The sequence below is a fragment of the Melozone crissalis genome, unplaced genomic scaffold (assembly GCF_028551555.1).
Source record: "Melozone crissalis strain CALT ecotype California unplaced genomic scaffold, PUWL_Pcris_2 ptg000027l_1, whole genome shotgun sequence".
Classification (NCBI taxonomy): Eukaryota; Metazoa; Chordata; class Aves; order Passeriformes; family Passerellidae; genus Melozone; species Melozone crissalis.
In genome coordinates this window covers 41484532-41772889 of record NW_026535805.1, presented here as the reverse complement: position 1 = coordinate 41772889, position 288358 = coordinate 41484532, and the positions used below count along the sequence as shown (strand labels likewise).

General features: G+C 39.7%; 4 protein-coding genes across 6 annotated transcripts; 2 read left to right on the top strand and 2 right to left on the bottom strand.

Moving 5' to 3' along the window:
- Positions 1–69037: 69037 nt before the first annotated feature.
- On the bottom strand, positions 69038–105712 carry MED23 (mediator complex subunit 23). Of its 3 annotated transcripts, none has more exons than XM_054279224.1 (30): positions 105588–105712; positions 102858–102889; positions 102666–102753; positions 101743–101867; positions 101491–101602; positions 100616–100714; positions 99967–100068; positions 99167–99236; positions 97452–97564; positions 96188–96283; positions 95635–95652; positions 89018–89218; positions 87485–87628; positions 85984–86129; positions 85165–85410; positions 84843–84985; positions 84138–84312; positions 82263–82426; positions 81050–81174; positions 80358–80563; positions 79247–79427; positions 77594–77764; positions 76124–76340; positions 75058–75308; positions 73815–73966; positions 72756–72828; positions 71418–71632; positions 70771–70891; positions 69975–70106; positions 69038–69289 (listed from the first exon to the last, which is right to left on the bottom strand). In XM_054279224.1, exons 1-30 carry the CDS (start codon positions 105645–105647, stop codon positions 69116–69118), a joined length of 4152 nt encoding a protein of 1383 aa, XP_054135199.1. In that variant the 5' UTR covers positions 105648–105712; the 3' UTR covers positions 69038–69115. The 3 variants fall into 3 exon arrangements, with proteins under 3 accessions (XP_054135199.1, XP_054135198.1, XP_054135200.1); XM_054279223.1 differs by having other exon boundaries at positions 73815–73980; positions 75072–75308; XM_054279225.1 differs by lacking the exon at positions 95635–95652 and having other exon boundaries at positions 73815–73980; positions 75072–75308.
- Positions 105713–113699: 7987 nt separating this feature from the next.
- ENPP3 (ectonucleotide pyrophosphatase/phosphodiesterase 3) lies at positions 113700–148531 on the top strand. The gene is made up of 25 exons (XM_054279036.1): positions 113700–113810; positions 116844–116922; positions 118584–118706; positions 119958–120083; positions 121160–121220; positions 122466–122563; positions 125102–125181; positions 125732–125851; positions 127263–127372; positions 128761–128826; positions 129705–129777; positions 130234–130342; positions 130496–130624; positions 132007–132038; positions 134755–134882; positions 135771–135837; positions 137267–137354; positions 137857–138026; positions 138139–138196; positions 138948–139102; positions 142940–143075; positions 143588–143665; positions 144994–145126; positions 146658–146814; positions 148358–148531. The coding sequence occupies exons 1-25, from the start codon at positions 113709–113711 to the stop codon at positions 148529–148531; spliced, it is 2652 nt and encodes an 883-aa protein (XP_054135011.1). The 5' UTR covers positions 113700–113708.
- Positions 148532–168003: 19472 nt separating this feature from the next.
- On the top strand, positions 168004–220771 carry ENPP1 (ectonucleotide pyrophosphatase/phosphodiesterase 1). Its single transcript, XM_054279464.1, has 25 exons — positions 168004–168189; positions 183668–183740; positions 185231–185347; positions 188198–188323; positions 188492–188552; positions 193508–193605; positions 197131–197210; positions 198519–198638; positions 199784–199893; positions 201031–201096; positions 201403–201475; positions 203140–203248; positions 204384–204515; positions 206147–206178; positions 207422–207549; positions 208316–208385; positions 210351–210438; positions 211279–211454; positions 211946–211997; positions 214380–214534; positions 215854–215989; positions 216793–216873; positions 217374–217506; positions 218135–218291; positions 219120–220771. Exons 1-25 carry the CDS (start codon positions 168004–168006, stop codon positions 219285–219287), a joined length of 2727 nt encoding a protein of 908 aa, XP_054135439.1. The 3' UTR covers positions 219288–220771.
- A 14195-nt stretch (positions 220772–234966) lies between these two features.
- On the bottom strand, positions 234967–238019 carry CCN2 (cellular communication network factor 2). Its single transcript, XM_054279398.1, has 5 exons — positions 237730–238019; positions 237403–237619; positions 237042–237293; positions 236607–236818; positions 234967–236282 (listed from the first exon to the last, which is right to left on the bottom strand). The coding sequence occupies exons 1-5, from the start codon at positions 237787–237789 to the stop codon at positions 235986–235988; spliced, it is 1038 nt and encodes a 345-aa protein (XP_054135373.1). The 5' UTR covers positions 237790–238019; the 3' UTR covers positions 234967–235985.
- Between the last annotated feature and the right edge of the window lie 50339 nt (positions 238020–288358).

Below are 288358 nucleotides of genomic sequence, written 5' to 3'. Positions count from 1 at the left end.
GGAAGAATAGCAGAGGTGGAAAATTCCTGATGTTTAATGCTCTGTTATTTTGACTTTGTGATTGCTGTTTCAATTGTTGAATGAGCTCTTATTGCTGCCAATACCAGGTGAGAGAGGCATTAGTTTGAGCTCTGCCAGGCTGAGATCAATAAACTCCCCCACATCCTTACACTTCTCCCTGATCACAGTTGAACAGCTCATTAGCCTTGCTCCAGCTATTATCCTGGCACAGCCCTTCTTAAGCTGATACGGTCCTTCCTTGTAACAGTAATGATGTGTTTATGTTTGTAAGGCATCAGGCACGATTATAGGTCCTGCCTCAGTCCCGAGCAATAATGAATGTGCCAAAGGTCAGTGTGGCTGCCAGGCTCCGTGTGGCTGTGAGCAGCAAGCTTGGCATGAAAAAGCTATTGCAGTTATCCACAGATAACCTGATCCTCTCAGGTAAGTCCAGTGAGATGCTATCCCAGGGAGAAAATGGAGCAGCCAGTGTGAAGCTGCAATTTATGGGGACTGAACAGCATGTGCCCATCTTAAGCGGCGGCTGCAATTCAAGAAGGGCATTTTCCCTGCGGGTCTTGGCATTACAGGAAATTTTCAGGCACTGAACTGGTTTAATATCTTGAGACAGGCTGTGATCTAATTGTTCTCTGCCTCCATGTAAAAGGTACTTAGTTTCTATGCATAGTCTTTTTCCCAGAGTATAAGATAACTTTGAATTTATGATGTGATCAGGGAAAGCACTCTTAGTGGTAAGCCTGAAGTGTGACAGATCTAATTTTGAATAAATCATTCTTATCAGATGGATCAGCTATTTCCTCTGCCCTGGGCCGACAACCAGGTCCTTTTGCTTTGCAGCCAATGTTTTAAATCTTCTCTAACACCCCAAATGTCTAGATCCTTGCATAAACAAACTCACAAAGCTAGTTTGTGAGCAGTCAAATTCTCCATGGAGGTCTAAACACTCTGCAGCTGAGAGACACATATGAAAGCTGCTTTGGAATAGCTAAACCCATTTAAATCCATTTAAAACCTCACAATTAAATTTGCATGCAGCCAGCTACTGCTCTGTCTCTCCTGAGTCACAGTGGGCTTAGCAGGCTGGAGAAAAGCAGGGCCACTTTTTCACCAGCACAATCCCAGATGGTTTTCTTCCCCACTTTTACCCAGACAAGCTATGGGAAAAAGGCACTGTTGCCAAAGTGCCTTGGTGGGAAGACGATGGGGATAATTCAAAACAAGCAATGTACAAACAGACCCAAAATAAAGGGATGGGAGCTCAGTAACCTGTCCCTGAAAGGATGAACCACTGAGCAAAGGATGTCAAGGGCCAGGTGTGCCTCCCTGATGAGGCACAGGGGTGGATGGGGGCAGCATGCCCATGGAGGGGCTGCAGGATGCCATAGAGCTGCAGGGTGCCTGGCAGCACAGGCAGCACAGTGCTGATGGAGTAAGAGACTTTCTGGGGTAGAGTCAGCACGAACAAATGGAGAAGGCAGCAGGTAGTACCAAAGACCAAAGTGTTGCTGGTGACAAAGCTGCTGGTTTGGGGAGAGAAGAGGCTGTGTGTTAACTGGACTCCCAAACACCTCCAGCAATCACTGCCTCTCATTAAAAAGCTGCTGATGGCAGAGTGTTACTTGGCAGCACTTTGTCTTAGGAGACAGAGAGGAAATATTATCTTTGCCATGCTGATTTAGGGTCCCACCTGTCCTTGGGTGCAAATGGTCCTTATTGAAACAGATGGCTGCTGTGGATTGATAAACTGCCAGGGGCTTGTGTGCCTGTGTTAGAAAAAGAACATCTTCCTGCAGCCACGCAGAAATCCTGGGGTTGGTTAAACAGGCATTTCTGTCTGCTTTCAGATACGGGCCAGCACCATGTGTGACGGCAGCTGTGTGTTCCCAAAACATTTCCGTGCAATTAGGTTGCAAGGAGACAAAAGCAGCCAGCCAGACTGGCTTCTCCCTTGCTCTGCTCCAGCCTCAGGGACCTTTCCTGACACCAGCCTCAGCAGAGATGCTGCCTGTGAGGCTTTCAGTGTTTTCTAACCCAACCTTACTTTATAACTCCTGGAGCAAGGGACACAGCCGTGTCCCTGTATCTCTCACCCTTTTCCTGCCAGCTTCCACAGAAAGTTGATCAGGAGGTCACTGAACATTTTTTCGTGATTTTCTTTCCTAGTTATTATGAACATTCTTAGTAGGTTATTCTGGGTTTCACTCAGAAAGGAGAAAGCAAGACAAGACACTGCTTCAGTCTGAAAAACACAATAAGGAAAGCATGAGTGACAGTTTGCATTCTGAAAACCCTGTGAATTTAAAAAGTTGTTTTTAGAAGATCAAAACATAACAAGGCATCTTTTTGTGAAACAAGACTAACCCCACCTTGACCTATCCTTTATGTGTCAGAAAGTATTTTATGCTTTTATCCAAGGACATCAAAGTGCTCCTGTGCTCTATACAATACTCTGTATTTCCTTCAGTCTCCCAAATGCCCTTTGGCCCCTGCACTGCAAGCCCTGCTGCTCCAAGGAGATGCAGAGGTGGCTGCTGAATACGTGCTTTGCTAGATATGTGCCTGTACTATTATCATATTGAAAGATATGTGCCTATCTGTCAGTAATCTAGATCAATGACTATTAATCCTTCAGCTGTTCAGAAATACTGTCAGAACAAGCAGTTTTAGCAGAAAAGGGCAAAGAAGGAAGGTGTGTGCTTGCATGCGTAGTTGCCATGTTGCTCCTTCAAATTCTCCAGGCATGAAATCATTACATGTCTAATTAAGTGGCAATTACAAAAGCAACACTCTGTATTAGTCCCTTCGGCACAAGGGATCTCTCTAGATGTTTTTGATCTCACCTTTCACAGATTCCACTGAAATCCAGGGTGAATTTCTGTTGGTTTTTTTGCTAAACTTCAAAGGAGTCAGAGTTACCTCTGGTGGCACGATGGCGGGATGAATTCTCCAGGCGGGGATGAATTCTCCAGGCCAGCGCTGGAGAGGCTGAGTGTTTAACTGGCTAGGAGTAGCGGTAGTGACACAGCCACTGTGGATTCAATTTGTGGAATATATTACAATGGCAGTGTGAAAAAATTACTCTTAGGTTTTGCAAATTGATTCACTAGAGCTTTAAACTAGGATAGGGAGGGGCCAATTTACACTTCAAAACCCAAACGGTGCCCTCGGATATATTTGCCAAGCTCCATCAGAAATTAATAAGGACCATGAAATCAAAGAAGATACAATTTAGCTTAACTATTTAGATGGCTAATCCATTTGACTGTGGCTATTTTACATCTTCCACAACCCCGTTTTTCAACTGAGTTTCTGAATGTTCAAGCTGAGGCATCTTAAGTAGACAAGGCTGTTTGAAGGCTTGACCAACAGAAGTCTCCTTAAATAATAGATATCAAAAAATTAAATAAACCTTAAATCTCCAAGCTCTTCAGAGAAGAGGGTCTATGTGTCCAAGACCTCATTTGTTTTCCAGCTAAGTTACTTCATTTGGTAAAAAGGTCAAGTCTGCCTACAAACCTTTTCTTATCAACATGCCTAAGAGTCATATCACTCTTTGAAATGTTCCTGATTGAAAGTCTCCGTGGAGTTTTCTGTGGAGTGAGGTTTTTCCTGTGTTCCTACTTCCTCCTTTTTTACATCAGTATTTTGACTGAAAACAGCAAACTCTTCATTGTTAATAGACTGGCAAGATTTTCTAACATAAATACAATTCTAAAATAAGCTTGATAATTTATCTTCTCATACCACTAAAAAGAGCAGTGGAAAAGGATGAGTGAAGTATTTCTTTCTCATTTAAACCCATTTCATACAAGGAAGTGACTTAGAGCTGGTCTCAGATATTTCAACTCCTGTGTTTTTGTGGCAGGTTGTGCCTAGCTGTGAAACAGACAGATATTAATTTCAGTGAAGGATTTTCTAAAGTGGTATAAAGTGACATAAAATGAGAGTGCAGGAAGGTGTCAGAGCATAAACACAGTGTCACCTTTATCCCACCTTGCTCTAGAAACAGGTATGTGCAACACTGGCACAAGCACCGTGGTGGTTTCTCTAATGCTTGCAGGGCCTAGAGTGAGGTAGAATTAAGAGCAGGATCTCAGTTCCCATTAATTTATTTTTTAATCTGACCAAATAATTTTTAAAGCAAATTTTAAAGCAAATTAAAAAAAACTTTTCTTTTTGCTGTTGTTTTCTTTTAGATATTTTTACTGTGCTGATAATGCACCACTTATTCCTCTCCTTCCCCTCTGCCTTTCTCTGCCTTGGTTTTTGGGAGTTTGAGAAGCTGCTGCTGCCACAGATCTTTCAATGAAAAAGATGCAAAATTAGTCTGAGGGCCTTCCACATGGCATAGGAAAGCAGGAAGAGACAAGCATGGCATTCAAAGCTACAGCTGGAACAGTATGAATAGTTCTATACTATAACTGTAACGCACTTCTACAGTGCTTGAATGCTCGAGCCAGGATGCTTCCTGGCTGCCACAGCTTCCCATCAGTGTTTCTGGAAGCTGAGCTGTCACTGCTGCCTTTTGGCTTCTCATTCCCCTTACATGCAAGGGCCACACTGTCACTGTTCACCTGTGTCCTCTCACACTACAGCCCCCTCTGCTTGGAAGCTCTGTGATGCTGAGGATCAGAGGAAGAATTTTGAGCACAGATCTAACTGATTTTTGTCACAGACATCTTTTGTGAAAAATCCTTTCTTTAGGATTTTTCCCTCTTCTGGGAAACTGAGGCCCCAGAAAGAGAATGTAAACAATGGTTATCTGCTGCTGTGAATGCAACAGGTGCACCTGTGATTGGCCCATGTTCCATGTTTGCAATTAAGGGCCAATCAAAGACAAGCTCTCTCTGGGACAGAATCAGGGAGAGCTCCTTTGTTGATTCATTCCTATTCTATTCTTAGCATAGCAGCTTCTGAACTTTTCTCTCTATTCCTTTTAGCATAGTTATAATGTATTATATATCATAAATTAATAAATCCAGCCTTCTGATCATGGGGTCAAGATTCTCGTCTTTCTCTTCACTCCTGAGGAACCCCTGCAAGCCCGGTAACAGATTTTGCCTTGCATTTTAAAGCCTAAGACAAATGACTCTGATAGCAATTCTGAGGTTAGAATTTTGGAGGGGGGAAAGCATTCTTGCTGCCAGAAGAGAGAAATAAAATAAAACATTTTCAGCTTCTCCACTTCTAAAGAAACTCCAATAATTTGATTTATTCCAGGGCAGGAGAAAAAAAAATCAATAAAGAAAGATATGAGATTTCTGGATATTAAACTTTTTTCAACCTGAATACTTTAATACCACAAACCAAACAGGAGAGGAAGTGTGGGGTTTTTTTGTTGTTTTAAGGCAGGCCAGGCATGACTTTCTCTTGCTGATAAGAGAAATTACCAGAGAGATGCACTATACTGAAGTTGATGTGCATATGTCTTAGGTGGAAAAAATATTTCTCTTATATACAGAGATACTTGATAATTGCTTATCTGAGTTTGTGAAGCAGCAATAGGCCCTGTTCTAGGTCTTTGCTCCCCAGGGTCTGTTCCTACACATCAGTGCCCAAAGTCATTGTGCCCAGCAGTGCAGCTTAGCCCATGACCATGCAATTGACTTGCACTGATTTTCCTCTGTGCTAAGCCAATAAAAAATTTTCAACTCTATAAGGACCCTAAGGCTAAAGGTACATGCATATACTAAAAGAGGAGTAGGAGCAGATGGAAGATTTAAGGTTTATAATACAACCTTTGACACTTAACAACAAAGCACTTCAGGAATCCCCTGGAGCTTGATGCTACTAGATTGTAGCCAAGCTGTCCCTAGCAGCACAGCAGGAAAACATGACTTTTTTTTGTCAAAACAAGCAGAAAAAGTTTAGTCAGTTCACATCGGTTGATTAATTAGACTCAGCAAAGCTTTTGCTTTCTCTCTAAGAAAAGAGTTTTCCAGCAAATTCAAATGCTAGGACCACTCACTTGCTATTGTCTTGCTAAAATACTTATTTACATTTACTTAATATAATGTAATAGTACCCAATACTGGATCTCAGTGAAGAGCCATGAAATATGTACACAGATCAGTGTGAAGAAAAGCTTATTGTCTCAGTCAATGATATTGTATATTGAAGATGTATATGTATGGGATACATCTTATTAAAGTGTATATGTATGGGATACATCTTATTAAAGTGCTGCATTGAGAAGCTGTCATTTTTATGGTGCTGCTAATTGACATCTCCTTTCTGGAAGCAGGAGCACTGTCACCTGTCAGGGTTCACATCAGTATTTATTACCACAGAGACCATAGCAATGTCTCCTTACATATGTTTTGAGTAGTTTTTCCTGCTAGCTACTTATTTTCCTGAGTTATTGGGTTATAAAATAATTTAAGATGGAAGGAGTCCCTGGGGCATCATGACTTAGATCATGTTGTCCAGAGCCTTCTGTAGCCTTTTTGTGAATATCTTCAAGGATGAGGAGTCCACAACGCTTCTCATCAGCAGGTTAATTGATGATTTGAATCTAAAGAGGACTAGGCAAAATTTCGTGCTGTCATTTATCATTTGCCCACAGCTACACCCTGCCTACTTCCATGGCTTTGTCCATGTGCAGCATTAAATTAGTGTGTCTTACCTTTCCCCTGTGGTCCTGTAGTGCAGGGCTTGGACAAGCTGCTGTATGATGCTGACATCCAGAGCACATTCCATGTTCCCTGTCCTCCTCCTCAGCCTGATGGCACCTACACTCCATTGGATGCAGCAGAGCTGAGGCACTGGGCAGTGCCCAGGAGCTGCTGGGCACACAGACCTGTCCCTGTGCCTTTCCTCCTCGTGTCCCTGTGCTGACCCAAGACACTCCAGCAGGCACATTCCACATGAAGGGAGGCCCACAGTGAGATATGATTGGTTTTACCCAGGCCATGAGAAACATGAGTTAGTTTTTAATTTCTTAATGTCATAATCTGCCTCTCAGCCTTGCTGAACTGCAGGCCACAGTTCTGAGATGCCCTTTGCACTCCAGATAGGAGGAATAGATCCTCCTCAGAAACATTAATATGCATTGCTCTCAACATTTGGCAGCTGTAGGAAATAGATCTATTGTTGCTGCAAAATGTTTGCTTCCTGAATAGAGTGGCAATAGATAAGGAACCCCACTGAGCTTTAATAATCCCATGGTTCTGAAAAGCCACCTGGATCTGGCGATTAAAATACTGATGAGCTTGGTGAATTAATGCAGTAATGGTACAGCATTGCCTTGCAACATTTAGCCTGACTGCTGTGTCTGGTGTATTTACAGTGGGCTAATCCCCAGATTTACAAATGAAACTGAATTCCCTGGGGCACTGTATGTGATTTTTTGGTTTTGTAATGGATGTTGATGTGATGACAACAACCAGCTATACCTATAGACTGGGGAGGCCGCAATGCTTTTATTTATTCTCCAGGTGTGACAAGCTTGCAGCCAGCATGGCCAGCAGGGTCCTTGTTAACCAAAATCCCTCAGAGTCTGTTATAAATACAAGAGTGGGAGAAGTTTCATTACATTCAGAATGAGCCCACAACACTCTGAAGCCTGTGTTGGTGTATCTGCTACCACAAAGCTGAGTTCCTGGGGGAGAGCTGGACCTCTTCCAAGAAAGGCTTCAATAACATGGGAAATGGAAGGCAGGATGAGAAATGCAACAACTGAGAGCAGACTGCAGAAGATGGATCATCAGACAGTATAAATTCTGCTGGCACCGTGGATGTTAATGACTCACCAGGCCCTTTTCTTCCTCCAGGCCCAGTTTGAGTGGAATATTGATTGCTTTACAGTAAGTTCTTGTTTACTGCAGCTAGATTCAAACACAAAGCTGCATGATAGTAGAATTGGAAGTTTTCTAGAAAAAAACCCAACATATTTTACTTAGGCTCAAATTCCATACAGTCAGCCCTTAAACTGTTCTGTTTTTAAAGCATAGGCAAGAGCAAAGAAGAGAAAAAAACCCCAAAAGTGATCAGAAAAACCAATGAAATTTTTGGTACTTCTGTCTGCAGGTACTGTCACAAAAATAACCCAAAACCCCGTTACTTTAAAAGCTCCAGGGATAGAGCTGTAACTGGAGGAGCAGGACTGCAGAGCTGGCATTGTGTCACACATGTCAGATGGTTGTAAATGCATCAGGCTGAGTGTCTGGCAGCACGTGGCAGCTGTCAAAACCAGGACAATGTTTGTGTGCCTACAAGCTGTCTTCTCCATTTGCCTTTTTGACTCCTGGAGGGGTGAGCAGAAACTGGAATTCAGAGCAGGAGACTTGAGGCAATGCCTCTGATTCCTCCATTCCCCCGCCTTTATGTGCAGGTAGTGCTGTAAGAGCTGAAGCACGTGAAGTGTTTGTGCATTTCTGGATGTAAAGAGCCATTGAGAACACACCTCTTGACTGTATTCACAGTCAGTGTTCATCCTTTTTTTCTGATGACAGGCCTCTGCATAGTGGAAATAGTCCCAAAATAGAACTGATAGCAAAACAGACTCTACTGTGTACTACCTGCACTGCCTGCTGGTCCAGGCATATTCTGTGAACCTGAGAAATGCTACACCATGAGTTTCTAATTTCTGTTTTCTCCCTCCTGGATTTTCCTGACTCGGGGCAATTCAGGTCATACAAACAGGAAGTTATGCTTTGCATCAGGAATTTCTGAACCTCAACTTCCAACAGAACTCATGGGTAAGCTAATAAAAACATGGAAATAAAAGGCTTTAGAGAGGTCAATAAGCTCCTTTTATGCAGGAAGTAGTAGAATTTTAACCCTAATTATTTTTTCACCTTGAATTATTAACATATGCCATAAAAATGTTATAAACAGAGGACAAACAGGACATTCTGCTAGAATTTCAGAGTTTGACATTTTCACCTAAAACATACCCTCTTTGATGATACAGCCATTGAAACAGGGGTATCCACAACAGCTGTTAAACATAAGGGATGTTACTCTCTCATGGCTACTTTAAAATCCAAAGAGATTGAATCTTGCCTGTTCTTTACATAATAATGACAAAGTTTATAATTTTACCTTTATGACCAAGAAATTAGGCTGACTGCTTAGGAAAGCAGTCAGACAAACTGGAGTGTTACCTGAGTGTCTTCTACTGAAACTACTCTTCTGAGATAATGAATGAATATAGTTCTGCCGAAGACAAACATTTTTCTTTTTACATATTTAACTTCTGTCATAAATACTTCTCAAGAAGAAAAAATGAAACCTTTCCTGGAAAATAATTTCACGGCATATTTTCTGAACCTTAGCATCAACAGCAGCAGTCTTGCTTTGCCTTGTTAATTTCTAATAGGCTGAGCAACACAGCCATTAGCTTTGCCTTGGTACAGAAGTTGCTTTAAAGAGGTCATAGAGAGGACTTAGTTGTTCTGCAATGTTTCCAGGTTTGCCTGACTCCAAGGAAAAACATAAATAACTCCAATGCTAACCTGGAATAAATAAGAAGGGAACTAGTCCTTGCTCCAGCAGACAGAGGATTCTGATTCCCACAATTACAATGACGAATCTTCCCCTGGCCAGCCCCATCCAGGGGCAATCTGCCTTCCCAGGCATACAGGCTTCTGAACTTCCAGTTAGAAGAAATCCTAACCTGGCCTGAGTAACACACTGAGGAAGAGCAAGAAAGGAAAAGAACAAAGCCTAGACTAATGCTTTCAGCTCCTTTCCTTCTCTAGACTGCAATTTATATAAATGCCAACAATGACTTTCATTCCTGAGGCTATTGATTTCCCAGCACCCTGCCCTTAAATCCATCCAGGCAGAGAATTACACATGAGAAAAGAGAGAAAAGATGGGCTGTAATTGAAAGCAGCCACTTTCATAACCTCTCAGCTGCTACAGACCAGAGCAAACAGCCTCTGTTTGTTATTGGATTTTAGAGGATATCAGCAGCTATGAGGATTGCAGGTGTGGATATTTGGTGAGGCCATTAGTCCTCTTTCCCCATGGGGTTCAACCCTAAGTTTTTGATCACCTTGCAGAGCATCCCTGAGGTACATCACAGCACTCAGACTGCAAAAAGGTGAGAAAAGGCTTTTGACACAAGTCATTCAAGCTTTCTTCCTAGCTCAGCCTCCTGCAGAGTGAGGCCTCCAGTGGCGGGTTTGAAAGCTTTGGTTTGCTTGATTTAAAGCCCAGATTAAGCCGTAGCCCTCATCTGAATGACAGTCCACAAGCTCAGCCAAGGTGCAGGCAATAAACCCCCTCAGTTATCACCATTAGCCACAGTCCTGGTGGTGGTCAAACCCTACTAAATGCATGAAAAACTTCTGGGGTTTGTGAGAATTTTTTTATAACCCTCACAGAAACCATAATTCGGCACAAAATCTCCTGAGAAAGAAATTAAAAATCTTTGCTCCTGTGGATAACCAGACACTTCTCACCCACTGTATCCTGAAACTATGGTGAGGGCTGCCTCCTCCAGAGCTGAGTGGGTAAGGGACAGCCCTGGCACAGAGCAGAGCCAAGCACCTTTAGCATTTGCAGAGGGAATACCCATGATTTGATTTTCCATGGAGCCTACACAAAATAATACCCCTAAAGATGAAGAAAAAGGTGAATGATGCTGCAGGTTCTGCCCAGCCTGTCACTGAGGTTCTGTTTGGCCCTAGGGTTAGGGTTGGCAGACAGAAGAACAGCAGAAGGCTGCAAAGTGATGTAAGAAGGAAGCTGGGATTGATGACAGCCAAAGGCTTTGCCCCTTGTGAAGGACAGGACCTGATCCCTGAACTTAGGAAGATGCTCAGACCAATTTCCTCCTAGGCCTTGAGAGGCTGGAGCAGGTGCATGAATGTGTTACCCTGGGCTTTTCTGTTGCTTGGTTTTGTGGAAGGTGTCTGCACATTGTGGTGGAGCTATGGCCAGTGGTGGCTTTAGGCTTAGAGTAGAACTTGAAGATATTTCCAGAAGAGAGGTGGGATCTGGTTCTTCTACAGGATAAAGTGAATGATGGAGAGTCTGGCAAAGTTTTGTGACTGAGCTCTAGTTGTACAAAAATTCAAAAAAGTGTACTTTGATACTTTGCACTGACTCCAGTGTTTTAGAATAATTTGAACAGATGTGTGTATGGAGCAGAAAAAGAACACATCTGTGTGCTGTGCAGGCTGAACATGACATGGATGCAATTACAACTCTGCACCTGCTGCTTAAGTGATTGTATCAGTCTGACATAAGCACCATTAGAGCAGTTAACAGAGCTGCCCAAGGCACAGAATTTCTAAAGGTGATGACAGCTCTGCTCTGAGCCAAGTGGGTGGGGAGGAAAAGGTGGCCAAACACAGGGCAAACACCCATGGGCCCCTGTGGGGAAGGGAAAAACATTGCTTTCCAGGGAGGGTTTTGGGGCACAGTGAGTGTGGGGGCTGCCTAAACTGGTGCTCTCCAAAGCAGGGTGTGCACACATCAAAGCTGCACAATACAAGCCATGAGGGGGCAGAAAAAAAATTGTGCATTAATTAATTTAATTTTTTTAATTACTTTTATCTCATCTTGGTTTTATTTCTATTGTTGTGATATCAGTACAGTCCTACATTTATTTATACATAAATAAATAAATACATACTGGGGAGAGGTGCTCAAAATTCTTTTATTGCCCAAGCAAAATAGTTTTGGCATCCCTGGTCTAATTTCCCATGAACAAATGCTAGGGGAAGGAGGGCCTAAAATTCTGCTTCTCACTTAACTCCAGCCATGCACTAACACCTTACATGATACAAAACCCCATGTTTTTATTTGGGTCCCAACTTGCTGCTCTGGCTACAGAAACCACTCTGCTTTTTGTCAAATGGCCTCTGTTCTACTGCATGTGGAAATTTACAAAAGACTTAAAGAGAGGACATAACTTTCTGTCCCCTTTGGTTTCCCCATGTTGCTTCCCTGCTTTTTGGTGCAGCCACAGGTGGGAGCTACTGGCTGGCTGCTCTGCTCTGTCATATAAACAACCCTGACACCAAGCATAAAATGTGATGGCATGGCCAGCATCTGTTATTTTACAACAAACATTACAGGAATAGGTATGTGATCTGCTGCTGACAAATCCATGATACCCATAACTGGCATTGCACTGGGCCACTGTTTCCATGATTTACACCTTCTGAAAGCTCTGTACTGAGTGCTGCAGAGAGCCAAGGGACTTTCTGCCTTTGTGACAGAAACAAAGGGAAGACAACAACAAAAAACACATGTGATAACTAAAAATGCATTTGAAAAAAATTATAGCTAACACTGGAGATTAAAAATTGACAAGTGTATCCTAGGAGGGAGCAGGGTTTTTTTGTGGTGGATGGATTTACACTGACTGCAGCCACTGGACCTGCAGCAGGAAAAGCCCTGTTGGGACCATGAGCCATGGCCAGAGCCTCTGCAAATGCACAAAGACAGTACAAAACCAACTTGGCTTTATTGTACAGATAACCATGGCCATAGGGCTGCATAATGAAGTGCTTCTTGCAGCATCACAGCATTTTGTCTTGCCAGCCCTTTCACCATTGTTAGCAATTACTACATCTTTTCCCACAGGGATGTTGCAGGGATTAAATCAGCTGTCTGTGGTGTTTCAGTCTGTGTCAGTAATTCCCTGCAATTGAGAAAAACTGTCTACAGTCTTCTCTTTTTTCTTTTCCATGCATGTCAGCCCAATATCTAAGTCTGCAAAATACATCTTACTCTGTTTTTGATGCAAGCTCTTTACTTCTCTGCTCTTCAGCAGGAAGAAAATACAAGCACAATTCCAGAAACTTCAGTGAAAGTAAGCCAGCTATGACTGGTTCATGAGCTAGCTACACATTTTTGTACTCCACGTTGCATTCCTCATCTCAAACTGCTGCTGCCATGCAAGCATCTCATTTATAATTTTGTTATTAGATGAATCTCCACAAGGAATCTTTCTCATTCTTCTTTCCCAGCAGATGAAATGCAGACAAACTACAGTACCTGATTTATAAATTTTATTCTCTCTATGGAGCGAGAAAGCAGTAGTCACACATATGAATCTCAAGATGATTCCTGTCTAGAAAAATTAAATTAAAGCTTTTCAGTTGAAGATGCTTACAGTACAGAAATAGACTGTTTCTAGTCAGCGGGATTAAAGGAAAGAAAAGCTCAGCAAGAATGAAGTTGCATTGCAGAGTTATCTCTATCTAGGCAGCAGACTGTAATTTCCATAAACTAAAGAGAAAATTCTCTTCTCGTCACTGCTTTTCAGGTCAAAGACCCATTTTTAAATTCCCTTATCTTCTCTTTCTTTTCCTTAATTCCCTCCCTGTCTCCTCTTTTGTGCTTTATTTGAGAATCAAAGGACAGTAAAGTGTAGAAATACCAAGTCAATGATTTTATGGTACATTTAGTTGTTTATTGAATAGCATATTTTGGAATTGCAAACTTAACAGAGAGGAGGAAATGCCCTTTAACAATACTACCAATTCTACCAATTGCAAGAATTGCAAGCCATGCTTTGAAGTGTGTTATTTTCTCTTGGTCTCTTAAAATCAGCACATAAGCTGTTTATGACTAAACTGGCTATCCTGTAGACTTCACTGGCTTCTCCTTACTCTCTTTAATTCCTCCCGTGACCCAGCCCTTCCTTTGTGCTGTCAGCAGCTGGAAATTAACCTGTCACTGGCAGTTACAGAAGTCAAGTTCAGCTTTGAGGCAGATAAACTGTGGGATCCTGCTCATTGCACGGCCATGGGAACACTGGGACCAGCTGGAGGGACACCACAACAACCTGGGGCCAGTGGCAGGCTGAAAGGTGACTGAGGAAAGATGGAAACATCTCCTTTGACACCAGCCCACTCTTAAATCAGCTTTCAGGGACAGCAAAGCAAAATCTTGAGTCAAGGAATGGGAGTGCAGTCCTCTGCTCCCCTGTTCAAGCACAGCTTGTCCTGGGTTGTTTTCTACTGCATGCTGTATCAGGTGTCTGAGCTATCACAGGCAGTCAATTGTCCTGAATGTAGCAAGAGAAGAAACCACCATTAATGAAACATTGAAACTGTAAAAAATAAGTGCCATTCTAGTCTCTGATTCAAAGTCTCAAGATGAGGAAAATTAAAAATAGGGAGTAAAATCCTGGATCTCTTACAGCTGAAGGCAGAGTCAGGTTTACACTCTTGAAGTAGTGGTATGAACATGGACAATGGAGGGTATGAAACTCATGGCTTTTCAAAAACCCACTGAGATTAACCAAAAACTGTAGAAGATAATTTTTTTCCCCCTGAAGTCACAGAAGGAAATCCTGGCAAACCAAACTGTCACTGTCTCCCTTCTCTTTGCAGAGCAGCCATATGACAGGGTATGTTGTCCCCTGGCAGTGAAATGCAGCACCCTCCATCACACTGCAGGGGATCCCCAAGACTCCCTGCATTATTTGTTAAAATTGTTATTTTTTCTGGTTTTATCATTATTTTTTACCACTACTAATGCTTTTACTGTGATGATGCTGTATTTTTAACATCTCAGTTCTCAGTAAGTAATTAAATAACATCTTTGCCAATTTCTGAATTTCACTATCACAGTTCAAAACAATAAATACAGGAAATGTCCAGTTTTTATTTTTCCATGATAAAAAACAATCTTAAGAAATTGTATACATACCTTCAAGAACAATACCATTGGTAAGGTTATCCAAGCACAGAAAAATGCAGGCAAATGCCCATGCCTTTCCTGTAGTGAGCATGTGATATAACCATATTTTTGATGGAAAAAGTGCTGCAGAATACCTACAGTACATGCTTACTCAAAAACTATTTGCACTCCTATGTTTTATCCCAAATGTATATGCATGTGAACGAATACCAAAACATGTACAATATTAACTGCAATATATACACATCTCTCTGCAGAAGGAGAAATACACATGCATATTTTATGCATATTTTTATTTTGCGTATTTTCTAAATACTTGCTCAGTAGTAAATATTTATCCACGTGCCTTGATATCCAAAGAATTTATTCAATTAAGATATCATTGGTTTGTCAAGCTGGCACATTTTTGAGCAAAATGAATAGCAGAGTTTTTGGACTCATCCTCATTAAGCTATTTAGGGATGGTACTTTGCACCAAGGAAAAGCAAAAAAGGAGGAAATGATCCAATCAGCCTGCAAGGCTGTGTGCCTTTGGCTACAGCCCAGGGCAACCACCACACAGCCTCCTAACCCAGCTCCAGAGCAGCCAAGCTGGGGGCTGCCTCATTTGGGAAGCTGGCAGAGCAAGTCTTTTTCCTTGCACAGCTTCCATCATATGGATGAAGGCATCCTCTAAGTTAATGCCATCCCACTTTTGTCATGACATGATTTTGCACATCTCTCTTTCCTATGGGAGGCGTCAGGGCAGCCTGGGAGCTGCTGTGGCCCTGGAGGTTGGGGTGAGCAGCACCCACAGGGACAGGGGAGCCCTTGGGACTGTCACTCTCATGTACCCATATGCCAGGCCTCAGGGGCCACACTTATTACAAGCCCTTGGGAAAGCAAGAGAAGACTGGTTTTGCTGACACTGGTGTTCTGTTCAACTAGAAGAAATGAAAATAGAAATGCAAAATATTACTGTAATAGCAAGAGAAAACATAACCATATTTTATACTAATGAATGCTGGCTGGGAAAATCCTTTGCATTTACCAGCAGTTTTTAAACATGTCAGATATTGTATTTCTGTATACTACCTGAACTTCTGCACAATTTCCACACAGTCCTGTAATGAAATTTTGACAAGGTTATCTGGGACTTTCTATGCATAATCAGTGGTGATTGACTCTCAGCTTCTGGGAGTCTAGAAAAAATATATCCATGGCAGGTTTTGTAGCTCTTCACTTTAAACACAGTTACAGACATCTCTGTATGTTTGTATCAGTATGACTGAAAACAAATGCAAAAAAGACTTTATTCTTATGCTAGATCTTGCCACTATAAAGACATCACACTCTTGTTCTGCAATGAAAAGCAGGACTACATGGCATATTTGTAGGTTAAGCTCTGAGCAAAAAGCCTGTTTGATAGAGCTTTGCACATAGCTGTTGTAAATTCTGTTTTATCCTTGCTAATTTTGTCTCTGCTTTTGACTAAATAATAAATCCCCATTGAGTATCTGAATCCTTAAATGCTGGCAGAAATTGTTGAGTGGAATACCTACCAGTGTTGTCCATGCTGCCAAAGTGAAAAGCAACTCCTTTATGCTGTACAGTTCAAATCCAATCAAAGCCTCTTCTCCAAAGCCTTTCTGAGGCCAATTACAGGTATTTGTCAAGCTCAAGCCAATGAAATTTAACAAGGCCACATTGTTAATAAGATGCAAATTTGGGCGAAGGTCAGAGGGGTCTGGTCCTGTCCCACACTAACACACATCTCAGGGCAGAAGGAGATGTGTCCTTTGGGCTGTCCATGGGGAGGCATGATTGCTTTCTAAGCAGGCCTTCCCTTCTCTGCTCTGTGCAATTCACAGAGAGCCTGTAGGGGGATAGAACATAAGTAAATAAAAGTGGTATAGAATATAATCTTACCCCATGTTATGGTTTAGGCCTGGCAAAGCCAAGGCCCCCATAAATATACCTTTTACCTGATATCTGCTGTAAGATGTGGCCAGGAAATAAGCAAAGCAGGCTCCAACTTAAACATAAAGAGAAGTTTATTAACTAAACTACACACACAATTACTAACCTACACACACAATTACTAACCTACACACACACAGGGAAAAAAACAAGGAGAATGAAAACTACACAGAAACACTTCCTTATCCTCCTCCCACCAAATTCCCAAACACATTTACATTTCCCAAAAAATTATCCACACTCGGTCTGGCACCACCCTTTGGAAAAAAAAATCAAGTCTTCAGCTCATAAGGGATAGACGGAGTCCTTCCTTGTGCCACGGACTTCTTGTCACAATCAGCAATCCGCCCGGTATCTTGCTATCTCGTGACATCTCCTTTCCATGCCGAGGTGCTCTCACCACCTGGCATGGGATGGGGCAGGGGCCTGCCTTCAGGGCCTTTTAAGAATGCCTCGTCTCGTTCCAAGCAGAGTACAGTCACAATCCTGGGACCTCTGTCCCCCCCCCATGTCTTCTATACCCCCTGGGGCCGAGGGGTCTCAAAACCAAACTCTCTTGACGCCGAGCCTCCGCTTCCCCCTGCAATACAGCCTCTGCATCACCAGGAAACAGTCCATGGAAATACAACAAAAAAGAGTCCAGCAAAAACTGCCACTCCATCTTCCTCCATTCCTTCAACATCTCTCTTCTCCCTTTGCCAGACCCTCCTTACTGGCCTGATTTTCTTCCTTCATCTTCCACTCCTGTCCCTTTCCCAGGAAAGGCAATGTTCTGCGAAGCCTTCATTCCCCGAAGGGTTAAAAGCTCTCCCAGGCGGCCGGACTGCCCGCTGCCCCCCCCTTTCTCCTCCCAGCCGTGCTGCCTGCCGGCACATGATATCAAGTTTCAAGATATACAGTTCGAGCACGGGCTGCATTCTCTGGGGGGGGGAATAAACTGGTCGCTCAAGGGTCTGCCACCCTTCCTCCGAACCCGGGCCTACCGTAGATCGGCCACGTGGCTTTCCCCTCCCCCAGCCCAGCCAGAAACTGGGCCGGGGGAGAGACTTCTTCACGCCGGAAATCCCAAGAGGACTCCGAAGGCCAAGAGCCCTGCTTTTAACCCCTTGGGTTCGTAGTCTCAAGAGGCGGATCCAAATGTCCCACTGGTCAAACTAAGTGCCCATCTTAAATTCCAATTACCCATTGGTAATCACAGCAAAACAAAATATCCCAGATGTCCCATTTCCGGTCAAACCACGACATCCCCTAAAGAGTTGCAGCTGAGCCAATTATTAAGGCTTGGGAGCCAGCCTGATGTTAACAGGCCGCAGCTGTAGCCAATCAGCAGAGTGTTATAAAAGAGTGGATTGGGGGAAACTGGAGTCAGCTGGCTGCTGTGAGGACAAGGAAGAGGCAGTGCCTGGAGGAGCTGCCTATGAGAAACATCAAGGAGGTACGAAACTCTAGCAACATGGAACCCTTGCAATGTAATGGCAATAGAACTCTTGCACTATAACAGCAATGAGAGCCTGCTGCCAGCCCAGCTGTGAGCAATGGGCAAATCCACGGCCTTTCCTCTTCCACACACGAGTTTTCCTTGGCCAAGGGCCTTGATCAGGGAGCCCTGGAGTGTCAGCCTGGGGTCAGATTTAGTGCCTTTTATACAGCAGAGAAAATCTGTCTTCAGCTACCTCCTCTCCTTCAATTCATCACTGACTTCAAAAGAGCAGCTGGTATTTACTGGTGGAGAATATGTTGGTGTTGGTCAGGGAAGGCAGAACAGGTTCAGGAAGAAAAGAAACACAGGAGGCAGGCAGCATAGATGGAAAAGTAAAGGTTAGGACCATAAGGAGGAAGATATGAAGGAGCTTAGTGTGATGTTTAACTCTGTAACACTATTGATTGACTGTGTTGATTCAGGTAGACATACTGCTATTAAAAGATTTCTAGTGTTTTGAGGTGTCTCCTGCAGAGCTTTTTGCTTTCTTCCCTCAACAAGCATTGTGAACATCCTCTTCCCCATGCACAAACAATTTATCTTATGCTTACTGGGCTGACACAAAGCCTTTGGAGCTGCAGTTTTCTCAGGAAGAGTCAGCAACACCTTCAGTTTTGTGTTTGCAGAGGGGTAGCCTGAGAGAAGAAGCAGCAGCAGGAGAGTTATCCACAGGTTTTCTGTAAGCTATCTGCTGGGCCCCACTTTGTAGGCTGATGAGTTTTTGAAACAAGGCTTGGTTGTACTGTGGCTCTGGGGTGTCACACAAACAACAGAGCGGCGAAGGCTTTGCACCAAGAGGGAGAATTTGGGCTGCACCCTAAGTTCCTCCCAAAGGTCCCAGCAGCCTGCAGATGCCTGTGCTAGTGAGGCTGAGATGGTTGCTCCAAAGACTTGGAGAAACTGTCCTACCCACCAGGGCCCTGTGAACTTGCTGTGTTTCAAGTGCAATAGAAAACTTTTTGCAATGTTCCTAATTCCTATTCATTTGTGTACATTTATAGGAAAAAATATATTCAAGAAAATAGGTCACACAAAACTACCATGCTGCTCTTCAGGGCTCAGCTGGTTTTTGCTCAGGACCTGGCAATAAGAGCTACCTTATCAGCAGGGTGCTGCACTGTACAAAATGAACATTTGATGTCTTAGCCTGAGCCTGAGTTGATACCTTTCTGCACTGGGCTCATCCTGAAGCAGGACTGCATTTCTGGAGCAGTGACTGGGCAGCTAGGGTGTACATGACTTTTCTTCATGGAGCCCTGCAAGACTGGGTTACAAAATGCAGGAGTGTAGGTCTCACCATGAATTCAGAAGCAGCAATACCTGCACTGTCCAGGTTTTTTCCATCATTGTCTATGGCTTCAGATTACAGTTTTGAATTCCCATGAATGGCTCAAGCTGGGAGATCAAGTGGAGCAGGCCCACTCAAAACTACAATTTCCCTATTTCACATATGGAAAATATGTGAGGTAATATCTTGCTCCAAAGCCAGGCTTTTGGATGGCTGTAAACAGCCTGAGCATCCAAGTCACACCTGTGTACTAAAGTAAAGCCAGTCTGTCACTGCACCTACAGCATTCTCAATTCTGTTTACTGAGTGCTTGTCTGAAAAGGAAATGGAATAAATCTGTCAGTGACAGTCTGAAATTACCTCTTACTGTGTTCTGAGTGAGTGCTGATGCTTTTCCTGGTGAAGGAGGCCGTGCAAACTGAAGGAGTCTCTTTGCCTCTCTTGAAGCGGTCTGGCTGTGGAGCACCCAGAGGACCAGCTCCTCACCAGCTCACCCCACAGCCCCAGCACCCAGGGTGCTTCCTTCCTCCTCTGCAGACTGCTTTCCAGGAGAAATATTCAGGATAAATGAAGTGCACTACGGAGAATAGCTTGCTTTCTGTATGAACCTCTGGTAGGACATACCCCTTTGACACTGAAAGGTGTGTCTGCAGGTCCTGTAGTTACACCTTAGTGCTAAATGGGGCAGCTCAAAGACTGGTGTCACTGAAGCACCTGTTCACCTGGGCTCACTGCCTGGGGGCTGAGAATCACATTTGCTTGCAGATTTGGCTGACAGTGCTGCAGCACAAGTGTTTCATGCCTGGCTCAAACCTCCTTTACATCCTGGATTCTCAACACTTTGCTCTTTCCCTTGTATCACCTACTCTCTAGGGCTGACACTGTCTTAGTTTTTTGTGAGTCAAATGGTCAGGGATTCAGAGACAGTGAGGGCAGAAAGGCTACCACAGATATCTACTTTCATCTTCTATAATAGACAGACCACAGGAGTGCTCTGATTCAGTCTTTGCTACACTCAGGCTTTTAGAAAAATCTATTATGAGCCAAATGCATCACAAACTGGCAAGTAGAACAGTGTGTGTGTGAGCACTGACCAGCTGGTGCCTGTGCCAGACACCACGACACACAATCACAGCTGCCCTCCTCTGAGTAAGGACACGACTCAGCACAGCGCTCTGCCCCATTGCTGGGTGTCAGGATGCTTATGGATTTGTCATATCTATGAGATTTCTACTTTCCCACTGCCTCACCCCAGTAACGCTGCTTGTAACTGGACAAACACACTAAAGAAATTTTAAATATGCCTGGATGGAACTGAAAAATGCATAGACTTTGCTATCCCTAGGAAAGCATGTGAAAAATACCCTATATTTGGCCAGCTCAATTTTCCTTCTTTTGTATTTGTTTTTCAGTGTGAAGACTAACTATCATATCTCTCTTCCCCACATTTAAAAAGCAAACAGCTCCCTGGCCAACATACATCTGAGTAAAATAAATAGGTTCAATCCCTTGTTTTCTTTGTTGAGAGACATGTTTTTCAGTCCCTCAGTAATTTCTGTGGTCCTTCCTGAATCTTCTCCGTTTTCATCAACATCTTCCTTGAATTTGTAGGCATCAGATGAGACAAAAATTTCAGCAGCAGCCTGCCTGTGGGTATGACACAAACCTCTCTGTTCCTTCTGCTTTGTACTGCTATAATCAGGATGTAGGAAACATGACAGCAAGTGGCTTTGCCAATCATCATCCTGGAGCTCATATTCAGCAGGTGATGTGCCAGGACCTCCAGCCTCCATGACAGCCCTCTCCAGAGCTCAGCTTGCAGTCTTTGTAGAGACATACTCCCCATATAGGCCACACTCAAATATGTACTGTGTACGTATATCTTATTTACTGACAGGTTCATATTGCTCTGTATCAGAGACCTGTTTTCTTCATAACTGATTTAATATTTACAGATGACTGCATTTCTCCAGGTTGTTACTGAAGAGTTTTAAATGGCATAATGTTAAAAAATTATCTCTGTGGGAAACTCTAGAAATGTAACCATGAAAACAAAAGTCCCCATTACATTTTGAGACCTCCCAGCAAATTTTTAATCCACTCTGCCTTTTAATCAAAATGCCGTGCTGTGGCACATCATACACCCTGCAGAGTCTGTTACAACAACCTCAGTTGGATTTTGCAATCAATCTTGCAGTATTATCAACAGATAACAAGCTACATTTTCATAATTGCACTTTGTTCAGCATTAAATATACTACTTTGAAAAAAATGTATTAGTTGACTCTTGGATCAGTTATAAAGTATTTTAGCTGGATTCATTTCAGGCTATTGAACTTATATTTGATGGACTCTTTTGTTTGTCTGTCCAAGGAAGATTGGCAAGACATAGCCAATATATATATAAAATATAGCTGATTACCTGGGATTTTTTTCCACAAGTGCAACAATACAAGTTTATTGAAGATGTAATGTGACCTTGGCAGGACTGGTATGTGGAGACATCTGGCTGTGGACACACCTCATCTGGGAAGCTGCTGTGTTTGGTCCACTGCACAGATCCTTTGCTTTTCCTGGGCTGAAAACTTTAGAAACCAAACATTTTGATCTCCAAGGTCAGACAAGATTTATCAAGAGGGAAAGGAATGGAGAGAACCTCAGGCCTGATATCAGGAGAGCAGGAGAAGAATGTGCAGGGGGGCTGTGATGCTGCGTAAAGAGTGGCTGGGGGCCCCACACTGGCAGCATCACTTTTGGGGTGCCTGTGCAGGACCCAAATTCCTTCCATCATGCTCCTTCCCTGAGCTCCTGCTCTCTGTGCTGCCAACAGTTTTGTGGGGGTGTAAAAGTCCTGAGTGTATCTCTACACTTTGTTCCTTTTTGTCCCACTTTAGTTCCTCATTAGCCAGTGCTGGAAGGGGTGGAAACTACAGCTTGTTGTCCTTCCATTTCTTACTCTGGTTCTAGAAACAAGACCTTAACTCTACTGAAGAGTTCAAGTTCTGCTTAGATTTCCTGAAAAAACAAACTTTCTCTACCCGAAGGTCATGGAGAGAGGCTGTTGCCTGCCTGAGATTAGTCTGCAAAAACAACAACGTTGCTCTTCTATTTTTACCTGTGGTTTCCTCAAAAGGGATTTGACATACAGCACAATTGCAGAAGGGAGGGGATTCCTAGCTAGAGCCTGAAGCCAAGCACAACAGTTTTGGTGAAGCTGTGAGCCTGTATTTATTTTCATTAACAGAGTGTGGAGTAGAGCTGAAGCTGGTGTGTGTGTCTTCAGTGGACCTGTCCCTGCCAACATCTCTTGTGGCTCTGGTGCTGAAATGAAGGGCATGCTATACAAACAGATAGGGGTGTGATTATTTTTTCTGATGAATCCAAAATAAATGGAGAATGGGGTTGGTCCTTTAAATAGAAAGAATCAAATAAAGTAGCTGAGATAACAAATGTGCCCTTTAGCCCTTCACAGGCATGTAGAAAGTAAACTCAGCTCTTTCATTAAAACGATTTGGCAGTAGAACTGGATTTGTTGGGTCCTTGTAGTCATGCCTAAGACTTGTCCCAGTTTCTTCCTTTCCCCTTCTACCTGCTCCTTTAGTAGCTGCCTGAATAGTTGTACAACAAAGACAGGGCTGAAAATCAAATGCATTTTTTTTCTAAATAAAGCAGCAATTTAAAATCCCCTATGCGAATAAATAATCCATATGTTGCCTGAATCTTTTATGACATGAATTCCAAAAACCAACTTTAAAAGCTTTCTCTGTTGTTTTGGAACTGGGTCAGAAAACTCGCTCAGGGAATTTTTAATGAGCTAGGCAGCCTCCCAGCTCTGGGTTACTGGTTCAAGCATGAATCAGGTTAGTAGGCAGCAGAATTTGTCACTGCCGCTGAAGAAGCCAGACACACTCCTCACCCTAGACACCCACGTTGCCATGGGCAAGAGTGGCACAATGAGCAAAAAAGCACAGGGAAAAATGGGAAAAGGGTCTAAAATATGAGAGCTGCTGAATCTCCTTTCATCCAATACCTGCCCTTTAACCCATGCCTCAGCTTGGATGTTGCCCTCCTATGTCCTTTGTTTCTTCCAGCATTTTCTCCCCTACCTCCAGCTGTAAAGGGACCATTAACCTCAGCTGGCTCACAGATAATGAAATAACTGCTTTTGCCAAGGGAGACCTTAATACACATAAATGGGTATCAGTTAACAAAAGCTGAACATATCATTTTTTTATGGAGCTGAGAGTTTTCACTATTGACAAAATTACCAGGCTTGATGTTGTCTTGACCAGCACACACAGCCTATTTTTGACCCTTTATCATTGCTCTGTAGATCTTCTGTAGACTGTGTCCAAGTTTTTCAGTGTTTTTCTCAGTAATTTTACTATGATTGATTCTTTCATGATTTTTTCTTCCTTTCTTTACCATGCTTACTCTGTCTTTTTAATTTGCCATCTTTTCCTTCCTAATTTTCCTAATTCTCAAAGGAAGTCAGTGCTACTAGGGTCACATTTCTCTCACCAATTCTGACTATAGCAACTCTTGCTTTCATTACAGGCTCTCCCATCAAACTGCTCAAACATTTCTGTTTCCTTCCCAGATTTCAGACATTGGATGGAACCGGCCCCACTGGTTATCATTCCACAATTCACCCCCAACGTTTTTATTGATAAATATCTCAGATATCTCATGTTAATGTTTGCAGGCTGGGTCCCACAGCCTTCATCTCCCACATGGATGCAATCAAGGGACCATGGAAAGGACATGGAGAAATGAGGAGCTACCCAAGGCACAGCTCTTTAGCAGCTTCCTAGCACCCTGGCTTCCCTGGCTGACTTCCCATCTCAATTCCATCCTCCTTTTTTTCTGGAAAGTGGGGTTCTGGCAAAGGCTGCAGTATGCTGGAATCTGATGCAATATGGAGCCTGCGGACTGTTGTGATATGCTTTTTCCTATTTCTCTTATAATCCAGGCATGTACATGTCCTGGTAAAAGCAGAAGAGGAGCTCAAGTACTGCATGGGGCTCTGTCATCAAACACATGGCCTGCGTGGGCTGTGAGTCCTCCTTAAATGTTTCCTCCAGCCCTGGCCTTGCTGTGGCAATTAGGAAAGCAAAGGCTCCGACAGGAACACCTATTTAATCCAGTTACACCTTTTTATTATAAAGGATTGATAAACATGTATCTCTCACAAGTTAGAGGAAAATAATTAAGAATTAAGCTGCAGACACAAAATGGCATTTATTTTGTATGTTCCACAAAATGATAAAAAACTCTGTTGAATCACTGATGCTGCTTCACCAGCGTGACCCACAGAAGAGCCTTAAGGAAAAAAAAAAGAGCAGAGAAGGGAATAGTGGAAATGCATTTGATCAGATCTGTACTTTTTGGTATTTTTAGACATAGCTGCAAATAGGCACAAAGCAGCTTTTAGTGCTGTACCTCATGCTATCTGACCAAGACACTAATTTTACAGAATCCTAAAAAAATCAATAGTTAAACTTTCAGACTGTGCTAGACAGGATGGCTATCTGCCCACAAATCTCATTTTCCAATTGTCCAGCTGCTGGGAATGAGAAGATCACCAAACAAAACAGTTTCTGTCAGGTTTAAATACTTCCCTTAGCTGTATTTGTGGAGCTAAAAGAATGGAACCAGTTAGCATAGTGGGAAAGTGAAGAACTTTTTTCCAGGATGGCAAAAAAGGTAAGGTGTCTTTCAGACACAACAGCCAGAGGAGTTGCTGCCTCTGGGAGCTAAACCCATCATTAGAAATCACACTCTTCATGCACATTTCACTGAAAACTGTGATTATGCCCTACATATCCAAACACAGCATTTTTCCTATGCTGAAAGGAGGCTGTGAATTACACTGAAAAAATTTTAAAAAAGAAAACTACTAATAAGAAATAGAGTAGAAATAAGAACAGACAATAACCAGTAGTTTATTTTACTTCTTTCTTCTGTCACATGGAGAGCAAAAACAAGATTATTTTCTGAACACTGCAAATAATGCCAAAATATGCACTCCTAATGCAGTGATCTGTTTTTATTAAGAAATATGAGTGTTAGCTAGGGTGAAATAGGAAGAGTAAATGTCCTCTCACTCCCAGCTAAATCAGTCAGGCATTTAGGATCTTTTGGTGTACCTGAAAAGAGAAAAGCCAAGGTTAGGGTAGGGTGAATTACTCAGAAATTGCCATTTCTGGAGGAAGGAAGGAAGGAAGGAAGGGAGGAAGCCCTGAGGAGACAAGCCCTAAGGACACTTAAACATAAAGGTGGAGGAAGGCTGTGAAACCTTGACTCCACTTACTTTAGGGAACTTGTTACACTAAATAAGCTATACACCCAGAACAAAATGTTATTTGGACAGGGTCTGGGTATAAACAGATTATTTCTGAATCTCAACAAAGAACACATTTGACTGAACTCTTCTTGTGAGGGCCCTTTGGCACTAAACTCAGTGTCATTAAAACTTAGGGGGAAATAACTTATAATAGCTTATTTAGAGATGCAGAAGATGGTTAGTAACAATCAAAAGGCTGTTTGAAGAGACTTGGAAATAATACAAGACTGAAGGCAAGGTCACTGAACCACAGATCTCAGCAATTGCATCAGGTGATCCTTTTCTTAAGTGCTTTGTTTCAAGCCTGGTTGTGTTCAGGACTAACACAAGTGTTGGTCATTCCCTATCAGGCAATTTAAATAAGGGACAACCATTTACACAGATTACATGTATTTGATTTCTATCTCTGTCACAGTTTGACATGTGTTTGGCATGCATTTTGAAGTATGTGTCATCAACATTATGATGTGTTGATGACACATGCTGAAATGCTGTGAGAGAAAGAAACTTCCTGGGGAGTAACTGCCCACAAATAGTCCTTTGGCAATTTTTCAGGGGTATGAGGTGTAATAGAGGACATTGGACTAATCTTGTATCAATTTTTTAGTTCACATCTGCTTTTCTAACAGAGAGAAATATCATTTTAGGCAGTAAAGATTAGTATATCAGGTAAATATTTAATGATAAGAAAGTTGCTTTCCTCCAGTCCGGATCTCTGGATGTGTCTCACAATAGCTCTGTAATACTTAGTTACACAAATGAGCAACTGATGAAACACCATGACTCAGAGGTGGACATATCCCACTGCATTTTGTGTTGCCTGACTTGCTTTTACTTTTTCTTCAGCTTTCTGCAAACTCTAAATTTCTGTTCCCAGAAAGGACCTTGCAATCTGATAAGTACGAGCGATTTGTTCCAGCACTGATCAGGCTAAATGCATGCATGTTTTGTTGTTTATGTTTCAACAATGGAGGCTTTGTGTTTGGGCATGGCTCCCTGCCACCCAGGAAAGAAAGGACAGAGCGAGCCCAGCACCGGTGCAGCCGTGTGGGTGAATGCTGCGTCCGGCCGCACTTTCTGGGCACTCCCTGTGCCAGGCATCCGTACCTGCTGCACCACTGCATCCATAAATGTCACCTACTGCTGCCCTGCAAGGGCAAGTCCTGGGGTTTTAACGAAATGGGATAGGAGGAAACTGCATTGACTTCCTCATAGCAAAATTTTTGTTTAAGGAATTACAGATGATGTCTGGGAAATTGTCTGACACTGCCATTGTCACCACTGCTTCCAGTTGCTCTGCACTCCTTCAGAGGTGGACAGAAGGCTTCAAAACTGAGGGACTACATTTACAGACAAAGTTGGGAGAGATTAGTCCTGAAGACACTTCTGTGACCATTCTTCACAGATAATTTTTAGCAGGTGTTTGCAAGAGAAAAATACTTTCCTTCTTAGAGGAGAAGAATGGCTTCAGCCATGTAAACTCAGGGGGGTTTCTTTCTTTCTCTCCTTCTTTCTCTCCTTCTTCCTTTCGATTTACTGGGGGGAGACAGAAAAAGATAACTGATCCCAAAGTTCCTTTGTAACATTTTGAGACTGAAACATAAAAATATCAAAAGTCAAGTCTTTTAGACTGAAACCCCAAAAAGCAATTGCACTGAGATACAGCCCATTAAGTCTGTTCTTCACCTCTCTATTTGGTGTCCATTTTCTAACTTGTCTCAACCCTGGCGTACTCTTGCCCTTCTCCAAGGTGCATAATTACACAGGGATCTTCCTGGGCCTTGGGGTGTAGGTCCTGCTGCTACTGTGCAGTGCCCACCTCAAAGTATTCAAGTGCCATCTCAACAGCAATTTGAGTTTTATCCCTCTCTACTATGCTGTACTTCAGAGCAGCACTTCTCAGCTTGGATGCTTAGATGCTTTGACCTAGATTCAAGGTAATGGTTATAGATGGCTGGTTCCTATCTGTATATTCTTGAGACAGCACCATTCTCCAGCTTTAGTAACCCCTTTCATGGCTGTATCATGTCGGTATCTCATGGCCATGAGCAGCAAGTGTACCAAGGTCTTGGTTAATGTAACATGCAGTGAAAATGTATTGTCAGCTTTAAATGTCTGTAGCTGTATAGTAGGAGGGACATTTAGGTACTGAGGAATGACTGTTCTGTCAGTGCTTTGGGGGTGAGATATCTTAAAATAGACACAAGTATCTTAAAATACCATATGGTATCTTACAGTGTTATGCTCTACTGTATTAAGATTCCTCCACCTGAGAATGAGCATTTTTCTCTTCTTTATTTGCATTTCCTCTTCTAATCTGATGAATTCACCATTTCCCTTTCTTTTTTCCCCTTTGTATTTCCTCTATCCTTGTGTACCTGTGCTAGAAGACAATGAGGAGGTGCCCTTCCAAAATCTCCTTACCAGAACCAAGAGCAACAGCAAAGCTAAAGATTAACAAGCAGCAGATGCAGAGAAGAAGGCAGATGGAGAATGAATGTAGCAGGAAGCAAATCCAAAAGATCCCTTCAGAGATTGTTAACATACAGAAGCCTATTAAACTTTCATGGAAAACCCCAAAAAGAAATAACAGCAACCAAAAAAAAAAAAACAAAAAACCAACCACAAAAAACAAAAAAAACCCCAAAAACAAACAAACAAACAAAAAAAAAACCAAAAAAAACCCCAACCAAACCCCAAACATACAAAAAACCCACCACCACCAAAAAAAAAAATCAAAAAAACCCCAAAAAACAAACAAAAACCCAAATACAAATTAAAAAAACCCCAGCAACAACAAAAGAACACACAACATCAAAAAAAACCCAAAATAAAACAAAAACCCCATGAATAAAATGTCTGTGCCAAGGAAATAAGAACTCTGGGTTAGCTATGCAAAAGCTGTGTGGTCCATTCAGGTTTCCAGTATTTCAGTTAAGACATGGAATTAATTAGCAGTTGTACTCATTAGAAAATGCAAGTAGAACTTGTGCCTAAACCCTCATGCTGCTAATCATCAACAATTCACAGTGAACTCCCCTCTTTTCTGATGCAGAATTGTGCACTGAAGATCAAATCAAACACTGGTTGAGAATGTGAAACGTGAGTAACTCCAACATGTACTAAAGAGGCTCTCTTGCCTTGCAACCCATCATCTTTGCTGAGGCAGAAATTCAAAATTGTACCATGACATACATTGCATCATCTGGGAGGTGCCAGGGATGTTGCAATCTAGCACAAATGATGAGCAGGGGACTCCTTTGGCTTTGAAGTCTGTCAGTGGTGTCACGCCTTTACTCCTGCTCCAATCCTTCTGGTTTAGTAATTTGTCATGAGAGATCAGAGTTAAAGACATCTTTGCATGAAAACCTGCATGGATTTCATCTGAGCAAGAAGTGTAAAACTGATTATCACTTCACAGTCTTTGAAGATGGGTGGGCTCTATTGTTTTGCTTTTTTTGTCCCTTTATGACCGTTATGTGTGTGTCACAGATTTGAAAATAGAGTCAGACTGGACCTGACTGAGTAAAAAATCATTTTGACATAAATGGGAATTTTTTTTTCCCCTTGAATCGGTGCCACAGGATTGGCCTGACATCTGGATCTGTGGGATTCCAGATAGCACACTTATCTATCCTGCCTTCTTGACAGCTATTTATACAATTTTCTCTTTCTGAAGGATCAGCAGTTTAACTTAGTAGGGTATGGGGCTGGATTCTGCAAGATGAGCATAAGTCAAAGGATATCAAAAAGAAACCAACCCAAACCCAAACCACAAATGAAAGAACCTGAATTCAAAAGCAGTCTCCATATCATCCAAACCAGTCACAAGTACAAAGCTTCTCTGGGATATTCTGAAACAATGTACCTTTCTGTGGAAAAATTTTATATCCTTCTTGACCAAAGCCTATCACTCCTAGGCTTCAAATTGTAAACTCAGAGAGCTGGAAAGTTTTCTTACTCTGAATTCAAAGGGAATACAACATTACACAGATTTCAGCTTCTGCTCTGACAGTGCCTTAAAAAACATTTTTAGGATTAAATATTACATAAGAAAACAATCCCTGTACCTGTCAGTCTAACACCATCCATGAGTGACATGCTGCTGACTTCTTTCCCAGAGGGAAGCAAATAGCCTATTTATTTAGAGATCTGTTATATGACTCAGTCAATAACTCCTCTGTCTTGTTCCCTTGACTATTCATTAGTTCTAATTAGAAATAAAAGGCTGGAAGATCAAACTGGCTCTGCTCAGTTAGTTTATTGATTACAAAATTTAAGATAATAATCAATAAAGACATAAATTCCTTTCATTTCTAGAGACCTAAGGCACTTCATTGCTCCTAAGGGCCCCTGCTCTTTATAGCTGTTCCATGTTCCAGACTCAGAGAACTCTATTCCAAAATGCTAAATATCCTCCACTTCCTATTAGTGGGAGTAACCAAAGGTTGGAGTAGCCCAAGTGATGGTAAAATCAGTGTGCCACATGTGGCAAGGAGAGCAAAGCAGCACCTGACAGCATCTCCTGACTCACTGTGGTGCAGCAAAGGCTTATCCCAATGAGGGATGGGATCACCTCCTGGTCCCTGCACACAGGCTGGCTGAGGGAGCAGCAGGGTCACATCTGTGTCCTCTCTGGGGCACTGGGATGTTTTGGGCAGCTCACTCCAGGGCTCAGATTTGTCATTGGCTGACATTTGAGTGGTGCTGGCAGAACATTCCCCACTTTTGCCTCCCAGCCAAGCTCCTGGTCTCAGTTCAGTGAAAGTTTGACATAAATAAAAGAAGCAATCTGGGATCCTGACCCACACTGACAGTGTTTAGTCTAAGTGTGAGGGAATGGGTATTCTCCTGTACATATCCAGGGAATTCAGAGAAAGTAGGACTGGATTACTGAAGGCCCCGATAAAGACTATGTGAAAGACAAGTGTGAAAAATACACAGCATGGGTATGTCAATCTCTTAATTCAAACAAAATGTTCAGCCAGATTCATGTAATACTGACAAGTCAGGAATTTAGGTGGGAAGAGGAAGTGCATCTATGAGTATGTCCCTTGTAAATAATTTATCCAGCTAAAAATAACATTAATGATGATGTTGTTTTGTCTTGAAAGCCTGACTATCAGGAGAAGATTTCAATTTTAAGTTGTCTGGAAATAGCATGTTCAGAACCAGGACTGATGGAAGAAGCCCTATGTATTACTGGATTAGAGTTTGCTTAAATCAGAGAAATGAAATTTTATGCATTTTAAGTAAGTTGTCTTAGCTTTTGATGTATCCACTTAAAACATTAGAAAGGACATCAGTCACATGGTCCATGGAGGTGACCATAATCAACAAATATCTATTGTTATTGTAACATCTGCCTTTGCTGGCTGAAAACATATTTTTAAATAGTGTTTTATTAAAAACATGAAGCCCTTCTACTCTCAGTGTAGACACTGCCCTTGACAGGAAATTATACCTTTTCAGACAGCAGGTCTTCTGTGCAAGAAGCACATATATATTCTGGTGAGTAACTATAACAGCAAGTAGGACAAAAAAAAGCCTTAAGCCAGAACACAGAGCAATGCAGATGGACATCCCCATTTTTTTTTACCAGGACCACTTTAGCTGGAATATGGAGTCTAACATGAAGGAGCTGCAAGCTAGAAGATACAAATCATAGATTAACAAAAATGTAGGCCTGAGCTACCAAGCCTTCTTCTTTCATCAGAGATATAAATTCCTCCCTAGTGATAAAATTGTACGAATTTTGACAGAGCAAGCAATATTGAAACAGGGTAGTCTAGTTTGATGCACATTTATTAAAAAGGAAACCCCACAGTGTTTTCCATATTGACTATTCCTTTGTTGTAAGAAACCAGAAAAGAAGGGACTAAACTATGTCTGCTTATATGAGCATGATTTTAATCACCTTATTCATAGATCTATGCAATATCTGAAGTATCTGCAGAAGCTCATATAATTTCAAGCAATCTTGTCCTAAGTTTGTCAGACAGCTTTCAATGATGTCATGAAAGCATGTATGGGAAAACACATTTGCCTGTTTTTATTCTTCTGCAAAATACATTCACTCGCAAGAGCAAGAGGTTTCAGGGGAAAAATATGCTGCTACTTCAGCCCTCTCTCCTCTGGCACAGACATGACTTGGGCTACATACACCTGTACTCCCTGTTTGGCACCTTTGCCAAATGCACTTGCTGACCTACTGTTGTCATTATAAGGCAAGAATTATATTGTCATTACATTGCAAGGGTTCCATATTGCTAGAGTTTTGTACTTCCTTGATGTTTCTTGTAGGCAGCTCCTCCAGGCACTGCCTCTTCCTTGTCCTCACAGCAGCCAGCTGACTCCAGTTCCCACCAATCCACTCTTTTATAACATTCTGCTGATTGGCTACAGGTGTGACCTGTTAACATCAGGCCTGCTCCTAATCCTTAATAATTGTCTCAGGTTCAACTCTTTAGGGGGTAAGATTACATTCTATACCACCTTTATTTACTTATGTTCTATCCCCTACAACCTACTGCTGCAAGACCACCTGGGTAGCATGAGGGAAATGGTGGCCTCAGCCCTCCCTGCTTTTTATTCAAACTGCCATAACACAGAGCATTGAGATAGCCACTGTGTATGGGACCTGGCAAAGAGGGAACATGAAATGAAGTGTCCTTTAAAAAGCCACCAAGCAGACCTGCTCTTTTCCTTCATCTCTGAAAGAGGAACCAGTACTCTTCACCTGCCCAAATGTTTTCTGGTGGTGGTAGGAGCTTGGCTGGTTGATCTTCTCTACATGGAGAGAGGAAGGATTCCTATGTATGTGCTGCCCAGGGTGGGTCTGTGGAGGCACTGGTAGCAGATCAGAACTAAGGGAGAGCACTCCCAGATGTCCCAGAACCTTCCTGTTGCCAAGGCCTTGAGGTCATCAATCCCTTCAGTGTGCACAGGACACGTGCACACCTGTCACCCTGGTGATGGGACAGCTTGCTAGCCACCCTCACATCCCTCAGCTACATCAGCCCTCCCTGTCTGGGGCAGGGAGGGAAAGAGGAGATGAAAGCCAGAGACCTGTGGGTGAATGACCTTCAGGGACCATGTAGGTGGTCCTGCAGCCCTCAGCAAAGGCTCTGCCTGAGGGGGCACCCAGCTGGCAGAACATACACATTGAGAAAATTGTTGTTTCAAATGACCGGTTTTCTGAGACGGCTTATGGTGTCTGATTTTTGAACATTTACATGAAAAGACAAGGGAAGGGAAGAAAAACAAGGAAAAACATTTCAATGTCAAGGCTTTTTGATTACACAGATGACACAAGGCCTTGCTGAGCGTTAAGCTCAGGATCAAGAAAATTATTGGTTGCTTGAGTTTTCCTGCTAGAAGGACCAGAACCTTGCTGTGCACAGGGAGCCCTCCCCCACCTGCTGGCTTGCCAGGAGAGGGAACAACAACACAGCAGCATACATGCACTTCTCAAAAGGCTCTTAATTTAAAAAAAAATTAAATAAAAGGGATTGTATATTTCATCCACATGACACCAACACATTCATATGTGTCATATTACATGACACTTACTTGGAATATTTACATGACTGATGAGCATAATTATAAACCAGGCTTTGACAGGAAAATATATTTCAAGGGTTAGATTTTTTTGACATGGAGTTCTTCTCTGCTAGAGATAATTAGTGCTGCCTGCTTTCCCCTTGTTCACAGTAGAATTTTTCCCCATATACAGAGATTAGTCAGAGCTTATAAAAATCCTGTTCAGTTAAATCTAACTAGTAAAGAATGGTAGACCACATGTCAAATAGGAGGCGAAGAGAAAATCAAAATAAAAGCTGATTATTTTAAATAATCACTTGAAAATCAAGTCTGCATTTTGTACTCAGTATGAAATAGTACATAATGAATATTGATTTTGATGACTACTTTTACTATTTTTGCTGGACTAGCAACTGTATTAAATATTTACCTCTGAATAGGGATGAGCAAACCAGCTTGGTAAAAAATGTGTTTGCTGCTCCGAGCATTCTCTGAATCCCTTCTCATTTAGAGGATGAACCCTGACTGCATCCAGCCCTAGAGTCTGAACTACAGCATCCATGGGATCTTCTGGTTTAGTCCTCAGTTAAACTTAGATCCATACCTCTTCTTGCATGGTGGCCTTTCCACTAGGAGTGTGCTATGCTACAAGAAAGCTACACCCACTGTCTGTCATCTTAAGGGAGTGATAAGTGTGTAAATATGTTTTTAGAGATTGAGATGGGATAGTTCCAGCTTCAGCTGCAGTGGTGATGGAGGCATCCCTCCTTCAGCATTATTTTTCTCTATTGCAGTGTTGTGCAGTGCCTCAAAGACAGAAGAGTTCAAATATCTCATCCCATCATTACTTTTTCAATCGCTCCCAAATTATTGCAGTAGATTTTCTGGCTTGTTTCCTTCTGTGCAGAATGGAGGGGCCTGCTTTGGGTTGTTCTGCAAACCCCAAAGAAACTGTGACAGAAGACAGGTGTGTGTCAGGAACATTTCTGCCAGTCCAGCTGGGAGTAGTTGCTGCTAGCAGAAACTGTGGCAGAAATCAGCAGCAAGATGGGAAATCCAGTGGGAAGGAAAAAAAATGTTCTTTCTTAGTGATTTTAAATAAAGTTGACTTTATGTGTATTTAACTTTTATGAGTATGAGCACCAGTTTAATTTGCCTGCAACATCATTAAAACACGTAGTTAATACTTATTAAACCATCCGTCTTGCTTTATGGTGGTACATCATCATGTGTCATGGAGCAGTACCCTTTACTCTGCCAAAACAGTTTATATTAATCTATATTATACTCACAGAAAGATATTTGGGAATATATTTGGGGTTTTTAAAATCAGACTTGATTCTTCATACTTTACAAACTTTACTTGTAATTTGAACATGAGGAATGCCTTCCTTATAACATGGTGAGGCCATTTTTATTTTTTTTTAATGAACAGCCAGCAGTATTTTCTCACAGCTGAAGTGTCTCATTAGCATTTTATATATTTACAGCTATTTTCAATTTCTATGACAGGATCTTCTTCCAGCTACATGCTATGCAATGTCTCCTCAAGGGAAAAAACAAGGTCTACTACTGAAGCTGGCATCGGCCCAGACTGATCTTTCTCCTTTCCCTGATGCATAACAGTTCCAACTTCATGAAATTCACTGGTGGATCTCATTATATCTATGAGTGGGACAACCAAGTAAATGAAGCCAGGCCCAACCTGCAAACGAGCAAAGTAATTCAGGTTCACTCTTCTCCATGTAGGGCTCATCCCCAGCCCAAATGCAAGTCCCCAAGCTCTTCCTACTCCAGAGTGGAGCAAATGAACACATCACCATGTGCACATTTCTCTGAGCATCTCCTGACTCTTCAAAGCAAACTGAAATAAAATCCTGTCTTAGTTCAATAATAACCACAGTAATTTTTAATCTTTCAGGATTGCTTCTGCTTTTAAAGCAAACTGTAATGTAACAGGGAATTGTGCTATCACAGGACTATTGGGCTGGAAGGGGCCACAGGAGGTCTTTGGCCCATGCTCTGAGAAACCTGCCCCCCTGCGTGACTGTCCTCATGGTGAAAGCTGTTTCCAACATATCTCCATTTTCTCTCAAGCTTCTTAAACCTCATCACTCAAGTTATCTCCAGCTTAAGCAGAAGATTCATGCTCCTGTATGCCTTCAGCATTTCTACAAAATCCAAATCTAGGACATGGCAGGAACATCTATTGTTATTTTTTCTTCTGATATGCACCAAGGTGCAGCACAGCAGGCGGAGGCTGAATCATGCCCAGTTCTTTCTCCAGCACAGGTAAGGAATCAGGTTGATGAGGTTGGGTGCCTCAGTACATTGGCACTCACCCTTTGGACTCTTTGGAGTCCACCAGTGTAGATGTAGGTCCTGAAAAGCCAGAGAGCTGAGAAAAATCTGTGTTGGTGCCTGAGTGGGGGAGATATTTCAGAACAATGCTGCATCCAAATGGAAAGCCCGTAGGTCCACTTCTGGAGAGATACCAAGTCCATTCACCAGGCACATATTGTTTCTTTCCTGGGGACTGACAGTAAAATGTTGGTAGACACAAGCCTCACATATTGTCAACTTGTCCTTGTCAGGTGAGAAAATAAATTAAGTAACAGAATAAATCTAACATGGCCCAGGCACAGGGCTTAACAGTCTTGGCAAACATACAGCAAGCAGTGGTGGCATAAAGGATAGAAGAACTGTAGACCTAAATCACTTCTGAAGTGAGACGCCTAATTCATCAGCAATGTGAGCCATAACTCCAGGAGAAGGGAAGAGCACCATCTGCTGAATGACAAAGGCAGTTATTGCTTTTCCAACTCCTTCATGGGATCATTGGAAAAGACTGCTGAGACCACTGAGATCCACCACTAACCCAGCACTGCCAAGCCCACCACTAAACCATGTCCCCAAATGCCACATCCATTCTTCTTTTAAATACCACCGGGAATGGTGACTCAACCTTCCTGGACAGCCTTTTCAAATGCCTGACAACACTTTCAAGACATCTTTCCTTATATCCGATCAAAACCTCCCCCGATGCAATTTGACACCATTTCCTCTTGTCCTGTCACTTGTCACCTGGGAGAGGAGATTGACCCACACCACATTACACCCTTATTTCAGGCAGTTGTAGAGAATGATAGGATCTCCCCTGAGGTTCCTTTTCTCCAAGCTAAACAACCCCAGCTCCCTCAGTGACTCCTCATCAGACTTGTCCTCCAGAATTTTTACCAGCCCCACTGTCCTTCTCTGGACTTGCTCCAGCACCTGTCTTATATGGAGGGGCACAAAACTGGACACTTTCAGTAGAGGTTGCTCATTCCCAGACAAACCAGGCACTGGAGACTGTATGGGGAAGTTACTTAATCTGTAATAACAATTGGCTGGATTACATTAGGGAGAAGAAAGGATTACATCCCTCTCAAATCTTTAAGACATTCCTAGAACTCTGACACTCTCAGTAGCCATAATGTCTGAATCCCGTCTTCCCTCTGCTGTCTTTTACCAAAATCACAAACTATTCTGTGTTGGAAGTGACCCAGAAGGATTATCAAGTCCAACTCTTTAGTGAATGGCCCATACAGAGGTCCAACCTGGTGTTATTAGCATCATGCTCTAACCAACTGGGCTAATCTCTAGCTAAGCTAACTCATTAAACTTTTAAAATATTTTAAAATAAGAAAAGGCCAAAAGGGGATTTAGTTAAAGATTAATCACTAATACTATTAATGTAATGGATTGAGTCAGCCAAGAAATCACTCATCTGGGTTGACCTTTCCTACTATTGTAGTAGTGTGCTCTTCCACCTATCATCAGTCCTTTGCTCTCCACTCAAAAATGCTCTTAGAATAAAATAAGCCTCAGATTTATATTTCTAGACTTTTTTTGATCATGAGTTTAAGTTATTTCATAGTTTGGCTTTTTAAAGCACTTGCTAAATTTGCTTGTAATATGAAGCTACAGTAATCCACCATCCTCCCACACTGCAGTCTGTTCTAGCCTACACCACATAAAGGCTCCTTTGCTGTCACGGGGTGGGAACTGTGCACTGAAGCACCTAAAATAGATCAAGAGGAAAAGAAGAGCTACACAGAAAAATGGGAAGACACTCTGAGTGTTCTGTTCTGTACACAGCACAAACTGCATGTTCACATCACCATGTCTTTTGAAAAAATCGTCTTTTTTCAAGGAAATTCAGGATAATCTCACCATTTTGATTCAATTTTTGAAAGACATAACCTTTTTAAAGATTTCTAAACTCACGTCAGCTCAACAAGCATGGTATTACCAGCTCTGGAAAGAGGAATAACAGGTGTCGAACCAGAGATGCAGCCATTACATTTTAAAAAATTCTGGCCTGCATGTGTTAATTGCACAGTGGAAAGGATCTCCACAACACAACCATTGCTAAAAGCAGCATAATCACATTAAAAGCCCCACCTGCATGCTTCCTTAGCTTCTGGTACCTCACTAAACATTTTAGCAAAATTATATTGTGACATCTGATTCACTCACACCATGATCCAAATGGAATCAGTAGATGACACGGTAACATCATTTTTCTTCTTTTACTTGGGAGCAATTTTTAAACTACACAAATGACTTGCCAAAGAGATGGTTTTCTTAGACTTGCAAATATAAGACACACCAGGAATGAGCAGTAGAATTGTATCAGTGTTCTGCCTTTCAGAAATATAATTCATGCAATTTTGTAAGAAGTACAGAAGCTCTCAGTTTAAGCTTTATAGGCAAATCAGGAACAAAGCCTCATCAGCTGGTCAGTTCAATGATGTATTGTCAATTAATTTCCCATTTCAAAAAGACTGACACACAAAAAGATCATTATTAAAAAAGTCATTATAAAAATAATTAATTAAAAAACCCATAAGGTTATCAGTGATTATGGTTTGTTTTCAACAAAGTATTCCAATTTTAATTTGTCTAACAAGTACACAATATTTTTAAAATTATACCAAACCCTCATTTTGAAAGGGGGAAAAATTTGGAGAATCATTTCTGTTCTTTCAGTTGAAATCCATGCAGTGCAAGATTCTTCCAAGAAATGATTGACTTCTTATAGAGGAGAAACCTTCTTCAGAGGCATCTGACTGCTATTGCCTCTGATCTCCCTGCTCATGTCCTGCTGGCTAAGATGTGTTTCTCACACACAGCAATTCTACTGTCAATGCACTGAGTGCTAGGGACAGTCTTTGTGTGGACTCAATGCATTGATACACAAAATCCTTACCTGCAAACTGCTGCCAATGGCTCTGGTGTCACATTTTTCTCTATATTGGACTGACACAATCTCTGCAGCTTGGCACTTTGTCTGCAGGATCTCTGGACACAGCAAACCCCTGCAGCTGTAGCTGCCTCTGAGCACTTGTGCCATCTGGTGTAGCTGGCTCCCAGCTTAGCACACACCATTTTATTTTTGATAGTCTGAAGTATCAAGTCAGGCTTCTGAATTCCTTGACAGGAAATTGAGTGATTCTTATGGACTATGATCTGCAGAAGCCATGATGCAGATGTAGACGCCTATTCTGACACCTTCTGTAAAACTGATGAACTGCATTAGACCATCAGTTCTCCAAGTATCTAATGTGGCAGTTTGGTGTTTTTCAGTAATAACATGTGGAGGCAGAAGAATGCCTCCAAGTCACTTTGCATTTAACCATTTCCTTAACCACACTGAACTCTTGCTGGTGTTACTGGTGATATTTGTGGCTAGAAATGACACCCAGCTCACAATGTGGGACTTGACAAGTAGCTCAGTTCCATCTCAGAGAAGGTAATGGCCCATGGCCTCGATGGTTTCACTCAGAGGACAGGGACAAATGCTTGCAGTATTTTGGTTTCCCCAGCATGGATGGGAAAGGATGGTGATAAACTTTGTCCTGTTGAAGCCCACCTTTCTGTGTAGGTATCTGCACCATTTTTCTTCACTTGTGAGAGCTAAGCAGACCTCTTCCCAGAAAACTCAGCTGCATGTGTATCTTCCAGATACCTGCAAGGTGCTCACGTCTTCTCCATCCTCACAGGAAACTTGAGGTGAGTAGAAATTCTGACTCTGTGGTTCGACAGAGGTAGTAACCCCAGCACAGGGAGAACTGAAACACCCTGGTCTACAAAGGGAGAATAGAAAAGAACTCTACAAATTTAAGATAATTTCTAGAAGAACAGAGCAAAGGGCAATTTAATAAGTGAAAAATTGTACATGAGAAAGCAATTGCCCAAGTACAGAGTAGGGGACAATAGTTAGCAGCTGCCCTGCAGAAAACACTTAATCACAGTGTGAGAGCAAGTTAAAAAATAAACATCATCCTTAGGAAAAAAAAGAAATCTCATCCCAGAATGTAAAAAAGGGAGTATCTGTTACCTATAGTAATACATAATTCCTCTGCTTTCCTCAGTACTGGTGAGACCTGACTGTAGAACCAACCCCAATTTTGTTACTTAGGGGAAGCAACTGATCAGTGAAAGAAAGTCAGCCAAAAAGCAGCATTCAGGAATTACCAACAGTCTAGAAAGCACAAGCTACAAAGAAAGTTGAAAGCCATGCAAATTGTTTGTCCTAGATAGTAAAAGAAGCAGAAATGATCTGACACAAGTCATGCTAAGAGAAACGCAGTAATTTGCTCACAACACACACTACAGAGAAGGCAAGTAGCAAACTGTCTCAAGGAGACAAAAGATCAACATCAAAACATCAAAGGAGAATGGTGAAGCTCTGAAATTTATATGTTAATATTTCTCACTCATATCTATGCTGTGTGCCCTTATTTACAGGCACAGAAGGTCTCTGTTGAAATTTCTTCTGCAAGATTACTTCCCATCCATTCCACTGGCAGGTGCACTGAAAGATTGATCATGAAGCTAAAGCAAATGGTCATCTATTTCTGAGGAGTTAGTGCTGCCCTTCACTATGTTACAGAGTGAAGCTTCATCACAGCAAAAAAAACCTTACAGGAAGATGTTTTTCTTACTGTGCACTGCCAGTGCAGATTTTGTTAAATGTGCATCCAAAGACCAAGCAGACACAGACACATATGGCACCTAACTGCTAATGTTGCCACTCTTCTTAAAGGCGATTGCCAAAAATAAGTCAGTGAAGTGAATAAATTGGTTACTGAGTAAAGAAAATTAACACCTTTGGAGCCAAAGTCTGGAAAATGAGGGAATGCCTTCACTATTATACCTCTGTAGAAGAGACAGAAATTAATCCATGTGGGCAGAAGTGTATACTAGGTGAGAAAAGGCATACTAAGAGCATCTATTACCCTCCATTACCACTAAGAGGGTGGTAATTGATAGGTACAACAGATACTTTGCTTTAGCATCCTCCCCTTGTGACATGGCCAGTTTAAAATTAAAAAAAATACAGAAATATGCATTTCAAAATGAGATTGTGTACAACTGAAGTTGGTAGTTCAGTTACCCAGGAACTTGACATTAATCTGTTTCTAGTGCAGTATTGAGATCTATCTTTTATTGTTCATTAAACAATTCATTATGGGTGAGCTGGATGCTAGCATTCAGTGTAGAAAGTATTCAGTGTAGAATACCTGCTCTAAAGTACTGATTTCTTCTTCTTGTGTTCCATCAAGTGTAAAATTCAAGCTGTTTTTTTAGAACAAAAGTCTTAAATTAACTAAATTGAAGGATTTGCTCCTTTAAATATCCATTGACATGAGTGAGTCTTTTGCACCTTCCATAGTATGGCCCTCAGCAGGTCTTTGCTTTCCTTTCTGCCAATCCCTCTAACGAAGGTGCTGAATGCTAAAATATGGATCCAAAAATCTATTGTAGAACAGGTTTTGAACAGCAGCTCTTTCACACAAACCATTAACAGACAGGGGTGCTTGAATGGCAATCTTCACCCAGCAGCAGGAGCATCAAAGCTGCAACAGAACTTGTGACCTCTGAACAAGTCATCGCCGAATGATTTAACAAACATTTCCCCTCTCCTTCTATATTGGGAGCATTACCTCCTGATGGAATAATGATCCTAATTGTGATAGCAGCTGTGACAGTTACAGAAAATGGAGGTCACAATGCATCATTGCTAATTCTGCTGCAGTGTCTGTACTCTCAGTTGGAGGTTTCCCTTCATTTCAGAAGCTGAGCATCACCCAATGAATAATTACAGCTTTACTACTATTCCCTACACAGTGAAATGATTTAAACTGAAATCCCTGTGATCATTGTTTCATTTCAGGCTTCTGAACAAATGGCATCTGAAAGGGCTAGGCAAAAATCCTGGTTACCAAAGGTAACATTTGAATGAAGCAAAATGTCATTGCATATACAGAGGAGTTCATTCAGATTGTCAGCTAACTACATTTTAAATAATGTCCTCAGAGCACTTAGAGTCAAGCTGCTTTTTGAAAACTCCCTTTGCTATTCTATCAAATGAATTTTTCATCTTGGAAATGAGTCAGATTTCTACTTATCTGGAAATAATGTGGCAGAGGTCAACATACTTGAATTAATGTATAAGATTTCCACTTATTGCCTCTGACCTCTGAAGTCCTTTTCAGTTCCTTTTGGTGCACCTGCCCAATCAGATTATTTTCAGTCACTGAGTTTTTGTCCAAGTATCAGCCTGGCTGGATCTGGGCTGTCCCTGCAGGTGTCTCTATGGGCTTCTGGGAAGGGTCAGGCTACTTGTTTTTTTCACAGATGCACAGACTAGTGCAGAACATGTTCCTTTGGCTCATGCAGTCTAGTGTAAGTGATTTTCGACCCCACTCTTCACTGCCAAGATTTCTGCTGAGAAATGCATGCTTCCTCTCTTCCATTCTCTGTGAGCATCACTATTTTTGGAAACACAGCTCTGGAGAAGAAGCTCAGATCTCCATGCTGTGTGCTGCAGCCCACATAAAATAGTGTCGCTGTTGGGGGAAGGAAATGTCTGCCTCCAGAGCACATCATTTTGAACTGTCATCTAACTGGATGCATTCTCAGCCAAAGAGCACTGGGCCTGAAAACTCTGGGAAATCTTGAAGACTGTAGGATGATAAAATTAATTAGACACTTAGACATTAATGTGTACTTCAGCTAAATCTCTCTGTTCTTGACTCCTCTCTCTATTGCTGCTACACTTGTTTGGTTGTCCATTAATACATAAGATCTGATTATGGGATCGTTGTTCACACAACCAGCAACACAGATTTACTTGTGTCACATATGGGGACTTTTCTCTTAAGCAGGACAAAAAATGCCCCAATAAACCCTCAGTAGACTGGAGCTCAAAAGTGCAGCTCAGGCTAATGTGACTCCACACGTCCCTCTCCTTGCCTGCAAGATGCCTGTCAGTGGCATCCTTACTACACTGAGCATAGCCCAAAATCCTAACTGTACTTGAAGCAGATGATGCCAGAAAATTTTTTGTACCTAGAAAATTACAATCCAAGAGTCAGAAAAGGTTCTGTAGAATGTGAGAAGGCTCATGGTGGCTGCAGTTAGAAACAGGGAGAGGAGATATTTCAGCTGGTGCCAAGGGATGAAAACATGGTTTGTTTCGGCAGGGAATATTGGCTGCAGAGTGGGGAAGACAGGCACCCTTGCTTGAAGAATCATCACAGCTGTGTGCCACGTAGATAGATATATCTGCTGCTGTTCTTGGATCTGCCTCTAGGTTTTGGCCTTTTGGCAAGATGGATCCCATTAGGAAAAGAAAGCAACCAACAGCAGAGGAGAAGGGAAAGGGAGATGGGAATGAGGAGTGTTTTTTTAAGATTTCCCCACTGCTGGTTTTGAGCTGTGCAAATGAATTTATCATTAAGCTAGTGGTCCCCCACAGAAGTCTCTGGCCTTATCTATAGCAGAAATGTCTGTGCCACAGATTTCAGGGGTCTCTGGCTGAGCAATGACTGTTTCACAGACATAAAGAGGAGAACAGGCTGAAATACCTAAAGCTAAATGAAGTGACATTTCTGTGAAGTGTGGTCTTGGAGTTATTGGCCAGTCAACATTAAAAGGCTTTAAAATGTCACTAAATCCATGCAGAAAAGCAAAACAGGATGTGTGTTGGGCATTTGCATTGCATAGAAGAAGCCTGGATTCTCTTATCACAAGACTGGTTGTATCTCTAATTTAAATCAGAAAAACACTGAATCAAAAAATAACTTAATTTGGAAGTAATTTGTTCCTAATTTCCACTCGGAGAAAGGCTATCTTTAAAGCTAGAGTAGATATCTCAGGGCTGCATCCATCTGAGTTTCAGTACCTCTGAGGATGCACAGCCCCACTGGCATCTGTCCCAGGGACTGACCAAACTTGCTATGAAACTTGTTTCTTCCTATGTTCAATCATAATTTTTCTTGTTGCAGCTTGTGTTGGTTGTCTCCTGTCTTTCCAGTGTGCACCTCTAAGAGGAGTATGGCTGTGGGGCTCCTAACACTACCCATAAGGTGGCTGGTTGAAGGGCACAGCTCCCTCAAAGCCATCTCTTCTCCTGGCTGAACAAGCCCGTCTCTCTCAGCCTCTCCTCCTATGTCTCATGCTAGTGTATTCCTGACCCGAACCAAAACCATATATTCCTGTTCCAAACCAAGGACATGTGCCAAGCTCATGTGTGAGAGCATCTCTCTGTGGTGTGAGCAGTATCAAGAAGGTACTAAACATATGAACAAAGGCAGAACAGAAAGAGAAGAATGGCTTTAGTGTATTCATCCTTGTTAAGGACCCTGATCACTGCCACTACTCCCCTGCAGCAATAGAGAACCCTTCAGTAGGGTCAAGCCTGATTTTTAAATTGCTACTCACCTTATTTTATGCTATATGTTGGCAATTCATATGTGAACTTATACTTTTCCTCCACATTTTAGTTAAGTAAATTATAATTTTAATCCTAATTCAATTCTGAAATACCTTTAGAAGCTTTACCAAGAGTAACACTCCATTTACCAAATAACAAACACAACCATCTAAAAATAGTCCTTATTAAATGTACAGGTACTTCAAGCAGCTGCAGGACCTCAGTCTGTAGGACAGTTTTGTCTCTGTGCAAAAAGGAAACTAATGGATTTGTTTCACATCAATACCTTACTAATGGCCATATCCACAGTCTACTGAAACCGAAAGCCTGAGGGTGTGGCGGTCTCTGTGGTGGATTGGGCCTCCAGCTGCTGAAGTCTGAGTAATCTGTTGGAAGAGAGAACATCTGAGCCCTCTGAAAGCTGCTTTGATCAAGTCTTTTAATAATCAAACCATCAATACCATCACTTTCTACTTTCTACTTGACATCTGCACTTCTCATCACCATGACAACATACCAATGTGACCTATCGAGGACCCTGCTAAAAATTTAGAGCAAAGTATTTTACCAGCTTGCTAGTGCTGATCTAAACCTTTCTAAACAAAGGGAACAGCAAGGCTTCTGTTTGCTAAACTAAAGTGCAAACACACAGGGTTTCCAGGGATCCTGGTAACCAGAAGTCTGCAACACTTTCAGAAAAAAATATTAATCAATATGAACTGTTCTCCTGTTCAGTGTAGAACATCAGAGAAGTGATGATGTTTCTTTTTCTTTCACTCTTTAAAATCACTGCTTTTAGTATTTGAGATTGAGGAGTTTGGTATAAAAAATATTATGAAACTACTGCATTTTGGAAAATATCCATAATTTTAAAAGACAAGCTTGAAGTGAAATTATTAATGGATTTTAAATATGATTTAAGTAAAATTATGCAATATATAAAGAATGTTAAGTAGATTCTTTTCTTCCCTGAATCCCTGTGTGCTATGTAGTATAATTTAAGAAAAATATTCTGTTTATTTATCTATTTATTTATAAATAAACAGGATCAATTCCAAACAAGGAGACTGATTTCATGGATGTATTAACTGCCTGCTGAAATGTATATGACCTTCAAAACTTTGATCACTGCAACCTTCCAAGCATCAGCCATTCCTGGGTTTTGACACTCCCTCTAATAATCTCCTTGGATTCCTGCCTGGGGAATCAAAGCCCCACAAAACGCCCTTCCCTCCTTGCTCCTGCTGTGGCCCCTGCTGGGGTTTTTATAATCACTCTGTCACATCTGGTGAGCAAGAGAAATTGCACAGCTGGGATCCTGTCCTATTTTTTGCCTTAATCACTTATTAGAATTCTCACCTGAGACGGGAAGAACAAGATTATTCTCTTTGTTGTTTACATCATGTTAGAGCCACATCTTCTATGTAGCTGTGCATAACAGTCATAAGATACTCTGCCGTTTACCAGAGAGCTCCTCAAGCCTTCTGGCTTGAACTGCACCATTTTGCATGGAGAGAGGAGTTGCAAATATCACTCATTAGCTATTTTACATCTCCCTTTCTGTATTATATTGAACTAGATCTTAGATATTCAATCACGCCAGTGAATTCAATCAGGACTTTAATGGCCTAGAGAGAGACATGACTAAAAATTAGATATTGCAATGTCCTGTTGTCCAAGAATATTGTAGGTGCCAGCTTCCACCTGAGTTCTTATATAGAGCTGCCCTTAAAAGCATGGTATTGCTGCTTTCCTAAAGGCCCCGTGAGGGCCATGTGAACCTGAATGTTGGATCAGACATGAAAGCCTCAAAAACTTCAGGGAAGGTTAGACCTAAAACATTCTTTCAACATCCTTGAATCATCAGCCTTTGCAATACCAAGTTATTGAAAACCTCAGAAGGATGGGAAAAGTCTTAACATTCAATCTGGCACTTCACAGAATCCCAGTAAAATTTAGGGTGGAGGTCACCTAGTCCAACCTCCTACACTAAATTTATCTAGTTGTCATGCAACTGCAACACGTGCACTGAGAACAAGATCCTAAGGCAAACTTATCCTACACAGTGAAGCCTGGAGGTTTCCCAGCGGCTTCCATACTCACATGGACCAGACATCCAGTTCAGCTGTGTGGGCCCAGAGCTGAAGCATCAAACAAGTGCTTGGATGGTCTGTCATCCTAGCATCAGCAATGCTGCTCAAAGACCCACCTGGGGAGTCTGCATGAATCCTATTTGCCATGTTACTCTACTGCCTTTGAAAACCAAGCCTACACAGGCCCTAAAAAGACCTCTTCCTGGACTCACTTGCAAATCTCCTTGAAATCAGTCTTAAAGTACTAAACTTAGGTCAAAGGTCGGACTTGATGATCTTGCAGGTCTTTTCCAACCTTAGATTCTATGGTTCTATAATAGTGAGTAAAAAAATGTATTTCTATTGAAGATAAATGGGGAAATAGTTGGGCCATTCAACCTTTTATTTTCAGCTGCTGTTTAGTAATGAAACGCAAAATAAAGAAGTTGCAAGTGTTCGTCTACACTTTGTTGTTGTTGTTCCTATTTTTCTCTCATTTTTATTTTGTATTTTATCCTCAAATAATATTGTAATATCTCAGTGCTGAGATTTCAGCATGTCTGGATTCACATAGCATAGTAGTCAATATACAGAGATTTTTGGCTTCTTAAATCTGGACCTAGTGCTGGGCTCAAATCCCACTTCTGTTCAGATGGGCCTTTCTGCAGGTGTTAACCCTGTGTGCACAGGAGTGGAACACCTTCTCACAGGTGGATGCAGGGTGAGAATGGCAGGCACAGCTTTTCCATGCCTGTCTCAGTGGCTGCCATGCTTTCCTGTGGCTAGAGCAAGGTATGCCAGCAACTAGATTTAAAGCCATGATTCCCTTAAAATGGCATTTTTGAGAGAGACAGGGTACGTGGTACAAACAGAGGAGAAAAGTGGGTAGAAATTAGTAATGTCACAGTCTGGCTGCCCACAGCAAGGAACTCTGCCTGATATTAGGAAGCAGCGCAGTTCTGTAGGAGTCAAGTGCACTGTACTTCTTTAAGAGCCTGTGAGGAAGAGAATGCTCAAGGGAGGTACTCTGGCTGTCTGCCACTGTATGGTCTGAGAAGACAGAAGACATGAGAAATTCCTGCTAGATATCAGTAAAACATTTTTTGGCATGAGGGTGGTCCAATACTAGAACAGGGCCCAGGGACATTGGAGAACCTCCATCCTTGGATGACCTGACTGGACACAACCCTTGGAAAAGGTAATCTGACTAGACAAGTGGATGATCTAGACAAGGTCATGCTTTATTTTCTTTGAATATGTTCAGTGGAATAAATTAGAAAAATTTTAATTTCTGAACTTCTATGCAGTACTCCTGCAGATAATAGTGGAATGTTGATCCAAACTTTTTGAAGGTTGAGACAATTAAATTAGATTCCAATCTGGATTTCCAAGATGAGATTTCGAGCCTGATAGAGATCTCAATAATTCCAAAATATGAGTTTATTGTAGTTTTCAATGGCTTTTTGACTGAGGAATTTGTGGAGGTAATTTCCACACAGATATGCTAAATTTGTTGTTGGAACATTAGTATATTATGGATGAACTCCTGGTTATATTCCAATGCCCATTGCCATTTACATGCAGAGGTGTAGGATTTTGCCTCTTTTGCATGCCACTTTTAAGTTCTTATTGAAAGCCTACAGAAAATAAACTATACTGAACATGACTAAACAGTCACACTTTTGAAGTCTGCCCATTGTTCATATGGGCATGATGCAAAAATCTGATACAGAAGTAGACATCAGTTCAGAGGAGGCTGATATTAATTTCTCCCACAGCCTGTACCACGAAGGAACCTTTGCCCCTGAAAGCTTGTGGTTCCTGGTGGTCTCTCTTCAAGCTTATGAGCTGTGCCTGAGCTGATGCAGACACACAAAGCTTTATGTTCTCATCTGTTCCCATTCTAAATTAATGAAGCCTTAATTATACCAGCAGAGGAACAGAAACTATTTTTGAACAAATTAAAATACTCCATCATGTGCTTTGTGCTTTTCTCTAGGCAATTGGGGTTTTTTCCCTCCTCATTAATGCTTTTCACTGACGATGCTAATGACTCACTCAGCAACAATGCCATTGCTTTTAGTTAATCAGTGAGTTAGCAGCCACTGCCGGTGTCAAAAGGAAACCAACCTCCCCGTCTCCCATTGAGAACAATTCACACTGTGAATGTTAAGCAGTGGAAACATCCACAAAAAAAGTGTGTTGTAAGGTAGCTTTTGCCAGATACTTTTCTGTTGCAACCATCAAGCCAAACTCATCCCCAACTATTAATATTTGTTCTCAGTAAGAATAAATTCTTCTGCATTTTCTTTTCATCTGTGGAGGGAAATATTTACATAAATAGAAAGGAATCAACCCCTCTTTAAAATGGAAATAAAATGTTTTCAGTTGAATGATTTCTCTAAAAATTATTTAACACATGCAAGGAAGCAGGCAACAGTATAAACTTTTGAAGAATTATTGATATTGTCAAACTTTGACAGCTGGAACTAGGGATAGAAAACTTCATAGAATCACAGAATCAAAGAATTACTATGTTGGAGGAGACCTTTAAGATCAAGTCCAACCCAACCAAATAACCATGATACCAAGTGCCACATCCAACCTTTTTTAGACACATCCAGGGATAGTGACTCCATCACCTCTCCAGGCAGAACATTATCACTCTTTCCATAAAAAACTTTTTCCTAATATCCAACCTATGTTTCCCTTGACACAGTTTAAGACTGTGTCCTCTCATTCTGTCAGTTGTTTCCTGGTGAAAGAGACCAACTCCCACCTGACCACAGCCACCTTTCAGGGAGTTGTAGAGAGGGATAAGGTCACCTCTGAGTCTCCTTTTCTCCAGGCTAAACCCCCCCAGCTCCCTCAGTCGTTCCTCACAGGGTTTGTGTTCCAAGCCCCTCTCCAGCTTCGTTGCCTCCTCTGGACAGGCTCAAGCATCTCAAGGTCCTTCCCAAACTGAGGGACCAGAACTGGACACAGCACTCAAAGGGTGGCCTCACCAGTGCCGAGTACAGGGAAGGGTGACCTCACTGCTCCTGCTGGGCACACTGTTCCTGACACAGGCCAGGAGCCATTGGCCATCTTGGCCACCAGGGCACACTGCTGGCTCATGTTCAGCTGCTGTCACCAGCACCCCCAGGTCCCTTTCTGCCTGGGCCCTGTCCAACCACTGCCCAGCCTATAACAGTGCAGGGGGTTATTGTGGCCAAAATGCAGGACTCAGCACTTGGATTTATTAAACTTCATCTTATTGGACTCTGCCCATCCATCCAGCCATTCCAGGTCTCTCTGCACAGTCCTCCTACCTTCCAACAGATCAACACACACTCCCAGCTTAGTGTCATCTGCAAATTTATTGATGAAAGACCCAGTCCCCTCATCAATGTCGTCAATAAAAATATTGAACAGAGCTGGCCCCAGCACAGACCCTGAGGACACCACTGCTGACTGGCCCCAGCTGGATGCAGCCCCATTCACCATCATCCTCTGGGCCCGGCCATGCAGCGAGTTCCTAACCCAGCACAGAGTGCTCCTGTCCAAGCCATGGGCTGCCAGCTTTTCCAGCAGTGTGCTGGGGGAGACAGGGCCGAAGGCCTTGCTGAAGTCCAGGTACACAACATCCACAGCCTTTCCCACATCCACCATGCGGGTCACCTGGTCATAAAAGGATACCTGGTTGATCAAACACAGCCTGCCCCTCCTAAACCCACGCTGGCTGGGTCTGATACCCTGGCCATCCTGTGAGTGCTGTGTGACGACACTCAATATAAACTGCTCCATAACCTTACCAGGTACTGAGGTCAGGCTAACTAGCCTGTAATTATCAGGATCCTCCTTCCCACCCTTTTTGTGAATGGGTGTCACACTGGCCATCTTCCAGCCATCTGGAACCTCACCAGTGAGCCAGGACTGCTGGTAAATGATGGAGAGCGGCTTTACCAGCTCATCTGCCAGCTCCCTCATCACCCTGGGGTGGATCCCATCTGGTGCCATAAATTTTTGAACATCCAAGAAGCTCAGCAGCTCTGACTGCCTCCTTCTGGATAACAGGGCAACCATTCTGCTCCCTGGCACAGTTTACTTGATACTCTCAGGTTTTTATTATGGTTTTGGTACCATTTGTACAATAATTTATTGTTAGATAAGATGAGAAGAATACTGATCTCAGATTACAAAAGTCATGTGTAACACTGGCAGAATATGGTGAGAACAATTGGCAGTACTGACTCCTTTTCTCACTATCAAGGCAGACAGAAAATATGAAGAAAAACCATGAATCATTGAGTGGACTGAATTTTACCATTTCGTTCTTCTGTTATTGCTTCTACAGGTAGATTGGCAAGAAATCATTGATAACAGGACTCCCATTCAATGATGAAAGTGCAGAGACACCCTGCGTCAGGGAGAAAACAAAATTAAGTGCTAGCCATAATGCTGCCCTTGTGTTCCCCGAGATGTGTGCTGTGCCCTTCAAGGGAAAGGATTAGATGGAGGGGAAGGAAGAGGGATGTTTGGGATGTTCAGGGCAGGAATCATGATCTTTGCAACCCCAGACCTCAGAGGTGCCTCAGAGGGAGGACTCCAAGTTGCTGTTCCTCTGGAAGGAGGGCATAAACACAGTCTGTGAAATGTGCCCATATGTAGTTACACTCACAATACAAAAAAAGAGCTTTTGCTCTTCTAAGAAAGACATGGACAAGAATTTCAGACAAGTGTGTTTCCAGTGTGCTCACAAATCTCACCAGGTATAAATGCTGACTGGTGGTGTTTTCCTTTTCTTGTGTTTTCTGAGTCATTTAAAACTGAACCCTAGAATTAGAAAAGTGTTTATAGCTTGAAAAGTCAACCTTGCATCTTATACCAGGTTGGATTAATTTCAGTCTCTTCTACTTTGCCCCTGTGAATTTGCCATTCTGAGTATTGAGTACTACGCATTAGTGGTTGCGTATTTCAGATTTTATTTTAGATTTTACCCTATATTGCTGTAATTTGGACTCTTTGTGCTGGACTACTCACATGTGTCTTCTTCCATTAAAATCCCCTTCTCTGACCCCAGGCTGAGGCAGCCAGACAAATTGCCCATGAGTAAGGACTATACTGGAGGGTACAGAAACTTTTGAGGATGTTTTTAATTCCAATCATTGTCTCCTACCAGAGCCAGTGGAAAGACTCCCATGAACCAGAGATAACAGACAACTGAAGTTCACCAGTAAAGAAGGCAATTTGCAACTGATCTCAAGGGTACTGAGTAAACAAACATATTTGCAGTTATTGTTTGTAAGACAACCCTTTTTATTATTCAGTTCTGTCTGAACTTCCACATAAAATCTTTTTCACAGCTAACCTTTGTTCATATTGAAACTTGCAAAACAAAAAAATAAAGCAACCAAGTGGATTGCTGACAGAGCATTCACTTGAACAAGCAGAGCCTTTTGACTGGTCTTTAAAAATACATATATGCTCCTTGGGACAAAGAAAGTCTTATACGTTATTGGGTACCTTTAGAATAGTCAAAAGTATCTATTTAGAAAGAAGAGCTATTACTAGGATTGTGTGGGACACATCTATCATCAATTCCTTTTTCTTTATTGAGATGCAGTATCTATGGGAGCATTTGGGCCAGAAAGCTTTATCTCCCTAACCTGTATCATGTTTCCACACTCACGCTTTCAAAACTGCTTGCCTTTGCTGGACCTTATAAACAAGTAGGGGGAATTCTGCCCCTCCATAGCTTTGCATGAAATGATTGCATGCTCCAGCTCAAACAGGAACTACACCATCAGAGCATTTGTCATCATCTCCCAAGCAGCCATAAAAGCCTTATAGCTTTCCTCCACCATCAGACTGTGGTGCAGTTGGTCAATCAGGCAACCTCTCCCTCTTTCTCACTCAAGGCACAAGCTGTGAGTATTAGAACAAGAACATAAAAGGTTTCTTCCTGACTTTGGCTTCTGGAGATATGACTGCTGATGAATACGAACTAGAAAATTCACTGCTAATTAACTCATTAGGTAGCTGCTTGTTACATAACTTGCTCTATTTGTGATCAAAATTATTTAAGGATAAAAATAAGGCTGTTCTTTTTTATAATTTTTTTAAAGCTGGATTGGCAGCAGTGCTGCTGTTGTTCTACTTCCCCATGTCAAAAGCCAAACAAAGGGCCCCACTGAAAAAATGTTTAATCACAGAGCACATTGTTTGGTGAAATGATCTCACCAGGCAGGTTTAGGAGGGGCTGATCTTGATGACAGGAATCTACTACTACTAAAGAATGAGTCCTGTGCAAACAAATGTGTTCAAATAAACTCTTCAATGTGCTCTCAAGCTCTCAATCTAGTAACCATTGATTAGTCCCAGGACACTTGATGTGTTTTTAATGGTCCATTAGTTAAGGGCTGGTGAGAGGAAGGGCTCATGGGGAAGCATGGCAAAGAGCAGGGAGGTATTGAGATGCAGAGGGCCAGGAGACCCAAACCAGGCTCTTTTGGAATTCTTCAGGAAGGACAAGGAATGAGGGTGGGTCAGGTGTATAAATGCAAGGGTTTAGGTCCACATGTGAACTGCAGAGAGTACTGTCCCTCTCCACTCTTTGTAACAAACATCTTTAATTACACCAAAACAAATATTTCCCTCTCAGATGAAAACAACCTAAACAAGTTGACAATTCATTCAAATAAAACAAAATATGTTGTGCACAATTAAACTCCTTTCAAGTTTGTTTTTAATTTTGCTTCCTTTCTATATCAAAAACTGTTGCTTTGAATGAAACAACAAACCACTGTAGTCCAACAACATTAACAATAAACACTTTGACATTTTCATACCCATATTTTGTTTTTGTTTTCATGTGCCCCTTTTTTACGTTGAGGGATTTTACATGTCTATGTTGTGAGTAGAGCAAGTACAAGCAGAACTGACCTATACACATATATATATATAAATATATACATTAATTTTCTGAGGTACTAGTGTGCTATAGCACTGTGGACCATATAAAATTGTATATGTGTGATGTACAAATAGGTTTAGAGGAATCAGACAAAAATTCATTAATCATTACTGCACAGGACCCTATATACACCACTTTCAGTAGCAAATTTTAAATTGCAGATTATGTGTTTATAGATTTATTATTACATGCATTGAGGTATTAAATAGTGCATATTAAATATACAATTAATGAATTTTTAAAATTCAAACATAAAATGATTTAACAGGATTTCAGTTCTATTAAGTTCATTATTTTTTTCCCCAGTCTGACGGAAGCCTACATTAAAAACCCTGACTTTGGCCCATCTGTTGGTAGAGGATAAAAAAGCCCATCCAGAAATGTCCAGAAATTTCTCTTGCCCTCCAATAGCTTTTCCATAATCTGCCTTCCACAGCTTTTCTATTGACAAGGGAAGTGTTTACAGAAATGGGAAATGTGCAGTGGCAGTGTAGAAGAAAAGACTCCAGGTAAAGCCACATGGCATTTGTCAGAGCAAAAGGCGAATGTTCCCTGTTTGTAGGAGGGAGATGTAAGGTGTGCTGGGCAATGTGCCTGTGGTCTCTGACCAGCCTGAAGTGTGGCAGCTCACAGGGATGTGGCTAGACATGCCCACAATATTTGCTGAATTGCAGGTTTGTCCCTCCCTGCTCTGCCACTTGTGACACCATGCTCAGGCTGCAAGGAACAGCAGTGTGGGCCACCAGCAACTGGTCTTGGCTCTTCTTTGGCCTCTCATCCCAGTTCTCCTGGAGCCATCTCACCACTCTTGTCTTACCTGGGGAGACAGGTGGGCACTGCCTGTCCCTCCCTGCCTGTGCCACTCAGAGACAAGGTCCTGCCCACTAACAGCCCATTCAGCCCGAGAAACCCTTCAGGCAGACCAGCCAGTGCTCAGGTGACAACAGACTATCCCAGAGAATCTCTCTGTTGGGTTTGCTCTACTCACCTTGCTCTCCTGACCCCCAGCCACCACAGGAAAAGTCTCTGTTGAGCAAGAAAACACAGCGGTACATCTCATCTTCCTTTCTGTTTTGTTTTAAACCACATTGACAAAGAACTACCTTCTGCTTTCCTTTTCATTTCCTTGCAATTCTAAGTCCTAATCAAAGCACTCATGAATCCCCCACTGTGCTATCACAGTGTTTATGAGTTGGAAAAATTGTAATAGTCTTTCCCTAGCTAAGAAGTAATGAAGGAACATCTCTGATCTTTATTGCTAAAATAAACCCAAGAAAAGAAACTGATGAGTATAAAATCTTGCATGTCATATACTTCCTTACCTTAATGTGGGATTTGCTTTTGTGTCACAATTTGACTGCTGTTCAACACATGTGTCTGACTTTTCTCCTTTCTGGAGGAAAGTGCTGTGTGAACTGTGCTGTTTGAATAAACTCCAGGTTTTCATTTGCAACTTTTGTGAGGTTTTAAAAAAATTTACTGTAATCCACAAATTTACGATTCTGCGTGTTACTGAATACTTGCAACATTTCTACTTTGCTAAAACCAATTTCACATGGTTTTGAAGCAGTATGACATCAAGATTCTTTTATGTCCCTAGCACTACTGGATATAAAGGCCAACACCCAAGACTGGATGAGTGATCTTTGGAATGTATAAAATGAAAACATGACTAAATTGACATCTATTATTTGCTGGGGGTTTATAGGACAAGGATATAACACCTTGAAAGAGCATGCTTTCTGAAATGGAGCATGTACCAAATTTCATTCTTCAAAAATATTCTTAGTGAGGCAAAATCCATTTCCCCTGAAAATCAGGCTTTTTATTGAAGTGCCAGCATTATCATTATGATGAAGGTTTCTATGCCAGCATAAATACCTGGATTTAGTTCCCCCTCTTCTGGAAGCTATAAAAGATCATTCTAAATTTCAATTTATTGACTTGGTTTCAAGACTCCTAGCTAAAAGCGTGAAGAGCAGATGACTATTTCATAGCATTCTCAGTAAGACAAGCAAAACTTTTGCGAGGTGCTGTGCAGGCATCTCAAGGAAAGGGAAATGTCAGAATCTGCATATTTCTACATCTTTGAAGGTCTTGGGTTTTCAAGCACTTAATGCTACAGTATAGCTATGCCTAAAAGCCCTGCTGAGGGGAATTAAAGCTCTGCTTTACAAGTTACTGAGAGCAGATGCAATAAGAAAGAGAATTTCTGTCCCAGGGAGCAATAGACGTCATACATGATGAGACACAATGGACAAACACACTAAATATGAAGGGAATTTGGCCAATGTAAAATGATCATTTAGTATGAGCATGAGTTGCAGTTGAAAGATAGTTTAATATCTCACTTGCAAACTGAGGGGAATACTAAAGCTGAGCATTATATTTCCATGTGACTACTGGGACTTCTAAAGCATCAGTCTGTTATCTGTCTTCCTTCACACACTCCTGAACCTTCACAAAATATTTGTATGACACCACTCAAAACTTTTTCCCCTCCACTACCTGCTGATATGAGCAGCTGCCATTTTGGAATTGCAACTTTGGCAAGGCTCTACAGTACTCTGCAAATGAACCCTTCCTCTGAATGTTCAGAAAAGTAATGGAAATGTCTTTGTTATGAAAGGGAGAGGAGGAAAGGGGGAGGAGGAAAGCTGGTAGATTAGAAAGTTTCTCTGCACTAGAGTTTTTGACAACAAATTAATTTTATAAACAAATGGTAACAGTGAGATGACAGAGTCTGGGGAAATCAAGTCTCAGCTCTTCATGTGATCAGAAGCAATGCTCTTCAAGTCACTGTAGTCTTGCATATCTGCATGTGGGAAAACATGAGCTGTACCTGTGAAAGGGGTAGGAGGAAGAAAAAGGGGAAAAAGAAGGGAAAAGGGGAAGTGTCTTAATCCCACCTTTCACTTGAAAGGGTATTACAGCGACCTGAGGTGGTCGCTGGGGTGAGAGAATGACGAGAATCTTGTTTCTTGATCAGAAGGCTGGATTTATTGATATATGATATATAATACATTATAACTATACTAATAGAAATAAGAGAGAAGTTGCAGATGCTTGCTAAGCTAAAAATAGAAAGAAAGAATCTAAAAACAAGAGAATTCTCTGTCCCTGTGTTCCAGAGAGCTTGCCCTGTGATTGGCTCTAATATTGTACACATGGGAACATGAACCAATCACAGGTGCATCCTATTGCATTTCACAGCAGCTGATAACAATTGTTTACATTCTCTTTCTGGGGCCCTTGCTTCCCAGAAAACGAACAAGTCCCAAAGAAAGATTTCTATGAAAAAATGTCTGTGACCAAAGGGTAATTAAGTGTTAGGCTTTTTTTTCCCCAGGGCTCAGCTAGGAAATACTTGCCCAGAAAAAATGCTGGTTTGAGAAACAGGGACAGTGCAACCTAAGGCATGATCCCTGCTACCTCTTAAGCTCAGGTGGAGAAATCCTCCCCTGAATTGCTTCTTCACCATGAGGAAACAAGAAAGACTACTATTATCCATGAAAAAAATCCATGTTATTGTGTTGACAGAATAGTAGATATCTATGTTGTCCAGTCACGACTTGCTTGGCAGCAGCCAGAGCCATCACACTGTCCCCTCAGCCTGACACCAGGCAGGGACTACAGAGGGATGCCAGTCACAGTCTGCTCATGCTCCCAGTTCATATCTGCCTGCTTGTTCATCCTGCTTACTGGACTCCTAGTAGTAACACAGAAGTGCTGTTCACAGGAAAAGCAGCTCAATACAGAGCCGAGAAAATTATGAGTGTTCAATTTTTTCCTCATTTGTAGCTGTGCTGCTGCTTTACCAGTTTGTAAACAATGAGGTTAAAGAAGCTTAAAAGCACCTTGGCACAGCACGTGGAAGGACAAGGACAGTGGAAGGACAAGGACAACAACCTTGCTGCAAGGTGGAAGAGCCTAACAAGGGGCATTATATATCATCCACTACATGAGCTATGGAGTTGCACCACTCTAACACACTGGCCTGTCTGAGCAAAACAAGCTCTGCTATAAACAAGCTCTCACTCGTGTTCTGGACAAAATCTTTCTGGAGGAGCTTGACTAAGTTAATGCAGGGATAAATTTAATTGTTTGGTTGTAGAGAGGTTGTCAACAGTCTTCCCATTAAATACTGACATTAATTTTTTTGTCTTCTCTCTGTCACCTGGCTGCAGGATGAAAAGCTCAAGAATGAGGAAGCCATCATGCATCTCCTCTGGCTGAGTGGGGTTTCTTGTCATGGCCCAAGGCTGGAGAGGGTGGTACATGTCCTGGAGGTGATAAATAGGATTGTGGACAGTGATTTCACACAGAAATGTCACTCACTTTGATGAACAAGGGGTGTGTGAAAAATACATAAAGAAATATGATCCTGTCCTTTGAACGCTTGGGTCTCTATCTGAAACTTTTTCTACTCTTCTTCCTCAGAGGAAAACAAAACCCACCTCCATCTTAATGGTCATTTTAGATTTTGACCTACCTGAATTGTGGTAGATTCGGTGTGGGCACTGTTGGAATTTTGATGCCTAATATTCCAACAGGGCACTTAAGCATGATTTCAGAAACCACAGACAACTGAAAATTTTCTCCAACAGGCAGAACCAGGGTGGCAGCTGACAGTGGCAGGGGTAACAGCACAGGAGCACAAGTTTGAGAGCCTCTGCAGAAACTAAAGAGGACAGTATCAGGCTCAAGGGGAAGGATGCACTCAGCAGTAACTTCATGATTTTTCCTGTTATTTCCGTATGGCCATCTCATGGCCTGAATTACTGCTATGTACATGAATATCTTACAGCCTCCATGGCCCAACCAGGACATAGGGAAGCATAATTTGCCAAGTTTTAATAGTGAATTCCAAAGCTTTATTTATTTGGGAATAATTGGGAAGACTGTGTCAGAGAAGGAGAACAAACATGCAGCTCCTTCCCATACCTCAGCCAAGAGCCTTGGTTGTCAGCATTTTATACTTTATTTTCTCAGATACTACCTCTCTGTAGTGTTTCATCCTAATGCTTTTTTAATGCTGTCCTACTTTTCTGTCTTTTAGTTTGTCTAATTTCAGGGAAAAATATAGACAGCTGATGCCAAGGAAAACTATAAATCACTTTATATAATTCGTAACACTGCTGAAAAATCTGTTTGAGATTTGTCACTGTGAATGAAATGTGCCATTTGCAAAGTGCCTTTTATAATTTATTAAGCATGCTGAAATGTTTGCTAAAACAAGCTTTGTTAGCGTGTCATCTACTAGAGTAGAAGAAATATTTTGCTGACAGATCATAGAAATTGGATTTTTATTGTCCCCTATCGACTTCAAAGGGTTTTCTTTTCTCTGACAAGGTTGACACAGGATGCTACTTCAGAAGCATTGCATATGCTCTAGGGGACCATCTCTGTTTTTTATTCATACAACAACCCATCCTGCATTTTCCTTGAGTTAGGTGAATACTGTATGTTCCAACACCTTAATCTAGAAAAAATAGGTTTATATAGAAACACAGGTTAAATGTTTAAGGCTGATGTAATGCACACTTGTAAAACTTTCAATCAATCATTTCTGCCACATAACCTGCTTTGGACCCTCACTCAGTTGCAGGCAGCTGCTGAGCAACCCCAGCAGGCAAACCTGGTGACTGGGCTGTATGTGCCAGTCTGAGAAGGGCAAATCCCAGATCCAGATCCCAGTGAAGAGATGATAGGATTTCCCTGGGCTTCACTGAAGTTTGACAGAGGACCCAAAGGAACAGACGTCTGATCAGTCTCTTCACTTCAAGGCTTTCTTCCATGAGCCCAAACGTTGGGGAGGTGCCTGGAGCAAGGACTGTCCTAGGAGCTGTACTGGTATTTTGGGATACAACATTAGAAAAGCCTCCTGTGCAGGACAGCTTGGACACCCTGCATACAGTTTCCAATGTAAGGCCCAGACCAGGAATGCTCATAAATAAATGTGTTTCACAGCTTGCAATGCTGCAGCTTCTGCTTGCACACTGGCTGGAAATGTGCTCAAGCCAACATCTTCTCCAGTGTTAATTCCACACACTGAGAGGAAAAGAGTGTAATTACAGCACTCTGTTATTTTCATTTTGGTGAAGAGTGCTCATTTTCAAAAGAAGAAAGAAGTGGCCCAAACTGCTTCTGAGAGAGGTGGGAGCACCATCAATGTGCTCAATAAAAGTCTTTGCAGGCTGGAGGTTGGACTGCTGTCACAGCTCATGTGATGGCACATCTCTCAGAAAACGATGGAAAATAAGATTAAATAGTGACATTCCTTTCCAGGTGGCTAATATCCTGTTCGTAGCTACTCACATATTATAGTGACTGAGAGAGGGAAAAAACCAAAGAAATAAATAATTTCTATTGAAGTTCCATGGCAAATATGGTTCATTGCATTTTTCCAGAATTCTCAAGGGATTTTTATATTTTTTCTGAAAATAATGAAGAGAAATTATAGCTAATGAATCTATTATTTTCTTGATTGTTATAATTTCTCTTGTCCTTTCCTAAAGACAGAAAGTGCCAAGTCTTCACCAAAGGGTTACTACTATTTGCAATATGTGTACTCAGCTCTTGGCTGATTCCCATCCTCACAGGGGTGAGCAGCTTAGAGCTGGGGGAGGTTGAATCCTGGGGAAGTTGTGGTTTCTGGCCACTGAGGTTCTGCAGAGGAAATCTGTGATGACAGCAATGAGAGTGGGAGCCTGGAAAAGTGAAAGAAATGGGATAATTCCAGCATGGAGGCTGCAGAAAACCACGAGACTGCATTGCAGTGGCTCATGCCTGATAGGGCCACCCTCCATGGGCTGCTCTGGAATCTCTCCAGCTGCTCACTGGGTGAGAGAGGAGAAAGCTCAGGGGTGCAGGATCCGAATGCAGGGCAGCCTGGGGGACAGGCATGGAAAGGTGTCCTGTGTCCCTGCTCTGCAGAGCCCTCCCCAGACGGGCTTGCCCAGATGTGCCCCACATCTGGGTCAGAGCTTCTAGCAAACACTGGAGCACAGGAATTCTTCTCTGATATGCAGCAATGCTGTAGGGAATCACGGAAGTCCTCTGGCCTTGATTTTGTGAATATTTTCCTACAGAAAGCGCCAAGTGAAAAAATAAAGATAGGAAAATCCCCAAGGAAATCTCAAAGGGAATCTGAAAGAGTTGCTAGAGTGCAGGGGTGACAGACTTGTTATCTGTCAAGGGTTATCATCTTATTAAAGCAAACGCCTAAATCCACTTTAAAATGGAGCTGTTGAGGGGGAAAAAGAATAAAGGAAGCGAGGGGAAAAAAAACTTGACCTAAATTATAAATAGCAACATGAATCACAATCCGTGAATGCATTTTTCCTTCAAAGATACTCAAGAGGTGCTGCCCAGCATTGTATGTCATGGAAACACATATTTCTTAAAATCTGCTAAAGTGGCATCTCAGTCATATGACAGACTGCAAAAAGACAATCTAAGAAAAGAGTAGAACAATTGCTACCCAGCAAAAAAACTCAAGGACAAGAAAGCAGTAACAGCTGCTGCTGGGTTGGTGATTTTGTTTTTCCTGTGGATAAGAAAAAAACCCACATTCCTTCTTAGAGCAACTTCACCTCTGTTGCAGGTGTCAAAATGAGTGTTAAGTTGAAGCAGTGAGCTGGAGTAATTGGAGCTCCTCTTTCCAAGGGACAGGCAAACAGCATCTCTGGCTTCTGTCAGACCAACATAGAAACACTTTTGCTCAGAGTGTGTCAGGCTGCAAATGATTGAATTGCTGCTGGCTGTGACCTTTCTTCAAGGCTGTTCATTCCTTTTGCACAAAAACCCCCAGAGCTTCATGGAAAATACGGAAAACTCTCAGCCACATTTTTTATAGTGGGAGGAGAAGGAGTTTTTGTAAATATTTCTTTCAGGATTGACATTTGTTGAACTTTCACAATTGTCTTTGCTTTGAACTTTGAACTTAACACAAGGGTTGGTTGGGGAAATGGGGGAAGGACAGGAAATGGGGTAAATGAGAAGCTAATTTTGCCCAGTGTTCAGGACAATTGGGCCCCTCCACAGTATCTCGTCTCACTCCTCTCTTTCGGCTTGTTTCTCCAAACCTCAAACCTCAAAGAGGTCAAAAGCAACTATTAAAATATATAAAGCTGACTCTAAATCTTAGAGAATGCATTTTTATTAAGAAAAAAGGGGAAGTTAAAATGAAATTACTATGGTGCCTGCTCTCTCCCATCTGTAGTGTGGGAATTTTACTTACCCTAGTGAAAAGAGAGTTTAACCTTCTCCACTTGAAGAATGGAGATAGACAGCTGTGTGCCATAACATAATAAAATAATTTTATTTGAGGCTGCTTCTTCAGCTAGGTACAGCACATACAGTGCTTCTGACATATTAAATTTGAGGCCCACAGGACTCCAGACAGCATCTGGGTGCTGTTCAGGCTTCCCTCAGTTGCTCCTTTAATTCTAGATGTGGAAGGCTCAGAAAGGCTTTGTAGTGCACTGTCAAAATTCAGCTTGACCTGCAACATGTGAGCCCCCGGCACCCTCTTCCCTACACCTACAGACAGGTTCCTCTTTGGGACAAGCAGGGCATGGGCCAACAGCCAGGAGGTAGCAGGAGAAGTGAAATCCATCCTGTCCTGTACTTGGGAAGGCTGTGATACTTCCAAGGCATCACAAGTTTCAATCTGAGATCATAGGTAGGAAAGAGACAATGAAGACTCTGTTTACAGCTTCTCCTAGAATTTCTCTGGAAAAATCTGATTCACCAGGCAAGCTCTCATAAGGAAAACAGGCACAAAGCCATCAAAGAAGAGGAGGTGACATGGCTGATGTGTGACCTGCACTTCCAAAGCGTGGGTGCATGCAGGCTGAGGGACCCATTACCAGCGTGGGCTTGGTCCTCTGCAGTTCCACCAGCAGCAGTCTGTGCTGTGGCTTGGTTAGATCAGCAATGCACCCACACTTCCTTTCCAGCCTCACAGGGCTTCCCCACACTGTCCCTGCAAAAGCTGCTGAGTAGCCCAAGCATTCCTGGTCCCCTCCTACTCAGGGTGTGGCTCTCCAGCAGCACCTCCATCAGATGTTGCATCTCCTGCAGCATGGAGGCTGGGACATGCTCATGAAGCTGGGACATGCTCATGATGCTGTTCTTCCTCCAGGCCCTGGTGCTCATCCAGCCTCTCCCACGCCGAATCCCAGACAGGATTCACTCCCAAAAGAGAAGAGCAATTTAAATTTTTACAGGGTAGTTCTGCAATTAGGGAGGAGAGGAGTCACTGGGGGCACAAATGAATAGAATAGGTGGGAAGGGAGAAGCAGAAGATAGCGCTGCTGCTGAACTCTTTTTATCATGTAATTTAACATGGTTTCACCCACAGAACAATGCAGCGGTAGAGAGGATACATTCTCTGACTTTGCTCTTTCTATCTGTAGTCAGAGCACTGCTGCTGCTCAGTGCCTGCTGAAGGCAGATGAGAATCTGCTCTCCTATCATGCATGGAGTCAATCTACACTCTAATCATTTTATCTAACCTTTTAAAGAAAGACAGCAAAAAAAGAGAGGAGTTACTCCTCTCAGGGCCCTTAAAGGCTGGTTCAGCTGGGGCTTGAAAATATGAGCACACAGCAGAAAAATATACTAATTGTGATGAGCTCCAGCTTTTCTTCTAAATTACGTCTTAGCAGAAACAGAATCAAGGAAGGAAAGAACCTGTGAGGATTTTTCTTAGAGAATTTAACCTCACAACTCTTCAGAGAACATTAAGAGTTTTCCATTCCCATGGTTATGTCATTCTCACCTTTTAAGGCCTTTCATCATTCACCAAACACCTCCATAAATTCATTCAAAAGTATCACACGTAGATACTGCTTTTGCAGCACTCACAGGAAAATTTATATTCTAATAGGGAAAACCCAACAAAGTTTTTCTTCCTCAAGTATATTATTTTTCTCTTTTTGCACACTGTCATTTATAGGTTGAAAGTTCCCCAGGACAGGGACTGGCTCGTTCAGGACCTTGTTTTGCGCTCTTGACTTTGACATATTTACTAAATAATTGCATGCCTTGGGTTATAGCTGCAGTGGGAATTGCCACTGAATTTTCAGCTCCTCACAGATCATACAGATAATGCTATGCTGTCATTTCACATAGAACATGCTAATTTTATTTTATGTGACTTTCAGTAGAACTTTACTAATTTTAAATATACCTGCTGTTGATGTCATGACAGATACAGCCTTCAAATCAGCATGGAACAGGACACCTCAGTACAAATGTTATGCAGCTTTCTGTCTGCTCATTTTTCACTGTTGGTAGCCACCTGTCATCTGTTTATAATGATGTGAGACATAACTCATTGACACTTGCATGTCCTCTCCTTGCTTTTTTTGAAGTATTTAACATGCCCTAGAGCTCACTAGATATTATGTCCCATCAGCAGGACCATAAAAATATTAGTATATGAAAGTTGTTTTGTACATGTGAGGAAGGAATTGCACCTGAGAGACAGCAACTGTGATAATGGCTCTTCTGGATGTGCAGGCTGATTTCGCTGTAGGCCGAGCTGAGCTAAATCAGTAATTAAATCCTATCTTAAATCTGGGACATCAAAGTTTCAATTTCTTTTTAGAACAACAATATGGTCAGAGCCTCACACAACATGTAAATTCTATACCTAGGAACTATTTAATAATAGTTCAATAATGGAGTTTTTTCCTTTGCCTGCATGGCCCCCCTCTGTCTCTCCTCCTTCATGCAGTATTTTGAAGCCTTTTGATTCAAAGGTACCTGGGTTGCTTAAGAACTTCCCATGTAGCACTGATGTGGGGGCAATTAGATAGAGGGACTTTTCAGCTTTTTAATTAAAAATTAAACTGTGAAGCAGCCTGGGCCTGCTCAAGGCTGAGGCAGGGTTGGGACAGAACTATAGATCCTCTGCCTTTGATGGCTGAGAGCAACCAACTGCATTCCTCTCACCAGGACACAGGATTCTCTCATATTTCAGGAGAAAAATATTGGAAGGTGCCTGCTTACCTTTGAAACAACTCACTCCTATTGAATCTGACATCAGATGCACACACCAAGTCATAGAGCAGTCTCTGTGTGAAACACTAACAAGGTGAAGGACCAGAGCTGAACACAGCTCACGAGAGCTTATACAGAACAGATATATGGGGGAGGGAAAGGAAAAAAAAAGTAAGATAAACCAAGAAAAAAAAGATCAATTGCACCTCTTCTGACAAAGACCTTTCTTTAAATTGAAATGATTAGAAGAACGATTACATTATAAGAATAATTATATCAATATAAGAAATTCTTCATTTCAGGAAAGGGAATGAAATCTTGAAATCAGAGGACAGAGTTGAAAAAACACTCCAGAAAGGAGACATGGTCCATCAAAAATGAAATTGAAAAATCCTGAAAATTTGAAATGGAGTGACTGCTACCAATTGTACTGAGATGAAATGTGTTGCAGGGAAAAGGACCCGAACTTGCCCAAGTTATTCTCTTTGAAATTCCTAAAATAAGGAAAGAAAGGGAAACAAAGAGACAGAAGAGAAACAGAAGAACTGAAATTTCAGAAGGAAAAATAAACCCAAACCTACTACGAGGTGAAAACAAGAAAAGCCAATGGGATGACCTGAAGTGCAGGAATACGGCCCAAGGTTTGCCCAATTGATCCTCATTGAGATCCCAAGATCTCATTCCTTTTCCTGAAAGGAAATTCTTCCTTGTTTTGTATTTCAAATTGCAGGTAGCCAGTATGGAAGAGACATAACACTGACAGAGTATTGATTAAGTAGGACTTGAAAGTATCAAAAATGTGACTGGCTGAAAAAAAAATTTGGTCAGGAAAAAATAGGTCAGGAAAAATTTGAATTCCCTTTTTAGCCACCAGAGGGAGATTTCTCCAAAATATATAATCTGGTCTTCAACTGTTTCTGTGTACAGTACCATATTCTGAACACTCAGATCTTCCTTGGGTCCACCAACATTTTTATCTAAGATGTGAACATATAGGCCATATTACACTGCTGTCCTTGATGTTTGAAATATGTTTTATTTATATTCTTCAAAAGCTTGCTGGAGGACCCCAGAGAGTGATAGGATTTGTAAAAATCTTCCAAAAAAATTCAAAGATTTTTAGACTTTCAGAATTGTCTCAGATTTTTTTTCATAAAAGCCAATCACTTGATTCATTCAACAGCTACCAGATTTCGTAACCAAAAATAAAAAAAAAGGAGCAGATAAGAACCATGTATTTGAGTTTGATTTTTAGCATGAAGGCTTTTTAGGAAATAAATGGATATCTATGGCTTGGCAGGCTGTACCTGAAATCATGCAGCCTTTTCTGAAGCTGAACCAAACAGGGGCAATGTATCTGCAGTTCTAAAAGGTGGTGAATATTTTTGGCTTTCCCTGTGCCTTTGTTCCTTCAGCAAATACAAGCACAGCAGGGATTCTTTCTCTGGCTCAGGATCCAGAAAGCCAACATGGAGAGGTTCCCATCCAACCCTACTAATTATTCACTTGTGCACCTGCTGTTAGCCATAATCAGAGAGATACCACTGTGCTTCTCCATCCATTCTTAAAATCACTGTAAAATTTATCATTATAATCATAGTATCATTCTTAATCACGATTTCTTTATTAATTATAAAAGTCAAACCCCAAACCTCAGACTTGCGTTACTCCTTACTACTCTCAACCACTTTGAGTTCAGCAGACTGACAAATTTTACCTTACATAGTTTGAATTTTAAAATTCAGCCATATGACAGCCATAATCAATAACAAACATATGTCTGAAACTACACTAGAATTTTGTCTTGCTGTACTAGCACTTTAGAAATGGGTTACCTGGACTTTAAAGGGCAAGATGTTTAACTCAAATAGCAAGCGTCAATAAGAATTGATTTTTAGACCAGTACTGCTGCTGAAAATGCAAATGTAGATTATTGAAGAAGAGATACCTTATTCCAACTAGTGAGGGTTAACCCCTTCAGAAACTTGGTGAGTTTTGCAGAGAGAAAGTGTGCATGCTGGGGAGAACAGATGGTCTTCCTTTGCATTTTGCAACATATAGAACATATAAATCCCTAATCCCACTAGGTAAGCAAGGGTCCCAGTTCACAGCACTGTTAGTAGGATGCACAGCCTTTAAACTCTGGGACAAAAGTTAAAATCTAGTCCAGTACTGATGAAACCAGGTTTTTCATTGATTTGCCAGTGCCAGTCCAGTTGAGGCAAATCCCACACCCATAGTGCCAGACCAGTGCTCCAAAGTCAGCTTAACATAACTGCACATGTGGCAAAGACAAATAGCACAATGAGGGAGATTTAAAGAGTTCCAACAGCTTTCAGGATTTGCTGCTGATGAGTTATCCAACTTCCTCAGTACACTCTCTGAAATCCCTGTGACTGAAAACAGGTGCTAGTTTAAACATTAACAGGGATACTCAGGGTGCCACATAAAGCACAAAAACTATTTCAATATGAAATAGGACAATTCAGGAAGATGCTCAGAAGAACAGTTAGAACACAGAATAGCAACATAACACTCTTTCTACAGGCTTTTTGATTCACGTGCTTACAGAAGAGAAGTCTCACTGCCAACAAAAGTCTGCAAACCCAGAACCAAAATGTTGCTTCTTGAGTCTGTCCAGAAAGCCTTTGGGAAGCCTGCACAGAACAGTTCACTGGATTTTTGGAGACCAACTATTTGAACAATTTGTTTGTCTTGTTGTCAAAATGGAGCCCAATGGCATTAGAGTGACTTGAATCTGGAATGGAATATAAGATGAATCATAGAATACAACACTGAATCATAGAATTATTAAGGGTAAAAAAGGCCTTTAAGATTTTCAAGTCCAACCTTTGACCAAGCATCTCTGTGGTCACCACTAAACCACATCCCCAAGTGCCATATCCATGAGCTTATTAAAACACTTCCAGTGATGGTGATCCCACTTCAGTGGTGTATTTCAGTGCATGAACAACCCTCCAGTGAAGGAATTTTTCCTAATATCAAATTTGAAACTTCAAACCTCTCCTGGCACAACTTGGGACCATTTCCTCTTGTCTTGTCGCTTGTTACTTGGGAGAAGAGACGACCCCCACCACACTACAGCCTCCTTTCCAGCAGCTGTAGAGAGCCATGAGGTCTCCCCTGAGCCTCCCCTTGTCCAAGTTAACAACCCCAGCTCCCTCAGCTGCTCTTTGCCAGACTCCAGACACTTCACCACCTCCACTGCCCTTCTCTGGAAACACTCCAGCACCTCAATGTCTGTGTGGCAGTGAGGGGCCCAGAATCAAACACAAGATCTGAGCTGTGGCCTCCCCAGTGCCGAGTACTGCTGATACTGTAGTATCCCCCAGGCCCCTGCTGAGTCCTGGGCAGGATACACTACTCCTGATCCAGGCCCCGATGCCATTGGCCTCCTTGGCCACTTGAGCACAGCAGGCTCACGCTCAGCTGCTGTCACCAGCACCCCCAGGTCCTTTTCTTCAGAGCAGCTTTCCAGCCACTCTGCTCCAGCCTGTAGCAGCCAGTGTTGTGACCCAAGTGCAGGATGTGGCACTGAACCCCATACAGTTGGCTTCAGACCATGGATCCAGCCTGTCCAGACCCCCCTGCAGAGCCATCCTGCCCTCCAGGTCAACATTCCTCCCTAACTTGGTGTCACCTGTGACCTGACTCAGGGTGGCCTCGATCTCTTTGTCCTGATTACTGATACAGACACCAAGCAGGACTGGCCCCAACAATGAGCCCTGGAGAACATCACTTGTGACTGGCAAGGATCAGCATAAATGTGGTTTTCTGTCAGACTGCAAGTTCATTAAAGAGCACTCACAGTTCTGTCACTCAAATTACACTTTGCAGAATTTAGGATCCAAATACAAGAACAGCAAAAAAGCAGACTAAAGAACTTCCACCCACCAAGTCACCAACTTGTTTCCATAACTGGTAAATTTTTAGAGAGATATAAATCAGGTCAGACCTGTGTTTATTAATCTGGACTCTATTTGTAACATGTTAAAACTGTCATTAACACAAAGCTGATAGAGAACCTGGGACATGGAATTATCCTTGCTATGGTCAATTCTTATTTTTAAGGTAATGAGTATAGAAAAGAAATAAATTTAACAATACTAATATGGATTTTTAAACTCTGGTGTTTTTTTAATTACAAATTTGTCCAAAAAGATGAGTATTTACATAACATTGAGCCTTTCAATTCTGTTATCAAAACCTGCTGAGCCCAGTACAGATAAACCCTAAAGCAGAGTATTATACAAATCCAAAATACAGTAAATCAGTAAAACTTATGTGATTGATTTAATAAAAACTACACCATTTCCCAAACAGGAAAGATCAAATATGAACCAGCACAGCTTGAAGTGAATATGCAGACTTCCAACAGATTCATTGGAGACAGCCTTCAGGATGTAATCCAACAGTCTACTAACTGACACTACATCAAACCCACTGAGGTGTGTTTAATGAAATCTGTACATACAAAATTTACAAATATTTTAAAAGGTTCAGTCTTAGTCTTTGGAAAGATGTCATCATTAACTCAAGAAAATTGATGCAATCTCTCTGTCTAGGAGTGTTTCCATAAAAGGGCTTAAACAGTCCTCCCAAAAGACAAAAAGGATTTAAATTCTTCTGTTGGATGAAAAAATATAAATTTTTAATAAGGCAGAACTCAAATTTTAGAAGGCTGTTTTACACACAATGAGCATCTTTTCATATGACACGCAGAAAAAAGGAAAAATCCAGATGACTCAACCCAGGATAGGGAGCAGAATATGGTAAACTCTTCATAAATCCATGTATTTGCTTGCAGAGTATCTTTACTCAGTGCTTTCAGAGAAAGGCAACATATCTCTTATCTAGTGTCTAGCATAAATAGCTAAGAAGACTGGCATGCACAGAGCTAGGCAGCTTCACGATGCAAAAAAATCAAAGCAGAAGTCTGTGTGTGGTTCTCAGTCCCAGATTTCAGATGAGATGCTGCTTCCCTTCAGTCAGTAAGAGCAGGGAGCCCTCACACCGAGGTCGGCCCAGCAGTTCATCTCACTGGGTCACTGGCAAGGCCACGTTGACGGGCACTTGGCTGGGCTGCTGTGCTGGGGACCCATTGCTGAGAGGCTGCTGGGAAACAGCTGCCTGCTCCATTTTGCTGATGTGTGTTATGAAGCGCAGCCGAAGTTTCAGAGCTGGTCTTAAGTTACAAATTATCTTCTCAACCTGTTTTAAAAAAAGAAAAAAATGCATTCACTAAAAAACAGGTGCATTTTTACATGCCACTACTGTAGACAAACATCACACTAGCACAACGAAAATGGGAAAGGTTACAGTAAATAGAGGTATTTACATAAATATTTAATTAAAAAAGCTAACTTTTGGACCTCTTTTGATAACCAATATTAAAAAAACCCTTCCTGCTGTAAGACTTGTGCACCAAAGCTTTGTAAAACAACACTTTTAAAAGTGCATACTGTTATAAGTTAGAGATAAATTGAGGGAATGATTTTTCACTGAACATGAATAAATGAAGTCTTCCTTTTGTCACATGTCAAGTTACGCTACTGAATGAGAAATTAAGTAAAACTTTAAAGAAACAGATTTAAATGAATAAAAGTTAAGAAATATCCAATAGCTTTATTTCTAGCAATAGCTCTAATAATAGTATTTCAAGCACCCTGAAGCTGTATTTTAAATTTCAGACTGTATAAATTAATCTTGCAATCTCAGATATCTAATCCACTCCATCTGAAGCTCTTCCCGCACCAACTTCCTACTTTGTATATAGAGACTAACCAACTGTTAGTAATTTGTTGTACTGCTACCTGTACTGCTACTGCTACAAAAAGATTAAATTATTATATGGGAAGAAAGGTAACTAAAGTATCAATATCTACTGTTTACTTACTTGGTCTTTCACACTGTCACCTGTAAACATGTATTTCATATGATACAAGAAATCACAAATGGGATCCATGTAGTTCAGGTGGGAGCTGTACCGATCTGCATTCAGGAGCATTTCATAAAATGCCACTCCAATCTGATTACACAGACACAAAGAGCAAGGCAAATAAAAATGGGTTCTATAACGCTTTATATTAACAATATAAGAAATATGTGCTGCTTTTTAAGTAGCTATGATTCCTAACAATTTACTTTCTTACATGGAAGAATGGACAGGTCTAAGTCATCCCATTATGCTTCACCAAATGATTCTGAAGTTAAGCTCTTCTTTCTAGGGGGGGGTCTCTGATATCTGACATTTTTCAGCTAATCTGCCTATGGGTGAGCTCCATCTCTTTTTTCCTCCCTTAACCTTATCCACACTGAAATGAATGTAAGAAACAGTTCATGTTCCTCCATTATCATAATTCACCTCTTACATACTCCCAGGAAGTAAGCCTGAAGTATATTTTGCAAGTAGTTTGAGAGCCAAAGAAAGCATCTATTGCTTGATATTTCTGGAGATTTGTTTCTTTTTTGCTTAAAAAGAAATGTACTAGGTGTTTTATCCAACAGGATTTCAGTTAACAGGGTAAGGTGAATACCAACTCAGCAACTCAAATCCTTGCAATTACTGTTTAATCTGTATAGAACTTAATTCTGAGTATCTACTATGGATTTCTGTCCATTCTGATTCACGAGTTAATTGCAAAAGTAAAAGAATCCACACAGTATAAAGCAAACCATGAGCCAGACTTTACCTCTATCATGCACCGTGTCCTCTCCTGCTGGAACCGCTGCAGGAAAGGGCCAACGAGGTGGTACACATAGAGCAACTGGAACTCTGTTTTCACAATGGGTATCAAAGCTTCTGTGAGGAACCTGCAGTATGTCAAGACATGTACTACATCAGCTGTTTGGTTATTTGGGCTTCTTTATTTCTTTCACCTGTACCAAATTGTAGCCAAAACATCACAGTCTCTCTCACAGATTTAGACCTTTATTTCAGGAACAAAACCAGTGTGCCTCTGGAAATATGAGCTATTCAAAATAGGGCAGCTCTAGAATTAGGAGTAGTATTTACTGTTACAGTTGCAGATGCTTTAGGAACATTCTACAGTCCATGCTTTAAGAAAAAATTTAATTAACAAAAGCATGAAAGCTAATCTAGATTTAAAAAGGCTTATTAAAGGCAGTCACATTACATGACAGCCCTAAGGCCTACAGACAACCAGTTATGTCAATGGAAGAGGGAGCTGGAAAAAACCTTATGATCCATCTGGCAAGTCCTAGAGCTCCCCTGTACATATTTATTCACTGGTATAACTGCTATAGGTAGACCTTTGTTATCCACATTATGTGTGGAATTTGAAAGACAAATTGCATTATCAAATATCATTGCACCTACTTAGGAATGAGAGAAAGCTGTCCAATGCTGGAATGATGCCAGACTGCATGTGCCAAAGCCAAAGTGTAGCTACAACTCATCTCAGAGTAAGACTGGTGACACGCTGTGAAGTCAAACAGCTGGAATGGGTAACCAACCCACTCTGTCTCTGATGTCAAGCTGGGACTGTTGATGACATTCACAATGCAATCATGGAGAACAATCCAGTATGGTTCCTGGGAGAAAAAACAAAAACAACAGAACAAACCCAAAAATTCAGAATTGTTTATAAAAAGAACATCACCTAAGACACTGCTTACTTAGCTTTTTCTGCTATTATGGCATTTCTAAAATGTGTATATATAGATACAGAAGCATATGTATATAGGCATATATAGGAAACTATTATAAATGTCACATGGTACTGAAATGGTAGTTGATAACCATGAAGATGAAAATTTAAGATGCATGGTACAGAAAGCATCTATGTTAGTGGGTATGGCCACACTCAAGGGTGTGGCATAAAAAGATATATGTCACATATTTAATTATTTAATTGCCTGATATAAAAGAAGCAAAGACAAGGCAAAAAGCCTTAGTGAAAGAGGTCTGAGAATTATCTAGTTTTCTGAGTGAAAGGACAAACAGACAAAAAAATCGAGATGGAAACAGGAAATAAAAAAGGTACAAAAGACAAAGAATATAGATGAAGAAACAAGGAGATGAAACAGGAAGAATAAGTAGCATTATAAAAATAATTAGGATTAAATTCATGTTGGCTTCCCTCCAAGAAGAGGAACTATTTTTTGGGGAAGAGAGGTCACAAGCTGTGACACATATAAGCAACACATATGGCTCAGGCAGTCTTTGTGAAGTACCAAGAGCCATGATATTCAGAAGATCAAAGTTTCTACTGATACACAAACTGCAGTACTGCAGACATTTCCTTTTGCAATCTCAGCCACATCTCATTTACATGGTTAAGAACTACAGGATGTGAAAGGCAAGCAATAATTGAAAAATAACTTTGCATTAGAACCTTTATAAATCTTCCTATTACATAGCTCCAATTTTCAATACCACACATAAGGCATTTAACTAAATAGTTAAGCAAGAGGGATTTAATTCTTTTCATCCCAGCCTCAAAATATGATAGAAAAACAAAACACCTGATCAATTTTTCTATGCTAGAGGAGTAGATTTTTCTCAAACATGCATGCAGCCTTGTGAATAGCTTGCTGTTGGCAAGATGTTGGTACAGATGTTGGCTGTAGGTTTTTACAATGAATTCTAGAGAGATGATAAATGTTTCATGGAAGAGTAATTTTTTTTATTTAAAAGTACAACATATTGACTCACTGGTAAGGCTGTGATAATCAGTCCAATTGCATTCATCCAAGCCGTGATGTTCTCTCTTGGCACCAGGGGCTGACTAGAGACAAAGAAAAAGAAAACTAAAGCTCCAAAGTACTCAACTGCAATTTGTGCTGCTCATGCATCTACAGACCAGGTATACTTACACCAAGAATGTTTGTCAATTTGAGAGAACTACAAGACACACATAGGCATTTACAGAGCCAAAAGATGGTATAAATGCTATTGGGATGTTGTGTGCAAAAATTTATGCAGGTGTGTTTTGCACAGCAGGTTTTGCACACATTAGCAGCAGGTTTCCTTCAAAGGCTTCAAACTTCCTTCCTTAAGCTTTAGTGCCTAAGGGTTTTTTGTCCCTTTATTGACTCCTTACCTTCATATGCCCCAAACAGAGCTAACAATAATATATTACTAAGCCAAATAAGGGTTTACCCAAGCAATTCCAGCTTGTCATTGCTCAGTGACATCAACTGAATGGCTACAAGAATATCAGGTCCTGTCTCTGACCACAGTTTTTTCAGTGGTTGCTCAAGAAGCAGCCACAGGTCAAATTCAACACATCATGACAAAAGGTCAGCCTTGGCACATCACTCTTTCAAAGTACTTCTGACCTAAATCAGCATCAGGAAGGTTCAGAGTCCTGCCAATGATTCCTGTCCCTTTCTTTGCACTCAAAGATGCTGTAGCATCAACTGTACTCCTCTCAGCACAGCTCAAAGAATAACAGACTTTGTCCAGGCCTTCCTGCTGAGCCCAATGGATAAGACCTTTGCCTGCATGATGTCTTCCCTCTAACTTTTATGTGCACTGTGCCATGTCAACTGTTCCTGAAGCACACAATCCACTACAACACAGGAATCTAACACATGATTTTTGTGCTTGATCCCTGTCACCTTGTTTGTCATCCAAAAATACTTTATATATAAAATGTTACCTATATACACTTTTTTTTTTTTAATAAGAAATTTAGTATCAGAGACTACCTTAGCAATCTCTAATTATGCATGATATATTGCAGAAAACCATTTCAGAAAGCCAACATACCTCTTCAGCACAACATTCAGCAGAGCATTGCCCACCTCCTTCCCTGGAACAGCCAGAGCCATGAGCTCAACACAGGTAACGTGCAGAGCATGGGCAGCTGGGTTAGGAAATTCATTGAATCTCCAGTCACAATTTGGAAATGGACCAGGGGACTTGCCTGCCATAGGTGGCAATGGTTAAGGAAAAAAAAGCTGCCCCCACACAGACAAGCACAAGCAGCATAGTCATTAAAAAGATGCATATACCACATACTAAACTGAACTGAAAATTATTGAAAACAAGTTGAACAATCACATTTCATTAAAAAGACAGACATACAGAAATATGTATACAAGATGCTGATAGTCATTGGAGGACTGCATGAATACCCAGCTATAAATATATTACACACACAAAGCCATGCAAAGGATAAACTTTCCTGGTTAAGAGGTGGAAAAAACACCAACCATCTCATTCACTGTATGCTTCCAAGAGGAGAAAATATAAATAATAGCAATTTTCTATGCTCATAATCAGAAACCAATAATTTGCCTCTCTGCAAGATCTTCTAGCAGACTTCTAGGGGGACAGTTTATGCAAAAGGAGCATCAGCTTAGCCTCTGAAAATATTCCACTTTCCCAAACAAGACTGATTTATCTGAAATATATACAGAAAAGTTCTCCAGAGTTAACACTTGCATAAAAGCAGGGGTTTATATAATTTTAGCTTTCTTGGGAGACACCAAATAGACTTCTTTCAAGTTACACAATTAAGAAAGGGAAGTTCAGGAGAAGGAATGAAAGAATTTGTAACACCCTGAAGATTGGTCAATTCTTGTAAAGCTGCTCCAGAAAGAAGCCAAAGTCCATGAAGATTCCTATTCTCTAATTTGCCAGCTATTTCCACACCTTAAATATGGCATGGTTCTCAATATTTTATTCTCGGTAATAGTAATAAATGTCACTAGAAAACAGTAATAGCAATCTCATTTTTGAAAAATTCTTTAAAACTCATACTTTGCAAAAAGCTTATTTTTTTTACAATCAAAATTCAATTCAGAAAGCATAAACATCAGTAATTGCATTTCTAAGTGATGCCTAAACAGTGAAATATTTATACAGCTGTACAGTACTTCACTTTCACCATATCTTTTTAAGATGCCTACTAGGGCAGCACACCCCGTCTGGAATAATAAAGAAATGGAAATTCTTACTTTGATGAAATGAAGCTGTAAGACATTGTCACAGCTTACTTAAAGTAAACTTTTAGAAGGATATTGTCCACTAGTCTTCCAATAAGCTTGCAGTAGTAAGCATCATCAGGAACCCATGGGTTCTCTTCTCGGGGATTCATGGCACATTTGAGGTAAGTATCACTCAAACACCAGCCTGGTGGACGATTATCTTTGAGAGAGCCAATTATGGCATGAACAAGTTTTCTCTTGAGGTTTGTGCGCTCTCTCAAATGCCCCTCATAATAGTGAAGAGTGTTGTACAGGTAGGTCACTGGTCGGTCTGCCAAGGAGAAAGGGAAAACAATAAAAGCCACAAATAACTTCCAGCATCACTATCTGTGGCAAGCAAAACTAAAATCAAGAGCTCTGCAAGACTAAGTTGCATTTATTTAAAAACAGCACATATGGAATTGATTCGCATTCTTTATTACAACATACTCTGCAAAACTAATTTTCTTTTGTCTTGTACATACTTTAGTGTTTGTGCACAGCAAAATAAGTTGAACCAAGAGGGTCAGTATTACTAACAGTTCACAACTTAATGGTAATATTAATATAATTGTAAGTAAACTGATTAAATAATCTCTTCATATACAAGGTATTAGATAAGAAGAATCCAGGTATAAAGTCACAGTAAAAAAAGACAATTGTAAATTGTCTGAGCATAACATAGCAATGACACCTATAAAAGATATTAAAGTGCATTTCTAAAAGTATTCAAGTATCAGGTCAAGTTATTTGAATTTTAAGTAAGGATAGAGAGAGGAACTGCTTTTCAATTGTTTCAGTCTTGATAAGAGAAAGTTTGTTAGGACACAGGTCTAAGTATTTACTACTAGAAGGGAATGGAAGGGAAAGGTGTGAAGGAAGCATGAATTAGCAAGAGATATCTGAATAAAAACAAGTTCACTGTTAGAAAGCTGAAATTCACTAAATAGGAAATGCACTTCTCTGTGTAAATGCACACAGGGCTTAGAGAACAGGAAAGGAATAAGACACTGCTGTGCTAATACACAAACATTATGAATGAAAGAGGTGAAGAGGACATAACGATCACAACAGGAATCTATCCGACTGTGCTCATGGATAACTTACCATGGAATTTGTATAAACCTCCCAGATGATCCAATAAAGTTTCTAGTGATTTGGACACTGGAAGCAATTCCAGAAATCGATGAATTACAATGTCAAACACTGGCAGAAAGCGTAGGCATACATTTCCAAAATAAATTGGCAAGTACTGGGGCTGGATCTGAACAGGGGGATTCACCTGCTCTGCCAAACCTTCAAAATACAGCTTTTCAGGGTATTTCTGGAAGAAAAGAAACCCAACAAAATCAAAATCTCCTTCTTCATAAGTAATGGATTAAACATTCAGCATTTACATTGCTTTAAAAAGACACTTCAGAACCCTCTTTATCACATTTGAATTCAGTGAAGCTTACTTTAAACTTACTGAAGAAAACTGAACTCTGACTTAAATGGATTATTAAAACATCTTCAAAAAAAAAAAAAAAATCCAGAACAAAGGGTCACCACCACTCAAAATGGGTATAAGAGAATATTAAGAATCCCAAAGCAAAGCTGAAAGCAGCCAGTGCTGAAGTGTCCTTTGTCATGAATTTGAAGAGAAAACCTAGGGGAAATAAGCACTACTGGAACTTTCTGCATCATATGCTGAATTAGAAGACTAGAAATAGGATGAATGTAATAATTCCCTTGGAAAGAACTGTAGTGTACTCAAATAATAGATGGGCACTGCTGAAGGCTGAACTCATGTTTTACCAGTGACTGAAATTTCTGTATGCCAGGTTCGGTGTAGTGACTGTGCAGCCATGTCAGAGCACTTCCCTGCTACCCTTACACTTTTAGTTAGGCACTGTCAAAACATTGTACAGCCAAGTCAGAGGGCTAATACAGACCAAACGGCTCCTGGATCAAACTAGATGGCATGTATTGAGCTACATGACAGCTTGTTTTATCTGTTCTATCTCACTGTTTATTTTTTGACAGAACAGCTCATTGGCACATCCTTTTCTAGTCAGCAGGAACCAGTATGTTTAGAGGAGCATTAAAATCTCAGCAAGTCTCTTCCCTAACACATCAGGCTATCATGTTCTAGTCACAAAGAAGACGGAAGAAGTTTTAATAATTAGAAGAAAATGTAGGTTTAACATTTGGTTACAGTAATAAAACATCAGAAAACAATATACTGTAATTTTATGACTGTAATATTGGTATAGTCATAAAACATCAGAAAAAAACTTCTCCCTGTGCACAAAAACTGTTTTAAGTGAATTTCAGTATAAGCAAGATTATAAAATTGCTTGATTTAGATGAACAAGAATGAACATCCACCCAATTCTTAAGCTACTCCTATTTTTTAATATTACTGCATTATATTTTCAAAATCATTACATACGTGATTTATTATTTTTATACTGGCCCAAACGAATTACAGCTTATTAGGCAAGTCCAAAAATTGATAACGCTGCCCTGTAGATCATGGCTGATATCAATTCCACAGAAATTATTACAATAAAAGAATATTATTAGTTCTGATACCTTGTGGTAACTCATATGCTTTGTATGCCAGTCATTCTGCAGCCAGTGTTCCGGAGAATTCTCCTTCACAAAATCACTCACTCTGTTTCTGAAATCATTAGGCTTCAGTAAGAGTAACTGGATTATGAAATAACAAACTTGAGCTTCATTTCCTTCATGACTACGCATAGCCTTAAGTGAAACAGATTAGACAACATGAAATTACAGTTGACACTGAGGTCTGCTCTACAGCCCCAAAACATGGCAGCCAAATTTGCTACATCTGCACACAAATTCACACTGCATACATAGTCTTTTTTCAAGTGAAGCCATAAAAGAGAGGCAGGTTCAATCCCTATCTCATTTTCTGTTCCATGGGCAGAAGGTCTTAAACTTCCCAGCACTTTCTGAAGGAATTCTAGCTTACTCTTACCTGTCAGTTGTCTTACTGAAAATAACTAATTAAGTGACAATGAAGTTAAGATTGCTTTTAACCTCTGGCCACTCTGACATGAATTGACTTCAGTCTGAAAAACAAACTACAATTCAAACAACCAGCTTTACATTAAGATGAGATTTAAAATTAAATATAGAGGACAATCACTTAATGCAAATGTAGTTCTCTCTAGGTGAGTACTGCTTTATTTTATAGGAGAACATGAAAAGCAAGAGAATGCCATTTCTGTCTTACTATGATGAAAGAAAGCACACTCAAATGGGTACAAGATTTTCCATATGCTTGTGAATGAATTAATAGCATGTCATATCCCATCTACCTTTTAAGGCTGCAGGAATCACACATCCATAGAATCATTTAGGGTAGGAAAGACCTTTAAGATCATTTAGTCCTACCATTAATTCAGCAGTGCCACTAAATCATATCCTAAAGTGCTGCACCTACACATCTTTTAAATATCTCCAAGGATGGTGACTCAACCACATCCCTGGGCAGCCTGTCCCAACACTTTACAACTCTTTCAGTGGAGGTATTTTTCTTAATATCCAATCCAGAATAACTTGATACTGTTTCCTCTCGTCCCATTGCCTGTCACTTCTTGTAGGAGAAGAGGCAGACACCCACCTGGCTACACTCTCCTTTCAGACAGCTGTATGAGCAATAAGGTCACCTCTGAGCCTCCTTTTCTCCAAGTTAAACACCCCCAGCTCCCTCAGCAGCTCCTCACAGGACTGGTGCCCCAGACCCTCCACCAGCTCTGCTGCCCTTCTCTGGACATGCTCAATGTCTGCCTTGTGGTGAGAGGCCCAGAACTGCCCAGCCTGTAGCACTGCACGGGCTGTGACTCAAGTGCAGGACCCAGCACCTGGCCTTGCTGAACTTCAGATGACTGGCCTCAGCCATTGATGCAGCCTGCCCACATTCCTCTGCAGAGCCCAAATAACTGCATGGCTCTGAGGTCAGAGACTCAAACCACCAATCACAACATTTAATAATATCAGTTCAATGGTTGCCATTGAATAACCAAGAAATGCTTCTCTGAAGACTCAGAGAACTGTAAGAGTGTTGCTTAAAGAAGTAATCTACTATTTTCTTGATTATTAATTTTGCAAATAGTCACTATTTAAGACTAATCCATTTTTAAAAGATTGCTCCTAAAAATGAGTCATAAAGCAGACTGCATGAGCGGTCATCTTATCTTCTGAAGTGATACTTACCAAACAGAGTATCAACCTATCCAGTGTTACAATATTGTATTTCCACACCATGTCATTGAGAATCTCAATACATTTATTGAGCTGCTGTCCTCCTGCAGATGTAGAGAATTCATACACCAAAAAATCTGCAAATGTCCTGACATGTGCCACCAGTGCTCTGGCCCCAATTCTTTCTAACACTCTAGTAGGGAAGAAAAAAAAAGGCAACGAGAAATTGTTACAGTTCCTTACACATTCCTAACTGGTCTATTCATAGCTCTTATATGAATAAGCAGTTTTTAACACAATTGTCTTAAACAAAAAAAGAAACAAAATTCCCTCCCTTTTATTAAATTACTGAAGTAAATGCCAAAGCAAAGAAAAAAACACTGAGAACTCCTAAGTCAAAATACTATTTAGGAGAAATGCTTCAAGCTCACCAATTTACTCTGTGGTATTCTGCTCAGAACCCGTGCTTTATTTATATAATTGTACTTATACACCTCTGAGGACAACCTTCTGCAACTCAACTTTATTTTCCTATGCTATGCACTTTAATATAGCCATAGCATTATAAACTATTTCCTCACTGCACGCTAGAGTAACAGATGCTATCAGAAATACTGTTTCAGCAAACCTAGGAAGGACTGAAAAGAAATAAATCTCTTTTTCACAGTTAAAACTGATGCTATTTCTATCAGGAACAAAGTTAAAAAATCAGATGATTACCACTTCTGTAATGAATTTTCATCTTAATCCAACATTTGTTTTCTAAAGAAATATTTGTCCTTTATTAATCTATAAATGTTAAGTAAATTAATGCTTTTTATTTTATATTTACTCTTTCAGATTGCTTGAAATACTGCTATTACAAGTAAATTGCTTAATTCAAACACCTCACATCCTTGTTTCTCACCAGGGAAAACATGCACTGCAGACCACTGCATGGTGGAAACAATCCTGACTCTGCACAATTATTATGGCACACTGGCTACTACCTAGCTCCACTCTCTTTTACCATGCTATGCATGCTACAAATTAATTAAAAGAACAAGCTGTTAATTATTAATTATGTCCTCAGAACTGAGGATGCTACTGTAGTAACTTTGAAATAGCATGTTTTTAAGCTCACCTGTAACCAATTTGATTAATGTGATCAGTGTCTAACAACATCTTCCACAGGAGACAAAGGAAAAGCGGGGATGAACCTTGAGCAGAGAAGTGTGTGATTATTTCATTCTCACTGGTCATTGACTTCCACTTCCGGTATTCTTCTTCCACATTCTTCTTCAGGTTAAAACGGCTTTCCTGAGGCACGTTGTTCTGCTTGAAGAACACCTGAAAAAAGTAGGCTTTGCTGTGACTGAGAGCCTACAGTAAAACATTTGAACAGGAAAATTTTGCCTGATCTAGCACGGTATGGGTTCCTACGTGCCTGTACCATACAGACTACTCGGGAGGGTTGTTATTTCACTGTGATACCTCAGTGACTGTTTAGTCATTAACAAAGCTACATGACAAACTGCCACAAGAAAAAATGGCTTTTCCAACTTCTTATTCAATTTTTTAGTTTTTAAACCATCTGATCTACCTTGCATCAGAAGTTTGATCAGTATTCCCCTTAGAATACTCTAGGGAAATGTAGCTAACACGTTTCTAAAGAAATAGCAACGTTATAATCATGCTGTATTCTTTAGGGACTTGAGATTAATGCAGTCTAGAGAGGGGCAGACTCTCACCAACCCACAAAAGGCAAAGGATCGTGTGAAGAAAATAAATGCACAGTTATTTACAATTGTAAAGTCTTCAGGTTTAAACTATTACCTGCAGAGGAGCCGGAAAACAGCTTAGTGTATGTGATGCCCAGTTATGTGGCGTGAAACTCATGATAGTTTGTAGTATGTCCTTGCACCAAGTTCCCTGAATTGAATCAGAGCCTGTGAAAAAGTCTGGAAAATGGATTGATGGTATTAGAATTGCTCCTTTTGCCATCATATGCATAAAGGCTTTTCTAGTCCAACAGTTTCCTTTTTTTGTCCAACTTCTCCCAGCCCCTTTCTTTAACTTTATTTGGCTACAGAGGACATTGGATATTACCTTTCTTATGCTATTAACAATAAGAAAATTATTTACAAGATTTGAGCTAGAAATAAAGCAATCATGATTTTAACATTTTGTATTTAATTTCCTGTAATGTCACTAAAACAAGCTTCTGCTGATTAACTGATTAGACTTTTAGAAAAAAATTCTGAGGAAGATAATGATAGTGAAATTGCCAGACGCCATTTTATACTGCTTCAAAAAGGCTGCTCAGAAGTACCTGCCCCAATTAAGCTGTAGAAATGAAAGCCTCATTCCCTCAAACCTTGGGCTGATTTCATCAAAGGTTGAGAAATGGTTAAAAAAATTAAAAAGAAATCAACACATAGAAGTTCTTTCCCTTTCAAATCACCTCCACCTCCAGTCTTTGTGAATCAGTTGCTCTAACTCTCCAGTGTGTCTGCAGACTAGAACCATAAAAAAGGAGAGAAAACATCTCCTTCAAATCTAACAAAAACCTGATCCATGTCACTGCACACTGTTAAAACTTCAAAAGACACAATGAAAGCTTCCTTTTTTCTCTTCCCCGAAAAAGCAACTCAACATTCAGACTACTTTTTCTTAAATGCAAGCTATAGAGGGGGTGGCTCCTGCATGATCAGCACAGTTGCTGTATTTCATGCTATTTAAATAGCATGTATCATTCTGAGCATTTAGATTTAAAATAATGAAATGCAAAATAAGACACAAAAAAACCTCTAGACCCTAGTGTCACAGTGTACTTCTGAATAAACTTGTTAAGAATATCTCATTGTCTCTTCAGTAATAGCTTTTTGCCTAAGAACAAGTAGTTAGAAATTAAAATTACACTTTTTTTTCAAAACCAGAAGTGCATGGGATATCTTTTATGACTAGGTCCATTACCATGACACTCTTTTGAACAGTACTTTAGAGAAACGGTTTGACTACAGCTTTTACTGGGATGTACTGCTATTACCTGTCACATGTGTTGCCCTTGCCAGAGTTAAGATCAAAGCCCTGTTGAGTTCTTCTGATTCTGCTGAAAGAACTGTTTTGGGATCATTGAGGAAGCGTGTGAACTGCGGTTGGACTTCCGAGCTGCCCAACGCTGTGATTAGCCTTAGAGCAGTACTCTCAACACTGAAAGAAGGAAACAGTCCAGTTAGCATGTAATACTTATGCTGATGCTTCCAGGATTCCAAAAATAGCTACTTTTTTCCTCCATTTACTACTTCAAATGATACAGAAACATTTTGTTTTAGAAATTATGTTCTTAACCTTTTGAAAAAGTTCACTTTTTCTACTGTTTAATACATTTGTCAAAAATTTCAGCATCTTATTTTCAAATAAAGCACTCAAAAGTAGATTTAGCAAAAATTCCAAATGTAGAGACCCTGATAAAGAGCCTCAAGTATCTCCAATTTAGTGCCCCCTTATTATTTTTTGCACATCTTCATCTAAGGAAGATAATATAAATAAATATATGCAAAACCAAAATAAAACAGCATGAATAATACATAGGAAGCTTCAAAGCTAACTACCATCTTCAAGTATACAGCACTAAATTGTCCTTATTAAAGAAATTAGGAAGCTGAGGAAGTAAAACTTTTGATTAAAAGCACTTTAATTTCCAGTGCTTTAGCTGGAAGCACTTTTCACACCAGGTAGTTTGAAGTCATTGGAAGAATTTTTATAACATTGTCTTTGAAATGCCAAAGCCATAGTTTAGTTTATTCTAGTTGCAATGCAGTGCTCATTACAATTGACAACTGTATTTTACAGATGAAGTAACAGAACAAGATTGAGGTCAATAAAGACATCAAGGCCTTGAATTTAAGGAGAAACTTGTGTTAATGGTTTCTTTATGCTTGGTAAAGGATAAGCAATTAGGCAATTTCAATTAAGACTATGAAACTGAGAAGCCTGATCCGGTGGAAGGTGTCCCTGCCCACAACAGAAGAGTTGGAACTAGATCAACTTTAAGGTCCCTTCCAACCCAAACCATTCTGTGAATCTATGAATTTACTGTATAATTAATTTTGTCTATATGAACTGGTAACAATGAAGTTACTCTGTCTCACATACTCCCACAAGATTTATTGTACTCTAAGTCAATGCACACTATTTCCCCCAACTTTTTGACAACAAGCCCCAGATTCTACATAGAAACTGAATCTCATGCTCTTCAACTTTGTTAAAAGTAAGGTAAACTCAAAGCTTTTGCCTAGAATTACCTGCATAACCTCTCTAGACCTTCTCTAACCAGCTTTGTCACCTTTCTTGTATTCAAATTAGCCACTGTTTTAGGCTACACACACCATAGGAGGGACTCCACTCAGGTCCATGTACAGTCACCATTGCTTTGCAGAAACTCTTTCAGATGCAGAGTGAACCAGATTAATCCTCTGACCTGACTGAAAATCCAACTTACATAAAAATTAAGTGAAACCAACTTAACTCTTGTAATGGAATTAATCTTCCTCAACAGAAGGAAGTAAACACAGTCTCACTGGCAGACAAGCCAAGCACTGATTACAAGTAGCAGGCATTGCCCTTTATCTACCATGCAAGAAGCACTTCTTGGATATGACAGTTCTGTCCAAGAACTGTCCTGTGTGTTAACCCATGACACTGCTGCCACGTGTGTGCAAGACACTATCTCTTGCATCTCTGCAGAGCACTACTACTAACATTCAACTGTACTGCTGAAACACACCCTGCGGAGCCCCCCCTAAACAAGTCAGTCACAGAAGTAAGACTGGGAAGTGCCATTTAAACAGCTCTCATGAAGCTTTCTACAAGACGAAGAAGGAATCTGAGTTTACGGACAAATATGGCAAACGTCACTCACCAGAGATGGAGCTGGTTCTGATTAGTTTGTGGCACAGCAGCCAAGGAATGAAGATGGCTAAGGAGCTGGACTCTGTAATGAGGCTGGATGTGATGCATCCGATAGCTAAACATTTCCAGCAGAGTATGCAAAATTCCCCACGCGTGAGATTTGAACACTGTTGGCAGGAGCTGACCTTATGGAAAAAAAGTTTGAAAGGTAAGTTTTACAACTGACCACATCTTGAAATATAACTACAGAGTACACTGGTTTTATTAGGCTATAAGTCACAGACATTTGTTTTCAAAACTGTATAACCTCCAAAGAGCATACATGCAAGTGCTGTCTGAAGATGCTGTAAATGTATGCAGCTTAATAATCTTTGAATATACACATACAGCAGACATGCAAATTATTTTGACAAGAGCAATTATGCATCCTCTGTGTCTCAAAGTAACTTTGCTTGTGCTTTACCATTAAGCATTTTTTTACACAACACAGCACAACTGGAAAGGTCCCAAGCAATACACGTAACGGCATAAAGGGACAGCAGCACAAGAAGTCTGGAATTTACTGCAGCACTAGGACAACTTTCAGTTTCTTTTATATTAAACTAATTTATACATGCTGCATCATTATATTTTCAGTTTTACTACAGCCTCCAGTTTCCATTAAACAAATACTACTTAACAGAAAGAAAGGGGGGAAAAAGTTTTTCTTTCTTACTGATAAAGCCTTTGATGCCCAAGGATTCTATTTCCATATAGACCAACAGGCGACTGTAGGTTTCCACAAGAGCAGGAGCCAAGGCCACACTAGATTTTGCATGAGCCAACTTAATTACCCTTGTAGCTATGCTGTGAATCAGACTGAGGAAAGAGAGAAAGTGTTTCTGAATCAAAAACAGGGATTTGAAATTTAACACATTTTTAAAGTAAATTAATAGATCTATATATGACATGTCCAGCCACAGGAAGCCTTTCTGATTATAATTAGCTACATACAGATTTATGAGTTAAAAAGGAAAAGCTAGCTGCATATACTGTACCTCATTTTGGCATGAACTGTGAGTGAGTCCAAGAGGTTCATTGGCAATGGGGTGATAGACCCTGATGCCATGCAATTAGTCCCTGGAAGAGGTGTCCTCATGTTGCCATTTCCATAAATAGTCTCTACTAGCACACCCATTGGCAAAGTGAAACACTCTGAATTGGTCGAGTAAGCATTGCACAACAAGGCAATTTTGTAGTCATTCATCTGTAAGCTTTTATTCCTTAAGCTCTGTTGCAAAAACCTGTGTGTCATAAAGATTAAACATTAAGCAGAAAGAGGAATACACATGCATTCCAGGAATACAACTACAACAATCTCAGTCATAAAACCCATTATAAAATAGTAGAAAAAAATCAAAATAGTTATTAATTGCACTACATCAAAACAACTGCTTCTTATGCCTCAGTTTCACTGTGTTACAATTTTACTACATTGGAGAAACAACTCAGGAAAAAATACAGCTAAAAATCACCTTTCCAGACATAAACTTAACCCAATGTACTGCTTATCCACATTTTCCAAACCACAGTGTAACAAAACAAAATTGCCCATTTACTTTCAGATTCTCTATCAGTAATAAAGACTGATTATTCTGAGATAAAATATATAATTTCTGCTAGCTGGATAACAACATTTCACTTTTTATGAAATATTTTGAGTTTGAGCCCTGTCTTTTTGAATGACTTTGAAGTCACTCTACTGATAATCTTTATACAGCATCCCATCACACAATACATTCTGAATACGGACTTGAAACTGCCAATTTCATTATGCCTAAATATAAATCAAAACATAACAAAACCCCCACACTCACTCATGATGAAGCTTAAGAGAATGAGGAATGGGAATCTGCAACTTGGAGTTGTCACTATGGGCCTTCCGGTTCAGATGAATCCAAATGCAGGTCATTGCAAAAGCGTGAGTTGACTGGGGTTTGTTAATGTCAGGTACAGGAATATACTAAAGAAAGAACACATCAGTGTGACATACCACATGGATTAATGTGCAGAAAACCAACTTAGATAGCCAGTATTCACAGGATCAGATTTTCAGTCATTTTAAGAAATTGTCTAAGACCTTGGCAAAAGGAAATTCATGCTCAAGAGTATACAGTTTCCAGATATACATAGTTACAAGGCATATGCTTTTCCTCTCAGCCTCACACTTACACATTATCCAGAAACCAGTTATTGTATCTGCTTCCATAGTAAGTATTCAGTGGTTCAACAGTATTTCCTGAAAAATCCGAATTGTTCAGCATCACAACTAAACCTTAAACATTAATACACTTCTCATGAAAGGGTACAGATACAACCCAAAATTAAAAAGTTTTGGATCCAGACTTAGCTACAGTACTGCCACTGGAAAAGGAACTCTGGCTCTCACCTTTTGCCAACATCCACATTTCTTTCTTTTTGATACAGTTACTGCTGCACAAGGACCAGTGACAGTGCAAGTGAGACAGCACCAATACATCAACAGGATAGCAAGGCAGATTCTTTTAAGAGCAGAGATAACATTTAAAGTGCTCGTGAAACTGAATCTTAAAAAATGCTTCCTAGGATTCAGTTTCAGAAGCATTTAAAAAGCACTAGTCAAACAAAGACTTTGAACAAGTGTAACTTAGAGCCATCACTACAGCTGAAGTAAGCAGTCCTATTCCTCTTCCCATATCTGATGGTGACAAAAGCAATTGAAATCTTCTGACACAAATTGTATTGAAGAATTTCTGTGGGTCAAAACTAATGTACCAGGGGGAAAAATTGTTACATATGAGTTTGATACACCACACACCTGTAGTTTTCTATCCATTCACCCAAAGTAAAAAGCACTGCGATTAGAGTAAGCAATCAGGACTTCACACTGACAATGCTGCCAGAATTAAAGTTTAAGAACTTTGTCTTAAAGTTTAAGAACTAAGTGCCCCTTCCTCAGGAACTTTAATTCTAGAGGAATGTACAAAGCATGGATATGATTCGATTTGCTCCTGCAAAATGAATTTAAAGTACTATTCTGTTTCAGCCCAGATACAACAATAGAATTACATATTATTCCTTTACAGTCTCCTCAGTGCTTTAATAAACTCCTCAAAACCTTAGTCAAACCAAAGCCAAGGAAGAGAGGAGTTAACACAAGTCCTTCTTGCCCCTAAAAACAAATGTGGTTACATGGATCCTCCAAAAAGCATATGAAACATCTCCTCCCAGCTATGTGGCACGCTGTTCTAACAGTGACTCAAGAAGGATACTAGTTTTGACATATGAAGGCCCCAAGTTGAATTAAAAAAAAACCAACTTTTAATATCCGAGACTTACTTCTTTCTCAGGATACAGGAGGTCAAACAGCTTCATAACTGGGAGGAAGTCAGCCAGTGCATTCTTCTGGATGCTGCCAGAGATGAATTGGAGTAGCACCCACATGAGGTGGTCTCTCCCCTTAATGAGACCACGGCCTGCCAACTGTCAAGAACACTCAGTAACAGACAAATACTGCATGCAAAAGAAAAATCACTGCAAAGATTCTCATGAAACTGGAAGTGCAGACTAAAGCAGAGAATTTTATAGCCAAACTTAGGCAGAAACATACATCATTTTCAGAAAGAAGAGAAATAGGTACATTAGTTGTAACACATGAACGGACTCTGTGAGGACCACAACAATTAATGGTAAGAGTTAAAATGCATTTAACTCCTGAGGATCACTGCTTTGAAAAACTAGCAACATTTAAATATTGGTCTTAAACTGTCACCTTGTAGCCCTGTAGTAAAGTACAGTACTGCCATTGCTAGCATCAGGCCACAGGTATTATAAACTCCTACAAATGAAGTCCTTGAGCCAGAACAACTTTGGTTTGCTTCATCTGGACTCACCTGGTTTTTGTTTTTGTTAATTAACTTCTTTATCTGTAACAGAAACTCTCTAATAACTAATATGCTACCCTTATCTTGCTTGCTGTAGTTTTATATAGATTTGTACAATTGTGTCGTATAATGCCTATTGTTTCAATGTTTTATTAACAGTAACTACAGGAATACAGCCCTGGTAAAACTAATTTAAGGGAAAACAAAGACAGCAGAGAACTACAATCCATCAGAAGTGGAAGGCAACATGCATAGTAAATTTTTACATAACACGGAACTGTAGACAAATGAAGACGGAGCAACGTGTTGTGCATGTTGGAAACTGCATCTAAATAGCCACAAGCTGATCCTACAACAAGGAGAAAACATCCCCACCCTACCATCAACAGCATACAGCTCTCTCAGCAAAGAGCTCTGGAGTCTGGAGGACTGGCATCACCACCGTTAGAAACATAACCTTGAGCACCAGAGAAAAGGGCAAATACTAGTATCAGTTCAAATAGAATTATTACTAGGAAGTAATAATAACTTGGGACTGTGATTGCCAGTATCACCATAATTGGACTAATTACCTTTGATTGCTTGAGTAGATTGATTAGACAAACAGCAAGTTCCTACACAGTATGTTTTTTAGTCCACCAACAGAACAGGGCATTCACTTTGTTCAAAACTTGTTTGTAAACTGGATGCATGCAACAGCACAGTACTTAAATCTTCTAAATTATGCCAGTTTATCTCTTTATTCTCGTTATTAGCACACTTTGAATCTGAATAAAATGCAACACCCTGTAACTGAATACACTAAAAACACACCTAGCTCACAGCACCATAACTTGAGAATTTGACTTCTAGAGAGAATAGTGACTAAAAACTTAATTAATTCTTACACATAAGGTACTTCTTGCAGGGATGAGTGACACTTCTAAAAAAAATACTGGTTTTGCTTTTTAATCCCTCTTACCATGTGGGAGCGATACAAACAATTTACCTTTTGATGGAGTGACAGGACCATATGAGGAAAACTTGCAAACTGAAAGAGCACAAAGAAAATGAGCTGGCTGGAGAGATGCTGCCACAGAAGCTGACTGGTTCCACCATCATCAAACTTCTCTTCAGTTTCAGACCGTTCCATGGCATACACCACAAGATCCACCAGCTGGTCCTCCAGCACAGGGCAACGTTGCTTGTGCTGTAAGGCAGAGATCAGATACAGTATTCCAAAAGCCTTGCCATTAACTCTAGAACTTGCACAGTTGCAGTTACAGTACAGTACTTTGACAGAAGGCTGGGAAGCATGAGATGAAGTCTGAACTTAAGTTAAGGATAAGCCAGTATATTAAAGCTGCACTATGTTACAGGTCACAATGATTTTTTACATTTTATCATAAATTCCACAATTTCCCTACTGAGTTCCAAAACACAGCTCATTAATACACAGATAACATCTGGGTTTTTTTGCTGTTTCATAGAATATTCAGGCCAAATTATTTCTCTGATCGCACACTCACAGAAAACAAAGTCCATTCTTTAAACACACATGTGGGGGTTCTTTTATTTGGTTTGGGGTTTTTTGCTGTTTTTTTTTTTTTTTTTTCATTCCTTATTTTCTCCATTAAGTCCATTTCAAAAGTAGGGATCACCATAAAGAAAATGTATCAATTATACCATAAAATTCAGAGAAAGCATCCCAATACATGATGAAGGTATTTGATTACTATTCTCTTTTTCACTCTCATACTGGGTTCACCTACTGCCTGCAACTAGCAGCAGAATTAACATCTGGTTAATACCCCTATAACTAGATGCTGTCCTATTGACATAGCACCACAGGTTACACATCAAAAAAGCTTGAGAATTAATCACTTCTGTATTCTACATACTGTAAATAGAACAGAAATACACATCAGAGGGAGGAACCCGTTGGATGTTAGAATGCCACAGTTTTCACACTGAGCTATGCAAACCCAGAAATAATTTTAAATACACACCATCTCTGGTGATTTTTAGTAATGATCAAATAAGGAATGCATTATATATTCAGATATATACTGTTAGTACAGATGTATATAAAGTAGGTCCACTAGCAGCAATTTGGAACTCCAATTATAAATCTGCAGTTCAACACTACCAAGTATAATGTCACATGTTACAAGATCTTCAGTGCAACAACTATTTGTATTGTTACACTCATTTAACATACTATAACTGAGGAAAAAATGCCAGGGAGAATTTAACTTATCTCAGAAAGTGTTAGCACCTTGGAAATGATCTAACCTGTTTGTTTCAATGCAATCTGTACTCAGGAATGGTCACATTTATTAATTTTTTTAATTTGGCCTGATGCCTGTAACATAATGCAGCCTTAAAGAAAAAATCATTACTTTATGATACAAAACAAAAGGAACTGAGCTGCTCAAACACTAATCATGAAAATGCATCATCCCTTTCTAGAGGCAAAAAGGTGTATGTAAAAAAGTTTAAAAGATCACCCCAATACTCATAAAACATTTCAGGGATGCCTTCAACAAATTCTTAGACTTACTAGCCAGGCAGCCTAACAGAAGGCTAATATAAAGATATAATAAAAGTAAAGAGAGATGCTGAAAGGAGATGCTTGTTCTACCTTCATTGATGGTACTCTTTAGCTATGAAAAAAAAGAGATTCTTTTCAATTAAAAATAGAATGCAAGAATTGGAAAAGTTGACAAAATACAGTGAACAGCATCCCCTGTTGCATGCTCTTTGCCAGCTCAAAACTGCAGAAAGCTACAATTCCAGCTGTGCTTTCTTGAAGCATGCTTAACACAAACCTCTAGCTAAGACAGAAAGCACCGATGATACCTTGTCTCCCAGTCCGCAATGTCATTATCACAGACCAACCGCGTACAGAGGTTACAGAGAGCAGTACTGGCACCATCCCTTCAGAACACCTTGGGGCTTTTGGGGCTCCTTTTTCTCCCCCTCCCAAAGCAACTAATTATGAAGCAGAGCAGGGTGCAACAGACAACACTACAGACTAGTTTATAATCCAGCATGCAAAACTACTATGTACAGGGCTTGAAATTTAATAGTTTGCTAAGCACTGGGTAATGTCCAAAAACCTAACCATGTTAGGCTATATTAATTTGGAATAAAGTTATTCAAAGAATACAACAGGAAAAATATTACTGTTAAAGAGAGCCAGAATTTCCAGTAGGAATTTTTGCTATTCCAAATAATTCTAAGACTGGGAAGTTTAAGAGCCAGGAAATTAAAAAAATGAATTCAAGCTTTAATTCTGAAAACCACACTTTCATTGTGTTAAAAACAATTTTCCATCAGAAAAATAGCAATACATCATATTCTATCCTCATTAATTTAATTTTCTGGCAATTTCTCTTTTCTGTATTTTCAGTGAATATACATTTCTGCGAAGGTTTTATATCTGTAGTTTCAGAACTCTTGAAAATAAAATACTGCGCTGCACAGGAATTTGCAGAATTGGGCCCTTGTTTTATTAATTGCTCATAAGTGAAAGAAAAGCTCAGTATAAACTGAGATGAATAAAATTATAGGTGAGAGTTGATTATCCTCATAAATAAGTAGGAATTAATGTTTTGGCACAGTTTAAGTAAAACAAAAACAAACAACAATAAACCTCCAAATGCTGTTCTGGATTACGTATGAAGAAATGTATCATTCAAGATCACTGACTTTTTCTCCTAAAGTAAATATGACTCTAATTTTCACAACTTGGTTGTACAAACACATTCTCCATTTTGTTATGAGAATAACATTTAAAGACCTGAAAAAACATAATTTTATTGAAAACATTATTAAACCATGAAGAAATAGAAGGGAGAAAATGTGCTTCCATGACAACTTGACACTACAACTTCTCGAGGCCAGCCCTCTTATGGACTGGTGGTATTTCTTTAAGTGGATCAGAGCTTCAGTTGGATGGTGGCTTGTTGTTCTAATTTGAGTTTGAATTTTTAATTCCTTCTTGTTTTGGGATGTCGAGACAAGGTGGGTATCAAAGGGTGGGGCAGGGGCATGGCTAGCATTAAAAGTATTTCCATAAAGACAAATATTTTAGAAAGTTAATAAGGCTGGCTGATGGCTATGATAGCTTTTCAGTATTTTAAACAAACAACATTTAGTAGATATCTACACTTAAGAAAAGACTCAGAAGACCAAATCACAGAGGCCAAGATCCCTACAAAAGTAAATAGTGTCTCCAAAAGTCCAATTCAAAATGCCTAAAGTAGTTAAAACATGACAGAACTACTTCCACACTTCCATTTTCAAAAACTGTGCGCTATGAGGACACAAAATCTTAAAGCCTATTGTTTATATTATACCTGATTCTATCATCTCTCCCAAGTTTGGCAGCCATTCTCAAGTTTCCCTCATTAAAAAAAGGAGTTTTATACTTATACAAGGAACTTGAGTGTTCTCAACGCACACCCTTACAATCAGAAACCTATAGAAAATAATCACACCCCTTAAACTAAATACTTTGCCACATTATCACCAGTTTAATCAGACAGTAAGATCCCAGCATCAACCAGAATTTTAAAAATAAAAGTGAAAGTCAATTTTAAATATTGCATTATGTCATTCCTTTCACTTAACAGCTCTGCTTACAACAGCTTCCCCATGCTAATTATCCTGGTTTGCAGCTAGCAGAGAACACAACTACAAATTCACCTGCACAGAGTAAGGCATAGATAAGCTGCAGATCACCACTGCTGGTTTAAAAGGTGACCAGCCAAATACACTATTTAAAGAGCATATCATTAATTCAATAGCTGCTAATTAAACATTTTTACATTACAGAAACAAGACATCCAAAAATTACCTCCTCTCTCAAATATTCCCCAAAATAACAGTTTTTGATTGATTAGAGGACTGCAACAAGACCCTACATTCTTCACACAAGTCTGTACATACAGAGAAGGTAAAGATATAAATCAAAACCTCCAAAGAGAGTTCATGTCCTTAAGACATTACTTTAGTTCTGTTTTAAGAAACAACCATAAGATTCCTAAACCAAATCTTAATGTGGTATCAGCACACTACGACACTCTGAACTGTTAATCATTTTCCAAAAAACCAAACTGTTATATGGTTCAAAAAAATACTTAAAAAATAACTAAGAATTGAAATTGACACCTCAGCTAGCAGGAGAATATGAATTGACATAGAATTGTTGAGTCATTTAGGTTGCAAAAAGACCCTTAAGATAAGATTTCAACTGCTAACCATGATAATAATATACAGGATAAAATACAATTTAAATCTCTACTTCCTATAGACCAATTCAAACAGATAGACAAGAGTATGTACTGTCCCACACAGAAGTACACAGTAGCAAAAGCTCAGAGTCCCCAGACGCCAACAAAAGAAACATTTTGAAGTCTATATTATTATATTTGGACTTAAAACCATATACTTGATGAGGTTATTGGAAAACCTCATCCCACAAGAAAATTTAGAATCCTGAAAGGAACACATGAATCTTTAAACATACAATATTTTACCTTCATTTTTCTCCCTGCAAGGTTAACAGGAGAGCTGGATTTGTGTATTTTTTACACAACTCAGAGATGGCTTGAGTGAATGGTTTTCTAACACAGATCTGCTTAGTTAAGACTGAACCACAAAATTTCGTTGTTCATCTTCAAGAACTAGAACAAATCTGGCTGAACCATACCTAGATTGTGATGCCAAAAGATTCAAATGAAGGCTCCAATCCTGCAACTGGATCTGTGTAAATAGTTGACAGGGCATACAAGCAACTCCACATAAATAATTAATGATCATAAATAAATAATGATCATTGCGTTGAGGTGTTTCTGTACTTAATCTGAAACAAACTTGGCACTATTTGCATTTCTAAGTGTCTTCTATTATAGTGACAGTTCAATTTCTGCAAGTAATTTCTTTAATAATAAAATACAACATTATCAGTCATTTTACTGAAAGCATTTGATATACTTACATAATTTCTGAAAAGCATGCTACTATTTTTGTCAGGTTACTATATTAACAAATTGAAATGTAACACAAAGGTAATTTGTACCTAAAACAGGTAAAATTTCAATGTTTTCCACAGTTTTATGCAAAGTATAGTAACATTTAAATGGAACATATTTCCTGTTCTATACCACTGTACCACCCACCTCTATATCTGTATTTTCAACTCACATATTTTCAACTCACAAATTTTCAACATCTTTATGCTGGTGTAACTGTAGTAGCACAGCTATAGTTCATGTTCTGTCAGCATTTCCTTTATAAGCTACATTCTTCACGTTTGTTGCTTGGCCATAAAAGTTCATGCCAGGATGAAACTTTGTGTAGGAATTCCTATACTAGCAAACAAATTTTAAAAGTATAATTTAATACATTTTATTTCTTCAATTACTTTTAGAGGACGGTGAAGTAGGAGCTAAAACCCAGCATTTTTAACATAAATGATATTTTTTACATGAAAGGACAGACCATCCATAGTTAGGAGAATAAAATGGGTTCAACATAATTTTTGTCTGTATCTTGTATTATTTACCAGCTACAAGATGGATAGAAGAATAATTTTATCAACTCAATGCAGACACAGAAAGACAAACAAATACTACTCATTTAAAAAGTAAACCTAGCAGCTCAATTCCAGGTTGAGGATTTAACATTTCAGCTGCTTTAAGTCTCAGGTACAAAAGATTGTTATATACAACACAGAGTACTGTTAGCTAAGATGTAAGAATCTGTGCATTCAAAAACATTGTCCCAGTTCAGAAAATGCACTGGTGTATTCCATTACATTGGGAAATGTACACAAGGTTTCAGGATCATGTAAATTTTATAGTCAAGTTACAAACCTGAAAAAAGTTTCTTAAATGGAAACACTGACACAACCTTCACTATAGTATTGCAAACAGCAACGCTATTTTATAAATCTGAAAACGCTGCTTTTTTTAAAGTAGGTGTGGCAATTATTAGTGTAATGAGGGATAAACTATAACACCCATAATTTAAAATTTCAAGCAGAAGTCCATTTGGTTGACTTGCTCAGGTGTTTATTCATTTAAACAAGTAGTCAAAATTTTAAGGAACTACTTTTTGTGCAGCATTCTGCACTACTCTTCTTTCACCTAGATTGGAGAATATTATAATTGCCTGTTGGGAAGTTCTTTACAGAAGCTTCCTAATGATAAAAAAATTCCACTAGTAAACCTTTCTTTTTTTAAATTATGTATTTACAGCCTTATATTTTTACAATTAAGTCCAGTGGATGTTTTTTCTCCATCGGATTAAGGAAAGAAATTTTGAACTAAAAATCTCTCCTCATCTGAAAATTCCAGCAAAGTTGAAGTTATGACTGGTAAGGGAAATGGTAGCAGTCCATTCCAAGAAAAAATGTTAGTATCAAAGGACCACTGACTGTCAGCTTTATGCTATATCCCTTGTATCTCTAGAGAATTGCAGTGAAAATTTGCCCTTGACTAATGGTCCTGCCAATTTCAAGCCCTGACTGTACATGTATTCTCTACCTGGAATCAGTGGCTACAAAGCGGCCAGCGTATCGTTAGTCACAATACAACAGTAAGGTTGTGAACATACCTGAGCAATGTTCAAGGTCTAGAGCATTGGAGGATGGGCAGGACAAGACAGGACAGAACAAAAATAAAGGAAGAAAAAAAGAAAAGACAAAACAGTGACTATGAGGCCAGCCTCAAGGATCCCCAAGTCAGACTAAGCCCCCCATTCTAAAGTTTCAAAAAAAAAAAAGTAACAAAACAAACCCCAGCTTCCAACTATTCTAGTACTATAACATTCCAATACAAGAGAGTACAACAATGCTTTAAAAACTAATGAACAACAACCAGTCTCCTACTGTCTGTCAAAGGTGTACTTGAGGCTGGCCTTATAGGAAAAAAAAGCAATGCAAAAAAAAATCATATTTTAAATCTCTACTTTTCAATTTAACATTCGTAAAGCAATATACAAATGATAGGAATAACAGTGTCCAATTAACCTAATATGATCTCATAAAAAAATAATCACTCTTTGTACCTAAACTGTTTTGCTTAGTTAGCTATAGCAAAGAAAAGAGAAAAAGAATAGTGCAGATTCTATGCAGAATTAAATCACGTGTTACAGCACAGTACAGTACCTGCTTATTCAGACCTAGCATATTGCAGACCATATCCCTTGAATACGGTTGCTCCAGCACGTATCTCAACAAAGCAGTCTGTGGCTCAAACAGATCCTTGAAAAAGAAACAAGGAATCACATACAAACATATATTGCCTCAAGATTATGTTTAATACTGAGCTTACATTTAACTGAATAAACAATGTAAGAATGAATATTTAATTTATGCAGGTATGTATTATCTGGGAAATTGTCTTCCTCTCTGGTAACCAAAAGAAATGAGGAGATAATCGTAGTTCTTAAGAAGTGGCAGATTTTATGAAGTCCAAGTAGAAGAACATTCTTCATCCAAGAGAAGGATAGTTCACTTCTTGGAACAGCTTTGAACTCAAAGGAAACAAGGTAAGACAACTGAGGAAATGCACTAAAATGCATAAAAATCAGGACTGGTATGAAGAAATCAGATATGAAACAAATGCTCATTGCATCTTCCCACAGCCTGAATCACTTTAAATAAAAATGTTATTTGGAGTTGGGTTCAAAACAAACAGAAGGAGCTGATTCCTCATGCAACATGAAGCTGAAATGTGACACCAGTTGTCAAAGGAATGTTGAGGATACTAAAAGCTTACAGGGGCTCAAGAAGAGCATGTGAACAAGTATTTGGGAGATGAAGGTTTACTAAACACAGAGAAACCACATCTGTGTTAGGAAACACACAAAATTATAATGGCTGTAGATCGCGGGCACTATAGATGGCACTAGACATACTGGATTTCCTTTCTTAGACATCTAGGGTACAGGGAATGGGACACAGGACAACATGGATTTTTGTCCTGATCCTTTAAATTCTTTCAATACACCACTACTTCACATTCAGAGTTTAAAGTTTAAATATGCAAACTTTCAGTTTGAGTTGTAAATTATCGTTCGTGTGGAATAATGAAGAGCACAGAAAAGAAGAAATTACTTTCCCATTCTCTTCCATCTAGCCAATTTTCCAACCAATTCTCTGCTCTCATTTGCTCTCTCACATGCACACACCCACAAAGAACATTAAATTATGTCTCATGTTCTTCAACAACCTGGACAGCAGTTATACCAAACACTACTTTCCAAGTCCTCTGTATATAGCTTGGAATCACTGAAATATTCAACATCTACACCTTCAAAGTTAGCCTAATTGGAACAGATATTCACAGTTGAAATTTTTCCCCACTTCAATGACATAGAAATTTTGTTTTACTGAATATAACAGGTTTAAGAAGTTTAATAAGGCGTACCTTATCATATGGTAAGAGACCTTTCAAAGGAAAACGGAGGGTTGTAGGATCCAGCTTCCATGAGTTACACATGGCACCAGAGTTATTTACCACAGGAAGGAGACTGCAGCGACCTATATGCAATGAAACAAATTCTCAGCTGGAGAATTTAGTGAAACTGGCCCACTGCCTAATCATTTTGATGCAAAAACTGGCCTTGGCCACTTTTATGCTCTCCTTAAGTTTCCACTGTTTAAAGGTTTTACCACAAGGATTTCTTCAAATTGATTTTATTTTTCTAACCAACTTTCAGCTAATAAAATATCTATGCAGTAAAGTCCCCATTTATTCACATTGGGTACCTCCAAAATAAAAGTTTTTGCAAACATCAATCTCTAAGTATAAGTAATATCTAATATCTTAGATATTACCAGAATATTGCTCCCCTGCCATTGCTTGACCTAGGGATTTGATTTTGACAGACTGACCCTTTACACAAAGAAAACAGCCTTATAAACCTAAGCACAATCTAGTCTTTCAATTTCCCTTCATTGACCCTGTGGGCAAGATTGCATTTAGTAAAGCAGACAAACACAAGTGTGTGTATTCCAATTAAAGTCAATGAAGATCCAGTCAATTCAGTCAGCATAGCCCAGTGAGACCAGAACACATGAAGTGCGTTTGGTATGCTAAATTTACACTTGCTAGTTAGTGTAGATTAGACAACTAGCCTTTACTTTAGTTGCCTAAACATAAGCCTCTGAACTGAGCCCCAGGCAAACCTGTATGTCAGCATCTAAATTTAGGTGCGTCAATTTTGACCTCCCTCCAGCTGAAATTCCATGACTTCTACTATCCAAACTGGCCATATTTTTATCAGATAAAACAAGAAGTAAATAAATATTTATTTCTTCCCTTCAACATTGTCTATACAGGTAATTTACACATACAACACTTAGAAAAATAAAATGTGATCCCTGTCAGCCATATAAATAACAGCTATGCCACACTTTCAATACTTCTGATGCTTCTGAAACAAAATGCTTTGGGAGCATTACAGATGAATTTACATTTTTAATCTCTGCACTAAAGAAGCTCCATCACAATAAACCTTGCTCAGAACTAATGCAGCTCTTATTAAACTACTCAAAGCAAACAGAAGACATTTTTATCTTTTGAAGAAAAATGTAGCAGGAATCATATTAAAACAAAGCCAAATTTTGATGACCAGATTTCTAACAATAATTGAAGATGAGCAATTCTTTCACAGAAAAGTAGAATGAGTACCCATCTGAACTAGGAAACGTTCACCCAGAAGCCAGCAACAACAGAGAAGAGGCTGAGCAGCTACAAAAGCTCCAATGGAAACTGAAGTCAAAACATTTCAGACTAACATCCCAGTGGATATGCATTAACTTGGGCACAGAAAACCTACAATTTCCTTTCTCTACTAGTGACCCATAGTTACAAACCATATGACCATGTAACAACTAGCACACTTCCACTACCAGCAGGTAGAAAGAATTATTTTGATCTCATTAGTGAATTCTCCCCATCAAAGCAAAAACTGAAAGGAACCAAGTCTGAGAAGAAACTAACAAGGGCAGAGGTACTAGATGAAACACAAGATCTGAATTATTTTGCTTAGCTGATATAGGTCCCAAGAGGTTCTAAGCAAAAAACAGTTCAAAATAAATTAATTCATTTTAAAGTCATTCATTAAGTCATTGTCTTACCACAAATAGAATTTATTCTTGCTGTAGGTCTGAAGGTATCCACAAAATCTGATACTAAATTACCTAGTAACTGGGTGAGAACAGGAGAAAAAAATTTGGGTTTAAGTTCCAGACATTAGTAAGGAATATTTAAGACTTAAAAATATATACATGTATGGATTTTAATAAAATATGCAGAAATTGACTAAAATAACTAGCTTCCTATTTCAAACAGTTGGAAAAATCATCTGGAACATAAAACTACAAAATGAAAACTGTGGCATTAGAAAGGAGGTGTAGGAAGTACTCTACCCTGTTTGCACTCAAGCAGGAGTTTATATAAGAAGTCTCTCCTATGCAAACTACGTTATTTGAATGCATAACACTTAGAAACAGATTATTTAAAATAAACTATAATTTCTGTTCATAACAAATCTCTGCTGCTGAATAACAATTCCACACAGAAAAACGACCCAAATTAGTACAATCTACTTTAAATCTTCTCTCAAAAGACAGTAACAATTTTCCCAGTAATACAGGGGAGTTGGAATTTTTTCCAAACATATTCAACAACACCAACTCAGTGCTTCAAAAGTTTTGAACATCAGACCATAGTTGAAAATTATGTCATAAGTTTCATGCAAGAACACAGGGAGCTGCTGCTGCAATCACATCAAGCTGGTATCTTCATTTATGTGACTAAACAAAAAGCTTTTGAAGAAAATCTGCAGATTTTAAATTTCCACACGAACTTTGTTTTAAAATATAGGTGCTGTGTGCAACAAAATTCCAGGGTACATTATTGTACATCATATCATTACCCAGTGGGGAAGTTTTCCTTCAGGATATAGTTTTCTGATTTCTGTGACTGCAAAGTAGGCAGGCAGCAAACAAGCATTTCTTTCCAAGATGTAGGCTACCACCTATAAATAAAAAAACACATCAGTGTAAAAGACCCTGGATAGGGTAAATGAATGTGTAATCTGCCTAATAGTCTGAGACAGCCCACTAAAAGAGATACAAGAATTAAATACTTTTTCTTAAGTTGTAGTCTGATACCAATACTTCAATAATTCTCAAACCTGTTTTTAATTGTACAAGCATAAGTTAGACTGTTTGAGTCTTAAGACCACACCTCCACGTCTGCCCATAAAGTACAAAAAAAAATCACTATTTTTATTCACTAAGGAAAAACTATTAATTGTTATTATATCCTATACATCTTACCTTAGACAAGTCAAATATTGGACCTGACTCTCTTATTAGGGATTTTATCACTTACAATATCCCACAAAAGCACTTTGTTTACTGCATAAACTGCAACTGCAGTAAAGAATTTGAACACAAAGAGTAAGACTTTCCTGTTCAACTATACCAACAACCAGAGCTATCCCAACCATCAGAAACTCACTAGTCTCAAGAGAATGAGGCCTCTCTTCCTCTACAGCAGTATAAAATCCATATAGTTACCTCTCTTGCTGCTAAAAGTTGCTGTACAACAGCTGAGCTCACAGTATTTGGAATTGTTAGGATTTTCTCTAGGATGACTTTCAGCAGATCACGCACACCCTGAAAGAAAGCACATGAAATTAATGTTCCCAGACATTCTTTATTTCTGGGAGAAAGATTACACAATCAATATGCTCAGACAATATTTTGACAGAAAAATTAGTTCTTGCTGCTAAGTGTCAGAAGACAAACTGCTACTGAGACTATTAATACTGAATACATTAAAATTTAACACTAAATTACATTAAATTCCTTATGGAATGTCTCAGTCTTAGGATGCTCCAGAAGAGAAAGTAACTGTTGGTATTTTGATGTGCATCCAGAGACATCCAACCTACAAAGCCTTCTGCAGCCTGACCAGAGCACAATGTTGTATTTTCTGCTCTAACATCATCAACAATGCAGTGAGGTGATTCTCTGCAAGACATGCATGGTCTCCTACTCCTTCTGTTGGAGCTATACCATGCCAAGGACTCAGCTTTCAGGAGCTTTACTGCTGTGTAGCAACAGAAGTAAAGCAGATGACAGAATTCTAGCCTTAATGCTTGGTACTTTGTATTTTCCAGTGTTTGTCACCTGCAACTGCATTAGTGTTTTTTAGCTTGCAACTGAAAATGGAGGAAAGGGATTGTAACAGAAAAGTGTCTGAAGAGTTACACTGTAAACACAAAATTCTCTCTTAGGGTAAAGTTCAAAAAGCATTAAAAGTGCTCACTGAATTTTCTTTTGTAAGAAAAGCAGACTTCAAAAAATTGGATGTCTCTTAGCTAAAATCATAAAAATAAAGGTAGCAAATAACATATCTTTGCAAAGAGAAAGGAATGAGCGGAAGATACCTTGTAGTCTACACCTCCAATAATCTTCCGAACCAACTTGAATGTTAATGCCCACAGCTGAGTCCTTTCCCACTCCAGTGTATCAGAGTTTATCAGAGATTCACACACCATCCTAGCAGAAGAAGACAATGCAGGAATGAAGGGCAGATACTAAGAGCATGTTTTCCAGCAGTAACAGTACAATGACATTGCAAAAATACTTCCAACATAACATCTTCCATGTGGCTAATAAATTATTGCAACATGGCTCACCTGGGAGGCAAAAGTCCAGTTTCTACTGCCATTGCTAGGCAGTCATAAAGAAAAGAAATTCTTTTAGGACTATGTTGGCTATGTATGAATCTTACAATCCACTGGACACACTGTTCATGGGACTCCTGAAAAAACAACAGAGGGGAGAAAGAATGTATTTACTGGTAGTGAAACAAACTACAAAATTCATACAGTATCCTCCCATGAAAAAATGAAACTAACACAAGAACAGGACTATAAATCAGTAGAAGTGATCCAGTTGCCCAACCTATAGTTTTTCCTACAAGTCTTTCAATCTTATTTTGATGAAGCTCACTTGTCCAGCAGAAGTTGAGGTCAGTTGTCCAGTAGAGGAAACATTTCCTAGCTTAACCACTGATTTCTACAGTCAACTTTTGTTTTCACAAGTTAGCACAGACTAAAGTAAAATAGAACTGCTCTACATTATTTTTCCCTTTCACAGTTATAACCAAATTCAGTGAAAATAAAGATTAATAGGCCTCCAATTATGGAGCAATGTCTGAAGGTATCTAGCTTTTGAAAGGTGATTCTTTTAACTTCTTAACCATCTTACTCTTTTTTTTTTCCTCTTTTACCTACTTATTCACTTCTATCAAAAATTCTGTAACAAACTACCTTTTATTCTTTATTTCTTTACTGTTACACTTCTGTTTGCTTATTTTTATTTGCACTGCACACCAACCTCTGCTGAACAACTATTTAACCTTACAAATCTCAAAATTACCTTTTTTTTTTTTCTTGCAAAGTCTTCCTATATTCTTTACTATGCCATGTCTGAAACCATATTCTGAATGACTGGACACAGACCTTACAGCTTAAGTGTTTGTCTACTAGAAAAGGTATCTTTATATTAAAAAAAGTATATTGAGTACAAAGACATAAGAAACAAATCAAATGTTAACCTGGGAAAGGCTGCTCCAGAACTGTCTAAAAGCTCCCAGGCAGCTGATCAGTTTGGTTCTCTCATCTTCAGGAGTGTCCATAAACATCCTAATGCAAACACGAACATTAGTTATTAGCAGTACCCAGTGAAACAAGTAGAAAAATACATTTACACGTAAAACCTTCCACAAATAAAGCAGTATTACACTTACCCAGGAAAAGCTTCTTCAATTACTTCTGTTTTCTGTAAGAGAAAAACTCCAAGTTAGAAGCTACTGTTAGAAGGTTTTCTATGACTATCATGGCCCCAGGAAAAAGCACAAAAGACAAAGTCACATTGTTATAGGACTGTACCAGAGAATGATAGGTGTCTTCTGCTAAATCACACTACTCCAAAATGAGATTGCTTTGTTTTCACACAGACATATAAAGTTGTGGATCCAGATTAAGGCTTTGTTTCTTTGTTATGGGGTTTTTTTTGTTTGTTTGTTTTGTCTTCTAAACACCTAGAGATTAATTCAATTCTCACGTGTTCGATTGTATTATTACAGCTCTCTTCTCATCATTTGAAAAATTAGTATTTTTGAATTCCATTAAGTTTTTGCCCCTCTTATGTTCCGTGACACTCAGTTACACAAATCAACTAAATACAATTACTTTCTCATCCAAATTTAGATCTATTGCTTTTTAAATTTTATTGAATAATGTAATGGTCTTGTACTAGGTAAAAATACTAAACATGAATATCCAATTTATCTCCTGTAAGACCTTGCTTTATCCCCTCCCCCCCACCTTTTTCAACTTCATTTTGCTCAAAGGCTTCTACATCATTATTCTAAAACTTCAGCAAACAGGTTCTGGAAAATATTATCCTAGAGCCTTTCCTACCTTTTGTAAGAATTTAATATTATACTCAGGTGTGATCTATCACTGACCATTATGTATTTTCATTGTCACATGACCAACATAAAAGCATGTAACAAAATCAGCTTGTTGGCATTCCTTTTCCATCATTTGGCTCAGAATTGTCTGTCACTGCTACTCAAGAAGCAAAGCAGAAGCTGACACTCATCTGATCTGCACAGAAAGCAAGGTCCACCTTTGCTTTGCTGCTGTCCACCAAGTCCAGACCAGCAGCAGGGAAAGCAGTAAGTTGCTATTTTATCAGTTATGGCTCCAAAAATACAGAGAAATTTTCTCAGGAACAATTTTGTTGATGTTCTTTATGAATTTTAGGCAAATAACAGTGCATAAAAACAGGTAGTGTGACAACACAGGCAAATGACAATGTTAAAAATGCAAAAACAATCTGAATGGCAATGCCAAAATGAGAAATCAGTCACGTGTAGACAATTAATATGCTACAAGCAACTGAACACCACACAAAGAAAAGTACATCATGCATTTTATAATGCTAACTTAAAACAGAAAGGTTGAAACTCATCACATGGAAATAATTTTCAATTGCTCTGAGACCTACAGATTCTTTCCACTTCAGACATTTCAATCAGCTTATTTTGTCTGTCAGGCTCCCATTCAGGATCAGCTCCTGTCAACCCAGTGTTTCCAACGGTGAATGTCTCATATCTACCAAGAAGCTCATTCATTTGTATGAGCTTTAATTTAACTTAATTAACACTTGTTAATAATTTAACAACTGTGATTAATAACCCACTGACTTGGCTTCACAAAGGGAAAGTCCTGCTTAAGTAAATTAATATCTTTCTATCATAAGGTCACCCACCTAGAGAGGACAAAGAGAAGGCAGTGGAAGTACTTCTTCTAGACAATGCTTTTAATACTACCCCTCACAGCATCCTTCTGGACAAGCTGTTGAACTGTGGGATAAGCAGGTTCACAGTGTGCTGGGTGAAGAAGTGGCTGGAGGGCAGAGCTCAAATGGGTGCAGTCATTGGGGCTGCATCTGGCTGGTGACGGGTCACCAGTGGTGTTCCTCTGGGCTCAGTTCTAGAGTTCAATGTATTTATATAATGGTGCAAGAGATAAATGCACCATTAGCAAACCTCCTGATGTTACTAAACTGACAGGTGCTGTTGACTCTCTTGATGGATGAGAGGCCTTGCAACAGGATGTGGATAGACTGGAGCATTGAGCAGTCAGTGGCAGGAAATTTAGCAAATGCCAGATTCTGTACCTGGGACAGAGTAATGCTGGGCACAGGTACAACTGGGAGAGGAGGGGCTGCAGACCAGCCCTGCAAAGATGGATCTGGGAGTGCTGGTCAGCAGCAGCTCAGTGTGAGTCAGCAGGGAGAGCCCGGGCAGCCAGGAGGGCAAATCCCATCCTGGGATGCATCAAACCCTGTGTTCAACCATCCAGACAAAAGAGGAGATTATCCTGCTGCACTCAGCTTTGTACAGCTACACCTTGAGTACGGTAAAGAGTTCTGGGGTCTTGAATGCATCCATGGATGGGCAGCAAATCTGGGTAAAGTGCTGGAAGGAATGTCGTAGGGAAAATGGAGGAGGCCTTTGGGCTAACTGTGCTTCGTTTTGCAGGCAGCATCGGGCGTGCGTATTCCCACAACCTGATCATGCCATTATGCTGGCTCGCCTGCTCGGGACATCCATCTTCTCCTAGCCTCCTTCAAAACTCCTTAAACTGCTTATTTCACAGCAAACTCAGCGCTCTGTAATTCGGTACTGGCCAAGCAAACTGTTCCACGCCCAGTCCTGCTCAGTCCCAGCTTTCCTATGAAGCCCAGCGAGGACAGACGGCAGCCCTGAAGGGCCCTTCCCTCCCGGCTCCCCTGCCTACGGGAACAGCGCCAAGCACGGCCGGGAACGGCGGCGGGGCTCCATCGCCATGAAAACCAAAAGCCCCTCTCCCCCCTGCTTCTCATCTCCGTCAGGAAGGCCCCACCCCCGAGCGAGCACTGCGGGCCGCAGGCACCCGGACGCGGCCTCCGCGGACGGACTCACCACCACCTCCTCGAAGATGCTCTGCAGCTGCGTCTCCATGGGCACCATGGGGATCGCCATGGGGCCGGCCGGGCCCCGCCGGGCCCTTTGTCAGGCGCAGGCGGCGGCGCCCGCGCCTCCCTCGGCCGCCCCGCCGGAAGCTCCGCGCCGAATCCCGCTCCCCGGGAAGCGCCTGCTCGGCCCGGCCGTTCCGGCGCAAGAGCGTCTTAAAACTTGAGGTTTTTTCCACTTAGTTTTGTTTTTCTCTTCACAAAAACATTCGCCTAGGCTTCTTTGGGTTTTGGATAATCTTTTCTTTGAATATTTTGGCGAAATGCTGGTTCTGGTTCTTCCGGAAAGACCCCTTAGGTTATGACGAGATCCCTCTCTGCAGGGCTGATCTCCAGCCACCGCTCTCCTTATTTCTAGTTGTTGTCCCCAGTTTGGTGTAATTACCGTGGAGTTATTAATTCCTGTAATAAGTCACAGAACAATCTGAAAATGCGTTTGTCTAAAGACATCCAGGAATACAGAATCACAGAACTGCACAATGGGTCGGGTTGGAAGGAATCGCAGTGGATTGTGAAAAATGCATATTTTATGATTGGCTTTTCGCAAGTATTAAAATGAATATTATATGTGTTGTGTTAGAAAATAATGCTGTATTAATTCTCTTAAGTAGTGTGTTAAATATAGTTTTAGGCTATAAAAAATGTTAAAGTAGAAACTATGCTATGTAAGATACCCTTTTTTAAAGAAAGGACTCGCAGTGAGATAGCAGCCACACCTAAAGCTTTCAGAGAAAAAGAATTTATTGCCCTCTTAGCAGAAGAAACAAACTTCTTCCTGCCTCGAAGGTGCCGGCGCCGTTGGGATTCAGAGGAAGAAGCTGAGGATGACCAGACAGAATCCTGTATTTGAATGGAATTTATGCATCATGTATGAGGTGTATGAATATGCAACAGGTTATTGTTTTTAAGGGTTAATCCTTTGTTAACGGGTGTCCTTTTTTGGGGCTTATGCTGCCCAGAAAATGGTACCCAGACGTCTGTTACTCTTTGTTTCTATTGTCTCATATTGTCCTAATTCAAATTGTCCAAATTATTATTACTCTGATTGTATTACTATTTTATAACCATTTTATTATTATTGAACTTTTAAAATTTTAAAAACCAAGCGATTGGCATCTGCTCAGTCTCACAGGCTCATCTGCTCCAGCCCCCTGTTCAAGCAGGGTCCTCCCAGAGCACACAGCACAAGATTGTATCCAGACAGTTCTTGAGTATCTCCAGTGAGGGAGACTCCACAACCTTCCTGGACAATCTATTCTGATGCTTGGTCACCCACACAGTAAAGAAGTTCTTCCTCGTGTTCAGCTGGAACTTCCTATGCATCAGTTTCTGCCCCTTGCCTCTTGTCCTATTGCTTGGCACCGCTGAGCAGAGCCTGGCTCCATCTTCGTGGCACCCTCCCTTCGGATACTGATAGACATTGATGAGGTCCCCTCTCACTCATCTCTTCTTGAAGCTGAAAAGGCTCCCTCAGCTTTTCCTTGTAAGAGAGGTGCTCCAATCCTGCAGTCATCCTCTTAGGCCTCCACTGGACCTCCTCCAGGAGCTCCATGTCACTCTTGCCAGAACTGGACACAGTAAAATGCAATAGTGTTACATTTAAAAAAGGATACAATAGTATTATATTAGAATCACGGAATCATCAAGGTGGGAAAAGACCTGTAAGAACATTTAATCCAACTGCCAAGCCCATCACCAAACCATGTCCCAAGATCTACATCTATACATTTTTGAACACTTCCAGGGATGGTGATTCCACTGCTTCCCTGAGCAGTCTGTTTCAATGCCTAAATACCCTTTCAGTGACAATTTTTTTCCCAATATCCAATCTAAACCTCCCCTGGTGCTACTTGAGGCCATTTCCTTTTGTCCTGTAACTTGCTACCTGCGAGATGTGGCTGATCTCCACTTGCCCACAGCCTCCTATCTGGCAGAGAGCATTATATATATATGCAGAGGTTTTTGTACTAGAAAGAAATGTAAAAAGCTGAATCGAGGCAGTTCTAAAATTGTGTGTGTGTTTGATGCTGACACTGTATTTTCTGAGCCGTCTGTAGATGTTTGGCTGCAAACATCCAGCTAGTGCTGGTAAACAGCTACAAACTTGTGTCTTCAACAGAAAAATAAAGCTGATCAACTCCCTGTCTGATCAACTATCAAGCTGATAAATAGAGGCCTCAGAGCAGTGAAAAATTAACATTTTCAGTCTTGAGTGGAAAATAGCAGAGTGTACTCATGGGGGAAATGCTTACCTGGAGTTGGGTAAACAATTACTTGTTTTAAATGTAAACAGCTTTTGTGTAAATAGGCCTGGAAGAATACCTAACATAAACAATGAGCAATGTTATAAGTAAATTTATGTAGTACAACAGAAGGCAGTGATACATGGAGCATCAGTGCTTGCACAGCTAGCAGAGATGTGTGTTGTAGCCAACAGGCACAGGATGCTGTGAAGTCAGTGCTTGCTTTTCAGCAATGGGAAATACCTGGTTAGGAAACAAATAATGCTTACATGTGCATTATTTACCTAAAAATACATGTAACAGATGATCATTGAAAATAGAGGGGATGCAATTGAAGGTCTGCTTGTGCTTGCTTGTCTTGCTCTTAGAATTGAGTTGCCCTCAGTCTTAACATGAAATTAAGAACAATTCTTTAAGAATTGTTTTTTATACTCTTCATTGTATGTTTATTTAAAGAGTGTTGCACAACAATCTGACATGCCCATGTGTGTCCTGTCAAGACCCAGTACTTGTCCATCCTGGACAGACCACCTCATATTTTATTAAAATGACAATGCAAAGGGTGTCTACTCAAATTCCATGCCAAGCTCCTAATCCATTCCCACAGTGACCCATAAGAGGACTGGTAACTGAGCCTAAAAGGAGTTGTTTTACTCATCATAATGTCTTATTATTATGTTGAGGACCAGTCTACTATTCTTATTTTTTTTCTGCCTTACTGCTCTGTCACACTCCTGGGCTAGCAGCCATTCCTATCCAACCCTAATACCAACATACATACCTGTACCAACATACAATCTGTCCACTCCTTTGTGCCTGCAACTTTACTTTGATTTTAAGTTGTTAGCCAACAAACATTCTAAACAGCACTTAGCGTGCAAGCCTAAATCTAGCTGGTCATATTCAATAGACAATGGTCTAATCCTAGTTAGGGTCCTGGTTCACAACTTTTTGCAAGTACTATAGCAAATTTCAAATTTTAAAACTGAACCACTCAACCATGTAATAGCCTTGAACCCCCATAGAGGTTCAAATGGTGATTTCTGTCCTGAGTGAACATCTTGTCTAACCAGATCTCATTTTAACAAAACTGAACTACCTATGATCCTACTTTTGAAGGAGTGTAGAAGAGTAGTAGAAAGAAGGCTCTTGGTCAGGCACAAGAAGTATGACACATTACGTAGATGATAATGATTAGATTTATTGCTAATACAGTATCTAAATATTGCCAAAGCAGTGTACAATACAAGCATGTAATAATATATAAGCATACTATAACCAGCTTATATTATAACCAGCTAGAAATGTACAGGCTTACAGTCTTTGGCTGTACAGAATGCACAATGGCAAAGCATCAAAGCACCTGTGGAGGTGCTTTAGGATTTTATCTCTTTATCTGACTGGATTTTGGTGCTTTTACTCACCTGCCCAAAAGTGAGTATTCCTCATCTTTGTGCTGGATGTACCCTGGAGGCATCCCTTCCAGGAGAGAGGGATCTGCCTGGAAGCTGCCTGAAGCCTGGGAGACCAGTTTGCCCAGTTGGCCCAGTCTCCAGCAGTATTTTAAACACTTTTGCAGCCTGATGAGTGCCAAAGTCAGTTGAAATCATTGCACCTCCCTGTTTCTGAAATTTGTCATCATGGGAACATCCAGACAGTTCCTCCTGGAATGCTCACTGGGTGTTCTTATCTTAGCACCATTCTCACTTGGTATTCTTATCTTAGGACAAATCATATTTCCCATAGGACACATTGTAAAGGAGAGGGGTGTGTATGGGGAAGGGCACACTTGAGGACCTGACTAACTTATCTCAGTCACACTTTGGCAAAGAATCTTGTTATTGGGATGGAGCTGGGAGCAAAGGGTGCTGGGGCAGGTCAGGCCTAGGCAAGGCTCATACTGCTTTGCCTAAGGGAGCCAGGTGGCCAGGAGGAGAAACTGTACAGCTAATTAACCCTGGAGCGTCTGCACCCAGGTGTGTCTGCCAAGGTATGAACCACTGTGAGACTCTGTACTGAGTAACAGAGCCACACACCTCACCAAACAAGGCAGAAGAGCAGCATTTGGGTGAGAATGAAATAACCATCTTCACCCAGACACAGAAAAAGAAATGCACTTTTCAAAATTATTGTAAATATCATATTACTCCAGCAAAACCACCTTCATCAAATAATCATTTTATGCTTGTGGGTGACAAGAAACATTTATGAGAAAAATGCTTAAATTTTAAAATGTTTTTTCCTGAGTGAGTGCCATTCATTTTAGAAGATAGATGACAAATTAGTCATAGTGTGTAGAAACTGTCCAGTTCTTCATGGCCTTGGAAGACTTGTGGCTTCTTAGCAGTGAAAATTGAAAGTGTCTACAACACAGTGCTATTCAGAAATGACTCTCCCCATTTTCCTGACATGTTTGTTAACATGTGTATGGTGGAGATGTCCTGCCTGTGTTCTTTGAAAACTCCTTCTTCCTCCTGAAAGTGTCAGATGAACAGAGGACTGCAGTGTAACTGTGGGGGAATGGGTTTTTTCATACCCTCACTCTGCATTGGTGTATTGTCTGTCTGTCTGCAGAACAGTCACTCAAAGTTATGATTTAGTAATTGAGAGCAGAAAGGATAATTATTGCCTTCTTCCTTGTTGTTTTTTTAGTCTTATGTGTTGATCATATGGATTGTTTGGGTTTTTTAATGCAAATTTTCTTTTGGTAGGGATGAAAATAAGTATTTTAAACATATGAGGCCCTTGATCTTGAAACAGAAAAGTTTGGGTTCTTGGTTAATATTTATTAAGTTCCATAATCAGATTTTATTGGTGAGAAATATTCTAGAATGTTGTAATTCATCATGAGAACAATAACATATGTCAAGTTAGAGCAATGATTGGGTAAAAGTAGCAAAATCAGGTATATGAGATCACATCCTGTTCATTGTAGCTATTGCTGAGCAGTGCTTAAACAGACTGAGAGCCTTCTCTCTGAGTAGCATGGAGTGCACAAGAGGCTGGGAGGGGATACAGACCCCAGCTGACCAAAGGGACACCCGACATCATATGATGATGATGAGCACAGGCTCAGCAATAAAACTTTGGGGGAGAAAAAGGAAGGCATAGGGAATGGTCAGAGCGATGGTGCCTGCCTTCCCAAGTAATCATGAAATGTGGTGGAACTCTGCCTTCCTGAAAGTGACTGAACACCTGCCTGCTGCTGTGAAGTGATCAATCACTTCACATGAAGTGATTTTGCTTTGTTTATTTGAATGGCTTTGCTTTACCTATTAAACGGTCTTTGTCTCAACTCACAAATTTTCTCATTTTTTCACCCTTCCTGTTCTTCCCTGCTTCCTGCAGCAGGGAACAGTGTGAATGGCCGCATGTGGGGCTGTGCTGCCTGCTCAGATTAACACACAAGTGTGCTTTTTGGCACCCAGTGTGGGGCCAGAGGGGTTGAAGATAATGAGAAATTTGATAGGAATGCACTCCACTGGATTTACAGCTGTTACAGCTGTTTGACCTATTTATTGGCAGGCTGCTGCTCTCACCAGAGGACTTGCTTGCTTTGCACTATATTAGAATGGAGTGATTGTGGTTGCCATATACTGTAGTGCTTATCATCTCTTTCCTGCGCCTAGGAACATTTTGATAACACCTCTGGCCACGTGCCTGGGCTGACAGATGGCCTGGTCATTACTGCTGTTCCTGTACTGCTGTAGGCATGTTGTTACTACAGTCTGAACTCAGGTTCAGGTGAGCTCTGAATAACACCAGGCTGGAGCAGGTAAACCCCCAAGTGTCTGGGGCTGTGGACATGTCCATAGTGGAGCAGTTAAACCCTTGAATAATAGAATCATAGAATAATTTAGGTTGGAAAAGTCTGCTAAGTCCACCATTAAATCATGTTCCTAAGCACCACATGTACATGTCTTAAATACCTGCAAGAATGGTGACTCAGCCATGCCCCAGTTCTTGACAATACTTTTGAGGAAGAAATTTTTCCTAAGAGTAACCTGAGGCCTTTTCCTCTTGTCTTGTTACTTGGTACCTGGAAGAAGAGGACCCCTGGCTACAACCTCCTTTCAGTAGTTGCAGAGTGTGATAAATTTCCTTCTTAAGCCTCCTTTTCTCCAGGTTAAACACCTCCAGCTCCCTCAGCCATTTCTCCTAAGACTTGTGCTCCAGACCCTTCCCCAGCTCCACTGCCCTTCTCTGGACATGCTCCAGCACCTCGATGCCTTTCTTACAGTGAGGGGCCTAGAATTGGATATGGCAGGGGAGGTGTGGCCTCACCAGTGCTGAGTACAGGAGGATGATCCCCGCCCCAGTCCTGCTGGCCATTCTATTGCTGATCCCAGCCAGGATGCCATCAGCCTTCTTGGCTACCTGGGCACACACCGGCTCATGTCCAGCTGCTTTTGACCAACATCCTAAGGTCCTCTTCTGCAGAGCAGCTTTCCAATCAAGGGAAAGTCTGCAGCCTGGGAGTAAGTCCATTCCAGTAGGGTAAGAGGAGGAGTTAGCTAAGGAACCTTATAGCTTCCTTCAAGGGGCCCAGGTGTGGAAATTGACGTGGAAACAATGTTTAAGTGTTGTAACTCATTGTTTTGGTTGCGTGCTGTATGGGAAGCGCTGTAGCAGAAGCCACATGAGCAGAGGGCAAGCGTCACAACCTACAGGTTTTACCCAACATGGATAGGTTTTGGCAACCAGTAGCTCCTCACAACACACCTCCTGTCCTGAGAAATCACCACAAGAGATGGAACCTTGGTCATGGAAGAAGGGAACTCAATGGGCATTTAACAGGGGTAAAATGTCTCGTAGAGTAAGAGAGTGATATCTGTAAATTAAAGGATGATGATGATGATGATGTGTGTGTGTGTGTGTGTGTGATTAATGGGGAGGTACTGTATAATGTTGGACTTAAGCATAATACAAATTGTATAGAATAAAATTACAAATTTGGGTTGCAGTGGAGATAATTTTCTTCATACCAGCTTGTATAGATTCGCGCTTTGGATTTTTTTATATAAGTATAAACATTATAAATTTGATTATTATAAGTTGCAGCTCATGTGATGCTCAAATTTGGAATCAGATCAACATCTGAATAGTTACATATTCATCATAGTCCTAGTAGGCTTTGAAGGTACATTTTCATAACAGTCAATCCTTCCAGTAACCACCAAGATGAAAAACAAATAGATTTTAAATTGTACTTAAACAAAACCTTTTTTAAAATTGAATTTCATTTGGCTGTATACATTTTGTTTTTAATTAGCACAGTTATAAGTGCTGGAAAAAACGGTGTAAGAAGGGGAAAGAAGTTGAGACAAAGATGGATTGAAACTAACAGGGAGAAATCCTCTGATGCTAAATAAGGAAAGGGATCTGAATACATAGGCGTGACACAGAACACGAAACCCTCTCCTTTCATAGTGGTTTCGTATATTTAACACTTTCTTTGAGGATAAATTCTCTGGATGACAAGCTTTTAACCAAATAGTTGAGTACTCGAGTATTTTAGCATTTTATTGCTTAGCAACACCTAGTTCTAATCTTCACTTAAGTGTTTGCCTAATGCCGTTCTTATCTTGAACAGTCAGGTTCCCTAAACACAGATAAGTGTTTTTCAGCCTTTGACCTTTCAGAGTAGTTTTCCTGCTTGCTTTGGTTTCCTGCAAGCCTAACACGGATGCAAGAGCTGGGATCTCATAAAAAGACCTATGAGCAAAGTACTAGAACTCGTGAAGAAGGAGTAGCCTCTCACTTGCAGCTAACACAGCTGGGGGGGTGAGGAAAGCAGGAGACGCAGACGAGTGGCAGAGCTCGACAAAATGGAACTTGAGGATCACAGAGGGTATTCAGAGGAGATGTCTTTAAAATCAGAAGAATATGTGAAGAAAAAAACCGTCTTGAAATACAAAGTCATCTGTGCTGTAAGTAGGTGCTGCTCTTCAGGGCTGCCGCTTTAACAATTCTCAAATCTGCAGGATTTTTTGAAGTTTCACTGTAGTAGTATAATCATTTGGGGTAGCTTAGTAATTGGTAGTTAAAATTTTACTGCATGAGTGTGACACTGAAACTCCACTAGCTTCACTGGCACATTCCTAAAGTTCTTCTAGTACCTATGAAGCAATTTTTTTACTGGCAGTTTTTGTTGTACTTCATTAACCTGACCGTTCTTTTGCATAGTGAAGATATTGCTTTGATACTTTGTTTTAGATATCGTCTCAAAACAGATGTGCTTGTGGCCAAAGCAACCACACTTTCTTTTTGCTTACTTTTGTATCTTTATATTGTCATTAACAAAACAGAACCTGTAGTCAAGTCATTGGCAAAAAACACTCAGGAAGCAAGACATGGGAAAAGCCTAATGAAATGTTTTGTGCAGTATTGTCAGTCCCGCATCTCAAATATCGTGTCAACTCTTCACCTCTTCTCTGAGGCTTTAAGAGCTATGCAGCTGCCTTGTAAACAATAAAGTATAGGCTTTTTGTTAAGTTTTTAAAATATTTTCATGTATCTTCTGTTTGTGACCACAATAGAAACAAGGATTAAATATGTATATATGTTTGCACAAGCTCTAGCATTTGTAAATTGAAATTTAGAGAAAACTACAAATGCTGATTTTAGAAAAACTTGCAACTTAATTTGGAAAACAGCCCTATAAAAAAGAGAGTCAAGCTACTATGCTTTTCAGCTCTATGTCATCAGAACAATTTCACATAGTACTATGTGAAATTTAAGGCTGCATTGTGCAAGGATTGCATAAAATATGAGGGAAATACTGGAAACTGTGAAAAAAAGAAGATGAAATATCAGACATATTTTTCCTATAGTCATCAGTTAAAAATGAGTCATGAGAAAGAATGTGGGAAAACTGGATAACTATAAAGGAAAGTAAATTATACCTTCAAGAGGTACTTGGAAAAGTAAAGTGAGAAATTTAAGTATCCTGAAACATATTCATTCTTTCAGATGTGTTAGTTTTCAAATCCCTGCTTATACAAAACTCACAATCTTCATATTGGGGGTGTAAAATGTTAATATTCCACACAATTTATGTTTTTGCTAAATCTAATGTATGAAATACTTTCTTGGCACTTTCTTGGCAACTTCTTCCCGAAACTTTAGGCAGAGGAGTCACAGTGTAAGTTCTCCAGCAAACAGAGCATATGCCCTAGGAAGAACTTTTCTTAGAATAAGTAGTTGTAATTCTGAATTTGGTCATAGAAGTTAGCTGTGGAAAGCCTGAGGATTTGAATAGGTGCTCCCAAAGTTATTTCACTCTAAGAATGAATGTCCCAAAATCAAGGGTGTTTATGTAAATATTATAATAAATGCATCATCTTATCTGTATACCCGATAGGAATTTTTGGGTTTTACTTCAGCTGTCTTATTACTTGAAGAAGTGGAAATGTTTGTTGCTGTAGTAGCTATATTTTAATTTGTACTTCAATTTAGTAGGATCTATTTATTTCAATTACAAATGTGAGTTTTAGTCAAATGAAGGGTAAAACCACAGTGTCTTTGAGGTGAAAGGTACATGCCCTGGTGATTAGGCTTATCTGTGCTCAGTGAAACACTTGGCAGCATTAGCCTCCCTGCCCAGAAAGAGTGCCTGCTGGTCTAGCCCAAAGGAACACCCTAACACCCTTATTCTCAGAGCCTGCTGACTGCTTGTAGGATTAAACTGCTGCCTTCACACCTGAGGTCTCTCTTCAGGGGACTTCAGCATTTCGGCTAGTTTGGGTAATCTTTCCACACATCCTTACTCCATCTGTCTCCCTCATCCAGTTCTCTCACCAGTCCCATTTCCACTCCTTTTGAGGTACATCTGTAAAAAACCTGTGAGTAAGTAGCAGGAAGAAAGTAAAGTTGAGAAGGAGAAAGTATAAAGGAAGTAACTATGGCATTGCTAGTGTTTGGTGTTGCCAGAGAAGTAAATCAGTTGTACACCCACACCTGAGAACTGAGCAGCCCTCCTTGCTGCCACACTTTGGCCCAGCACCTGCAAGGCAGGACAGGCAGCAGCAAAGATAAGGGATGCATGGGCAGTTGTTCTCAATTCCCTAAAATTGCTGTAGTCTCAGATAAGAGGCTCCATTACACTTGTACCGAGCTTGAGAGTAATCCTCTCTCATTTCTACTTTATTTTTAACGTTAGTACTTCCAGGAATCAGCAGTTTGATTCCTGGAAATGGCAGAAGACAAAAGCTCTGAGGCTAAAATGGGACATAAACTGGGCTGTTTCATGGTGATTTTTTCTGTGATATGCATTTTCTTTCCCATGATTATCTTAGCGAAGGGGAAAGTGCACATATCACAAAATACTCTGAGAAGGTTGCCACTTTTCTGTGCACCTTTCAGCCAGCATGAATTGCCATTTGTCTTTGGTCTATTGAGCTTTGTGTCTATTGATGAATAGAGGCTTTCTCAGCTCTCCCCCAGTCTCCCAAAAGCTATGTTGCTTTCCTTGGGCTGTTGGTCTCCTTCCAATTTTCTCTAACCTTACGAACAAGGTGACTTATTATAAGAAACTGGCACGTGGGTGAAAATTTTACACTTGCAGCCTCAATCCAGTTAAATTTCTTAAGAAATCCTTGTGATCATATCAGGTAAATACAGATGATAAATAGAAGTGATTGCCTTCATTTGTACAGGCAAAGCCCATGCAAAACAGATAAATACACTGATTACTTCCTACTTTCTTTTCTCCAGCAAAGTTTTCCTCAATTACAACATTGCAACTGGCCACAGGTTAAAAGTGCAGCATTAGGACCTCAGATTCTAAGTTTATAACTGTTGTGCCTCTCCTATCTTCAGGCTATGTTTTTTGATGAAGAACTTCAGAGAAATGATTAGTTCTTAAATCTTGCATTCATGGAAATATTAGTAAGAGTTAATTTCTAATAAACAAAACAATTTATCACAGTTGTAACGTTGGTTTCCCTGTGTCTGTGTGACAGGTTCTGCTGTGTGTTTTGGTGGTTGTATCCCTGGGACTAGGTTTAGGACTAGGACTCAAACGTGGAAACCAGGAGCAAGGTATGTTTATGATACTTTCAGCATAATTACCAACAATCTGGATCTGGCAAAGGCTTTCAGCAAAGGCTCTTTTGTATAGTGTAATGTAAATGATCTGTGAAAAGTCACCACCTGTGAAAATAAAGTTCTTGTGAAGTTCTTTCGAGTTCGATTGTATAAAAACTGAGCACTCACAATCTATACTTGAAAAACCTATCCTAAACCACCAAGTGCCTTGCTGAATCTTTCCAAATGTGTGAAGCCTAGTTCATGGCACATTGGAAGCTTTATTAAGTTATCACTTCCAGAAAATTTGGGATATGTTATCCTATTATATTTAATTATATATATAATTATTGCAATTATCCTATTATATATAATTATTACTTAAACAATATTTTGTGAAAGAAATATAGGATCATCTTCAGTATATTTGTCATAGTTCAGGAGGCTGATGCTAAAACAGATTATGAATATTCTTTGAGAACTTGAGTTTCTGTAAAGCTACAGTAAAAGAGGGGTAGTGGCTTGATTCAGTGGAATGGTATTTTTTAGTTAGGAAAAAAAAGTAATGTTTGATGTCGGGGGTCAGTCTAGGTGAGAACAAACAAATGGAGCACACTGTAAATTAAATAAAACACTTCCTTTAGAATCGAAACAATAGTAATCCCTTCTGGAGGAGTTCAAGGAAGCACATTCTCATTGCACATTTCTCATTGCTAATCAACACATATTGAACTTGTTTTCCTAGTAGCTCATCAAGTCTTAGACCCTTCTGAAGACTTTCAATAGCATGGGCCCTAGCAAATAAGATGAAATGGAACCATAATTGGGTTTTGATAATTTGAAAATTATTTTAGCTCTGCATTGGCTCTACAAAGTGGAGTACAGAAATGTGGATGCAAGGCTTGTCCATGTGGAGGCTGGTGTGGAACTGTGAGTGATCTTTGGAGATTTGGGGTTTTCTTCAGGTGTCCTCAGGAGACCCAGAGCTGTCCCTTCACCCTGCTCAGAGGTGTCAGAGCTGTGCTGTGGAATACTTGTCTCAACTTTCAATGCCAGGCCCATCTTTTGGACCCTTTTCTTTGTTTTAATTCGAACAGCCCAACTTACAGATTTTTAAGGGACATGATAATGATAAAGTAGCAGAGATATTGTCAGAGTCCTGAGTGCTCCAATAAACTTTTTGAATGTCTCCAGGAAAGGAGATTCCCCTGGCTGTCCCCACCATGCCCAGTGCCCCACTGCCCCTGTCGAAGCACTGGGCAGTGCCAGCAGGGATGGCTCCAGCTTGCCATAAGTCCTGCTGATCCAGTTCCTGGCAGTCCCATCCCGTTTGTGATTTGCACATAGCCCCCAGCCAGCGATAAATGGAACAACCTGGCATTGCTCCTGTGCCAGTGGTCCTGCAGAGACCTGTTGCAGAAACAGCCCTGCCCCAGGCTTTGGGCCAGCATGGTCCCAACAGCTGCCAGACCTTCAGCTCCCAGAGGGATTCCTACAGCCTTGCTTCCACCCTGTTGGCCCGTGTGCTGATGACCATATTGGAAAATGGCTAGGGAATCAGATTTGGGAAATTATTCAGCACATCTCTCCCTGCAGCCCATATCCATGATCTGTTTAACTGACCTACATGGGACAGGGTTATCTGAGCACTCAGCCTTGCTGCCTTCTCCCTCCAGTCAGCTGCAGACACAAGTGCAGTGAGCCACACAGGAAAGATGTGCCCGGCTGCCAGTGCGACAGCGACTGCAAGGAGCGTCAGGACTGCTGCTGGGACTATGAGGACACCTGTGTGGAACCAAGTAAGTTCCCCTCCAGGCAGCGCTCACTGCTGTCCATTTGATTTTGAATTTTTTTCTTCATGTGACTGGAATAGAAAAGGGGTAATTGTCATGTTTATGCAGATACATAGAGGTCATCTCACATTTCCTAGGGAGGGAAATGTGACAAAAATCACAAAATCACAGAATAGTTAAGGTTGCAATGGACCACCGGAGGCAATCTAGTTGAACCTCCCTGCTCAAGCAAGATCCTAGAGCACACTCCTAAGGCTTGTGTCCAGGTGGCTTTTGAATGTCTCCAGGAAGGAAGATTCCACAACCTCTCTGAGCAACCTTTCCAGTGCTCTGTCACCCTCATGGTAAAGTTATACTTCCTGTTCAGGTGGATGTGGTAAAGTCAAGCTGCCTCTGTAATCAGGTGGCTAGAGAGCTGTAACTTGGTGACCTGGCAGAACACAAAATCTTCCTGCATCTTTCTCAAATCAGACCCCTGTATTTTTGCCCCTTATGGATAACCAGAGCATTTGCCATGCATATTTCATGGCACATACAAAGCTGAAGATGAGCATGAGCAGACATAATGGGTTATCTTTAAACAGGGCCCTTGAAGCAGCCCTGTTGTGCCAGTACCTCTTGCACATTTGAAAATAAGGGGGTGTTTCCCAGTCAGTTGTGCTCTCCAGCCTCATGCAGACCTCGGTGGGTGCCTGGCACTGGAGGAGTCCCCTTGTCTTCCAGGGGAATAGCCTGGTTCTGCATTGAGGCCAGGCTCCTCTCCAGTTACTGTTCTGCTTTCCCAGCAGCTGCTCAGGTATTTCTTCATCCTTACTACTTTTTCTGCCCACTTCAGCGCTTCTCTTTTTTTTTTTTTTCTCTGCTGTAACTCATGTGCAAGAGCATGAAAAAGATCAGTTTGCTTCTCTTTCTCCTCTGTAAACGAAATAGGGAGTGGTGGTTTTTTTTGTTTTGTTTGGTTTGGTTTTTTTCCCTAGATCTTTTTGGAAAGATGGAATGCTTTGAGGAAGATGACTTTGGGGATACCTTTGTAAAATAAATTATTTTATGACTCTGTGTTATTGTTCAATGACCAAAGAAATTGACTTTTTGCATTGAATTAAATTTTGAGTTTTCTTTCCAGAGCAAACTTCTAAAGCAACTCAAACAGTATACATAAATAACAATTTGTTTTCCTTTACCTGTTTGAAGGATTTCCATGCAAAGAAGTTCACATGAGGTGAACTGAATCATAGTTTTTTTCCTTCCAATTTTAAGCCCGATCTTGGACGTGCACTAACTTCCGTTGCGGTGAGACAAGAATACCTGGAAGTTATTGTTCTTGTTCGGATGACTGCTTGCAGAAAAAAGACTGCTGTGTAAATTACTACAGCATTTGCAAAGGTAAATCAAAATCAAAAAGTTTTATATATAAATTTTTGCATGAAATAGATGGGCAAACATTGAAAATATAAAGGTAGATTAATTTGTTTCTCAAGATCAGAGTCTGACTGGCATTTTGAAAAATTAATGTTTTGAGATGAAGCTTTTGGTATTTTTCACTGTGAAAAATGCTGTTTCTGAAGAACACTGTGAATTATGTCATTCATGAGATAGATAGAATGATTTGGATATTGCAGAAATATACCATGTGGGGGCTTTGGATTGTTTCCTTTTATTCTTTTTTTTTTCATCCTTTTTTCCCTCCAAAGTAGATGGAGACAATCTGAAGTATATATTGTAGTAGTCATCTCTGATTTAAAATTTCCCATCCTTTTTATTACAAATCTGGTTTTAGATTGGATTTCTTATGTTTTACTTATTTTTGAATATCTTTGTTCATGGATAATTGTTTCATACTGGCTCCAGCTAAACACATAAAGAATAGTGCAGGTATAATTCAGTTACAGGAATGACACTTGAGGTGACATGGTATCTGTTACCAGAATTCCTTTGCATTGTGGAAGGGGATAAATCTAAGGCAAGTCCTGCAAAATTATAGTTGTTAACTAAATGTAGATTAAAGCTAAAAAAAGTTAAACCACAACATACAGGAAGAAAAGAAGTACTAAAGGGAGCCCTGGGCTTGTCTCCAAGTGTGTCAGTGGTACACAGAAAAGGAAAAAGGAATGAGTAGCCCAGTGTGGACAGGATACAGTTTGAATATTTTTAATTTAAAACTCAATAAAAGGCTAAGCTTTCATAGTGTTTTCTTCTTCATTTTGTTTCTTTGCTTTTCTGTGTAGCATATGTTCTTTGTTTTTGACTTACAGTTGTGAGCACTAGTCCTTTCAGGGTTTGAGGGCTTGATAGGTTGCACCAAATTGTTTCTAAAGTAAAAGTGTCTTTAGATCTAGATTTCTGTTGAAGCAGAAAATGTTACAGGAAGAACTTTAAAAAGATCATCCAGGCAGCTGCTTTTTTTGGTGGTGGTGGTGGTGGGGTTCAGTGCTAACTCAGTATTTTTTCTTTCCTTTTAGGTGAAACATCTTGGGTAGAAGAACCATGTGAGTCAGTTGAAACACCTCAGTGTCCAGACGGGTAGGATAAAGGAATTTGTCTTCTTAGCAAATAAAATCTTTGCAGTGGTCAGAAATACTCCAGTATTCTGAAACAGGTTTTCGTATTTATGGAGAGTAAAGTCCCTGCCCTGAGGAATATTCTGTAGAAATGGTTTGTGACTTGGAATGTTTGTTCCTTTTAAAACCTTTGTCATTCATTGATCATTTACAGTTTAGGGCAGAGTACAGAAGTTCAAATTCAGATTGAAATTCAGCAAAGACCTGGAAAAATTGTTAGAGTTATCTCAAGGTTCATTTATCACAAATTGTTCATAGTCCATTTTATGTTACCATGTTGTATCTTTGACAACTCAGATAAGTCACCTTATGCAGTCTGTAATAACAGATAGATAGAATCTGTGATTGCAATTCTTTAGGCAACAGAGTTATTCAGTGGATTTTTGCTCCAATTATTTGCAGGAAAGAAGGTAGCTATGGAGATAAGACAGCTGTGAAGTAGCTGTATATCTACAAACACTGAAAAAATATTGCTATTTGTGCAGGATTTCAGGATAGTGGGTAGAGGCTAGACAGAAACAACATTTAAAAGTTGTCCTTGAAGAAAGATTAATTAATTTTTGGCTCAGTTATGGTATTTGTGACATTATCCATTATTTTATTTGATTTTATTATCAACTTAGTTTAATTATAACAGTGAGACCATTAGCATTGTGACTTCTTTGTAGTTCCTGCATGCACCTCCCAAAATAGGTATCAAAGTACACTTTTTAGGTTAACAAATAACTTATTGAGTTAACAGAGTTTTGTAGGCTACAGCTTGGAAAGTAGTGGAGAGGAGCTTCTTTAAGTGGAATACACCACATTGCAGTATAAAGATCCATTTAATTTCAGTTTCAAATCAGTGAGCTGTTCTGTGCAGACTGTTTTTGTACAAACTATGGATGCTAGTGTGCTTCTGTGTTTTGGAAAGACCACTGTTAATAAGAACAAACTGGGATAGTGATTGCAATATGTAACTTTTAGAAAGTATTATGACTGAAATGATTACTTGCATTTTATTCCTCCTCTGGTTTCTTACCAGAAGGATTATTATTTGCTGTCAATATTGAACTATTTCTTTATCTCACACTGTGATATGCATTCTGGGATGCATATGAATACTCTAGATCCTGCTTATAAAAGCTGAATTTATATTGTTAGAAATCTTAATAAGTCACCAAGTCTCTGAACTTCTTTATGATGATAAATTTCTATTTTCTTGTAGATTTACTCTCCCACCACTCATCCTTTTTTCAATGGATGGGTTTAGAGCAGAATATTTGGACACTTGGAGTTCTTTGCTGCCAAATATGGAAAAACTCAGTAAGTTACCAAGGGTCCTTTGACTGTTTTCTTTCAAAGTCTGCATGCAACCTCTCTGGTCCCTTTTGCTACTGTCATGGATATGAGTTGCTCAGCAGTAAAAAAATCATAAACTAGGCCTCTCTCATCAGTTGTATCTTTTCATTATTATATATATTCTGCATTGCTTCTTGTATTTGCACAGCAAACATGACTTTTTTTTTTTTTAAACAAGGCCTCTAATATTGGTCAGCAGCTTTTATTAAATACATGCTTTGAAATTTACTTTAAAATACTTTTTAAAACTGAGAAAAAGTTCCAGACAAGCATTTCCTGCGCCTTCAGTACTGCATTAGAAAGTAGCTGAATTGCTGATGAGTGGAACATTGAAGTATAATGCATTGAGTTATGGGGAATTTTTTTTCAAGTCAGGTATTTTAAGTATGTTGACATTATTGCAGTAAGGCTCAAGTAACTATTTTCCAGCATTTCTGAATTTTGTGAAGAAGAGTAAGTTGAAGTTCTTTAGCTTGTGCTTTAAAGCGCTCTAAAAAGACAGACCATTAGTGCATATTTGGTTAAAATTCCTGAATATTTCAGAACTCAGATCTCCAGACACCTGTACAAAATGTCTCTATATTTAGTAATTTCTTCTCAGCAGCAATAGTCTAAGTTGACAGTATTTGTATCAGTCCTGAGTATGTTACATTATGTTTCTATTGTGCTCCTTTGAAAATTTCACATGCATGTTATGAAGTACTACATTTTATGGAATAGTTAACAATCTTGTTTGAGGATAATGAGAGTATCCAGAAACCTGAGCTTGAACTAATGTGCAAACCTGACTTTTCTGGCTAATTGTTTATTCTGTGACATCATTCTGACTGGAAGGAACTTGAATCAGTGAAGGAGTCACGAGTGCTGAAGTCAGTATTCAGTTCCAGTCTTTTGAAACAAGGTGAAAAGGGAATGCCAAACTGGCAAAAGGAGCGAATACCATTCTATGTCTGTGTTCCTAAGAAATCCTTTGAAACAAGAACCAATCTAATTCAGCATTGCACATATTTGTGGTCAACTTGAGCAATTGTTTAAGCACACTCATGCTTATATTTCTCAGAAATCTACAGGAAATGGAAATTTCTTTCTTTACAAAAGAAAAAATGAAATGTTGATTGGTAGCATAAAATCTTTACTCTCTATTAACTCCTTTAAACTAGAACTTTCAGTAAATGTAATCAGCTTATAGAATATGTACACAATGAATATAGATCCTTTATGGTTCAAGAGAAATCCATAGAAAATTTTGCTGATTTTCTCATATCTTTCAATTATTCAATTATTCAGCCATTCTTCAAACACTCTTTATTAAGCCTTTTTTTTTTTTTTCTGTATCACACTGGAATGGTTTTGTTGAAAAAAATCCCATTTTCATTGTTTTGGTTGCTTAATTAAACTCAGCTTCTGTTCTTTGGCAGAAATGCTCTACATCAATAAAAAAAGTGTGTTTTAGCATGAATGAAATAATCATCTGGTTTCAGCTTAATATAGAACTTTGTATTTTCTTTGTGAGTTAGATGTAAAAACATCATTAAGACATCTTCCAGTCTTCATGTATTTGTTTTGTGGGTAAATAAATTGAATCTTAGAGTGGATTTAGAGATTACAGATGTTTGTGTGCTAAGAACCTTTGATTGATGAAAAAATAATGCAATGTTCGGAGATACAGGTAGGACACCTGGGGTGGGATTCTCTCCAGGGCAGAACATTTGCATTTAGACATATTCTTGGAGATGTCTGCATGTGAGATTATTATATGTTCACTGAAATCAGTGTGTTTATGTTTAATATAGTCTGCACAGCACAGTGCAAGAGCCTAGAGGACATGTTAGATCAATGAACAGACAGAGGGTGCCACGGGACAAGTTGCTGCTGCCCTAATCTGTGTTTTTGGTATACTTCAGAGTGCCATGGCCTTCAGCAGCTGTGTCAGGAGAACACAGATCTCAAAGTGATTTGCATCAAAACTGTCAACTTTCATGCAGATGTCTTGGACATCAGAGGGTTTCCCAAATGGCATCTGTTTCCAGTCCTTCAGCAAATGAGCCCTTCCCTGCTTGTCACCAATCAGCTCTGCAGAGTATCTTGTTTGGTTTGATATCAGGCTTCAGTCTCATTGCATAACATTGTTAGAAATCTTAGGCCATTTTAGATCTCAGAAGTATCTGAGAAATTTATTTGGATTGTCAGACCAATCCAAATAAATGGAAGATGGAGGAGGAGCACCTGAAGGCCAGGATCATAAAGATTTCTCAAAGGACCATAGGCCTCTAGGATTTAGGGAGCTGAACTGGGCATCCAGGTCCACTGACTGCAATGGGACAGTAGGCTTAGCTCACAAGGAGACACCAGGATTGTATGGGTCTTGTTTTGGAGTGATATTTCTCCATCTAAAACTGCAGCAACTGATAGTGGTGATTTTTGTTTGTTTTTAAGACTGTTAGTTTTCAATTTAAAAAAAAAAAATAAGAAAGTGTATATTAATACCCTGATCTGTTGCAGAAACATGTGGCACACATTCAAAGTACATGAGAGCTGTTTACCCAACAAAAACCTTTCCAAACCACTATACTATTGTCACAGTAAGTGAGAATTTTTGATTTTCCTTTTCATTGTCTTGATTACACAAAAAGGATTTTGTGGTGCCTGTCTTTTTGTGGGACATGGGAACTCATGCTAAGATATCAGAGAGAGTTAGAGATGCTGAGATGGTACATACAGGTGTGATCTGTGTGGCTCTACATCTTGCCCTGGCCTGTGGGCTGCTTATTCCTGATCCTTGTCAGTTTAATTGGATATGGGTGAGCATGGGTGAGGACGCAGCCTTTTGATGATAGCGTTTGTTAGGGTGGGTTTGGCAGCTGACATGCAGCCACATGACACACAGGGTTCTTAATCTATAGCACATCTGGTTTTGCTTGGGCTGGGAAGGAAATATGGAAAAGGGAATTTGATGGGCACTCTGAATTCACTGGCAGGAAGACAATCTGTGTGAATTAGGAAAGTGTTCTGCTTCTAAGAGAAAAATTTCTTTAGAAATTGCAGCACTGTAGCAGTGTGCATTGAAACATAGTTTAGGGTCCATTTGATTTCAGGACTAAGCATTTTATTTTGTGTATTCTTGTTTTACAGGGATTGTATCCAGAATCTCATGGTATCATTGACAACAACATGTATGATGTAGACTTGAATGCGCATTTCTCACTTTCAGGGGAGGAAAAATTCAAACCTGCATGGTGGAAAGGGCAACCAGTAGGTTTTTTTGTCATACAGTATTTATGTCCAGAGTGGTTTGTGTCATATTATAAAACAAAACAAAAAGGGAATAAAATTAAAAACTATGCAATATATTTGCAGAAAGTACTAGATAACCTGTAGGCGTCATATTATAGGCTGCCTACAAAATAATTTGCTTGTTATGAAAAGTAAAAGGACTCTTAAAATATTAATTCTGAGACTTAAAACTTTCACTCAATGTGGCAGTTAGTAAAAAAAAAACCTGAAATATTTTATCTAGTACTGGAATGGTCTTCTTGCCACAAGCAGCCACAGTAAATTTTCAGTATGATTTGATTTTGGAGTTGGTTTTTTTTTTTTGCTGTCTCTTGATGACTTGCTACAAAATGAAATTGGTTTCTAATTTACATATATTTACACATATCTTTTTGCAAATGTCCAGGCATTTAAAAGCAAGGAAGAGAGTAGCAAAGAGCTTAATTTCGGAAAAAAATGTCAATTATATATGACATATGACACATTTCATAACAACCCTGAATTGTACCTGTGGTTATGATTAATATTATTAATTTCCTAGTAATATCAAACTCTAATAATAATGCTGAAAAATACCCTAAATATATGCAATATGTAGTATACTTACTTAATATGCCTTTGTATATGTGTGTCTGTGTCTATGTGTCTGTGTAGTAATGTTTATAATATACCCAAGTATCCAGATTCTGGTGCTGTTTCTTTTCCTGAAGGATTCTGTCAGGTTTGCAACACAACCATAGCTGCACTTTTTAGGATTAATATAATAATGCCCTCTTATAATAAAGTCATACAAGTAGTATCTATATCTGAAATAGATACAAAACAAAATGAAACTAGTATAACAGAATATTTTATTTGGAATGGACTAACAGTTATCATCTAGTCCAGCTGCCTGACCAGCTCTGGGCTGCCCAAATATTTGATCACATTTTTAAGGGTGTTGTCCAAATGCTTCATAAACACTGACAGACATAGGGCAGCAACAACCTCTTTAGGAAGCCCGTTCCTGTGTTGTATGTGTAATAAAATGTTTCCTAATGACAAGTGTGAATATCCCTAAGGCAGCTTCTTCCATCTTCATGATCCTGGGGTTTGCCACAGGAAAAGGGATCACTGCCCATTGGCATTTATGCATTTATGGAAATACCTATGTGATTTTCTATGCTGAGACTATCCAGGAAATTACAACATCATGGTTTTCATGCTACTAGTTTTTCTTCAGAATGTGCATGTAGGAAACAAAACTTCATATCAGATATGGTCATTAGGTAACTGAAAGGAGAAGAAAGGAGAAGGAAAAATGCATGCTTGCAGCACATACTTCTGCTTTTGTGATCTGAAGTCCTCCAGTGATGACAAAAAAATCATTTGTTTGTATCTTTACCCAAAGGTCTGGCTGACAGCAATGTCCCAAAATTTGAAAGCAGGCACCTTCTTTTGGCCAGGCTCTGATGTTGAAATTGGGGGAAAATACCCCACCCTGTACACCATATACAACGGGTAAGATCTGATACAGCTTGTACTAAATTCCTGCAGATTACTCCAAAAATCTAAACTGCTATTTGACAGTTGAAAGAAATGAAATACAGGATTTTTAAACAAGTCTGACAGATAAGTGCCATGTCACATTATCCTGGTTATGCCATGGAATTACCAAAAATACTTGAAAATTTCAAAGCCATTGAGGGGATTCACAATGAGAAAGTCAAAGGGTACTGTATATTCTGCTCTCCTAGACAGTTTAGAAGTCTTAGCCAAATGCAAAACACTAGGAGAGCATCCTGGAAATGATTAGTAGCCACTGCTAAGCTGCACCAATGACTGCGATATTTCCATGTGTAAAATCAACATATATTATATAGCACTCTAAAAATACTTGCACTTGAGAATAAGCTTACAGATAACCTATACCTTAAGACAACAAACACAAACTAGGAAGCCAAGGCAAAAGGCTATGGGGGACAGAAATTCTTGGAGAGAGACTGCTGGATAGGGAAGAAACTGAAAGAAGAGGGGCTCTGAATTTCCTCTGGTCTTGCTTGCATGTTTAATAATGTGCACACACCTGTTGAATCATAGTTCTTGTATGTTTTTTTTCTAGTTCATTCAAAGGTTGCACATGTGAAGTACCAATTGCCTTCATAGTTTTTGTGGCATTATTTTTGTTGGGGTTTTTTTTTGTCATTTGTGTTTCGTGCAGTTTGTTTCTTTTGCTATGGAAGGCATTGGCATTAGTAAATTATTTCTAGATTTTGATGATTGTGATGATTGCAGTATGCTTCCCATGATTCTTTAGAAAGATAATCTAAAGCAAGCATAGAACCATAAGTCTCTGTAGATAACAGAATTTGCAGTGATGTATTGGCTTGGTACTCAGAAAACATCTAAGTACTGTGAGTAACTAACATACAGCTTGTGCATGACTTTGAGGGAAAGCAGAGATATTTAATGGGTGAATTCTCTTACAGGAAACAAAGCATGATCTCACAAAGGACTGGATGGCATTATTACTTACTTTTAAAATATGAAAGTTCAAGGCTTATACTTGCTGGAAAGAATAAAAATTATTCTACCTTGTATTTCAGGTTTATTTCCTCAATTTAAAATATCTTTTTTTGCATGTATTTTTAAATATATGAGTAGTCCCACCAACACAAGCTTGTGTTTGCAAAATCAGGGTCTGTCTAATTTACCACTTAAAGTGACTTATATTCAATTAAAAATGAGAGTAATAAAATTAATTGCAATACCTTGTTAAAATGCATCATTCTTTGTTGCAGATCTGTGACTTTGATATATGACTAGAGTATGGACACTTTCTCTGTATCTAGGAAATAGAAGTGCTAGTCAGAAAGTTCTGTTAACATCATATCTTTTTTTCTTTTCAGTTCTGTTCCATATGAAGAGAGAATTTCAGGAATACTCAAGTGGCTTGATAATGCCCAGTCTGAGAGGTAACACCTTGTAATATTTACCTGCTTTGTTAGACTATAGCTTAGAAAGGTGTTAATGCTTAGCAATTGAAATTTATGTTGGTGTTTGTGAAACATGGAATCTTCCTCACCATTTTAAATGATTATTTGCTGAACTTAAGCCTGTTCTTATCTTATCATAGCTATGATAAGACTGTAGGTACAAAAGACTAAAAAGTGAACATATATCTGAACAGGATGTACTGTTGTATGAGTTTTATTTGATTATTCTGTCTTTTTTCTTGGTGCATGTCCTGTAGGAAACATTGATTCAGTTTCTAGTTTAAGTGTGTGGATGAAAGATTTTATGTGAAGGCTAATGCACAAGAAAGGTTAAATACATGAAAGTAATTGCAGTAAGTAATTCAGGATGAAAAGTAAATGTCAGTGCTGATCGTGGTGTTAACTTTGTGATGTGTAAAGAAATGAAATATTTTATATGGCAATTTGCTAATAAAATCCTAATGTATTTGCAGTTAGAATTTGCTCTCTAGAGTCTCACTGCTTAGTCAGGAAGAGCTCTTTCAGATGGTAGTTCCATTTACATCTCAAAAAGGATTGTTTGCTCTGATGTCTGAGATCTTGAATTTTTCCAGGGTGATTTCTGGTTACCTGTTAAGACACTGGGTATTGTTTCTGAAATTGTAACTTTGAAGAGCCCATGTTGATTAATTACAAAACTCAGAGGAAGCTGGATGATTATATTTGCTGTATGGACTGTTATCAAGGTTTAAAGAGGTTACTGATAATTCCTTTTAAAATGCCATTTAATGCTGCTTTTTTTTCAAATCAAAGCGTTCTCTTTAGGTGCTGCCTCTAAATTTTCATAATGTTCCATTCTTATTTATTTCTAATTCAAGGCCTGATATATACACTTTATATATTGAACAACCAGATTCTTCTGGACATTCATTTGGACCAGTTAGTGCTGGTGTAAGTAGTTCCTATATTTTTCTTATACTTGATTGCACTAAAAATGGTGTTGTAGTATGAACTTAACCAATTTATAGACCTGAAAAGGATAGTAGATGAAAAATTGCCATGACTGTTTTATGACTTTTTGTTAAGAAGTTTTGCTTGTGGTTGAGCCTAATGGTATGATTCCCATACTGTGCGTGAATCAAAAGAACCATTAACCAAACAGACTGGCAGAAAATAATTTCAGATCATACTAATACAAAAAATATTAATTTTTATATTTAGACTGAACTTTAATTATATTACTATATGATATTTAGAAGCACATGGCCTGGCAAATCCTCAGAGCTGTCTTTTACACTGTACTTCAATGTTTCCTAATTTGTAACCCAAAAGTATTACATTTTTACTTTCATGAAGGCAGAAAGTTCCACCTTTAAGGATCTTAGATGTAACTGGTTTATCTCACAGGTAATCAAAGCCTTACAGTTAGCAGATAAAGCAGTGGGGATGCTCATGGATGGACTTAAACAAAGAAACCTGCACAAATGTGTAAACCTCATTGTTTTAGCTGATCATGGTAATGTATATACTTCTTTTTTCAAGTTAACTTTACTGAGTCACTGTTTTCTTCCTGTGTGAAATATGTGGGCTTAGTAGTGTTAATCCATTTTATGAATCACTTTATCTTCCTTGCCATATGAAAAAGAGCTGTTTCTATGTTGCCCTTTAGGGATGGAGAAGACCTACTGCAAGAAGTTAGAGTATATGACTGATTACTTCAAAGAGGTGGATTTCTACCTGTATGCTGGGCCTGCAGCTCGCATTCGAGCAAAGAATGTTCCAAATGACTATTTTACCTGTAAGTCTGGACCAGTCCTGGGATTGAGCAGTCAGTGTAGCAGGAAATAAACAATCAATCAAACAAACAAATGAACAAATAAATAAAGAAGTGGATAATTAGTAGTAATCAGCAGTGTGAGCAGCTTTCTGTTTCCCTTAACTTGGCTTCAACATCCATGGAAGTTGTTTGGGATTTTTTTTTTTTTTGAAGAATGACCACTTTAGATGAATTAGAAGGTTAGAAAAGATTGTTGCAGACTCTAATTTGTATTTTCTTGACATGGAAAGATGAAGTAAAGGTAGTTTGGGTTTTTTTTAAACTGGAATTCAGGTCTTTCATAAGTGCATTGCTCTTTACAGATTTCTTGTGCAACATTGGCAGAGTCAGTCTTTTTGAAGTAATGAATATTTCTGTGTGTACAAAGTTAGAGTCTGAACCTTAGTACAGTGGAGTCTAATGGTTAAGACATTAGAGCTAGCGTCTCAAAAGAACAGAAAATTGAAACCATTTGAGCTAACTCTGACTTGAAATAGATACCATGCTATCAGAATGGAAAAAAAATCCCAGAACTTTCTGTATCAGGGAAAACAATGGAGATAAAATCATGGAAGTTCTCTATGTATTGACTTCAAAGAATTTGTAAAGTATTGTAAAAGGGATAGTTATTTCAGGTTGCAAATAAGAGCTGGGATCCCATTGAACTTTTAATTCATATTTTATAATTGTACTTATATTTGAAGGCACAATATTTATATGACATAAAGCAAACTTTCATTGGTTTAAGTCATACAAAAGCAGCTCAGGAAAGAATACTCATGGTTTTTCTGTGTCTCAATCTCAATAAAATTGTTGACTTATTTCCTCTAATACTCTTAGATTTTCTGTAAGAATTTTTCTTCCATGAAGTGCTCATATTTACTATTTAGAAAGTTAATCTCAAATGGTTAAACTAGTCTTCCAAATGTGCAAGGTGAAAATACCGAGACAGACTGAAATTTCCTGTGTGACTGTTGCTGGAAGCAAAATACAAGACAAGTTCTCCAGGTCCTGTTCAATGTAAAAAAGGTTATACTTCAAACAGGGGTTAGATAAGAGAAAAAACCTCGGGTCTGATGATCTGTCAGCTTTAGGTGTAGGCAGTCATCAGCATGGCAGTTCTCTACAGTCTGTCCTGATGTACCCAAAGTTCTAGTGTTCCAGTTACTTCCACAGGCACACTTACAGATAATTACCGTTGGAAACATAACATTCCTACCTGTGGAAGGTGATAGTTGCCGCTATCTTCACAAGCTAATAAAGAAAAGCAACTTTAGGGACAAAAAGCATGTGTAAGTTTTTGTCATGAGGCTTTGTCCTTCAGCCATTCATAGGTATATTAATTCATCTTTTCTTTTTGACAGTTGACTCAGAAGGAATCGTTAAAAACCTCACAGTGAGTAAATATTCTCATAACTTTTACTCATAGCTACTCTTAATAGGAATCTGAGGAAAAAACACAGTTTGTAAAAAAATGAGACTATGGTGCCAGTTTAAATAGTGTACTGACTCCACTCTACCTTGGGAGGCAGTTCTGGAAGTTGTTAAAAAATGATGCACAAAGGTTTGCCTTAGGGGATTTCTGTTTAGGGAAAATTATTCTGTACTTCACTTAGAGAAAAGGCTGAGTTCAGGGACAGAAACTTGGGTATATCTTCATGACAGAAGAGAATACAGCACAGAGATGCTTTAGACAATAGGCATCTGTTAGCACTGGAACACAAGTGCTGCACTCAGGCTAGGCTAAAGTAACTTCCACACAAGAGATTGTAGAGTACATTGGCACAAAGTGTTGTAGAAGCTGGAAATATAAGTAGGAGGGGGGGATTTTAGACACATTAATGCAGGACAGCACTGTAAGGGCTTTTAGATCTGATCCACAAGGAACATCTGACTTAAAAAGTCCCTGAAGCCTAGAAGAAACTAAGCAGGTATGAGAAAGAAACTTCATTCAATACTCGGCTTATTCTTTCACACTTTCTCTAAGTGTCTGATTCCAGGAATTTTGGAGGTCTGATTTTAAACAGAGTACTATGCAAGACAGGCCTTTGGCATAGGCAGTAAGACTGTCTTAGGACCTTTTGGCATATCACGGAAATAGTTGCAGTGCTTTTCCGTATGATGCACCATGACAGGGTCCTGTACTGGTAGTTCTGCTTGGAACTGAGCCAAGCTGAATGGATCTAGCACTTGAGGGCAGGTCCAAGCTTGCCTGTCTCCCATGTGGGCACACTTTGACAGCTGAGTTCTGAAGAATACAAGTAAAGAAGTGCAGAACAGAGTGCAAACCAAAGGAAGACCAAACCTATTTCTTTTACTAGAGGGTGATGTGGCAGTGCATGGTGCTTTCCTCTTTCCTTATACTTTTTTAGACACATAATTCAGTCTCTATCACTTTTTTGTAGTGTTCAAGATATACATTAATACATGTGGGATGAATGCTCTGGCCAAACTAAAAAAATTGTAGGACAGTTGTCTTTCTGTATTTCTTTCCTTTCACAATTTACACTGAGTTAAACATTTAAACTGCTTGCTCTCAGTGTGCTGTCATAAATTCCCCTTGTTTTCTTCATTGCCAGTTTGTTTCCTATTCTGTGGCTTGTCCTGTGCCAAGCAGTAGACAGGTGTTGTGGTACATTTATAAAAATGCTCTCAGTTTGTCAAAATCCCGGGCTCCCAAATGGGTATGTTTCCGATAAATCTCCACTAGAGGTCTCCCGTTAACCTGTTGTACTTGCGGGAGTAGGATCAGCGGCTGGGAATAGTTGAAGGAGCTTTCTCAGTGCTACATCCCCTCCCTCGCTGTATGATGCAGTCTGTCATATCAAAGAGCATTGGTAGGAGGGGGAATATTACAATCTGCATGTTCTCAACTTCAGCTGAAACTGCTACTGCTAATAGTTACAGAGATGTGACATCTTGTGCCTTATGGGAATAGGCTGGTACCAGGATGTGCCCTCTTTTCTTTCTTCTTCATAAATGGTTGGTGTATTTTGTCCCTGTCAAGTTATTAGAATGAAGGGTTTTTGCAGATAAGGTAGTTGTGTGTTTTATATTTATTGCTAATGAATAGACATAAGTCATATGCTGATTTCCTCTATTTTCCCTTTTAATTAGACCTCTTCTTCTGAGATAGCAAACACACTGAATCCTTATTTTTCATGTTCCTGGATTCCTCTGTTCTTCTTTGATGACTGCTGAGTCACAGTTACTCCCATATCACATGTTAAAGTCTGTATCCTATGCAGAGCGTACAGTTTTAGTATTTAGAAGTGAAGATGTCAGAACAGGCTCCAAGCATGGTATAGTTTGCACAGCCTGTGTGGTAAAACAGGCCCATTTCTGTGGCCCATGCAGCTTCCTCGCAGCTCTTCCTTTAGCATTTTAGATATTCTGGGTTATCCCAGTGCTGGATTCCTGATCTGGAGCAACACTTCTGAAACTTTGCCATGATGCTTGCAGCCAGCTGGAATGGCTTCTAATGGCCATATATAGTTAAGCCTTGCAGTATGTCATATGGTTATCATTAGGCTCACAATTCCAAGCTCTTCCATGGCAGGCCTGCTAATGCAGCAGTTATATGAACACACTAAATGTGGGTGTAAAAGTTAAGATCTTTAGCTAACAGCTGAGCAATGGACATTTACATGCTCAGGCTTGCAGCTAAAACCCTAGACTGTGCTAAGTTGTGTGTGCTTGGCTTGCTTTGTTATTTATTGAATGGTAAAGTGACAGAAGGTGGCAGAAATAAACTGCCAGGGAACTTTCTCTTGTGAAGTGTAATCTTACCAATCAGATGCCAATGGCATTAGTACAGAAATATAGACTAAACAGTTCTACTGAGTGTTTTTAAGCCTTAGATGTACTTTTACCACAGTATTTGTGGGCTTGATATACAGATTGTATGTAGCCTATTTTCAAAGAGTTTCAAAAGTGTCGCTTTTCCTTGCATTGCTTCTGGGGCCAAAAATGACATCTGTGGGTCACGCGAGAAGCTATCTATGACTAATGGGCTTTGTGCTTGCATTCCTATCACTAAGGATAATTTTGAATGATGGGTGGTTGTTTGAAACTGAGTGAAACTCGTGATTGGACTCCTTTCTCTCGCACAGTGCAGAAGATCCCCTCAGCACTTCAAGCCCTACCTGACCCGTGACTTGCCCAAACGATTCCACTATGCCAACAACATTCGTATTGATAAAGTTCATCTTTTGGTGGATCGACAGTGGCTGGCTGTGAGGTAACATGATTTGTGTGATTGTTATGCTGGTTTTTTCATCCCACTTTCATCCCTTTAATTTCTTCACAGCTGCTTCATTTCCTGTTTTGCTTTAGACTTGTTACATTTCCATGTTTCTTACAGTTAAAATCATACTATACATAAAAAGGAAACATGGTTGTTTTGGTGAAACTAAATCGCTGTCCAGGACATACAAAAAGAAATGTGCACTGAAAAAACAATCTTATAATCACCCTATTTTAAACTATGTTCAAATGTTCTTGGGCCTCTGAAAACAGGATACCTGCACCTGACAACTGTGCATTAATTTTTCCATGTGTCTTAGCAATGGGTAGAGGAAAATAAGTGTTAGTCACCATGTCAGAGTATTCTGTTGTGTTGCTAATTCTATAACCCATCCCCACATTATCCATGTCTCTTCACCCTTCAGAATCTATGATGAAAATGCATTGTCTTGTAAGGCAAAATCCCTTGCAGTCTTATTTATATTCCACAGAAGCTGACAGCAGTTCTCCCATTGTAAGCTTTCTGTTAAAATGCCAAAGAATATAACTAGGAATTCTTCCAAAATAGATTACACTTCTTCTGCAACCTGCAGGCAGGTAAAGGACTCAGTTCAAAAATGGCCATTTTGTCAACTTGCTTTGAAAATATTGTTTCACTGTACACTCATAGCCAGTTAGGATAATTTATTACTGTCCATAGCAATTTCTGTTAGAGTAGAAAGAGGTCTTCATAGAAATGAATGCTATGATGAGCCATAAATGCTACAATATGATGGCAGAGTCAGTTCTCAACGAATGATGGAGTCTGTGAGCCACAATGACTGTTACTAAGTGCTTCTATTTGTGTCATTTTAATTTACACTCTGTGATGGTTTCTCCTAAGGGATAAAAGGTACACATCTTGTGATGGAGGTAACCATGGCTATAACAATGAATTCAAAAGTATGGAGGTAAGATGACTTCTATTTTATTCTATTCTTGACCTTTCTTATGTACAAAATCACCATGTGCCAGGTAAATCACCAGAATACAGAACAATGACAGTTTTTGCAGTGCACTTTTTCTTTTCTGGCCACAAGACATGTAAAGTGTAAACACATACTAGGTCCAAATATTTGTATTGCCTTTCATTGATGTGTATAAGGCCTGTTTCTTTGGGGTCCTGTAGTAAAAACAGTCTGGTCTTACCTTACCTGCTTGGAGACAGGTAGACTGCAGTAAACCAAGTGTACCATATTTAACTACTGAATTCCTTTTTTCTTTCATTCTTCCACTGAGGCAATGACCAAAAAATCTCCATAGGCTCTGGGAGTTCATCTGAGCATCTGAAAGCCTGTATGCTCAAATAAACTAAATCTTATTGTCTCTCCTTATCTTACAAGAGTTAATCATATCACCAGAACTAAAAAACTAATTAGATATACTGTGTGTTAGTATAGCCTATGTTACAGTTTCATCTCATTTTCACTTCTGGTTACAGTGAAAATATTTTGAGATCTTGAGCTTTTGGTGTTTCATGTACTTTCTGTGATGTGAACCTTTAGCTAAGGTCAAGCATGCCACTGTAAATCCCATATTCTGTGCCTAAGAATCAGATCCTTCCAGATCTTTACAACTATGTTAAAACCAAATGTCAGTGATCAGAATTATGCTGAATGTTCGTATGGAAAGAAGAGGTAAATTCTGGTTACCATGGAAACCTTAATAGTAGATAACCTTGCACAGGTGCCACAACTGATGCTTTTTTTTTTTTAAAGAAAGGAGCAATATTTCGTCTTTCTATAATAAATTGAAAATTCCTTTTCTGTTATGGACACATAATATTATTTTAGAACAGATCATTGTCCTGTTAGTCCTGTTTCCCATATCTCCTAGCAGGCACCTCAGGAGGCTCACAAAGCACTAGACAATCCCGTGAGTCTGTACATAGCATCATTATCAGTGTTCTGCCGCAAGGCTTGCAGGCTCCAGAAGGGCTGCCCAGCACTGCATTGCACCATTGGTGGTACAGATGCAGGTCTTTGCTGAGTTTGGAATGGGTCTCTGCAGTTCCTTGCTCCCTGGTTTAACCATGGCCATAGACTCTTAAGTGACCCAAAGACTTCAGAGTGCAACAGGTATTAAAAAACCACCCCAAAACCAAATGAGATTCATTATATAGTTTAAAATGGGAAGTTTTGCTTTGCATTTTTCTTCAAATTATGTACAATGGCAGAAAATTGCCTTCCTTACCAGAATAATCCTGTACTTTTAACTTCTGTGACTGTGAAAAGACTGTATTTTGTTCCATTGTCCGAGTTTTCATAAAGTGCAACTGAATTGGTTTTGACTTTGCTCCTTTAGGTAACGGTTTTTTTTGTTATTACTATTACAATCTAGGCTATATTCTTAGCATATGGCCCAAGCTTTAAAGAGAAAACAGAAGTGGATGCTTTTGAAAACATTGAGGTTTACAACCTTATGTGTGGTGAGTAGAAACAATCCAGTACTTAAGACTATAAAGTTCAAACACCAGTGTTATAAGAGCTAAAAGAAGCATAGCTAAAAATTGAGTGAATTCATTCAAAACCAAAACATTGAAGCCATGCTCTTAGGCCTTCTTTACACTGCTAAGAAATTGACTTCCACAAGTTGCTCTGCTTTGAAGGTTTTTTCTGATTGCAGAAGAATTCCACTAAAGAATCAGAGGAAACCACACCATGCCATGTGAGTTTGCTGTCAAACTAATACCTGTGCACTCAAATATATAGTTACTAAATCTTGATGCTGTGGAAGATAGCAAAGAACCTTCAGACCTAGAAAACTGCAAGTTGGTGGGAGTAGTTACTGTAATAGTTTAAATAATGGAATAAGCTATTTCTTCCACTTTTAAAAATTACTAGGAGATTAGTTGATTTGGACAGATAATAACTTTTTAAAATACTGGTTTAGTCTTAAAATATGTTTACAAATTTCAAATGTTTCAACAGATTTGCTGCGTATAACACCAGCAGAAAACAATGGAACACATGGCAGCTTGAATCACCTCTTAAAGAAACCCTTTTACAATCCTTCACATCCAGAGGAAGTCTCATCTCCCTTTTCATGTCCAGTTTCCAGTCTGCTTCATACAGATGACCTGGGATGCAACTGCACACAAGTAAATAGGGGTTTCTGGCATCTTTTAATCATCTTTGTCAAGTGTGTTCTACTTTCTTCATTTTTTTCCTAAAAAATTGATTCATTTTGAACAATTCTCTGACTTTTTACAGATACCCATTGTGTCAATAGAAGAGCTAAATGAGAGGTTAAATCTCACCACAGAAGAAAGTGAGTAGCAAAAAATGAAAAGAGCAGCAGTATTTTAAAATCCACACTTGGTGTATATTTCATGTCACCGGTTTCAGTGGGAATTTTTGCAACATTAATTACAATTGAAAGTGAAGTAGGAAAATCAGGTCAGAAGCATCTTTTTTTTTTTAATTTTTCCTTTTCGTGTCTTAAAAAAATGCTAAAGGACTCTGTTATAGCAACATGTATGTATAGGAATAGGATCTGAACCTCATTAAAATTTTGGAGAAAATCATAAAGATTTCAATGGTCTTGAAGAAAATGTGAGCGCTGTCAGGCTATGTGACACAACTCTTATTCCTTACCCTGTATCCATAACTTTACCTTTCTCTGATCAAAAATTCCCACAGATACTTCTTTCTACTTTTTTTATGGGGTTTCTGGAAATTTTGGGAAGCATTGTAATGCCTCCTAGTCAATGTAAATTTTACTCTACTGGCAAGATAAATTCAAAATATTTGCATTGCTATGAAACTTCAAAGAAACAAGAGTTTTCAAGTCTGATATATTTTATTTATTTTATTGACTTTTGTACATTAAACATAATATAAAAACTATTTTCTACATTTTTATTCTACTTATAAGCCTAAAGAACCATGACTAGGTTTACTGTTGGATCTATTTGTATTTGCTAAAGTTTTAGTTAACAATTTTTGTCTGCTCTCTTAACCCCTTGTGCCATGCAAAATGTTATAGAAGAATAAATCAATAATTATTATTTAAATTTTAGTAAAGAAGGCAAACTCATCTCATTTGCCATATGGGAGACCCAGAGTTCTTCAGAAGGAAAAGGACTACTGCCTCCTTTCCCATCATCAGTATGTGAGTGGATACAGCTACGATATCCGGATGCCACTGTGGACTTCCTACACTGTGAATAAGCCTGTAGGTTATCAAATACCTCTACTACTCTTAAATATGGGATCTAATGGGTTAAAAATGTGGTCCATTTGTCAGGAACCCAGTTTAATGGCTGGTGGATGTCATGTGACTAAGGCACTTGTGTCAGAAAAGTTGTTGATATTATTTAACTTTTAGCTATCTTAAAATAAAGTTTTGAGAAATGGGAATGACCGTTTGTTAGGGACACAAAAGATACAGGAGCTGCTGGTGACCTGGTTCTATTAAGCCTGTCCTGTAAAAGGGATATGCTGTCAAGACAATTCTCCATCTCTCCTGTCAGTTCCTATGGAAAAGCAGGATTGGCTGTGATTTCCCAAATCAGAAGTTTTAGGCTTTCTGATGAGTACCATGACCTTTTTCCTCTTAAATACCCTCTATGTGTCGCAGACATTTTTACACAGAAATCCTTTCTTTCAGATTTCTGCATTTTCTGGGAAGCTGAGGGCCCCCAGAAAGAGAATGTAAACAATTGTTATCAGCTGCTGTGGAATGCAATAGGATTCACCTTGATTGGCTCATTTTCTATGTTTATGATTAAGGGCCAAACACCAGTGCAAGCTAGGGGACTGAGTCCCTGGACACAACTTTGTTTTAGATTCTTTTCTTTTCTATTCTTAGTTTGAGCAGCCTCTGCAAACTTCTCTCTTTATTCTATTTAGTATAGTAATAATGTATTATATATCATATATCAATAAATCCAGCCTTCTGATTCAAGAAACAAGATTCACCGTCTCTCTCTCACCAGCAGCGACCCACTCAGGTGCTGTAATATCTATGCAACTCTACAAGACAGTTTGCACTAGTGCATATGTGTTCTTTGCTCTCTGTTACGTGATATAATTTCTGAAAAATGTAATTATAGTTGAATGAACCTCTGAGTGTTCAAGGGTATGCGGATCCGGAATAAATTGTTTGAGTTTTCAGGGTCGGTAAACTAATGGACATTCATGGGCTTACTTGCCCTCATAATTTGACCCTTTTTCTAAGTTGCCTTGAGGAAGTAGTTTCTATATTGAATCTTCTGTCTGAAGAGGACTGTTATTGATGTCTATGTGATTTCTTATTTCAGCAGTACAAATATGAAGAAATTATTTTAATCAAATGTATGCTGCTAAAATGATAGCATTTCAGAAAGTTTCACTATATGCTTTCTACTGATTCTTCTATCTTGGTTGAAGTATCATGAATCCAATCCTAAGAAGGCTAAAAGTCATTTAAACAAATGTCCATTTCAACAAGAACTGTTTATACTTCATATTTGAAGATCTGCCCTTAAACCTTTCAATGAAAGTGCATTATTCAATTGAAAACTAGTAAATTGTGGGCATATTTTTTTGTCTGATTTTGCTTTAAAAAGATTGAAAAGTCCCATCAGAGCTGCAATTTTCTTAATATTGAGCTTTAAAAAAGCTCAAAAACTCAAATAACTTTCCAGATATTTTCCTTTGTTGAAAAACAATTTCTCAGTTAGCAAAGAATCATAGAAGTTTAAAGGGTTGAAATGGACCTTAATTTAATTCCAATCCAGCCCTGCCATGGACAGGGATATCTCCCAGTAGACCAGATTGCTCAAGGCCTTAGCCAACCTGGCTTTGAACTGTGCAGGGGTTGGGGCATCCACAACCTGCCCTGGCAACTTGTTCCAGTGTCTCACAACCCTTATGTGAAAAAAATTCTTCCCAATATCTAACCTAAATTTCCCCTCTTTCAATTTGTAGCCATTGCTCCTTGTTTTATCAGTACAGTTCTTGACCAAGGGTCCCTCTCTTGCTTTCCTGTAGGTTCCCTTCAGACGCTGGAAGTGTATAAAGAAAGCTCCTGCTCAACTTAACATCTAAATTAAGAGAAATACATATTTTGCAGGAGTATCTTATAGCAATTTATGCAACATTGTGGGAAGCAATGAATGAGACTGAAGTATTGGAGGATATAGGTCACAGCAGACTCCAATGCAGTGATGTGTGTTTTCTGTAGGAAGAATAGGAAATCATAAATTCCATCTGTAATAGTGTCAGAGGCACAACAGTGAAAGGCTCTGAGTGTAAGAGCTCATGCACTGACTTACCTTGCACAGTAAGCTGACATTATGATTTTTTATTACATGTGCTAATCAAGGGGAATAGGCCTTGTGATTTATAACAACTGTGGAAGGACAGAGCTATAGAGCTAATGCCTTTGACGGTAAGGTTTAGCTGCAATACTTGGGAATGACAGAAAGTTGCCCTTTCTACAGAATTTTTATTGCACCCTGGGTTAATTATGTTTGGATGCAGCCTGTGCAATGCTTTACACAATTTGTAGGTTGGGGTATATCTCATTATTAGGTAGCTATAAAGAGGTGCTTAAATATTAAACTAGGTAATGCAGGCTGGGCTTTTGTGTGATTTGGGAGTTTTGAAACTGGTTGAATAACATACACTTGCAGATCTTAAATAAAAGATGTTAGCATTTTGATTACTTTTTATTCTCAGGAATAAGAAAATTTAAGATTGAAGGGCATTAGTTTTCTTGAGGCTTTATACTCACCTTCCAGAGAGGAAGGCACATTTTCTTGCAAAAAGACAAACACACCTGAAGGGGGCTGCATTTGACATAGGAGACCACAGCAGATGCTCAAATTCTGTTATGTAATGCAAATAACTCTTGCTTCTTGACATTAATTACTGGCTCATCAAAAAGTAATAAATGGCATCAAAAAGGACAATTCATGATGTGATAGCCACAGCCAATTTTTAGTTTTAACTGTCTTCTTCAGGAGACATTATGGTTCTTTGACCTGAAATAGAAAGAGCCAAATTGGAAATGAATGATTTTTGTTTTTTGGTTGTTTGGTTAGGTTTTATTGACACATGATCTGCTCAGGAGTCAAAGGAAGACTTTTGTCTTTTACATTTCATTCCATGTGGTTATATATGTTTTCCATTAATATGCAACCTGACCATAACATGGCTTCCACTTGAATTCTGATAGAAGTAACTAAAGAAATTAAATCAAGGAGTAAAAAGAGGCACAGGAAGAAGAACATTACAGTTCTTTTTTTTTTGCTTAGTTTTAATTGATCAAAACAAACAATGTACTGAAAATTAAATTAGACATTTATCTTCTATTTATAAAGGTACAATGCAAAATATATTCCAGTCTTAACAAAATGAAAATCAGTTACAGGTAATGGAGGATGAAAAAAAGAGTTAAATGCAAAAAACAATATTCAGATGATCTAATGTTATTGTAAAATTATGAAAAAGTGTGTAGAAAAGGTAATAGGAAAAAAAAAAGTGAAGGTTATAGAAAGAATTATAGTCATCAGAATTACTTTTGGCCAGATCTTAGCATGTTAGCATATTTTGGTGAGTTACTAAAGCCATTAAAATGTTCCAAATTTACTGTGGATTTCTTTATCTGTGACTCCTCAGCAGCACAAATTCTTATGGAGACTGCATCCTCAGATGCCAAGATGAGGTACTGGTGTCATTTTTATCTACTAGCTGCTTTCCAGGAGGATGTGACATCCAGTTTGTGTTTCCAGAAATATGTAAAAGTGACAAATGAGTCAAATGTGAAATCTGTTTTTGCCTAAGGTGTAACCTTATTTTGCTCCTACAGTTTTATGCGGTGCATACGGATTTCCCTGAATTACCTAAAAACAGGAGTAGAAGAAAAACACTACCCAGAAAACATTAGTGTCCATTACTTGCATTGACCTGATTCACTATGAAAATAGGAGAAGATTCAATGAAGTCCATTCTAGAAAGTAAAACCATACAAAGAATTGGCTTAGCCACAGCCGTGGGTGTAAGACTTTTTTTTTCCTTTTCACAGGAAAACACATCTCCTCTTCCTCCCACTGTTTCAGACTGTCTGCGGCCTGATGTTAGAATCCCTGCTGCTTGGAGCCAAAATTGTTCTGACTACCCAGAAGGGCTGACCTTGACCCACAGTTTCCTCTATCCTCCCAGTGAGCATGGTTCTTTTTATAGAGACCTTAGAAAGTCTTAATCAGCTGGATGTGGGTTTATGTTTAAACATATACCCAAACACCAAAACAAACTTCTTTGGATCAGCATGTTGGGCAGAAAAAGGTTTCCAGTGTTTGCAGACTGACCAAAAGTAGGGCAGCTGCTACTTGTATCTAAATATTTTTGGTTTAGAATATTTAAGGTTTTTTTTTAAAACATGGAACAACTTAAATGTGATGAAAACCAGTTGGAATGATGTAAAGGGTTGGAAGGAAAGGCTGTCCCTCTTCCTCTGCATAAGTAATTGTTTCCTATTTTCAAATTTGGTAACTATTATTTATTGAGTAGATTTCTTGAATAAATTTGGAGATATGTTTGCAATAGGATCATACACTCATGCTCAAATGTAACATGTAATTGAACTACATGTACCTACAATTTATAGTGATATATGAATCAATTGGTCTTTGTATAGTATTCCATTCACTTATATTTTGGTCTTTTTATATAGACTACAATTCATCTGATCTTGAACAGTATGATGCCTTACTCACCAGCAATATTGTTCCCATGTATAAAGCTTTCAAAGGTAGGTTGCAAAATTTTGATTAATTATGATTAATTTTCTATAATTATTGTTCTTGATTTGATAAAGCTATCACAAAATTTCAAAACATTAATGCATGGCCTGCTGTATATCCAGATGTTGTGAAAATATACTTAAAACATTTTAAGAGTAGATGTTTGAAAATTTATAGCACAATTATATGGGAGTTTTTTTCTTTGTGTAGTCTTATCTGATTTCTGCTTATCTCTGCTTACCTGTTTGCTTTTGAGTTTGCTCTTCATCTCCTCTGTGCTATTCTAACATGAAGTGTTAGCTATGAAACTCTCATAAAAATATCCCTTGGGAAAATGCTCAAGGTGAATGCAAATGGCAATTCTTTTTTTCAAAATCTGAAGAGAAAACCCCAACAATATTAATCTTGCAACACTATTTCTATAATAATATTTTTATTATGCAATAATAAGACATCTTCCCATCCAGCCTGACTCACATTTGTTTGTAATCATTGGTAAGAAATTTTATATAACTGTGTATGGTCCTGTTTTATTCTTAGGCCTAGCCTAATTTTCTTAGAAAATGCATAAAAAGAGGAATTGTGTAAGGAAAAAGTTGGAATAAACCCGATTATGTAAATACCTTTCTAATATATTCAGACCTCAATTATTCGTTTGCTCATATTAAAAACCAGAGATCCAGAAGACCTAAGTGTTTTTAATCTTCCAAATAAATCACAGACTGTGAAAAATCTAATTTTTCAAGGAAAACAACAAGAAGGTTCTATAGACCATAAGCAACAGCTAAATCAATAGGAGATTCCCTCAATGCCCCAAACCTGACAGGTTTTTTTTTGCCATGCCAGTTGTAAATATTTGAATAATGTCACTATTTTATATCCTATGAATTGCATTTTCTTGATTGGTGTCTGTGAAATAAGCCAAATTGTCTAGTCATGAGTTCTAGACAGTTAAACTAACACTCAGGTGGTGAGTATTCCTCTCACTAAATCATTATGTCAGTTCCTACTATTTGTAACACTGATCAGGAACGTCAGCCAGAAATTAGTGACCTCTCAGCTCTAGGTTTGTAGCTTCAGCTTTAGATCAAATCAATATACACTCCAGCAGTGCAATTTACCTTGCTATTGACTATGGTAGCATTTACAGCACCTCTTTCAATGGCGAGTGGGAGTATGTCCCTTCTGATTAAATCCAAATTTTGTGTAACAAAGAGTTTAGTTCTGAACTTTTTAAAATTAATATTTAGTGAAAACACAAATACACTATTTTTCTTCAGTGGTGAAATTACTTTAAATTGATATTAATTTTGCTTTTATTTTCTTTTTATGACAGACATATGGGACTATTTCCATAATGTGCTTCTTCAGAAGTATGCTAGAGAAAGAAATGGGGTAAACGTTATCAGTGGACCAGTGTTTGATTACAATTATGATGGCCATTTTGATAGCCCTGATGAAATTAAGCAGTAAGTACATGGAAAAGCCAGAAGTCAAGCTCTATATGATTTCAACTGTGTTTCCACACAAAAACCACGTATTATTTAAAAAGACTAAGAAACAAGTATCATGGAGAATGCAGTATTCTCTTTATAATGCTACATCCACTATTACTCATACAAGAGGAAGTGCTCTTGCAAACAGATACAGTCCCATGGAAGTTGAAGTAAAGAGTAAAAAGCTGTGCAGTTACATGTGTATCTCTATATACATGCACAGGTACAGAGTAGTAATTAGTCTGCAGTAATTGGTTTCCCAAGATGATGCCTAGATTTTAGATTTTGGGCCTCTGCATCAGAAATGCTGGGAGAATATGACTTTTAAACAGGCAGAAGACATGCTTAAGCATGATTTTCTCACTTTGATGTTGTGCTCACTCACCTGTTTGTTGTTTCTTCCTATTGTCTCAAACTCATGTATTTCATCAAAGGTCAGATTTGTGTGTTTGCCTTCACTGAATCACATAACTGGAAATGCAAAATGTAACATTCCTGAGAGGTAACTCTGCATAACTATGGCTTACACAGCTTACTGCAACATCTGACATGTTTACACATAAATTATAAAGACCAATTATTAATGTCAGTGAATAAGGATACAAGGAAATAAAAACAGAATTAGGAAAACTTAGATTAGGGAAAATACCTTCTGAGACTAAGAGCGTTTATGGAGTAGAAAGGTGCTGGGAAATCAGTACAGCTGAATCTATCGCTGGAGATGTTTTACTCAGGCTAGACTTGACCACATCTGATAAAAATGGTTTGAGAATGGGAAAATCAGCCTGCCACATAGTAGGAGGGTGGAAGGGAGGAGGGACTACAACTTCCTTCCAAGCAAAATGCTGTAATACCCAGTTGACCACATAATGCTGCCTCCAGTTTGGAATAAGCATGTTTTAGTCAGCATGGTTAGGCAGTCATACAAAGAAGTATAATAATTTCAGTGATAGTGTTTTGTTCAACAAAAAAAGCCTGGGAAACATTCAGCTCTTTATACACAAGAGTGACCATGTTTGCAGAATAGTCTGAAAAGAGCAGCAAAGACATGTTCAACTGAGTATCCTAAGCTGACTTCTACAGCACACAGCCACAAATCACTGTTCTGGCATTTCTCAATGGCAAGGAGTCAGAAGTTAATTTTCTCATCACTCTCCTCCAATTCACATGGTTGAAATTCTTCATATAATGAAGGACTAATATGATGCTCTATTCTGACTCTTCCAGATGTAGAGATCACTGGCTCTGGCAAAATAGAGTATTGACCACATTAAACAGTCCTGGTTCAGTGGGACTGCTTGTAGCACACAAAGTAATCCATGTATGTTTGGATGTTCATAAAATAAATGGCGAGGGTGTGTATCCCATCAGGTATTTTTTTCATTTACAAAAGAAATTTAAGTCATATAGTATTGAAAGATATATATTGAGATAAATTCTATAAATTTCTAATTGTATCAGTGGTGTTAACACTTGATATCTCAAGAAATGCCTTGTTTTGTAGGTATGTAAACAATACAAAAATCCCTGTCCCAACCCATTACTATGTGATTCTGACAAGCTGCAACAACACATCCTATACTCCACTGAACTGTTCAGGGTCCTTGGATGCTTTGTCTTTTATCATTCCTCATCGACCTGACAACACTGAAAGCTGTGCTGTAAGTATAGTTCTATGTTCCCGTGTGCCAATGAACTTTGAGAACTGATTATTCCCATTGGAATTTAGTCATCCAGAGAATCTTTATCAGTCTGTGGAATTAACTCATTCCCCATGAGCTGGGAGTGAGCTGTGAGTTAAAGTTATCACCAGAAGAGCAAGGAGCTCCAGGAGAGGTAGCTGGAAATGAATGAGCTGATAGGAAGCAAGGAAGAAGAAAGAGAGGTAAGATAAGAGGACTGGGAAATGCTGTCACCTGAGAAGGGCTGAGAACAGCAGCACAGGCTGCTGACAGGGAGATGAGATATCTTTATGGAAGACTGCAGGATAAACTTACTTTAGAGGTATCAGAAGACTTTGAGTGTTATTCCCTTCAGTTAATAGAAAATTCCTTCAGTTGCTTATTCCACCTCTATGAGAAATCCAGGCATTTGGATGAATGGTTCTGCGGTTAAAATTCATACTTGAATTAAATGAAATCTCTGCTTACCACTAACAATGTGAATCTTATGCCTTGTAGGAAACAAAATACATTATCTGAGTGTAATATGTATTGTTACGGCAGCTGAGTGCCCATTCCGCAAACTCTGGGTTGCAGAAGGTTCCTAAACTCAGTGATTAAATAATATAAATATAAATATAAATATAAATATAAATATAAATATAAATATAAATTGCACAAGTACAGCTGCACAGACTTGAACTGATCTTCACACAAAGCTTTTAGTTTATTTATAACTTTGAACTCAAAACTCCAGACAGATGCAAGCTTGCTGTACTTGGAAACAACTTCTGTGTCTCCCCATTTGTAGTGTGGATAATCCACAACTTCCCAGTGAGATCTTTTTAGAAGTTGAGGGTTGAGTAATTATTAGAATGAATTAGTCATTATAATTTAAAGATTGACTGTAATTTCTAAAGTTTCTAAAACCCCAAATCTCATTTTATATTCATCGTGTTTGGTAGTAACATAAATTTAATGAATCATTTGACTCAGAAGCAGATATTGTTAATGAAAAAGCAAATTACCAGCTGTTTGCAAAACAATCCTTGCAGTGAAAGAGCAGAAAAGAACATTTTGGATTGATTACTGGTTGCATTTCCATTGTATTCCCCATCTAACTAGCAACAATTCTTGCTGTCCAGCAGTCAAGACTGAGCTGCTGTAAGGACTTTTTGTGAGTTGTCAGGTGCCTGTTGCTTGACTGGCCTGAGCAGTGCAGCTAATTTGTGCTGTAACTAAAACTATCCTTACGTGTGTGTTTGAAATGTGGCTCATGCATTTTGTACTTAAAAGTCACAATTGCCATGTCAGCATAATTCTTCTTGTCTGTCACTGTGGAAGTGGAGAGGTGGGTAGAAGAGACATCTGCTTGATTCTGTTTGAATGAGATCCCTAAAAGCAAGGCTGTAAAGATGCCTTGGAAAGCCTGGGGGCTTTTAGTCCATCAGACCAGGTTAAACATTGGCAATTGCCTAACACTGCCACCAAACAACAGAGGGCCTTTTATGTGTCTGAACATTGTTCTTGCTTGTTTTGACAGGAAAATAAGACACTTTCCGAATGGGTTGAAGAAAGAGTTCAGGCTCATTCTGCACGTGTTCGGGATGTGGAGTTGCTATCTGGGCTTGACTTTTACCAGGAAAGAAATGAATCCGTCTCTGAGATCTTGAGGCTAAAGACATTTTTGCCAATATTTGAGACTGAAAGTATCTGATGATCTTTGGAAAAGGGGTCAGTGCTTGGAAGAAAGAAAATTTCAGTGATTTCACTTATTTCCTTGCTTAAGTATGTGGGAGTATTTTTCAAATTTGTGTTTTCCAGTCAAGTGTTCTGTGCCAATGAAATTTCAATAAAAATGATACATAAAATTTTCTAAAGTGAATTAAATCATCATTGTTGAGCCAGGCTTTCAATATACAGTATATATTTTTATTATGTAAAAATTAATATATTATATTACTCTAAAATACATGAAATATTAGATGTGATATTATATATATAATAGTAGTAGTAGTAATGATTGAAAAAAATGCAAAAGGAACATATTTTATACTACAGAGACATCAGAACTGTAAATTGTATATAAAATATTTCTACAATGGAGTTGAAAAATAAAACATTTTGAGAGAAGTGTCTAAGTTTTTCCCTTGTGTTTATCAAAGGTAATGGTTCTCTAACACAAGCATATCCTGAAATATTCTGAATTTCTCTTTCTCACCTATTAATTCCTATGGAAACATATTCTGACTCACAAAAAGTTTGTATACAGTGCAAGTGATCATCACCTATGTTTTCCACTTGTGTTAATTAATTATGCTAGTAACAAGTGAAGTGAATGAGGTATATTCTTGTACCCTTCAGAAATCTGAAAACATTCTGAACATGAAGAGGTAAAAGAAATGCTCTACACAGAAAAATTTTGTCTTGATATTTACCTGTATTTGCAATGGTTTCCAAATGCCTGGTGATAACAAAATGTTTGTGTCTATTTTTAAATAGTTAAACTTGAGATTAGAGTGCAAAATTAGTAATAACATCCAAAACAGATAGTCACTCTTTCTGTAGAGACTTTGTAGACAGATACTTTGTAACACTGTGCTGTACACAAATAATTGCTGAGGACAGGTAAGTAGGACAAGACAATGGAAATTTCCACATTATGCTAATAAAAAATGTCACCTATAATAGAGTGTGAGTGAACTACTCCACTACAAATATTGCTGAGCGCATTTATGAAAACCAGCAGAAAATGGATCATTTGATTTATAGGCACAATATATATAAATTTGATTTATATATATTTGATAAATCAAAATCATTTGATTTATAGCAGGGGCATTTTAAAGAAACATCTTAAAGTGTGTTTCAATCTATAAAGCTAACTCTGGACTGAAGGAGCTATGTCTGCTTAAAGAATTAAACTTTAAACTCCCAAACTTTGCAGCACAAAGAATCCAAACCCACCACAGGACACTACATTTTCCAAAGTCCTCAAGATGATCAGTGAATGCCCACACACCAGACAGAGTTTAGCAATATTGATCTTAAAATCATGATGTAGGATCAAGCTGAACATAAAGATTTTTATCTCAGTGAAACCATTACACCGTCATGGAGTTGCAGTTCACCACCCTACAATGTTTTGACATCTTAAGTCTGCCCACCAAAATCAGAGACTTCTGCTAAACTGCCCCAATTAAGAACATGACTGTTTTTTCACTTTGTGGTAAATCAGACCCTAACTCAAGTAAAAAAATCTACACTCACAGTAGAAGAGTGGGATAAAAGAATAGTGACTAAATGTATAAAATAGGTATGGGTTATTTTACTCTGAAATGCTGAGAAATTCAAAAGTTAAAGTAACAACAAATAGTAACCACAAAATAAACACATAATATTTAATTTAAAAACATAATCCTCCTTTGTTAATCATTCTGCTTTGTCCTGAGATTTAGGAAATTATGCTGTTTCTGGATATTTCAGATGTCTCTTTCCTAGGGGATGTGAGTATTGCTTTCCCAAATTGGTAAACCCTTTGTTCCTGTGTTTTTCAGCCAGTTCTGAAACTCCCAAAGCTGCAGTGGAATAGCCACAAATTAATCTGCTGACTGCAAAAGCAGATGTGGCCAAGTCTCAGCTCTTTGAGCCACCTTCCATGTGACAATTAAAAATGTAAATTCTGTAAAACACTATTTTTCATAGACCATTATTTAAGCTAAGAAAACTAAGTGTTCCTGTAGACATTGAAAATCTGAGTTCCGGAGGACCTTGCTGCTTCCTTCTCTTATGCTTGGGTCCTTTTAAGTTTTAGAGTACTAGAACCAAATCTCTAAGCAAATATAGAAACTTGGCACTACCTATATCTAGTCTTTTCTCTGTAGCAAGGGCAAGTAATAATGAAAGAAACTAGGCAAGGGAAACAGCCTACCCTGCCCCAGAAAAGGCAGAGCAAGGAAAAGCTTAATTGATGGGGTTTTTTTTAGTAAGTGCTACTGTTTCCCTGACACCACACCCTGGCTCTTTGAGACTGTCACCATATAAAACAAACCTTTTTTGTTCACTTAATATTTATTATAGAGACCACTGGCATTTTGTCAGTACCTCCCTGAAGTAGTTTCAAAGCTGAGTGCAGACATTGAAGTGGCACAGAATACCCTTTACCTTGGACATCCTCCCTTAAGTGTCAATGGATATATATTCAAAGGACTGTTTTAAAAAATTACCTCCTGCTATGTTTGTCCATAGGATGATGGGATTTTTCATTTGCAATTGTTTGTAAGCACAGATTTTTTTCTGTCCTTACTGTGCAGTGAGGGAGTTACTACCTCTGGGTGAAAGGCTGTCAATAGGAAGGCAAGCAAATCGATCATGCCTCTGGATCCAAAGTCTTGAGAAAAGTGGAGGCTCAGAAGTGTCCTCTTAGAGCAGCACTTGCCTGTCCCACCACGATTTCCCTGGGGAGGGAGAAGTGAACACTACTGGCATGACTTTCCTTACCATAGTCTGAAAGCGGCAGGAAATACAAATCCATCCCAGACCCTGAAGCATGAACCAAAGAATAGGCATGCCTCTGGAGGATGAAAAGTGCTGGCTGGCATTCAAATTGGTATGGTCAGGGTCCAGGACTTTGGACAGCTTTGGATTTGGCATAAACCAGACTTAAAGCAGAAATGCCAAGGACATCAATTGTTTTAATGTACATTAAGGAGAGTTGGCAACTGATGTGTCCCATAAACCAACCTGCCCACTGTCCAGGAAGATCAGTCACAGCCTGCCTTGCCTGTAATGGTTGGGAGTTGGAAGGAGAGTGAGTGGCTCCTGAGACTGTCTGCAAAGAAGTGCATTTCTCCTGGTCTTACCCTATGTGAGAGAAGCACGGGTGGGAGGAAGAGTACTTTGGCTTTCCAGAGGCTTTCCAAGGAAAGATGAAATTGCAGAGCTTTGTTTGGTGTCTAGCTTGCCTCTTATCAGCGAGTCAGATTGCTGCCTAACAGATGGAACAGCTCCCTAAAGGGATGTGTGGTTTTGCACAAGATGAGGGACTTTACAGAGCGGTGTTACAAGCCAAGAGGCAGGGCACTGGTGGAGGCAGTATAGACCTCTAGTGCCTGCTCAGCAATGGCAACGCCTCAAAGGTTCAATGCTAAGGTTTGTGCTTTTTCAGAATGCTGTTTGAAGCATTTTATATATTGCTCTGATTTTTTTGTTAGCGGCAGAATACAAGCCTGTTATTCTGTAGGCAGGATTAAAGTTTTCTTGTAGTCCTTCAGTTCAGATATGTCAGATTTTTTGTATGAGCCGCTTAACACTCATCAGCACAGATGAAAACTGTGTCAGTCAACCGTAAGCATAAAGACTCAATTTGATCAACCAAAAAAAATATCCGTAACAACTTTGGGAACTAACAATCTTTCTGTCCTTCTCTTCATATCACATACAGGTCATAACACAGAATTCTCTCTCAAATCTCAGAAGTAACCAGCTCTCCCAGGTAAGAAGGAGGATTTACAGGGAATTAATGAGAAAAAGTATTTTGAAAAAGAAAGCTCTGTTTGATTTTTAGGCAACCTAGTCAATGTAATTTCCTTCTATTCAGCTGTGCTGGTTTGGACTTTTTCCTCATTCCTATTTGTTGTCAGGGGAAAAGCTGATGGAATTTTGTCTAGCTACCAAAACTACATCTGTGCATACCATTTCTATAATCTCTTGAATACCCAAAAGATATCCCCATAAGCCAAGAATGCAAAATATTATTTGGAAATGATGGTAAGTTTTAATGTCTCATTATTAATTTCTCCTCCATTTTAAGCAAAAGGATGCCTTTTCTGTGTCTGTGAACACATTTTTATGCAGTAGAATATTCCAAGAGTTTGTTGCCCTCCTTTCCACTCTTCCCCAAGGGGCATTGTCTGCTTCTTTTCATCTCACTAGTTAATATTCTTTTTAATTTTTTGTTCAGGTTACAGATGCTGGATATCTCCCTAGCACCATTAAGCATTACAAATGAATCTTCAGTTACAAAGAGGAGGAAGTTCAGCAAAAAAACCCACTGTCTGAATGCAGAAAAAACCAGAATATTGAAATTTTTGTTCCTTTGTGTTTTTAAAAGCTTAACTGCAGACTCATGGGAAAGGTGAGTTCAAGCTGTTGCTTACTCTAATTCTTTCCACAGAATGAGAAATCTTGTCTCATTTCCTTTACTCAGTTATGAGTTAGATCACATTTTATGTGGTATGCAACTCAATCTTATGACTAGTACAAGGTTTTGGAAACAGTTTAGCTACATAGGCTGAAGAAACACATAAGTTCATATTTGTTCCACTAAATTTTTATTGTTTCCGAAAATTTTAATTTTTGAACATTTCCAACAATTTTCAGGCGCTGTTCAGTGTATCAAACTTGTTCTTGGTGGTTTGGCAGCAAATAATTCCCTGCAATCTTGACTCCTAAAGGTAGTGTCAGACAGAGTGACAGCAAACAGGATGCTGTCTGATGGGAAGGGCGATGGCAGGGAGGCAAGTTTCTAAAAGGACCAGTAATTTCCTAATTTCCTTAGGAAAATATGGGCTGTGGTGGGCACAAGGACTGGTCAGTGACTTCTCTTTGTAGTTGACCTACAATATTGGGTAGAAGAAGAAACCACCCCTGCTGAGGTTTTTTGTGTGGCGAGTTACTGCCTGTGTCTAATGTCTGACATCTTTCCCATGGGTCCCACTCATAATTTTTCTTGCTCTAATGCGTGTCTTTATTGTACATTAAGGAGTCTCTTCCCAGCCCCAGTTGTGTTTCTCCCCATCACCTGTGTCTCAGTGTGATCTTTGTCTCATCCAGCTGTTGGCACTTGCAAGGAAAGAAGTCTCAACTCCTTTCTCCAACTTGGCCCATAGCATATGGGCCAACCACGCAAACCAACTTCCTAAACAAATCATTTGGAATAAAGCCAGTATGAGAACTAATTTCATGCTCAGTCCTTGGGACTGTGATCACTGCTACCCATGCTTTCTTGGACCAGAAATCATACTCTTTCTGCAACTCAGGATCTTCAGAAAGCTAAGTGTAGAAGTGATGAAATTAGTCATTAAAATCACAGTTTTTGACAAAGGAGTAGAGTGAGCTATGGGAAACCCATAAATAAGCATTTTTCCATTGCAAAAAGCTTTAACATTTTATGATAACTTGCATAACATCATAACTGTTCTCTGAGGTACAGATTTAATTTAATGTGCTTGTATAAACACCCTTAGATAGAAAATTTCTGTTGGTCTGAATGACTTGTGTTTGAGAACTTCTAAGTAAACACAATTGCATAAGAAATGCTGCAAAGCTGTATGTTACAGAAGTTTATTTATTTTTATTTTAATGTCTTCCTCACAAGCAAATGCTTAAGAGAAATAATCCAGCAGAAATGTTGTCAGTGGCACTGCCAACGGTTCTATCCATTATTAAAAGCTACCAAAAATTACCAAAAAAATGCATAAAAGCAATGTGAAATCTTTATATAGAAAAAAATACAATAAAATATTTTTGTATCTCGCATAATAAGCAGCATATATTTCAAAGCAGCAGGGAGAAATTGCTACCTGCTGTTAGTGCAATTAGGGAAAGTTCCCTATTTCCCAGCTATGAATAACCTAACACTACCATGGGCATAATGCTGCAATATTACTTGACAAATTTTCTAATTGATTGCTACAAAAAATGGCACCTTTTGAAACACAATTGATACATGACATAAAATCAAGAGGAAGTCTGAATAATTCAGGAACTTTATGAAACCCATGGTTAGAGAGATTATATTTTTTCATAGGAATTGATTTTCTATTTTCTCTTACATGTTTCGCTACTGTGAATAATGCCGAATAACTTCACTGTAAAATAGAACTGAAAAAAGTTTGTTCTGGCTGAAGCGTCTGCTTATGAATCACTGAATCCACAGTCTATTTCTTGTCCAACCAAGCTGCACAGCTATTCTGGACAGCTATAGCATGGGATAATGACATATGGGACATGACACATCAGTGTCCTGTTTATGCTCAAGGTTTTTCCTGTGTGGCATCTTGGTTTGTGTACTGAGGTTTGAGGTTAAACTGAAGAAAACTGTGATTTCCTCCTCATCTCTGATAATCCATATGCTTTTTAACTGCTCAGTGTCCTTTTTGAGCTACTGTCAGCTTGTGCTTATTACTTTGAATGTAAATGAGGTGTTCCACGTGTATTGGTGTTTATATGGCCACGGAGGCTTGGCTGCACTGAGGAGCTGTGGTGATGCCCTAATGGCCAAGTAGGGGAGAGGAAATACAGAATGGCATATTTGTTTATCAGATATTAATTCTGAATGGTTTCACACGCAGCTACTTATGGGTTTGGCCAACTCAGACCAGGGGGCACAAAGATTGTGTGTAGGCCTGGGATGACCATCACTGGCAGTGAAACTTTCAGTAACATGGCCTCAGTCATCCTGAAGCCTGTACAGAGTGCACACAGTGCTTCAGAAAGCTCTTATGTAACAGAAAACTTGCTTCAGATTGAAAAAGGGTGTGATTGCCATTGGTGAAACCTCCTGTCCCGGATTGCCAGAAGCCAAACAGCTTGACAAACAGTGATCTACATGGCTTTCAGTGGTGGTTGTTGGAGGTAGAAACAGAGTAGAGCTCATGCAAGGCTGGAAAATACATACTGATTATACATTTTTGTTGTTTTTTTAGTACAAGAAAGAGACTCCAAAATGTAAGGAAGCCCTGTAATTCCGTATAGGTGTGAGGTGAGGCTCTGATATCATATGGAAAATTAAATCCCTATATGCTTACCTGCTTTAATCTCTTCACAAACAACAAGAGATTTTAAAACTTTTTCTTCCTTAGCAAAGCAAACCCAGAACCTGAGAGGAGGTTAACTACTCTTTCTAGTACTGCTAGGAGTGATAATAGGGATGAACGGCAGAGAAAGCAAGAAAAGAAAAAGAGTAGTTTATAATAAAGAAAAATGTTAGCACCAAATAATAATAACGATACATAAATTTGCTAGCTGTAGATTCCAGCAGGAAATCAGAAGACAGATTCTTACCAGTAGGCTTCTGGAGCAGCTATTCTATTGCAAGGGATGAAGAAAATTGCAAGGGATGAAGAAAAACACTTTAAAGTAAAGAGCTTGGTCAGCCTCTGAATCAGCCTGAATTACACAGTCACCCACGATAGCAAGCAACTGCCTCAATGACTCACTTGGGCCTGTGCTCTTTGCCTCAGTGAATAATGATTAAATGAAAGAAAAAAAGGCATTTTTACTTTAGGAAGATAATGCAAGACCTGTTTGATTGAGACAGTGATTAACAATGTTTAACAGATTAATTAACACCTCAAGTCCTTGCCAACCAGTAACTTGAGAAACTTGCCTGGGTTTACCGCAATTTAAATAAAAAGCATCTGTGTGGCCAGGATTTGTATGAGCACTGCTGGTGCTGCCATTTCATCAGTCCTAGCTCATGCTCTGCTTTGGTTGCTTGTGAATCATATTCCTGAACATGTGGATAGGAAAACCGTATTCCCTACTTGCTCTACTTCCAGCTGTGTTTGTGAGGTTGGGAAGAATGACAGGAGATGTCATGCTGGGCCAGAAAATGTCTGTACAAAGTGCTTTTGACTAGCTAGGAGGAAAAGGGCATGGATAGAGTTGATCAGAAAAAGCTTAAAGAAACTTATTGGGTTTTGGTGGCTTTTTTGGTGTTGGCTTTTTTCTTTTTTCTTTTCTTTTTTTTTTCTTTTTTCTTTTTTTTTTAACGAATTAGTCAGATCCATGCAATTAAACAATTTTGCAGAGTCTGAATTTGCTTTCAGTGGTGTCCCAATACAGCAGTGTCAGCCAGACAATTTTCAGAACAAGGTTAGATGCCAACACATCATCTCCATGACTTTTTCTTTCAGGCTTCTCCAGAGCTGAAAAACAACCCAAAGTCACTGAATCCCGGCTGAGAGCCATATTGCTCCACGGCCTGCTGAGGTGACAAAATCCAGAGCTGGAGCAGCTTGCAGGCATGAACTTGATGCCAGATTTTGTACAGCTTAAGTCTTAATAACCAACCTGCTACTTTTTCTGTTGTTTTTCTGTCTGATGGGTCCCCACACCTGAAAGACAGCTCTGACCTGGTGCAGGATGTGAGAGGTTTTGAAGTCCTAAAAATTCCCTGAGGGCAGGAAATTTTTTCCAGTGCAGCATTTCTGCCATGACTCTCCTCTTCAGCACATCCAAAACTCATGCCGTTGTCCTTGCCAAAATCCTATTCCAACTCCTCATAAGAAAACGATCTATGAATTTTTGTTGGAACATATACAGAGACTGGGCAAGGCCGCCTGGCTAAAAGGACAGCAGGCATATGATGGAGGATGTGGTCTGCTCAGAAACTTTCATGTCGGAGAAACTGCCTTGCAGGTAATTTCTATTTATATCTACTGAGAACAGTTAGAAGATAGAGAACAACTTCAGGAGCCCATAGGCAATTGTGCATACTAAACACCTGAGATGTGAGATATGATGACTGAGTGATTATAAGGTGACTTTCCTAATAGCTTGGTCCCTATACCTTTTGTTATTTTGGATGCAGGATGCAGCAGTTCATCAATGTTCATCAGTATCATTATTTGATTAGTGACAGAAAACTACTTAACTCTTATCCTAGGATGCTTGACCTGCCTATTTTATCATTTGCAGAGTTCCAGAGTAGTTGAAAAAAATATTCTACCTTGCATTTATCTAGGGGACATCCAATGCATAAGATAAACACCAATTGCTGATATAGAACCTCAGAAAAAAGATCAGAGGCAATTTTTTTTATATGCTTGAGCTGATGCATAAGGTAAACTGCTAGGATGGGGCTTTGGATTTTTATACCATAAAGGGGAAGAATGACCAGATTTACTGCCTTGTAGCTTTTAACATTAAAAATGCTGGTCCAAATTCCTTTCATGTAAACCACGCAAGGATTCAGTATTTATGTAGTTCATAGGCCACGATAAATGCTCACTTGTCTCTGTTCCACATATAAAACTTGTAAAAAGATTGATGTGTGGCATGTACTTTGAGGCTTTAAGCTGACATACAGAAGGAAGTATAGTAATATCTTCCTTGCTTCCTCAAAATTCATTCCATTAATATCTATCTTCCAATAATTAGTGGGAAATTGAAAAATAAAAATACTTGCTACCATGTAGGCTTTTGTAAACAAAGTACAGGTTAGATGGAGTACAAGGGCAACAGCATTGCTGGAACTGATCATTATTGTTCGGGATTCATCCCACCTTATTACCTGGTGCCACCTGCTTAGCTCTTTTTTGAAACTGGTGGTTGCGATAGGACAACAGGTCACAGTGGGAACTCCAGGTGCTGGTCTTGTGTGAGTCAGTCTCCTTATCAGGTCGGTCTTCTTGATTGATCTCAGGTTGTTGAGTTGGATTTCCTCCTGAGAGACATGGAAAGTGAGAGGTGTTGGGCTCCTGTCCTATATATTGTGCTAGTAAAGAGGGCTGCAACAAAAGCCAGAGGAAATGTCTCTGTGAGGTATCATGCAAAGAAACTATGACTTCTTGTCTGCATGGAGAAATTGTCTGTGTTGTTTCTGTGAAAAAGTCTGCATTTACTGAATCCTCTTAGACACTCCCATTGCTCTCTAAGAATGCCAGGAAGAACATGGACCTGTGCCCACAGTTTTTCTTGTTTCATAATTCTTTGTACATGAGCTGAAAGCCCATGGGGCATGGTGGATTGCTAAACCAGAAGAATATGGGCAATGACTTCTGACTCTCAATTAAAGCACATTGTTACTTCATCTTAAGGAACTGGTTGACCTTTCCCTCTTCTCCATGGAGAGCAATGAAAAATATACTCTTGACCTCTTTCTAAATAGGCTAAATTAAAACCAGATTTTGAAGTTCAAAATATAAATTCCTGTCTAGCTCTTTGTTGAGCAGTTCTAACTGTGTTACAGGGCATCTTACATGAGCCAACTTGCTGCCAGTGAGCGCTACTGTGATTATCAACACTAAACATTTCTAATGGGGTAACTAACAGGGGAATGCCTTAGCACGAGCAATGTGCCATGTTCAAAATGCCAGCAGTCACCACTGTTGGTATGCTTTCTCTGCAAATTATTCTGCAGTTCAGAAGATAAGAGTAACTTTCAGGGTAACTACGCTCAATAACCCCACAGTTAATTAACACCCTGAAAGAGTTACAGAAAGATGCCTTCCAAAGACAAGCAACTCTTCTGAGACAAACTGATTTACCAAGAACTTGTAAACTATGTTTTTAACGTATCTGGTATGTAGAGCTCTTGGAACTTTCCATGAAAAAGGAACCCCAGATAAAAATAAACATTAACTAAAAACACACCATGTTTCTTTCTGGGGTGAGGATAAAATGACTTTTAGACACCACTAACATCCTGGTTGAGTCAATTCAACCTCCCTAAAGTCAAATACATAGTTTGGTTTGGTTGAACATGTTAGTTTTTAAACACTGACAGTCTTAAGAAACCCTACAAAAGCTGATGATAAAATCAGTTCGGTTTTTCTACATCATATTTCCTCACAAAAACATGAAGAGAAAATTAATGTAAAAATTGGCTTTTAAGGTTTGCTCTGGATGAGTTGTCAAGTAAATTTCATACATCTGCCTTTTGAGATATTTTTCCTTTTTTCCAGCTTCTAAGTCCTAGCAGGAAGAACTCATATGAGAAGGCAACACTATGTCTGCATTACCTACAGTGCATATCCTAGAGTGAGTAATGCTTAGCCGAGATTTGCTCTCTCGGCAGTCATGGATAAGTCATGGACTACTGAGAAACTGGGAACAAACAAGTTTCACCAAGGGGAGTAAATACGAAATGAGCAAATCTTTCTCTGACATCTCAAGATAATCTGGCTGTGGCATGTCACATGGGGGAATTACTGATTTAGTTTAATGTAGACATCTGCAAAAAAAGTTTGTTAGAACACTTCACATAAATGATTTAGGAGTTTCATAAGGGATGCTTAACTCTAGTCCTCAGAATATTCATTTGCAAATTAAGCTGAAACAAAGAGTGAATTGAGTAGTGAATGGGCTCAAGAGCCTCTCCCTGAAATAGCTAGTGCTGTCTTCAGGTCAGCAGAGGATTGGCTGCTGTGTTTATTAATGACCTGGTTTTTGTTATTCTGCATCCTGAATAGATGCAGTAGTATTGCCTTCTACTTCACCTATGGGCTACAGGAAGGTATGAAAGGAGAATAGTAGAGACTGGAAGGTTTATGTTTTTAGTATTCCTTTATACCAAATTAAATTTAGTATTCCTTTATACTAATTGTGCTGTCAGTATTGACTATGTGTCCCTTCAGGACTGGTTTAGCACAGGTTTCCTAGATGAGGTCTGTCAGCATCACCTGCAGAGTTCAGTTATCTTTGTGACTCTTAAAAGCAGACTCAAATTCTGCTCTGAAAGCAGGGCAATGGGTGGAGTTTCAGTGGCAAGAAGAATATGGGCAATGACTTCTGACTCTCAGTTAAAGCACATTTTTACTTCATCTTAAGGAATGCCCTACCCCTTGTGAACTTCTTGCCGTCTGAAGGTCATGTCTGGGATACTTTGCATAGACCTCATATCAGACTTGGAAGAATGCACTTCTGGTATTCCCCAGAGTTGGAAATAGCTGTACTTCCTGACACCTAGCTTCAGTGAATCTCTAGACAGTTTTTTAATGATGCATGGGTCAGGCATAATATGCCCAGGCCATAAGGTGGCAGGGATTCAGCAGCAGGCACCCTGCTGAGACTTCATGCAGATTGTCCAAAAATATTTATTTAAGCATGTGTTGTTCCCCTTGGTGGGGCTTATGCCTGGGACATGTCCCAGAAAATGGTTTCACTTTATAACTCTGGAGCAGCTTTGCCAGAAACAATTTTTCATCCTTTTGTACTTTTATAAATATTTCTATTATCTGCTTTTGTAAACTCAGAGGGAGCAAATTGTGGAGCCCAAAAGAAAAATACTAAGATATTCTCCCAGAATTTCTCTGGGTATTTTTTTGTCATGAGATCCCAAGAGGAAGCAGCTGGGTGACAAAGCAGAGTTAAAGACTGCAGGTTTGAGGGAGTACTGTGAGCTTGGGTGATGGTTATACCCACTCACACTGTTTGAAGATGGGATTGTGAACATTTGCTGTCACAAGACCATGTTCACTGGCTTGGTGGATTTTTCTGCATGTGCATCATGTCAGAAGTAGCACAGAAGCAGAAGGGGTGAGCAAGAGGTGTGTGTGAGTGAGCATTTCAGGCATAGACTGACTTGGAAGTCCAAGGATAAGCATTTATTTCTGACAGTTAACAACATGTAAGACTTGAATATTAGATAATTCCATTGAAAAAATTAGTCTCCCTTAGAAAACATTATTCTAATCAGCTTTCTCAGAGATTATTAGCTCTAAAATTCATATTTTGTTTAAAATTTATCTACAGATGTTATTCTTAAACAGTGTTTAAGCTTTCAAAAGTGTTTGCGCAGAGGATTGCTCAGGATTGCAAAACCAGCTGTTCAGTAAAGGCTGTGATGGTCAAATCTTCAGAAACATGGAGTATTTATTGCTGTCACAGTTCTGAAGAACAGAAACACCACAACTATTCAAGTTACTTGGAAGCTTTATTGTTGTCCTTTTTATGGAGAGGAAATTTGATCAAACCAACATTTTTTTACTAGGTGTTTTGTTCTATTCAATTAGATCATCTGTTAAAATGCTTGCACACAACGCACTAAAATTCAGATGGATGAGAAATAACATCCACACCACTAAAAACAAAGATAAAACTTCCCCCTTTCTTTCCATCCAGGTACTCCCCTCTGTCCATCCACTTCTTACTCCCTCTTCAAGATCTTTGAGTTTTATCTCTTGAGTTTTCCAGCTGGCCTTAACATCATACTTTTCAAGTGTAACATTAATGTTAATATTGATGTTAATAATGTTAAATTCCCATCTTATACCTTCTTTTTTTTTTCCTTAAGAACACATGTTTTTTCTCTTATTATCCCTGCATGTAGTATTTTATTTTGTGTATTGAGTAATATCATATTTGAAAATTCCAGATGTTTCCTTAAATTGCAACAAGTTCCTGGATCATTTGTTGTTTATTGAAACACTGGAAGAAACAACTTGCATTGTGAAAATCACTTTTTTTCCCCCATGCTAATTCAGTTCAGCCTGACTTAAAGCATTATTCCAGGTATTTTTTAGAATTAAAGATTTCTTCCAGAATCTTGTTTTGATGACATTTTAGTAGGATCATATGAAATAGGTTGTGTTCCAGCAGTGAAATACAAACTTGGCATTCCATGCAATTGTTTCCAGTAAAAAGGTAGTGATGCCAATGCCTGTAAGCTGTTGAAAAGGAGACATGCAGCATCTGAATAGTAAAGCTACTATGCAGGACATAGAACTTCCTCAAATTACATTGACCTACATATTTTGCATGGTGAAAACAATATACTAAAATTTAGGGAGGTATTTCTTCACCAAAAGTTAGCATGCAAAATTTTATACTACAGGATGGGGTAGATCCTGAAATATGTATGTGTTCAAGAAGTGGTTAGACATGATGAAAAATTATCTTGAACAGTATTTAGCAGGAGACCTTCCCTCTGGCTCAAAAACCTTCTCAGTAGGTCTTTGACCACTGTTTACACTAATTAAACAGAGCAGTTGTTGTACTACTAGAGATGAAATAAAAGTGGATTTCAAAACTGTTTATATGACTTAGAGTATAAGTTTGTATGGAGCTGCTGGATGCCCATTGCTAAAATCCTTATGCATTTTTTTCAAATCTCTGCCCTCAACTGCCTACCCATTTTAAAATCCTTTTTTCTTCCCATTCTGGTTTGTGCTGAAAATTGTTCATTTAAAGATGTCAAAAATCAAGAAGAGGTAAGGGGATATCTAGCTTAAATTGTAAGACAACATTTAACTTGCGAAAGAACATTTAGTCCTTAAATCACCCTCTAGCTGCAGTGGATGTTGTTCCTACACTATTGCTTTGCTCTGGACTCCTCCCAGATTTATAAGCACTGCTTTTAATATTACTACAAGCACCACTGCATTAAACTTTCAGGTCTTCAAGAAACCACTCAGGTGTTTACTCTAATACTGTATTCTTCCTCCCCCCTCCTCCCCCTTTCGGTTTTTTTTTTTTTTGTGAACATTCTACAATTTTTCCACCATAGGTACTAAAGTATTCTTCCTGATAATAGGCTTGATTGTGCAAACCACTTAGATACGGTTGGCAGATTAGGTATTGAAATTGCGTTTGCTAGAGAGATTATGCTGAGAAGAGCATAAAGAATGTCTGCTTGGTTAGCATTAAAGTATGCAAGCATCTTATAGTCTTCTTCCCAATAAATCCTGCCAACATGTTGTCATCATATCAGGATTTTATAGTTTAAAGGAGTATAGGCATTTTTTCTAAAATCAAATAGAGACATTTTTATATAGCTTAGAGAGACAGGAAATCACTGTCAAGCAATTATTTCCTATTGCTAAAGGACTTTTCATAATTTTCTTCTACTGTTGCCAGCTATCTAACAACTGTTGTCTTAACAGTTAGTAAATTTCCAGTAATACATGCCAAACTAAGACTGAAAGGAGGAACAATTATGCCATTTTTCAATCATACAGGAAATATTAAGTTATCAGCTTGTTATCTAGAGATTTTTTTTTTTGGAGACCAGCAAAACAACCAAAGAATAAGTAATTATTTGCAAAAATTATTTTCTTTCTGCACTTATTAAAAGGGGCGGGCTGGGGAGTAAAATTAACAGATTTTGAAGCAAGTAGTTATAAAGAACGAATTAATTTTTCATGACAAAAAGGCATCTTGATGCTAAGCTCAGAATCTGAGACTCGCAACATGTGCCTTGAAACTCTACCTTGCCCCTGTGTCTTGGAACTCTGCTTGGTTATGTGCCATCCCTAGATGCAACCTGTTCAGTCTATGTTAGTTTGACACAGTTTGATATGCCCATAAATGCTATGGGATTTCTGACTTCATCTTAGGCATTACTCCCAGAAGTAATAAAAGAGTTTGGAGATACACCTCCAGTTTCATTTGCTCCTTTCACTAAGGACTTCTTGCATTTTTATAAAGTTTTAGACACATTTTGAATGCTAAATAAAACTACCCATAAGGATATTTCAGAAACTACCATAACTGCCTATTTTTCAATGATTTCCAGACTAGTTTACAAGAGAAGTCCTCAGAGCACAGCAAGAGAAGTCCTCAGAGCAGGGGCAGAGAAACAGCTTCAATTAGCGCCTATAAGGTAGAGTCCAGTGTAAGACTGAGCAGCAATGGTCATTAACAAGCAGCTTCAGACTTTCCTAGGGCTCCTGGGCTTCTTCATGGTTACAGGAATTTTGCTGCGGATTAGAGGCGACGCAACAGGAAATACTTGCCACAACCACCAACCACTGGTTTCTATTGCAATGCAAGGGTCAAGACTCAGCCAGCCAGGAGCTGATTATCACTGGCAACCTCACAAGATGATGCTCAAGCCTGCGAGCTCAGTCTGCGCCCTGCTGTGAGAGCAGCAAGGGCCTCCCAACTCTGGCTGGTGCAAATGGATAGTCCAATCATGCAACATGGTGCAATTTACAACCCCTGTCACTAACCACAGTCCTTAAATGGGCCACAGCCACCTCACACACAGGGGCTGGATGAGAGAACTTGGTGTTTGCTTAGGTCTTTCCAAAAACAGATGTTTGGTGGAGATATTGTCGAGGTGAAAAATGCACGGAGAAAACATCACAAGCTGTGACACGCAGCATCATGGAAAACTTCCCGTGTTTACCTTTTTTCCTACTACTTAATTTATGTTTGTTTATCTTTGCTACAACCACTAAAAGCTGAACAGCAAATTAAAATTGATGACCTCTGATGACTCCCTTCACAGATAAGGCCCGCAAACACAAAGCTGGTGTTACTGCTGTTCTCCCTTGACATTTGGTTGGGCAGCTTGATTCAGTTACTGCTGAAGCTGGCAGATGCCCTCACTTCCTCAAACCTTCCTCAGTTGAAATGGCAGCAGAAAATTTTTGGAATTTGGATTTGCAACCTCAGTAATCTCTGCTATTAATTTGTTGCACAATGATGTCTTTTGTCACAGATTTATTAAAATGGTATTGACTGCTATTTAACAACTTCACCCCAAAGAGACCAAGCAGATGTGGATTTTTGAAGGTTTAGTATAGGGAATATTTTACCTCTTCCCCCAGCATTCAATAGATTTTTTCAGATATATTTGAAATATTCAGCACCAGAACTTAGTCCTTTTTGGTTTTCCACACTCTCTTGTCTAGAGCACTTTGACATCTTGTTAGTCAGCTGAAACAAGCTTACTTCTCACAGTTAGGTTAATTATTTTCCATGCTGGTTAATTATTTTCCATGCCTAGCCTGAAGTACCTTGACTACTTGTACTGTCACAGAAAGAAATTACAAAATTTATGCTGTTTTATGAATATTTGTACACAGAAGAGTAAGTGTTAAAAAATAGTTAATGGTTAATGAATGAACAACTCAGAAGTTAGCTCCAGCTGCAGAATATCCTTTCTTTCTATGGAAAAGGAAGATACCTTTTTGTCTGCAATGTAGTTATACATAATTGTCACTGAATCATCATTATACAGTATGCGCTGTTCAAATTTTTGAGTGGGTGACACTTTGGACAGGAAAGCTTTCTATTTGAATTAAAATGAATTAAAAAATCTTTCTACATGCAAAAAAAAGGAAATAAAAAATGAAACAATTTGTAAAAAAAACCTGCGAACTTTTAATTTATCTTTTTTTTTGTTGTTTGTTGAGAAAAAGCATTTACTTTCTTGCCATTGTGACTGGAAATGAAAAAGAAAAGATTTGAACTTACACACATGATTGCAATATCTTTTCATTTTTATTAAAAAAAAAAGTGAGGGTCCTACAGCCACTTGAGCAATTATTAAAGCCACATTCACTGAAAAACCCCAAAACCTAAACAATTTGACTATGTCAGTTTTTATGAGAGTTTTAAAATTATTGCACAACCAGTATTCAATTTGCAACTTTCACATGCCAAAAGCCTTGACCGTATAATAAAAGTCATCTCCTCAGCTGGACAGCTGTTTGAAATGCCACATTAATGGAATAAATGAGATTTTTAATGTAGGCTCAAGGGCTTAGTTATCACAGTTTCTGTTGCCTTTCTCTTTGCTATGTGACCAAGTGAAACATTAGGGTAGAAATTCTCAAGACTGCACCTATGGCACCTCATTAGATGACAGCAGGGACGTGGGAGCAGCCCTCAGTGACCCTCAGCATGCTGTGAGCTGCAGCAGCACGACAGACCTGCAGTAATGTACATGCTGCATCCTGGCAATTATTCTTAATGGGAAGTTGTACTGACAGCTTGTTCTTGCGACTCAACTGAAATAGAAAGCAGAGCAACAACACTTCAACAGGGATCAAGATCACTTCCAAAGGAAATTTTCATTTCACTGTAGCTATTTTTTAAGAAAATATGGATTTTTGTCGGAAACTATGCAAGGGCCACTCCTTTCTGGTTACATTGACAGTTAAAATAAATCCGATATAAATTCCTGAAGCCCTAGGAAATCAAACCCACCCCCCCATTAAAACTGAAAGACTATGCCTAATGTTAACATACATAACTGTATAAAGTAAAAAGACTTAAAAAATTACGGAGAATGAGATACTTTTAGTGATTCTAAGCTTAGGCATACTTTGCAAGTCTTGATGGTACTCAACCCTCACAGATCTATTACAGAAAGGAGGAATGGCCCATATCTGGAGCCAGCCCTGCAGTCGGGGTTGTACCATGAACAGTCAAGGTGTGCACAAACACCTCTCTCACGCCAAACAAGCAGGGCTGAATTTAGTGGAAATGATTGGGAAGTGGCATCTTGGAGCCAGATGGTGCCAGTCCCAATAAAAGGCCCTGAAGTGCATCAAACATGGATATCACCCCAGCAACACCAGCCCCCTGAGCTGAGCAGGGCCTGGCTTAGGGGCAATGAATCCAAAGCCACAGAATCAGAAAATATGCTGAGCCGGAAGGGACCCACAAGGATTATCAAGTCCGACTCCTGACCGTGCACAGGACCATCCTCAACAGTGACACCACGCGCCTGAGAGCACTGTCCAGGTGCTTCTCGAGCTCTGTCAGCCTGGTGCTGTGACCACTTCACTGGGGAGCCTGTTCCAGTGCCTAACCACCCTCTGCATGAAGAACCTTTTCCTGATATCCAACCTAAATGTCTCCTGATACAACTTCAGGCCATTTCCTCGAGTCCTGTCGCTGGTCACCACAGAGATCAGTGCCTGCCTCTCCTCTTCCCCTCACAAGGAAGTTGTAAGCTGGGGTGCTGTCTCCCCTCAGTCCCCTCTTCTCCCGGCTGAACAGTCCAAATCACCCCAAAGGAGTCGCAGTGTCCCGCGGGCGGGCGATGACACCGCCGGCTGCGCTGCGCCCCCGGTGTGCGGGCTCTCGGCTGGCCCGATGCCCCGCGTTGCGGGGCTTTCCGTGGGCATCCCCCAGGCACTGACGGACGGGAGGGGAAAACCTCCTCGGGAAGGGGCGAACAACAGCAGGCAGCGACGGAGGGAAGCACCTTGCGAAGGCGACCTGCAGCCGGCGGCGCTCTGGGTGCAACCGCGCGCCGGGGAGTAGGTGCTTGCTTCTGGCGGCACCGGGAGCGGCACCGGGAGCGGGACCCCCGCCCCCGCGCACACCTGTGCCACCGCCGCCGGGCGGCTTCGGGGAAAGCCGCGCCACCGCCCCCGCCGGGGACCGGGCAGCGGAAACTTTCTCCGCGCTCCCTGGTAAACACGGCCCGGCGCCCTCCCCCGGACGCTATTTCGGAGCAGCGCCGTGTCCTCCGGCCCCGCACCGCCTCTCTGCCCGCAGGGAGCGCGGCCGCGCCCGCCCTGTACCTGCAGGGAGGGGTCGGGAAGCGGGGGGCGGCCGAGCCGGGGTGGCCGAGCGAGGCGGGAACATCCCGCTCCCTCCTCCACGCCGCTGCCGCGGGGGAGCGGGGGCCGCCGGTGTCCGCGTTCCGGGCGGGGCGGGACCGGGCCGCGGGCTATTAATAGCCGTGTCCGGGCGGGCGGCGGGCAGAGCCGCGGGACCATGCAGGGGAACGGGCAGCAAGCGGGCAAGGGCCATGAGGACCACCTGGACGGCCTAGGGGCGGCTGACGGCGGGCTGCAGACTGCGGCCGTGCCCATGCTGCCGGCCATGGAAGTGGCCGAGGAGCCGGAGAAGCCTCCGGGCGGCAAGAGCAAGGATCCCAACACGTACAAAGTGCTCTCCCTGGTAAGGGTCGGGGCGCCGCGGGGCCGGGCGGGCGGAGCTGGGGCTCACCTCGCCGGCGGGAGCGGAGAGCGGCGCGGCTGGCGCAGGTGTTTCGCCCGTCTCCAGGCTTCGGGAGATGGGAGATGAGCCCATGACGGGACCTCAGAAGCCTCTCGGCGTTTTGGAAGAGGGTGACTGCCTTGGGCAGCACGGGCTCCTCGGGATGCCCGGGGCAGCAGTGCTACGGGACGGCTCCGCTTCGGGAGTCAGGAGCGTGGCATTGCGTATAGACAACGACCTGCCTCGGAGAGGGATTCGCAACTCTTGATTTATTTTACTCTTTTGACGGTCCTCAGCGTTGAATCTTTCAAAATTCTTTTGTGGTGTCAATGGTTGTCTCGTCTTTCATCATGTGGTTTTAGCTGTTTGCTGCACGGGGGACACCAGGGAAGGCAAAACCCAGTTAAAATAGGAAAATATGGCTGGAAAAGCTAAAAAGAGTTAAACAGCCAAAAGGACAGAGGAAGTGTAAAAACTTGCCTTTCTCTGAATTCGAGCTACCGTGGGTTGAAAGTTTGTCTCCAAGTGCTGCTGTGAGGCAGTTTTGGCCCTTGTTCAGAAGCCCCAGCAGCCAAAGCCATTGTTAGCAGGTAGGTCACTTTCCAGTTTTAGCCATGCTGCTGTATTATAATTATCCTCCCCATAGAGATGTGAAAATAAGACCTTCCAAACTGCTTGGAGTAATCATTATGAGGCTAAATTCATTATCAAGGTGAAAGAATTATGGTGTTCTTGGAAGGAACCTGTAGTGAAACTGCAGCAGACGTCACTATGTATGCATAAATAGTCCTCTATACATTGAAGCAGAAATGTCAAGGTACCTATCCAAATTTAGTGATATCTTTCTAATCTGGCTACCTTTTCAAATGATTCATCCACCCATATCATTGTGACTACAGGTTGGTCATACTTTCTAACATAGCAGAAGGTGAATTATGTTTCTAAGTTTGTCAGAATGTTATAAGAAAAAAAATTCATGCAAAGGTCCATGGTAGCTTCCATGCAAAAGCTTTTTTTGGCTACTTTTCTGATGAAATGTCCCCATAAGAAAAGGTTGTGGTTACTCACTAGTTTCATTGTCTTCTGGGGAGATTAAGGTTGTGCTATAAAAGCCACTGCAGTTGGATGGTGAAAACAGCTCAGTTCTTTTCAGCCTTAGAACCTAGTATTGCTGTCTTGAGCTTTTTAGGCTCTAATGCAACAAAATTATTAGAGATGCACAGCCACTTAGAGACTGGAGTTGAGCACAAGTTAGTGTTTGCAGTTACTTGTTCTTCTGAATTAAGTTCTTATTTTCTAGATGCCATTCACTGAGAACTGGCAAAATTTTCTTCCTGTGCTCATGGAAGTGTCAGAGTGAAATGTCATCTATACAAAAATAATTAAAAAATTCTAAATATTTATGGCCATACACTATTTTTTTGGGGATGACTGCAAACACAGAGATGATGTAAGATATTCAGTGAGAACTTGGAAAACTTTCTAAATATTGCAAGTGATACTGGATTGAGTAAAACAAGAATGTGTTTAACCTAAAAATGTCAGAAAGGGACAAACTGGAGTTGGAAATGCTAGTTTGTTCTTTCTCAGAAGCTGATGCATTGATGATATGCAAATGTACTAAAAAAGTGAGTAGACTTACCTGCTTGGTGTTTTGTAGTTTCATAGTAATGTGAAACTATTCAAGTGTCCAGATGTAGGTAAATCTCATTTGCCTGCATTTATCCTGGCTGTGTGTGCTATTGCCTCCTTTATTTATGTAGATAAAAAAAATCCCACAAATGACTGCTTTCAAGTGAGCTTATGTTGAAATTTTGTAAAAACTCATTAATGCATTTCTGCTGATTAAGGAATACTTGAGTCATTCTTCTTATTTTTCTGGAAAGCTGAGACTGGGCTGCATTCTACTCTTCCTTCACAAGTGCCTGCCACCTGCAGATGTCTGTGCAGTTTGTGAACACAACCTCAACATTCCCAGCTCTTGTCCACAAGCCAACCTTACCCTATCACAGAGCAGCTGCTGCAGAGTGAGGATTCCACAAGTGGGGGATTTTACTAACCCACAGTGCTTCCCTAAGCACCTAAAGCCACCATTTTATTTACTGTCTTGCCAGTTTTCTAAGCTCAAACTTCTGTCCCTCAAAGCCCAGTGAGCTGTCTGTCTGTCTGTAGTGTCTCCAGGCTGTTGTGTGAGTGAGCAGTATGCTGCTGCCCAAGAGCAGCACAACCTTTGTGTATGCTTGAGGTTTTCCCACTTGCCAGGAGCTCAGGCATTGCATTTTGGTCTGATTCATTCATTCCATTAAAATAAATTTTTCCATGCCAGTCTAACAGCTGAAACATTGAGAGAAATAAAGTAATAATGTAGGAGAATGTTTCTTTTCAACAGCTTCAGACTTCTTGTCAGAACTGGAAAACTCATTTAAACTGACACTTTTGTTAGAAAAATTCTTAAGGAGTTTTGCAGCCTGAGGATTCCGAAGTAGAAGAAAAATACAAAAAAAATCCAGATAAGGTTCAGACTGAGACATTGGAAGTGTGTTAGTCTCATCTAAAGAGTAACTCAAGCATTTCAGATTGCATAAAAATAATAAGTTGTGAAGTTTAAAAACAATGCTGTGGAATGCACTTAATATTTTTATAGTCTGGAAGTTTTTTCCCCCTTTTTTCAATAAGGCTGTCCAGTCTTTTTTATTTTTTTAAGGCACATCCTAAAAACTAGCCAACTTCCAACACTGGGCAAGAGATTGAACTGAAAACCTCTTCAGGTCTCTTCTAGCCTTATCATATCATAGAATGGTTTGAGTCTGAAGAGATCCTTAAAGATCAGCCAGTTTCAACTCCTCTATCATGGGCAGGGACACCTACACTAGACCAGGTTGCTCAAAGCTCATCTATTCTGGCCTTGGACACTTGCAGGGATGCGGTATCCACAGATCTCTGGGCAATATTTTCAAATGTCTTGTCACCCTTAGAATAAATAATTTCTTCTCAATTTCTAAAGTAAATATACCTTCTTTCAATTTAAGGCCATTTCCCCTTGTCCAATCACTACCTGCTCTGTAACAAGTCTCTCTCCAGCTTTTTCATTGGCCCCTTCAGGTACTGGAAGATGTAAGGTTTTCCCAGGGCTTTCTCTTCTTCAGGTTGAATTGCCTCAACTCTCTCCACCTATCTTCACTGTGAAGAGGTGATCTACCTCTCTGTGTGTCTTTGTGGCCCTCCTCTGGATTTGCTTCAAGAAGTCTTAAGAATTCCTTTTATGCTGAGGGCCCCAGAGCTGGATGTAGCATTCCAGGTGGGGTCTCACAAGGGCAGAGTAGAGGGGCAGAATCCCCTCCCTTGACCTGCTTGTCACACTTCTGTGGGTACAGCCCAGGATTCAGTTGGCCTTCTGGGCTGTGGGTGCACATTGACAGCCTGTGCCCAGCTTTTCATCTACCAGCATCCCCAAATCCTTCTCTGCAGGGCTGTTCTTAGTGAGGCCTTCGCCCAGTCTGCACTCACCTCAGGGATTGCCCTTACCAAGGTGTAGCACCTTGCACTTGTTGAACTTCATTAGGTTCTCGTGGTCCCACTTCTCAGACTTCTCCAGGTCCCTCTGGGTGTCATCCCATTCTTCTGTTTTGTCAACTGCACTGCTCAGTTTTGTGCCATCTGCAGACCAGCTGGGGCTGCTGGGTCACATTGGGCTTCTCATCCACTAACAGTCCCAAGTCTTTCTCCTCAGGGCTGCTTTCAAACCATTCTCTGCCCTGCCTGTGCTGGTACTGGGATTGTCGTGCGGGATCACTCGCTTGGCCTTTGCACAGTCCCACTTCCCAAGCTTGCCCAAGCCCCTCTGGATGGCAATCCCTTCCCTCCTGTTGAGGGCACCACACAGCTTGGTGTCATTGGCAAACTTACTGAGGGTGCCTTGATCCTGCTGCCCATGTCACTGACAAAATGTCCATCAGTGCTGGTCCCTGTGCTGACCCTGAGGAAGGCACTCCTCACTAGTTTCCACTGGCACCTCAAGCCCCTAAGCATAGTTCATGAGTGTGACTATCCAGCCAGTTCCATACCCCTCTGTCAAATTCATGTCTCTCCAGTTTAAAGACCAGGGTTTCCTGCAGAACATGTCAAATGCTTTGCACAAGTCCAGGTAGATGATTTGGGTTTGCTCTCCCTCCTCCACCACTGCTGTAATCCCATTTTAGAAGGCCTCCAAATTTGTCAGACACAGTTGGCCCTTAGTGAAGCCACAATAGCCATTGCCTTCTTATTTTCCATGTGCCTTAGTATAGTTTTCAGGAATATGTGCTCCATTATTCTATAAATCTGGTTTCAGTCATTCATTGGCTGCTATATTAAGCTTTTATGAATCATAAACCCCTATTTATCATAAATAGAGACAATCTCTGCTCAAGGGAGAATTTCTGTTGCCAGTTCATATTTGCCATTGCTGCAGTCACCAAAGAGTCTAAGTGTAGAAAAAAGATCTATTGGATGTAAAGATATTCTGTATGAGTCCTGAAAGGTTTTCACCACTTCATTTGAAAATAGCTCATAGCTGCTGACTTTGGGCTCAGGCAGGGAAAGATAGGTGTGCTATGTCAGGATTTTGGAGATAACAGTAGGTTTGTCTTGTTTTGTTATTTGGTTCTTTTTTTTCTTCCCCATAGATGAAGATGTGGGAACAACCTTCTTTTACTATTGTTGGGAAGATTGTATTCCTGTTTGGTTGTTTTCATGCTGATGGTTTTCCTTTAAAGGTGTTTGAAGGTACCCAAACATTTGTATAGATTAGTACTTTAAAACAAAATTATTAATGCGTATCCATATTCTTTTTTTCCATAAAAAAAGGCAGAATATGTATTTAATTACCCAAACCTTGTAATTTGGACTGTGGTTATTGACTTCTGCTGACTTCAGTGTGGGTATTTTTGTGGGTATCAGTCGGTTCTCAAGCACTGGATTGAAGGATGCTGTTGTCTGAATCGGAGAGGCCTGGGTGCCATGTTCAGTCTTTAATCTATTTTTGGCCCTTAGCAAACCATTCAATTTCATCCTTTTTTTGTATTATTTTGCTTTATGTGGCTTGTAACTTTTTCTTTATTTTTCAGTAGGGAAAGGTGGTCCTTGCTGAAATTACTTGCTTTCATGGCAGTGCTGGATTGAGCTTAGATGAGACTTCTGAGATCCAAGAAACACCACACAGCTCGACAGTAATGTTAGAGTGACTGTTGGGTGATTTAAATTTTTTTTGGCATTAAACATCCCTTGGTGAAATATGAAGTAAAGAATGATGTTAACAAGATTGCCATATTTTAATAGACTTTGAAGCACTTTCAGTTTAGAAATATTAAAAGAGTTCTTGGCTGATCTCCAATATCTTAATAATTTGTAGGAAAATCTCTTCCAATGCTGAGAAACAAAGATGCTTTACAGCTGTCTTCTGCCAATGTTAGAGCTCTCCAGCTTCCATTGTGACTTGGTTTCAAGTCTGAACACAGGGTGTTTGACAAAACTTTTTTTTTTAATTGAGTTGCTGTTGATATTGCTTAAATGTATTAATTAGAATAAAATTGTAACTATATATACAAAAAATAAATATATATTAAAATATATTCAATAAATATATATTAAAAATAAATAAATATCCAATTTAAGCCATCAAAAGAAAGTTTGGGTTTTGAATTTAAAAATCATTATAGCTGAATATTTCTCTTCAGTCTACTCACTTTTTAGGGAAGACTTTGCAAATAATTCTCATTATATGCAGGGAAATGTAACCCCAAAATTTCTTTATTGCCCTTCAAGTGGCAATTTTCATGCTGGGTATTGAAGACAAAAGTCATAATCTTGCTCTATACAATAAAAAAAATTAGAAATTTTAGCTCTGAAGAGTTTCCAGGGTTAATTTGTATTCTTGCTTTATTTACACTTCATAGAGCAAGTTGGCATAACCTATCCTAAAAGGCAGAAGCTATGTGAAGTAAAAAAATATTGTCCAAAGAAACACTTGCAGGAATTAAGTCTTTCCATTTAGTTGGGTATTTTGAAGTATAGAAAAAAAGAACCCAAATCAAACAACAGTGAACACAAAACCCAACACCAACTGCAAAACCAAAACAACAACAGAGAAAAACAGCTGCCCAAATTCCACTTTTATAAAAATCTTCACAAAGGGAGACTAGAGACCATCTTTGTTAAAAACTGTAATCAGAACTCAGTTTAAATTTTATTGCCCAGCTGAGTTGAATTTGGATACGCAATCAAAGGGGTGATTGAAAATTGGCCAAGCAAACTTCAGCTCGCTTTCAGCTGGGTAGTTTAGGTATGACTTTTAGCATCAATAAAACTACCAAATAGTCTCTTCTGTAGCTGAATTGGAGGATTTAAGGCATGTAGGAGGTTTCAGTCACCCCTTGGAGTGCGGTGTGTGTGGCTGCCTGGACCCCAGCTGGAGTGCAAATCCTGGGAGAGGCTGAAGCACACCCAGCTGTGTGACTGGTGCATCTGTCAGTGCTGCTGGCTGGCTGGATGCCTGAAAACAGGCACATTGGCCTAGGAATAGGAGTGCAGAATTAGGGAGTGGAGAATGGGAGTGTAGATTAGGCCATGCTGTGCTTGGCTCAGCCCTTTGATCCATTCAGGCAAAACGAGTGAATTGGGTTGTGATTGGTGTTGTGTGCTCATATTCACTGCTCCAGCTTTCAGAGTTCTGGTGCAATCTGTGCCTTGGGATTTCCATCACAATTTTTTAATTTTGCAGTAATGTTTGCAGTAAATCTTTGCCTACCTGTCAGGCACCAGGTGAAGGCAGGTCATGCTTTAAGAGAAAGTAAAACTGTATCCAGTTGTGGCAACAAGCCAGTGCCCTTATTGGAAAGGAACAGGCTCGCAGTGTGTGAGCCAAGCGAGCACAGTGGATGTGGGGACACCAACCAGGTTCAGCCAATAGTCCAAACTGCCAGGTGAGTCTGTAATGGTAAGAGAGGTCCAAGGTAAGGGAAGACAGGCCTGTGAGTTTGGGTCAAAGGAATAAATGGCCAGGATGGACTTGACTGCAGTGTGGCTGTACCAAATTCCAGGTAGGGCACAGAGGTAAGGCTGGCTAAAACGAGGAGAGTGACTCTTCTGAGGCTTTCTCTAGCTTTTTATTGAAGAGCTATCATCAAGACTGGCTGAGATCTCCCAAATAGTACTATCAATAACTGAAATAATACCTGGGAACTGGCCCCAGGCACAGCCAGCCAAATTCCTGGGAGGAGTAAGGCAGCTTGTGTTCTGAACACCTTCATATAGTTCTGCAAAACTCTTGGATACTAAAATAATAAAGAACACAGTTTAAGTGGATAGGCTTCCTGTAGTAATAATTTTGTCTTGAATTCAGAACAACTTAAGTACTTCCCTAAAATTTGGATTTCAGTCAAGGCCAAAGACATAAAAACTGTGCAGGGCTTCCTTCCAACTCCTGCTCTTCAAAAATTTTCCTTTGCATTTTTTTACTGGTATCACTGGAATTATACAGAGTGAATTGTTCCGATTTGACTTGCAGTGGAAGCTGTGTTATTGTTCCCTCCGGCTGAAAGGAGGAGCAGAGTAAATAAAGGCTTTAAAAACATGAAAGATATGAAGAGTTTCTCACCTTGGAGCTGAAAATAGAAATTAATATATTGGCAAGTATTACCGTGACCTGTGATAGAATTTATTGATGTACTGCATCATGACAGTGTCCCATTTGAGTGAAACAGTAGCAGATGTGGTTTTAAGAGAAGCTATTTTATAATGTTCAATATTGGAATGATATTTTTACATTGTTTTGATATACTTCCTGACCTCTTTTCAAAAAACCACTTTCTGCACTGAAAAGCAAATAGTACTTTTCTGCATAGATGTTGCACAAGTCACCTGTATAAAAACTTTCCTGTGAGTTTATAAGGCAGCAGTGGCTTTCATGGTAAATGGGGTGTGATGGAGGATAAAGAAAAGTAGCATAAGTAAGGATTTTTTGGAAATGAAATAATGTTTAATTGTTTAACACAATAGGTTAGCTAAGGAGAAAAGGAAGGAATAAGAAAAAATGTAGTATTTGCGTTTCTGAAGAAAGTCAGTGAGCATAGCCTTGTCACAGTTCTGCTGTGTATTGGCATATAGGCAAATCAACCTACATAAATGCTTTGTAATGTGGTAGTCTGTGGATACAAGTTTGTGTTAAATACTGGTTGCTTTTGTTCCTAGAATAAAATAAAGTGTTGTTATAGCTTCTTCAAGAAGATCAATAATCCAACCTGACCATGTATATTTCATTTCACTGTTTAACGCTGGTAAATGGACCAGTTCTAGAACCTTCTTCTGGTTCAAATATGTTTCCATGTTGTGAGGTATCAAAATTTGATAGTCTGCCTTTTTTATTTTTTGAGGGGCTATATTCAAAAGGTGCTGAGGTAAATAATGCCCTCTTTATCATCCCTTGTCTTTGTTTTGGGAAAATGGTCAAAGGATTCAGGGCTGAAGATGAGTCTGTGATCGATATCAGTGTACTTAGTAAAGACTTATAATGAATAACTGAAATTGTTTGACTTGATCTTAAAGGTCTTTTCCAGCCTAAATGATTGTATGAAACCTGATTTGCCCTACATTCTTCTCATACTGCTTGTGGTTCTGCAATTATTTCACACTCCTAATAATCTTGGTATTCTACAGGATTTCTTCACTTATTCTTTAAGGTCATTTTGTCTTCCTGGGGAAGTTAATATTGCTGTCATGGTGGCAGTTGTAACAGCATCTGACAAAGAAAAATGGATGTGAATATAGGTTTACTTGGTATAGTTTGTGGTGTAATCAGTACCCTGTAGAAGCCACCCCCTCTGTACTCTGTTCTTGTCACAACTCTCATGACAGTAATCTAAACTGGAAAAGCTTTGGCTTCATTCTTGATAAGGCACATGTGAAATAGAAGGGTGTGAAGATGGCTCAAGGCCATATTTTGAGATCCAATTTTGCTTTTATTTATGAGTCAAGTGCCAGTTGTTTGTAAAACAAATTTTAGTTGGCATAATTACTGACAGTTTCTTTCCTTTCTATGCAGTTGTACATTCATATGTGGCCACTAAAGCGGATGGCATGCAGTGGGCTTTGTTCTGTGTTCTTAGTCTGCTGTGTTGAATAAAAGAATTGTGCTTGAAAGTACAATGTTTGCTTTTTTTCTCACATCATGAGTTTTCAGTCCTCTTTTCCTTAGGTTTTTACAAAAATCTACTCGCTGATTAAATAGTAGAGTCAGCTGCTATCTGCTTTTTGTCAATTGATGTTTTATTTCCCCTTCTTCTTGGCTAGCATATTGTTGCACGTTAATTATTCTCTAAATTCTCCCATGATCTTAAGTGCAGTGAAAAAGGTAACAGCTGGGGTAAAGCTTTGATAACAACAGCTCAAGTGCTAATGACTTCCAGGAGAGTAGGTACCTTCACAGTTGGGCAAGCAACAAATAAGAAAAATATTTTAGATTCCAGCTGACTAGCTGACAGATGCTAACTCTTCTGTCTTTTGGTATCTTTTTGTTAAAAGCAGATGCTTGAATAGTTTTGGAAGGTATTAGAGAGCTATAGTATGATGATAGTCTTCTACTGATAATTCTCTACTGAGTGAAGTGCTATCACTCTTTGGTGAGCTGTGTGAAGGCTTTTATAATACCTTACAGTGGCTCAATCTACCTTAAAAACACTCTTGTCCTTTGAATGGCCTTTGGTTGCAATAGCACATAATAACAGTCCTGAGAACATTCAATAGAAAGAATGAGAGTAGACATCCTATGTGCCTCTGAGGAAGAAAAACAATAATGTCTGTACATTTTCATAGTAAATAGTTTTAGCTCTCGAAAAGTTTTGGGTGTTATCTCCAGCATTTTGATCCACTGACTTCAGAATTATTTATTCATCTCCAGTGTTTTACAACAGCCAGGACCTGGGAGCCTCAGCGATTCTCCTCCTGCTGGCCTCTACGAGTGGAATGTAGATCAAAAGAATCAAGTCTTTGTAGACCATAAAAATATTTACAAATGTGGGAAGAAGAGATGACTGGTGCAAGAAGGAGGTGGTGCACTTGGTTCAGGGCTGATTTACTTTTTTTTTCTTTAGGTGATTTACTAAAGTGTTACTTAAGTAGCTGCGCTGGTGTGACTGAAGTATCTACCTCCTTTCAGTTTATTAAACTTTATTAAGTAACCGCCGCTTTTGAATAAAACTGAGTTGTTGGCAAGGGGTTTATGCTGGTTTAAAAATAATTTTTACAAGCATGAGTAAGTGTTCTGCTGCCCCTGGCAAGTGTAGATAAGTGTAGTTTTTTTCCCTTCGTACAGTATGCTGTCTGCATTTTTAACTGTCAGAAGGTGACACTGTTCTTGCTTGAAATTTATTATTTGTTACTGTGTTCTTTACATTTTTGCAGGTGAAATTCTTTCTCGAAGATATTTTAGTGTTAAGGTTCAGGTCAGCCATCATCTATTCTAGGTGCACAAAACAGTGAAAACACAGCATGCCTTTCGCAGATCCCAGTGGTTTTGGAAAATTCCATGGGTTTTCTTAATACTGGCATTACAGACCCTGTCTAGACATCCTCCCTTCATGGATACATATGACACAATTGTGAGAACCAATCGTGGAGATTAGGATGGAAAAACATTATTTTGCATGGTTTCCTTGATAATTGCATGGTTGTTAATGGATGTGTCTTAAACTTTGGAGTGACAAGTTTTGTTGGCCATGGAATACCAGGGATGAAGGAAGAGAGACAGAAAGCAACTGGGTACATGGCAGGCAAAGAGTGAGGAAGATCAACACAGAAAAAAATGTAATTCAGAATGGTAATTCTTTAAAAGAGGTATCAGTGCATTCTTTGCCAAAGAAAATATAGAATACAGAATACAGAATGAGGAGGGGCGTGGGGGAGGTGGGCAGAGCTAGAGAAGAATGAATAGAAAGGGACAGTAGTATTAACTGTGTAAAGGAGGACTAAAATGTGATAGGGAAGGTGGCAGTAGCTAAGGCCAGTGAGAGCCTTAGCTCTCACTTTGTGTGTCAGTAAGACCTGTACAGCTGAGGAGTCTCTTTGGGATCAGGTGTTCACAGCCTGCATGCTTTGCTGACTCCAGCCTTTCCAGCAGCTCCCCAAAATTACTGCTGAAAAATTCTTTTCAGCTGCAGCTCTAGAGATGAGTGAGGGAAATTATTCTCCTTTCTTACCATGCTATCATATTTCCATTTACCCAGCTCAAAATGAAAGGCTTTTGAAATAAAAGGCTTTTGAAATGTTCTCAGGATTGCAGTTTTCCAGACTTTCAACCACCTATTCCCAACCATTATAATTGTTTACAAAGCAAAGCTTTTATTGCTTCCTCCCACGTAAAGGAAGCAGTGATGGGACAAAGATTCATCCCTAGATGACAATGTTTTTGTGATTCCAAAACAAACTTTGTAAAAATTATTTTTAAACCAAAAAGGACATTTTCTTCTCTGCTGTTGTTACTGTGTTGTTTTAAAAATCTTTGCTCAGATGCAACATTAGAACTGAATCTGACAGTTTGTGCTGGTAACCTCATAGATACAGATCATAAAACTTTAATTTTCTACTTTTGTGTATTACAAGACCAGGTTCTTTAATTTTACTTGTTTTCCTATGAAATATTGGATTCCCCTATTCTTTCTTAATGGAACCTTGTTCTCAATTCTTGCATTCTCTTTTGAGTGGAAGAATATGGCTGAGAGAGAACAGGTAAGATTTCTTCCTATGGTTTAAAAAGTCAGATTAAACCTTCAAGGCAGGTGTTATGTTGACAGTGTGGTAGTAGCTAGAGCTTTGAATTTGGTGCTTGCTGCAGGCTGCTGAACAAGGTCCTTGTTAGTAAACAAGCATGCATGCAGCTACTTGTCTTTGTATGGATTAAAAAAATCTATAATCTTTATGTAGCAGGCTGCAGCATCTCCAACCTGACCTACCTATATGTAAAGCAGGTCAGGTAAAATTAGTAACCTACTTGCTGTGGTGAGGTTTTCTTATAGAATCACAGAATGGTTTGGGTTGGAAGGGACCTTAAACACCATATAGTTCCAACCCCCCCTGCCATGGACAGGGACATCTTCTGCTAGGTTCCTCAAAGCCCTGTCCAACTTGGCCTGGAACACTTCCAAGGCATCCACAACTTCTCTGGACAGCAGAGATATGTTGCAATATAGAGAGAAGCAAAGTAAACAGGTTCATCTTTAGGGTGCAGCAGTGAGATTCAGTGAGTATCTGAATCTTTAAAAGTAGTTTGAATATTCTTCATCATCTACAGAGTTGGTAATCTTTGGGCCTTCCCACTGGCAATAGGTCACCTACTGGTGTAACACCTCTTGCTGTGCCTAGTCAGGACTGCTGCTGCTGCTGGCCAGTATTAGGTGCTCATTGTTGTTCCAGCAGAACATTTTGCCATTTGTGTGGATAATATCCATGTGACTGAAGTCATTCAGGCTCAAAATAAAGCTTCAATTCAAAGCCTTAAACATTAAGCTGCAATTGCATGAGGTTCCGCTGGGTTAGATTTGGCTGTCCTAGAACACTGTCAGATGTTTAATGCATAAACTTACTGTTTTTGTAAAAAATCTTTATTAACTGTTAAGGAAAGAAAGAGGAAAGCAAAAAGGAGGGGGGAGCTTTAGTGTTTTGCAGTAAAATATTTTTAAGACAAAAATTTAAGCTAATGGGACTAAGGTTAAGAAAACAAAGGATTTAATGTAGTGAGTCAAGAGTTTCAAGATCTTAATATATAATTGCATTTAGTTTTGCATTTTGTAGTATTTTGTACCCAGAAGAGTACTCATGTCCTTCAGTGAACATAATCCTTTTGTTTTTGCTTCTTGGAATTATGTTCATAGAAGCATAGAACTGACAACCTGGAATACAAGACAAAACTGTGGTTTTATTACATTTGGTGCAAAAATCACAGAAATTATTTGTGAGAATTTTAGCAAAGTTTTATCAGTTTTACATTGAGAAGCATTATAATGCTGTTGCTTTAGGGTGGGTTTTATGTAGATTTTATTTTTGCATTAATGATTAAATTCCTGCATTAATGATTAAATTCCTGCATTACCCACACTGAAACTCCATCAGGGAATATTAATAGTCCATTTAGTGGCAGTGCAATGTGTTTTCTGTACAGGGATGCCTTAGGTGGCCAAAGTCCATAGGTCATAGGTCTAGGCAGCTATTCAAAGATATGGGAATAAAGCTGTTAGAAAGATATGGGAATAAAACTGCTAACCACAAAAGAGTGGGTTTTGCTTGTTTTAAAGCATGTTTGTGTTCACATCTCACAGGACATTCTACTTCTTGATCTTAGTAGCAGGGCCTGGTAGGAGCAGAGAAGCAATAAATCTTCACCCTGAAATAAAATTTGCTCAACTTGGCTTTTAAAAAAATAAATTAATCAATTTGTAATTTAATAAAAATAACAAGAGCAGAATAATAATGTTGAAAGAACAGTAACAGGTCTTGCCCTCTCCACTGATTTTGCTAGGCTTTGACATCTTGCATTTGAAGTGTCACCTATCTCCCTGCACACCTGTTCTTATCTAGATGATATTTTATATGAGGGATTTCAAAGGTCCAGAATAATTTACATTGAAAATAACATCGTTGATACTGATGTAACAGGAAGTGTTGATGCTGCACCTGTTGGCATTGTGATTTCAAAACAAAACAAAACAAAAAGACCCCAAAAAACCCCCAAGACCCAAAAACAACAACAAAAAAAGAAAAGTACAAATTTCTGTACTTGTGTTCATTCTTGATAGCTGGGTTTAATGGAGACATGCATCTTTCTGTAAGTTTTTTCATATCCAGGTGAATAGATGATGCTTTTCCCCTTCAGTCTTTTATTATTTTGCTTCTTCCCCTGTCAATTCAAAGACTGTAATTGAACTGAAAAAATGCTTATTTCTATGCTGCATGTGATATTGAATAAGATTCCAGTGACTTGCCTGGTTCAGAATTCTGAGCCACAGCTTCATCAGATCCAGTCTATTGCTCAATTTTAAAATAAATGTTATATATGAAATATTTTTATATTAATTAATGTGGTTTTTTGATAATTTTTAGTTCAAAAATTCAGAGTAATAGCTGAATTCCAATACTACGCATTCCAGAAATTGCTTTCTTGCTGTCTTTATTAGCTGCTTAGTGACCAAAATTGCATAGTAAACTGTAGAGTTATTAAAAACAACACAAATAGTTTTTAGTTACTGAAGTGCTCACAGGATTTAAAAGGAATAAACTTGAGAAACAATTAGGTGCATTTTAAAATGGAGGGAATTTTTGCCACATCACAGGATGGTTCAGGCATCCTACTCAAGGCTGACTCAGCAGATTTTGCTGATGGGAAAGGAGAAAAAAAGGGACAGAATTGTGTAGCCATGTATGTGAAGTTATTGAAGTTTTGCTTCAATGTGATTTTTCCGCAGAAAACAGTGACTGGAAAGGTGGTATGTACAATCTTTCCCTACCCAGAGCTTCCCAAATTCTTAGGTATGAGAAAGCCTGTATTATTGCAGCATGTTCTGTTTCAGGACTTGTGGCAAAGTGCTTCATTACATTCTAGACTTAAATAGAATAGCTGTTGTAACTGCATTCTTGGCTTCTGTTTAATTACTGTCTAAGCATTGATAGTACGCATGCTTTTTCAAAGAGTTTAGGGAATAAACCCAATACTTCATGAAGTTAAAAGAAATCTGTTTCTGCATTTGAGTAGGCATTAAATCCTGGTGTGACATGCTGGACCAGGGTAATACAGTGCTTGTTCTATAACTTCAGTGCATCCAGAATCCATAACGAACACAGCTGTAGTTTCTGGTCAGTGGAAGACGCTGTGGTCAGCCTTGATGTGACATCCCACAGTTGCTTACCATGGTGTGGACCCAGATCTAGTATGAACTGGATTGTAGGAAGTGGGAAAGGGTTTTCCTGCCTAAGAAAATTATAGTGCCTTCTGTTTGTTGTCTGTGGTTAATGGCAAAACTTCACCCTCTTAGAACAACATGCAAGGAAGGAGTGGAGTAAAAGAGTTTTCTATAAAATGTGTAAGAAACAGAAATATATCATCATGAAAGAATGATATAAAGAAATCAAGAAAAACATGATGATATATGTCTATGCTAAAGGACTTGAGAAGAAATGATATACATAGGCCCAGTTGTGACTAGCATGTTCATACACTGCTAGTTAATTGCAAGCAACATAACTACTTGTGAAAGTGAAAACTGCTGGTGAAAACAGTGAAATCAGCCTCCAAATCAGCATGTTTATGAATTATAATTTATGAATTATATACTACTGTATAGCATTACAGAGAAAATGAGCACTTTCAAAACCATTCAATGGTAATTTAATATTATTTCTTTTCCTTCCTGTCCCACAGGTACTCTGTGTCTGCGTGTTAACGACAATCCTAGGGTGTATATTTGGCCTGAAGCCTAGCTGTTCAAAAGATGGTAAATACTGTGTCTTTTATTTAGTAATGTTACTCAACAATTCCTTTTGTTTTTTTGTGAATTAATTTTCATACTATCAGAATGCCACCCTTCTTGCTGCAGGAGGAGGGTTGCATGCATTGCTTGAAGCAGCATCAGTAAGAGTGGAATAAAAATACGAGAAAATAAACCTCAGGTGTAGTCAATGATTGTGTGTACTCACTTGAGAGGTAAAGTGATCCTGGTACTCAGTGTCTGATCTGGCAGCATCCATGTATCCCAGCTGTCACTGTGGTGAATGGCTGGCTGTTTTCAGTTCACCATTAAAAAAAAACCAAAATGAAACAACAAAACACAACAGCTTCTATTTCATGTTGTCCTGGAACATTTGTTCTTCATCTTTTCCAGTCAATTATGGAGGGAAAAAAAAGGTTATTTGTTTTACTGGTTAGAATTGTAGCCTGAAAACATTCCTGGTGGAATTCCTCTGTCTGTTTTCTGTTCTGAAAAATATGTGGTTTTTTCAATAGTGAAGTTTCTTCAGGTAGAAAGTTACGAAAGATTTTTTTTTTTTTAAGAAGTTAGGCTTCACTTTGGGAGCAACTATGAAGAATAATTTCAAAGCTGAACATAAAAGGATTTTCAACAGAAGTTCAGTTTATACAATTTCTGTTACAGTATATATAGGTTTCTTCTCATTTTATTACAGCTCAGCAATATTGGTTCATTAGTATCTCATTTTCCTAATATCACATACCTCAAGATTCTTCAGAAGATGAGCCAAATGATGGATTTCCCTCACTCCTTTCTGGTGATTGCTCAGGATTAGACAGAGGGACCAAATTCTTAATTTTTGTTAATTGTTCACATCACTAGTTTCTAGTTGGGTGGTGGTGGTGGTTTTTTTTAAAGTTTTTTCGTTTGTTTGTTTTTGTTGTTTTGTTGTTGTTTGGTTGGGTTTTGGGGTTTTTTGTTTGTTTGGATTTGGTTGTTAAATTTTTTTTATGATTATCCCCCTGCTCTCAGCAATACCAATCTAGTGGAAGAATGCTATGTCTTTTTTTTTGATATTGAAATTGAAAAAAAAATAAACCAGTGAGCAGTATACTCATGTTTGTATCTCTTGTGTCTGCTTTGGAGCAGCCATCCTTATCATCTTGAGATCCTACATACTCTGAGGGACTGTACTCACATCTTCCTGTGACACAGGGGTGAGGACAGTCACAACTAGCTTTTATTTCATTGGTTTCTGCCAATACTGAAACACCATGTTCCTGCTAAAAGAGAACAGAACCCTTTGTTCAATATGACGAAAAATTATTTTTGTTCAGTAAGAGGAAATAAGCATTTGGTTGGATCAAGTGTTTCCTTTGGCTGCTACTGTTTTTGCAGCCATCCTGTATGTTGGAATCCCCAGCTGTGTCATTTCACACGCTGGCTGTGTTAGTTTCTTTTGCATGTTGACTGATTTGGGCTCCGCCACTGATATCTAACACTATTTCATATTACAGTGAAAACCTGCAAAGGTCGTTGCTTTGAAAGGACCTTTGGAAGCTGCCGTTGCGATAAAGATTGTGTCAAGCTTGGAAACTGCTGCTTAGATTACCAGGAAACATGTATACAACCAGGTAAGGATGAAAGAAACTAAGGGAGCAATCTCTCCTGCTCTTTGACAGGGGACAGCTCAGCATATGTGAGTACTGCTGTGGTCAGGGCTTATTTCAGATGGTCTGTGAGTGCAAAACAGGGCTACTGAGCAGCAGAGTGTTTCTGATGCCACTCATCTTCCCCTTTTTGTGCTGTGTTGCATTCCTGGATGAAGTTGCAGTGATGATGGTGGTACTGGGGACTCCTGTGGAAACATCAGGACTCTGGTACAGCTGCTGTTTCACAAAAGCAAAGCTTGTATTTCACCCAGCTGGACTACTTAGGAGCTGACAAAGCCAGTAGGCTGGCTTTCCCATAGCTCTCCTGTGAGAAGAGAGGCTGCCACAGACTGTGCTGCTGCCCTCCCCCTTGGAAGGAGGAGGAACAATGGCAACTCGAGGTCTTAGCCAGCTTTTTGTTTGCTGGTGGTGAGACAACAGTAACCCGCATTGTCCCTGGCATCAAGGATAACTCCTACGTTCTTGGGCAAGCCTGGAATAGAAGTGCATTCTGCATATTGCATTTGTCTGTCATCGCCTGAGTGAAAAAGGGGAAGGACAGAGCAGCTCTGTGAAAGCTGCCATCTCTCCCTACCCAGCTGCTCAGGCCCTCAGCCTTGCTACTCCCCTGCCTGAATGTGAAGCAAGGGTCATGAGCATGAATCAAGGCAGGATGACAAAACAGATTGCACTGGTGAAGGATTGCGAAATGAGAAGCAGCTGCCATGATTTGCCAGAAGGCAAAGGTCAAATAGACAAACGTGTGAAAAATACCTAAGAGAAATTTTACAGGGAAAGATGTTAGTGTGGGTAGAACAATAAGTACAGCACTTGACTATTTTTTCTACTTTGGTTTTGCCTTTATGCTTCAAAAGCAGCATTCCTTTCAGACAACTTTTTTTCTTCTTACTCGTCTTTATATGCATTTGATTAATTTCTGGGTGAGACCACACCGATACATTTAAAATTCCAATGTGGACATTGAAAACCAAATGATTAAACTGAGCTCAGATCCCTGCTTCAATTGACTGCTACTGGAAGTGAAGTTACACATATATAGTTGATATATCCAGGTATATAATCACACAGGTTTTACTCTGTTTTCTTACATCACTCCTCCTGAGTATAAAGGTTCTTTAAAAACAAACTGGAGAGTCTGTCTTAGCACTAGGAATATGAATTAATTAGTTGGTGCTGGTTTTGGGGGTTTTTTAAAATTAGGCCTAACATCAGTGGAGAATCAAATTCTAATTTCCCAATTGTATCATGTAACTAGAACCATAATAGATTCTTTTCTCTCTCATGGAAGTAGAGATTTATTCGATATTAGTGGATTTACTGAAAGTGAGATTAACCTGACAATGCTTTTAGGGATTTCTAATTGCTAGCCATGTATGAAAATCATTGAGTGTCTTCTGCTCAAACATTTAGATTTGGCTTCCATGTCTCTGTTAAGATCTTCACTTAAGTATTCACTCAGCTGGTAAATTCAATGGCTTTTGTCCTCACTGAATGTAAAGGATTTATTTGTGTTTATGGCTAACAAATCATAGAAGCACAGAATATGCTGAGTTGGAAGGGACCCATCAGGATCACGAAGTCCAACTCTTGACCCTGCATAGGACAGGCCAAGAGTCACACCATGTGCCTGACAGCTTTCCAAATGCTTTTTGAACTCTGTGAGGCTTGGCACTGTCACCACTTCCCTGAGGAGCTTTTTCCAGTGCCCAGCCTTCTGGATGAAAAATCTTTTCCTGATACTTAACCTAAATCTCACCTGACTCAACTTCATGCTCTTTCCTTGAGTCCTCTCACTGGTCACGAGAATGAAGAGCTTCATACCTGCTCCTCTGCTTCCTCTCCTGTGAATGTTGAAGACTATAATGGAGCTTTTTCTCAGTCTCCTCTTCTCCAGGCTGAACAAAGTGATCTCTTCTGCTCCTCGTAAGGTTTCCCCTCCAGACCCTTCACCATCCTCATGGCCCTCCTTTGGGCACTTTCTCATAGTTTAGCACTCACATTGTGGCACCCAAAACTGCCCCCAGCACTGGAGGTGAGGCTGCCACAGCCCAGAGCAGAGCAGGACAATCCCCTCCCTTGCTTGGCTGGCCATGCTGTGCCTGATGCCCCTCAGGGCACGCTTGGCCCTCCTGGCTGCCAGGGCACTGCTGATTCATGTTCAAGCAGGACATCCAGGTCTTCAGATGATACAATATGCCATTCAGAGAAATCAATATTGTTCTCTAATAAAAGCAGCAGAGGAGCTGAAGTCAGTAGGTCTTCCTGTGAGCTTATGTATAGAATCTTAAATAGTAGCAGTGATACCTGTTACTAAGAGGTACTGAAAGAGGCTGGAGTGCCTGATGATGACTGGTAAAATCCACTGTGACTTCAAGTGCAAGTCAGAATAAATTAATGCTGCTCAGTGTTTTCTGGGCATTCCAAATTCAGGCTAATTTTTTTTATCTGGTGGAGTTTTGGGGCTTTTTTTTTTTATAGTGTGAGCTTAGCAAATTAAACCCACATAAATTGTATTTTAGAAGATCTGTAAAATGAAATCTTTCTGATATGTGGTATTTATACCCATATGCTGCATAGTTATATTCAGATGATTGTGCTCTTGGATATTTACTCATGGGTGTTCCTACTTCCTGAAGTGCTAAAGTTTGCGATACTATGCGTGTATGAGATAACTCATTATCTCTATTACACCTGAGGACTGTTTCTCAGTGAGTAGATTTGAGACTGAACTTAACACTTGCTTTATTAGTTCTGGACTTAAAGCAGTATTAATCATTGTCCTTCTGTCCTTCTCTCTCACCTTTTTTTTAGCCCACATATGGACCTGCAATAAATTCAGGTGTGGTGAAAAGAGGCGACTAGAATATCGTTGTTCCTGTTCAGATGATTGTGTGGAAAACAACGATTGCTGTGTTAATTATCAAGCTGTTTGTAAAGGTAAGTATCACCAACAAATTACTACCCTCTTTCATATGTACCTATATTTGTATAAATGGAGCAAGAACATAATATGACTTTAAAAGCATCTGGTAACATGAAAAAACCTTGCATCTATCAGTAATAATGTACTGTCTTAAAAAATATATTGCATTCATTTGTTTTAAGGAGAGGCAAGCTGGGTTGAAGAAGAGTGTGAGAATATTACTGAACCTCAGTGTCCAAAAGGGTGAGGAAATTTTATATTTGCATACCTCTACTCTTTGCTTGCATTTCATTTTTGAGATTGTGTTCCGTTCCCTCCTGTGCCTTCCTGGGACCTGCTTGCCTTTTACACACACAGTGAAAGCAGCTGCCAGACAGAGATGAACATCTCTTCAGCCAGCATTTGGTGGTGCTTACTAACCCATCGGGTTGCTCTATCTCTGCACTTGATTGACTTGCAAGATATGCCTATTCCTCAATCCTGGTGTTTCTCACAGATATATGTACCCTGGGCAACTCTGCCTGGTTGCCAGTCATATTATTGACCTACATGTACTACAATACCCATCATTCCAAATATTTTGGGACCCATCCAGCAATCTTAGACTCCTGTCTCCCTCGTCTCTTTAAAATACCTTTCCAATACCTTGCATTTTCCAGCCTCAGGACTGCAAATTGTGGGGTAGATCTGTGTTCCAGCTCCACCAGGAGTGGGACAACTCTATTTGCAAGCTGTCTGAATTACTTTCTTTAAAAGGTGCAAAGTGCCATGGGATCCTTGTATTCTCTGGCTCAGCTCCACATTGGGCCTGCTCCTGCAAGTTATGTATGCAGTGTGTGAGGAATGACTCATGTGGTTTATGGCATCAGCACTCAGGCTTGAATAGTGCAGCAAAGCTCCCAGCCAGGAAAAAAAGGCTTGTATTACTTGAACTGTTTTTGCTGTGGGATCTTCTAACTAAGTTTGTAGTTAAAGTTGACTATAAACTATGATTGTATATATAAGCTGTCAATAAAAGGGATTTCAATTCTAGATTGATTTATGTTCCAGTAGTAAATACTTACTAGACCTGTTATGGGACAACTATATTCTCGTCTGAGTAGTATCAAAAAACACACACCTTTTTATTTTGATTTCGAAATTATAGTGTAATGAGATATTTCTAGTAAAGTAAAACCATTTTCTTTTGTTGGTATGTCAGTACAGTTTTTACTTAAGATATTTAAATCATGCTATTTTTATTCATTTGCCTTATAATACTGTCAACCAAAATACAAAATATTCCCATGTGGAACATTTCATACCAATTGAGTACCCTTCACTCTGATTCAGAGCACTAACAGTTGCTGACATGTCAGAGCCTTCATCAGGACAGAAACTGGAGCTTCTGTCCAGTTTGTAGTCCAAGTCCCCAGTAATCCCCTATGTAGGAAGAGACGGTTCTTGAAGTTTTTGTCGTTGAATTTTGTACTGAGTTCAGGAGCCATTTGGGACTTCTTGCTGAGAACTGAGTCTAGAGTGATGATTTCTCTAACAGGGTTAGGAAGCGTTGCCCCCAAGCGGTTGGTAAACAAAGAAGAGTCTTCTGCAGATCCACAGTCAAAGCTACTGACGCAAATGCTGTAGGGCAACTCCTGTTGGTTAACTTGTTTTTAGGGTTTTTTGTTTGTTTTTTTCTGTTCAGCTCATTAAAGGGATACATAGTTACTCCTCTAAAATTGTTTTAATCCTGGTAAACCCCAAAATGTTGCAATAAAACCCAACCCAGGAGAGGGTGATGTGTGGTCAAAGTTGAATCAAACAGTGTTGACTGAAGGTTCATCTTGGACTATTAACACACAAGCCTCTCCCAAAAGTAACAACTCTGTAAACAATCCACTTCTTCCTATGCTGTGTGGTAGGCAGTAGTGCAGGTGAATTTAGTTGCAGTGCTCACTTTGAGACTTCAGGATATCAATTCTGATTCTGTGCATATTAATACAGCATATTTTGTGGGTTCAGATTGCTGGTTTTATTCTGTTTTAGTTTTAGCTGGGTTTTAGCTGTCCCTGTGGTGCAGAATAGACAAAAGATGACGCAGCATTCAATAAGGTGCTTAATCTGAGAAATCCCACTGATTTCAGTGAGATCAACTGCTCACTGATTTCACTGATCAACAACTTAAAATTAAGTACACAACTAAGTCTTTCCAAAACTGGTTTCTATATTGTTTAATAGGATCATAAAGTTAATAGGCTGTAAGACCTCAGGAGTGATCTAGTCATTCCCACCATTCTGGGAGTGAAATAATACTCAGACAATTCAAACCTACTTAAGCAGTTTATCCTAGTACTTACATAGATGGCTTTACTGATGACTTTTTGCTGGTTTTTTGTCCTCATGTCTTTTTCTGTACTTCAGGCCTGTTATTATTTGCCCTATCTTCATTGAGCTGTAATAGCATCTGATTACTTTCCTCTTTGCTGATCTCTCTTTATATCTGGGGATTGCTCCTATGCCTCCTGCTGAGGCTTTCTGTACATTTAGTGGAAAAGAAAGCTTTTCCTCCTGTGCTTTATGGCTGTATATAGGCAGTATGAATGTGTGTGGGATGAGAAGTCTTCTGTGTATTACATTAAGCTTTTCAAGGGAACTTTCTTTTCCTTCCTATTTTGTTTTCTTTCTGTTTCTTTTAATTATGGTCTAACCTGCCTGCAGTGAGGGAGGTCAACTTGGCAATGTGTTTCATGGTTCTGGCCTCTTGATCATCCAGACTGGTAACCTAGTAGACCACAGGAAGCCTGCATAATGTTTCCATAGAAGCCAGTTTATAGGAGGGGATAATTGCTACTGCATTTCTTTCAGTTTGGAGTCAGAATGTGTGGGATACCTATTTATCCAAGAGCTGTGAAACATGCTTGTCTTACTGTTTGGACACAGCCAGCATGAATCACCAACAGGACCAAAACTTGAGCCTCCCAGGCTTGCTCGCTCATGACAGCCCATTCATTAAGTAGCAAGTGCAGTCTTGGCCACTGACAGGAAAAATGCGTGGAAGTGGCTGATATACCTCAGAATGGAGCTTGGGTCAGTTTCTGTGGGGATTTTACTGGAGCTGTTCCAAAGAGACAGTGGTTTAACATGGTCTGTCGTGCTTTGCTTCCCTGAGCACTAGGGCAGAGTTTTGGCATGTGTAGAGTGTACAAGAAGTGAAATGGGCAATTGCTGTCATTGTGGCAATGGCCTATTTTGCCAAGTTTAATTTTACATGTGAGACGGGGTCAGTAGCTAGATTTGCAGACAACCAAAACATGTATTTAACAGTTGGTTTACTTGTAAATGCCAAACCAGAAACAGTTGCGTAAAGTCCCTTTCTAAGTGCTTGTTTTAAGTTTGGTGGGGTTTCTGGGTTTGGTTTTTTTTGTTTTTTTTTTTTAAAGTTAGACTTGTTGGTAAGTAATATTGAACAGACTTTGCCCCAAAGTTTGCATTTTATTGCACAGAACTTTGCACTGAAGATTTTTAGACCTCTGCACTGAAGTGAATCAATTTATTGAGAAGGGATATGGAGAAGGTATTTGCAAAACTTGTGGAGATCAGAATTTGTGGTGCAAAAAATACTTGTAATATGGGCAAAGGTAGTGCATACAGTTTCCTTACTCTTTTCTGCCATATGGCTTTAGTTTTGACCTGAAAATTATTAATTTCTTGTTCCCACCTGTGCCAAATAAATTAAAAAACAGGCTACAAACATACATCTTAGAAATCTTATCATTCTGAACTAAGTATAAATCCTTTTGGCTGAAATGTTGTCCAAATTGGTGATGAAAATTTTCTTAGGATTGACATGTTTTGGTTGCCTGACTATCCCTTAGTTTAATATAGTTACATTTGTTTGACTGACACACAGCTTATAAATGTTTCATTTGTAAATGGCTCTTCAGATTTTTTTTGTGACGTACATCACTAAAGAAATTGTCAACACTTTATAAATAATATTTGTCTTCTATCCTCACTGTTTTATTTTTGGAAACTAGAGTATAACAAAATTTTTAAAAAAGTAAATTAAAAAAGGGAAAATGAGCTGGAAATAAACCAATATTTTAATATTATAATATTATAAATAGTAAATTGTTTTATGAAATTCCATATTTTCAATAGTTATTGCTGCACAGCAGTGATTTTTTTTCAGTCTCACATGCCCTCATGTCTATAGGTCAAACACAGGGTATGTTTTCTTCAAGGAAGAAGTTACTGAACTAACAGAAGTTACTATTCCTGTCTGTGATGCAATGTTTTAAGTACTTACAGTTGGAGAGAAATTGTTTGAACAGGGCTGACTCTGGGAGCAAGTCAAGACTGGAAAACATAGGTCCTGTGGAGACTGGAAGGGGAGATTTTGTTTTTGTTGATTCTAGTGAAATTAGTATCTGAATTTATCTGTAAAGTTCCTGGCAGAATTGCTGTTACAGTGTTTCCAGTCTCAGGGCCGCATTTTTGAGTTTGGAGATTGGTAGGACTTTTGGAGCAGTAAGCAAGTTCTTTTTGGTTGGATAATCTTTGTAAGATGAGAGGAAAAGTATATGTTTTAGTTGCTGATTTAACATACCCTGTACATTACACTTGCTTACAGTTCTGTGCACTGTATATATATATCTATATATCTATATATCTATATATATATACACACACATATATATACATACACATATATATAAAAAATACTTTTTTTTCATCTAGGCTACAGCTTGGTCAGGAGGAAAGTGAACAAAGGAAAGTTTGGCTTTGCATTGCCTTATTTCTTTCCCTGCTCTTAGGTCAGGGTGGGAGAACAGGGTTTGAGGGGCGGAGTGTTGCTTCAGTGGGACTGGTTTCAAGATAAGGAGTACCAAACCCACCAGATGGATCACCTGAGCATCCTGGCTGGTTCACCTTAAAGGTGTGCTTGAAATCAGGCCTTGCCATGCCTTTTCTGTGCATGCCCTGATGCAAACCTCAGCCCCTTTGGGCACGGATTGCTCTGCCAACCTTTTAGCAGAGGGACCAGAGCAGTTGGCTCACCACTGTGCCAGCAAAACTTCTGCTGAGGAGGACTTCCTTGGCCTGGCTTATAGCCCCATAATGAACATTTCCACTGTCTGGGGAAACTTTCTTGAAGTTGGTGATAGGAAACTGTTTCTCAGTGTCTGTCTTTTAATATTCAATTTCTGTTTGTTCAGATTTACCAAGTCTCCAGTGTTACTATTTTCATTGGATGGCTTCAGAGCGGAATATTTGCAGACTTGGGGTGGACTTCTACCTGTTATTAGCAAATTACGTGAGTAGTTTCTTTGTCTAAGAACTATTATGATGTCTTACCTGAAAAAAACCACAAATGCAGCTTTCCTCACTCTTTAAAATCCTCATTCTTCTGCCATGAATATGGAAGTTGTTGCTCTAAAGAACACCCATGCACAAAGAGCTTCAAGTGTTGGAAAGTGGAAGGGCAAGAGAGAGCTTGAGGAAAGGACCCTTTTGATTTTCAGTGAAATCTTACAAGTTATAGCCCCTTTTATATTTAGGAGGTGGGGTTTTTTTGCTGTGAGGTTATTTTATTCAAAATAGAAGTAGATCCTTTTTACTCTATAGTGCATATCATCTCATATTTAGGTGGAATGGCCTTGGGAAATGAAAAGCATTTGATTATATTTGGAGAAAGAGGAGATGATATAGAAGGGCTGGTAGAAATGTAATGAATCCAAGAAAACCTTAATTTAACAAACATTTCCAGAAGAAATATTCCCCAACTTTTTTAGTGTCTTACTTGATTTGGTGGTGTCTAAATAATTTTAGTTACTTTTCCTGTTTCTGTTTTGGCTGTGGTCTGTAGAGAACTGATGGTATTTCTTGTCTGAAAAATATGCCAATCTTCTTGACATTCAGAAATTACTACCTGGGGTGCCTGGTTTCAGTTTGACTAAAAATAAATCAATAAAAATACTTGCTTTTTTACACAGTGGTTGTTACAACTTGAAGCATTCCAGAGGATAACAATTTGCAGATGTATCTGAGGTTTTGGGTTCTTTTTAGTTTTTTCCCGTGCTAGAATAAAATGAGACATTTGCAAAGTTTTCATTAGATGGAGTTATAAAAAATATAACTGCAGTTATAAAAAATATAAACTGGAGAAAATTTCTGGGACATTTCTAGGAGAGGCTGGCTAGTACAAATTATTCAAGCTCTGCCTGAGATACAAGATAGAAGTGTCACAAAGCATCTGTAGGACTTCCAGTCTGTGGTATTCACTTACACATGTAAAGTTTTTTCATTCTTTGGTCTGGATAGACTACAGTGGAACTTCTCTCATTGACTTCTGTAATTAACTTGCACTTCTCTTTGCACTGAGCCCATGACAAATCCTGACCACTAAGAACTACAAATATATTTGTATCTTCATCAAAGTAATTTCACTTCTCCACAGCTACAAGGTTTTTGATTGTCAAAACATGTATTTTTAAAAGATTCTAATATCAGATTGTCTAATAATACATGTTTTATATCCAACAAAATACTTGCCCCAATCTGGGGGCAAGTATTAATTCTGCATTATGCTTATGATTCTAAAATACTCTGGATAAGTTTTTGATAAAATGCTGAAAGGGCTTTGCTATACAATGTGCTATGGAATCTTCAGTTTTCTTGCTTTTTCCCTCATAGTAAAAAATTGGTGAAATGCTCAGATAAAGCAAATTTTCTTTAGTAAGAGAAAAATATTCTCATTAATGAAACTTGGTGTCACTGAGGTGTACATCCACTCTGAGGGCCTGTGGCTTCAAATCTCTTATGTGCTTTATGTTCCATGTGTCCAAAAATGGTGGAAGCAGTCATATTGTAAAAATAAACTTCTCTATGAATGAGTAAATACTCCTGCAGGACTTCACTGTTCAGAAAAGAGTAATGAAATCTATTCCTCTGCGTAGGCAGGTAACAATAGTGAATAAATTGCTTGACTATTGCTGAAAAATTGTATTAAATAATTTTGGAGTTCATAGTTGTCCATTTATAGGACTATTAAATTTTCAAAAAGAATTTAAGAATGGCAGCATTTACAAAGCAGTGAACAGCTACTCAGATTCACTAACTTATGGGACTGCCTGATTCTGTGTTAAATTAGGACCATGCTAAATGCCTGTATTTTCATCTTTAAAGCATTTGATGATAAGTGCAGAATTCCAGGAGATAAAAATATTGCCATTGTTTGGTCCTGTTAATTCAGCCATGCTTACAGCGATATTCTGGTGTCGCCTTGGAGTAATCTGTCAGAGTAGATGCCTGTAAGACTATAATAATTTCACTTCTACCATGTTTTGTTTTAGCTCTCCCTGCTATTTGAAAGATGAACAATTCAGCATGGAGCTGAGGGATTTTAGTGAAGCAAGGCATAGTCTTGCTGTGAGCATGTGGTGTTCAGAGAAGACATTTTTGTATACAATTATGCTGTGATATTTTAAGTTTTAGATAAATGATCCTTTTGTCTTAAAACATCTTTAACAAAGCCAACGAGCCAAAAAGAATAACGGTATCTCTGATGGAAAGTCCTAGCAAAAACTCCCTAGGATTTTTGGCAAACTTTTGAAGTGTGTTTCTCTATTACTTTAAAAAGCGAGGGAAAACAAAACAAAAGAAAAAAAAACAAACAACCTCCCCAGACACCCACATCAAAAAACTAAGATTTTGGAAAACAGTCTCAACAACAGATTTGGAAGTAGTTGCAATGTGCTAGGTGTTTTCCAGTAATGAAAGAAGATGCAAGTGATTATTAGTTACTTACAGAACACAAGTGTGGGAGGTGGTGCCTGTATGACTTGAAAGGATATATTTTTCTGGCCTGGCTTCTTTTATCCTGATTAGCTGAAATATACTATTTCAACTGAAATCTAGTTGAAGCCCCAATCCAATGAGTTCAAAGTGCCTTGATGCAACACTTCCTATGTTATGAAACCTTTAATTTCTATTCTATTTATATTATATATAATTACCCAGAGTCAGTAAAGATGATGCAGTGATGTTCTTCTTATGGGGTCATTAGTTTTGGTTCTTTAGCATCTGTTGAAACAGTTTTGGTATTTTTTAAGTTGTCATGAAAGCATTTTTTTTCTTTCTGAAAACTGGGGTCCACATGTTTGCTGATGGAAAATTAGACCCCTTAAGTAAGGCTTGCCCAGTTGTTTTGGCCTTCATACTAGCAAATGCCTCTTCATACTAGCAAATACTGTATGCTTATCTCCCTAAAGCCATATGATTTGTATATTGAGATAAAGAAAACTTTGACATTCATCCTAGAATAAGAGCTTATTTTTTTACTTTTTAAAAGCCCCACAGACAAGAAAGGAAGACTGCAAAACAAGCAATGATTTGACAGATGGCTTAGAGAGCCAGGCACCACTGTGTCAGTGGCCACTTCACCTCTCCTCTGGGAGAACCCAGGGTTGTCTGATTGGTCTCAAGCTGCAGACTGCATTTACTGCATCCCAGGGCAACTTTGGAGGGTGTGATTTCTTTAATTTTTCATTCCTATCTGTACATGCTTTTCACAAAGGTTGTAGGTTTTGCTCATGTGACCATTGCAGTCAGACATTAGACATATATAAAATTTGTGTTAATAGGCTTTTAGTCAGGTTGTAAATTAATATGGGAAGAAAACTTAAGTATTAAAGTCCACAATTTTGAAGAGTGAAAACTTTCTGGAAATATATTATGGTTTAGGTTTTTTTTTTTTTGATAGCTATACATTGTCATGAGAGAAACTTGCAAGTTATTTTTTTCAGTAATTTTGCTGAACTTTCTTTGTTACTTCCTCTAGGGAAATGTGGAACATACACTTCCAGTATGAGACCAGTGTATCCTTCAAAAACCTTTCCCAACCATTACTCCATTGTCACAGTAAGAATTATTATATAATATGTTTCCCCTACTGTTCATTATCAAGTTTTCTCCAAGGGAATAGTATATTTTGATATTATTTATTAAAATAATTTGCTTTCCCTTCAGAATAGGAAAAATTATGTATTCTATTTATGTAACTTAGGTTAACAGCTATTAAATAACACTACAGCTAAGTGGCCAGATCTAATGTTAGTAAATCCAGTCCTTCCAAGAGTAGCTGTGAAAAATCCCATACAGCCAAAAGTTCACATCACTTTACAACTCTTCATTGGTGTAAATATTTGCACTAAATTGCAGTTTCCACTCTTGGAGTGGGAGCAGCCTAACTGCTTTAAGTTGCCAACCTTATTCCACTTCATTAAGGCAGCCTGGCATGATGAAAAGAAGGGTATGTAATGAGAGGAAAGATTTGAGCATCATGCTGAGATTGGCTCTGTGTGATGGACTGTACCTAAGCCTTCATAGAAATGTCACAAAGCTGATCTTGTAAATTTGACACCTCTTGCATGTAGGAGGAAAAAGAAAAATGGAGGTTTTCAACACAAATACAGGGTTGGAATCCAGGACATTCTCTTTAGTTTCATCATGCCACAACTAAAATTCAATCAAATACTAGGATCTGCACTTTCTTGTCTTCCCAGTTTGTCAAGACCTTTGGTAGGAGCACAAGGTCAGGAATGAGGTGCTTAATTGTGTAACTCTCACAAATCTCCATGACTGAATATGCAACTAACAGTCATTAATCATGCCCAGCAGCCATGTGAGGTGTACAGTGCAGAGGTTTGTCTCCACTCCTTATTCTTGTGAAAAGTAGCAAGGTCCTAATGGTGGTGGTGTTTTATCCATTATAAATGTAAAAATGAGCTAGTCTAATTAAAGACAGGGCAAAAAGTCTGCTAAGACTACCCAAGACCTGGTGCCTGCACTTCTTTGACTGCTCATGTAATGATTTTCTAGAACTAGAGCTTTTGCTCATGCGATGGAGGTCTAGCATAGATAATTGCTTTATCTTTGGTATTAAAGATAGAACAAATGTGTGAATTCAAGCAGTGTCTTTCAGTTTGATCCCAAAGAACAGTGCCTAATACTTTTTAAATCTCACTGAGAAGCAAATAAGGTTTGGAAGGGAGGGCTTGGATGCAATGAGAGATGATGCTGCTAAATTTGGGTCCTGAGCTACTGGTGGAGTAGAAGTCACCAGCAGAGTGACTATTCAATGGATGTATTTGTCTGAAGGATATGTCTGAGTAGCTGGAAGGTTCTTTTTCTTTAGAGCATTGCAACAAGGGATACTTTCAATTACAGGGGCTGTATCCTGAATCTCATGGTATAATTGATAACAAGATGTATGACCCCAAAAGAAACGCATCCTTCACCCTTAAAAGTCAGGAGAAGTTTAACCCACAGTGGTACCAAGGCCAGCCTGTAAGTATTACCACCCTTCTGAGAATCTACATCACCCTGTTATGTTACTTGATATGCCTTGAATGCATAGTGATGTTGAAAGAAGACAGAGGGTAATTCTAAGTCAGCCAAGAAGCGTTACTCAGCACCACTAGGAATTGCGATACTAGAGCCAAAAAATAACAAATGAAACAAAATGTAACAGCTTTTGTTGAACTCAAACGGAATTTTCCCTAAGGAAAATGCTGATTTAAAATAGCTAATTTAGCTACCAGATTTTCATCTGTTTTTATGAGTGGGCTTGCAGTTAACTTCTGTGAGGAAATCAACAGACCAATAAGATTGAGCAATAAGAAGCACTAGTAAAGGTTTATGCTCTGCTTAAATTTCTTCTAAGTCCAAAGATGTGGTTTTAAAAGAAATCATCTCAGCTCAATCATATACCTATGGCAAAACTGATGAGATCACCATGGAGATGAAGTGACATGGAAAAATTTGAGTGAGCGCTAGCCTAAAGAATAGCAAGGGACGAGATGTAAATATTTAGTGTGTGGGGAAGACTGGGTTTTTTTGTTGTTGTGGTTTGGTTTTTGTTGTTGTTGCTAGTTTTGTTTGTTTTGTTTTATTTGGTTGTTCTTTTTTTCCTTGAGGAAACAACACACAGGTGTAGAACTTGCAGGCCACTAAGAGTAGAGTGATGTATGAGTTAGGCAGGAAGGATGCAGAAGGCATAAATCTGTAAACCTTGAGAGCAGCAGTAAAATCAAAAAAGCTGACCAAAATGCTGTTTCTGTATGTCAAGAGTGTGTGGGACATAGGTCCTTGGAATATTCCCACCCCTTCTTTTGTCACTGTTTTCTGAGACATTTCCCCTTCCTGGTGTTCAGCCATGGTTCCACCATTGCATTTCTGCCAATGGTTCCTACCTCTGTCCTGGCTCTCCATGGCATTGCAACAGGGATGCGAGTGTTTGCCACAAGGAATCAGCCTACAGGGTGTAGCTGGGCTGCAGATAGTGATGCCAGGCAGGATGGACTGGAGAGCTCTGTGGAATGATTGGGTTCTGATCTCGCTGGAGGGTGTGGAGTTGGTGAGGGGCCGTGGGCCTGGCGCGCTCTCAGCTGGTTCGGTGACGGGTGCTAACCATGGTGAATGTTCTCCGGCAGATTTGGCTCACAGCCATGTACCAAGGGCTGAAAGCAGGGACCTTCTTCTGGCCTGGATCTGATGTAGCAGTGAATGGAACCTTTCCAAACCTGTATGAAATATACAATGGGTATGTAAATGCCTTTCTCTTGGAGGAATATTTGACTTTAACAATTGCAGCGGGACAGATTCCAGAGAAGGCATACTTTTCCCCTACTTTTCTAAATAGTTTTGTACAATGGGGAAAAAAGGCTAGGATCCAATTAACTTCGTTTCAGTATAATGTAGAGCCTTTGTTTAATTATCTTTTCATTCCTCAAGGAATGTTTTAATGGTAAGATGTGTAAAAAGCATAACCAGCTTTGAAGCTCTAGTGCTTTACTCTTTCTGTTTATACAAACCTTTTGTGGCTGGTGTAGAATATTTCAAGCCAAACTTCTCATGAGTGAATGGATCAGAATTTGATGTGATATTGTCTATGGAAACTAAAGTTTTACTGTTGACTGTGGTAAGCTGTTCCAATTCAAAATTATTTTCATTGCAGATTTTGAAAATACTAAGGCACTCATATTTTAGTCAGTGATTGCTCTTCACTGCAATTAAACATTTTCTGCTTAATGAAAATGTTTTTCACCATTTATTTAATAATCTCAAATCTTGCCCAAGAAATCAGGCTTCTCATTTCTATCTTAGTATCATTTTCTCTCCATACACCCTTCCTACAGGATGGAATTTTTGATCTTGATTTTCTGCCTATATTTTCTTCCCTAGGAACTGATGATGCACTGTTACTTGAACTTGTGTTAAACACTGAATACTTACTTTGTGGTTGCCTCCTGTTGTTCAAGGTCAATGTGCTTATTGTTGGTTTACTTCAGTAATTGATGCAGAGATCTACTTTGTAACATAGTATGAAAAACTTTTATTCAACCCAACCCTACTCCTAAACTAGCAATTTTTCAAAACATAATATAGAAATAAAAGCCTGCACGTGACTTTGCACCTTGAAGCCAATTATTTGCTTTGTATGATAAGTATAAGCATTACTAGAATAAGCATTATTCTAACCAGTATTTAAGGGAGATTCAGATCAGGCCATAAACTCCTGTAGAGTCAGGCAAGTAGGATAGATAAATTTGTATCCTCCTAAAAAGCCTGTAATGAATTTTTTTTCTGCTAAAGCACAGTGATTTTCTGGTAATGTATGGCTAAAAGATTTAGCTCTTGGAAACACATGGTTGGTTGATATTGTATTATTTTGATGCAGCTCAATCCCCTTTGAAGAAAGAGTGGTGACTGTCCTTCGCTGGCTGCAGCTACCTGAAGATGAAAGGTAGATATACGTTTGTGGGTGTGAGTTCCTGTTTGAGTGGTACTGCAATGAATTACTTTGTAAACACAATTTTTGTTTTAAACAATATCTTTTGCTTTATTGTAACAGTGTTAAAATATTATTTAGGGCAAACTGTTCCCATGACTGAAGACTTTTTAAATTAAGTTGCATCTCTCAGTTTAATGTGTTTTTCCTCTGAATAACAGCGTTGTTTCCAATATGTGATCTCCATTGTTGAAATATAATCTCTTCAAACTGTCTCAACATGTATGTAAAATATTACATTTTTGGTACCGTTTGATATAGACCACACTTTTACACTCTGTATTTAGAAGAACCAGATTCCTCGGGCCATAAGTTTGGACCAGTAAGCAGTGGAGTAAGTAATTTTGTAGTTTCATAATTTTTTTTTAAGCTTGACACTTTGCTCTGACCCTATAAGTTCCATAATTCATGTTAGGTTAACTGAGATTATGTAAAGTATGCTTTTTAGGAAAAAAAATTGCTAATAGATAGTCCATCCATGATTAACATTGACATAAAGCATATATTAGCCTATTTAGTATGCCTAATGTTCATTTTCTTTATTTCAATAACTTTTAAATTACCAATGTATGTTTGGGTATGTCTTGTATCTTCTTTTATCTGCTCCTACTTACTAATGGTTCATGTTGATTTTTGGCAGGGGAGGGGAATGGGAACAGAAGATTTGTATAATTTCGATTTAGCAAGAACAGAGGTTTGCATAACAATGTCCAAGATGTGGTGGTGAAGTATTCATGTTACAATTGTCATTCATTTCCTCCCAGTCTCTGTGCTAAGGTTAGGTGGAGTTTGCCTTTATTTCCCTGCAGTTATAATTTATGCCTTCTCAGAAAGAGAAAGGTAAAAGGAACGTTGGCCTTATCACAGTCTATGATTTATTATACAAGTAAGAAGTCTTTGGGACTGTTACTGTCTTAAAAAGTACTGAATAACTTTACATTTTAAAATACCAAAGTGAAAAATTCAAAGGAAAAAGTTCTTGGAAATTCAGGACCTTTGTAAAATTCTCCCATTTTGAAGGACTTTAGGCATCATAAGTAGGTATTTAGCCTCAGTGGTGACAAGAGTAAAAAAGCTCTTGCCAATTCCTCCTGAGCTGTGAGTAGTTGCTGTTGGTGTAAGGAATTAGCAGACATAATTGGAACTGCAGAGTATAGGGAACATGATTAAATTGGTTATCTTTTTATTTGCTTAATAAGTGGATCTAAAGTTCTGTATGTCAGGATTGCTCTGGAGAGAAGTAGCCTGAGGATTTGCATACAGTCTCTGCAGGAGCATCTCTTCTTTGTTGATACAAAGCAAGACAGCTTGCACTGGTAGTTCAGTGAGGTGACAGAATTATTTCATTGGAAAACACTTGTTTTTTTAACCTCGCAAGTATTCAGAAGTAGCTCCAGTGCTGTACCTCTGTAAGTGACCTGGGGCCCCAGACCCCTAATCACAAGCAGTGCTAGACTGGTAGTTCATTATTTGACTTTTTCAGTTTCCTTAAATTAGTTTGACTGGATATTAGTCCCAGAGCACAATTTCAGGGACAGTTTGCTGCAATTCCCAACAGGCACTTTGAGGAAGGGTATTGCAGGCTTGGCTTCCTCTGTTCTATCCAGCCCATCAGTATCTGCCTCCTTTGTCATTCCCTGCTGTCCTTGGTTGTGCCCAAGCACAATGCAGCAAGCATCCTCAATTTCATGCTTTAAACCACCTTCACTGGTTATAATCTGAGGTGTTTTTTGTTTGATACTTTTGTTTGGGTTTTTTCCTTTTTTTAAAAGCATCTGCAATTGAAATAGCGCATAAAAATGTGTAGCTGTGTCATTGTGCAGTATGCAGAAAAAGATTGGGCTAAGTGCTGTATAGTGTAGATATAGCCAGTCTTCTGTAGGTGGAGGTAACTCTGAATAGTGCAGGTCATATGCACTCTGCAGGCTCTCTTTTTTATTTAGACACATTTAACAGTAATTTTAACACTTACTTTACTTTCCTATTTTTGTCCTGCAGGTCATTATGGCACTACAGAGAGTGGACAAAATAATAGGGATGCTGATGGATGGTCTGAAGCAAATGAACTTGCATAAATGCCTCAACATTATTTTTATATCAGATCATGGTAAATTTGATTTTATAAAATATATCAGAACTTTGAAGAACTGCCTTTATAAAGTAATATTCTGAATTTATACCTATATGTTTCTGACAAGGTTAACAAAGCAAGTAATATGTATAAAATATATTATCAAGATTATATGACAGCTAATCAGTCTAAGAGAGACTATTTTATGAAGGGGTAAAGAAGTGGAGAACATAGGAAGGAATTAAGTAAATTTCATATTTTATTTCTAATTACTTTTGTCACTATTACCAGATGATGAAAGAAATAGAATAAAAAATGTGAACTTTAAAAAAATAGATTTAATTTTCTTCTGTCTTTTAACTACACTGCACAGCAACAGTTTACAAATTGCTGAGGAACTGAAAAGACAAACTGTATCTTCCTTTTTATTATCAGTTCCTTTATATGTTATTAGAAGACTGTGAATATGAAACTCTGATTTATTTGTCTAGCTTTTCTGTATATCTGGAGTTATTTCTATGTTACGTATTTAAGCATTTTTTCTACTTCTTTTCTTGACAAATGAAATATAACCACTCTTTCATGCAGCACAAAATTGACTTGCAAAGCTCTTTGCCACAGGGAATGATGCAAGGCAAATATCTGTACAGGCTTATAAAAATTATGACATTAATGGAGCATAAACCTGCCAGGAATTATTTTAAGTAGGAGTTTAAATGCAATAAACAACTCGAAGTCCCTTTCTGAAAATTGATAAGAGCACAGGGAGAAAGACCAGTCAATAATTCTGTGCCTATTGGTTATTTCTTTAGATAGGTACTGAACATTGTTAGGTAGCTTACTGGCCTGAATTAATATTTGGTCTGACCATTACTCCTGTTCTTAGGCTCATAAGAGTTCTTTTCCCTTTAGAGAGGAAAGTTTGTCTATTTATTAAATTGGAGAATCTTTCTCAGCCGAGTAATTGGCTGATACTGTTTATCTGTGCTTGTTTTTTTATCTTCTGTGCATGTGTATTAGGGTCTTCTTGGGTCAGATGCTTTGGGATTGCTGATAAAAACACCAGAGAAATTACATTTCTGACATCTACAGCTAAAGTTACATGCCTCCTTAGCAAGGTGACTCTACACTGATATTCTCATTTTAAAAGAAAATGTATTTCCTTTTACAGGGATGGAAGTAGGGAGCTGCAGAAAAACAGCGTATCTGAACAGCTATCTCGATGATGTCCAAGATTTCATAGTTGTACCCGGTCCTGCAGCTCGCCTTAGACCTAATAATGTTCCAGATGAGTATTTCTCTTGTATGTAGTTGCTAAACTAACTTTTGTTATTGGGTTATATGTTTTTGTACTTTTCAAAAACAAACTTAGGATGCACATATTCCATTAGTAAATTTGTGTGAATGCCACATAGCTACAATCTGGGCAATGATGAGGAAATACTGAGTAGTGTGTACACTTGTGTTTTTAAAGACCATTTGACTTTCCAAGTCTGAAAGTATATTTGAATCTCACATTCAAATACACCAAAACATTTTATGGGCTGCCTCAGAGTTACCAACTGCAAAAGCCTCCTGCCTTGTGAATGGCATTCCTTCGAATAAGATCACCCATGCACAAGACAGCCCAAAAATCCTTCCTTCACGTCTCACCTCACTTCCTAATTTATTAAGTTTTTCATAAATTTGCAATATTTCTATCTCAGAGAAATGTTAAATTGTGGCTATCATTTATATATTATTTTGAGTATTATGTATCGTCGTTATAAAAACTTGGCCTAATGGCCTGACTCAGTAATTGGGTAAACTGCTAGTAAACATAAATAATAAAATGGAGTAAAAAAAATATCAATGAATACTTATAGATTTTAAACTCTGATTTGTTAAGCAGTCTTATTTTAGGCAAACATTTAATCCCTGCAATTTTTAGTACTTTTTAATGTTGAGTGCAGGAGCTTTCTTCATGTTTCATAGCATTTTTCTTGTGGTGGGTTGGGTTTTTTTATGTTGAGATTATTGTTCTCTGTGCCTTTTAAGACTTGTAGACCTCAACCCCAGTGACTTTGTCCTGTTTACTTCACTGCTTGATGCTATTCTAAACTGTTTTAAATGTTTACTTGGAGAACATGGGAGTCAAATGCAGTGTCAGGTTCTCCCTGGAGAAGTTTAGGAAGAGGAGAAGTGGTGCATCTCCTGCTTTGGATGTGTGCTCTGTTACAATGAGGGAGCATAGCTGTCTTTGTAGCACAACGTGTATCTGTGCAGGAGTTATGAATGGTTCTACTGCCAGGGTAATCCTTTAGGTACTTGAGTCAAGTGTTGGATATCAGAGTCAGGACAGAGTAACTGTGAAGTGTAGTTGGGCCTGTGTTACACAAAATGTCAAGCTACATGATGTAATGGTCCCTTTTGGCTTGAGCCTAAGCATCTGAAACTTAGCCAGCTGGTGTTTGGCTTTCTTTCTAAGGATAGCTGCTAAACAAAACTGCTGTCCTAGTAGCTGCACTTGTGTCTTTTTCTTTAAAGGCTTATTAGCAAAGAAAAATTCACCTTGATTAACACAGCCTTTAGTTGCCTTTTTTCTGAAAACTTGCTTCTTGGATTATTTTTCTAATTGTGGCTAATATAGTTTAAATGTAAGTATAGTTAACTTTTAACTAATAAATTTAACTAAAGTTTAACTAACATAATTTCAACTTAAAACTGTAAATAAGTAATCAAGGGGAAGAGAGGGTGAACTGAAATTTTATAAAAGCAATAGCTTGACAGTTTAGGGATTATCTTGCTCTATATAGTTTTCACTCTGGAAAAATAATTTCTTACACCCAGAAATTTATTGAAACTTTTCATTTGTATTACGTGATGGGAATGTTTTCATTTTACATCTGATCTTTTTAAACTTAGGTGACTAATACTTACATATGATTCTTCCAGTTAATTATGAAGGCATTGTCAGAAACCTCACGGTAAGTGTTGTTTTGTCTGTTGCTCTAGCTTAATTTCTGTTGACATTTACAAGTATGTTATAGCATTAGCTGTTTGCTGGGCAACTTACATACTATGTGCACTTTGATTCAGTGACAGGATGAGGCGACATAATCTTATACTGCACCAGGGAGGTTTAGGTTGGACATCTGGAAGAATTTTTTCTAGTTGACAGGGTGATGTTTAGTCATAGTTGTACTAGATGATCTCAGAGGTCTTTCCCAACCTAAGTGATTTTGCGTGCTACCTTTGGTCAACAGCAACAATAACAAAAGTAGTTCCGCACAGGGGAAGGTGAAATTTTAATAAGGTGACATACAGCTATTGGGTTGTGCATTAACTAAAGCTTTGTGTTCATTTCCCTGTATTATATTACGTGTATTGTGGTTTTCTTCCAACTGGAGAACTTGTGTATCTGGACCATACTAGCTGAGGGCCACGTCAGTGTAAAGCTCAGCTCTATTGCCAAGACACACACAGGATTTTCTTGCTCACACCTTTTTGATAAACAGCTTTGAGAGAGGATATTGAATTTTATTTTTTGGGGAGGATGTCAGTTGCAGTGTAATGAGTTTGCTTTTTTGCTCTGTCCCTGGCTTCTGTTCTCATCCCTGCACTGTAATCTGTTTGCCTCTCATTTATGCAAACACTGTTGCTGGTGAGAACAATGCTGTTTGTATAGATGACTTCAGTATTCAAAATTTCCAATATTACAGTAGAGATTTTGGAGTTTTTTCCTTTTTAAAATCATTAATGGATCTTGGTTCATAAAAAGTTCATTTGTCCCTGTGTGATCAGTCTAAAAATCCTAAATGTCTGTTACCTTCTCTATTACAAAGCTGTAGACTTTTTGCATTGGACAATCTCTTATCACTTGTGAAAGTATTGTGATATTCATGTCTTAGTGTAATTCTTTATTAATTCTCTGCAGTACATTTTGGTTCTATACAACTGTAGGCTGTAAGAAAAAAAAGTAAGTTTTGTCCCATAATGCAATATTAAATATATTTTAGTAACTATTGAATCCAAATCCAGTCAGTATTTGTGATTTAAGTATTCATTCATATGTCTCAGATCTTATGACTCCAAACCTGGTGGAGTTACATTGTTCTTAGTGGAAGTTATTGCAGATCATTTGCAATTGATGTGCTTTGTAAGAACTGTGCATGACATAAAATACGCATTTCACCAAAATTTCCTTATGTTTTAATTTAAACATTGCAGTGCATAAAACCAAATCAGCCTTTCAAAGCTTACATGAAGCAGCTGCTGCCCAAGCGTTTCCATTATTCCTATAATGACCGCATTGAACCTCTGCACTTTTATTTAGACTCCCAATGGCAGCTTGCTCGGTAAGTTTCAGTTCTCAGTACCTGAACGTACAACAAATAATTTATTGTTTTCTCTTCCAAGTGCTTAGAGTTCAGTGATAGCTGTTACAGTGTGATATTCTTATTTGTTGTTGCAAAAGGACATTGCAAAGGAACAATGCATGCCTTTTTTCTGCAGGTTTTGCTGGCCTGGGGAGGCTAAATTCTAAACTGGCAGCTATTGATATTCTGCCTGCTGGGTATGGAGGTAGTGGCAGGTTAGAAACTAAAGTCCTCACTCTCAGATACTTGAGCATATCTTGCCATGCTGTAGGAATTTCCAAAGTGAGTCCATGAAGACAGAACATGTAAATAATTTCTAGGTTAAATCAGTCTTGTCAATCATTGAACTTACTGAGTCCATGGTAGTTCATTACTTTATGTGTTTTGATTAAAGAATTTACAAGTCCAAGCACAGTGGTGTCTGTTGTAATGGTATTAATTTTGAGCATCTCTGTGATACTTCAGGGCTTTATCTGTTAGCCTGAAATGAAATTTTTATTTCATATGTCATGTGCTTTGAATTTAAATGACTCTGAAAGACACATGAAAACTCCAAAGGGATAACATTTGCAGAGAAAATTACTATTCTGATTTTAAAGGCATTCTCTTCCCAAACACTAAAGACTTCTTATTCCCTATGGATAATCCTCTAAGTATCTTTTAACAGAGAAGTAAATACATCATCACTGAATGTGCTTTATGCTGATGTGATTTGTGAGTTATATAAACCGTGTATTTTTAATAGAAAACCACTTGAGATTAAAAGCTGCAAAGGTGGATTCCATGGCTCAGACAATCGCTTCCCCAATATGCAGGTGAGGTTTAAACTTCTGTTAGCTCTTATTTTTAGTTCCCTCTCTTTTCAAATGCTGTGTTTGCTGGGTGTTGAGGTTTGTTTGTTGGTTTGTTTGATTGATTTAAGATCTGTGATATTATTCCATCTGCAGTTCAAGAAATAAAACATTTATAGGACTGATATTGTCATGTGCTAGATAACCCATAAAAATAAGGAGAGTTTTGAACTTCTCTTTAATGAGAAATGGGAAGAGATCATAGTGAAACAGGAAATCTGATCCGCAGTTTCATCTAACTTGGGAAAATCACTTAAACTATCCTCTGCCTTAGTTTCTGCTATCAATAAAACAAAAGCCAATATTCTTGATTTCAAAAAAGTTGTTTTCAAGAATAAAATCCACATACCATTGTGAGGTACTTGGAACTATTACAGTGAATATGTGTAAACACTTTTAAAAGAGAAATCTGTGTTATTACATGGACTTTGTAGGTCTTCTCATGAAACTTGTTTTCAATAATTTTCTTTCTTAAAAGCCTTTTTTTTTTCATGTGTTGTAGAGTTATATAATATCAGCACCAAACAGTTTTTTAAAAAGTCCTAATCTTGTATCAATTTACTCTTCCTACCCATCAATTTACCCTGTATATTTCTTCCCTGATTTGACAATGGAAAACCTGCTGATAGTATTTCTAGTAATGGGTTGCAATCAGTAAGCCACGTGATGCCATATGTACTCCATCTCTCTCTGCTGTAGTTTGACTGTGTAAATTTTTTTCAGTAGACTGACTCTATTCAAACTTTTTTGCCACACTTGGGATTGCCAGTTCATCGCACCCCTAACAAGTCCTAAACCAGATATAATTTATCCTTTTTGTGGCCACCATTATAGCAGCATAACAGTATTTCATACTCTGTAACCAAAAACAACAGAAAGGAGGTAGCGTGTCCCTGCCTCATCTGGTTCAAATTAGGCTGGTTGAGTACATTAATAGCCTGCAGATTCTAGTATCAACAGTTGCAAAATAATGCCCTATGTTATGCTTTGATCTCAAAGAAAGGACTTAAGAGTTGAGTTTTAGGCTCTGTTTTTGCCACACAGCTATGAAATCTGAGACAATTGCATTGTTCGCAAAGAGCTTGGAGATCTTATCCAGGGATGTCCTATACAGTGTAAAACATCCATCAGTCATTCAGTATCTTGATACCACAGATGTGTGCAATCTGTTTATCATCATTAAAAATAAGCTGAATAACTGAGGACAAGTTTTAAAACAATATTTTCGGCAGCAGTTGAGCTTAAGCATTTGTTGCCCTTGCCTCTTTGTTCATGCTGCAAACCCTGCAGTATGCTGGTGTAACATTTGTGTGGCTGCAGTGTCAAGTAGGTTGGAGAATTGAGCCAGAAGGAAAAGAGCCAGCAGGAAAAAAAAAAGGAAAGGTTTTTGAGCTGGCAGCATTCCTGGATCAGGTCCAGTACAGCTTGGGAAGTGGTGCAAGAAGGAACAGCTGCAAACCAGGCATGGAAGCCTATGATCCTACCATTGCTTAAACCACTTAAAGCATTGCTACCAACAGATGTTTTTGGGGCCCCAAGTTAAAAGCTTCCAAATTGTTTACAGGATGTGATATGTGATGGTTACTTTGGATCAACATTTCCATTAATTCTTTTAAAGCATTTAAGAAGATAACTTTTAATTTCTTCAAAAGCAGAGAAGAGCAAGGGACATCATGAATGGCTAAAGGCAACAGTGAGACAGAATTGGGTTTCCTAGTACTTTTTACTATTTAAAAAATTATTCTTGTACATCTACTTTTTTCAAAAATGAAAAACACATGATTTTGACTTGATACATACTGTGTTGGTAAAAAGATTAAGATTCCAAGATTAATTTCTTGGAAGAAAATGCCCTCCGAGTATAAAGATAATTTTCATTTCCATTTGTCTTAAACAGAATTTCACTATACTTTTCTCTGTAAATCCTAGGCTATCTTTATTGGTTTTGGACCAGGATTCAAATTTGGTACTCAAGTTGATCCATTTGAAAACATTGAAGTATATAATTTAATGTGTGGTAAGTACAGTGGATGGGCGTCAGTTTTGTTCAGTAAAGTATAATATCTTTTGGGCATTGTAAATCTTCTAATAACAGATTGCTAAGTGTCCTCAGAAACTCATCCTTAAGAGCTGCTGCTATTTTCACAAATCAGCTGTTTGTTTTTCTGAGAAAGGGCCATCTCTAAATGACTAACAGCAGTTTAGGATCTACTGGTCTGGCTACCTTGTCTATCTTTTTTTCACTGGTCACACTGTGTATTCCTCTGGCTTTTCCAGACCTGGTGCTTTGACTCACCACTACTAAAAATGGCTACTTCAGAATGTCTCTACCATCATGAAGGGAAACCTCCTTTCCTTCCTCTTTCAAACACAATGTTACTGTGACTCCTTATTCCTGTCTTCGTTCTTCATTCTGTATTTCATGGTTTCTTCATAAGTCTGTCACTAGATCTACCACTTTCTGTTCATTTATTCCCCTTGAGGTCCTCACCTGTTTTCCATTATTTCCTGCCTACATCTCTCTCTGGTTTGAAACTATACTTCTTCTGGGAGAAGAAAAGTATACCAAAGAGTTTGATCCAGAAAATACTTAAGAGTACTGCAAATGCTTGAGATTGGTGGCTGTATTCAAGCAACCTGCTCAACCTTACAAGAAGACTAGTGTTCAGTACAGAATACTGAACACCAGCTAAGAATGTGTGTGGCCCCTTTTAAAGAGGTTACATTGCTTTTCTTCTTGGGTGTTTTGAGCAGTAAGCAGTGAAGCTTTGACTCATCCATACTGGTAAGCACAATATAATCAGCTGTGTATTACAATCTTTCTCCTCCTGTTAATATCACTTGAATTCTTTTATAGATTTGCTTGGTGTGAAGCCAGCCCCAAACAACGGAACTCATGGGCGCCTAAACCATCTATTAAAGCACCCTGTTTACACCCCCCACCATCCCAAAGAAACAAGTCATCCTTCTGAATGCTCTGTGGTGGGAGAAAGAGCCTTTTCAGTGAGCCTTGGCTGCTCCTGCAGGACAGGGGTAAGCACTAAAATGGTTAAAGTTGTGGAGGCAGAAGTCTGTTGTATTTAAAGAGTGGAACTTTGCATTCTCCAGATAGTTTTACAGTCCCTTACTATTGGTTTCAAAATCAACTCTTGTTTGGGGTTAATGAGTTCTATCCTGTATTTGTGTATTAATTTTTTGCAGATTGCTTATGTTAACTCACATGAATCTCTGAAGAGCCTGGAAAAAACCCACAGAAGCTTGATGGGGAAAGCATTCAGTTTTTGCTTGGCTCACTTAATTATGTTGAAATTTCTGTTCTGTGAATATTGTGTTTGGACTGTGATTTTCAAGCCTGTAGATTTGCTTGTGGCAAAACCGATTTATTACTGGAAATTCCCTGTAGTTCCTCTCCAGTACATGTGTTCTGTGTATGTATAACTTGCAAGGCAGAAGTTACATTTAAGGGTGTTACCAACTCATAATGTGCTTTCTAGAATCTCACTGCTTTTTCTTTGTAATTATAGGGCTTGCCAGTAAGGGATTTTTATCAGCGTTTAAACCTTACCGAAACAGAAGGTAAGAATTTCAAATAATAATATAAAATTAAAAAGCTAACAACAACAAAAACTTGTTAGTCATCAAACATTTTAAGTTTTTAAACTTCTGAGCAACTCTCAAGTAAATTATGTTAAAATTCTTTGAAATACTTGCTGGAACTATAGTCCTGCCTGGAGAATTTGTGGATGCCTCACCCCTGGAAGTGTTCAAGCCCAGGTTGGATGGGGCTTTGAACAACCTGGTCTAGTGGAAGATGTCCCTGCTTTTGACAGGGTGGTTGAAACTAGATGGTCTTTTTGGTCTCTTACAGCCCATACCATTCTATGATTCTCATGTTTTTGAATACAGTCCTCCTGAACCATTTGCTCTCAGGTAAATGTGTATCCTTATACGTGTGTCTTTATGGCATATGTGTTATCTGTTACATTTGACTTCTCTAGTACTGAAGTAATGAGCATTCCAGAATGGGAAGTAAGAGTGTTGTATGGGGAAGTACCTGATAGCAAATCAATGCAAATCATGATACCTGTAATGGCAGCGTACTTTTAAAGAGGCATAAGGAGTATTTGACATATTTGTTATGTGGTCTTGAGTTGTTACTTCTTTTACTTATGCTTTATTTCCATTCATTGGACATACCCGTGCCATGTTTAAGCTGCAGTTTGCAAGGCTGTAGATGTGCTCCTGAGTCATAAAACAAAATAAACTATTTTGAGCATGAAACAGGTAAAACAGCACGTAAAAATGAAAACTGTAAGTCAAAATGGAACCTAGTCCCAGGTGCTAATGTCTTGATAGATGATATCAAGAATATTAGGCTGCCTGAAATACGCTGATAGAGACCTTGCTGTGTGTGTGTGTGTCTGTATGTTCATAAAACTTGGAGGTTTTATGCAAATAAGCTATATTGGGCAAAACCACACTATAGCTCACTATTGTTAAGAACTGGACATAAATGCCAGTTACTGGCAGGGTCCAGTATTTGCTGCTTATCCAGAGCTAATTCAAGGCTTCTGTTGATTTGTGTAGTTTGTCCTGAAACAAAGACTGGATAGAGCTTTCTTGAATCTTTTCCACTAATGACAGGTCATAATTTTAAAACATGTCCACATGTCCCAGAACCCTTTTAAAGTAAGTCTTTCAGTATTGTAACACTCATGAGAGCAGCAAAACAAAATCCAGTTAGAGTAGTACAATGTGTTTTCTCCAAAGTGTGCCAGGAGTTTTGCTGGCATCTCTGAGGACTTTGTTTACCTGGCTTTGAAGAAACTTGACAAGATACAATAACATATTTCAGTTCTCTTTTGTAGAAATAGGAACTTAAGGCTCTAAACCTACATTTTTGAAGCAGTAGGATTTTGTCTTGAATTATCAGTGAGACCTGGTATAGCCTTGTTTTAACAGTAATAATTTCATTGTGAATTGTATTGATTAAGAACTAATCAGATATTAAAGCATTTCACAGATGAAGGAATTCTAGTAAATAGCCTAGAAGTGCCTTAAGAATGTATAGAATTTATTAGTTACTTCAGTTTGCATGTTCTCTCATGATCGTCACAACTTGACAGTCTGTAAGGACAAAAAATTATAACTGCATTTTTACTTTAATGAAAAAAATATGAATTGTTTTTCCCTTATGGGTGGAGAAGTAACTGTCATAATCTTCACATTTTTTGGTACTGTGGAAAAAACCCTGCACGTTATTGCTCAATTTCTTTCCCCATGTAACACATTTGCCTTAAAACTGCATAATTATTTGTGGATGGTGAGGACCTATTTAATGGACGATATACTTTGACAGCTTCTTTATAATTTTAGTCATGTAATGATTGAAAATACTTGAATTTTGAAAGGCAAAGTAGTGAGCTCTTGCACAGCTGAAAATCCAATCCAATATGTCACTGTATTGTTTACTTAGACCTCTGTATTTCCTAGTCTTTCAAATGCATTTTTACATACAACGGTGTGGTTTCTGCTGAAATAGTAATTTCAAATCACCAGAATTGGTTTCTCTCCCATCTAAATATTACATAAAAGCAGATTCCACGTTTTTAAATTGAAACATAAAGTCAACAAAGAGTTTAACCTTGTGACTTGAATTTATCTTCTGTTTTTAACAGCAAAAGGTTTTGGTTCTAATACAAGCTTAATTTGTACATAAGCTACATTTACACATGTTTTGTAGTACAAGTTTAAATAATTTTTACTGGCTTCATCACTTAATTTATTGTCTAGTATAGAAACTATGCCTTTGATATAATAATGAAAACTTATAGTCCCATTTCTGTGACTTCTGTTTGCTTGGCAATTGAAAATTAAGGCAGCCTTAGGTGTATAAAAGAGAAGGGTGTTTAACAACTAGTATTAAATGTAACGAAATAAGCACTATTTTTGTTGCAGTTAAGAAGACAGAGAAACTAAATTTACCCTACGGACGGCCCAGGGTTCTGCAGAAAAAACATAATTACTGCCTCCTTTACCATTACCGCTACGTGAGCGGGTACAGCAGGGACTACAGGATGGCTCTGTGGAGCACATACACTGTTGGCAGAGATGTAAGTATAAGAAGGAAGATTAGAAGCAGCCTTGAAAAGTAAAAATCTAGAGTGTCAGTTATTCCTGAAGGCTTCTTAAATCTGCTCATGGTAAGTGTCACCATGGTGGTGGAGTCACCATCTGCAGAGGTGTCCAGGAAAGGACTGGGTTTGGCACTTAGTGCCATAGTCTAGTTGACAAGGTGATGGTCAGTCAGTGACTGGACTCAATTATCTTAGAGTTCTTTTTGCAGCTGAAATGGGTCTGTGATGTTGTCTCCCAGGGAACTAAGCTGAACCACATAAGATATAAAGCGGAAATTTGTGTGAGGTTTGCTATGCCAATAAGGATCGGCTTTGACTCTTCCATTTCTCAGAGTGAAACAGTTTTGCCCCCAGATTGAGCAGATCCATGAGGAAGTGAGGAGTCCATTGCCATTGGTATAGAACCCTATATAGGAGAATGCACTGGTAGCATAGGTCTGCTATAGCAGTCTACAGTGCTACAGCAGTGCTGTCCATAAAACTGACCTCAATGTGGGTTTCATAGTCTTAAAGCAGTTTGTAATGTGGCAGGATCCTTTTAAAAAAGTAATCTCAGGACCATCTTGAACTGTTCATGCCCTGATATGATGCTTTTCTCAGAATATAATCCTGATTGGTGAAAAAAAGAGATCAGTGAAAATAAAGCTGGTCTTTGTGGTCCTGAACCCTATGCTTAAGATATACCTATTCAGAGTAGAGTACTGATCTGATGAATGAAAGATTTTTCAAGTTGGCCTTTCCCATTCACAGAAAATTTGGAAGCCAGATCATGCTTAAAAGGAATTAGGATTGTAGAGAATACTTTTAAATTTGATTATCTGGGAATCATAGGTTTTAGATAATGACTTATAATTAAATTTGGCTAAACTTTGGGAAGATTTACTTGATCCTAAATATTTTGAGGGTAACAGCATGAAGCAACCAGTTACTTTAACAAGTGGCCCACACATCTATCTGTCAATTATGTGAGACTGTCTATCTGTCAGTAAATCAGGTTGTCTGAAATGGAGACCTCTAGATTATCTTTTAGAAGATGTAATAATTGAATAAAATGCTGCAGTTCTCTTCACTTTATTTCTAAGGTATATGAAGGGATAGGAAGGCTTGTTTTCCACTGGCATAAGAGGAAAAATTATTGCATCTTAGTTAAGTCCTTCACACTCTTAAAGGCAGCTGCAGCCAAATATTTAGAATTTCTGCAGTCCCTCATACCAAGAGAATTATTGTAAGTTGTAAGCTTTCACAATGATACTTATTGTAAGCTTTCACAATGATACTTTCTTCTTGTTCAATAGGACAAATGGATTTCTTCTACAGGAGCTGCCTCCAACTGTTTACATAAAGATGTTCGTATTTCACAGAATCATAACCAGACCTGTTTGTTTTACAACAATCATCCTCGCCTAACTTATGGATTTCTTGCTCCTCCAGGTAAGTATTTGTCTATATTGTATAGCATGTCTGATGTACATGGTTTGTAACGTAGCAGGTGTAGTCTTTTGTAGGTGTTCTTGGTACCTAATCAGAGTACAAAGCAGTAGTTGCTGAATTGTTGAAGTTCACTTCAGCATATGAGAAAGGAAAACACTTTAGATGCTTCAGCAGTTGGTGGGGTTGTCCAAGGTCACTTAGTACTTCCCAGAAATTTTGAAGCACTTATCATGCTTCTAAAGTGGCATCTCACAGAAGAAACTGGGAGGGACATGTAGACATTGAGTGAAGTCCAGCAAGCTGGTAAAATGCAAATTCACTCTGTATACATAGATAAATTGTTTGTGAACTCTTGCTGACCTCGCATGGAAGTATTTTATTTACTCTACTCATTGAATACCAAGTAGCAGGTTATTTAAATATCCATATCAAACATAGTTTGCAAAGTTTCAACAGAATCCTATATTTAGGATAAGTCTAGATTCTGCAGTCAGGGAGGGTTGGCCTGACATTAATGAACTTTATTTCTCTCTCCACAATTCAGAAGCCTGTCCTGATATTTTAAAATCTCATTAAATTTGCCATCTGTATATCTGACAAGTGTAATTGCTGCTGCTACTAAATTTATTTATTTTAGGTGGAATCTGGCAGGTACTGAAAGTCAGCACTTACACCCACACCAGTTTTGGAAAATGAAGTTAGGTCAGCTGCATCTCAATGTTAATGCACTGATCACTAAAAGCATGAAAATGCAAGTTTAAAGTAACGAATCCATATAATTAATTGGCCTTTTTTTGTTTCAGATTTTATGACAGATGCAAAGAAACCTCACTATGATGCCTTGCTTACCAGCAACATTGTGCCAATGTATCCTGCATTTAAAGGTATTTTATTTGTATGCCTATTTTATGTCCATAGTTGAATAGAAGACTGCTGGTGTTGTGCTGGCTTCCAAACCATGCATATGACCCCTGGTTCCTGGGAGAGAGGGAACATGAGATGGTTGGCTGAGAGAAAATAAACATATTCCTGGTGGAAAAGAAGGATAACTGTGGTACTTCTCCTGGAAAATAAGGGATATCCTGTATTGTAATGGAGTACTGTTCAATTCTTATTTGTAATTTAAAATACTATATAGGTTAGATGTGTCAGGACATGGTGCAGTGGATGCTGCTACTCAGTTGTATGCAACCTTTAACAACAGCAAACATCTGTAGAATTTGTTTTCCTAGCTTATCACGTCTGTTTATACTCCACTGAATACTCTGCAGAGTTGTATTAGCAGCTTCTATTTTGAAGATTATTTCCTGATTCCATTACTGTGTTTCAGTGTTAGCAGCTTCTATTTTGAAGATTATTTCCTGATTCCATTACTGTGTTTCAGTGTTATGGGACTACTTCCATCAACACCTCCTGCCTGAATATGCTGCAGCCAGGAATGGTGTCAATGTAGTCAGTGGTCCAGTGTTTGATTATGACTCTGATGGGCTCTATGATACCCCAGAAAAGTTGAAAAGGTGAGAACTTTTCACATTCGAATCCTTTATTTCTTTCTTCCAATACTGGTCTGTGAGTAATTATCCTTCTTCAGAGAGACAAAAAGTTGAGAAAGAAGCAACAAGCCTGAAGAGAAAAATGCACCTTCAAAATGTGTCATCCTAAAACTGAAGGTGGAGTTTAAGAGAAGCTGTTGCATGTGGAATGATGTCTACCATCCTGAAAACTTATGCAATTGCCATTGCCTCTAGGAGAGCACAAGGAAAGGGCTTATTCCTGGTGGCATGGTTGAAACTTCCTGAGCTGGCAGTGTTCTACTACAAGTTGTGGGTTACACGAGTTAGCAAAATTGGCTCAAGCTAGCAGGCAGAGAGGTTCCTGGACTTGGGCTGAACTCTTCATCACCTCTGGAGTTTTACACATTTTTATGGCAAATCAATTTGTTATACCTCATCAAACTTGTTATTTAGTCTACAAGCCAAACTTGATTTTCAAAAATAGTGGTTTGGAATTTTCCTTCCAGACCTAAGTTTTCCTTGGACAAAGTAGGTGAATTGATAAAATTGAATATAGCTGAATGTTGTAATTTGTAAGTTCTTTGTGCAAGTATGATTTGGTGGATTTATAGAGAGATCTTTTATATTTCAGATACCGTGGTAATTCAGAAGTTCTAGTTCCAACTCACTTCTTCATTGTGCTGACCAGCTGTAAAAATACTTCTGAAACTCCTCTGGAGTGTGAAGGGTCTCTAGATGCCTTGTCTTTCATTGTACCTCACAGAGAAGACAACAGTGAAAGCTGTGCAGTAAGTAGTCTGTTTGGCCCTCAGAAAATTCTGAAGTCAGGCTGGAGCTTGTTTTGTTGGATATCAGTAATTAACTGGTTAAAGCCTTTGAAAATGGTGCAGTCTACATGCCCATCTTGAGAGAGAAGACAGTACTTTTGCAAACAGAATTATGTCAAAGTCTGTGAATATGATCAAAGGGGAAAATAGATCTGTTCAAAGAGCAAAGCATAGAGCTAGCAAAGTGGGATCAGAGTATGCAGACAGCATGAATGTGATACATACAGAGACTTCTGTAATGCAACTATTCAGTCTAGAGCTGAGAAGGATGAAGAGCTTCTAAGAAGAGTCACCCACAATAAAATGCAGTGCTAAGGCCAAATGCATTCCAAGAAGGAGAAAACGCAGATGTTTCTGAAAAGCACTGGTTGCTTCTAGTTGAGGTACCTTGGCATTGTGGTGAGAACACACATAACTGCACTCCCTATACACCAGAAAAAAGTGTGGAAAGTGTGTAGACCAATCTTGCAGCAAGGAATTGGAGTCAGACATAGCTCTCAGAATATTTTTATCATACTGATGGTAGATAAATTGTCATTCCCCATTATCACCAACTGGTGCAGCTACAGGTTTTGTATACTTGAGGTGGAAACAGCAAGAACTAAATTCAGACAAGCTTCTAACTATGTATAATCCTTGCACACTCTGTTTGTTAGATGCTTGTTAACAGTTATTGATTTCTGCCTTTATAAAACATCAAAATGTCTTTTTTTAGTAGATTAAATGCATCTCGGGAGAAAAAAAAAGAAGTTTTACAGCCCCTTTTTTTTTCCTCCTGTGTCCCAATAGGATGGCAAGTCTGAGTCCATGTGGGTTGAAGAGAGAATGAAGTTTCATACGGCTCGCATCAGAGATATAGAATTAATTACTGGACTCAGCTTCTATCAAGACAGAAAACAGCCAATATCTGACATTTTACAGTTAAAAACATATTTGCCAACTTTTGAGACAGTCTGATTTTTCCTATGGAATGTTGTTATTCATGTCACAACTGATTTGTAAATAGACTTTTTTTAATTAACGAAACCTTTTTTTAAAAAGATAAGCTGGAACTTTTATTGAGAACTCTTGACCAAATTGCCAGTAGAGAAGAGAGTGGGTGCCATATTTGTATCTCAGGGACTCCTGATGGACTATGCTTGTGACACAGGATGGCAGCGCCTGTCATTCCCACTTGGATGTGGTGGAGCCATGTCCATTATCATGCTAACATCATTTGGTCATCATAGTCATAGACACGAACACAAACGTTATCTTTGATATGCACTGGAGAGGGAGAATTTTATAAAACATAGTTTATGATCAGCATTCTACTTTCAAAATGCTGACAATTAGCAAATACAGTTCTGGGAAAGAACTGCAGTCTTGGTGACCATTGAAATCTAAACAACAACACTCTTCTCACTCCAGTTTTCCTTGAAGTGTGAATTGCACTCTGAGCTTTGGGTGTCATAAAACAATGCAGCGTTGTGGTGCAAGAAGCTATACTGGGGTCAGTAGGACCAGTACTAAACCTTGCCCCACGTGGAAGAGATGCCTGGCTACAGGAGTTCCGTGGGCCGGGAAGCCTCAGCATGTTGCTGCCCTCTGATGGCTCCAACACCGATGGAGAATTAGATGCGCAGTTCACGTGTTGTACATGCATCCTTGGAACAGGTGGGTGTAGGATGCATCAAGTCACCTGTAAATGAGAAGAAAGTATGTCAGGAATATGACTGAGCTCCCAGAAGTAATTATCTTACTTCAAGCTAAACTTAGATTTGATGAAAAATTTTGCATTATTGAAGTAAAGATGTGTTTCTCTGTTTGGTACATGTTTTTGTCAGCTTTGGTTTTGAAATCCCATTTTTGAATGCAGATGCTGTCAGAGATGCAAATTTTGAAGGGCATGTAATGACCTTTCTTGGAAGCTTTCAGGCTACACAAACAGCTGCTACAGGCACTCAGGCGTGTAGGAACTCCCTCCTTTTCCAGTACACATATTATCACCTTTGTAATTCTCCCACTCTCTAAAGCGGATGACCCAAATTGGCTCTGTTATGTATAAAATTCAGCATCACCAATTTCACATTTATGGTCTTCTCATTTAAAAAGGAGAAAATACATCACGCACAAGTATGTCAAAAGAATGAAGAGCCTGTAACTGAGCAGAGAGGCATTTGACCTTATAGCTTGGCCAGGACATGTTGAAGGCTGGATTCAGAGCCTGCTGAAGTCAGAGGAAGCTTTTCCATTAACTTCAGTTTGAGTGGGCTGAAGTTCTGGGACCATTTTTTCTTTTAACCAAGCGTATTTTCTTGATCTTATGTTACAAGCATGAATTTTTTTTTCTGAAGTAGTTTCACTGTGTGAAATCTAAATGTGTTGTAGCAACCTCACATTACGATAGGACTGTGACAGCATTATTCAGTGTAACTGCTTTGTAATGTTGCCTGTGACCAATAAACCCATCAGAAGTACTATGCTGCTTGTGACCCTTTCTGTACCAAATGCTACCAAGTGGTGCAGTTATAGAGCAAAATTTCACTTTTTTGTGGGGGCAGGAGGAATGGCAGTTGCTTCATTCTTTGCTCCATAAATTTAAGATTTCTCCATCTGTAACTTTAGTTACATTTATTATTAGGAGAGGAGGGTAGGAAGAAAGATGGTCAAGGTATTGAGGTGTTTTTGTTGTTGGTTTTTTTTTTACAACTGGTGGTGTCTCCTGAATACAAATAGATATGTTGACATCTTAAGGTGATGCCAGTTTCCATTAAGAGGCAGGGCCAGCCTAGCTCCTGGATAAAAATGGAACCAGTGTGTCTTCAAGCATGTGACTTCTGGTTTGACCTTTGATTTTGGAATGGAGAGCAGTTGTGAAAGCTATTATGGTCATCAAGACAAGGCAGGAGCTAAGAGGGGTTTGGAATGTGTCTTTGCCAGAAATTGACAAGTCAAATTGACAACAAAGAGAGTTACTCTCATTTAATGTTAAGTGTAAATATTTCTGATTATTTAATTTCTTCTTTGATTTTTAAAGACATTTGTAATGGCGGTGTCAGAGCATATGAATAAATGCTGGTGCTAGTCCTGGTGTCCTGGGGCTAGTACCACCCCAGGATGCCAGATACTAGGCTGTCCTTTTGAAGCCTGATGGGACCCAAGGAGCATCCTACAGTCACCAGCAAACTCTGTTCAGAAAAGCTTGACAGCTTCACTTGGCTGGATGTAAAATGTTTTCTGTTTCAGTTGGTGTATGGTGTCAGAACTTGTCCTGGTTCCATCCAGGACAGGGTTAATTTTTGCAGTAGCCAGGAGAGGCATGACCAGGACTGTGAGGTTATTCCATAGCACCTCACACCATACAGAGGGGCTGGGAGGGTAGTTGGGTTCCTTCCTGCTGGCTGGTGGTAAGGAGCACTCACCTGTGGAATCATTTGCCTGTCTTCTGCAGTCTGTTACTAATATTGCTGTTGTTACTGTTTGTTTACTTATCTCGTTATTTATCTCATCAGCAAATTGTTCTTATCTCAACCTGCAATCTAATTTTCCTCTCCATCCTGCTGCAGGGATGAGGGGAGAGGGGATCGGGGAATGAGCAAATGGCATGTGGTTTGGAGTGTTTCAGGGGGAGCACTAAATTGGGGAATTCCATTCCTAAACCATGACTGCTTTCCGCTAAGCATTTTCAGTAGGTAAAGCTGAAAGGTGACATGTGACATAGGTGTCAGTATTACTCAGTGTAACTACTTCTTTGCTGTGTAGTGTGGCCATCTTTCAAGTGAAAAAGGCAGAGAAAGAGCAGACTTCAGCTCATGGATGAGCTGAAGTGGATGTGCCAAGAAGTGAAATGTGTCACAAGACAAATAGAGTTGTGCCTTGAGAGATTTTTAGGTGGTACAGACTTATATCACTGGTTGCTACTGTCAGTAACTGAGAGGTAATTTGCTTGACTAATATGTTGGCGTTTCTTGCTCTCGTTTACCTCAGGATCTACCATGTTTAAAGAAAATAAACCAATATCTAACTGTCTGTATTTCAGACAGAACTGTGTTTGTAAATCTCTTCTCAAGGCATCCCAAATACACTAAACCACTGTGTCCACCCTAGTGCACAACAGCTGTCTGCTAAAAGCACCTGCCAGAGGCTGCCCTGTGTCATCCGGTGAGTGGGTGGCCTGGGCTCCTGCCTTTCCTTAGTCTGAGCAGATTCAAAGCACAAAATTATCCCTTTAAATACAAGGTTATAAACCATACTCAGCAAGTTGGAAGGAGCTACCCATCTGCTGCATGGGAGGGCACCCACTTTTCCAGGAAAATGAGATTCATGGGGATCAGAAGTCAGAAAGAAATATAAAAGGAAGCCTCAATCTGTGACTCTGTGGTTAGGATGCTAATCTAAGAGGCAAAGATCTAATTTCTGACCTCCCTTTTTTCAAAGTCTGCTGCAAAGCTCAGGCTTGTTGCTGAGAAGGTACCTGTGCCAGAAGGAGTTGCCCAATGTACCATTCCAGAGTGGGCCCTCAGGAATAAGAGCACTGTGAGGAACTTCTAGTGCTGCAGGGTCACAGGGCAGCTGCTGTAACACTCTGTGCCCACAGCAGCACCACTAATGAGCTTGGGAAACCAGCCCAGGGCTCATGGTGAGCTCTATATTCAGCACTTTTACTGCTGGGCTGTGGTAAACTGTTTTTGCTCTTCTGAGTAGTTCAGGGCCGGAGTCAGTAAGAGTCCAGCAACTTATTAAAGCACAAGTTTCCAAATATTTGTGTTTGTTTGCCAGCAGCAGCAGCATCTCCTACTTACCCTCGCATGCCTTGCGGCGATGTCTGGGAGGTGTTGGAGCACCATGCTGAGGTGGCTTGTGTACCATGCGTGGTGTGTCTGCCATAGCTCAGGAACCTCTATATTACAGGAAACCAGTCCAGGTTTGGCATCCTGTGACTCAGACTCCCTGGAAAGGAGTTGAATCCTTTGCTGAACCACTGTGACTCACCACACAGGGCTTGAGCCTCAGGAAAGGCTGCTATGGAGACCATGGACAAACTTGGAATAATTATGGAAGCCTGGAAACAGATTTTAGATTGCAAATTATTGTATTCTTCCTTAGCCACAACATGTGTCCAATTTATGTTGCCATTTATTGCATGTTTAATTCTCTCTATTTTTAATTTACTCAAATAAAACAAATACAGTGAGATGAAAGAGTTTTGAGTCACTCCAAAACTCCAGACTGATCTACTGATCAGAAGACAGCAGAATTGCCTTTTGGTCATATCCATAAGGCACATAGGCTGACAGTCATAGAATCAGAATCATTCTGGTTGGATAAGACCTCTAAGATCATCAAGTCCAGCACTGCTAAGTCCACCGTGAAACCATGTCACTAAGTGCCACATCCACACATCTCCTAAGTCCTTCCAAGGACAGTAACCACTTCTCTGAGCAGCCTACTCCAGTGCTTCACAAACCTTTTGGTGAGGATATTTTGGGTATTTTTCTAATACCCAAAAACTCCCCTGGTGCAACTTCATGCTGTTTTCCTCTCATCCTTTCACTTGTGACGTGGGGGGAAAGGTTGACTCTCACTTGGCTACACCCTCCTTTCAGGCAGTTGTAGAGAGTGATAAGGTCACCCTTGAGCCTCCTTTTCTCCAGGTTAAACAACCCAGCTCACTCAGCCACTCCTCACAGGACTTGTGTTCCAGACCCTTCACCAGCTTAGTTGCCCTTCTCTAAACGCGCTCTTGCATCTCAGTGTCTTTCTTGTAGTGAGTGGCCCAGAACTGAACACAGGATTTGAGTCATGGCCTTACCAGTTCTGAGCACAGGGGAGATGATCCCTGCCCTGGTCCTTCTGGCCACACTATGGCTGATAGAGGCCAGGATGCCATCAGCCTTCTTGGCTACCCGGGCACAGCTGGCTCATGTTCAGCTGCTCTTGACCAGCACCGCCAGGTCCTTTCCATCAGGCGTCTTTCCAGGCACCCTGACCTAAACCTGAAGGGTTACATGGGGTTGCTGTGACCCAGGTGCCAGATTCAGCACTTCACTGTATTGTTATTGGCCTTGGCCCATCAATCCAGCCCATTCAGATCCCTCTGCAGAGCCTTCCTGCCCCTACAGCAGATTGACATTCCCGCCTAACTTGGTGTCATCTGTGAACTGACTGAGGATGCACTTGATCCCCTCAATGCAAGTTATCAGTGAAGATGTTAAACAGGATAGTCTTGGGGAACACCACTCATGACTAGCCACCAGCTGGATGTAAATCCATTCACCAGCACTCTCTGGACTCAGCCATCCACACACTTTTTTACCCAGCAAACTGTGCACCCACTCACCCAAGCCATGAGCAGCCAGGTTTTCTGGGAGAATGCTGTGGGAAATGGTGTCAAAGCCTTACTAAAGTTTAGGTACACAACATCCACACCTTTCATAAAAGGAGATTGGTCAAGCAGGATCTGCCTTTTTAAGCCCATGCTGATTGGGATGATCCCTTGCTTTTCTTGTACCTGCCATGTGATTGCATTCAAGATGATCTGCTCCATGACCTTCCCTGGAACCAAGGTCAGGCTAATAAGTATGTAGTTCCCCAGATCTCCTTCCAGCCCTTCTTGCAGATGTGTGTCACATTTGTTAACTTCCCATCTAGTTGTTATGAGTCTCTGCATTTGTGGCACTCTGGCAAAGCCATGCTTTAGCACCAGCCTCAGTCTGAAACTTGACAGGGAATTTCTTTATGTCTCTTCAAATGTCTCTGCTGGAGGCCTCACCTTTGCCATCCTGAATCTATGCCAGAGCTTTGAATTTCTCTGTGGCAGAAAGCTTGCTGCTTGAGGGCGATGAATTAATTTTTAAGTCTTGTGACTTGACTTCTAAGTCTTCTGCTGGCTGCAGAAGATGGCAAAGTCTACTATAAAAATTAATTATGTTCTTTGTCACAGTCCTGTAACTAGGTCTAAAACTGTATTTAGTCCCTTTACATGGAGAAGGAAACGATGTAAGGAATTGATTCTGGTGTTCAAAATAAATTGTTTATGGACGTACAGAGACATTATACTTTGAATGAATAGTGAACATAGATCGTTTGCTGGTGATATCTGGCCCTCTTCTGGCCTGATCTGGAATAACTGGGAAATGATCTGTTAATTTAACATGCAGTGTAATTTTCCAAGGAAACATGGCCCCAGGACAATAGAAATCCAGGCAAACCACCTGAAAATAACACCTTTATGAGGTGTTTTCCATTCTTGTAATTAGCTAACACAACCAGTAGAATTTTTAGAGATGAGAGCATGGGGAAGCTTGAATTACTAAGGTGCAAATAATCAAAATTCTGCAGAAGAAGGTTATGCTATCATTTCCCATCACCGAGGAAGTTTTTATTTTCATATAAATTACTGTATATCCTGTTTATGGAACATGCCAGTGGAACTTCCTTGTACAAGTGAGCTAAAATCACTTAAATTATGTGTTGCCATCTCCCTCTGCTGGCTTCAACAGAGCAGAAGTGTATTGTGACTCTGTATCAACCATTTAATTTCTTAATTTCAATTATTCTTGTGAAGTCTTGCAGAAATGGATTTCATCTTGGAGATTACGTATTATAAACCAGGTTGTCCACAGCTTTCCAAAACCCCCAAGATACTGAAAATAAGCCAAACAAAAACAACCCAAGAAGACTAAAGAACAACCTCAGACTCCCAGCCCCCATATGCTGCAAGCTCAGAACATATTGATGTCTTTTCAAATTCAGCACTAGGTTTTATGTACTTCCTTGACATGTAGCTTCCTTAAATACAAAAAGTATGGAGATTCCCACAACATCCACAATGACCCCTTCACAATGATAATTTGCCAATGGATAGTCCATACCAAAATAAATCTTCAAAAAATGAAGAATTTTGTTATGAAAAACATGATGATATTGAAACTGAAGTACTACAAGAAGAACCCCTACATGCAAGAAGAAGCCATGTGGAATTTAGGATCAAAATCCACAAAAATTACAGAGCTGTACTTATTTCAGCAAGAGTGCAAGTGCTCCATTACTAAAAGGGCATCAAAAAAGGGCAATGTTTGGGTGTTGGAGGGAATAAGTCTATCAAAAAGAACAAGCCCACAGCTTCCTTAAAGAGAAAAAGCAATAACCAAAAGGCTGTTTTGGCCCAAAGGACTTAGATAAACATGTGACAAAGAAACAATTTGCACTGTTAATAAGAGAAATTTTGAGTTGGTTGATGGCAAACACTTTCCTTAAGGCCTTACCTTAGAAACAAGACATGCATTGATTTTAGCCTTCTCCTCAGAAGATGGGTTTTTTTTCAGGTACATAATAGATAGCATATTTTGACGGTATAAGATGTGACACTTCATGGAGATAATGATATTGTTGGAGTGTGTGTATAATAAAAATTTCAAAATCATCCTGAAAACAACTAGAACATCAGTGTTAAGGCTGAATCACAATGCAAAATACATATATGGGGAATGTAGTGCTCAGAGGAGAAGTGAATGTGAATATGTTCTTAGACCTGTTTGGCTGAGCCACTACCTTTTATATAAAAAAAAGAAGCAGGAGGATTTCTGTGTAAAGCAAACTGTGTAAGCAAATGTTTGCCCAACCTGGGTTCTCAAAGCAGGAACGTGAGAGCAGTACTTGTGCACAGGTAGTTAAGGGATGTAAATCTTGGTAGGGATTTAGAAGCTGAAAAAATGGGTCAGTTAGGAGCAGGCTGATGGTGAGCACAAAATTGGGCTATCCACAAGACTGCCTCCTTTCCAAGGAGGGGGATGACTCTAGGAGACTGAAGAGATTTTTCTGACATCTGCCTGACTGAGTGGTACTCAAAGTCTCTGTCTTCTATGCTGGGCCTGAGATCCACTCAACATTTACAGTCAGGTTAGTTGAAAAAAGCATTGAAAAAGTTAAAAAGTTTTGTTAAAAGTTGTTAAAGGTTTTTCACCTGGGGAAGATGATCTGAGGAAAGCCTCAGTTCTTTGCTCATGCAGATGAGGTGCAGAGTGCTGTTAAGGAGCAGAGTAAGGAAAGTAAATCTCAGGTGAATCTCTGGTTCTGAGTGACTAAGAATGGCCAGTCCATCACTGTTACTATTGACTAAAGTTGTTATTCAAATGAGTTGTAGAAAACATATTAACTTCTGAAGGAAGACGATGGGCCTTAAAAACACACACATTTCTTACCACGTTTTTGAGTCTCAGTAGTGTAGCAGTCCGTGTATCAGACCCTGCTCCACCATTCTGTTGGGCAGTTGACAGCTGCAGCAGACACAATCCAGAGAAAAAGGCACAACAGCCCTCTGGCCCATTTGTAAGTCCAAATACATTTCATATTAATGGGTCTCAAGTAGGGAGCTGGATCAGAGTTTTTTACAGTAGGTTTGGGTTAGATCCAGAGCATCAGAGTCAAAGACCTATTTAGCAGACCAAATCTGCACAAAATGGATGTGATTCATTGTCTATGCATGTTGAAAAAGTCAGAAGGGAAACTTTCCCTTTCAACAATTTAACTCAAAAGCTTATTGTAACATAATTAGTCATCTGGAAAAAAGGAGATGTAATTACATAAGATAATTTTATGGTTCTCTGACAGATACCCAAAGCCTACATGTGAATCTGTATCTGCCTAAGGAGGAGAAGCAAGTTCTGCTCATTCTAAAACTTGAACCTTGGAGTGTTGATTAGTTTTTAAGAAGCATGCAAGATAAAAAGCAAGACAATTAAAACACACTCTCCTTTAATATAATCATTAATAAATAAACTCCTTTTTCTGTGCATTTTTCCAGGTACCTGCTAATGAAAACTATTGTGATCTATTGTGACATATTGTAGTGATTTGTTCCTTCAGGGTGGGTGGCATGCACTTTGGGGATTTAATTTTCTGTATTTTCAATATAGATAACAATGCTGCAATGATATCTAAGTACAGCTTGGTGCTTGGGCAGAACTGCGTAGCTGTCACTTTAATTCTCTTTGAGAAAATAAGAAAGATTTCCTGTACTTCAATCAAGTCTATGTTTACATCATCCCTCGTAACAAAATAGCACGAATTGTTTCAAGTGAGTAATCAAATGCCTTCCTCCAAAAAGAGCAGGAGCTTGTTTAGCTTCATTCGAACGGAGGCGCAGTTTGTACCCGGAGCAAACGGCGGCCGCGGAGCTGCCACGCGGTGTCAGTGCGAGGCAGAGAAAGAGCCCGGTCTCGTCTACCAGAAATTATATGCTTCATAGTCGCCTCGTCAATGAAGACACTTTTATCTGAATGAATTAATGAAATAAAATGACAGACCAACTCTTGTCTATTCCTTGTTTTGGGAAAGCAGACAGACAAAATACAGGTGCCAGGGTTTCTTTATTTTCTGTCTAAAGGACAGGATGTTTTTGTGCAATCCTACTAGCCCACAACTTGTCCTCATGTGGATGTACAGAGCAAAAAATATTTTGAGGACTGGTTAAATGAAGTGTAATAAATAATCTTAGAGAGATTTTAGGCATAACTGTAAACTGTTTGGAAGAAGATCCTGCTGCCTCTCACAATCAGAAGTAACCATACAGCACAAAGAGATTTTATCAGCCTTTTGCTTGTTTTTCTCTGACTTGTGTTGAGAGGGCCATTGTATTTGTCTGTGTGTGGTTGTTAACAAATATACATAATGTTTCTAATAAATTGTTTTATGATAAGGTCTGTGGAGAATGCCAGGCAGAAGCCAAAGAAATCATTACATAAATAGCCTCTAATTTGCTTTTCAACTGTATAAAATTAAAGCACTCATAGGGACAGAAGAGGCTTGCTTCATTTCTGCATGTAGAAAGTGCACTATTTCTTCACACAAAACCCAAGCTTTTACCCAGATAATCCTTGCACTCTTAAGGCTGGCTGTACTTACAAGATTTGCCATGCTTATTATATTCTTGCAGAAGTCAGAAAAGCCATAACTAAAAATCCCCATTGCATACAGTTATCCAAAGGGTAACATAAGCATACTCACATCTGTAGAGTAGAATATTGCATAAGGTGACACATTTATATTATAACTGCATCTTCATGAGAGTAGCTAGATGATACAGGCAGCTACAATGGGGACGTCTGTGTGTGTAAGTGCTTGTGAGTGTGTAAGGTTAAACTTCACAAAATATCCTTACTCAAGATGTTTTCCAGGTGGACTAGTCCTAAGTCAGGCACCTTCTTGTGAAGTGGGATAGCATTGCCAACTCTTCTCTAACAGCATTTCCTGGTGTCTGTAATCAAATGACTGTAAAATAAAATGGCACTTTCTAGAGTGCTCTTTAGTACTCCTGTGGATCATAAGGATAAGCAGCAATGCTGTAGCACAGCAAGAAAAACCAAATGTTGCTTTCCCTTGAAAATACTGATCCCAGGTGACTTTTCACAGGCATTAGCCATGCTGGGACAGTCATTAGCCGCGCTGGGATCCATTCAAGATCACTGGCTAGGGCATATTCTTATCTATGCAGTTCTTTCCAAGGTGGCTACTTAGTGGCTATGGAGCTGTGGCTGGAAGAATCAATGGAAGGAAAGAAATGCTTAATTTCTTTGTCATCATATGAAAATCCTTTGAGTCACAAATGAAGAAAAACCTCCGTTGAGCAGATTCCCCCAGATGGGTAACTACAGCTAAGAGGCTGATGGGGAAGCCCACTGAGAGACACTTGTGGCAGTTCCCAAGGTAAGATAAGCTGGCTTTTTTCATTAACTCCTAAATCAATTAAATCATATTAGATTTCAGAATCTTGATTAACTTACTGATCTTGGACTTTCTAACCTCACAACAAGCTTAGAATTAGAACAGTGTGTATAAATGGAAAAGGCCAAATATGATTTCTTACTTATTTCTGTTGCTCTGTTAATTTAAAAAGCATACTTAACACCATATCACAGTGTATTAAGATCATATCAAGTACCTTCCCACATGTTACATTGTCTACAGTTTGAATAATATTTCAGATCTAATTTGAATCCTTGTCCTTCTCTTTCATTTACCAGATTCACTGGCTTATCACTTCCCTAGTAGGTTGATACTAGGTTGTAATTTTAGCTGTTTGCAGAACACTATTTTGTGCAGTTTGTGCTCCTGGAAGTGCTTATGGCCCAGCAAATGCCAGAGGAGCCAGCCTGTGTCCTCCCAGGAGAGCTCCAAGGCACACAGTCCCATGCAGTTCCCCTAAAATTGTACAGCCTTAGGATTTTGGGTCACAGGTGGTGCAAACCAGTCTGACTGCAGTTATGTTGGTTAGCTAGGCTGACCAGAGTCCTGAAAACTGGCTGAAAAGCTGGTTCTTAGCATTCAGCTCAGGAGCAGGAAAACATATTTTGTAGCTGCTGAAAGCTGCTAAATACCTGCTTTTAATAGGTCTAATTTAAACCAACAAACATTTATTTGGATTGCACATGTCTTTCAGTGGCTCAATTAATGGGGTTGAGTAATGAATGGAGGCACCACTGGATTGTGTTAGCACTGCAGTACTGTGTTAGCAGCCTTTTGGTCCTGCTCAGGAGGCTGTAAAATGCTTTGTTCCTCTCAACATAAACACCATTATACTCCTACCAGGGTTGAATTTACTTACCATTAAGCAAATGTACACAGTCCTGCAATTGGCACTGACCCAATAACAGACAGGAGCTGAGGAATGCTGCCACAATATGCAGCCAGATGTTTCAGGGTGGGACATTTCAGAATGGGCCCACGTTCATTACTCTGGGGATGTGGGCTTGGACTAGAATAGAGGAGAGCTGAAAAAGCCAGGGCAAGCACTAAGGACTGTAAACAGCTCTTCTCTGATGCAGCAGCAATGCTGAATCGTGCAGTGGAGATGGGACCTTAGTCATGCTTCTAAACTCTGTTCAAACACTAAATGTGTTGAAGGCTTTAGTACAGTTTGGGAACAGGTTCCTTGAAGAAATTCCTGGTATTTCCTGCTTCCAGGCAGGCTGAAAAACACTGTGAGAATGTAGTGGCTTTTGGTATGTCCATTTATGGACATGAATCAAAGGAACTGCAGGGAGGAAAAAAAAAGTGGAAAATGAGAGGAAAAATAAGTTAACTGAACTACTTCCTCTCTCAGATTCTTCTTGGGTTTTGGGCAAAGCCTTACAGTGGTATTTCATCCCAGCTTCTCCTTGCTAACTACTTCCATATGTAGGCATAGTATAACATCAGTTAAAGCCACATTTAAGCACTGTTTTTAAAGAACTTGGGTTTTTGGTGGTAGAATAAAAAGTCAGAATGGTTGAATTATTATATATTCGGGTAAAAATATTACTGATCCTTCTTATATTTAATGCCCTTTACTGTATAATGAAATGAAAGGTTTCTTCAAGTGCGAGGTCTGGAAAACTATGCTACATGAGAAAAATACAAATGATCTAGTAAAAAATATGCTATTTCTAGTGGTGTCCAAAAGTCAGTTTTCTCAGCTGAGTCCCTGTCTTTGTGAGACAAACAACTGGATACTGCTCAAAGACTTATTTGTTCCTGTGTGGTTGGAGATCATTAAAAGTGGCTCATTCTTGAAGACTTTTTTAACTAGCGTCTTTTGGATGTGTCTTAGCTCTGAGGAATCTGACAAATTTCCATCTGGAGAGTAGAGCCTATTTCATATGAAAGGACTATAATCCCTGTCTGTTGTTCACATCTGTATTGTGTTAGAAAGCTAAGCTGCAAATCCATGCAAAAGTGTTATGGTACAAAAATCTGAAATACGATGGTTTAGAACTATTTCAAAGTATTTGATACTCTGGTCTCCAGCCACCCTGAATTTCTGTTTAACATTTAATTGAATATCTTTTATCAAATTAGTATTGACTTTACAGTGATTTTTTACCAACTGTATTATTAATATAGCTGGAGATCCATTTAAAGGAGGTAGTAATTAGAATGAATATGCTTTCATATATGAATAAAAAATTTTAAAAGTACGGTAGCAAACTTGCTCAATAGGATTTTCTGAGGCTGCAAACAACCAAAAGCAGACTTTCAAAACAAGGTATTTTGAAAGGAACATGAACCAGTGTTCTCTCCCATGTAAGTGACTTTGGACTTTTGAACTCAGGTTTTTATTCTTCCATCTATGCATCTTAGGCACAAAGAATGAAATCAGGAAACTTCTTTACAGTTGAAAGGCCCACATTGTAGCCATCATTTAAGATGCCATAAATTCCACACAAGGGCTCCTTTTTCCTGGGATACCTTTGAAAGAAAGCCTTACAAGAAGTATGATGCCTACCTATACCTCTAGGAGAGTTTACAACAAAATATTTATATTTCTTTACCTTCAGAGATAAAACCTTCAGAGGTCTAACACCTGTGAAATGGTGTAAAACGTATGCTTTAGTGAGAAGACTACACACGTTCCTGGAAAAAGGAGTGCAATTCTTTATAATGCATACCTGAGATTTATGATCCCTGATATGCTCAGGGGAGAGCAACAATGCTTAACAGATTTGCATATGTAGCGTACTCCCTTATTTTAATTCACAGTGACAACAGCAAACCACTATCAAAATATTCTGACAGGCCTCTTCTGTGCTCTGCTGGCTTGTGAACCAGTACAATAATGTGTCAGATGGCAGGCAAGGCAGTTTCGTCATCACCCAATCTGGGGAAGGACAGGCAGTGGTCCTGGGCTGCTTTGGGGGAACCCCATTGTAGGTGTCTTTCAGACAGCCCTTCCTCAACCAGAGCCCTGCTGCTGCTCTCTGACCCTCCAGCCTTGTTTGCCAGGCACACCTGGACGACAGTGCCAGAGGAGGCCACAGTGTTGTGTGGATTAGGTGTTGGAGATACAGCCCACACACTGCAGAGAGCTGGGAGCAGAACATGAGTGAATCTTGTGGTCGTGGGGCTCATGGGAATGATGGTATTAGGAAATGTCCTTCTTTACAACATCTGATACTAACTGATGAAAGACTGCAGAGCAGAGCTGTTCATCAATACACTTAAGCAGTACCATAAGCACCCCATTTCTCACAGGAATTAATTCCAACCTGCCAGGTGCATTGCGCTTCTTTCTGTTCTGCTAATCCTGAGAGCTTCTATAGCGATGGTTATGAATGAAGCCCATGTACATCCTGCCCTTTCTGGAACTAGAAATGAGAGTTTTCTTGTTATTTGGGGGTGGAGCTACAGTAGTGGTCAGGCAACCAGTCCTCAGTGTTGTACGAGTGTTTGAAGCGTTTCCAGGGTGAGCTGAATGGCTGCACAATATTCATAATCTGAAAAAAAAACATTGAGAAAAAATGCTGGAGAGTCTCAGGGAGCATAAGAGCCAGAGGCTACCCAAAAGTATTTCGTACGGGACATAGAAAGCCACTTCCTCATGCCAGGAGAATTCCTTTTATTTTTCAGATGTAGGGAAAATGCTTCTATGTCCTTGAGCAAAGCCTGGTGAAGCCATTGGCAAGACTCCCATTGACTTCCCATTAGTTTAGGGCTCTGTTGTTCATCATTAGTCAAAGCTGGTGTTACACTGATTTGCTGCTAATACTAGCTGAAATCAATGGGATTGGAAGGTGCTCAGGAAGGATGGACATTTTTGTAAGCTAACACTCTTTCAGCACCAGAAAATTCCAGATTGAACTTGTTTGCCTGAAAAGGATTCTTGTTGGAGAGCATGTTTTTTTCTGAAAACAAGAACTAATGCTTCTAGTGCAAAGGTTAATTTTGAATTCAAAGAATCTCCTTGTCTTAATAAAGGGACAAAAAAAGTCTGTTATTGATGTAGGTCCCAGCACAGGACTGAAGCTTTTCTTTCAGCTTCAGGGGGATGAGGGAGTTGACTCACAACTGTCCTCACAAATAGTTCTTGTTTATCTAAGAAGAATGTTTGGACCATTATCAAAATGTGTAGCTCTTACAGTACTTCTCATCTGTGGCCCTGCAGGAGTTTGAACCCATGGACACTCAGCACAGAACTGTCACATGTAATGGTTTGGCCTTGTCAGCACGCAGGAATATAATCTGCGTAATTGCCACCAGAGTCCAGTGCTCTATCATACCACACTTAGGTGCTAATTCAAGTAAAGCTACATCTAAATTAGCCCTACACTGCATGAAGGTTAAACCAGAAGTTTTTTAGAGGTCCCTTCCAGCCTGTCGTATTCTGTGATTTTTATGATACAACATTAGCTATTCCCCGAGAATTGCACCAAATTTTGGACTTCTGCATTTGAGTCTAGCGTCAAGAACCACTTCAATGCTTTTAGTAATTAAAACTATTTTCCTTGCCTTAACTGAAAACAAATCTTAACCAGTGGAACACCTCAATGAAATTAAGCATGTTGTGTGGTGTATTACAGCAGCAGTTGAATACCATAGTCACCAGCTGACTCCTTTCACACTTCATGTGATGCCATGAGGAGAGCTGCTGCACTTTCTAATGCCATACTGGGCTTGGCAAAGCAAGCGTGGCCCTTCCCTCCACTCTAAATTCAGGGGAGTAACAAACTACAGTTGGTTCACTAGTAACAGAATAAGTAAATCTTTAGCTTATTCCTAAGTGTATGTGATTCTGAAGAACCCACCACACATTACTAGATATTCACCTAGTGAAAAGGCAACACCTTTAGAAACATGAAAAGGAATAGTGGAGACTGAAGGTAAATGAAATACCAAGTCGTTTATATAAAAAATATAAATACTTTATTTTCAACTAAAAAGGTGCAAACATGTAACTTTTGGTCACACTTCTCAACAAATAAACTGTCCAAAAAGAGCCATAGTCAAAGAAAGAAACAAATGCTCAAGTGGAAAGATTGATGAGAACAGAACAGCCATTTCTCTTAAAGCCACTTGTCTTATAAAGTAGTAAGTAAACATATTTTGCCAGATGAATGCTTTGTAACATTACGGGCACCTCCACCTCATCTCGACTTCAACTCACCCTTTGGCCCTATCTGAACAATTTCCACTAGAGTATCTATTTCATCCTTTGAATGCATTGTCAAACAAGCTTTAAATCTTACCTATCTTGTTCCAAAAAAGAAGGCTATCATTGAACTTTCAAAGCATTAAACAAAAGCACAAAACTTTAAATTAATTTAGATAACTGTACAAATATATATACACACAGTATTTACAATATTCATAAAAAGTAGCTTGTGACAGGTAAATTAACTGCCACAAGCTGTCCAGTCTAATTGACATGATTCTGATTCTTGTTGGCCAAGCCATCTGAATCAGAATGTCAGAGGTGAAACATTACTGTCCTGACTAACAGAACACCTTCTACTTAGCACTTTACTGGGTGCTTGCATTCCAGCTGTTGCTGTCTCTAAGCCAGCACCAGCAAACATGCTAATGGTCTCTTCTCAATTGCACTACTAGATGAAGCTCGCTGTACCACATTAAGGGAACATTTGCTTGAATCTGCTTTTCCTGCCTGTTTCCCTTAACCCCATCACACCACCTCAGGAGCACGTTCTGAAGCTGTGTCTTGCTGTGGTCCCACTGTCTGTTTTACGTTCTTCTTCAAATCACCGTTTGGGGTCAGTAGAAAAATTGTTTTAAGTCACATGGAGCAGTTTGTTGAAATTAAAAAAAAAACTGATTTAAATACCTTGTGCTATTGAGTCATGTTTACAAAATGAGATGCAAATCAGTTCAAGTTGAGAATGCATTTAGCGTCTCCTTCTGGCTTTATGCCATGTCTCCATACATCTTTCTGTAGTACAGAGACTCAAAGATGTCATTGTCTCCAGGGCAGTTGTAGTGGCACGCGCAGGTCTTGATGAACATCATTTTCCTCTTCATGATCTCCCCATCAGGGCACTTGAACTCCACAGGGAGGGTGGCTGTTCTGTGGGGTGTGCAGCAGCGCCCGTCAGTGCAAACCCCACAGAACTTAGCTCTGTAGGTCTTCACGCTGGTGCAGCCAGACAGCTCAAACTTGACAGGCTTGGAGATTTTGGGGGTGCGAATGCACTTTTTGCCTTTCTGTCAGGATAGAAGTGAATACAAGATGTTTAGAAGGTAGGCTTTCACAAAGCACACTAAGCTTGCAACTTAGTGGTGAGCAGCTGTGCTAATTCTTACTGTCTTGTTATTAGGCAAGATTGTCTTATATAGTGCCACAACACAGCATGAGAGAAAACTAAGGACATTTAACTGTAAATAGCGATCACCACTAGGGTAAAACTCAAATTTCCAAGTAAACCACTTGAAACTGACTACCTGTCAGCTCTGCACTTTTGGTCACTGTCCTTTTGCTAGTGGATGGAAGCAACCTAGTGCAGCATACATAAAGATAGTAATATTTACCTTGATGTTCTCCTCCAGGTCTGCTTCACAAGGTCTGACCATGCAGAGTCTGCTCTGTTTCTCCAGTCTGCAGAAGGCATTATCATTGGTGACCCTGGTAGAGATACCCATGCCACAGGTCTTGGAGCAAGCACTCCATTCCGTGGTCTGTACCAGGCAGTTGGCCCGCATCATTGTTGGGTCTGGACCATAAGTGTCCTCCAGTCTGTAAGCTGCAGGAGACAGAAAACCAAAATGAGACCAATGCCTGACCTCAGCCCTCTAAATGCTCCTTCCTTTTCCTTGAGAAATTCAGGCAGCTTAAATCCGTGGGGTGATTCCACTAACTGCAGCCCTCCAGCCTCTGCCCTGTGTCCATCTAGTCCCCTGCCTTCAGCCTCCATCATGCAAGGTGTCCCCTCCCCCGGCTGCCATCCGCAGAGAGCCCCCACTCACCGGCAAGTGCAGGTCCCACGGCAGTCTGCTCCTTGGCCTCATCGCAGACCCACTCCTCGCAGCACTTTCCAGGGAGCTTCACCCGGCGCGGGTAGGGGCAGTCGGGGCTGGGCAGGCGGACGTCCATGCTGCAGAGGGGCACGCAGCCCACGGCGCCGTCCAGGCAGGTGCACTGGTACTTGCAGCTGCTCTGGAAGGACTCTCCGCTCCGGTACACCATGCCGCTGAACACGCACGGGGCGCCGTCCCGAGCTGCGAGGGGCAGGAGGCAGAGCGTGAGTGGCGGAGGTTCCCACTTTCCTCGCTCCCTGCCCGGCAGGACCCCGTTCCCGATCCCGCGGCAGCCCCGGCCCCCACTCACCGGTGCAGACGCCGATTCTGCGGTTGGCGGGGGAGCCGAAATCGCAGAAGAGTCCCTTGTGGTGGTCGCAGGGGTCGCGCTCGGTGCAGAGCTCGCCCAGCTGCTTGGCGCACACGCGGCAGCAGCCACAGCCGTCGAGCACCAGGGAGACGCCGGCGGGGCAGGTGGGACTGGCTCCGCACTGGCACTGCCCGCTGCACTCCTGGCCCTGAGCCTCCTGCAATTGCCGGGGGGGACAGAGAGAGAGAGAAAGGGGGAGCGTCAGAGCCGCCACCGGGACCGGCCGGACGGGGCAGGCGCGGCGGCGCCGCGGGCGGCAGCACTTACCGGGCTGAGGAGGGCGAGCAGCAGCGCTAGGGCGAACGGGGCGAGGGTGCTGGGGACCATCCTGCAGCAGTCAGCGGCCTGTGGGTGACGAGGCGGCGGCGGCGGCGTCGGGCTGCCGGGCGGCGAGGGGAGCCGAGGTAAACCGAGAGCTTCCCGCAGGGCGGATCTCCTCGGCGGCGCGGACGGGGCTGCGGTGGGCCGTGGGCGCTGTGCCGGAGGGTGCCTGCTGCCGGCTGTTGCTGAGCTCCGCTCTCCTCCGCTCCGCTCCGCTCCACTCCGTCCGAGTGCGGCGGGAGAGTGGCTGTGTGACTGCTGAGTGCCGGGACGGACGCCCCTTTATAGGCGGCGGCGGCGCGGCCTCGCCAATGGGCTGAATGGGGCCGCGGACAAACAGCGACATTCCGCGCATTCCTGCGCGCCGCGCCGCGCCGCCCGCCCCGCCCCGCGCCGCCGCCGCCGCCCCGGAGCGGCCCTGACCCCTGACTCCCGCATTCCTCCGGCTGCGCCCCCCCAGCGCACGCTCTCACCCCCCCATCACGGTTTTTTATTTTTCGTCCTGATGTGTTTTAAATGTGAGTCCCCGTCGCTGCCAGCGCTCCCGGCCGCCCCCCCGCCCCCGGCAGCGCGTTATTTCGAGGCGGGCGGAGGGTCCGGCGGGAAGGGGCGGTTGCCAGGGGCGTTCGGGGGAATCCGCTATTTCCCTTCCCTTGTGCTCCCCGCTCGTCCCTCGTCCCTCCCCTGGGCACAGGGGACGCGGGGCGGGGGGATCGGGGGTGGCGCGGGGTACCCGGTGTCCGGCGGCGAACGGTCCGGGCGCTTTGGTACCACCGAAAAAAGGTATAATTACGCTACCGGGTATAAATTGACTCTGTGTACCACTGAATCATACCGAATATTTGTAATGTGTTCCTTCCCTAATAGATGCTCTCTATGAATAGAGAGAGTGCCTATTTACTCTGAAATACTTGGCGCAGTGAGTGAAGTCTGAAGCATGGAAGAAGTGGCTATTATTTTCCCACTGCCTGTGTGCAGCTGTCATTTCTGAGCAACACGTTCCTCCTTCCTCGCACATCCTTGCTTCCAACCTTCCTGATGGCCCGCCCCAGGATTACAACAAGAAGAGAATGGCATGCCACCTCATTCAGCCAAAACCTTAACACTGTGGGTTGTATTTGACTGAACCCAGGACGTAAGCATTGTGGCTTGTATTAAGTCATTGCAGATAACTGCTATGATCACTGTTGTTTTTTTTTTCCTTTCTTTTTTTAACCGGGAGGATGACTCTTCCCCCGCCTCCTGTGTATGATTTGAATATTCAGTGATGTCATGTTTTTGACCTCCGCTTTAACGCAAGGAATGCCAATGTTTTGGCTTTTGACCTGTGGAAGTATGTTAGTGCTTAGTAAGAGAGACTGGCTTAACGCATCGCAATAAGCAATCTAAAATCTGGTAGTACCTTAAGAGATCTCATCTTTTGTATGCAGGCTTTCCCCCACTGCCATTCTCCCTTGCTCCCCACTTCTTTCCATCCCTCCATATGTAGGCATACTTCCATGCTATGACACTGTGATAATAAAACAAGATTCATGAGGGGAAAAGAAGGTCTTCCATGTAATGCCCCAGTAGGACCATTGTGCTGTAAGACTGCTACTTATATTCTGCCAGCATTGTACTGCATCTGGTAAAGTCATTTGGATGTCATTTCTTCTACTTGAAATTCTCCATTAAAAGAAATTAGATTGTCTTTGAAAGAAAAAAAGAATCCCAGAGGAACAGTTATGGTAAATAATATATGTTCCCAAAACCATGAGGTCTCCTGAAATCTGTATTTACTTGAAGGACTCCAGTGGCCTCAGTGCTGGGTAAATAGTATGTGTACCAAACTATGTATGACATGCATACCAAAATGCAAATGTAACCAGGTAAACAGAATGCCTTTTTTAAATGCCTAAATATGGTAGAACATCAGAGAGAGAGAGAGAGAGAGGATCTAGACATGTTTTATAACTTTCCATGTAAGAGGTTTTTTCAGAGATACAATTTTATTAAACAGAACCTAAGAATCTCACTGACAGAAAAAGTATATTTAAAAGTAACAAACTACCAGAAAGCCAGGAAATCCAAAATTAAAGGATAAATCTGTCCTAAGTCCTCCCACTGCAGGCCAAGTACAGCAAGCCTCATACACTTGCTGCCCTGAGAAAAATGGCTTGAATAGTTACTTGAATTCAGAACTAATTCTGGTCTTGCAGCACTGTGGATCAGGCATTAGCCCACTAAATTACAAGTTGTATCAGCACATGAAGGTAGGTAAGAATCAGAGTCCCCAGGGGTGCCTTTTGGTCATCTTGGTTTCTGTGTTAGATGTGTCTAACAGTGGGTACCTCATTGGTGTGTGTGTATGTACACACAGGGGCAAAGGGAACTTGGAAGCAAAGGCAGTTCCTGCAGACTCCAGTCTATCCTTAGCTTATCCTTTCTGATGGCAACCACAGAATCCTCAAGGTTGGAAGAGACCTTGAAGATCATTTAGTCCAGCCAGCAATGTCACCCTTCCATAATCACCCCTAAACAGTATCCCGGATGCCACATCCAGGTGCCTCTTGAGTATGCCACAGGTTGGACAAGTACATCCTGGAACTGATGCATAAAATGGTTAAAATGCACTAATTTTGACTTCCATGCAGGTGTTTATACAGCACATGCTTTTAAGATAGTATATTTTTTCTGCTGAAACTAGGAATTCACTACACCAGCCTTGCAGACTTGTTTACACAGCTATATACGGTATGTGTGTGTCTACATCAGCTTCAGTTGGTGAAGTCTTGTAAAATGTACAGGTGTGGATTGCTACATTCCTCTCTTGTGTTTTTCCTTCTTTTTTTTTTTCCTGCTTCCCCCCAAAAAGTCACTTGATCAGGTATCAGACATAGTGAAAACCTGGCAAGACTACAGGAAAGTGGCTAGACTTGGAGTGTTTGTGTACTTAAAGAAAGAATCTTGCACATTTTCAACTTTCAGTCACAGATATTTTTTTATAAGAGCAATTGGAGGTCTGAGCCAGCCCTCAAAGCGGAAATCAAAAGCTCCCAGAGAAACATACCCGAGGAATGTGAATCTGATCCAACAACCATACGCAATGCACATACAGTACTGTCAGTCTTATAGGAAGTCTTGCCATATATGGACATCTGGACCCTGAGCTGTTTATCGTCACGATAGGCTTGTAGCTGGCTTCAGACATTTCTGGCTTGCCTTAGGTTTAGTGTGCCAATTAGTTCCTTTCCCAAAATGCTCACCAGGATATTTCTTTAAAATTGTAATAAATACATCTCAAAATTCGGAGAGGTCTGGTTAAAGTTACGTTAGTAGGCTTTTGCTTAAAATGCAGATTCCAAGAAATACTTACTCTGCTAGCTCAGAAATAGACACAGAGTAAAAATAAAGAGATTTATTCCATCGTGAATGTGGTTGCCTGGTATTTCTCTTTCTTAGAAGTCATCTGGTAGCTTATTCTATGTATCTGTAGGTGTAGAAAGGGCTCTGAAGTAGATCAATTGCTGAACTTTTACTCATCCTTTCCTGGGGAGATGTGTGATCTCATCAAGCAACAAAGGCAAAGAAAAGACCACATTTCCCAAGATCTGTCAAGCAACTTACCTGTGTTGTGCAATTTGTACTGCTTGGTTAGAGTGGTACAAAGCCTTTCACCTTGTAGTTACCACAGTTCACATTAGCTAATCTTACTAATGAGAGCCATTAGCTCTTCTCCAAAGTGAACCAGAATTAGAAGGCAGGGAAGGGCAGTGGATGGCATAGGCTATGGACATGTTTGCTGCTGAAATGGTGGATGTAGTCCAAATTCCTTAAAATACTGGTTCAGGTTCTCTGCTAGCATCAGTTGGGTATTCACTAAATGCACTGTTGGCCATCAAAATACTGGGATTTAAAAAGTCCAAGTCCATTGGGCTGAAGCAAAATCATCAGGTGCAATTCCCATTAGCAGACCTGAGTTTTGTTGTTTTCCATAATGTCATTCTTTATGTGTTAACATGCAAATATTGTTACTTCTAGACCCCCTGAGAATGCTGCTTTAAGCTCTTGGCTTTATTCTTAAAAAGTGACTGGAGTTTTTGTGAATGTGTGTGGTCTTGAACCAGCAAAGTGATTACTGGAAGTAGAGTAATCTAAATGGGTATTCAAAGCGCATGCAAAACTATTCGCAGGAAAGTGAGATTATGAGTACTGTGAAGCTAAATGTCCTTGACCTACTCAGCCTCAGATTCAGTTTATCTTATTTTATTCTGAAAAATTTGCCACAGATCTGGTCTTAGAAGCGCTGTAGGAGCAGCATTCACTACTTGTGTGAGGAGGCTGGCTGTGTCCTGGGTTTTTCTAGGGAAGCATAAAGTCCTTCCATGGCTCGCAAAGGTGAGTAAGGAGGGAGAGAGTCTCAGTTGTTTATTTCTCAAATTTGAATTTGACTGAGGTTTGTGATAACCTCTTGCTGTAGGAAGTCAGCTAGTGTAGGGTTGCAGTGTGTCACTAACCACTCCTTAGACAATTGTCCCATAAATGGTTAACAATTCATAAAAAGTTCCTGTTGCTGGCTGGAGAGGAAATGTGGCCAGGGATTGACTCAGAACATACACCAGAAATCCTTTTGAGATCCTCAGAGGAACCACGTGGAAAACAGCTGGATGAACACTTCCTCCCACTCTGTCATGGATTATGTGGGCAGGAAAGAATCAGATCTGCTTAGTCTACAATGCATCATGTGATGTTTTCAGTTTTTCAACCTGCTTCTTTCAGGAGCTGTTGGTGTAAGTTTTGAGGGTTTGTGGGCTTTTTTTCCCCCAAGCTGAGACACCAGTGTTTAATTATTATTTGACCAAATTAAGGACTTCCATTAACAAATGCAGTTTTCTTTGCCATAAACTATGGGCTATCTTAATTTATATTGTAGCTGCTGTGGAGTAGAGGCCTGGGGAGAATCCTGTGGGATACATTTTCCATGCTGTCTGATAGGATAGTACATTTGTGGGTGACAGTGTGGTTTCTTTGAGGATAAATGAAAAGAGAGAAATGTCTCCCCCATTTTTGATACGACCTTAGTTCACCGACCTTGGTTTACTGTTTACACAGTCCTCCCAGAGGAAGTGAAGGAGTTGGCTTATTGTATAGGTCTGTAATGTGTCTGGAAGGCTTCATAAGCACACTGCATCAGCTGACCTGCAAAAGAGCATAATATCCTTGATGCATTGGCACCAGGATCTAGAGATTCTATGATTTTTCAGGAAAAAATCATAGAATTTGATCTGTGTTCCCCATGGTTCAGGTGCCAGCTTGGCTGTCTGTTTTTTCAGCAAGTGATGTGTGGTATGTGACCTGGGTAAATACATCTGTACAAGTGACGCAGGCAGGGAAACCGGGATGTAACCTACAACAGCCAAGGTGGCTTCCTTATTGACCCACGGATGTGTGTGAAATTTAGCAACTACTGGGCCAGGTCTGAAAGACATCTCAGACTGCTCATCCCTCTGGTGTTGGTGGGAAATTCCCTGTCACCATTTTTCACATGGAGATGAGAAAAGCAGATACTCCAAGAAACGTGCATTGTTAGGGAAGTGGAGACATGTTTAAAATATTTTGATTTCCCACAGGAACTAATGGAGGAAACCTAGTTGTTTTAAACATCAATGGTCTCAGGTCCAGTGTTTACAACAATGTTGCTACAGATGTCTTATTGATGGGTGGCTTTTAAGTAATAAGCATGATGTTGTAAAAGTGGTAGGACTCTCACTAACAGCACATGTTTCTGAGCATATTACTCCATTTATAACCCTTTTATTAATGGGTTTTAAATAGAAATCAAGGTTAGGTTTTACTGTATGGTGTTTGTTTTGACCGTTTTGGACAATGGGGCTTTTGTGAAGATTGAGCCTAAGAAGCTATTTGTGGTGCATTTCTTGTGAGGAAGTTATCCGTGATGGATCTTGTGGAAAAGTGTAACCTTAATAGCATGGTAGATCTGTATGATTATTTGAGAATCAATTATGACATGGGATGAAAAGACAGTTCATCAACTACCTTTTTGTATTGCCTAAGCTGTACAAGGTATTTGAAAATCTTAAATCTGCCCTAACAGTGTTCCTGTGTGAGTTACAAACTCTGCAATAAAAATTTCAGGTGAGTTCTAAAACTAACCTTTCTCCTTCTGTCACTCACAAGATACTGAGTGTTGATTTTCAAATTCCTTTGGAACAGTTTTTTCATTTTATCTTCTCAAATTCAGTGATAACTCACCCAGGCCTTCACATATCTTTATTTTTCTTGATAAGTGGCTTGCAAAGAGTGCCGGTAGAGTGCATGACTTGGGAAGTGCACTTTCTATTTCTTTTTTGCCGTCAAGCTGCCACAGGGGGGAGTAGAAGTTTGGAAAGGACTGTGCTTCCCAAAAAGTCGCCGAGGCAAGTGCTGTGTTTGTGTGTACCCCGGCCAGTCTCTCACGAGGAGAAAAGCAGGGGCAAAAGAGGAGTGGGTGTTCTAGGAATGAAAAGGTTGGTTGGAGAAAGGAGCCGGGGGGTTTCTACAGCTGGAACAAGCTGAATGGTTCACTGCTTTGCAAAACCACGCTGTTTTTCTTATTCATTCCTACCAGCTTTTCTGTCCAGATGTAAGGAGAATGTGACTGAATTGTTTTCCTGCCTCAGGAGGGAAGATGACATGTGGGAGTTGTAAAGCACTTGCAAAATCCCTGCCTGTCTGACAAAAGACTTTTCCCACATTAGTGCTATTGGCTAATGAAGAAAAAATGCTAGGCAGAGGCAAGGCAGAGGACACAGAGAGGAAAAGTTTTGCTAACTTGATAGAAAAGGGTTGTTTTTGTGGGACTGTTAGTGTTGGTGAAATCCACGCTGTCTGCTTCACGATGAGTAACTGGACTCTGTGGGTCCCAGGCAGGCAGGGCGCGTTCCTCACGCCTTGGCCCTGGCTGTGAGGTTGCTCTCTCATCCTTTGTGTGACCACAACTTCTCTTGCAAGGCACAGTCTGAAGCAGCAGTGTGGCTGTCAGCCACCATCCTGCTCTGCCACTGGGTTTGGTACAGTTCTGCAGAGGAGGCATGTGGGTAGAGAAGGAGTTGTTAGAGCAGGAGTTGAAGGACTCGGCTCGGATTTTGAAGTAGTGCAGTATAACAAGAGGGTGGAAAAGGGACTTACCCCTCCTGTTAGCTTCCCACCTATGTGCCATATTTGAGCATGTCCCCAGAGAAAAGCAGCCAAGGTCCTGAGTGGGAAAGGCTAAACAGGGCTGGAGAGAAAGGTGCTCATATGTGTTTGTGTGGGAAGGGTTGCGGTGCAGTGGGGTGGAATGGAGGAAGTGGAGAAATAGGTGTGTGAGGAGAGTGGTGAAGGTGAGCCAGCCAAGGATGAGGTGGGCTTGGCAGCTCCCTTCCCACTGCCTTCACAGCATTTCACCACCAAGGAATTGTGCTCAGGTCAGTTCAACCATGGGAAAACTCACTTGCCAGAAGAAGAGAGAGGTGTCTGCGGCAAAGTTTGGGTGCTCCTCTTCCCCACACCTTTGGTAGCCAGTCCCTGTTTTCTCTTGCTCTGCTGCACTCAGGAAGAAGCTGCATTGAGGTGCACAGTGGAGACACTACAAGTTTCTCACTTTTTGGGTCTGCATGAGGGAGTTTTATCACTGGACAACCTAGTCAACAATTTTTGGGAAAGAATGAAATAATTTTTAGGAACTTGTTAATGATCAGGAAAACAACTGAAAGGAGTGAATCAGGATCATTTTCTAAGTCCTCAAGATCTGATTGCACAGATCTGTAATGAGTTAGAGTAGGTGAGAATAAAGGAAGAATTAAAAGAAAAACACATTAATGCTTCTGTAACCTATAATGAGAAATAACAGTAACAATGGCTAAATTGTGTTATTTTAGAATGCAGAGGAGAATGTGGCAGGTAAGTCTTTGCTTTTGGTTTTAATGGTGAAAATTGGTTGGGAAGACTGGGAAGGAAAAGCATTCTTTAGGTAGCATTTGTTTATGCATTTTGTGTATCTGTGATTCCTGGACTTTTGAACTATCATCAAAAGGAGCCTGGGCAAAATCCACATTCTTTATGTTTAGCACATTGATAAATTCAGTGCTTGCTGCACAACCTTGTTCTTAACAGACACAAAAAAGAGAGAATTATTGGTCCAAGTTCCAAATAAGACATAAGGAATTTGTTTATGCTTTTGGGAGGTAATATGTCTAAGTTAGAATGGAACTTTGTTAAGTATAATGAAATTCTCAAGGAATGCAAGGCTGGTTTTGCTCAACAGTAAACATCTAAGATTAAAAAAATACATATAGTTTTTCAAACTTGTGCCTAAACCTCAAGTTTCTTGTTTTTAATTAGGGTGGTTGTTGCAAATTCAGGAAGTTAACCAAACATAAAAATACAAACAGAAAACAATAAAATTAAATACATTCAGAGCAACTTTTAATTTTTTCCTTAGTTGTAGTTGTACATAAATTATAGATGAGGTTAAAGTCAGAGGCATAGTGAAGCTTCTACCACAGTTTGATGTATTCACCTGAACTCTTGCCATGATAAAGTCCTGGAGAATGCTGACCTGAGTCAGTGTCACAGTGTCACAATACTTAAACCCTGTTGGAGTGCTTTTACAAAGAAGCACAGGGTCAAGATATTAAATCTGGACATGAAATGTTTTGTTACAAATCTTTCCTAACATTTGAAGAATCAAGACATGGACGAAATCAACACCAAGAGCAGAACCAGCATTACATCGTTTGTAATTCCAGTTTCTATGGGTTTTCCATTTTCATCACTTTAATCTTTTCAGGAAAGAAAAGAAAAAGAGAGTAAGTCTGAGAGAAATTGCAGCAATCCTTTTTGAGTCCAAAACTTTATGTGTCAGCCTTTCTGTTTAGACTCTTCATCATAGCTGAGGATGCATGGACAGCATAGTTACTGTAGTGTAATTGAATCATTCTTCTCCTTGAAAAGATATAGGTGTGTGTTTCTGTTGCTAGAGGTCACAGGTTTGTTCCTGCAGAGACTTGGTTTTACATTGTGTCCAGAGCCGATTCCCTATGCACTTTTGATATTTTATTATGTAATTGCAGCAAGAAAAACATACATGCTGTATTTCAAGTCAAATTAGTTGAATAAATGAGGTGTCTAATTTTTATTTCTTGAAGGCCACCAGAGCAAATCTTGCCAAAGTTATGTTTTTACTCAAAATTCCTTAATTTTAGTTTTTGCTTTTGCTTCAGGCTGACACAGAACAGTACATTCTCATTATTTAATCCTATAAGAGAAAAAAAAAAAGAAAACAGAAAAACCCCACCAAGGTAACAAGAAGTTCTCCTCTACAGATATTTACCAAGAACGCCAAGCAGGAACATAATTGCAGGACTCAAAACATATTTGATAATCCTGAACTAACTGAACAAATGCATTAGAATTTTGGGGAGAACTAAGATGGGAATAACAGGAAAGCTGTAGAGAAAAAAATCTCACAAGATTAAGACAGTAGAGTGCCCAGAATTTTTGTGAAGATTTGATACTGGGATACTTCTGATGAGAATAGACCCAGAGTGATCCTCTTGCTTAATGACTCCTCTTGCTTGGAAGGAGGTTTTGAATTTGTAAGTAAGTGTAGGGGGTGAGATAATTGTTAGCCATCATAGAGTACCCAGCTGTAGATAGCTTCAGCAGCTTGACCATGGGGCAGTGGTGACACTCTGCCTTAACAGCGGTAGCATGTCGTCCCCAGAGCATGAGGGCTAAAACTTTCTTCCTTGCCTGCCTTTGCCCTTTGCACCTTGCAAAATATTCACTTTTGCATCATTTGTGCATCAAATCCTTCTTCATTTTGGAAGCTTTCTCCTTTTCCTAACCATCATTTTTCCCGACTCCCACCTTTTCCCCACTTTCCACCACCTTTCCTTATTTTGCTTGTGTCTTCAGTGAACTGTATCTTCTCTAGCACGGAGATGAAGCTGCTGTTGCTCCTCACCACTGCAGCCCACGTTCCCACAAGCAGCCCTTTCTGTCTTCAGAGCAATGCTCTCCTTCTCAGGAGGTGACTCCTTGCCTTGCTTCTGAGTATGAGTTGACAGTAAGACTACCTTTGCTAGCCTAGGTGAGAAGTTTTTATAAAACAATGTATAGGTGAATGTGTCAGGCTTTTGGGAAGGCCACTGAGGGGTCTTAGAGATTTGTTTAGCCTGTAGCTTGGAGGATGTTTTTAAAACAACTCTGCTTTCCAAGCTGGAAAGGTCACTGCTTCTTTAGAATATTTTTGGAGATGTTTCTGTGGTTTGTCAGATCTAAAAATAAACTGTGATCAACACACTTTAAAATTATGACAGGTTTTTTTTTTTTTTTTCCTAAGAGTATATAAAGCAATTATATATTTGTTTTCCTACTAGGGAACCAGTTAGAACTACAGACAAGCTATGAAAATCCCCTTCAGAATTCCAAGACTATTTTTTTGGTGTGTCTTCAAAGTTGTGAGCATCTGCTTGCCTATCTGTTAATCTGTCTTATGCTTTTTATAGAGCCTATAATTTTTTCAACTGAGAGACAAAGACACCAGGAACATTTCTAGTCTTTTTTCCTAAATTTCTAGGACAACTGGAGACCTTTGATTGAAGATTTTTTTTTCATTAGAAAGAGAAATCCTGATGAAATAGACCTTGTGCATTGCTTGTGTTGATTTTCAGCAAAATGAAGCTGAGAAAAAAATTGGAATTCTTTTGTTCTGAAACATGTCAATGATTTGGTTTGATTTTGAAAGAGAGAAATGTTGGAGGAGTTTATTTCAAATCCTCTTTGTGTCAAGGACCTACTGGTCTTGATTGTCCTGAAAAACACTTTTAAAATTTTTACTTTGAGTGACTTTTTTTTTAATGTCTATCACTGTAAGCAGAGCTGAAGTCATGTTTGGAAACCCAGTCTTCTTCAAAGAGAAGAAAAAACATTTTCTGGTCCGCATCAGGGAACACTTAAAAACATTCTATGATTTGTTTAAAGTCATGAAAGCCTGTTATGTAAAAGCAAACTTGGCAATGCAGTTTTGCCATTTTTTGTCACTGTAGTTGTTCCTAAACCAAATCCCATTGTGAGTGTCTGCAGTATGGAGCCTTGGGTTATGTAATTCAAAACGTCAGGGTTGGGTACAGGCCAGTGAGGGATCACTCACTGATGGTGGCCTTGGAGACCTTCAGCCATCATTCTGCATTTTCTCTGTTTTTGTGTGAGCCTGTGCTTGAGTGTGCAGTATAGCTGGGAGTGTGGGTAGAAGCTTTGCTACCTGTAAAGAAGTGGTAGTTGTTTGTCATGCTTTTTCTCTGCTGGAGTTGCAGGGGAAGTTTCTGAGGCACAGCTGCAGGGATTGAGCCCCAGAGATCTTCTCTGGAGACCTGAGGGTACCAAACTTTTCTCTGATGACACTTGCACACAAGGACCTTATCTCCCCTCACAGCTGCTTCAGGAACATTTTGTGTTTCTTGAGGTTAATCTAGATGCTGTAACACGGAACAGCTCTCCAACCTAGTAGTAGTTGGGGTTTTGCCCTAAGCCCTCAAGCATGTCCCAGAAGGGTGAGTGCCAGGGACATTTTCAGAGGGCTCAGTTATGGACTGTGTTGCCAGTGCCTGCAGGGCAGAGGGCTGGTGCAGGTTATTCCTTCGGGGGTTTTCCTGCCTTTCACAGCCAAGGCAGTAGCATTCAGCACTTGTCAGTGTGACCAGCAGCTGCCCTTGTGGACTACCTGCTTTGGAGAGTGGCACGGGGAAGAGCTGAGGGGAAAGCCTTGTCTACCTGGTCTGCCACCTCTAGAGTACACAGGCTAGGAAAGCCACTCCTGCATTTAAAGAAAGAAGAAGTAGCATGAACTCTCTATCTGTCCACTGATTTAAATCCCATTCTATTTTAAACCCCATTTTTGACAGTGAGTCTTATCTAAAATTGGCAGAGAAACAGAGGATGTTGCTTCTCATCAGGACAGAGCCTGCATTTAGCTTTCTTTCAAGTGTTGCAATAAAATATGGGAATAGACTTCAGCTTCCCATGTTTTAATTCTTGTTTTTTAATCCTTGTTTTAATTTTTTAATCTATTTGGATCCAAAAAGACATTTTTTTCTCTTTCCACTTCTGGTTTGTTTGTTGGACCACTGCCTGCTCACCCTATTCAGATGTCAAGAGACTCTCTATTTTTCCGTTTCTGGAATAGTCATTCACGACTCAGTGTTTCTTGTGAAAACCCTCAGGATTTACAGTGTGTTTATTGGTCTCTCACCAACTGAAGTTTCTCTCTTGCAATATGTTGTTTCAAAGTTTCTCTCAGATACTGTTAGATAGATTTGGTTCATGAAATAATTCTGTGGTAAGCCTAGGAGTTTAAGAGACCGTCTTCCTAAAAGATCCAGCTAATAAGCTAATTAAAATATAAGGAATTTATAAAATTTGTTGAACTGGTAGGTTTGAGACATAGTTGATGGAGTAAGACATTTTTAATAGTAGACTAATAGTAGACTAGGGCAAAGGATGCCAGTTGTGTGCAGTGTTTCAGGAATGCACAGTAAAACAGCTTCTGTGTGAAGAGGCCATTCTTGGGTCCAGATTTTGCCAATTATGCTGCACAGATTAAGAGCAGGTTTGTGCAAAAGAGCTTGTAAGATGTGGTAAAACAGGGGAGAACCAATGACCTGTGATGGGTATTTTCCCAGGGTGCAGGTAAGGTAGTTTATTTAGGGCTGTTGCAGTCGATAGGAAGACTGAGGAAGAAGAGGTACATTGCATAAACTGGAGCAGAAATAGCAAGAAAGTAAAATGCTGAGGGGGAAGTTCAACAAACTGTAGAGCAGAAAAACATATGGAGGAGTTACTGAAAGAGTAGAACATGGTGGGTTTTGCACCAGAACCCATTGCTGTTCTGCCCAACACCTAATTAGCCTGGTAAAGCAAAACATTAACGGACTTCACCATCGACTTTTTTTCATTTTTACAGCTATGTAAGCTAAAGTGTGGAAGGAAGCTGTAGAAGCAAATAGCTGGAATGTGCTACAAGTGTGTGAGAGGGCCAGGGCTGCTGAACAGTGCAAAGAGGCAGGAGAAGTGGATAGAAACTGGTATAATCAGTCCATTAAATGAAAAATCTGCCAAATCAGACCTGTCCTATGACTCTGTTTCTCATTTTACTTCCTTTCTGTCTCTCATTAAAGTGTACAGCTCTGGAGTAGGTGGAAACTTTTGGGGGACTGCATCAGAAAAGGAAAACTGCATCTATGATTTGGTTTGAGTGCTACCCTTTAAGCCTAATGAACTGGCTCATTGAACTATTATAATAATTGTGTTTTAGACATAGCTTAGTTTTAAGCATGAACATGAAATAATATCTTTCTAAAAATCAAGACTGTTTGTGAATCTTTCATTTCCTGCTGTGGTTCTTGCTGAGTTTTGTCCAGGATGTCTCTGGAAATGTGAGCTCCAGATATATCACAAGACAGCCTGTGTTGTGTGGCAGCTCTATGTTGAAGAAGAAAATGCTGGGAGGAGATGGCTAAATGGGCATGCAGACTTCTGTGTGTTCATCAGCCCTGATTCCAAACATCCTGGTCAGTTTCTGATCAGTGATTAGCAGCACAAACAAGATGGATACCTCTAACCACTAAAAATTATCCCTCTACTGCTCTCATGGTCTCTCTAAGTTCTGTAAGCTACTTGTTGCAGATTTGTTTCCAGGGATCTCACAATCCAAATTTTGGTCCCAACTATAGTCATTTAAAGCATATTTAGACTCTCCTGAAATACAGATTTATAAGGAAAATGTTGGCAGTTCCTGGCCTCTTGTATCACTGGTGGAAGCCACGATAATATTGACTTCCTCTAGCTGTCTTTCCTCAAATGCTCAAAGCAACATTTATTCCTTTGGTGCAAACATCAAAAATGTGGACAATTTTATTTTCCTAAACTTGGATAGCATCTGTGAACATACCATTTCTATGTCAATGCAGTACAACCTTTCCCAATTTTATTAAAAATCACCCTTTTTTTGGTTGAAGTGTGTGTCATTGTATGCACTTTCACTCTGTCTCATGTATCTTGTTCTAGGAAACTAAGTTGCTTTTTTCATTCCTCCAGGACTTTCTTCATGTGAGGAGTAGAGATGAGAACTGTGTTTTTTTTCTCTCAGAATGCCTTCAAATTGTTTGTCTTCCTAACCTAGACATGTGAAGTGTTTCCAAGTAGTTAAAGACTCTCAGTGATAGTAAGATTTTACTGATACTTATGTTGCTTGTTGACCCAAACCAAAATCAATCATGATTATAAGTGAGCTCTGACATCTGGAAAAAGTTATACTGCAGTTTAGTTCTTTACCTTTTGGGACAAGCCTTTTGCATTTGATCTGGGTTGGAAATCTCAAAATCAGATTTGGATGTGCATGTGGAAAGAAGGATATAAGAGAAAATGGAGAAAATGCAGAACAATCTCATATTTCCATTGTTGTATTTTTTAATTCTGCCCAGCTGAAAGGAAGGCACCCATCTAATGTCAGTGTAAAGGCTTGTCAGTGTGAGGTAAAAGTTGCGTGTTAAAATGTGTGTCCATGTTCTATGAGCAGTTTTGCATAAAGCAGTCTTCAGTGCCTGACAGGAAGACTGAGGAAAGATATGTGCTGGCTCATGAGATCCCACGCAGAGCAGTTGAGCACTTTCCAAAGAAGGAACTAGTCTTCTCTGAGCCAGAGAAGGGTAAAACTTACAATCCTCTCCAAGTTTTCCCCATGAGTTTGTGAAAGGACTTGGCCTTGCCTATATGCCTCTCATCACAAATGGAAATAGGCAACCCATCTGAAGGAGTGACCTTATTTGGGAACTGTTTTACCTAAGAAGAGGTGGCTAGCCCAGCAAAGGTGTGGTTTTATTTACATCCATGCTCTTCCCTTATGATTGGAGTTTGTCTGGAAGGTGTGGTCTCATTTACATCCCGCCTCAACTGCCTTTGGTTTCTTTGGATTCACCCCTCGCCTGTGGCTGGAAAAGGAACTCCTGCAAGCAGAATAAAATGGCTGTGTGAAAACCAGGTTTTTTCTTCCTCTGTTTCTTGAGTGTGTGCATTCCTACTGGTATGTACCCAAAAAGGGAAGGCCATGTTCCTGGGGAGAGAGTTTTGGGTCTGCATAGGTATGTGTAGGTATGTACATGTCTGTGTATGTCCTTGAAATACCAACATGAACAAACTAGGTTTTGTGCTAGCCTGAGTATTGGAGGCTGCTAGAGCTGTTTCAGAAGAAAGGTAAGGATAAGTTCTTCAACATGGCTTGCTTTTTTTTTTTTTTTCAAAGATGCTGCTGACAGCTCTGGAAGAAGGCCTGTCTTTGGGGTGTGGGTGTGGGTGTGTGACATTTAATGTAGTCCCTTGCATCATAGTGACGCCAACATAAACATGGTAGCAGCATCTCACATAATCTCTGAACCATGATAGCAGGTTACAGCAAAGGACATGCAGGGCAGTCAGGCCCTGGCTACTCTGCATGCAGTTGCCATTCAATATTTAATCCCTTCCTCAACATGTATATGGTGTATATTCAACTGTAGAGGCTAGGCTACCTTATGTCAGGAAGCAATTCAGCTGCTACTGGCCTCTGTGTGTATTAATTTTGGGATGCAGATAAATTTATAGCAGAAGGTGGGCTGGAGAAACTCTTGCATGTGGGTTGTGGAGCATCCAGAAAGCCTTGGAGCTGCTGTTGACTTGGTTGGAATGAATTTATTTGGATTGCTCTAGTCCTTCCCTATTTTTCTTCTTCCATCCATGCCTTATCAGGCATCATCTTTGTTAATTCCAGGCAATAAGAAAGGCAGAGGGTATAAGAGGTAGTCTGCTGGTTTTTCTCTTCCTTGGTTTTCTAAATCAGAAATTGAAATTTCTTGAATTTACAACACCCTGACAGTTGGTCCAGATGCAATTTAGTGTTATTTCACTGAGAACAGAGCTGTGTTGGTGCTTACATTCTGAGTGTACAGTGGACAGAGAGTCCCTGCAATGTGAAGAAACCCTGATGTGTGACAGCCCAAAAGCACTGAAGGAGCTGTAACCAAGGCACTGGGACTGGCTGCCCCTGCCGTGTCTGGGATTCCTTTGCTGTGGCATACTGTTGTTCAGCACAAAACCAAGGCACCTCCAAGAAGCCTCATGTGGGGATGTGCCGGTCACAATCCATTTCTCTAATACTGCTGCCTCTCCTATAGCTGATTCTCCTCCTGTAACTCATGGTAAATGTCTAGGCATGACAGCCTAAAGTACTAACATTTTCAGGTTAGACTCTTTTTCAGCTTTGGATACCACTGAATACCTTTATAAACACCTGTCAATGACCCATTTCTCCTTTGCCTGCAGAAACTTAGTGAAACTGGAAGTCTAGCTATCTGCCACAGTGGTTTAGCAGATGAAAGTTACTAAAATATTTCCTCTCTTTTTTGTAACCAAGACAAACTGAGGTGCACAAAAATAATTGCATACCAGTCCACCGCAGGAGGAAAAGTGTCTGGCATTGTGTCTTTGGACTGCAGACAGGCAGGAGAGACAGAATGTTTGTCATAGGATCCCTTGCACGTACTCTGGAGCCACAGCTGAAATTTTTAAGTTACACACACACATTGCACCAGCGTGAAGACGTGTCCTCCAGGTGATGTAAACCAAGTGAGTGATGCATGCTGAGGTCACCGCTGCACAGAGAGCTTTATACACTAGAGACACTGACTGGTCTAAACTGCCATGGCAGAGCTGAGTAAGTTAGCCTGGACTGTGTGCTACGCTGTTCTGCTTCTTTGGAGCCAAACTAGGGTGTTTAAATAAGGCTTCTGAATCTCTACACTGCCTTGCATTCATGGCTTAAGACTGCACTAAGAGACATGTACCTCATTTTTAAAATTGGCATAGACTCCAACACACAAGGGTGCTTTATAAAAATTTCTGGCTTCTTGATCTTCCTCTCCTCCTTGAACGTTCTTCCTCAGACTTAGCTTCCCTCCTTCGACCCCAGCGTTGCGCCTGAGCAAACATCCTGGTTACATCTGTGTGGGCCAGGGAGGGCGTCTGCCCCCAGTGTCAGCGCTCTGGTGAACATCCAGCAGCTGTTCCCCGTGTCCTGACAGACGTGATAGTCCTTTGGCTGCTGTTCATGCACCGAAATAGGTTGTTTCTCCTGTCAGAGGAAAAGATGGCAAGTGTGTAACTTAAGGAAAAGGGATCCAATGGAAGATAAGAGTGTAGAAGTTACTGCAGTTCTATATTTGGAACTGGTTACGTATGTGTGTGGTAACCCTAATGATGGGTGGACTGTACTTTCTCATTACCATAATTACATTTCCTTTCATAGCTAGGGTTGGGGATGCATCCAGACATTGCAGAACACATCAGTAGATTTAGTGTGGCTTACTCAGTCTCCATTTATCAGACTGTGTCCCAATTATGTTACATTTAGGAAACAGAATAATTTTCTGGTTATAGCACATGGAATTTGTGGCATTCTAATCCTAGTCATCCTGCTGTATGACCTTGGAGAAGTTGTTTTACTACTCTTTGATGGTAAAAAATTAACTCGCCCCATGGATGCATTTTAATACCATGCCAAGTTTAAAAAAATCTGAAGCTAAAGTTAGCCTTCTAAATCCATATTTAGGGGCTAAATGGGATGACTTGTTTCCATAATCCTAAGCACCCAGCAACTGTCTCCTACTGAGACCAGCTAGAGATTTTGGGTGTTCAGCAGTCTGAAACATGGAGCTAAAGAACAGTGAAAGCAGCTGCTTGTGTGCACATGAGGTAGAATTCACTGATGTGGTGTGTTAAAACAGGGACAGCAGTCTGTCTTTCCTGAGTGGTTGTCGCAGTCACAGCAGTGGGGAGATGTAGGTGTGATTAAGCTCGCAAATTTTGTTGTCTAAAAGTGGAATGTCTGCCTTGAACAGCCTGCTGGCTGGTCAATATCTCTTTAGTAGATTCCTTAGTTCAGTGAATCTGGAACAGCTCTCAATCAGGACAGATGAGCATCCCCTCATGTACCATCCTACCCACCTCTCTGGATCTGAGATGAGTTATCCTCTGGAGGTGCTCAGCCCTATCCATAGAATTAAGCATTTCATAAATGTTTAGATGGCTTGCTTGGGCTCTGTTGACTGTAAAGTCAGTGGGTGACTTGTGGTGCGTTAGGTGTGTCAGAGCTGCCCATAGCTGTAGAGAGTGGTGAAACTCTATTACAGGCCTGAGCAGTTTGGTTGTGAAAGCTAGGAACAAGTGAAAGCGGGGAGAAATAGTTGAGCCTGGTAAGGAAAAGGAAATATTAACTTGACTGTAGTCATTGAAAACCTATTCCACATTGATGGCATGGTTTGTTTCCACTGGAGAGCTTTGTTCTGTGTTTGAGGTGGAAGATTAATTTTCCCACGGGAGAAATAAGCTTTGAATAAATCAGCTAAAATGGATTGTTCTTATGTGCACCACACATCTATAGGAGAAACAGAAGACGTTTACATGCTCCCTGAGGAGGAACTATGACAAGCAGACAATTAAGCAATTCCCCCACATCCCCAGATTTAAAGAACCACGTAATGGCTTAATTGAGTTGAGTTGCTGAGAGTGCAGCGCTGCGCTGAGATTCGTGCTGAGAAGCGCGCGATTCCCAGAGGCATCCATCAGGTTTTAAAGAATTGACTTTCCATGCTAATTGACCCAGATGTGCTTGGTTTTACCTCACAATCTCCACTTCATTCAATTGCTATTAAAGAGAAGGGAATGAGAAAAAAGGGCACTCCATTTGTCTCATTTACTATATTAAAAGGGAGCTTTCTTAAAGCAACTTTTTGTACTGTTGAACAAATCATTCAACTTCAAATGGAGCAGCATTTATTTCACCTTTTTTTTTCAATTTCCCAAATGACTGAGCATGTATTTTGCAGGCAGTAGAGGATATTAGTTAAGCCACTTTGCTTGGCAAAGCAAGAGTAAGCATCAATGCCAGAAGAAGTGAGGGCAGTACACATGGAAGGACGGTGTGTCATCTGTCTGACTAGGCAGGGCTGAACAGCACAGGATGAGGGTTGAGGACTGTCATGCCTTGGTGCAGTGCTGGTCTGCCCAAACAATCAGTAAACGAAGAAAAAAAGCAATGTTTTATCTATTTATATCCGATAGAAGGCAAGGATATAAGTTTGAGAAACAGACTTTGCAATGTGAATCAGCAGCTAAACTCTTCCATGTACCAGGCCAGTAGACACCTCATTTGGGCAAGAGATGGTCATTTAGGTGTGTGTAAATGACCCTGGAGGATGCAGAGCAAGCAGTGTAAGAACTGGCATTCCCAGTGTATCCTGTATGTGTGCAGAACCTGGGTTTTGTTTCTGGTCAATTCACAAGGCTTAATTCATTTACAAATCAAGTATATCTTTGTGGTAGGGAATGAGTCTGCCTCTGTAGCTACATTCATGGAATACCACTGGAGGCTTTCTTCTGTAAGGATGCTACTCTGCTACTCTCTACCTAGTTAATGACTTCAAGCTTATTTCAAAGAGCACCAGCAAGAGGCGTATACAGGAGGAACTCCTGTACATTAATATTTAAACAGGCTGTTTCTGTGAAACAGCTGAAATTAGTGGAGTTCATCTGAGTTTACACAGTTGTTAACGGGGCAGAATTCAGTCCAGTGCTTGTGATAAGCCATATTTTGTACCATCCAGTCCAGTTATGGAGCTCTGTTGTGAAGTGAAGGTGTTCAAGGCGTTTACTTCTTGGCTAGGAGTTGTATGCCATATATAGTCAGCTGTGGGGTTTTTTGCTGCTGTTTTTTTTTCTTTTTTTAACTTAAGAAGGCTCGCCTCCAAACTGCTGACTCATATTTCAACCATAGACCTGGTGATTTTTCAGAATTTGAATCATAGTTGGGCCCCCTGGATATCAAGCTGTGAAGCCACACGTGGGCTCAACAGTTTGGCAACCACAGAGTACAGCTTTGGCAGTATTATATTCACAGTCCAGATGCTGGATGGTTCATCCACAATATACAGCATGTTAGAAGGGAGCAACAGCATGACTCAGAATTGCTGTTACTTAATTTAAATACCATGGTTTGTACTGTTGTTGATGATTAGCCTGGCTGTTAAGAACCAGACTGCTTTAGATCTGTATCCCATCCCAGAAGAAAGTCTCATGTAACAACTTTACTTGAAATGAGAAACCTTTTTTTGGATATTTTAGTGTTGCATTCTTCCCTCTAAGGTCTTCCATGAGAAGCTGTCCAGTAAGGGTCACTTCTGAAGTCAGGTATAGATATATCAAGATTACCAAAAGGAACCAAGGTCCTGTGAAACTGGAAATAAGAAAGTCAGGGTGGTGCCTGAGATTTGTATATGTAATATGATCATGTTTTGACTTAATGTTCTGCTTTTATCTTACAAGCTGCAGCGATTAATTGCTTAGCAATAATTAGGAAAATAGAGGCAGTCTCCATTAAAGCAGGGTTGTTCTTCAAAACTGCAGACTTAGTCAATTGAGCTCCTTATGCATGTGCCTCATTTTAAATAATGTTCTGTATTCAAATGGTGAGCTTTGAACTTACTAAAGTTTTGTGCATGTGATACAAGAAGATGAGGAGAGTCTCGGTAATTTGATTCCTTTATCAATATTTCCTAAGGAGTAGAGAATTTAGTCTGTGAAAACAGCTACTGTTGTTTTTCAGGGCATTTAAAACAAAGAACTTTACTTTTTCTTAGTGAAAAGTACATCTGGAAAGGAACAGTGAATCACCTACTCCAAATTACTTTCTTATGTCTACAGAGAACATGCTGACAGAAGTTTGAGAGGTTTTTTTATTTTGTTTTTGAGAATGACTGTGAGACACATGGTAGCAAATTCTTCATTAATTGGATCTACTTTATTTCAGTGAAATCCTGAACTTGAAACCTAGACAGACATGAAAATAGGAAAATGTTTAAAAAAATACTTGCAAAATGGAAGAAAGTTCAGTAAAACTATTGGAGGTTCATCTTTCAGGCAGGACTGGTGATTCCTCAATGCTTTTGTGCTGAAATGGAGCCCTGAGGGTAAAATGCCTGGTAATATACCAGGGATTTTTTCTGGCCAAAGATTTAAACGTAACATTTTTGGTGGGAAGACACTATTGGAGCTGAGTAGGACCTGTGCTGGAGCAGAAGACACCACAGAGTTAAGCAGAATGCAACTTTAGTTGCCAGTCTCAGTGAAGAGCAGATATACGGGAGGCTCAAGGAGAATATTGTATCAAAAGAAAGAAGGCATTTAGGGACATGGAGAAGGGGTTTTGGAAGAAAAAGGGTTTCTTGGGGTCTGTGAGATGGAAAAAAAAAAAAACATCAGTTGTTTTGATATGGAGGAAGAGTCTTGAAGAGAAAATTAGGAGAATGGGATGAAAATATGAAGCAACCAAGAAAAATTTTTTGTTGTCTTTATTTGTGCTTCAGCAGCTGTGGTAAAACTGAGTTCCTCAGAGAAGAACATTAATGGAGCAAAGCAGCACAGGCCCTTGAAACAGAACAAAAAGGCTGGAAGGAGAGAAGACAAATAATATAATCAGAGAGTTTAATGACAGCAAATTGAATTGGCCAAAGGCCCTGGAAATTTTACAATATTCTTTTTTTGCAAGGAACATTTTTATCTAAATAGAAAGTAGTAAGCTTTTGTACTGTTCTATGTAATTTCTGTTTTCCACTCCAATCAACTACCTGAATGCTCATTTAATAAGAGGAACAGAAAGGTTTTGAATAGAGATTTCCATTAACACTTTATTATAAGAGGTAAGATCTATGGGAGGAATTAAGAAAACTTCAGTCAATGAAGGTCTTGCTTCATGGATTCATGAAGATTCTTCAGTCTACAAATGCAATAAAGCAGGCTCAGATAAGATCTGTAAGTTCCAGTCAGAAAATCTCACCCTCAGTGGGTCTAACTGTCAAAACAATTAAAGCATCTCTTGTGATGAGTATTAATTATTGTTTATTTCCTATCCAGGAGCCCAGTAAAGAATTAATGAAATACCTGAAAATCAGCTCAGTAGTGGAGTTATACATTTTTGTCCTGTTTTTGACAGCAGGTCAGGCCAGAGCCTGACTGGTTATTGTTGACAGTTTGTGTTAGTACTGTGATTTAGAAATATTTTGCTTTTGCAAAAACAAAAATAATGATCCCAGGAATAAGTTGCAGAAAAATGTATGCGATAATTTTATTCAATTGAAATATATTCCACAATTTTTATTAATAGAATTGAAAAGGAACTAGAGGAAACTTTAAAAGCCAGAGTGCTTTTTTTCTTAGGAACCAGAACAACCATAATGAAAGCAGATGCTTACCTGGCATAGAAGATTCACCACTTAAAACATCCAAGCAGCAAAAGGCTTGCTATGTTCCTGGAATTATGTGATACACATCAAATGCTTAAGTTAGTCAAAGACTCAGTCATACTTGATTCAAAGAAATCTTTGCATGTGCATTCACATCTGCCTAGATTCTGAGCTATTTAGTGTCTTAGATACCCTTAACCTATTCTGCATTTAGTTTTAGAGCATCATATTCCCATACCACAGTTATCAGACATCTTGCCTCAAATGTTTCATAATATGAAATTCCGGGGGTTTTATGTGTCTTCTTATAGAGAGATGCCATCAGCTTTAATCATGTGGGAAGGGGAAGTGCTAACTCTCATTAAACCCTGTGCCATTTTATAGCAGGTTGGAAAGACGCTGTCGAAATGTGGAATCCCCAGGAATACTCTCATTTTCCTTTGGCACAGTGACTGAGGGTATTGCACCAGGTGCAACACAGGATTTATCAAGAAGCTGTCCTCTAAGTAATAATTTCTACCCAGATACCTTAATTTAAATACCTTTTAAATGGGAAAGCAAATCCTAGAATAATTTCTTATTTTTACTACAAATTCCAAACCCCGCACTATATTTGGAAAAAAACCAGACATAGTTAAGGGACTGAGAATTACGAAGAAGCCCAGAAGCTCTACTCCTCTCCACCTGAATTAACAACCAAATTAACAAATTGGTTTTGCTATCTCAAGATAAGAAACATGCAGTGTGTACTGAGAATGCTCAGCTGCAGAGTGGAATTGAAATACTACAAGGTTTTTCTTCCTGGCAGGGAGGAGCACAAGTACGAAGTTGGGAGGGTATAATTAAAACTCTTCAGTCTGTTGTATAATATGTAAACTAGGAAATATTTCCTAGGGACTATAAAATACCAGTGGTTACTATATATACCTACTTATCACAGAACTGTAGAATAATTTGGATTGGAAGGGACCCAAAAAATCATCTCATTCCCACCCTTATGCCATGGGAAGAGTCACCTTGCAGTAGACCAAGTTGCTTATCCAACCTGGCCTTGAATGATTCCAGGATTGGGGCAATGACAACTTCTCAGAGCAACCTTTTCCAGTCCCTCACAACCCTCAGAGTAAAGGATTTCTTCCTGATATCTAAATTAAACCTGCCCTCTTCCACTTTAAAGCCATTAGCCTTGTCCTGTTACTACGTGCCCCTGCTAAAACCTCTCTCTCAAGTTCTCTTGGAGGACCCCTTTGTACAGGAAGGCTGCTGTAAGGTGTCTCTGGAGCTTTCTTTTCTTCAGGGTAAACAGCCTCAACCCTTAGCCTGTCTTCACAGGAGATTTGCTTCAGCCCTCTGATCATCTTTATGGCCATTCTCTGGACTCACTCCAAGAAGTCCACGTCCTTCTTATGCTGGGGGCCCCAGAGCTGGATGCAGCACTCCAGCTGGGATCTCAGAAGGGCACAGTAGAGGGGCAGAATCACCTCCCTTGCCCTGCTGGTCATGCTGCTTTTAACACAGCCCAGGCTTCAGTGGGCCTTCTGGGCTGTGGGTACATTGACAGCCTGTGACCAGCTTTTCATCTACCAGCACCCCCAAATCCTTCTCTGCAGGGAGAGAGGACTCTCAAACAATTCTCTGCCCAGTCTATATTTGTGCTTGGGATTGCCCTGACCCTCCTGCAGGAACAGACACTTGGCCTTTGCACAGTCCCACCTCCCAAGCTTGCCCAGGCCCCTCTGGATGGCAATCCCTTCCCTCCTGTTGATGGCACCACACAGTTTGGTGTCATTGGCAAACTTACTGAGGGTGCCTTGATCCTGCTCCCCATGTCACTGACAAAATGCCCAGCAGTGCTGGTCCCTATGGTGACCCTGAGGAAGGCACTCCTCACTGGTTTCCACTGGGACATTGAAAAAATGACCACATTTGTGATCCATTGACCACAACTCTCATACTGTGGCTATGCAGACAATTTGTTATCCACCAAGTGGTTCCTATGTCAAATCCATGTCTCTCCAGTTGAGAGACAAGGATGTTGTTCAGGACAGTGTCAAATGTCTAAGTAGATTATGTCAGTTGCTCTTCCCTACATACATATTTTTGAAATAAAATAGTGGTTTTCTCACTGCTAAGATACAGTACAGAACAATTATCAACCTATTTGCTCCAGGATAGTTGGTATGTTAATAATTTATTTGTTTAATTTTTGCTTTATAAGTGCAAAATCTGAAGTAATCTGTGTGGGTTGCCTTCTGAGACCTCTAGTTTAACTGATTTCTCCCTTCCATTGCCAGAACAATAAGATGTATCTTTTTCCTTAGTTGTCGCAACCTCTCTCAGTCGAAGAGTGAGATCTTATCAAGCACTTTTCTTTTGTTTTCCTGGGTGTTTGGTCTCATTAGAAGAAGGTTTTGAATGCATTTCTTTAAGAATGCAATAAAGAAATCTAGAGGAAATCTTGCATTTAGAGAGGTCAGAGTTACTTAGGACATTGTCGGAAAATGATGGGTAAGAAGCTAAGGAGAGGATCAAGGAATGTTGAAAGAGTTGTGTGAGGCAGGCATTAACGTTTCCAATCCACTGAGAATTGTAAGTATATTTCCTGGATCTGTGTTCCTCCACCTATAGCCAGAAAATAAACTTCACAGACCAATTTCTAGGAGAATGGAATTCTTTGCAAAGGACATTACTTTCTGGGAAACACATTCTCTTTCAAAGTCCACCTTCTGGCTGTACTTGACCTGAAGAACTTGTCTGGTGAGAACATGACTTTCTTTTATAATGGCATTGAAAGAATTAGTTCACCCCTTTTTTTTCTGTACCAGTTCTGTTTCTGTGGGCCCTGCAGGAACATATTTGTTGACTGGTTCCCAATTTATTAGTGGCAAAATAGCCTTTTCAAGAAATTGAAATCAAGAGCTTTCTTCTTACTCCTTGTTAGAACACTTGTCCAAAAAGGATGTAACTTAAAGGGAAAATGAAATGCCTGAGTTGAAAGTAAATAATTAAATCACAGGTAAAACTGAAGATGCTATAGCTCTTTGCTTAGCCTCTTCATCTTCCTGCAAAAATAATGTTTTTGTCTCCATTGTCACTTCTCAGTGGAAAATACTAGGAATTGTATTTTCTATTCTAGTTTGATATGAGCTGGTAATCACCTTAAGAACAGCATTCATAAATTACTTGAGAGCAGCAATTCTTTCTTCCAAAATGCAAAATGCCTATAGTGTATATTATACTGCTGGATTGCCTGGGCTTGTAGGAAAGCTGGTTTTCCAGATGGTGTTTGTGAAAAGTTCTGAGCCATAAGTACAAATGAATCAAGCAACACCACAGAGAAGGGAAATAGCATAAAATCTTTCATTTCTGCTCAGAGAAGTCATTTATCCAGTGCTGACTGTATCATCATTGTGCATGTGTAATGTGCAGTGAGTGAGTATCCCTGTGCATGGATGAGCATCTTCATCACGCTTTCTAGGCATGGATATACTCAAGGGTCAGGAGCCTGTTGCCCATTCCCCCTCCTTTCTCCCCATACTGCTGTCACAGGAACACTTGCTGCTCAGATCATGTGAGGCTTGCACTGTTCTCCTACCTAATACTGCTTGCAGCTGGGTGCAGCCTTTCATGTTTGCTCCAGCTCGGAGTTGTGGGTCTGCTGGGAAGGAAATCCAGCCACGAGACTTTTTAAGTAGTGGTTTGATCTTTGTCAATGAGATTGACTCAATTTAGACACGTTCCCTTGAGAGGTCAGATCTGGACTGGAATACGTTTAGGGCTGTCAGAACGCTGTAAGCAGGAAAGGCAGACATTGCAGCCATCAAGGGTTTGATTCCAGCAGAGAGTCTTGTAAATGGGGATGTTTAATAGACCGTGGAGAAGTTAAAAGGAAGGATTAGACAACTGGTGGGGTCAAGTACACTTAAGTAATCATAAATGCATAGGGTGGTGCTGTAATTAAAAATGCTCCTGGACTCCCTCAGTTGGCCTTGGAGCATGCCTACTACAGGCAGAGCTTCGGTTTCAAGGGGCTTCTGTAATTGTCCAAATCATATGAAAGCTTTAAAACTTATACTTAATGTTAAACTTTTAAAAAAACAGGGTGGGAGAAAATGCATTCATGATTCTGACTCTCGAATAAGCAATTTAACCACGCTATACTCTGAAGTGGAAGTATTTGTGATAGCTGCTTGCAAAGCAAATGTTTGCACAAAAAAAACCTTCAATTCTCATTTTAGCATGTTAAAAGGAAACTATTCTCTATGAGTATTTTTGTTAAACATGTCACCCAGAGCCTTGATGAATGTTTATTAGATGCACTTTGATACTAAATGTCTGTATAAAACATAAACAACTTTTTTTTAAATAAAAGGGCATTTTTTAATTGAAAAAATGTTTATTGACTACTTTTGCTATCTTTAGCAAACACACAAGAGTTGTGCAACTCCATTAAATGCTTAGAATAATATTCCCTATGCACACTTAGCTTGTTAAATCCAAAGAGTGTTTTCTTACACACCAGGCCAGAATCACATGACGGAATTTAAACTGATTGCTTTAGGCTTTCATTCTCTTTGATTACTTATTTGGGTAAGACATTTAGAATATAAATATCATATAAAAAAATATTGACCTCTTTGAAAACACATTTTTGAACAACTTTGAGAGCTCCTGCTCTGTGCTTTGTTATGTGCTTCTTAGTAAGTTCAATTTCAGATTTAGTTATATTTTTTGAGCAACAGGAAGTTGATAAATGCCCTTCTCATAGCACTGATGGAAATGTATGTGCCTGAGGTCTGTAACTGCTGGCAAGAAAGATGAGGTAGGAAAGGGCAGCCTGCTACTAAAAGGATTATTCAGAATATGATACTTATGCAACCCAAAATAGCACTTCTGTTTCTGTCATATTATATTTCTTGAAGTTGGCGTATGAAAATTCAGCTGTGACCCTGGCTTCTTAAAAACCCATTTTCCATGAAAAGTGACCTTTCTTCCTTAAATTTCCTGGCCTCTCTTGGTCCTTCTGCCAATTTCAGCCATGTGGAAAGGAAGAAACTAGCTTATCCTGCCACTTTAGCTAAGGTTTTCAGGAAACTGAAGCAAGGGCAGGGTCTGGAGCTTATGTGAAAACTGATGGAGCTACACTGGAACCTGTTTAGCAACAATTAAACTGATGAAGATTAGCTCAATTGTACTACTAAAAATCTTTTATATGCTTTTTAAAAATAACTTTTTATACCATAGGCAAAAGTAAAAATACAGAGATTGCCTTGGAATATCAGTGAAATTCCTCATAGAAGCAGCAGGGTCAGAGAGATGTGGTGGAGTTGCCCTCCCAGAGTCTTTTCAAGCAGCATCTTCAGGTGTTCTGGGCAAACAGCTGTTAGGCCATTGGTCTAGGGAGAAAGTTTTGATAACTGTTGACAACTCTTTTGTCAGGTGTTGATACTGACATTTCAGATTTTTAGCATGAAGCTCTCAGTTGATTTGTGAAAATCCAGAATCCTGCCTTTCTTTGTGTATAAAGAAGACCAGTATTTCTTGCCAGTACAATGAGCAGAGAGTGTTTATTCCTTTATTCTGTCCCTCAAGGGGATACGTTGTCTTAGTACTGTACATTTTGAGATTGGGCAAAGCATGAAAGCAAAATCATGAGGAGCTGTATTTCTGCCTTGTTCTTAGTAAGATAATAGGGAGTCTCACAGGGGATAAACGTAAGCTGCTTTGTTACTTATTTTCTTAACATTATTTTTTTGTGTTTTGCCCTTTCTGAGAGGTGCAGGCAGGCAAACAGAAAACTGCCTTTCCTCTTCAGTTATTTTGCATGAAGGGAACTGCACATTCCCCTTGTGCCTTTCCAGTACTACACAGATACTTCTGAGGTTGTACAGCACAGCAAGAACTTGCTCCAAGATGATAATTTCAGACAACTCATTCAGAGTAGTGATTTTTTTTGTGCAAAAGCAGATCCATTCTCTGCCAGTGATGCCCTGCTCCCTGCTAGGAGGCAGCTGCAGGGTTGCTCTTTGCCCAGTGGTCACGCAGGGGGTGAGTCCTGTGCAGGAGCAGGCTGGTTGGAACCTGGGGCAGACACACACACTGGTCTGGGCAGCAGGGGAGGCTGGAGCTACCATCCTCCCCAGCAGGGCTGAGCCCTTTCCTCACAGAAACAAAGCTCCTGTTTCACCCCAGGCACTGCTGGAGCGTGGGGGACCAAGACTGGTCTCACTGCAGTGTCTTGCTGGCTGAGGAAACTCTGTGCATCATGAGGCCTCAAGGCAAGTGTTCAAGGAAGGGTTAAAATGGCTGGACAGCTTGCCCACTAGAAAACAGGGTCTTTTTTTCCATAGTCACTTCCCAGTCTTGGATATACAGTCTCTAGTTACTGGAGGGATCCAGAGCTGGCACAGGCAGCCTCTTAAGCATTAGGCTGCCCCTGTGTGCTTGGCACCAAATTCAGACAATTTTGAGAACATTTCAGACCTTCTGGAGGGTGGGGTTTTTTTGTTTGTTTTGATTTGTTTTGCTTTTATTTTGTTTTGGATTTTTTTTCTAATTTTTTATCCCTTTCCATAAGAAAGCAGTTCTATTTTTAGGACTTGGCCTAAATTCTTGAACCCAGTGGTTTTACTGTTGTTGTTTTTCCTCTCTTCAATCAAACTGAAGTGGGTCTGGCTGATCTGACTAGCAAATCTGCTGTGTCTCTTAAAGTTACACTCGAGGAGATTTTTTGATTGCACGGGTGTGTATGTTTGCATGGAAAGTTTCTCTCAATTTCCTGGAATAAAAGGAGTCTTAACTTCTTCCAAATCTATACTCCATGCTTTAAATGTCTCTGTTAAGACTGGTTTTGTGGAACATTGTGAAGGACGCTGGCCTAAAACATGATATGCTACTAAATTGAATTTTATATTTGAAGTTTTTCTCCCCAGTCTCTTCTGTTCTCTCTTGCTGCAGCTGTTTCAATGCATAATGTTTGTCTTCAACATGCAGAGATAACAGAATATCCCATTTTTATCACCTGTGGAAAATCAGACATCATAACAAACTGATGGCCAGAGCAGTGACTGAAGCAGTGATAAGTAGCCTTATCACCTCTCTCTCTGTCTACAGCACATACACAGACCCTGCTCACCCAGGTTAGATTTTGGATGAGAGGGAATGTTGCTTCCTCTGCATGGTGCTATGCTTCAACTAATCAGATTTTCCATCTGTGCTGGTTGCAGGGCAGGGCTCAGGGGATTAAGGATGATATGAAAAGCTACCCCTTTTCTTCCTCTGTGCAGTGTTTAAGTTGCCACTTGCACTCACTTTGTCTGAGAGCATCTGTCCTTCAGTTGCACAGGCTGTCTGAGCAGGCAGGAGGGCACATGCCTGTTACTGGCTGGTTTGGGAGCTTTCCAAAGGAGTGGGATTTCTCCCAGCTTTAGAGGACCAGAGAGAGTAGCAGTCAGCCACTTCCCATGGAACCACAGATGTCAACTAGGCCACTGTACCCTGTGCTGAGGTCATTTTTCCAAAACATGCCTCGACACCTCTGCTTTGTGTTATAATTTTGGCAGTTTTTCTGCAGACTGAGACTTTGACTTGAAGAGGGGAAGGCACCTTCCAATCACTCTGAGTACAACACATGGTGCCTAGAGGGTGGAGTTAAAAATCTGTGCCTGTCCTCAAAGTTTCCCCACTTGCTGCTGGAGAACTCCTTGCTCAGATTTTCAGCAGTGCTCAGAGTGGATTCCCTGTAGCCATCTCCAGAATCACCAGGATGGGTGCTGCTTTTCCAAACATATTCTTGCATCCCACCTTTGGATCACTTTCGGGATGGAGACTTTTGCTTTTTCTAATGAGTAAAGACTTCAGATCTTCCTTGCAAAACTTGAAAACATTCAAAAGATCCCAGACTTTTTTTTAAATAAGATTTGAGGGCTGTCATCAAAACCATAATAAATTGCCAAAACATTTTCAAAAGTTTCCAAATGTAAGTGTAGCTCCAGGTCTTAAATCCAATGGGGGAAAAAAGGGCATTTATATGAAGTTTAGCATTTCCTGGGTCTGAAATACACTTGTTCTTTCTGCCTCTGTCCCTGGCTTCTAGATGTGTGAAGCTTAAAACTAGCCATACTAACCCTTGATTCCCATTTTGCTTTTCTTAGGCAGTTATGCAATTTTTTCCTTATATCATATTAAAATTAATGAACATTCAAGCACCATTTACTCTGTTGTACTTACTTTTTTACTTTTTTGCCAGCACTCTAATAATGCAATGTTCACCTAGTAAAGAGACAGATCATTATATGCTAAAAAGTACATTTTTCAAAGGAGCAGAGGCATTCGCTGCAGTTTCCTAGGCAAATTCTCACACAAGTAATTACATTCTGCCTACTGCATTCCTCTGCCACTTCAATTGGATATGGTGTTCCTTCTTAGTTTGTTCCCTATACTTTTGCATAGCATTATCGACTACTGTTAAATATTTGCTGTCCACCTTCCCAGCAGTGACTTTGTATATAAAGACAGTGATTGAAGTAAGTCACCAGATAAATAAAATAAGGAGCATATTCTTGTGGAATTTACCATCCAAAATACTTGTTAATCCAAATCTTCCAGATGAAAGTGTTTTTAACTATGACTAGGAAGTACAATAACATATGACATTAATCAGCAACATAATTAGCTGGGATTGCTTTGAAACGAGGACTATTTTAGGGTGACTTTGGTACAGCAATATAGGAGGGTCCCTGTGGGCCAAGTGTACTGGTACCTTCAAACTGTGACCACTGTTTTATAGCAGAAGCTACTTTGGTGGGTGAATTTCAGCATGTTTCCTATAAGCAGAGGAAGAGAACGATCAGCACTATCCAAACCACAGGCAAAATCTGGAGAAGGAGAGGTGACCGCTCCTTTCTCAGTATGCTCACAGTAGCTATGAGTTCAGGTATGAATTGAAACAGGCTGAGACATGTTCACTAGATAATTCCAGGGAACTTTCCACTACTCCTTCATAATCAGAGCATTTCAGAGCTCCCTGACAGAAGTAAGTCTTTTTTCCCCTCACATTTATTCAGTAATGGCAGAACTGGGACCTGTGAGGCTAGTATTAGAATACTAATTTTAGCTTTTCTTTGATCCCCCCATGTTACAGAAAAAAATATCCCTTAATTTGCATGGTCCTTTTCCTTACAGCTCTTGGCCTTTAACACATTCAGCATAGTGAATCAAAACCACTGCTACTTGCTTCCCCTAAAGTTATACCAGTTTATTTGATTTCACCCTGGACATACTCTGTATGTCACTGGGAGGGATACCAGACCCAGTGATCACATAGATCTTCTTGAGTCAAGGCTGGGGCTGTGCTGCACTCCAGGCTCACCTGCTGGCTGGCTGCACTGGGGTCAGGGTGGACTTGGGAAAGCCACTTCCATAACCTGAAGTGACAAAACTTGGTGACCAAGCCACACCAAAGCCTTTGAGAAGGAGGAGAGTTTTTATGGGAAGAGAAGGAAAGCAAGGCAAGGCAAGGCAAGGCAAGGCAAGGCAAGAATAATTTCTTCTGGGAGCTGTCATTACAAAGGAACTGCTGAATATGTCAAGAATTTACAGTTCAGATGCAGGAAATTCAGCTGAACAAATCTAAATGTGACCTGATATGGCTACTGGAAAACTAAAATAATGAAGTATCTGACCTTATTCTGTGTGTTTCCTATAGTGGAATTTTCTTTGATAGCTCTGAAATGCAGTGGTGTGTTGTCATTTGGTTGAGCAGTAATAGCACAAGTGGGAAACAGTGGAAAAGCTCACATTGAGGTCAGAACTGTAGCCTTTGGTCCTGTCTTTATTCCCCTATCAGTCTTCAGGTTTGTTCAATATCTGGCTTGTTTTCATTGATATGTGATGCCATTATGCTCCCAGATTTATGTTTCATTGATGTAAGTGGTTATTGTTAGTCCATGCCAGGAAAGAAACAGTGGCAGCCATTGGCCTGCACTTCCATAGCAGAGTCAGCCAAGGGAGGGAGGTGAGGGTTCCTCTGAGGTAGAGGAAGGACGAGATGCTAAGTCTGAACCATCCATCCTTTGAAAGGAAACAGAATTCTAATTTAATTGCCTCTAAATCCTAAAGTCTGCTTGCTACCAGCCAACAGATGGTGGATGCTTACAGATCCTCCAGCCCTCCTGGTTGTTTTCCTTCCTTTTTTTCATTTTTCCTGAAGGAGATGCCAGAACTTACATTACCTCAATACAGTAAGAACTTCAGAAATAAACTGAAGCAACAGTTTTTGAACACAGAACTGTAAGACAGCATATTTTTGTGAAGTGCATATTGAGTTCAGAATTGTTTATGACTTAGTTTACTTAATCTCTTCAATTTACATATATATTCTGCTACTTTGAACTGAGCAGAGCAAATATCCTGCTTCTTGGAACATTTTGACGTACTTAGATGACAAGGAAAAACAAGGAAAAAATATAATGAAGAAATATTTTTTGGGTTCTTGCAATGCACTGCATCTCAACACAGCAAACATTTTAAGTGTGTAAAGCTTAGAAGCTTGCTGAACTTCCTCTGCATGTTCCCAGTGTTTTAACATTCCTTTTAAGATGTTTGCCGTAATGGATTTCACAGATGTATTGCTTTATAATTGCTTCATGTATCATATATCAAGTGTCTTTTGATTTTTTTCTTACTTATGGATTATAGAAATGTCCCATAATTACCATTGTCTCTAGCTTGACAAACACCAGAAAAGTGATACTATTTGTTTCATGACAGAAGGTTGTTTTGATCAAGAAACCAAGGACAGATCTCATTTTTTGTTGTTTTATGATTTAGTGCTCCTGAAAAGAACACACACTTTTGGGCACCAAAGTGTGCGTATTTTTTTATCCTTTTTAGTGCTTATTTTTTCCTGGTGGACTTACCCTGTTCTTTGTTTCATTGTATTTTTGCATACATAGAGACAGAGACTGGTAATCTTTCATAAAATTTGAAATCTAGGAGGAGCAGGAGTGAGTTCTGCACTCTGAAAGTTTTTTTTTTTTGTTTCCTTCCTAGAGGAAACCTCTAACAGTGAGGTATTTAAACCTTTGCCACACCCCTAAGGCTGTGCATCCCATAGGCACTGCCCATTGCAACAAACCAGAAGATTCGTCATTCTCCTGATGTTGCACAAAGGTGTGTTTAGAGCGGAAGAACACAATACAAGTCTGTAAAACCCCATTCCTACAAGGCAACAGTGATGGTGTGATCAGCATTGTGATTATCAGAAAGAAGCACAAAGCTGCTCCCCCAGTGACACCAGCACGAGCCCAAAGTGATAGCACTAGCTGGTCAGCAGGCATGAACCTTGTGGCACAGCAGCTATGGGTGAGAATGCTGAGTTGGGAGCAACCCAATGCTGAGTGCTGAGAGCATCCATGGCCCAGTTACAGCTGTCAGACCTCATGAGGGGAAATAGGAAAGTTGGAGAGCAAGAGGAGATGCTGAGACAGGACCTCCAGGGTCCAGGGATGGACCCATCCAGGGATGGCTGGTTAACCTCACTAGGCCTCTGCCACATTTTTCACCTTCTGACAGTGCTACAACATGAGGGCAAAGGGAAATTAAGATGTTGCTGCTTTACTAGCAAAGATTGAGAATCACTGGATTGGAGATCAAGAGGGGAAAGAAAGAAGTGTCTTAAAAAGTGACATCTGTAAATATTTTTCCTGTAAGTATAACATTTCTTCTTTTGAGAGAGAAAAGTCAAACCCACAGGTTTCAGGAGTAAGGGAAAAGGCCACTCAGGTTTCCAGGTCAGGGTTGGGTCTCCTGTTCTGCATGTTCTCTCTGCTTGGTGTCCAGCTCCCCTGTTGGGAGCCAGGAAGGGCAGAGCATGGCCAACAGGCCCGGTTCTTCTGATCACAGCTGTCCCTCTGTGTGCTTGCCTGGTGTGTGGCCCTTGCTAATGCCGGCTGAAATGTTCTGCTTGTTTTTATAGAATTGTCAAATAGTTTGGGTTGGAAGGGACCTTTAAAGGTCATCTAGTTCCAACCCCCCTGCCATAAGCAGAGACAATTTCAGCTAGATTATGTTGCTCAGAACCCCATCCAGCCTGACCTTGAATGTTTCCAGGGATGGGGCAATCACCACCTCACTGGGAAATCTGTGGGTTCCAGTGTTTTACCACCCTCATCATAAGAGGATTTCTTCCCTATATCTACTCTGAATGCACCCTCTTTTAATTTGAAAACATTACCCATTGTCCTATCACCACAGGCCTACCAAAAATCTGTCCCCATGTTTCTTGTATACACCCTTTAGGTACTGGGAAGCTGCAACAATGTCTCCCCCAGAGTCTTCTCTTCCCCAGGCTGAACAGCCCCGACTCTCTTCATAGGAGAGGTACTCCAGCCCTCTGATCATCTTTAAGGTCTCCTTCTGAGCTTGGCTCAATGTCTTTCCTGTGGTGAAGACTTCAGAGCTGGATGCAGTACTCCAGGTGGAGTCTCACCAGAATGGAGCAGAAGGCCGGAGTCACCTCTCTTGACCTGCTGGCAATGCTGACATTTTAAATTTTTTTAGCAATGAGCACTTCCCCTTTGTGCAAATAGGGGCCACACGGACAGTTTGATCATTCTTCTGGTTTTAGTAGGGTTCTTCAGGGGTTTGGACCACACATATGCTTTGCCACAAGATATGTAAGGGCTGCTGTTCAACTCTCATCTCCTGGGTGCATGTGAATGTTTCAGGGGCAGCCATTTGTCTATCTGTGTGCACACCTGGCTAACTGGGTGCAGCTATATGGCCATCAGCCGAAGGTCTGCAACACTCCCCTTGCATCGGACTCAGCTTTCAAGAGCTTATTTGACTGCTGGGTGTCCTGGCATGGTGGATGCAAGGCCAAAGGCCAACCCACTTAGGGAGGGTTACATGGGAAGTGCCAAGCACCATTACCATTACATGGATTTTCTCAAGGCAAGAGAGGTCTTCTCCTGGCTCAACAAACCTCCTATAGGATTTTACCCCAATCTCATTTTTCAAAGTTGCTCTTGAATGGCAATTCAAGACCATAGTCCCCTTGCTGTAGTCTGAGCTTTTCAGTCCACATGAGTCATGAGTTTCTTTCTGGCTCCCCTCTGACAGACATGTAGAGACATATCTTGTAGTGGATCCCTTTCCCCAAGAGATTGTTCTCCTAAAAATGCCACATTACAGTCTAAAAATCCAGACAGGCCAAGATTTTCTTAGAAGTACTGACTATCAGATCTAAGAAAGTGAATTGACTTGATAATGGAATGAAAATCTCCTTGTTTTTTTTAAAAATCAGTTTACAAAATGGAGACCGTTGAGCGGGGAGGGAGGGGAGAATTAAGTTTAGAACTTAATTCCTCCATGCTCAACAGGCTCATTTACAGGAAGAATACAACAAATCTCTTGTTTTTGCAGCACAAGGCTTTTATACAGGTAAACACGTTGAGAATGCTGCCTGTAGTGTTTGCCCAGCTAAACCATAAAGAATTCCTGGTAGCAGAGGGGATCTAGTGCCATTGCCCAGCCCCGGCAACCTCTACTTTCCTCCTGCCTCCCTATTGCCAGGGAGGGAAACTGCCAGTCACCCTATTCCTCTGAAACTGTCCAGCAGATTTATTCTGAGTACAGGCAGAGTGGTCTTCCATTTTGCAATTACAGAAACAAGAATATCCTGTCGAGTTTCTCACTTTCCTCCCTTCCCCACTGCCACCGCTTGGTATGACTGTAAGGAATATAAATGGAACAGGAAATTTGACCGCATCCAGGATCAATGTCATTAAAGACACATCTTGTTTTAAAATCTAATTTTATATAACTGCTGTGTTATATAATATGCTTTTGTTTGTCGTCTTGATTTTTATCGAGGTAGTGTACATTCCCCTGGACCTTTTCATGAAGGAATGTTTATACCTGTGGGCAGGCACTAATGGCAGTGAAAGGCTTGCTTTCATGGGAACAGCATTTAGCAATTCATGGTTGCCAAGGTAAGCAACAAAGGCATGCCCTCTGCCACTCCACTGCCTCTAAAAGAAACAGTCTCTAAGGTAACAGGCTAGCACCCCTTGAGGCCAAAAATCTTTAGCTTTTTAGACAGAAAAACGCACTAAATAATACCAAGAAAAGCATTTTTTTTTTTTTTGTCAAGGAATTTTTCTTTCTTCTCAACAGAGAAGGGGCTCAAAGTGTTCTATTTTTGGTTCTGCACAGGAATTTAATTCAGCTGCTGCCCAGTCTTTGTGCACTCAACACCCCTTTGACAGTTTGGTTTCGGGGGCACATAGGACTAATGAGCCAAGGCATGACTGCAGTTGGAGACTGGCGCCTCCCAGGCCTGTGACTGTTGTTCAAGTGAATAGGCAATTTCTCTGATTAGCTTGGAATTTGCGGCATTATCCAGATGGTTATTTGTCATGAGCCCTTTTTCCAGGATCACAGTCAATTTGAGAGATTGAGTCACCTGAAGAAAAGGTCTGCAGAGACAGCAGTGGCTAGATGCTGCCTGTGATAGGATGGGAGAATGGGCTTCTCCTCGACTTCATCTTGCTCTGCAGCTGCTTGCCAACCTCTTTTATCTTACTGTAGCAAAAGGGAAGAAGTAGGTGAGTCATCACATTTTCCTAGTGTGAGACATTAATTGGGAGAAGAAATAATTAACTGGGAGAAGAGTAAAGGGCTTCTTTTTAAAACTAAAGTGTAACAAAAAGTGAAATGCCAGATCATCTTTCTGATTATATTGGTGTGTCAGAGACTCACTGCATGCTGAAGACAACTTGTCTTTGCAGGACATTTGTATGACTAACATGGGTACAGTTTGCTGCATGTGGGGAAAAGAAAAGAAGCATTTTCTGGAATATTTTTCTTTCTAAATGACTCAAGTTATCGAAATTGCTTGACAATCGTAAAGTGGCAATTCATGGACTGTAACTGGGTAATACAGGACCTGATGGATGTAATATGTCTTTTTATACCTGATGCAGTTCCTGCAGTTCCTAGGGTAGCAACAAAGGTCTTAGAGCTGCTCATGAAAGGAGAGATGTGTCCTAGAACACTTCTGCAGCTTGTTCAACAGACTTGATGCTGATATTAATAAGTTCTTACTCAGAACAGAGGCAGGTTGACCATCAGACCTAGCTGTATCTTCAGGTGTTCAACACACGCCTCACATTTCAGCCAGTCTCTGTGAATAAGCTTCAAGTTGTTGAGATAACTTACACCAGTGCAAGGGAAAGATGATTTGCCTACTTTCTACTCAGTCTGACAGAAAGGTTGCTGCCCTCACTGCATTCAAAGAAAGGACACATGACACTGACAATTCACTTTGTTTACTTTCATTTCATGTTCTATAAAGTAATTATGGTATAACTGTAGACTTTCCTATTATTTAAAGCAAAATAGCACAGAAAAGATTAAACAAGGAAGTGAATTGTAATGTCATCCACCCACAGAACACCAACAATGTGAAAATTTATTGTCTAAAAGTTGCAAAGTTGAGGCCATGCCACTAAGTATCCAGACACTCTTTTTAAGTTCAGCACCTTGTCATGTTCACATTTTGATGCTGCCCACACTCACATGCTGTCATGCAACAGAGGTCCTGTTCCATTTGAGTCATAGATTGACTGGTGCTCACTAAAGAAGAAACAATTTGATATTTTTTTATTGCACATCTTTATTCACATCTCAGATGCAAAAAAGGAATTAAATGTCATCTAAGGTAGGATGGAGACATGTTACTGTCTGAGCAATCTGTGCCTGTCTTCTGAGGAAGCAATATTTTAAGCAATAGCTTAGTATGCTTAGCACATGCCCACAGCACTGAGCCAGGCAGTCATTGCTACTTCCAGCTAGAGCATGACCAACTTGTGAAATGAGTTTGGTCAGGAAAACAAAGCACTGAATCTCTATTTTCTCACACATTCCCATGAATATCCCTATAGATTTGGCTGAAACATTTCAGAAACTTTCATCTTGAGGAAGATATGCCATATGCAAAACTTCATTTTGACACAATTTTAACTAACAGAATAAGTTCTTGAAAGCTGGTATTTGAAAAAAACAGTCGTAATAGGGACATGTATTAGACTTATCATGAACTAGCAAATAATAAGAGAGACTAATTTAAAAAACCCAGTTTTTCAAAGTTCTGGCTTCAGTTTATTTCCTTGAACTTAGTATTGATATTTTTGTTGACTTCACAAAGTAAGTTAACACAGGAACTGCATTTTCTGTCTATAATTATGAAGTATTATTTTATATCTAAACTATCATTATTAGCTGAGCAATCTAAACCCTTTTCCTTCCCCTTCCCCCCGCCCAAAAAACAAATATGTTACTGTGAAAAGACAGAATCTTGGGAAAAAGAAAGTAAAAATTGATTGCTCATACTTTGACAATGTGGTTTATAAAGATTGTTTTCCAACAACTATAAAATACTTGCATTTCCCTGGGAGAAAGATGAAAATATGTAACCACCATTTGCTTAACAGCTCTTAACTGTAGCTGGAAAATAGATTTGTTTCAAATGACCTAATTACCATCACATTTGTCTCATATTTTTGATTTGTGCTTCAGCAGATCACAAGACACAGTGTACACATGCATTTATATAGCATTCCTTTTCCAAAGGAATAACATGACATAACCTGACATCTTAGAGGCTGATCCAAAATTCAGCAAGGTCGCGAGGAAGACTCGTAGCTAAGCATCATTCTATCCCACTTATGCTCTGATCAGATCTTTTACCCCTAATTTACTACTTATATTTCAGTAGCTGCTCCCAGAGTAGGTACAGGGACCTAGTTAATGAGATTCTTTTTCATGTTCAGGTTTTATTCCACCATTTAACACAAAGTTGACCAACAATGAGATTTCAAATAATCAGTGTTTTGTACAGCAGATGGCTACTGGAGCTTTTAGAATACTCTTCCTATAATATTTAAATTGAACTAGTGCCCAAATATTTTTGTCCCAAAGGTGGGAACTTCCAGTTTACTTTCAGTTTAGTTTCACATGCAGAAGAGCCTAGCCTCTTATTCAGACCTTATCTAAATAAGTCAAATGTCTTGATACTTCAAGATTGGAGAGGAAGCAATTTGAATATAAGAATTCTAGGACAAGTTTCCAATATTTCTTGTCCCAGTTGCCACTACCACAGTTTTAGTTTTTATTTTGTAGTATTTATTTCCCTGTCTAACCCAGATCTGGAAGAGAGGAAGTCCAAATCATTTGTAAAAAAAGACCAACCTAACATTTTAGGAAGTGAGGCAAGCTTTAGGCAGTACTGACTCTAAGAATAAACAAAGACCTTTAATTTTGCTTCAACTACTTTTCCCTTCTTCATCTCAGCATTGGTCAGGAAATCTCAAGGTATTTGTCGGGGGATGGGTAGATATAAGTCCAATTGTGTTTGGAACCCACGTCTTAAAAAAGGAACCCACTAGGCCGCGGCAAAATATCCAAATATGGATAACATTGTAAACTGACCGGTGAAGAGATTTTTGATTTTATTTCCAGCACATCAGTCTCATAATACAAGAAGGAGACATGACAGCTCACTGATCCACCCCAAAAAATGTGTCCCCCAGGAGGGCTCATACAGCAATACATAAAATCATCTCAATCTAGAGTTCAGCCAATCACACACAGAAAACACATATTGACAAGCATTCTATCCAATCCCACAAAGTATACGTAATCGTAGCTAAAACAAAGACTGGTTCATAAGAGACAATGAACAGAGCTCTATTCATGCTAACCTTCTAAAGATATACATTAAATAACCTTGTTGCCATCCTAAAACCAATTCTACAGAGATCTATTGTTATTTGTCACATCTACTGCTTGGGAAACTTTTCTGCTTGCATGGGAAACTTTCCTGCTTGCATTTGCAATGCTAACAAAACTTCAGTCTGAGGCCTATACTTTTTTAACCATTTCCTAAAAACCCTCTAACCTTATGGATTCCAACAGTATTGAAAGGCAGACCTCTTAGATGAACAGACAGATATAATGATGCCTAATGGAAAATAATGGTCAACTGTGTTATCAAGGATAATTAATTTTATAGTAGTAGATACTCATGGGAAATGAGAGGAGCCCTTCTCTCAGACCAATGTTCAGTGTTATGGATACACTGAATTCTGTCTACTGAAGTGTTTCTCTGAAAGTGCTCATATAGGCTATGATTTTTTTCTCCTTCTGTCTTAAAAATGTTTAATGCATTTATAGATAAAAATATAATTAAATATTGTTTTTCTTTCAGTCCCATGGGCTATGAGTATGGTTGATAAGTAGAAGCTAGTATCTTATCCCTGTGCACTATTGCTTTCCCAACCACAACTAACTTGCTTCATTGTTATAAATGAATGTCACCTTGTGGTGTTTTCCTGCTATTTGGGCTTCTAAAGATCTCCCCACTTCTCTACATTAATGTCTTACTGCAACTAGGACTGGTTTAGAGGTGATGATACATGAGCCAGGAAGGGCTCCACCTTATTTTCAAACCAAGAAACAACTCAATGACCTGACAGCTAAAACTAACTTTTGCTTTTAAACTGAGGAAAAGTGATGGGAAGTCACTGAGAGACAGTAAATGTGAGCTACTTTTAAATTCCAACCTAGCTTTAAATGGTGCTTTGACAACATGCAGAAAGCTATTTATTTTGGGACTTACAGGACTTCTGCAGAATTGGTGCAAATACAATGAAAATTGTAATGTTTACATAATCTATAAATAAAACAGTAAAGAAACCCAAGTCCCACCAGGATCGCAAGTCAAAAAGGAGTAGGAACAAACAAGATAATTAAAACATGGATTGGTTGATTTTTTTCCCTTAATAAACAATTAAGTCCTTGATATACTCATATATACATGCAAAACACAGAGAAAATGAAAATGTTTATCGAGTTCCATTTCCCAAAATACTACAAACAGGAAGCAGTCAAAGGTTTCATAGAAAGGAACGGGTTTCTTGGGTTCACAACTAGATTTCTTAAGAGACTGGGTTAGGTCCAAGAAAGGCAAAAAATCACTCAGATAACATTTTCTAGAGATAAAATTATTCATAAAATACAGCCTTTCAGACAGAAACATAGTGTAAAACTACATGTAAGAAATTGTCCACATGAATATCTATGCATTCTTGCTCACTCACCCAAAACATAAAATCTTCACTAAAAAATGTGACCTCATTATCATATATAGTAGAAAGATGACGACTCTTGATAAATTGAAGTTGAAAAATATCAGCCTCAAGTGTTTGAGGATGCTGAGGGAATTACATATTTTGATTCTTAATTTTCCTCAAGATTATTTTTGACAGTTCACCCAACACTAATGGAGATGCCTCTAAGTTCTTTGGATTCAATGCAAAAGACACTTTCTTTTCCCCAGAATCTACTTCCTATAAAATATAAATGTTTCCATTTCTAATCTTCAAAATAAATTACAACCGATGAAGGGGTAATGCAAAAAGTTTCATTAGGCTTGTCTCCAGAGACACAGGATTAACAAAATTCTATTTTCCTTGAACACATCCTAATGTATTTATGGTAATTATTTTTTTTTAATACACTGGTGAAGGAGTCACCAAATATACAGATATAGCAAGATTTGAAAAGTGAAGATAATTTTAGTAGAATCAATAAGGTTTGATCTGGGATTTGAGAAAGCTGAAGTGAATGACCTGGAATGCTTAAATTGCTTACACTTCCCACAATGTTGGCAGGAAATAATAAAACGCATTTAAAAATTCCACATGATTTTCATTAAATACCAGTAGAACTCAGGCATTCCATTTCTGTCTAACTCGAAAAAGGAAATATAAACTGTATCTTTCTTTATATAGTATATATAAGGCTGAAGAAGACTTCCAGTCACTGCGAGCTATGCAGAATGAGAACATTCTTCTTTTTTCCCTGCTGGTATTATATATTCTGCTTGAAGGAAGGCCTACTGGAAAGGCTTTGGAAAGGTGTATTTTGTTTTTCAGTGGACCACTACTACTCAGAGGGTTAGATAAGAGATGTAGATTCTGGAAGTGGCAGGCTGTGTGCCAGGAATCACAGATTAGACAGCATGTGTTTATGCATTGCTACATTTCCAGACTCTCATAAAAATGGGTATAAGGCACCATTTCTAAGGCTAGTACCAACAGAATAGAGAAGATGGTGAGACTTAGCTTGAAGTACTTGGCCTAGGAAGTCTGCAGAGTGTTTACTAGTTTTTTTACATCCTTATCAGTAAGTTTTCTAATATCAGCATTGAAAACTCATGACCATTAACTAAAAATTTTGGTTCTCTAGGCTTCATCAACAAATGCCTACTCCTGAGTATGTGTTTAGACTTTACACCTGAGCTGCTGATAAGAGATTTCCAAAAGCCCTTGTGACTGCCTTTTCCCACTTTCAGTGCAGTCAGGGAAAACTTAACTTCAAGTTTTAATCCATCCTTCACAAAGCTGATTTAAGGAATCTCCAGAAACCTGGTTTTGGACACTGTTTCTCTAAGTAATTTTTTTCACAACCCACCAGTAACTTCCTGATGAAGTGTGTACTTTGACACACATCAAGAAAATGTGGAAATAAATGGGACAGTTAATACCAACTTTGCTGAGAATAGTCAGGCACTTGGAGTTTTGAAAGTATCAGGCCAAGAGTGGCAGAGGTAGCTGAAGACCAGTCACAACATTGTTTCTGGACTTTCAACTCCCTCTCACTAGAGCAGGTACCTAGATTTGCTTGCAGAGTAATGACCAAGATTGGAATAACCTACTGGGATCAAGCAAAAGCTAAAGGCGGGAGCTCATTGTCGCACCAAATTCTGATCAGCTCTTTTTTAAGGCTATGGAAAAAATGAAAACGTTTTCATTTTTGTTTTGGTAAGGCGAATATTCTGAATCAGTCAACCTTTTGGAAACTTTCAGAAATCATGCAGAGCCCTTCAGCAGACAGGGATGTGCTCAGTTGTCATTTGCAGGACCACCTATAGCTAATTAGGAAGAGGAATTGAGAAGCTAGCTGTTAGTTAGAAATGCTAGAGGCTATGGATAGGTCTACACTGTAGTTCAGGTGCTAAGCCTGTTTTCATACTCTGACCTCTGTTCATTTTCTCCCATAGAAAACAGAGGTTTGAGCTGCCCTTTGGAAGAAATCAAGTTTTCCCTAAGATGAAATCCACTAATTATTTTGGGGATAATTTATTTTCAGACAAACTAGTTCAGCTTGTTCAGCTCTATGCAGTTTTTCTGTGTAATTCTAGCAAGGTCATTCTCTTGACTACCCTCTCACTAACTCATAACATGCTCCATGGTGCGCATTACTTACACATCAAGCTATAAAGACACCACTGAAGCAGGCTGAAATGTTCTGAAAGGGCACAACATAAAATAATTATGTCTTAGGCTGTGGGGGCTTCCTGTGTACTCCAGAGGAGACAGTAGGTGAGCATAGCCCTGAATAGTATGGATGTGAGTCACCCTGTGCCACCTGGTGTAGGATTGCTCCCTGAGGGGAAGTCTGTAGTAATATGGCTGTAGATATTGCTACAGAGATAAAATTGAGATTTCCTAAGCCAGGGAAGAGAGAGAGGAATTTTAAAGGATCCTCAGATGAATTAGTAAGATCTTAAGAGAAAAAAAATCTTTACAATCTATTCAGACAATCAAAGGGATGATGAATGAAAAGCACACCAGTTGCAAAGAAGCTCATCCTACTTCTGCCAATTCTTCATTGTAATATGCCTCAACCAGGCTTCAAATAGAGATTTGCTCTACCATAATTCCTGCATTCACTTACCATTGAAATATATTTATTGCTGGTGGTTAGCAGCCAGCCTTTGAAATGGTGCACTAAGTGCCTCATTTTTATATTATTTAGTCAGAAAAAGTCATAATTTAACTTTGTTTTGCAAGTATTCTGACAGACCAAGGAAGGCTTTCTTTATTTTGTTGTCCTGCGGTTGGGTGAGTCCCTTGTAGAACATTTGGCATCTGAGCACTTGAGTGTTAAATGCAACATCTTTTCTCCTTGAGCAGGGTGATGTGCACTGGAGGCTCAGCCCTCCTTCCTTCCCATATCCCACATCCTTGGAGAGAGAAGAGGCAGAACAGTTCCTCGAGCCAGCATGAGGCTTTGCTTCAGAGACACTGTAGGAAGGACTGTGCCATTCTGGCAGAAATGAAGAACAATCATTCTTTCTGTTGTTGAACCTTCTCTTCAGGAAATGACATGGGGAGATACCAGATACCTTCTCTTCAGGAAATACCAGGGAGATGAAAGATCTTGAACTTTATGTGTGTCCAGCACATATGCCACCATCTGGGATATGCCACCAACTATAGAAAGCAACCTATGTGAAAATGAAGAATGTGCTACAAATGTGATGGTCTTTTTCAAGAATTTCTGCTTCCCAGAGCAATTTGACAATCCTGCTTCAGCACCAGCTGGGGTGTGGCAGGCAGTCTGGCCAGGAATATTGGCAGAAATGTGAAATCTCTTCAGTCCCATGCGTGGTCTTCTAGCAACCCATGTGGAGGCGATGTGGCGTTTGCAGGTAATGGTGCTTGGCAACCTGTCTGCCCCAGCCATCTAGTCTGGAAGGAAAGGGGATTGGTTTGGGCAGGTTTGGTGGGTGCACTCACTATTTTATTGACTTCTTTCTTAGCAATAGAGGTATAAGGAACTGAAGGATCTGTTGCAGATACAGAAGAAATCATGTGCATTCACGCTAAATTTTAATTGGAGGCTATTAACATACAGCATTTGACCTGCATAGGAAGAGTTGTGCAAAAGAGAAGAATAGTTTTTTTGCATGCCTTCACTCCCAGGAGAGTGCACAAGGCGAATCATGTCAGATTTCTTCTTGGTGCAATTGCTCTGCTTACTAGCTTGGAAAGTTGGGGTTTTTTTGTTTGTTGTAATGGACAATATTGAAATGCTGAGACAGGAAAAAAAAAAGCCTGAAACTGTTCCACAGGCTGTTATATTCTTATAAATTTAAATAGTAAAGTAAATAAAGTATTGTGTCTGGCAGTTCTCTTTAGCTGTGATAGACATTTATAGTTTTGAATACAATGGATATTGTTAGCCATCACTTTACCTCCACAAAACCCCTCCATTTACTAAAAGTCTGGCTGGAATAATGACCCTAAATTAATGATAATAAAAAACAGTTCTACAACCACTCCCCAGTTTTGTTTTAATTGTAGAAATCTTAGTTTAATATGCAAAATTTTATTATAAGATCTTACGGCTCTTGTTCAGAAAGGCTTTTCTTCATTTTTGAGCAACTAATTCCTTTGCAGAGTTCATGCATAAACGCTTCTGTGTACTTCAAGATCTGCGAATGGGTAATTTGGTTTTTTCACTACTACTACTATTAGTTATTGTTATATCGTTTTATTTAATTTTATTTTTAGCTGCTCATGCTTCTATGTGTAAGTACTTCCAAAGTGAGTAAAATTGCTGAGATGGGTATCTCATTCAGAGAAAGTAAGTAGACTTAAAATATACATCACTTGCTTCAATAATCATGGGACATTCTACACTGGCACAGCTTTCCTTGTGCCCTCTTCCTCACCTTTCTTCAACATATGCTGTGGCACATCCTGAAAGAGAAGTCTCCCACCACCACTCCCTTGATATTGATATAAAGGCAGCTTCACATCCACCCAGATTCTTGCCTTTCCTCAGTAACCATGAAAACACAATATCCATCTTTTCCTCTCTCTGACTGTGTCTTTGGACTTTGGGCCAGGTAAGAGTATGAGCTATAAATTGAAGTGAATTATACAGCTGGGTAAATAAAGTGGGACGAAAGGGAGAAAAGGGGAAATGTGTTTCCTATCACAGAGTTTAAAAAACAGACTTGGCACACAAGGGGAAAAAACAAAACAGGAAACAAGTTTCTACATATAAATTAGACTTTTTCACCCTCAAACTTTTTAGATAGCCCAGGAGTAATAAGTACGTGTGTTTCTTGGACCAGCAAAGCAAGCATTCCAACACTAAATGGCTTCCTGTTCAACACGTTCAAAGCCAGAGACTGTTTTTGGGGGTTGGTTAGAAATATGTGTGAAGTATGCACTTTTAATTCAGGCCAAATCAAATGTTTTCAATCTCCCTCCCATCCCCCTCCCCTCCAAAAAAAGAAAAAGAAAAAAAGTCAAAAAAGGAAAATGTGACCCAAGTTTTCTCTTTCACTAAGGAAGTTCAATGATTAGCCATCAGTTAATGTGCAAATATTCTCATTTCCCTATAAAGATACTTAAAAGGGAACTGGCCAATGTCATTCTACACTGGCATTTGATGCTGTTGAACTATAATGAGTAGGTGCATACAGGAGCTGAGGAACTTGGACCCATGCAAAGACAGGAAAACAGCAAATATTTTAGGGTGTGAAGTGTGTTACAGCATTTTCCCCCATTAGTGTCAAAGCTATAATTCCCAAATTGTTGATCCATTTTCTTCTTCTACCACATCAGCCTCAAATATTATTTGGTACTACATTTTGTTTGCCCATAGATCTTTTGAGTTTTGTTTCCTTTTTTTTTAGGTTTACAAGATTTGATTACATGGTCAAAAGTCAAAGTAAGACACATGGGAAAAAAACATGGAGCACCGTATGCCATGGATGTGCCAATGTGAGGGGCTTTTCTAGTTCCTCAGTGAAGCCACAGGGTACTTTTTGAAAAAAAAATAAAAAAAAAAACCAAAAAAAAAAAACCAACACAAAAAACCAACACAAAAAACCAACAAACCAGAAAAGTACACCTTTTCATTTTTCCTTACAGCTGGCAGGCAATAGGTATGTCTAACTAACCTAGACCTCAGTTTGTCCCTTTCTATAATTTCACTAATTATTGCTTCTAGCAACATATTTTCTGCCAACTCCAAGGAAACAGAAGCCATGTAAGTGGTAGCCAACTATTTTCTTTTAGTATTTTTCTCATTCCAGTGTTTTTGAGCAAACTCAGGTTCTAAACAGTGTTCTGTTTCAATATTTGAAGAATGCTATGTACTGAGTACTCTCCAAGCTGGTATGTTGTTGTGAGGCATCAGTCTTGTCTGTTGCTCTCTTCCCACCTCGAATGAACTGAGCTGCATACTTTGTTTTGGTTCTTTCTGCCTGACTTTTATAAAAACCTAACCAACCAAGAAAACAACCAATCCCCCTTTCTTTCCCCCACTGCTGGGTCCTTATGAACATTTAGGTTTGGGTTTTCACTTGACGAAAATGAGTCCTAGGCAGAGCCTCATGTCTCACCTAAATCAGTAAAGTTCGACTTGTGCTAATTTGCACCAGAATAAGTCAGGGTTTTGTTTAGGCCCTGCCAAATATAGTACTCTTTTCAGAGGTTCTGCTGAAGACAGCTAATGAAGTTAATGAATGCTAGATAGACTTCACTGACAACTCATCCCTGGGCCTCTGTGTACTTCAATATCATACCATACTTAATATCCAGAGCTGTTCCTGGGAGTGAGGAGGACAGAGGGAGAAATGACTGGTAAAGGATGTTTCCTTCCTTGAAAGTCCAGCTTCCCCAAGAATGGGAAGGAATTCAGGTTCTACTGATTCCGTGGCAGCTGCTCAGTGAGGCTCTTCTGCTACTTCCCTGGAGCACTTAAATTCAATTTCAGTTCAACTCCATTGTCTTCTACCGTTCAGACCCCTTCCTTCCCAAAGGGCCATTTCCCCATATTCCCAAAATAAAACCACTGTGTTTGTTTGTTATTCTGAACCTTGCAACTTTCTTTCCCTGACCTTCACCTTTAACACTTTAGAGTCTCTCTTCTTGTTTCTTCTCATCTAATGCCATATTTCTATACACCAGTAATTTTTCTGGTGTGTTAAATCAGTCATTGGCAAATTAATATGAATTTGTAGGAGGGGAATGGGTTTAGGTATGTCCTATGGAAACTTCAGGCTCCAAACTTTCTGCACAGTTGTGTTGGCCAAACTTCAGACTCACAGCAATAATCAGTATCAACAGATTATAATGCATGACCATACACTTTGATATAATCCATATGTTTCTTGTAACTCAGCCCATTCTTCTAAAATTGAAACACAAACCTTTCATTTGGAACAAGAGTAAATAAAGATCTGAGAAATATTATGAAGAAGCACATGAATTTTACATCTGAGCTGTAACAATTACTCCTGGGCTGCCCACATCTACACTTTTGAGGGAGGACAAAAATAGAGCATGAAAAAGGGAAGGAAAAAAAAGAAATCCAGAGAAGGAGAGGGAGAGAGGAAAGGAAGGCAGGAAGACGGGAAGGCGGGAAGGCAGGAAGGAAAAGAAAGAGAAAGAGAGAGAGAAAGAGAGAAAGAGAGAAAGAGAGAAAGAGAGAAAGAGAGAGAGAGAAAGAGAGAGAGAGAGAGAAAGAAAGAAAAAGACAGAGAAAAAGAAAAAGAAAGGGAAGGGAAGGGAAGGGAAGGGAAGGGAAGGGAAGGGAAGGGAAGGGAAGGGAAGGGAAGGGAAGGGAAGGGAGGAAGGAAGTGGCGGAAGGAAGTGGCGGAAGGAAGTGGCGGAAGGAAGTGGCGGAAGGAAGGAAGGAAGGAAGGAAGGAAGGAAGGAAGGAAGGAAGGAAGGAAGGAAGGAAGGAAGTAAGTGGCGGAAGGAAGGAAGTGGCGGAAGGAAGGAAGGAAGGAAGGAAGGAAGGAAGAAAGAAAGAAAGAAAGAAAGAAAGAAAGAAAGAAAGAAAGAAAGAAAGAAAGAAAGAGAAAGAAAAAGAGAGAAAGAAAAAGAAAGAAAGAAAGAAAGAAAGAAAGAAAGAAAGAAAAAGAAAGAAAGAAAGAAAGAAAGAAAGAAAGAAAGAAAGAAAGAAAGAAAGAAAGAAAGAAAGAAAGAAAGAAAGAAAGAAAGAAAGATGTGGTCGAGAACAGAAGGCCAGCTAAAATTGGAAAAGAAAATAAATGCAAAAAATATATTTCAGGGAGAATTTATGGTGGTTTAAAATCCCTATTTCTTTTGCCAGGTAGAGAAATCCTAAGCCTGTTACATGATCTTAAACATCTTTCCAAGTGCTTCAGTGAATCACTGCCATTACCAATATGGGCAGAAATTTACTATATCAGCTTCCCAGACACTGAACACAGTGTTGGCAGAGCTAATAGGTATTAACTCAGTGAGTCAGATAGGGTGTTCTTTTTTTATCTTCAAGGCACACAGGAGCAGCTCCAGCCATGTTGCCCCTGCAGCTGCTGCTGAAATCTGGCTTGCCAGTGTGGTAAATATGGAACTGCTGATGATTGGCAGTGCAAGACTTGCATGGTAAGTTCAAGCTGTTCCAGAAGGCAATGAGATGATTACTGACATCCTGGAATAGTTCCCTGAGGTCATGTCAGTTGTACTCAGGAATCTGAGAAAATCCCAACAAATAAGACTATTGCTGTCATTATAACGATACATAGTTTCAGGCATCATTATCTTGGTTGATAATGTTTGTCAGTCTCACAAAGCTGTCACAGGTAGAAAGCTAACTGGAGCTTTGTACCTGTGACATTATTTACTGTGGAAAATTTCACATTTAACTTTCTTTTCTTGCCCAGTCCTAGCATACACCTCTTTCAGATACAGATGCCTAAACAAAGGTGTTTTGTTTTATGGAAGCAAAATCTATACGTTACTCTTTACTTAATAGGAATTTATTTTGTTTGTTGGTAGGAAGGCTTTTGACTATTTTCTGTACTTCTCCTAAAGAAATAGCTATGGTTGAAGGTGGTCAGGATAGAAGACAGTAAAGAATACACTCTGCACTCTGTAGAACACAGCATGAGAGCAACCGGAAGGTGCTTTGAAGCAGTTGCATGTGCTGTGGAGATATTATGTGGTTGACTTCTGCCAAATGGATTCAGTGGATGAAGTAACAGCCAGAGTCTCAAGTTGGTCTTCAGGAGACAGCAGATTTTGTTTTCTTTGATTTTTCCATTCTTTTCTGCTTTCAGCATCCTTTGAATCATTTAAGAAGTCTGGATTTCAAAACCAAATACTCACTGAGAAAGTTAGGCAATGCTGACCTATAGCTAGGAAGCAGCAGCTGTTTCTTCCAGATGAATGCATCACTCAGTGCATATCTTGTGCTTGTACTTTCCCTCAGGCACAGTTGGCCACCATGGGACAAGGAAGAAAGACAGGGAGATGGGTGCATCTACTTCTCCTTGTGAGCAAACTTACCTACCCAAGTACACCCTATCTTTGCTACCATACTGC

Excerpts from the sequence above, each read along its gene's own strand:
- ENPP3 (XM_054279036.1), top strand. The coding sequence starts at position 113,709 with ATGGAACTTGAGGATCACAGAGGGTATTCAGAGGAGATGTCTTTAAAA. Across the intron at positions 138,197-138,947 it reads AAATCTCACCACAGAAGAAA|TAAAGAAGGCAAACTCATCT; the intron begins GTGAGTAGCAAA and ends TTTAAATTTTAG. Across the intron at positions 143,076-143,587 it reads CAGTTTCCTCTATCCTCCCA|ACTACAATTCATCTGATCTT; the intron begins GTGAGCATGGTT and ends CTTTTTATATAG.
- MED23 (XM_054279224.1), bottom strand. The coding sequence starts at position 105,647 with ATGGCGATCCCCATGGTGCCCATGGAGACGCAGCTGCAGAGCATCTTC. Across the intron at positions 96,284-97,451 it reads GTCTCTTACCATATGATAAG|GATCTGTTTGAGCCACAGAC; the intron begins GTACGCCTTATT and ends TTCTTTTTCAAG. Across the intron at positions 71,633-72,755 it reads TGATTATCACAGCCTTACCA|GAACCATACTGGATTGTTCT; the intron begins GTGAGTCAATAT and ends TTTTTCTCCCAG.
- CCN2 (XM_054279398.1), bottom strand. The coding sequence starts at position 237,789 with ATGGTCCCCAGCACCCTCGCCCCGTTCGCCCTAGCGCTGCTGCTCGCC. Across the intron at positions 237,620-237,729 it reads TGCTCGCCCTCCTCAGCCCG|GAGGCTCAGGGCCAGGAGTG; the intron begins GTAAGTGCTGCC and ends CGGCAATTGCAG. Across the intron at positions 236,283-236,606 it reads ACCTGGAGGAGAACATCAAG|AAAGGCAAAAAGTGCATTCG; the intron begins GTAAATATTACT and ends CTATCCTGACAG.
- ENPP1 (XM_054279464.1), top strand. The coding sequence starts at position 168,004 with ATGCAGGGGAACGGGCAGCAAGCGGGCAAGGGCCATGAGGACCACCTG. Across the intron at positions 185,348-188,197 it reads GGAAACATGTATACAACCAG|CCCACATATGGACCTGCAAT; the intron begins GTAAGGATGAAA and ends CCTTTTTTTTAG. Across the intron at positions 216,874-217,373 it reads AATGTATCCTGCATTTAAAG|TGTTATGGGACTACTTCCAT; the intron begins GTATTTTATTTG and ends ACTGTGTTTCAG.